The sequence below is a fragment of the Protopterus annectens genome, chromosome 15.part0 (genome assembly GCF_019279795.1).
Source record: "Protopterus annectens isolate FY-2018-M chromosome 15.part0, PAN1.0, whole genome shotgun sequence".
Taxonomy (NCBI): Eukaryota; Metazoa; Chordata; order Ceratodontiformes; family Protopteridae; genus Protopterus; species Protopterus annectens.
In genome coordinates, this window is record NC_056749.1 from 267,772,226 (window position 1) to 268,037,153 (window position 264,928).

Here is a 264,928-nt window from a genome sequence, read left to right on the forward strand (position 1 = left end):
CTCTAGTCCACGATTGGCCCTCTGGTCTGCTCTATGCTTTCCCTCCGTTTCCTCTGTTACCAAGAGTGATTCAGAAAGCCATTTCCTTGGGAAGCAAGATGATTCTAATTGCCCCACACTGGCCTCGCCAAGTCTGGTTCTCCTTTCTCCATCCATTCGCTGTGGACACTCCTTGGATTCTGGACCCAGTACCAGACCTACTGACACACATGTCGGGACAGTTCCATCCCTCCCTGTGGACCCTCAGGTTGACAGCCTGCCTACTCCACTTCCATCATTAGTCAGACTTCATCGTTTTTCACCTGAGGTGGTGCACATTTTATCCTCTTCTCATAAGTCCTCGACTAGGAGGATTTATTCCAGCAAATGGAAGAGATTCTCTATTTGGGCTCATGCCCAAGGAATTGACCCTTTCACAGCCCCAATTGCTGCTGTTTTGGATTTCTTGTCCATGCTCTTTCAGCAGGGCTCTGCGCCCACTACCATTAAAGTCCAGCTGGCAGTTATTTCAAACTTTCATACCTCCTATGAGCCTTCCCTTATGGCCCATAAACTCTGTAAGGCCTTTCTAAAGGGCACCTTATTACTCCGGCCTCCTGTGTCCGAACTTATCATGCCCTGGGATCTAAACTTTGTTTTGCAAGCCCTTACTTCCCCACCTTTCGAGCCGGCTGCCACCTTTGAGTTAAAGTTTTTGTCCTGGAAGACAGCTTTCCTAATAGCTATCACATCAGCCAGACGGGTGTCAGAGATTCAAGCTCTCTCCATCAAACCTCCATATTTAATTTTTCATAAGGACAGAGTTTCTCTCAGACCCAATCCATCCTTTCTCCCCAAAGTAACATCTTCCATTAATCTCAATCAGTCTGTTGAGCTGCCAGTGTTCTTCCCTAAATTCTCAAACAAGGCAGAGTTTAGGTTCCATCAACTGGATGTGCACAGACAACTACGATTCTATCTACACAGGACCAAACACCTTCGAAAATCTGACCAATTGTTTGTTTCCTTTTCAGAAAAATAGAGCGGGATCCCCTATTTCCAAGGTTACCATTTCCAGATGGATTTCCAATTGTATTTCCTTTATTTATTCTTCAGTGGGAAAGAATCTCCTGTTTCCTGTCAAGGTTCACTCTACTAGGGCTGTTTCTGCGTCTATGGCATACCATGCCAGACTATCTTTGGATGATATTTGTGCTGCAGCCACGTGGGCTTCTCCACACACCTTTATTACTCATTACAAACTGGATGTAGCTTCTAGGGGTTGGGCTTCCTTTGGTTCCACAGTCCTCAGGAGTATCTTCCTTTGAGCCTCCCAGGATAGAGGTGCTGGGGACGCTGTCCCACGAGTAAGAATGCAGGTGAGATTGGACTACATAACATCAAGAAGTTATGTACTCACCATAATGTTCGATGTATGTAGTCCGTCTCGCCTCACATTCTTACGTACCCTCCCACCTGCCCCCTTCCTGGAGGATTTGGAGGTTGAAATTGGTGCTAGAGTACCCTTCAATGGTAGTTTGTGTTTTCTTATTCTCCTTGTTAGTGTTCTACCTTATTGGGTTGTTGTTATGCATGAGGTGTGATTGTTGGTTTCGCAGCAAACTAGATCTGGGGATATGGAGCAGTGCAGCATGGGATACCTGCTTAGCCCAGCCAATGGGAGACTTCGAGCTAGTAAATAAAAAGTTGGCTGAGTCGGAGCCGATATTTGGCTCCGAACCCATGAGTAAGAATGTGAGGCGAGATGGACTACATACATCGAACGTTATGGTGAGTACATAACTTCTTGTTTCGCATCCAGGAAGAAACAGGTGATCATCCCTCTCTACTCATCCATCATTAGACCAGTCATCAAATATAACACCCTGTTTGGCATGTACCTGACCAGACATCTACCACAGCTGGAGAGGCCACAAAAGTACCTCACAAAAAAGATCCTAGGCCTTAAACATGTCCTACATGAACAGACTCAAGAAACTTCAGCTGTTCTCAGTCTCTTATCGTCTACTCTACTTAGAGGTTATCTCTTCTTGACTTACAAAGCCATGTTCGACCCAGCCCTACTTGAAATGCTACACCTAAAGAAATATCAATCCCCCCCGTGCCACACACTCCAGAGATCACCACCCCATTACTACAATTTACAGAACATGCGGGAGGGACAGGTTCATCTCCCAAAGACTAGCCATACTCTGGAATAAACTTCCTATTCATGTCAAGAAGATCACCTCTCTGGCCCTCTTCAAGAGAAATCTTGGTGAGTGGATGGGTAACAGAAAGTTCACTCCAGGGATCATTCCAGTTGCCCTACTGGATAGGGGCACTGTGAACTAACATTGGGTGGCAAGGTGTCTGGGCAATTTATTTGGGGCTAGGCTTGTAAAGGCTCCAGGGCCATTAGCCTAGTACACACCTATGACCTTTGAACCAACCTCTAGTTACTATTCTAAATAAGCCTATGCATTCTGCTCCAGCAAGATTACAAAGAATGATGCTCAGATTGCAAAAGTACAATTTCAAAATGGTCTACACAAAAGGCAAATTGCTGTATCTGGCTGATACCATATCCACATCACCCAGAAATATGACAGAACAGCTTGATGCAGAGAATTTTGACTTTGATGTGATGTCAGTTTATAATTTTTCTACCACTATACTTGATGAGTTAAGAGATCACACTCAGACTGATCCAATTTTACAGAAGCTCAATCACTACATTAATGTTGGATGGCTGTCAAAGCAATCTAAGTATACCCCCTGAAGTGCAAACCTATTTTCCTTGCAGAGATGAATTGTTGATGGAAGATGGCATTATTTTCAAAGTTCCTAAAATTGTTGTTCCTGCTTCCTTACAACAAGATTATATCCAGATTTTGCATTGTGGTCACGCAGGATCCACATCCACTAAGAGAAGAGCAAGAGAATTAGTATTTTGGTCTTCATTACCAAAGACATTGATAGAGTTATTTCTGCTTGTTCAGTATGCAATAGTACTAGACTGCATTTGCAAAGAAAACCACTTCAGCTAAGTCCAGTTCCTGAACTACCTTGGTCAGCCATTGCATTTGATATCTTTGAGTAGAATAATCAACACTACTTGGTTTTGGTAGACTCTTACTTGAATTGGGTGGAGATTGATTTACTACCTAACCTAACATCCATGTTGTTATTATTAAGTTGAAACATCATTTCTCAGTTCATGGTACTCCACACAAAGTTCTTTCTGACAATGGTACATAATTTACTAGCTATTGTTTTCAGAAATTTGCAAAAGAATGGGACTTTGTACATGTCACTAGTAGTCCTGAATATCCTCAGTCCCATGGTCTAGCTGAATGTGCAGTGTAGAGTGCAAAGCAATTACTTGAAAGGTCAAAGTGTGGCAATACCAATGTGTTCATGAATTTGCTTAATCTCAGAAACATACCCCGTGATGATATTCTTGGCTCACCAGCTCAAAGACTACTTTCCAGGCAAACTAGAACTATGCTACCGATTACTTCCAGTTTATTGCAGCCTAAACTTAACAACATTAAAACTCATCTTGTCTACTAACCACTTTAAACCATCACTTAAAGCGTATCTAAAAAATAAGTGGCTACGTTCCTGTACCAACCCCTCATGAATGCTCTGATGCATCACAGTATAGCCAAACCATATCCAACTTCTTCGCCGTGTTTAATCTTTTATTCCTACCAGCCTGTCTTAACCTTATATCTTGACATAAGTCATACTTTACAAATAATACTAGCTAACTTCAAAGCCTAGGTTTTTTTGTCATGATGTAACAAATTTGTATTTTCTTAAGAATACTACATTTTGTTTACTTAGGTACATAGGTTCATACTAGGCTATCTGCCCTAGGGCATTTATAAGCCTAGCCAGACTATGTTTGGCTTTCGCCACCCATTTTAAATTAATTTTGCTATGCCCTTTTTCGAAGTTAGTATACTGTGCCTCTGTCTAACAGTGACACAGAAGTAATACCCGGTGTAAACCTAAGATCTCCCATCCACTCATCAAGATTCCTCTTGAAGAGAGTCAATGAGGGACTCTGCCTAACCTGGACTGGGATTTTATTCCAGAGTGAAGGGAGCCTCTGGGTTATGAATCTGTCCCTCCAGCATCCTATTTATTTCAGTGCTGAGGTTCAAGTCTCTCGAGCGTGTAGCTCGATGGGATTTGGATTTTTTGAGGTGCAGCATGTCCCTTAATTCCGGGTTGGACATGGCTTTATACGTCAGGCACAGGTCGCCTCTGAGCAGGCAGTATGCCACTGAGTAGAGCTGGAGTTTCTTTAACCGGGCAGCATATGGCATCTGTTTGAGCCCTTTGATCCTCTTGGTGAGGTACTTTTGGGGTCTTTCCAGTTGCTGCAGGTGTTTGGTAAGGTACATCCCAAAAGGGGCATTGTACTTGATTATGGGCTTGATGAGGGATGAGTAAAGAGGCACGATGACCTCCCCTAATCTAGATGTGAATCCCTTCATGATTAGGTGGGCTATATAAAATGTTTTTCCTAACCACTTTGGCCACGTGGTTGTCAAATGAGAGATTGCTATCAACTTGGGTCCCCAGGTCCCTAATTACTTCTTCTGTACTTAATGGATTACCACCTATGTGGTAATTTGTGGGCACTTTGTTTTTGCCAAAGGGGATGACTATACACTTTTTGGCGTTTAGCTTGAGGCCATGGCTCTGGCACCAGTTGTCTGTTTCTATGAGGCCCTTTTGGAGGATGCTTATGTCAGCTGGAGAGTCGATTATGGCGCCCTGTTTGCAGTCATCTGCGAACTTGGTCAGCCACAGTCCTTCTGTGTTGGCCTGTACCTCCGAGAAATATATACCGAACAACAGAGGTCCCAGGACTGAGCCTTGTGAGATGCCACTTGTAACTGGTTTGGAGTCTGACATGGCTCCAGCAATTCTAACCATGTGGGTTCTGTCCTTGAGCCAGTTTGCAACCCATCTAGTGACATAGGGGTTTATATTTAAGCTGGTGAGTTTATCTATAATGCCCGAGTGGGGTATTGTATCGAAGGCTTTTGCGAGGTCCAGGTAGGCTGTGTGGACCACCTTCCCTTCATCAGTGGTCTTGGTGACTGTTTCAAAGAAGTCGACCAGGTTTAAGAGGCAGGATCTGCCCTTGACAAAGCCGAACTGGGTAGGATCCAGTGTCTGTAGGTCCCCAATATCTTTATTTATGAGGTCCATGATGATCCTTTCCATAGCTTTGCAGACCAAGCTAGTCAGGCTTATGGGGCGATAGTTTCCAGGGTCCGTTGAGGCACCACCTTTGTGGAGAGGGACCACTGTTGCTGTACGCCACTCTTTGGGTACATATCCTGTAGTAAGGCTGAGATTGAACAGTAGTTTTATGTTTGGGTTTAGCTCTTCTTGGAGTTCATGTAGGAAGCAGCCTGGGACACCGTCTGGTCCCATTGATGCTGTGTTTTTTGCTTTGGAGAGGGCAGCTCTTACCTGAGCATCTGAGATGTCAGGGGGCAGCACTCTGCTGGGATAGATATTTGCCCTTTTTGTGGGGAGTTTGCAGTGAACCTGTCAGCTAGGATGTTGGCAATGTCTGTGGGTTCGGTGTATTTTTTGTCATTTTGGACTAATTCTGAGCATATCTGGGAATTCCCACCCAGGTTCCTACATAACTAAAGAAAGCCTTGTGATTATCCTTCGTGTCCTGTGCAATTTTTCTTTCGAAGCTGGCCTTAGACGATTTTATGAGTGCCCTTAGATTTTTGCTAATACTGATCAGAGATGCCTTCCCTTTTTGGGATTTTGCTCTATCATGTAGTAGCTTCCTCCTTCTATTGTATAGTTTGTTTATGGCTGGGGTCCACCAGACAGGATGTCTGCCTTTGGAGGATTGGGTCTTGGTTTTATTTGGGATTGCATGATCCATGCATTCCTGAAGGTGTTCATAAAATGCATTTATAAAGGATTCTGCGGTCTGGGCCGTATTTTCCACAGGCCCGGGGGCTTTGAAGGATTCCACCTCGGTTTTGAGGAGTGTGAAATTTGCTTTAGAGAAGTTTTTCACTGTGGTTTTCTGGGCAGGAGGTGGGGTTGGGATGTGAATATCCAGTGAGATCAGTTTATGGTCTGATCTTACCAGTGAGGGATACACTTCTGGTCTGGAGCATAGAGTCCCCATGTTGGTGATGATCAGGTCCAGTATGTTTTCCCCTCTTGTGGGAGTGGTAACAAGTTGTTCCATAGCATTTGAGTTTATGAATTCTAGGAACCTTTGGGCTAGGTTGTTGGAGATAGAGTAATGCTCCCAGTCTATGTTTGGGTAGTTGAAGTCGCCCAATATAATGGTGTAGGAGATACCTTCATATTTTCCAGTGTTCTCAGGAAGGCCGAGTGGGGTTCCTGGGTTTGGTAGGGTGATCTGTAGCAGGCTATAAACTGGAAGGCAGTTTTACCCACTGCTGGTTGCACATGGATAGTCTCTGATGCTTCGTGCTTTGCCACCAACCTGGAGGTGTGGGTATCTTTGATGAATATCGATACTCCCCCTCCTTTTGTGGTTCGGTCCAAGCTTTGGGGCCAAAAAGCATGGTATGAGGTATAACCTGGTAGTGCTGGGGTGCTCTCGGGAGCCCTGAACCAGGTTTCTGTTACTGCACAGATATCAATGTTCTTCATGCTAAGGAGAGTTTCAGGTGCGTGCATCTTGAGGTTTAGATTTCTGGCGTTGAGTAGCATTACTCTTAGTTTCTTATCCCTTGTGATACCTATGGAGGTGGGTTTGTCTTTTGAGCCTTGCCTAAAAAAGGCACTATGGGGTAGCAAGAGCCTTTGCCAATATCCGAAAGCCCAGGGGTGACAGGTGCAAGCCGTCCCTAGCGAAGCATCGTGGCTTGTCGAGCATATCATCCCAGGCTGACAGGCATTGGATCCCCTTTGAATGACACCAGTACTTAAGCCAATTGTTGAAATTGATCATCTTGTCTTCATATTGTGGCATCATTCTTGGTGAGGGTAAGATGCTACTCAAAGTCAGGGTCATACCGGCCTGGGCTACATGCTCAGAGAGCTCCTCTATGTCTCTTTTCATGTAGTCCAGGGAGGTACGTCTCAGGTCATTCACACCAGCATGGACAATGACTGAGTCATATTTGTACTTGCCTTGGAGTGACCTGAGTGCTTGTGTTATGTGGCGGATCCTAGCGCCCGACAGGCTGCTCACCGTGACCTTCTCCTTGTTCAGCCTGGTGAGCGGGACGTCAGTGTGCCTGACGATAGAGTCACCTATTACAAGTGTATCAGATGTGTTGTTTAGCCTTAAGGGCTGTGACTGTTCAGCACACTGGCTTTGTGAGATATGTGTTGCATGTGTTTTGTTTTGGGGTAGCGGTTGCTTGGGTGTCTGCTTTGGAGGTCTCTGCTGCTTAGGCAGATCTTTATTTAGAGCCTCTGAGTATGTTTTTGTGTGATTATGTGTTTAGTTTGCTGTCGTGGTAGGTCTATGTGAGACTGGAATTGTAGTGAGTGTGGTTTCCTTCTCCTCCTGACTGGTTATGCCAGTACTGAGTTGAGAGATCTTAGCCTCCAGTTTGGTAATATGGTTGCATCTCTCACATGTGTTGGAATTTGTTGGGAGGAGGAGATGGTTGTCTGTGTACATGAGGCAGTTGTAACATTGCCTCAAGATTCCCATGTTCACCAGCTGAACTGGAGAGGAGATTGACAACTGACCTTTGGACATGCTAGAATAATATTGGGAATTCCTTTATAATTGAAAACAAGGGCCAATGGGGAGTGAGGGTGTAGTGCTTTTAATTTTTAGTGCTGACTTATATAATTGCTTTAGTGAGCAAGTGCCAGGTAACTTAAGTGCAATGTGTTACAGGTAACTTAAATGCAAAAATGACAAACAGTAACTTTGTTTCAAGTGAAACAAGGAAATAAGTACAGTAAGCAATGCAGATATCACTAGGGATCCACAGAAGCGCTGAGAAGCCGCGTTTTAGGTGGAATTAGCGTTCCAGGGAAATAACAAGCAAACAAACAACAAGCATATAAACAAAGCTAGATTCAGCAGGCCTGGATCTAGTCTATGCTACAGCAAACAAGGTGTACCAATTTCAGTAAGAAACAGTTCAGATATGCAGGCACTATAAACCTTTAACCAGAAATTCCCAGCTCAGAAGGGCAGAGTCCAGCCTCTCCTCCCACAAGAGTGCAGACCACGAACCTTCTTAATGTAAAATAACTGGCCTGAAGCCCAAGTGCATAAACCAGAACTAATACACTTTAGGAATAACAGACACTGAGCTCTCAATCAGCAGTTCCCAACTTAGAAGGATGAAAGCTACCTGTCCTGCCACCACAGTGCATGCCACAAACCTTCCTAATGTAAAACAACTGGTCTGAAGCCCAAGTGCTTAATCCAAAAGACTTAGAATGATAGCTACACTTTAATCAAGTTACTACTAAGCAGTAATAAATACAATTGAATACTTTAAAGAATGCCTGGATTAGTGCTCAAGTTATACAAACAAAGCTAGATTCAGCAGGCCTGGATCTGGTCTATGCTACAGCAAACAAGGTGTACCAATTTCAGTAAGAAGCAGTTCAGATATGCATGCACTATAAGCCTTTAACCAGAAATTCCCAGCTCAGAAGGGCAGAGTCCAGCCTCTCCTCCCACAAGAGTGCAGACCACGAACCCTCTTAATGTAAAATAACTGGCCTGAAAGCCCAAGTGCTTAAACCAGAATTAATACACTTTTAGAATAACAGACACTGAACCCTCAATCAGCAGTTCCCAACTTAGAAGGATGTAAGCTACCTGTTCTGCCACTACAGTGCAGACCACAAACCCTCTCAATGTAAAACAACTGGTCTGAAGCCCAAGTGTTGAAACTAAAAGGCTTAGAATGAGTTGCACCAAGCAGTAATAAATACAATTGAGTACTTTTAAGATGATGCAAAAGCAAAATAAAGTAGGAAGAAACACAAGTACAGTAAAAGCAGATGAATTTTTTTTTTTCAGAAAAGTAGCAAAAGCAGTAGTAAATACAATTCTCATGCAGTGCAAGCTGACACACTTGAATATGTATCAATATTAGTGCACACACAGTTTGAAAAAATGTAATTTAATTAAAAAGGACTAAAAGCAAGTGCAGAAATGGTTAATTAGGTAGAATGCGGTAAAGAGATGGGCCTGGGGGAGTGTCTTAGATCAAATCTACAGTGGGGCGGGCACTGCAAAAGCCACCAAATTTAAACTACAAACAAGAACTGGGAGTGGGGGGTGGGGAAAAATAGTTTCAACACAGATGTGAGGAATGTGCAAATTATAAAGCCAAAAAATATATACTGTTCTCTCTCTCTCTCTGTCTCTCTCTCTCTCTCTATATATATATATATATACAACAGATATCTAAGCAAACAATTTAGCTCTATAATACAGAATAATACAGAAAAGTATACTCAGCTCGATATATTTGCAGATAGTTCTGTAAGTCTGTCTCTCAAACTAAGATTCCAGTTTGAATGCAGATTGTTAATTAACAGGACACACAACGCTAGCTCAATTATATAGCTAAAGACAAGGCAGGAAATGAGGGGTGGGGGGGTGGGGAAAAAGTTTCAACACAGATGTGAGGAATGTGCAAATTATAAAGCCAAAAAATATAAACTGTTCTCTCTCTCTCTCTCTCTCTATATATATATATATATATATACATACAACAGATATCTAAGCAAACAGTTTAGCTCTATAATACAGAATAATACAGAAAAGTATACTCAGCTCTATATATTTGCAGATAGTTCTGTAAGGCTGTCTCTCAAACTAAGATTCCAGTTTGAATGCAGATTGTTAATTAACAGGACACACAACGCTAGCTCAATTATATAGCTAAAGACAAGGCAAGGAATGAGGGGGGGGTGGGGAAAAAGTTTCAACACAGATGTGAGGAATGTGCAAATTATAAAGCCAAAAAATATAAACTGTTCTCTCTCTCTCTCTATATATATATATATATATATATATATATATATACATACAACGGATATCTAAGCAAACAATTTAGCTCTATAATACAGAATAATACAGAAAAGTATACTCAGCTCTATATATTTGCAGATAGTTCTGTAAGGCTGTCTCTCAAACTAAGGTTCCAGTTTGAATGCAGATTGTTAATTTTGATTATTGTAATTCATGCATTAAAATTTACTGTTACTCATGGAGCTTTTCTTCCTGGGCCTCCACTGAAAAATGACATGTGTCCAGTCGGACTTTCCCAGTAAACAACTGTTAAATAAATAAATAAAACCATCAAGGCTCAATTGTTTAAGAGGCGTAATATCCAGAAATCTAGTTACGACTGATCGAGCAGATTACTTTGTCCGTTGAGGGAAGGAGAGACAGTACGAATCCAGAAAATGAAAGGTTTTGATCAAATAGAACAGATTTACAGGCATCTGTGCCAAGCCAAGATCCTACATGGTAGACTGAGAGGGTGTGGAGTACAGGAGGAACCGTAGACATCTTCTTCTACCAGAGTCATCATCACCATCACAAAATTTCTTCTGTGATGCAGACTTGAAATCTAAGAGTGAATCAGACACTGTTCCTATACCAGAATGTGTTAAAAATGCTAATTCCATTCCAGAAAATGTTGTGAACATTCCACAGGTCAAACATTTTGCAGAGACAGTTCCAGTTGCTAAATCTAATTCCCAGTTTTATGTCACATGATATGGATGAGTATCAAAGCCTTGTGTGAAATACGCAGCAACGTGGACTTGATTGTATATATATATATATATATATATATATATATATATATATATATATATATATATATATATATATATGAGTGTGTGTGTGTGTGTGTGTACTTAGTATTGTATAATGCATGAGAAAGAATTACCTGTGATTTCTGCATGCTAAATAGACTCATAGTGTTGTATGATCTATTTCTCAAAGAGGGAGGATGTAGATCAGAGTGCAAGTGATGTGTACTGTATCTTTAAGAAGCATGTCAAGGCTGTACATGCACTTATAAATTCCAGACACGTGCAATCCCTAGTGCCATTTTGTAAGACCAGCCAGAGTGAGAGCATGCATGATCGCAGTTGTTACTTTGTGTATAAGTTACTTAAGTTAAAGTTAGCAAACTTCTGTAGTGATGTATCTGTATAAAAGAAAGCTGCTTGAACAGAACCCACAAAGACTCTTCTATTGTGTCCAAAATAGGAGAGTGACAACCCCCTTCACTGTGTCTATGGAACATTACCTAAAATTTATACTGAAGCATAAATGTGACTACAGTAGTATGCAGGATTTCCTCCATGCTGTAACATGCTTCCACATGTAGTTACATAAGCATGCATTTTACACTAAGCACAAGACATTACTTCTTCTGCCCTCATAAACTTTTTTATTAAAGCTGTGGGCATGACAGTGTGTGCTTTCTGTCTACAGGGAAATTGCAACAGTCATGTTTTTTTGTAGCTGAGTGTCACTTCAGCCATGTGTCCCCAGGGAAATGTCTCTGTATCTAGGTAAGGTGCCTGAACCCCACATGCACATGTTACAGTTTAGAGCTTTGCTACTTTGCCTTTCAGTATGTGTTTGGATTGTGAGAGAAAACAGTATACTGTATCTAAAATCTATGTGCAAATATGGATAATATGCATCAGAATTCATCCCAGCCAGGAATCTAACCAAAGAACCAAGTATTGTAAGTCTGGAACTCTAACTGCTGCAGCCAGATAATGTTTGTAATTCTAACTCCTTGTAATTTAGTGTGTATGTCTTTTTCTAGAAAGGAGACAGTATCATGTGATGGTCAAGAACTCGGTACTGGTGCAACTTAGATCCATTGTCAGATAAAGGAAAGCTATACACAGGTTAAAAAAAAGAGCCAAGTAAATTTATGATCATTAGAGTTTTGAAACAACAGTGTCAGGTAAAGTCCAAAAGTATTCCTCAAAAGTGCAGAGTACCCTGTCAAAGACAGCCATACAACTGAATTAGCAAAACTATGTAATCTGTGTGTGCACAAGGTCATGTCTCTGTGGATGTATACATATGTATGTGCTGTACTTCTCTGCAAGGTTTAATCAGCTTGGCATCAGTGCATAGTAATATAGATACTTAGTATATCTCTAAAGTAAGACAGGCAGTGCTTTCATGCAGGTGGTTGCTCTGCAGGGTACATAAATGATTAGTGCAGCAAACTGGTAAACAGACATATCCATGTAGTGACATATATTCATAGGAGCGCAAGATGGAATACAAAGAGGCCAGGTTTCACTGTATGCAAATCTTGTGAGAACTGAAACCATGATCTCACAGACTGCGGCATCTCAAACAAAAGCAGAACATGTAATGTACAAGCTGTGCTGTTTGCACTAGAATGTCCTTTATAGGTTCATAGGTTGGTACTAGGCTATCAGCCCTAGGGCCTATACAAGCCTAGCCATAACAATTCCCTGGCTATTTCTTTGCACACTATTTACTTCCCTGGACCCCTGTCTAGCAGGGTGACTGACGTGATCCCCGGGGTGAATTTCCTTTCTCCCATCCAATCGTCAAGGTTCCTTTTGAAGAGGGCCAAAGAGGCACTCTGCTTGACATGTATGGGCAGTCTATTCCAGAGTCTGGGGAGTCTCTGAATCAGGAACCTATCCCTCCAACATGTTTTGTTTATTGTGATGACATGGTTTAGATCCCTGGAGCATGTGGCTCTGAGGGATTGGGATATCTTTAAGTGTAGCATGTCCAGCAGCTCTGGGTTTAACATGGCCTTGTATGTTAAGCAGAGATCGCCTCTGAGTAGACAATGTGTGACATAGTATAGCTGGAGTTTTTTTAAGGTGGTCAGCATAGGGCATCTTCTTTAGGCCTGTGATTCTTTTAGTGAGGTATTTCTGTGGCCTTTCCAGTTGTTGCAGATGTCTTGAGAGGTACATACCAAACGGGGTGCTGTATTTTATAATGGGTCTAATGAGGGATGAGTACAGTAGGACAGTGACCTCTTTTTTTCTAGATGAAAAGCCCTTAGTGATGAGGTGTGCCACATAGAAGGACTTCCTGACTGTTGTGGCGATGTGGTTATCAAAGGTGAGACCACTGTCCATCTGTGTCCCTAAGTCTCTTATCACACTTTTGGAGTTTAGTGTACTGCCACCTATGTGGTAATTTACGGGTACATGTTTTTTTCCCAAAGGGGATAACTATACATTTCTTAGCATTGAGCTTGAGCCCATGGCTCTGGCACCAAGCATCTGTTTCTGTAAGGCTCTTTTGTAGAGTATCCACATCATTTGGGGATTCGATAATGGCTCCCAGTTTGCAGTAATCTGTGAACTTTGTTAGCCAGAGTCCCTTAGTGTTGGCCTGTATTCAGAGAAGTAGATGCCAAACAAGAGCAGTCCCAGGACTGAACCCTGAGGTACTCCACTTGTCACCTGTCTGGAGCTGGATTTGGAGTCGGCTACTTTTACAGTGTGGGTTCTGTCAGTAAGCCAGTTGGCGACCCATCGAGTGATGTAGGGATTAATGCCCAGCTTAGTAAATATATCTATGATTCCAGAGTGGGGGATGGTGTCAAAGGCCTTGGCGATGTCCAGATAGGTTGTGTGGACCACCTTACCCTCATCCACGGCTCTGGAGACTGATTCAAAGAAGTCAATCAGGTTCAGGAGAAAAGATTGGCCCTTCACGAACCCAAACTGGGTGGGGTTCAGTGTTTGAAGGTTGCCAATGTCTTTGTTTATAAGTTCCATGATAATACATTCCATGGCCTTGCAGATCAGGCTCGTCAGACTGATGGGGCGGTAGTTCCTGGATCCAAGGAGGATCCCCCCTTGTGGAGTGGGATAACTGTAGCTGTGCACCACTCAGTGGGCATGAAGCCTGAGGTGAGGCTATGATTAAACATGACACTTAGGTGACATGCCAGTTCATTTTGTAGTTCATGTAGTACACAGCCCAGGATGTCATCTGGTCCCATGGATGCTGTATTCTTAGCTTTGGAGAGTGCGTTTTTTACTTGTGTGGCCATTATTACCAGAATTTGGGAATCATCCAGTATTGAGATGGGCCGTTTAGGGGGTGAGAGGGGGGTGAAGTTAGCACTGAATTGATCTGCCAGGATATTGGCAATATCCTTGGGATCAGTATATTTAACACCATTCTGTTGTAGCTCAGAGCAGATCAGAGTATTGCCATTTAGATTCTTGACATAGTTATAGAATGCCTTGTGGTTGTCTTTGGAATATTTGGCAATTTTATTTTCGTAACTACCTTTGGAGGATTTTATGAGGGATCTCAGCTTCTTACTGAGGCTGGTAAGAGAGTTTTTTGCATTCTGGGATTTTCCTCTTTTCTGCAACAGTTTCATCCTTTTGTTGTAAAGTTTGTTTATGACAGGGGACCACCAGATTGGTTTTCTTTTTTTGGAAGAGAGCATCTCGGTTCTATTTGGGATGGCACGATTCATGCATGAGTGGATGTGCTCATACAGTGCCTTAGTGTAGGAGTCAGCAGTCGGGCTTTCAGTTCCCATCTGCATGGGTGTCATGAAGTTTGTCAATTCTGACTTGAGTAGCATGAAGTTGGCTTTGGAGAAGTTTTTTATGGAGGTTTCCTTACTGGGGGCTGGGGGTGGGATGTGGATGTTAAGGGTGATTAGCTTATGGTCAGACCTGACCAATGAGGGGGTGACCACAGGTATAGAGCATCCATTTCCCATGTTGGTAATGACCAGGTCTAGGATATTGGAGCCCCTGGTGGGACTATGGATTAGTTGATCCAGGGTGTTGGAATGTATGAATTCCAAGAAACGTTGGGTAAAGGTGTTGGTACATGAGTAGTTTTCCCAGTTAATAGCAGGGTAGTTGAAATCAACCAGTTTTAGGGTGTTTGGTTATATCTTAATATTTTCCAGTATGTTTAGAAAGGTGTAGTGAGAATCTTGGTGCATGGTGGGGGATATGTAGCAAGCTACAATTGGATTGCAGTCTTACCTAGTGTTAGTTGCACCTGGAGAATTTCAGACGCATTGTGTTGGGCAACAAGCCTGGTGGTGTGAATATCCTTGGTGAATATGGACACTCCTCCACCTTTAGTGTTTCAGTCCTGGTTTGGTGGCCGAAAGGTGTGGCAAGAGTTGTAGCCTGGTATTGCAGGGGTGCTCTCTGGAGCCTTGAACCAGGTCTCAGTTACTGCACAGATATCGATGTTCTCCATTTTTAGGAGTGCCTCGAGAGAGTGCATTTTAAGGTTTAGACTTCTAGCATTGAGTAGCATTACCTTCAGAATTTGCATGCTTGTACCTGTTACGGTGGTGGTTTTGTCCTTTGAACTTTGCCTAAAAAGGCACTATAGAGGTGGCAAGAGCCTTAGCCAGTAACCTGAATCCCAGGGGACACAAAGTGACGCATAATGATAATATAATAATACAGAATTTACAACTGTGTGCTAGATGCATGAAAGGGAAGGAAAGGAATGTACTGGGAAATGGGAAAAGTAGTGAGCAGAGGTATACAATGAAGTAAAACACAGGTATATGTGAAAAATGAGTGATTCAGGGAAACATCTATTCTGGGGATATGGGCTCCTTTTTTCTTTATATTGGGAGAAGAAAAGAGGGAGAAGGATGAAAGTAAGGGAACGAAAGAGGCTGGTGTTGAAGGAAAGGCAGGCATGTACAACAATACAAACATAAGGGTGGATATGCACACTCTAGACTAAGGAAACATGCACTAGGCAGAGTCAGACAGAGGACAGAAAAATGGTGATGGGGAGAATCGGACAATGCACAGGATATTGGACAAGTTACAATGGGGGGGCATCACACCAAGCTAGGGATGGGGTGGGGTACATGCAGAAGTTTGCTGACCACCTCCATCATCCAGAGAGACATTGCTGTAGTCCAGCATCAGACTCTGAATCAAGGTGGCCTGTAGTATAGGCCAGACCTTCCATTGGTGGCCAGATGGTTGGAACTAGCTAGCTGAGGGAATCTGCTATCGACTTGTGGAGACATTCTGTTTTGGCCATATATCTACTCACTTCACTTTCAGCTGCAACCCTTGCTACCTATTCCCACTTCAGCTGGGCACCTCCCAGCCTCATCTCCTTCACTCTCCTCAGTTACATCCTCATAGGTAATGGGGAGACGGTGATCACAAAGGAGATGCTTTCTCTGCATATCTATCTTCTGGTCCTGCAAATTGAAGACACAATAGAAACTTAGCCATGAGTGAATCTATCCTGCCAGTGGGCTAAATATATTAAAATAAAAAACAGGTCAGCATCAGTCAGTAAAACCAACCCTGCTTGACCACTAGTCTCTTCTGTTCAATGGATTAGCAGTACTTTCAGCACTGATTGCCAGCTCTGAGGTGTTATGTAGTGCTTTGCAAGTGTATGGTTAGATGTCTTTGTTTATCTTCTTAAGAATATGTACTCTTATACAGGTATGTCACTTATGTAAACCTAGCAATAACAAAACATGCACTTGCATGTGCCCTTTATACATATAATTATGCTGGCAACAAGATAGCCCATGATATCAGGACAACCTCCTTAACTAACTACTTTGCATGCTTGTTACATCATGTGCCCCATCTAAAGGATATGTTGGCTTATGGTGATGGCTACAACATTGTTATGCCTATACCACCGTATCCCCTATTGTAGTACTGTATAGCTTTCTCGACTGTGTTTTCTCATATGCTCTCCAAAGGTGGCACCTGGAATGAATGTCCCCCACACTTACATATCTGTAAGTCCTAACATACAGGATGGAGACTGAATGGAGTCCATGTGTACCACTGTGTGCCAGGTGCTCTAGCCATATGTCTTCCCATGTATAAATCCAACAATATATGACATTGTCATAACTGCCCTATCACCTATAGTATGGTACACCTATGTATCCCATATCTGTAACTGTCATCCTACCAGTCCCAGGACTACATAGCCTATTGCCATGTTGCTTGTGTTCACATGTCTAGGGACTGAGATGAACGGGATGGACATGCTGAAAATTGTGTTCTTTCACAGATCCTCAGGGCCCACTCTTAGTACAGGTTGGGGAGAAGGGTCATTTCCAGCTGTTATAGTACTAGGTGTGGGAGATAGTTGCCATTAACATCCATGCTGTAGGTGGGAGAAATTGCATATTTCAGCAATGCTATAAGCACTTCACCATAATGCTACACTGTGCTAAGGCAAAGGCGCAGTCAGTAGCAGCTGAGAGTTTAGCTATTGGGGGGGGCTACCTTGGAGCAGCAGCCTAACAAAACAGGAGGAGTTTCTGGTATCTTGCATGCATGTGGAGTGGTCACTGGTATCAGAATGGAACAGCCCCTACAGTTCTTAGAGTATACTGGTTACGTCAGATTACTGAACAGCACCTTTGCAGACATAGACTGCAGGCTGACCACAATGTTCAATGCCTATGTTTTGTCAAAGGAACATCAGGTATCCAGGCACATTTTGATAGCAGTGGACATAGTTTGGGATTACATGGCCCATTGTGCATGATGCATCAGTTGTGTGGTTATTATTCTGCTTTTGTTATAGTAACTTTAACTGATCTCACAGTATAAGTTCTCATTTTCTCTCTATATATCTTCTTAAGTATAGTATATATTTTGCATATTAAATTGGAATATGCCATCCAAGTTTTTGTTTGAAACTCTCTTGGAGGTCAACATATGTAGTTTTTGTATTCTCTGGACCACTGTTCTGCATGATTGTCTTTGTTTTATTATTTCTCTTATTCTGGATATCCGCTGTAATTGGGATATGATGTACCCCACAGAACCCCAAATTATTAGATAAAAACATGAATAACCACGTATTTATAATAAACTCATAGAAAAATATGTAGAGTTGCACAAAGGCATTGAGAGTGTCTGGGAAATGCGTGAATAGTGGGTAGGAAACCAGTGTGCTCTTGATTGTTTACAAGGTCATAAGACACTTATGCAAGACAAAAACCCAGTCCTGAATGAGTTTGCAGAATTCCCCCACCATACATGTATACACAGTCTCACCCACAACCATACATATGGGCGGTTTATAGAAGCAGCAATTAACAAATCAACATGCCTGGGGAAGGTGGGATGAACTAGAGACCCAAAGACAATCCACACAGACACAGGGAGGGTATGTGGGCTTGGCATAACAATTAATAAGAAAACAGGAGACTTGAGCACTATTAGGCAGTGATGTTAACCTCTGCACCAGTGTGGGTGGGTAAACATTCATAGTAAAATGCACTTTTACAATCTCTGGATTAATTAAAGTCTCAGGATCTTCAAGACTACTGTGCATTAATTAAGCCACAAATAAAAAAAATGTTTTGTATGCTTATATCTTTGTATTTATTTAGTAACTAAGTGGACTGAGACCCCAGGGACCCTTTACAGCCATGACTGGGTAACAAAGGCAAAATGCATTCAAAGACAACACACAGTGCATGAGATAAACAGTTACCTACGTATCTATATAACAAAACAAAAGAACATTCACATGCAGTGCAGCTTTTCAGATTGTTGGCTGAAGTACAGTTGCTCGGATCCTAGATTAATGGCAGAGCAAGATATCTTTGCACATAGCAGGAATCAGTCTTTGGTAACTACACAGGGAAATACGGCCTCACCTATGTCTATAAAATGGCAAAATTCTTAATGGAACAGCAAAGTAAATTACAGATAGTTGCTGCAGTTCTGCAGATAGCTTTGTATCCACTGTTGTCCTGTCCTAACATGCAGCACAATTCACAGATACTAACATCCAGTGAATGCTGTAGGAGAACACTTTCAGAGAATACCTATGTCATCGATGTTATGAATTTTCTTGTAGAAGTACCCTGTCACTGTACATGTGAACTGACAAATTACATGCATAGGTTGGTTTATTGTTAGATGCATCAGTCATGTGGAATGGTGTGCCTTTTCAGTAGCATTGTACTACTGTTTATGCTGTCTTTCAGCTTTCCTTTCACTTAAGTGCTCTTTGCTGCTATTTGCCTGTGCTTTGTGCTGCATGCTGCAGTGCTAGATGCTGGTGAATGTTTTAACCACATAAATAAAAGAAGCCCACCCTGGCTGGCACAATTTTAATGACATTAACGGAGGACAGCTATAGATACATTCAGTGTGTTTTGAAGAAAAAATAATGACCAGGAAGTACAACTGCACATCTTCATTACTCTTGGGTATAAATGGTATGAATTAAGCATTAGCCATTAACACATAACTTGCCTGTGAGTAAGGATCTATGCTGTTGAGATTTTGGCTTCTGTCTTAAAATATCTGGAATCAAAATATCCTGCAAACATTTTACTGTAGATGAAAATCTGAAATGCAGCATTATGAATCAGAAATTGGTAAAGCCTTTATTTTTCAAGTAGCATGGATAACAAGAAAATGAATCAGTTAAAATCATGGCATAAGATTACAAATGAGATACTCTCCCCTGACAATTTCAGGGAAACTGCAGTTCCACTGAAATAGTTGTATTTTAACTAATCCCTTATGCATGCGTTTTGCAGCTATCTGGAATCTGAAATAGTTACCAACTGGTAAGATCCTGGAAGCTGTTAATGTACTGCTGTGCTAAACCCCCTCCCCATTCCTCATCCAACCTGCCTCCGTCATTACACCTGCTCAGTGGTTTATTAAGGAGATTGTGGAATTCTGTACATACCAGGAAGAGAAAGAGAATTGCCCAATCAGGCAAGAATCTAGTCTGGCCAATGAGCAACCGGCTTACATTTGTTCTGTGAGGTAGAAAGGGAGGATCATGATCTGATGCTGACAAGAAAATAGTCTCTGATATTTTCATGCTACCCTACGGAAGAGAACAGCTTGCCCTTTTCCAAGCAAAATAATATGTATTCCTATTGTTGGTAGCTTGTGTTTAAAACCTGCTTTTAGAAAATCATGATAATTTAAGAGCATAATGTTTAAAAGAAGAGCTATATAGCACTTTTTTTACGGAGAGAATATTTTTTTACAATAGTGTTTTGGTCAGTCTAGTGAAAAATTAATCTAGCCTTAAAAGGTTATCCATTTTAGCTGCAGTATTACTTTTGTATTATGGCCAGTCGCGCTTTGATAAATGGGAGAACACCAAGTTCTGGCTCAAAATATTTATCCTTAAATCTGGGAGCTGCTTTAGATCAGTGTGTTCAGACCCGGATATTCAAAATCATTGTGATTGGGGATTCCAACGTCGGGAAAACCTGCCTGACCTTCAGATTCTGTGGAGGAACCTTTCCTGAGAGAACAGAAGCCACTATTGGTGTGGACTTCAGAGAAAAGACTGTGGAGATTGAAGGAGAGCAAATTAAGGTAAAGGTTAAATCAGATGTTATGTGTGCCCTATTCAAGTCTTGAGTATTCCTATTCTCCTGTATAGGCTTGTCTTGTGAATATTACATTGTTTACTGAATGCATCACTTCACAGAGTGAGCCATAATACTTGCCTCTTTTCCTACCCAGCATTTTTTTTTTCCTTACCACGTAGCCAGTTTAATATGCAAACAACCATTTTGAATTTTTATCAGTGAAATATGTAGTAAGATGTGGTTCAGAAAAGGAGGTAATGCAGAACACATTTTAGTAACAGGTGAATCTTGTTACATGGGCTTGTTTCAGTAGTAGGTGAATCCTGTTATATGGGCTTATTATTTTATTTCAGACATATTCATTCACTTGAAAATATTCTTGCCCATTTCAGAAAGGCTATCAGGAATATGTTATTTTTAATGGTGTTTGGGAGTCTCCGTACCCCAAATGTTTTTGAAACGTATGCTTATAAAGCCTAAAGGTCAGAACCTTTTAATCATTTATTATTTTTCATGCAAGATTATTGGGACTCAGCTCGTTAAAACAAAGCAGCAGCATCACCGTGGAAACAGCAACTCAATTCCTACAAAGAAAAAAAAAAGGCCTCTTGAGAGATGCATTTGTGATATTTGATCTCTGAGACTGCATCTGGGGAATTTTCATTATAGAATAGTTGCTACTGCTATTTAAGGTGTAGGGAAGCTGTTTCTAAAATAAGAAAATCGAGCTCTGAGGTTGCTTATAACCAAAGTGCATCACCCAGAACAGAAAGTAAAAAGGAAACTAAATTGAAACTGTTTCCAGATTTAATATAATACTTGCAAAAGATTGAGATTTCATCAGGGCTTGTGTGTGTGTGTGTGTGTGTGTGTGTGTGTGTGTGTGTGTGTGTGTGTGTGTGTGTGTGTGTGTGGCGGGGGGGGGTGGTAGGGTGGTGGTAATCATGTTTACATTTCTTGTGTTTAGTTGCCCACATGACATGATTAGGTGACAGTGCACTCATAGTATTATAACCCACAACTCACAGGTATGAAAAGGGTACGATGATTCTGCTGTCATATAGCAAGCAGACACTAAAACTTCTGAATTATGGTAATAGAAGTCTAGCTTTACAACATAAATTATAATCACAGCCAATAAATGTGCATCCTTGGAAGAGCAGCTACGAGTTAAATGAGAGTGATGCTGAAGAAACAGTTACTAGTTTTATTATTGCTCCCCTTATTTATGGGCATATTTGTAATACCTTCTTGATTAACTTCTTTGGTTGAGTAACATTAAACTGCAGTAGAATACACAGTGTAGCCTTTCCCTTGGTTACAAGCCTTCAGTGCAGTAAAGACATACTACCTTATTTTTCAGTTGATCTATCTTGTTACGTGTTTTCCCTTAGGTTTCAGAATTAACTTCAGACATATTTGTTTCCAAAAGCCTATGCAGATCAAATATAAATGGCATTGTGTAACATGTACATTTTTATTTTATAGGGACAGATGAATGAATAATCTCAAGGATTCAATAACTCTGTAGCGTGACATTTAATAATATTTTACAATTTTTTTGCAACTGCAAGGCGGCCATGGTGGTGCAGCGGTTAGCATTGTCACCTCACAGCAAGAAGTTCTCCGGTTCGATCCTCGGCTGGGGTGCCTTCTGTGCTGAGTCTGCATGTCCACCCTGTGGTCGTGTGGGTTTCCTCCCAAAGACATGCTGTAGGTGGATTGGACACTCTAAATTGGCCCTAGTCATGAGTGTGTGCCTTCCGTAGAAGGTTGGGCACCGGGCTGGCAACTCAAAACCGTAAAACTCTACTGCCAATCTGAGCAGACAGGTGATCCGCTGTGGCAACCCCTAACCGGGAAAAGCTGAAAGAAGAAGATTTATTCCCTAAGCCTTAATTAATAGGATACTATACAGACACTGTTCCCTTCTGTATTAACTACTGACCCAGCCTACATGTAACACTGGCATCTGTTACCTGTAATCTGATTGTGAGGACAATATCTGATAATCCAGAGGGCATGGGAGTGGGCCCATCCCGCTTAGGGATGATAGTGGTAGGTGTGCTGCCGCTCATGACAGTAAGCCCCAGAACTCTGTTTTGCTGCAATAACACTGTGCATAAGGGCTTGAAGACCTTATACTTGGCATCTGAATGGTGGTTGTGAACTAGACAGTAAGCAGTGTAAGTAGGATTAGCCACATGACCTCTGCTATATTACAAGGTGTATTTTCTTGGTGTGGTAAAGGAAATTAATGGTCCTTTGGAAGAAACTTTTTTTCAGAAATAAAAGTATAGAATAACAAAACTGTGTGTGTGTGTGTGTGTGTGTGTGTGTGTGTGTGTGTGTGTTGGGGTCAGAGGAGGAGCTGCTGCTGCCATAAGACAGCTAAGCAACACATAAGTGTGGGGGTGTGAATCAAAAATGCATACAAGAACTAAAATGCCAGCAAAGGTAGAGATGAATTGTATTATCTGAACTTTCTGACATGATAAAATCGACATTCAGTTTGGGATCAATAGAAATAACTATTAGATAAATAGGAAGTGATGTAATATACTCTTACAAGCAAACAAAAGAAGCCTTTAAATTCAGAAGCGGGTAGCTCCAAAGAGTAGTGAATAAGTATTCTATCATTATACCTTAGAAATGTCTTCCTGAATTTATTAATGTTACTTCTGTATAGTAAGTCCTATGTTGACTTTTTACAGTACATCTCCAGGTTTTGCACAAGTTTTTTCTAAATCGCAAATATGCTCAAACTGTTTGTGAAATTGCATGCTTCAGTAGAGTGATGGAAATGCGTTGCTCCATGCCTGGGTCCGATGCACCTACCCAGTTAACAAATGTATAAATACATAAGGGCACTTAAGCTGGAACATGTTTCTAGTGAGCTATAGCTAGTAAGGCATGACAGGCTGTGTGAGACATTCTTGTTTTTCCCATGTATACAGGGATTTTGCCATGATGCAAAAGGCGAAATGAACAGATCATGCAACCCACAGGTAAATACAAGTATAGCTCACACACCCTATAGTGCTTTTATTGTAATATTACACAATGTTGTTCTGAGCACTAAGGGAAAAATGTAGCATTTGCTGCTCACTGAAAGTGAATCTTGGAGTTCTGAACTTTCAGATAGCAAAGCAGTATCATGGCCAGGATATTACTGTTAATCAGTCTCTTTACATTGCTAGTTGAACATCCAGAGTGCATGTCTCAGAATAACAAGATGAAAACCACATTTTATTTTATTTATTTAATTTTTGTCTATTTATTTACCAGTGCATGAACTGATGTAGAATGGCCCATTTTTAATACTGGCAAAAAAGCATTTAGTTGTGTGATTGTTACTGAATGGACTATCCTTAAAATAGTCAAAGTACACGGTTTGCCTATGTGGTATACAGGTTAACATGAAGATTCACATACAGATAAAGTTCACCACCAAGCCTATTAGGTGCACAGTAAAAGAATTCAGCAGCATAATGTATAGATATTGTACAGCAAAACAGGTTTGCATGCTAAGATTTTGTAGCTAATGACCAAGTCACTGTAAAGCAAAATTCACTAACCAAAAAATTAAGTAAAAAATTCCCTAATTAATTCAAGCCTATAGATCCAAAAACAAAAGCTCCAGCATGTTAAAAAAAAAAAAAACAAGCATTGATGGTCAGTTCCTTTATTTTTAATGTTTTATATAATTAACTTGTTTCTGCAAGTCTCCTAATATCTGACATATGATTTTTAGCATTCAGTTTTGTTTTTCCTACATAATATGCAGGACAACACTTGTAGATAGCTAGATCGACCATGTCCTTGGTGTCATGTGTAACAATAGCTGTTAAAATAAAAATTTTATTAGTGATGGAATGTTTGAATTTTTTTTCGTTAATCAAATGTTTATAGAAAGAGTAGTTAATAACATGGCACTGTGCCTCCTTTATTACTGTTAAATCTAGTTTTATGTTTGTTCTTTGTAACATAATTTTTGCTTTACATTTTTCACCCTTTTGTAAACAAACTTCGGATGCTCTTTTTAACTATATTATTACTTTTTAGTATGTCTAGACTATCCAAAATGCACCAATACTTATTTATTGTTTTTGTGCTTCTCTAGGGTGTCTGTTATAATTAATATAAATCTTACCTGTTCATCTTCCTTTCTGGTTGTTACAGAAATCACTTCATTCCTAAATAAAATTGGTTTAGCTCTTTCATCAATTTTTGATGTCATATCCAGATATTGTTTATTTAATAACTCATATTCATATCCTCTATTTTCTAAACCTTGTAATAAGTTATTAGATTGTTCTTCAAAGTTATTGTCCTCGGTATTAAGTCTTGCTAATCAAAACAGTTGATCTTTAGCTGTGACCCAAACAAAGCACAAAACCACGTCCCCATCCCTACCCTAAACACCACAAGCTACAACACCCCTTCTACTAACTTACAAACCCCGCTACCAGTCGTTTCCAAATCTGACTTACTAATCACCAACTTTAATCTCAGAAGCCTAGTAAATAAGATCACAGAATGCCATTCTATCTTAGCCACCTACTCTCCTGACATAGCCATTTTAACCAAAACCTTGCTAAAACCACACATCAATGACCCTGAAATTACTCTCCAAAATTGTAGCATAATAAGGTAAGACAGACTAAACAAAGAGATGGTGGTGTAGCTATAGTGTTAAAAGACTCAACATAGAAAAACTAAACATAACCCCACCAGACATCCCTAACTCAGAATTATTCATGTCGCGTCGACATATTAACTCACACAAAGCCATAGTTATCATGGCTGTCTACCTACACCCAGGTAAGAACCTTCTCAACATTGAATATCTCTTCTCCTCATCCTGCACTACTTTCAGTCAAGAAACCATCATCCTACGTGATTTTAATCTTGACTGGCTTACCTGCTCTTCCAACTGCCCTTCTAACTTTATCAGTCTATACAGCTATACCTAAATCATAAACTGTCCCACTCGTACTGGCAAACACTCTCAAAAAGAATCTCTACTTGAGTGGATATTGACCAACAAATCTAACCAGAATGACCCTCGAGGCTGCCGTCCAATCAGCCTTAGTGATCACTCCCCTCACCTATTTACTAAAGAAAAGAATACAAACTCAAATCTATTTCTCCCATCCTATACACCCGCTGCATGAAAACATTTTCTCCTGATACTTTCAGCCTACTGCTACAACAATGCGAGTGGTCACCACTAAGAACCCTTAAACTGGACCTTGCAGTTGAATACTTTAATAACAAATTCCTTGAACTCCTAAATAGTTTGGTCCCTGTAAGAAAATTATGTATCAAATCCAAACTACCTTGGCTTTCCCATGACACTAAACTTCTTATCAAACAAAGAAATAGAGTTAAGGCCTTGTACCAATCCACCAAAAGCATAAATGATCAGGCCTTATATCGGCAGCTAAGGAACCAAACAAAGAAATGTATAACAAAAGATACTACTGCCATATCTCTCAAGCAAGGCACCTTCACAACCCTCGCAAATTCTGGCAAACTATTAACTACCTCCTTAACCCAGGTAAAACCTTCACACCCTCCCCCACCACATCCAACACCTCCAGATCCATAGCATCCCAATTCAACTCCATCACCTCCCTCCTAGATAACCACCAAAACCTACCTCTCTCAATCCCCCCTTCTGCCTCTAACACCATCAAGTCCTTCTCCTTCAGACCTTCAGCAAACTTAAACCAAGCAACCTAGCTGCGGACTCACTCCCCAACAAATTCTTAAATATTGCTGCCCCATCTATCGCCTATCCTATATCTCTTCTTCTCGATTGATCTATCTCTGAACAATATGTGCCCCACCTGTGGAAAGTTGCACATATTATCCCCCTCCACAAGGGCGGCCCCTCCAGGGAAATTACAAACTATCATCCCATTGCCATCCTCCCTCCCATAGCTAAAATCCTAGAGAAATGCATTCACCAACAACTCCAAAATCACCTCATCAACAACAACATTCTATCCCACCCCCAGCATAGTTTTAGGCCAAAGCATAGCACAAACATAGCCTTAATATCATTCACTGACACCATTCATCACCTCATGAGCAATAGTTTCCTAGTCTCAGCAATCTTCCTTGACATGTCCACTGGTGTACCCCAAGGATTCCTACTCGGTGCCCTCCTTTTTATCCTGTTTACCAATAATATAAACTCAGCAACCCAAATTGCTACAATTGTGCAATACGCAGATGATACATCCCTTATCTGCTCAGCCCCAACCCTCCAAGAACTTCAGGATAAGACTTGAAAAGCATTTCAGGAAATAGAAGCCTACCTAACCAACCTCCAACTCATTCTAAACCCCAATAAGACCAAACTGATGTTCTTCACCAACAAACCATCCAGTAACCACTCCCCATCCCTCACTATTCAATCCACCAATGGAACCACAATTGCAGCCACAAATCATACCAAACTCCTAGGTGTAACTATAGATGACAGGCTGAAATTTGATATTCACATTTCCCTGTCAATTAAAAAAGTCCATGCCAAACTTGGATCTCTCTACCGTGCAAAACCTTTCCTTACAAACCAAGCCAGACTAGCCACTGCTAGATCCCAACTTCTATCTACCTTACTCTACTGTTCACACATATTTACAAACCTCTGCAAAACTGACCTAAACAACTTATCATCCTGTTATAATAAAATCGCTAAATTTGCCAGCAACCATCCCCACAAATCTCATCACTGCTCTGCTCTCCAACAACCAGATTGGCTTGAGGTTTCCAAGCTCTTAACACTAAACCATCTCACCTTGACATACAAAATCATTCACAGCCCTAACCAATGCCCCTCACTTTCCTCCCTAGTTGAACCTCAAGTCAATACAAGGCTCCTTAGATCTTCCAACACACTGATGCTAAAAATAACCCAGTCACAAAACTGCCATGGCAACTGTCTGTACTCTTAACAAAATAGCTATGGCCTGGAATGCTCTGCCCCAACACATTCAAAATGCTCCCAACTACATTTCCTTCAAAACCAAAACTAGAGAGCATCTTAAAGCCAGGTGGATTTGCTCCTGCTGTTCTCCTTTCTCCTGGATAATCAAACCCCTCCATTTCTACTTTGCTCTTTCCCCTCTCAGCAACCTATCTTGGCTTTAACTCATTTTAAATTTTGCTACTGTGCAGTAAACAATGCACATTTTACATTTTTAAGTGTATTATATGTATGTAATTTTAGAATTTTTATGATTTTTGTATTATCTTTTCTCTCCGGGTCTCCACTGAAAACGGGCTCCTTGGCCCAGTCGGACACTACCCGGTTAACAAATGTAAAATAAATAAATAAATAAAATAAATATTGGAAAACATGAAGTATTATCTGCAAAAACTTCTTGCATAAGAAGCTAGTTGTTGTTTCAAGTTAAGTTCTTAAGCTTTACGTTAAACAAACGTTTCCATGATTACCAGGGCAATGTTTTTTTTTTTTTTTCTTTCTTTCTTTCAGTTCAAGCCTTTAGCTCGTTTTTGTGTGTGTGTAATACCTATTACTTCCATAGCTCCTTAAAGCATCCAGATATTTTTGGGGTCAGGATACTTTGACTTACCAGCTAATAATAGACAGTATTATTTATTTATTTTATTTATTTTACATTTGTTAACCGGGATAGACCAACTGGATACATGTCCATTTTCAGTGGAGGCCCGGGCAGAAAAGCTCCAAGGAGACAAATTTACAAGACATACAGATAATTCTTGGATACATATTTCAATTAGGTCCATTAGGTGTGTAGTTGGACACACATATAGGTATTAAGCAACAGTCAGGTACAGTTGACAATAGGTTTATAAACAACAATGCATAGTGCAGACTAACACAGATATGCCATTATTCTTCTGTTGTGGTATACAATTTTATGAAGGTAAAACATGAGATTTTTGTTAAGCCAAGAGTTACATTAGTATAGAAGTGGTTCAAGTATTAGTCTGGTGTGGAACAAGGACATAGCCATTTGTTGCTGAGGTATGTTTTGCTAGTTATTTTAAATTTAGAAAGGGATGCTTCTAAGGTTATCGATGTAGGCAGGGAGTTCCAGATTTTGGCTATATAAGAAGAGCATAGGGAGTCACCGGCATGATTGTGAGATCTGGTAACTGCTAACAGTAACTTGTCTGTGGAGAGGAGTTGCTTAGGACAGGAATACTGTCGGATTATGTTTCTTAATGGCGGTGTTATACTTGGATGAGAGAGTAGCTTGTGTGTGATAACCAGCTGGTTATAGGTTAGTAGGTTTGGTAGTTCAAGCCAACCCAATTCCTTTAGGTTTTGGCAGTGATGTGTTCTGAAGGAGCTGTTGGCAAATTTGTTTATATGATTGTAGCAGGTGGTCAATTTATTGGTTTCTGTTTTGGATAGGTTGGTCAAGACTGGTGATGCATACAGTAGAGTTAAGAGAAGGTGTGTTTGTGCAATTGTAGTTCTAGTATTAGAAAGGATAAAGAGAGAATCACAAAATGACACTAAGATTGTTAAGCAAGAATGTCCTGTAGTTGAGAAGCAATGTATTATTCATATTTGCAGAACTGAGACTTGCATGCTATTAAAAGGTATGGTATGAGATTCTATGATGGGAAACAGAAAATAATTTCCTGTCAATGTCCATTTATATCACACTATACTACATTTAGAAAAAAATATAATTCAGGCTTTGTGTATATTTTATAATACAGCATTTATGAGAAGATTATGAATGTATTGACTGTTATAACTGTAAAGAATAGTTTTTTACTGATAATCTTGGTATTTGTACAGTTTAAATCTCTCTTATTGTTCACAAAATATTTACATTCATTTATATTATGCTTTTAAGTTGCTTTTTCAGAAAATGCTGTGAAATGCAAGGGTGTGTGAAGGCTTCTAGAGGTGTGACATTCCCCACCACATAAGTGTTGGAGCTAAGAGTATGTCTGTAACATAGTAAATGAAAATAAAGGAGTGTGGGGCATATAGGAATTGAAAAAAGGTCTGTATAATATGTATTTACCCACTATTAACCCTGCCATACACTCAGGAGCAGAGAAACATACATTTTCTTGCAAGATAAGAACAGAGAATGTGTAGATGGGCTGCATTTCAGGTAACAGAGTTTTGGATCATTATTATGATTGTGTATTGTACACTGCAAATATTGCTTTCAAGTGGGTGTGGGCTGGAGGGTTGCACCGAGACAGGTGGCTTGTTTGCAGGGCAGGAGGTCTCCCCATATACAGCTTGTGGTTTCTTGTTTCACAATTGCAGTACAGATATTGTCCAAACTGAATATTGAGAACTCTGATAATACTCCAGTATTGTGCTAACCCTAATTTTAAATATGTGTTAGGGAATCTGAAATTTATTTTAGTAGCCAAAGTAAGAATAGATGTAGGTAGAAAATCTAACCAGTCCTCACCTAGCACCATGACTGCTATAAAGTCATATGGGCAGGAAAAACATACTTTCTATATAGGTAGCAGTATAGAATGCAGACAGGCAGCAGCAGATAACACAGCTGAGAATATTCAAAATTGTTAAAAAGAATGCACAGTGAATACTGCCTTCAGCTGATGTGTGAGTTGGGGGTGGGGGGGGTACCAATGCATGCATGTATGCAATGTGTATAAAGCCATATGTAGGAAGCCTCTTTATGAATTGCTTAAGTTGTTTTCTTCTCTAAAGTGATGACCTCAGGGGAATGGTTCTTGTGCACACAGAATGCTCAGTTTAATGTATGGTTAAGTTACAGGGAATTACTAGTGGAATTTGAAATCATATTGTAACTACAGCGGTAGCGTTGTTACCTAACAGGAAGAAGTTCTCCCGTTCGATTCTTGGCCTGGTTGGGAGTGCCTTCTCAAAACCGGATCAAACCAGAGAGCCTCTTGCTGTGAGGTGGCAATGCTAACCGCTGCACCTCCAAGGCCGCCCCTAGGCTAACAGCACTATGGAAAAAAGATTGCACTTTATTCATCTGCTTTTACTGTATTTGTGTTTCCTCCTACTTTATTTTGCTTTTGCTTCTTCTTAAAAGTACTCAATTTTATTTATTCTGCTGCATTTATTACTGCTTGGTAGTAGCCTGATTAAATTGTAATGGTTATTCTAAGTCCTTTGGTTTAAGCACTTGGGCTTCATACCTGTTGTTTTACATTAAGAAGTTTGTGGTCTGCACTGTTGTTGCAGGACAGGTAGCTTACATCCTTCTAAGCTGGAAATTGCTGATTGAAGGCTCAGTCTGCTATTCCAAAAGTGTATTAGTTCTGGTTTAAGCACTTGGGCTTCAGGCCAGTTATTCTACATTGAGAAAGTTTGTGGTCTGCACTCTTGTGGGAGGAGAGGCTGGAGTCTGCCCTTCTGAGCTGGGAATTTCTGGTCACAGGCTTATTGTGCCTGCTTATTTGAACTGTTTCTTTCTTGAACTGGTGCGCCTTGTTGCTGTAGCATAAACCAGATTCAGGCCTGCTGAATCTAGCTTTGTTTGTATAACTTGAGCACTGATCCAGGCCATCTCTTTTTGGAGAAGGTTCCCCTGCACCCTAGTGGCAGGAGTGTGCAGTTAGAACTTGTCTGAAGACTGCTGGAAGAGGGCTCAGTTTTGAGCTTTTTTCTGGTTAATTGGGTAACTTGTTTAAATCAGTTTGTTCATTTTCTATTGTTTTATATAAAAAATGCACTTTATTCATCTGCTTTTACTGTATTTGTGTTTCTTCCTACTTTATTACAAGGGGCATTGACTGCAACTCTGATCTGAGATATATAACAATAAGTATCATCTTCTGTGCATTTAAGTGTTTTTTTGATTGTATCTGCTTTATTTTCTGAAAAAAACAACAAATAAAAAAATGTACTTGTTTCCCGTCTTTCTAAGCTAGTATAGTCCAGTTTTCAGGTTAGTGCTGAATTCAGGACTGTGTTACAAATCTGTGTTTGCCCATACCTTACTTGGATAGAAGGAATTTTCTCTGCTCACATGTGAAAGAGGGGAGCTTTGAGCAGCCTATCTGTCCCTGCAGGAGTGGTTTCAGCCCATAAATTAGTAGAAATTAGCCCAAAATGGCCAATAAACTATCTCTTTCATTTCCCTGCTATAAAAACTGCATTTGCCCAGTTCTGCATGCCGGGCAGTGTCTGTTAGCTAGGGTATAACTATTCCCGGCTCCACAAAGTCTCCTCTTCAGTTTTTCCCTTGGAACTAGACAAACTTTCAACTTAAGCAATTAAGCCATTCATTTCTAAGCCCAGCACTGCTCACAACTCATAGTAAGCACTTATAAACCCTAGCACTAGACCCCCCCCTATACTGTACAGAAGGACAAGGCTCTCTATTCGACCTTACCAGCCATTCAGTAAAATAGTTTACCTATCCAGGTATGCCCAAAGGGCAGTTTCAAGTGTACTCTCCAGTCCAAATGGTGAATCTGGGAATTTTGAGGTAATGTTACAACTGTCTCATGTACACAGACAACCCTCTCCTCCTACCACCAAACACTAATACATGCGAAAGATGCAATTATGCAGCCAAACTGGAGGCTAAGCTCTCTCAACCCAAGACTGGATCAGACAGTTAAAATGAGAAGGGAAATACTTTCATCACACCACCAGTCTCACATAGACCCATTAAACCAGCACCAGCAAAAAACACACATAAATACACAAAAACATACTCTGAGGCTCTAAATAAAAATCTGCAAAAGCAACAAGAGACCTCCAAAGCAGACATCCAAGCAACCTCCACCCCCCAACACAAACCATGAAACACATACTTCACAAAATCAGTGTGCCATTCAATCACACCCCTTAAGGCAAAATAACATACCCAACATACAAGTAGTAGGTGACTCTATAGTCAGGCACACTGACGTCCCACTCACTAGGCTGAATAAGGAGAAGGTTACTTTTACCAAATGCAAGGAGATGTGAAAGTGAACTGCCGTCACTAAAACCACACAAAAGGTTCACTCCGGAGACCAAATAAGGGTATGAGACCCAAACTGAATAGATCAGAGTTAAATCAATGAAATGAACTCAAAATAAACGTAAGATGATAAAAACTGGTTTAATTTTAACGCTTGTAAAAACAAAACTGCGTTTTCGGATTTCTTCCTCAGAAAGACACAATTCATGATACCCAGAAGGTTACTTTTAGCTGCCTGTCAGGTGCCAGGATCCGCCACATAACACAATCACTCAGGTCACTCCAGAACAAGTACAAATACAACTCTGACATTGTCCATGTTGGTGTGAATGACCTGAGCCATACCTCCCTGGACTACATGAAAAGAGACACGGAAGAGCTCTCTGATCATGTAGCCCAGGCCGGTATGACCCTGAGTAGCATCCTGCCCACACCAAGAATGATACCACGGTATAAAGAAAAAATTATCAATTTCAACAATTGGCTAAGTTTCTGGTGTCATTCAAAGGGGATATAGTGTCTGTCCACCTGGGATGACATGCTCGACAAGCCACGCCGCTTCACTAGAGATGGCTTGCACCTGTCACCCTTAGGATTTTGAATACTAGCCAAGGCTCTTGCCACCCCCATAGTGCCTTTTTTAGGCAAGGCTCAAAAGACAAACCCACCACCGTAAATAGCACAAGTAACAAAAAACTGAGGGTAATGCTACTCAATGCCAGAAGTCTAAACCTCAAAATGCACACACTCGAGGCACTCCTCAGTATGGAGAAAATCGATATATGTGCAGCAACAGAAACCTGGTTTAAGGTTCCAGAGAGCACCCCAGCACTACCAGGCTACAACTCATACCATTCATTTCGACCTTAGAACCCAGACCGAAATACAAAAGATGGGGGCATATCCATATTCATTAAGGATACCCACACCTCCAGGTTAGTGGCACAGCACGATGCTTCAGAGATATTCTACGTGCAACTAACAATGGGCAAAACTGCAATTCAAGTTGTAGCTTGCTACAGATCACCCACCATGTCCCAGGACCGCCATTCCACATTTCTGGAAACACTGGGAAACATAAAGGTCCTACCAAACGCCCTAATATTGGGTGATTTCAATTTACCTAAACATTAACTGGGGGAACTACTCAAGCACTAACTCCCTTGCCCAACATTTCCTAGAATTTATAAACTCAAATGCCCTGGATCAACTGGTCAACACTCCCACCAGAGGTGACAACATATTGGACCTGATCATCACCAACATGGGCGATCTGTGTTCCACACCGGAGGTCAACCCCTCACTGGTTAGATCTGACCATAAACAAATCACCTTGGATATCCACATTCTGCCCCCAACCCCGGACAAGGAAACCACCATGAAAAACCTTTCAAAAGCAAACTTCACATTACTTAAGATCGAGGTGGAAAGTTTCAAAGCCCCCATGCTAAAGGATAACGCTGTCCAAGCTGCAAAATCCTTTACTAATGCATTCTATGGGCACTTACAAGAATGTAAGGATCATGCTATCCCAAGAAAAACCAAGACTCACTCCTCCAAGAAAAGGAAACCAGTTTGGTGGACCCCTGCCATAAACAAGCTATACAATAGAAGGAGGAAACTAGTACAGAAAAGAGTAAAATCCCAAGAAGGGAAGACATCCCTGATTAGTATCAGCAAGAAACTACGATCCCTCATAAAATAATCCAAGGTGAGCTTCAAAAGAAAAATTGCCAAGGACTCCAAAGATAACCACAAGACATTCTTTAGCTATGTCAGGAATCTAAGTGCCAATGCTCAGATCTGCTCAGAGTTAGTGCAGAATGGCACAAAATACACTGAACCGACCAATATCGCCAACATCCTGGCAGACAGGTTTAATGCAAACTTCACCCCCAAAAGGGCCCATAACCATACCAGAAGAATGTAGAGCCCCCTGAAATCACAGACACTCAGGTTAAAACAGCCCTCTCCAAAGCCAAAAATACAGCATCAATGGGACCAGACGGTGTCCCAGGCTGCGTCCTACATGAGCTCAGACACGAACTAACCCCTCACCTAAACGTACTGTTCAAACTCAGACTCTCCACAGGCTATGTACCCATAGAGTGGCGCATAGTAATGGTTATTCCACAAAGGTGGAGCCACAACAGACCCCGGGAACTATTGCCCTATAAGCCTGACTAGCTTGGTCGGCAAGGCTATGGAGCGCATCATCATGGAACTCATTAACAGAGACATTGGGAACCTCCAAAAACTGGACCCTACCCAGTTCGGCTTTAAGGGCAGATCATGCCTCCTAAACCTGGTGGACTTCTTTGAGACAGTTACCAAGGCTATAGATGAGGGAAAGGTGGTACACATAGCCTACCAAGACCTCCTAAAGGCCTTCAACACCATTCCCCATTCTGGTATTATAGACAAGCTCACCAGCCTCAAAATAACCCCCTACATCACAAGATGGGTTGCCAATTGGCTCACAGACAGAACCCACATGGTGAGAGTTGCGAGAGCTACGTCTGACTTTAAACCAGTTACAAGTGGTATTTCCCAGGGCTCAGTCCTAGGACCTCTCCTGTTCGATTTATACTTCTCAGAGGTACAGACAAATACAGGAGGACTATGGCTGACCAAGTTTACAGACGACTGCAAACTAGGGGCTATAATTGATTCTCTGGCTGACACAGACATCCTCCAAAAGTGTCTCACTGGGACGGATACCTGGTGTCAACATCATGGCCTCAAGCTAAATGCCACAAAGTGCATAGTTATCCCCTTTGGAAAAAACAAAGTACCCACAAACTACCACATAGGCGGTAGTCCCCTAAATATGGAAGATGTAATAAGGGATCTGGGGACCCAAGTAGATAGTAATCTCACCATTGATAATTACATTGCCAAAGTGGTTAGAAAATCCTTCTATGTGGCCCACCTAATCACAAAAGGATTTGCATCCAGATCAAAAGAGGTCATTGTGTCCCTCTACTCATCACTCATCAGACCCATCATAGAGTACAACGCCCCGTTTAGGATGTACCTTACAAGACACCTGCAACAGCTGGAAAGACCACAGAAGTACCTCACCAAGGGGATCACTTGCCTCAAACAGATGCCCTATGTAGCTCGACTGAAGAAACTCCAGCTGTACTCAGTTACATACCGCCTACTCAGAGGTGATCTCTGCCTGACATACAAGGCCATGTCCAACCCAGAACTGATGGACATGATCCACCTAAAGAAAACCATATCCCCTCAAGCCACATGATCTAGGGATCTAAACCTCACTATAATAATAAATAGGATGTGCTGGAGGATAGATTCCTGTCCCAGAGACTTCCCATGCTTTGGAACAAGATTCCAATCTACATTTGGCAGAGCTCCTCACTAGCACTCTTCATTAGAAACCTTGACGAGTGGATGGGAAACAGAAAGTTTACCCTGGGGATCACTTCAGTGGCTCTGCTGGACAGAGGTACAGGGAACTAATCTAAGGGGGCGATGAAAGCCAACACATTCTGGCTAGGCTTATAAATGCCTTTGGGCAGATAGCCTAGTACCTACCTATGAACTTATGGGACCTTTTACGCACAACTATGCTTCCAGTGGTGAGACTCGAACCCTGTACATTGTGTCTGTAAGGTAAACACCTTAACCATTATCTTCCTCCTTCAATGGATTTGCATTCATATCAGTGTTCTTCTGTATTTTGTCCTATTCAACCTTGAACTTTCCTGCATCACATCTTTACAACTTTTAGAGGCTGTCACTTGGAATGTTTACAGATGAATTTCTTCAGTGGCCTTAGTTAAGGGCTTTAAAGCTAGTTATTTTTTTATTTGGCTCCATAGCTCACATTTTATGTAATTCTGATCCCCCTCTCCTAGTTCAACACCCGTGGAATAGCTTTTGTATCTTTTTTTTTTGCATGAGATACCCAGGGATCCCACTCATTATTTGAAAAAGAACTGAAGGTCCTGTTTTCTTCTGGTCTCATAAAGGCTACTATGTCCATCTGTAGGAAGCCAAGTATCATTCTGACCTGTTGAGTGATGCTCTCCTCATGTACATAATGGAAACTTGGCTGGAGAACAGTTTTGGTCCCTGTTTGGCAGCAAATGAACCCCTCACCCCTAAGTTTCCTCATTTAGTGTCTTGGGTGGGATAGTGTTGGGGTGGATATTTACAATGTGGGTGGTCCAGATTCACTTGGGACAGACCAGCTTCTCTGAATATGTCATGAGTACAAGAAAGAATGCATGTTCCTCTACATCTACTGTCCCTTTCATTGTCTGAGGACATCACTACAAGAGTTCACTTGCTTTCTTGATAGCTTAAAATTGTGTGATCTAACCTGGGTTATTAAATGTGCTATCAACATGTGGGCTGATGAGGAGACAATTGCTCTTAGTAATGAATTCCTTTGCATTTTGAATGAATTCAATTTGTTCAAGTGGATAACACTTAGATCTGTATAAGGAGCACACGGTGAACTTTGACTTCAAATAGATATGATAATGTCAGAAATGGGCAGTGGTGGTAGAAACTGTTTTATAATCAGGCAACTATTTTCTCTACTTTGCACTGCAGCTCTCCTTTAGTCATCCTCCTGGGCCTGCGCTGTGGAGTTCAGGTATTTAAGTTATGTTTCAAATGAAAATATCCTCCTCTACTTCTTTCACTTCCTGAGGGCAGTGCAAGTAAGCCTGTACAGCTTGTCCATGGCTTTACTCAAGCTTTGTCTACTCCCCTGCACCATTCTGCCCTTCTTCTACAGGTAATGTGAGGTTTGGTATCATCTTATGCTCGGCATGTTTGTGATGTGCACAGAATATAACATTAGTAGATATGCATTGGGCATTCTTTATGCTCATTACCAATTTGTGTTGTACAGTAATATTCTTAGAAAACCTCAGATGCATATAAATGTATAGGTCTCTACTAGTTGTGCTCATGATGTCCAGCCAGGCCTACCTTGCCACCTGTAAGACCTTTTTTATTTCTTTTTTCCCTTCCTCCATATGCGAGACAGCTTCATTATGTTTTGCAGATCAGGTTGCCTTTGTTAAGCAAGAGACTCCACTGTATTTCCATGGGCGCTGAAGTGATATTTATTTCTTGGGCTATTAACTAGACTCTGTGTGAGTTTCAGAGTTTAAACTGAGGAATTTGTGTCCTTTGTTTTGGGTATGAATCTGATATATTGCAGTTTGGACTTGCTTTGGCTTGTCTGGAGAGCTTATGTCCTCAAGATTTCAATGAGGTATGATGCCTTTACAATAATATTTAAGGAGACTGTCATTCTGCTCTTAAAATGGGATCTTAAGTCCTAACCTTCTAACTAGCAAACCACTCTGTTCATGACTTTTCTTTAAAATGTGTGGTAGTAGAGGATATGGTTTACATGCAACTGTGTTCATTTCTAAAGGAACTTTACCTTATCAGTCTGAAATTTCAGACTTGTCATGGCAGCAAGACATCACTCGCAAGAGTGAGTAATGATTGTGTGATGGTGAGAAATCAATGTATCTGTACTACATTCACCCACTTTGATCTACCTGAAGCATTTAATGGCATACTGCTATTTTTCTGGTTCAGTTATGCTATTACAGAATTTCTGTTACCATCATAAACTGAGTTGCCTGCTATTTGTGAGGGTGTTTTCAGAGTTTCAGTTGTTGTTCTTTTTCCCTGTACTGTTTGGAGTATTATCTTTCATCCATTGTTTGACACGCATGTTTCCTTTTGGAGACCTGTTAGGAAGAGAAGTCTGTGGTGTCATAATTGTGCTGATGAAACTCACCCAGCTGACCCCTTCTTTCCTTGGGAATTCTGGACTACTAGTGGTCATTTCCTTTGTGATCTAGATTTTAAAGCTATTTGTATGAAGCCTAATACTGCCAAAGAGAGGCCTTGGCTATTCATGACGCACTGAGGGACCTGTACATATTTTAAAGTGATGAGACAGGAGTAACTGTCATAATGTGGACTTCATTGATTAGCTAACACTTCAGTAGCAGGTGTCAGCTATGGCCAAGTCATTTTACTTAGAATATAATTTAAGATTAAATACATTATATCACCAGAGGACCTTCCTGTAGTTGTCCACCCTTGCTCTTTTGTTATTTAAAACTACCAAGATGCTCTTTGACCTGCATTTGATGGGCTACTTGTACTGAAGAACTCTGCAATCCATCTTCTGTCTGGAAGACCTCATTAGTGTGTTACTTTGGTGGCATGCAGTTTATACTGACTTCCCACAATTTCCCCTTTTATCTGCAAGGTCTTGTCTTGGTGCATTCAGCCATACACCATTTGGGACTGTCATATGGTGAAGAGTTATTGGTTTCTTACAAGCTGGTATGGACCCTTTGCTCATTTACCATGGGACTGCCAATGGTTCCAAGGATGTGGACTGAAAACTCTGTTGTGCATTCTTTTAATTTCCAGTTCCTTCTTTTGGGACATGATACAACAGGACTAAGGGAGTCTCAGCTGTTGGGTAACTTAAACAAGTTGATGAATACCTACCTATCTGAACAGGCTTATCCCTGATGGTTTATAAGCTCTTTATATTATGTTGTATATGTACACTGCAGTAACTGCTTTCATTGTTTATTGCTAACAATTTCATCTGGCATTGTTTATTTGTGAATGCTTTATACTTCATTACTTTTACTGCTATTTTCATAGTTGCTTTAAGCATATTAATACATTTTAATTTGGTTCCAGCAAGACTAAAGAAAATCAAATTAATTTTGCATGGCCACTGGTAGTTATAAGTGCTACATCTGGAAGTTTGCTTTTTTTGGTTTTCCTCCATAATGCAGCAGTTTGCAGTAAGAATGTATAGTGTGGGAATGGATGTGAAAGGAGCTTCACCCTTCACAAAAATTCACAAGAAAAATATTATTCCATTGTTTTCTGTAGAATCACTGAGTGCTGTTTTAGCCACCGGGATGTGCCAAAGTGGCTTTTGTTGAACTCTAGTAAATGCTGATGTAAGTCAGTGTTCACGTTACAGTGGGCATTTAGTAAAGTGAATGATATTGTTCAGGAATCCCTGCTTTGAAGGGAGAAAGGCCATATTCAATTTTGTTCCCCGTTTTAGTTTCTCCACTGTTGAAGAACATGGGACATGTCCCAGAGATCCTTCTTAGTCTCTTACAGCCTGTACTTGTCTAACTTTCCTCTCACAGACATTGGCCCTGCTCATTGGGGAACATATGATATACATTACAGGAATGAATGAAGGGAAGAGCCATTTTTTTTAATTTATGCCCTACCACAGTCCTGCTCCATGACTAGTATGCAATGATATATGCAGAATTAGTCCTCTGATTTGCCAGTGCATTCTAAAATTTTTGCTGAAGCACCCAAGTCCTTGGTATCCAATAAGGGCTATGGTTTGAAACAAAGAAACCTTCCCCTTCCCTCGAGGTAAGTGAGCCATCAAAATGCCAATCATTTTATACTTAACTGGGTACCTTCTCAAGAACAAGGTCAACAAATCAAACCCAGGCTGCCTAGGTGACAGGTAGGGATCCTGCCTTCTGAGCAGTAAAGCCAGTTAGAAAACAGCACATTGTAACTAAGGTATGAGCAGTTCTTTGTCTGTTAACCTTTGCTTCTGGCCAAAGGAATCTTAAGACTTTTCAACGCAGAATTGATGCCTGTAAATTCTGGTCTTTAGTGTGTGTCTGTATGTGTGTGCAAGTACTCATTTAGGGTCCATCTAGATTCCTGGGGAAATGAGTACATGTATATTCTAAAGCAATACTCCTTTGGTATAAATGCACCATGATGAAGGTACCTTGAAATGTGGTCTTTGTACCAACCCAGTTGTTTTAATATAACCACTTTATTCATAACACACACATTTCTACAAATTGTGCAAACCTGATGCATCCTACACTCATACTGGCTGCTGATGCATCATATTCTCTTTAATAAATATTATCTGTATCTAAGATTCACTATTTTCAGAAGCCCTTCATTCACAATGAACATTTCCTAATAGCTTTATTAAATCCTAACATATCCCAATTCTCTTTTCATTATAAGGTTGCACTTTAATCATGAGGTTTGCTAACAAACAATATGGTATTTATATTCATCTCAACTATATTTAAGGATTATTTATATCATATTGAGCTATAAAAAAATCACCACAGTCATTAGTACTATCAAGTTTCTCCACTGCTTCAAGGTGCATTGCATGTAAGTAATGCTTGAGGTTCTTTTGCCTACTCCACCAGCTAACACGGGCCTCACCCCTTGTATTAGTCCCACTCATTTTTTAGTGTGTAGCTTGGTGGGAGTATTTGGTTTTCTGCTCCTAAATGCCAACATACCCTTAAAGCAATTTCTTGTACGGCAATGGGCATATCCATCTGCCTTCCTCTCCTAGACTCTGGCCCACACACTCCACAAGTCTCCTGTTTGCTTCCCACCCCCTTGAATTAGTAACAGTTGTGTTTTTTCCATTTTCCACAATAGTTTTGACTTTGCATTTTAATATATTGGCCTAATCTTATTAGCCAAAAACTATTTTTCTAGACCTTGGAACCCTAGACCCACTTCCTCTATTGGAATCAGTTTGTCCTACTGTAATTTTTCACTTTTTTCCCCCTCACAGAAGAAAAAAAATAATTTAATTTCTTATGGAACTTCCACCACAGATTATTTTCTACTTGATAAAAAGAAGTACCTGCCTTAAATTCAATATCCTTAGTAATAAAAACTTTTTTACTACTTCTATTTTGCTGTCTTCATCCATAAATAACATCCTCCATTGTCCTATCCTACTAAGTATTTTCCTTGCAGCTCTACCCCTTATTTTTTACTGGCCTGTTTAATGTCTTTCATGATGGATCCCTAAATATCTTATGCTCACTGGACTCCACAAGTTGGGGAAATTTTATACCAAACCATGTGTAGGAGTATTGTGTAGGAGCATTGTTTAGAACTATGGCTTACATTTTCATTTCATTAATTTTATATTCTGCTAGACTATTGTAGGCATTCAGCTTGTCAAATATTTCCCTAGGTCTTTTTAGGGTGGGTGACATACAATTACATCAACAACACACATGGCTGTCTTCTTCACTGGATCCTACTTTTGTAACCCTGTGATGTTCTAATATCTTACACCTATGAGTCTCAGTAAAGACCAAATAGTAATGGTGAGATTGGGAATCCCTGTGTTGTGCCTGTTAATAAATCCACTGGATTAGATGGATTAGATAGCCCCACACCATATTTTATAAATGTCCTAGAGCCTTTATATATCTTAAATAACAATATAATCCAATTTACAGGGAGATCTAGCACCATCAAAATATCTTCTAACAACTTTCAGATTACCCTATTCAAAGTATTTTCAGCATCTAGACTTACTAACATCAACATTTTATTGTCTGGTGTACCTTCTGTTTGTATCATCAATGTTTTGTTAAAGTTATCAAACGTTTGCATGTCCTCAGTAAAACCACATTGACTTGGTTCTATTGTTTTAGAATCCTTGCCAACCTTCTAGCTAATAGTATCATTAAGATCTTAATGTCTATATAACCCCCAATCAATCATGTCATTTCCTTCCTTGGGTATAACCACTGGCATTGCTTTTTGCCAGTGAGGGATCTCTCCTTCCTTAAGAATATAGATAAAATAGTCATTCTCAAATCGAGGCCATTATATCTTGTCTCTTTCATAATTCATGTGGGATGCCATCAATTCTCAGTGTTTTTCCTGTTTTCAGTGACAATATATCTACCTTTATTTTTTCTACCTGTATCCTTCTTACCAATGTTATCTTTTTAGTTGAATTTAACCTTGGGAACTTTAATTCTTTTAGATACCTTCTTATCTTCATATTACTGCCTAGTTCCCAGTCCTGCCTATATAGTTTATGAGAATACTCTGTCATTATTTTCATAGTACCTTTTGGGCCTGTCTCAGCTTACCAGTGTTTTGATTACTTTATTTTACAATCGAACATTCTATATTGCCTCAATCTTTATGCTAAAACTTTAGTAGTTTTAGAGTTACACTCAAAAAAACTTTTATTTCAGAGGTCTAACACTGCATTAATTTCAACTACCTCTGTCCTCCGAATTGCCCTGTTCATCTCAAATACTACTTCCCTGAAGAAAAGTTTCCCTTATTGTAGCCCAATAGTGTGCCACTGTTGGAATCTCCTTGTGTTCTGACTGAAGGGTGCTTCTCAAACAATCTGGAAATATAGCTCTGATAAGTAAATTTTTTGGCACTTTAACTTTTCAGAGTTTTCCACTGTCTTAATTTTTGCTTGACTGAAATATTTATATATTTGCTGGCATTGTTTTCTGATCTGTACTGAAACTGGTTTTCTCCCTCTCGCCCACCCTGTTCCTGTGGTGGTGTTATAGTTGGTGGCTTTGCAGTTGCCCGCCCCTACTGTAAATTTGATCTGGGACACTCCTCCTAGTCTAGTGTTCATTCTGCCTAATACAGAAAGAACATTTGAGAAGGCCAATCCACTTAGGTTCTTACCCTTGAATTATCTTCTGCTCCTCCTTTCTCCCTTTGCACTTTACTAAAAAAAAAATCTCCTTGTATTCTGAGTGTACTTCTCAGCTGAGAAGTATATTTTTGGCTCATTTTAACTGTTCAGAGTTGACTAAAACAAAAATTGAATTCAGTTCAGAATATATTTTGAATAAATTGCATTTATTTAAACTGTATACTGCTACACACTCAAGTGTGCTAGCTTGCACTGCACTTGAATTCTTTTTAGTGCAATTTTAGCTGCTTTCCTGGAAAAAAAAGTCTAAGCTTGTTTCCTGCCTTTCCTGTAACTAGTCTAGTCCAGATACAGATTTGCTCTATCCAGGACTGTTGGTAAGCTTCTGAACCCCAAGCCTTTCTGTGTTGCAGGGAAGCCTTCTAGTTTATCAGTGGGAGTGGTAAGCACTGGGTACCCCATCTACCATGAGAGGAATGGTTTCTGGCCCAGAAATTGTAGTTTATTGGCTGTTTGGGCAGTTTTTCCATATCTTTCAACTTTCTGGTGTAAAAACCCATGTTTGTGCTTGTTTCCCTCCTTTCCTGTAACTAGTCTAGTCCAGATACATATTTGCTTTATCCAGGATTGTTTGTAAGCTTCTGAGTGGTGCCAATGTCTGCTCTTCATTTTTCCCTTCGATCTGCTAGTTCTCTCCTCTCCTGCACTTTTACTAGCTTATTAGTTTAGCAGTTTACCAGACTTCTTGTAGCAATTATTGTAGCACACAAAAGTGCTACTGGCACTAAACATTCTACAAGGAAACAGCTCCAGTACTTATTATTAATGCCCACCCCTCCAGGCATGTCTAAAGGTCAGTTCCCTGTGCTTTCTCCTATTAACTTGGTGAATTTGGGCATCCTGAGGCAATGTAGCAACTGCCTCATGTACACTGGCAACCCTCTCCTCTTACCTCCCAACACTTAGAGTTGAGAGAGATGCACTTATATATCCAAACTGGAAGCCATACACTCTCCAGCCAAGACTGGAATAGCTGGTCAAGAAGAGAAGGTCAACACTTGCATCACACCACATGGAACACATAGCCCTCCAGAACACACACCAGCAATGCCTTCACATAAAAACACAAACCACACACTCCCCTTCATGGAGGATCTCAATAAAAATCTACCCAAACAGCAGAGACGTCCAAGGCAGAAACACACTCGACCACCACAACATAACTAATAATGAGACTTATAGCTCTACTAAATGGTGTACCACTCAACCAAAGCATAAGGTAAAACAGCATGCCCAACACACTAGTCAGAGGTGACTCAGTAGTGAGGCACACTGATGTCCCACTCATTCGGTTGAATAAGGTGATAGTAACAGTCAGCTGCCTGTCAGGCGCCAGGATCTGTAACATAACGCACGCACTCAGGTCCCTCAACAACCGGTACAAATATGAGTCTGTCAATTGTACATATGGGTGTGAATGACTGAGATGTACCTCGCTGGACTACATGAAAAGAGACATGGAGGAGCTCTCGGATTATGTAGCCCAGGTGGGTATGACCCTAGCCCTGCGCAGCATCCTACCATCATCCAGAATGATACCACAGTACAAGCAGAATATGATTGATTTCAACAATTGGCTAAGTTTCTGGTGCCATTCTAAGGGGATCCAGTATCTGTCTACCTGAGATGACATGATTGACAGATCTCGATGTTTTGCCAGAGATGGCCTGCAGCTGTCACCCCTGGGTTTACGGATACTGGCCAAGGCTCTTGCCACCCCATAGTGCCTTTTTTAGGCAGTGTTCCAAAGACCAAATTGCCACCATAACAGCTACAAACAAATGCAATTTGAAGGTCATGCTGCTCAATGCTAGAAGTCTAAATCTCAAAATGCACTCACTCAAAGTACTCCTTAAAATGGAGAACATCGACATTTGTACTGTAACATAGACCCGGTTAAAGGCAGCAGAAAGCACCCCTGCACTACCAGGCTATAATGTGTTCCACACCTTTCAGCCCCAGAACTTGGACCAAAGCTCCAAAGATGGTGGTGTTTCCATATTCATAAAGGATGCACACACCTCCAGACTGGTAGCCCAACATAATGCATCTGAGATACTTCAGGTGCAGCTAACATTGGGTAAGACAGCGATTCAGGTCATAACCTGCTATAGGTCCCCAACCATGTCCCAAGACTCACACTCCATGTTCCTAAGCACCCTGGAGAATATTAGGGTCCAACCTGACACACTGTCATACTGGGTGACTTCAACTACCCCTCCATTAACTGGGAAAACTACTCATGTACCAATAGACTTGCCCAGCCTTTCCTGGAATTCATTAATTCCAATACTCTGGGCCAGCTTGTTCTTACCCCGACTAAAGGTAGCAACATCCTTGACCTGGTCATTGCTAACATGGGCGACCATTACTCTACACCAATAATCAACTCCTCCCTGGTTAGATCCGACCACAAACTAATCACCTTGGAAATCCACATACCTTCCACCCTCACAAAGGTAACCACCATGAAAAACTTCTCTAAAGCTAACTTTGGGCTCCTAAAACAGAGGTGGCTAACTTCACAGCACCTATGCAAATAGAGAATAGTTGCAAATCATACACCAATGCACTGTACAAACACATACACAAATGCATGGATCTCGCCATACCCAATAGAACCAAGACGCTCTCCTCCTAAAAAAGGAAGCCAATCTGGTGGTCCCCTGCCATAAACAAATTCTTCAACAGAAGGAGGAAACTGATGCGGAATAAGGTGAAGTCTCAACACCAGAAAAACTCCCTTATTAGCCTCAAAAAAAAAGTTGAGATCCCTCATCAAATCCTCTAAAGTTAGCAATGAAAACAGAATTGCAGCAGATAGTAAAGACAATGACAAGGCCTTCTATAGTTGTGTAAAGAATCTCCATGGCAATACCCAGATTTGCTCTGAGCTACTGCACAATGGTTCCTTGTATACCGAGCCAACAGATATTGCCAATATACTGGCCGACAGATTCAGTTCCAACTTTACCCCCCCCCCCCACCCAAGGACCAATCACAATACCAGTAGATTGCCAGGCACCCAGTATTACTGCTGCACAGGTAAAAACAGCACTGTCCAAGGCCAAAAATATAGCTTCCATGGGACCTGACAATATCTCTGGCTGTGTTCTACATGAACTACAGAGTGAACTGGCACCTCACCTGTGTGCCCGGTTCAGTCACAGCCTCACATCAGGCTTCGTCCGTACTGAATAGCTCACTGTTACAGTCATCCCTCTCCACAAAGGAGGAGCGACTGCAGACCCTGGGAACTATCTTCCCATTAGCCTGATGAGTCTGATATGCAAAGCTATGGAGCGCATCATCATGGACCTAATAAACAAGGATATAGGGAATCTCCAAAGCCTGGATCCTACACAGTTTGGTTTTGTGAAAGGTACATCATGCCTGCTCAACTTGGGAAAAAACCCAGTTCCCTTGAATTACCACATCAATGGTAGTCTGCTGAACGCGGAAGGCATTATAAGAGATCTGGGAGCACAGGTTGACAGCAACCTCTCTTTTGACAACCACATTGCCACTGTGGTCAGAAAGGCCTTCCATGTGGCACATCTCATTACTAAGGGTTTTGCATCTAGGAAGAAAGAGGTCATTGTCTCCCTCTACTCTACTCTTCCCTCATTAGGCCAATCATTGAGTACAATGCCCCATTTGGCATGTACCCCACTAGACACCTGCAATGACTAGAGAGGTTAGAAGAGTACCTCGCAAAGAGGATCCTAGGCCTTAAACACTTGTCCTATATGGACAGACTCAAAAAACTCCAACTATTCTCTGTCTCATATCACCTACTTAGAGGCAATCTCTGCTTGACTTACAAAGCCATGTCTGACCCAGCTCTGTTAGAAATGCTACATCTAAAGAAATCCCAGTCCCTCCACACCACGCGCTCCAGAGACCTCAATCTCATTACCACAATCAACAGAACATGCTGAAGGGACAGATTCATAACCCAGAGACTGCCCATGCTATGGAAAAGACTTCCCATACATGTCAAGCAGAGCACCTCACTGGCCCTTATCAAGAGAAATCTTGATGTGTGGATGCGAAATAGAAAATTCACCCTGGGGATCATTCAAGTGGCTGTACTTGACAGCGGCACTGGGAACTAAGGTCGGATGGCACGATGCCAGGATAATCCTATGGGCTAGGCTTGTAAAGGTGCCAGGGCCATTAGCCTAGTACACACCTATGAACCTATGAGGTACATCTTATTTCACTGGTCTTTCCCAGCACCATTTTCATTATTATTACCTCAATTCATCCCATTCCTTACGTATTATCTTATTCTGGCTACTCCTTTTTAGTAATGTTCCTTGCAAGTTCTGAGCCAACCACTATGTATAATTTCTGTTTTAAGGAGGTATGTTGGAAAATGTCCATTCCTCTCTACTGCCCCTTGCCATACTTAGCAATGAAATCTGTATAGGTGCATGATCAGACAAGAAGTATGTTGTACAAGCAGTCAGAACTTATCAAATGCAAGTGTTCTTTCAGTATGTATAACGTCTGTCTAGCTTAGCCTGATTACTGTATTTTCCAGAGAAGCAAATTAATTCCCTTATGTCTCAAAAGTTACATCAGAAAGTCCAAATACTTTTCTATATTTTCCCAGGTATTGACTCACCATTGGGATATTTTTTGCCCTTGGCCCTCCAAAGATCTCTTCATTATTATATATGATGTTCCAGTCCCCTGCTATTATCAAAATGCTTTTCTGGAAAGTCGTAACATTACCTGATATAAACCTAATTTTTTTAATTGCAAATTTTGCCAGGGTATGTACATTTGCCACCATGAGTTTTTCTCCTCACCTCTTAAATCTTGCAATAACACATGACCCTAAGGTATCCTATCCTCCACCTTTAGCTCACAGACTTTCTCCTCCACCTTTAGCTCACAGACTTTCTTAATAAGGATTAATGTGCCCCTGTTCTAACCCTTTGCATCCTTGACTTATTTATGAAGTGTTCATGTTCCTTCAAATTCAAATGAGCTTCCTGCAGAAGACAAGTTGTGTTGCACAGCCTGTTATAAATGCAATCTCTTTGTCTACCTTCTTTTGATCCACTAGCACGTCAATATTCCTTTCCCACTGTAGCCATTTAAAGTTTTCTAGGGTTTTGTCTAGCATTACCATTTCACAGACCCCTTCACCCTGTACTGAAATCCACCTTATTCACCATAATCTAGATCACTCTAATACCCGACTGTGCATTAAGATTTTCACAATTTCAGTGACTGCATATTTATGTATTTTTTTAATATCCCTACCACCCATGTCCCACTATAACTGAACAGATAACTATATACATCATTACCTACTTCTTTCAGATTCAGGATACTGTTCTCATTTTAGAATTTATGGATTAAAGTAAACATATTTACCTCTTCTGTGTCTAGCTATCCTTCAAGTGCTGTCTCATTTTTCTAAGGTAACAAAACACCTAGTTTAATCAGCCACACTTATCATAGCCTTCTTTAACCTCCTGTCTCATCTTGATTCTGGATCACCCCAATAATCACATTTATTCTCCATATAATTTCCTTCTGTTATATCTCATTTTCTTTAATCTATTTAAAATACCTTTTCCTCCAATGAACTATTGTCTGCCTTCATTCTCATGAGTCCCACTTCAAAAACTCCATTTCAGTTTCTTTCTCTAGTTCCTATATCTTTTCCTCATTGGCTATTGTAAATCCTATGGATTAAGCAAGTTTGTCTTCAAAGCATGGATTAAGCAAGTTTGTCTTCAAAGCAGTCTGTTTTTTCTATTACCCACCCCTTCTTGCCAGCAACTGCTAACATCATTTTGAGTGTCCCTACTCCAGACAATTTTGCTTAATTTAGTCTTTTCTCCCTTCCTCATTTAACTGTGACCACTGTCATTTTAAGTCTGCTCCAAATTTATATACACAGCTGCCATAATTAGGTAACATATGTAGACCCAGCTGTAATATAATGTACAGTCAACCTTGTGCCAGTAGTGTTCCTAGCACCATACTATCCTTCCCTATCCTACTTCAAAATTCTAATATTTGCTTGAATAAGTTGAACACCATCATCCTAAAAGAACCTTAGCACTTCAATTAAGGGCTGCGGTAAAAAGCCCTATTTCCATGGTGTGGTATTGTATTCAGAGACACATTCTCTGCAATGAGACGAGGCTTTGTCATTGGCTACTTTGCTTGTCTCTAAATCACTGTTGACTACTGCTAGTGCTAATCAGTACTTTCCTGGTGTAGTGGACAATGTTTACTGTTAGTACAGGCACCTCCCCATTCACTCTCACAAATACACATGCTCGCACATACATACAGACACTGACACACATCATGTTGTCAGAACATTCCTTTTTTTATGCACTTGTAAATCATGGATGATTACAGTCAGTCATTAATGCCAGAATGCCAGACATTGGAATTCCAGAATTCATATCCTTCATTAAACGCATGCTAATACAAAATATTTTTTTTTAGTGACTTGTGTTTATAAGAGGAATAATTAAAATGTGCCTTTTTCCCATCATTTTTAACTCTGTCTAGTTTTAGTCAGTGTTGAGAGCTGTGCTTGTATGTGTCCCTTGTTTCAGTCTCATAACTCACAAACTAATGCATGCATGCCCGAAATGCTAAACATATGTTTAAACAATTCTTGCTACACTAGCTTCTCATTTAGTGCATTGGGTTTTCCCCTCCTTTGTAATTTAATTTTTTTTTTTAGTCTTGCTTATTTGGGATTATTTGTATTAAATCCTGGCTGCCTACTGATTGCACAGAGGACTAATATCCTCTGTGGGAAGTAAGAGAGTACAAGGTTGGAATCCTCTTGAGTGCCTTTATGGCACACTATCTATAGTATCCCTGATGTCTAGTAGTCCCCCCACCCCAAGCCACATTTTTTAATTAAGTGCCTCTAAGGTACACCATATGAAGTAGCCCATGCATTGTTGTAGTTCTGTTGGAGCACATTGTTAAAAATGTATCCCTGGTGGCTAGTGGTCCCCCCAAACCTATGTGCTGTTAAGGCACTGTCTGTCAAAGTTATCCCTGGTAACTAATGTTTTCCCCAATACATATTGTTTAATTGACATTAAGTCATAGATGTAAGAGTTCTCCCTTGTGTCTAGTGTTCCCCTCCTGACCCCAACAATGTTGTAGGAGTTGTTTGTTAGTATATGCAGGTATGATGTGTCCTCACCCCCCACCTCATACATGCACACACAGCCCCCTCCCTAGTCGATCACACTCATGGACACATTCACCCACACACACCTAACCTACCCCTCACTGTTTAACCCCCTACTTTGACATCTCAGCCAGAACCACTCGCGCGTGCAGATGCACATGCACTCATACATATACATATATACACAACCCCAACACCACCTGTCCACTAAACTCCCTGGTACTTGCCATTATCATGATGGATGAACGCAAACATTTGGTTGTGCTCATTATGATGAGCAGCCAGGAGTGGCCATACTAATTTATTACGCATGGCCACAGGTGGCTAGTAATTCCCATGGTGTAAATGCCGTGCAAATACCATCAGCCAGCACTTCAGCAGCCATCTAATTAGCATATGCCTTTCCCCTTGGATTTCCTCTTTAGCATGGCCATAGAGACCCCTTTCTGAATCAGGCCCAAAAAAAGATGAACAAAATATTTTAACTATAACTTTTTAGGATACAATTTGAGGAAATGTCTTTGATTCAAATAAAGTAAAGTCCTCGTTCATAGTGCTCATATTAAGTATTGCTGAGTAAATTAAACATTATGAACTATTGTTTTTACAATTTACGATTAATGAACCCAATGACTCTGATAGTAGAGTGTATCATCAGCACAGTTAATTAATGATGAGTCTTCTTCAACTTGTTCTCATAGTCCACTAAACCAACAACTTATAGCAGTTGTCTGTGTGTTGTAAAAATGAAGAAAAAAGTTCCTCCCACAAGAAGTACATAGTCCAGAAAGAAAAACTTTTGGTAAAAAATCTCCTTTATCAGTTCTGATTTGTTCTACCACCTTTTTGTGAAATCACTCATCACTTTAGTATTACCCAGATTTCTCTTTTGAAAAACTGGAAAAGGCATAGCATGGATTCTTTCTCTACCTTGCTGCCTCTCTGCCTTATTTCTGTTGCCATTCGATTGAGTAGTTAGCTTTCCTTAATTCTTTGTTGCTCTTAATTACTTTTTCCCAGTGCCTGTTTTGAGTATATATATTTTTGATGCCAAGGGTATTGTCACTCATCTTGAGTATAGTCAATAAGACGATGAGGCTGGGTGTTCATTTAAGTAGTTTATTACACACACACACACACACACACACACACACACACACACACACACACACACACACACACACACACACACAGACATGGAGACTGGTAACATTAAACTTAAAAGAACTAACTGACTACTATACACGTGCATACTTACACCTCGGCTGCTCACTACAAAACGGCACTCTTACTTGTATGTGCTCAGTACGTATATGCACGTGCCCACTGACTGGAATGGCTCTTAAAGGAACATATGTAATGGCTCTTAAAGGAACACACACACTCTGATCTACATCCTCCCTTTTTGACTAGTTGGTCATGCAAATAAAAAATGACAATCATGTCCAAGTTGCTGTGTATTTGAGAGGAGGTCTTGAGATACAACCTGTCCTCATAATGTAATGACTAGAACTGGGTTTAGCAACAGTGACAGTCACTGGGGAATGTTCTTCTTGAGGACTTTCAGGGATAGTTTCAGGAACAGATGATGAAATGTTCTCAAAACAGGAACACTGGGCAAATCATTGTGAGAATTACAGTTTTTGTTACAAGCAAAATGTTTTGCACTTTGAACTGCACGTTCTGCCAAGCCATTTGACTCTGGATATTCAGAACTACTAGTAATATGAACAAAGTCCCATATTTCAGTAAATCTCTTGAACTGCTGACTTGTAAGCTGTGCACCATTCTCAGAAATGACTGTGCGGACTACCATGGACAGAAAATGTCTCCAACTTAGTAATGACAGTATTGGACATCAGGTTAGGAAGTAGGTCAATCTCGAACCAGTTTGAATAAGAGTCTACTAATAACAAATAATGTTGACCATTCCATTCAAAAATGTCTGCATCTACTGTTGACCAAGGTAGTTCAGGAATCTGGCTTAGCCGCGATAGTTCTTTTTGTTGATGCGGTTTATTACTGTTACAAACGGAGCAAGCTGAAAGTTCTTTCTCAATATCTTTTGACATAGAAGGCCAAAATACTAGTCCTCTCACTCTTCTTTTGGTAGAATCAGTTCCTGGGTGGCCACAGTGCAACATTTTAATATACTCTTGTTGCAAGAATTTTGGAACAATTGCTTTTGGACCTTTCATGATGATATCATCTTCCATAAAAATCTCATCTCTGTAAGGATTGCTGCACATCTGGTGGCAAACAAGATTGCTTTGATGGTCATCCTCAACTGATAAAGTGGTTGAGCTTCTGAAGAACTGGATCTGAAGCTGTGTGAGTTCTGAGCTCATCAAGATGTGTGGAAGAAAAATTTCTTACTTCTATGACTTCAATATCGGATTTCTCATTTTCATGCTGTTTAGTGGTTTTTCTGGGTGATCTGGATGAAGTATCAGCAAGATAAAGAAGATTGCCTTTTGTGTAAACCAAGTGAAAATTGTACTCTTGCAAATTCAACATCATAAATTGCAATCTTGCAGGAGCTGTGTGCATTTGCTTTTTCAGAATAGTGACCAAAAGTTGGTGGTCTGTCTCAATTTGAAAAGGTTGTCCATAAATATAATAATGGAATTTCAAACACGCATTGGATGATGAGTCAAGTTTAGTGCTTTGTTCAAGTCTCTTGGGTCAATACATATTCTAATATCATCTGAGCTTTTCTTATGAGCTACCACCATAGAGGAAACCCATTCATTTGGTTCTTCTACTGGACAAACTACACCTAAATGCACCATTCTATTTGGCTCAGCTTTGACTCTGCCTTGCAAGGCTACCAGAACTTTCTGTGCTGGCCTGATAACTGGGCTTACCTCATGGTCTAACTTCATGGAGCACACAACTGGGAGTCTGCCTAACTTGTCTTTGAAAAAAATCAGCATAGTCAGAAAAAATAGTTTGTGAAATTTTCATTGTTACACATGCTTACCTGGTGCACTTCTGCATTAAATGAAAGCAGTCCCATTTTCAAACTGTCCTTGAGGCCTAACAGTGGCTGTACATGCTTCTTGACTACGTACAATTGCAAGTCATAGCTGTTCCCAGCAGAGTAACATGAAAGCACTACAGAGGCTTTGGTTTGAATTTCTTCACCCCCCATAAGCAACAAGCTTTGCCAGATCGTTTCTCACTAGCACTTATTTGGCGAACATTTCTGCTGCCATAGCATTGCACTTGGAATCAGTGTCAACTTTGAGCTCTACAGGTCTCCCATTAATTAGAACAGTACAAATACTTCATTCTTTGTCCACAAATCTACTGCATTGACTGTTTCAGCAAGCACTGACATACCATCAACATAAAAAGTAGGGGTGCAGCTTTCTAGCTGATCAACTTGCCTCTTTAAAGGCTCTTTTTTAATAAAAGAATGTGCCTTTTTGTTTTACAGGAACCTTTTGAAATGATTCCACTTTCTACATATGTGGCACTGCTGACCAAAAGCTAAGAACTTTTCTCTTTTGGGTTCAGGGCTACCTCCACAATTACGACAGCTGACTATGAGGTTTGCCACATATTTTGCTTACTCACCCCTCTGCTTCACTGAGCATGCTCTGGATTTTACTGGAGCCACCCTGGAACTTGCTAGAAAGGCTCTGTGTTTCACTGAAGCAGTCAAAATATTAGGTCTGTATCTTTTAACCACGTGCTGCATAGTATCAACATTAGCACTGGAAGGCAGTGCAAGCATGCATTTCTCATTTGTAAGCATATTTGTGTGCTTTTCTGTGAGCTCATATGTCTGATAAATCTCTATGGCCTTATTCAAACTTAAATCACTGCCTCAAAGTAAAATCTTTCTCACTGCATCATCTTTAATATCACACACAAGCCTGTCTTTTATCAACTTGTCTCTTAAATAACCTCTGTTTTATACATTTTACATATTCGGAAGTTATTTAAATCACTTTTGTAAGCATTTCAAGTATTTTTTATCAATATATCATAATTTTAAATATTTTGTTTAATTAGAAAGTCGTTTTGAATGGTTTTACTGCTTTGTTTTATATTAGTTGAGTAAAAAAGATAATTTAAGTGAGTTTTAGTACTTGGATTTGTCTTTTTGACCTGTTTGTGAGTCGTTTGAGCAGGGATGATCCACTCCTGTATATTCCTCCAACTGTAACTGCCTGCCTCATTGGTCTTGAAGAAGTTTTACTCTGGATCCCATTCTGACACCATGCCGCTCGTCTTATGTACATTCAATAAGACTATGAGGCTGGGTGTTCATTTAAGTAGTTTATTACACATGAACACATCAGGATGGAGAATGTTAACATTAAATTTAAACAAACTGACTGACTACTACACACATGCATGCTTACTCCTCAGCTGCTCCTTACAAAATGACACTATTGCTTGCATGTGCTCAGTATTTATATACACATGCCCACTGACTGGAATGGCTCTTAAAGGATGATACACACACTGATCTACAGGTAAAACACCCAGAACACCACAAAATATTGCAGTTTAAAATGTAGGTTGCACTGTTCAGACATTTTGATTACCTGGATGAAGACATTCCTTGAGGATAATTGGACACAAGGACCTCAGTTTCGGTACTCTTCAGTGTGTTTATCTGAGATATAACGATGGAAATTAAGAACAAGACTGACCACTTTGCAGTGTGCACAAGACTGATGCTATGGTGCAGTATGATTGGGGGGGGGGGGGTATCAACGTTATGAGATTCTTAGGATATTAGTAAAATCTGCTTGATCACAGAACAGACAAATGGAAGGAATGCAAACTGTAGTGGAGTACAGCTCAAATTAATGGAACAAGCAGATCATGAAGGTACAAATGATCAACCAAAATCAGAGCTTACATGCAGTTATTTAGGCCATGTAGATGCTGGGTGCATGTTCAAAAGATCTTGCTTTGCCTGCCTTTTAACAGGCTATGACTGGAATATTATGTGCGGTCTGGTGGCCATATAAGAAGAAGCCTATCAACGTATTAGAGAAAGATCAGAAGAAGACAACTTAGGGTAGATGGGGGGTATCAACCTTATGAGATTCTTGCGTTATTAGTAAGAAGGCAGCTAAGGGACATGTAGCTGGGGTTGGGGCTAGAATAAGGGGAAATGTTGAAGAAATAAGGTCCCTTTTTATTGGATGACATAAGGGTCAGCATAGATGTGATATGAGCACATATGAGTAGGATTGCAAGGGAACAGAGCTCAAGAAAAAGGAAAGGGAGCAGAAGGGGTCAAATATACAAGTAGTTTTACCCTTGGTTTGAGAAAATACTACTTTGCAAATAGAGTGATGAGTACATTCAATGAGCTGTCTGTGAGGCTAATAAAGAACTATGCAATGGATTCCTTCAGTGAGGCATGAGATATGTAGAAGACTTGACAAAACATGGAGGTAAGAGAGGCAGCTGCCCCTGCTTGGCAGATTAGATAAACGGCCTCCTCCTACTAAATTGTGCATTTATGTGCTTCTGCTGCAACAAAATTCATGTTTTCGATCGTTAGGACAGCTAACATATTCTGCTCACTATATGAAATGCAACTGTATTTTAAAAGATGTTTGTAGATGTGGAGATACCCAGTCTACATTGCAGTGCATGTCTACTTTGTAGATCTAGGTCATGGGAGTAGTACTTCTTCCATCTACAAAGGATTGGTCCTCTTTAGTGATGGAAAGATTAGAGATGCATCCTAAAGTATAAGCAATAAATAGAGGACTGAGCCTGAGGGACCAGTAAAACAACCCATCATCTCTGAACTACATATCTCTGGTAAAAATTCAAATAATTTGCAGCAATACTTTTTTGGTTACATTTTTAAAGCTGAAGTAAGGTATTTAGAGCTCGCCCCCTGTGGACTTTATTAGACCACTTTTGACATCTGTAGGTGTTTGTCTTGTGAGAGAAATCCTGTGAGGAATTAATGGACAGTTGAACTGGAATCTCAAGGCAGACCAGAGAGGTAGAAAAGTTGGCAATGTCTGTAATGCTATTTCCTAGGACCAGTCAAGTTGTCTTTACTTCTGTCCAGAAGCTGTGGAAACTGGGAACTGGGATGGGTTGCTTCTGCCTAAGCTGGAATACCTTGTATTTGTGCAATATTTTTTAATTAAGTTTTAAAGATAAATTAAGTCATTTCTTTAACAAATGTTTCCCTATTTCTACCATTAATAGTTATTTTATTTTTAAGTAGCTGCCTGACTTCTTTAGTCAATTTTGTTTCCATCCTCTGTACCCTCAGGGTTGATAATGCTGTCTGAAGCAACCATTTTTTATTTAAGTCAGAAAGTCCAGTATTGTTGGTTCAGGTCAACTAGGAATATGCATTCACCATTAATTGTTTGTGATTGGATGTAATAATTTAAGGAGGTGCCTTTAAGGGCATTCCCTTACCAAGTTATGGTTTGAACAGTGGTCATAGATGCTTGTGGGGGCATTAAGTTGTTTTCTGTATCTATAATATCCAGATAATGCAGGAAGAGGCTCCCTGTTCTGTGATTAATTATTGAAAAATAATGTAAATATGTGTTATGCTGTAGTCATAATGGAGGTGTCAAAGAATGAATGTTAAATAAATCTACAAGGAGTGTTTTTTTCCTTCCTAATGACTGAGTGAAGCACAAGAAAAAAATGCCCTGGCAGGTATGCAATGGCTCAACAATGTTTAGTTGTGCCTCCTTTGTGTAGCTCAACCATTAGACATTTGGACTCTGGCTTCTCTGTAGAAGAGAAGAACCTCAGAATTCCACTAGAAAATGGTAATTGAACAATAACAAAGGCAGCTCTATTGACATTTGGACTAGATAAGATTATTTTGTGCTTGAGAGGTTTTCGCTTAAAATATTTATTTATGTATCGATTTATATTTATTAATTTGAATAACTGGAGTAAAGCATTGATCCCCATGGAGCTTTATCAAACTTGTCCTGGAAGCATTGTTAAAGTGACGTAAACATATGTAAGTTGTTGAAATTAAACCCTGCTCTGCAGCCTGAAGCTTGATAACAAAATAAATAACCTAACAACATAGCTAACTAAACTAACTAACTAACTCATAGCCTTAATTCTCAGTGCTAACTGCTCAACTATCAGTGGGATGAATGAAAGGGTGAAATTGGGATGCACCAAGACCCCATGATGACACTAATGTCAGGATCATGCTTGGCAATCCATGATGCAAGTTGATAGAATTATTTTACCATACTAGCCGCATTTATCATGCTGAAAGAAGAGCCACATAATTATTTGGCATTAGTGCCTGAGCTGGTTTTTCCCTCTTCAGCAAATAAGAGACAGAGGAAACTAAATGCACTGTTCATCTGACATGCTAAATTTAAATCCACATTTGTTCTTAAGTACACAGAGGCAGACTTTGCGGTTAAGGATCATTTGCTACTTACTCTTCTTAATTTCCTTAACCAATGTGTAAGCTGCAAATCCTGTTAACCCCCCACATAAAAAGTTGAGTTTGTCTGTTTTACATTCAGACTATCATTCTATCTTTCATCACATCCTCTAAAGCTGATATGGCTCACTAAGATGTTAACAGAAGAAACTCACTCAGCCCAGCTAGTGTGCACATTTTTGTCTTCTGAATAACATCCAGACCATGTCTAACACTTATTTCACTCCTGTATATAATGCATTGCTAGCTCTGTTGGCATAATGGAAAAAGTCCTGATTATGATCAGATGACCAGAGTTCATTTAGAGTCTTGGACACTTGCTGGAGCTGACAGCAGGAAGAGGTATGGCAAGGTATTGCCTGTATGTCTTTTTTGTAGGTGGAAGGGTAGGGGCAGGCTGGGAACATGGCTGTTTCATGAGCCCAGGTAGGGATACTGAGACTGTGATAAGGATAGTGCTGTGGTGGGTTTGTGATCAAGGATGGTCATGTCCCCACATAGATGGGGTAGTTTCTGTCTCAACACCATTACCATGATTCATCCAGGTGATATCACTGAGCACATCAAAAGGGAGGTGACTTAACTAAGAAAACCCATGTAAATTGCAGTATAACTGTTCCTCATCTGTCCCTGTCCCATTCATGGTGTGTGTGTGTGTCAAGCTTGGACCCACTGGAACCTGAGGTCTACTTCAGTTGGTTGACTAACTGAATTGTTGAAACTGGCAAGGTTGAGACCACATGATCGATAATTTAGTTAACTGATCAACTTGAACAACCTAAATAACACCAGCAAACAAAACATAACAATATTTTTGCAGGGGAGTAAGCTTCCCTGCACTCCCTACATGGGGGGAGCTGCACACCCCCACACCCCCTGCTAATTATATATATCAAATCCAAGAGTACACTGCAATGGGGTAAAAGGCACATTCCCTGATCCCTATTGTACCACAATCTCAGTCAAAATGGTCAATGAACTAAATTATTGATCATGGGGTCTCATTTCATTTTGACAATTTAGTCCTTCAACCAACTGAAGTAGACCCAGAACTTGCACTTAGTCATTAGAACCCCAGTGTGTAGAGCTCTCACAAAAGGGTGACCATCATGGTCTTGATCACACCAGGGTGCTACCATGTATGGGGGGGGGGGGGCCTTGAGGATAGGCCATATGAAGGAACTGGCAATAGATGAGACTGTGGTCAACCGCAGCAGAGGGAAAAGAAATGGACTGAATAGTACATAACTTTCAGATCCTTGCATAAGAATTGTCTTTTTCTATTACGTATTTTCTTGAATCCTCCTGTTGCCAGCACTTTTTATTTATTTTAAGAAGACTGAGTTATTTACCTCTTTTTTTTTTGTGGAAAAACACCAACGAATCACCTGTGCTTCATTCACCCAGTTTCAATAAACTGTCTCCTTATTCCTGCATACCTTTCTGAAAATAATATTAGTTATTGAACTTCATTAATTCCCTTGACACATTTAAGTGCTATTGTCATGCACTGTTTGTTTCAGCATTTATTAACTGGATGGGCTAGATGTTATGAAGACTGTTCAGCCATGGCCTGGGCCACTGGGATGTTTAACCCTATGCTCAGTTAAATTCTTTTATTCTTTTTTTTTATTGGACTTCTGCTGCAAACAGAAAATGTTGTTGCCTTGTTCTAACTGTTTAGCACACTAAGCAACTCCTCATTTATCTACATGAAATAACAGCTCCTACTTTTTAATTAGTGGTACCTTTTAAGCATTCCAGTGACATGAATTTTGCTTCCTACTGCTTCACATTTTGCTTCGTTTTAGCTCATCTAATATTGTTATCTCATGGTTCGTGTCTTCCTTTATCATTGCTGCTGTCACATCTCCTCTAACCTTACATATTCTCATGTGATTTTTTTTTTGGTGCACTGTTTGGCATTTTCTCCACATTACATTTAAGCAGCTATACTTTAAATCATTCTTCCAGCCAATTCTAAGATGCTGTGCTTTTATCCTTTCTACCCTTTTCTGTTAGTACTGTTGAATATTTTTGTCCCATCGGCAAAAGGCGTACCTTTCATCGAAGATCTTCTCAAATGTCACTTAAGACATTAAAGAGGATTTCACCCACTATTAATCAAAGATGGGTACACCACTGGAAGCTATTCTTCATTACACATGAACTCTGTATTTTATCCCATTTAGGGTTGGTAAGAATGCATAAAATAATTCTGGTAAAGTGGTTTACTTCCCTTTTATAAATGCTTCTACTAAGGTTTACTTCCCTTTATAAATGCTTCTACTAATACCTCAAAAAATTCATCAGTCATGTTAAGCACTCTTTTCCCTTCATGTGCTGAATTTATAACCTCCAAGTTTTGTTCTCATTGTGTATTAAAATAGTAGCATAAATGATTCTAATATTTTCATGTCTGACACTGTGCCCAACAGTCACATAACAAAAATATTTTTGTTTTCAAAATTGTCCTTGCCATGTTGTGCTGTCTGTACATTTACATTCATCTCAGTAATATTTGTTTCAGAACATCCAGTATAGAAGAGTTTATCTAATTTACACCAAAATATAAAAATAGAAGCCATTCAACTGAAAAGCTATTTTTTTTTGCAAGATTTCCAGCTTTGTTCTTTTACGTGCATATTTATTTCACTTGATTGACAAACAAACCTACAGCAAGAAGTTATTGTTTAACAAAATTATCATAAAAGAGCTTTTCAAGGATGCTTCCCCTGGTGGCATTTACATTTCTGTTTCTGGGTAAGAACAGGATTCCAAAGGAAGATGCCTTTTTGAAGGTCTGAGTTAAATAAACTCAAATGTAAAGTCAAACAATGGCAAACAAAAATAAATACTTTAAAGTCTGGATGTAGAGCAATATTCAGTGGTGTGAAGTAGTGCCCCCCCCCCCCCCCCCCCGGCAAACATGCTTCTGTAACTTCAGCTTTGTCTCTCATTATCCATTTCTTTTTCAGTCTTGGAACAGTAAGTGTTAAACCTTTGTAACCACTTCACTTGAGATATCACCCTTCTTTTTATTTCCATATTTGTTTCACATGTAGGTTTGTTGTTCTGTTGCAAAAGTTTTTATACATCTTTAGTTTTTTTTTTTTCCTTGCCGTTTTCATGCATGCTTGATGGAGCTTTTATGAAGCACTGTTGTATGTCATCTTGCCCTCTTGAAGTCAAAATCCCTCCTGATGCTCAACATGTTTGCTGTTTGGTCATCATGTTGGGTCTCAGATGAATCTTGAACTGCTCCATGCTCCTTAATGCCTTTAACCAAGACTGTGGTTTGCAGTATCAAGAAATATCCACAGCTCTGATTTTGTCCCTGCTTGGCTACCTTATCCTTCTCCTGTGTTTTCACTGAGCAAATTAAGTTTTCCATTTACCCGTGCTTTCTGCTTTGATGAGACAGTGTCATTTCCTGAGCACATGTCCTCTGCTGTAAGAAGCAGCATAATTAGATCATCTGGTGCTTGGTGTAGCTCACCAAACTGGTGTTCCTTCAACTTAAAGTTGAGAAGCAAATAGCATTTTTTCTCTGCTCCAGCAACTTACAGCTCTACCAAACTGCTTCCTAAAATGGCATAACCACTTTGCAGTTTCATTTACACCAGTAATGCATGCTACATCATGGCCATCTGTCACTCCTCCTAATAATTTATGTCCTTTGCTCCACTCTAGTTATGGCTCTGGCTGTAAGAAAGCCACTTTGAACATTCAGATTATTGTCATCTTGAAAATTCCTAGACTTCCACTTCTTACAATACAGTTTCCAGTGCATTTCTTCTCCCTTGCTCCTGTATTGTATTTTATTGTATTTCTATCCTGTCTAATCACAGTTAGATGGACCTCAAAGAGTACATAACAAGGTTGCAAGATTCATACAAGGAGCAAACTGTAATGTCTATCACTGTGACATTTTAAAAGATTTAGAATAAGCCTAACTGTTCAGAATGTCAGATTCTAGTTGCAGCTGACATAGCAAAACTCAGCAAAAATGAAGCCCTTTCCAGAGGGAAAAACAGTCCAGTTAAGGGTTTAAGCAGATTTGTATTCATTAATGTATGAGCATCCTTGTCTAAACGTGACAAACATTTGGGTGTGGCACGAACAGAGTATTATAGCTGCAGCCATTTTTACTTTTATTTGCTGGTAAAGTATATAGTTGATTATTTTTAGTCTCATTATCTAGAGTTCTGTTTTCTGGAGTTGTTGCTGTGCCTGATGATTTGGTGGAGACTCAGGAGCCCTCTTATTTCTGGAGTGTTCTCTGTACCAGTGGCCAGTATTTCTGAACTGACTATCAGCATTGATGATATGTATTATAGTGTCTTACTTCTGGTCACTGCTGCTTTTTGTCATCTAGTTGAATGTATTCACTGTGCTTCCTGTCTTTATGAAGCCACTTCTGACAGAATGTATTAAATGTATTCATCTGGTGAGTCTACCTAGATTGTGGCTGGCCCTGGTACACCCTTTACTTAGTAGTGTTACAGGAGTAAGGGTTCCTGTTACTCCTAGTTTGGACTATGCAATCATTGGAAGATTTAGCTTCACATGTCAGCACAACTAATTGCTGCCTGAAAGGAAGAACCATCAGCAGTGCCTCCTGTTCTGTGCTTGTGGCGAGATGAAATTTTATACTTTTTAAAATAGAACTGTCTCTTCTTTGGATGATGCTGTTTTTCTTTTTTTTTTTTCCATTTCATTAGACAGTTATGACTAATGGTTTGAAAGTCTCAAATCAGCTTGCATTTTGGAGCTCTTTTTTTGAACATTTATAATAGCTGAGGTATAGTATGAGTGCTAATGTTGCTGCAAAAATTTAATTAGACTTTCAACAGTGCCTTGATTCATAGATGCTGAATGAGTTCAATGCACTAATACTCCCCTAAGGCTCCACTTATTTATCTGTATCAATCCACCTTATTTATTTTTATTAATTAATGCTTAGGTAAATCTCCTTAGAAGGAGATCAATGAGCAATATGCAAATGACCCTTTAAGGACATACAAGTGTTCAGCTCCATGACTTCTGAATGCCCTAGCTTTTTATTGATGTTTTTTTTAGTGCATTCAGATCAATGAAGCCAAATCCCAGTTGCTATTGCTATGATGTTTCATTCTTTTTATGGGCTCATTGGTATAGCATAAGTGAATGTAGTACTAATGAGTCCATAAAAAGGTCAAAACATGCTGGTTGTTTATTTATTTATTTATCCTTTGTTGACCATGTTAGTCCTACTAGGATAGTAGCATCTTTTCAGGGGAGACCCAAGGTAGTATTTATACTACTAGGAGAAATATAACCAGGGCATCAGGGATCTTCCTGTACTCCTTTTTGATAGGTGCTTATAGGTTCATAGGTTCATAGGTTCATACTAGGCTATCTGCCCGAGGGCATTTACAAGCCTAGCCCATCGTTTTGTGGCTTACGCCACCCCTTTAGTATGGGGAACTATACCCATTATTTTGCTGTGCCTCTGTCGAGCAGTGACACTGAGGTAATCCCTGGGGTATATCTGCGATCTCCCATCCATTGGTCAAGATTTCTCTTGAACAAGGCCAGCGAGGTGCTCTGCCTCACATGTACCGGGATTTTGTTCCACAGCATAGGGAGTCTTTGGGTGATGAATCTATCCCTCCAGCACGTCCTATTAATAGCCGTGTCAAGGTTTAAGTCTCCCGCCCTTGTGGCTCTGATGGATCTAGATTTTTGAGGTGAAGCATATTCATCAAATCTGGGTTTGACATGGCCTTGTATGTTAGGCAAAGGTCACCTCTGAGCAAGCGGTGGCGACTGAATAGAGCTGGAGTTCTTTCAGTCGGGCAGCATAGGACAGATTTTTGAGACCCTTTATCCTTTTGGTGAGGAACTTTTGTGGCCTCTCCAGCTGCTGCAAGTGTCGGGTCAGATACATTCGAATGGGGCATTGTACTCAATCATTGGTCTGATGAGTGATGAGTAAAGGGAGACTATGACCTCCCTTGATCTAGATGAGAATCCCTTCATGATAAGGTGGGCAATGTAGAAGGTCTTCCTAACTACTTTAGCTACATGGGTGTCGAATGACAGACTACTATCAACCTGGGTCCCCAGGTCCCTGATAACTTCTTCTGTGCTCAGTGGATTGCCACCTATTTGGTAGCTAGGAGTAACCTTGTTTTTCCCGAAGGGTATGACTATGCATTTTTTGGCATTTAACTTTAGGCCGTGGCCCTGGCACCAGTTATCCGTTTCTGTGAGACCCTTCTGAAGGATATCCGTGTCAGATGTGTTTTCTACTATGGCGCCCAGTTTGCAGTCATCTGCAAACTTTGTCAGCCATAACCCTCCTGTGTTTGCTTGTACTTCGGAAAAGTAGATGCCAAACAAGAGTGGGCCCAGGACTGAGCCCTGTGGGACACCACTTGTGACAGGCTTTGAGTCTGACATGGCGCCAGCAACTCTGACCCTGTGGGTTCTGTCACTCAGCCAGTTTGCAACCCATCTTGTGATGTATAGGTTGACATTTAAGCTGATGAGTTTTTCAATGATACCCGAGTGGGGTATTGTATCGAAGGCCTTAGCCAGATCGAGGTAGGCTGTATGGACTGCCTTTCCCTCATCAATGGCTTTGGTGACTGTTTGAAAAAGTCAACCAAGTTTAAAAGGCATGATCTGCCTTTGACAAAGCCAAACTGGGTTGGATCCAAAGTCTGCAAATTCCCTATGTCTTTATTTATGAGGTCCATTATGATCCTCTCCATGGCTTTGCAGATAAGGCTTGTCAAGCTAATGGGCCGGTAATTTCCAGGGTCGGTGGAGGCACCGCCTTTGTGAAGTGGTACCACAGTTGCAGTGCGCCACTCCTGGAGTGCGTATCCAGAGGTAAGACTATGATTAAACAGCTGTCCTAGCTGTGGGTTTAATTCCTCATTGAGTTCATGGAGCACACAGCCGGGGACACCATCAGGTCCCATGGCATGCTGTGGAATCTTTTACAACCACCTGGGCTACCACCAATTCAGGTACATGGGGCCTTCTTGGTTTAATGTTTTGTCTAAAGGATGACTGTTTGCAGCTAGTCGCGCTTGGCTTTATTGGTATGAATGCAGCGAAAAAGACATTTGAGAAGTCAAAACTCAAGGGACATTTGCTTCTGGCTAGATTTGATCTCGGGGGTCATGGAAGAAACTGATTGAGAATGTGATGCATATGCTTTTTTTGGGAGGTGGGATTAGTAGTTAAAGATTAAAATCTTCCCAAGTTCATAAATATTCTGTGGCTGCTTATTGTCATAATGTCCTGCACTGAGGAGGGCTGCAGCACTAATGATGCTGTAAGTTGAATATAACTACTACATTGTGACTAGTCGTGTTAGCCATTTTGTGACCAGACCATAAAGGTAGAAGGATGTATGTTCTCTCCTTCAGGAATGTTTCATCTATTTCTAGTACATCAGGCTTATTTTCAGCAATGCAGCCTTCAAAACAATTTATTTTTGTTTCTAATACTAGATATATATATATATATATATATATATATATATATATATATATATATATACATATACATATACATATATATATATATATATATATATATATATATATATATATATATATATATGGGTTCCTTTCTGAAGCTCGAAATACTGACATGTCGAATTTCAGTATTTTGAGCCCAAGAAGCCGAATCCACATAATAGCGAAGTTTAGAAGTGCAAAATTCAAAACCTCGAATACCGGAGGTTTTGAATTTTGCGTTTCTAAAGTTCCGCTATGGTCATGTATTCAGGTAAATGTGTGTGTTAAGGGATTCGGGTAGGGGCTGTGGTGTGTGACTGTGTGTTTTGTTGCTGTGATATGTGTGTGTGTGAAGAGAAAGTAGCTTGTATGGTGGTGTTTTGTGTGTGTTTGCATGTAGTGCGACCTCGGAGTGAGAATATTTAAGTAGGGGGGTGTGGGGGGTGCAGGGTGGCTTGCCTCCCTGCTTTCATGTAGTACAGTGATTGTGTGTGTTTGTGTGGTGGATGGTGTGTATTTGTGTGGTGGATGGGGTGTGTGTGTGTGTGTGTGTGTGTGTGTGTGTGTGTGTGTGTGTGTGTGGTAAAAACCGTGAAATTCAAAACTTCAGGTATTCGAGGTTTTGAATTTCGCGGTTTTTACTTTTCGTTGTTTGGTGCATTTGACTTCTTGGGCTCGAGATACTGAAATTCGAGATTTCAGTATTTTGAGCTTCTGAAGTGAATACACACACACACACACACACACACACATATATATATATATATATAGATAGATATATATATATATATATATATACATACACATACATACACACTTAAGTGGCATTTAATTTTCTCGCTTGCTTATACTTTGCCTCGGATGAGTGGTAGTCATATTTATTGAGGCTGAATTTTGATGATGTTATCTGGAATTTGGGTGCAAGTAATAGGATTGAGATGAGGTCCAGGATTTGGGCTAATATCTGCAGCAATGATGAGCCTTAGTATAACAATATATCATTGGACAATTCATGTTCTGATTTATTTAAATGGGGAGTTGAGTATGGCAGATAGATCTTTTTAACTTTCATTACATGCTGATGCATATTTAGGAAGGCTATAGAATTTAGCGGTACTGGTAAAAGGGTAGTAGGGTGTACTTACACTAACGCCAGTGCTAATATGCATCAGGGGTTGACAAGAACCAAACATGTTAATGATTGGACACCACATTTCACTTACTTGTAATGCACTATAAAGTAATCATTTTGTAGTGAGTATGAATATGAGGTAGGCTGTTATTCATATTTCTGCTGTACTGAGTGACAGGGCTTTAATGTTTTGGGTATTCTTAGACTGATGTTTCTTTGTTTAAGATTTTTAGGGAAGTAATGTTGGTTTGGGGAAGGTAATGGCCTGTCACTTAGTGTAAGGAGTGAGTGATAATTTGGAGGTAAGATAGAAAATGAAGTGAAACTAAGTAGGATGAGGATCATCTTTAACAAAAGTAGTCCACTTTAGTGCCTTAGCATTGGGTTATACAGGTAAGTTTGCAGAAGATTGTTTTTTTCTGCTATAATCTCCAAATAGTGTGTTTTAAAGGAAGAAAATGAAAATTTGAAGCATGTTGCTACCTTGTAAGAATGATATACTATAGCAATCAGTAACTATATTAATTTTCAGCCACATTTATTGTACATTATTCAAACTAAATTTCAGTTACTCTTCTACGATGATGAGACATTAGCTTTTGCTGAAGGATGGGAAGTGGGACTGGAAATGCTCAGTAACACAGAGACCACCAGTAAGCTACCAGTGGTAAAAACAGTTAAGGTCAAAGTATTTTAATATGGGGGAGCCAAACATTCTAGAAGTGCTTACTTTATAGAGCTATTCCTTTTATGCTCTTCAGAGAGAGAGAGAGGGTTACTGTGACTTAATTTGAGTTTAGTAAGGTGGATATTTTAATGATCAGTATATATATATATATATATATATATATATATATATATATATATATATTGCGGTCATCCAGACAGAACATCAGTCTGCAGATTAGCTGCAGCTGTAACCAAAATTAAAATTTCAGTGGGTATATTCACTGTGTGTTAGTAAATGATTAATATTATTTACAGTTCAGTATCTGGATAGAATGCATATCTGCAAATGCTTTTTAGCTACACAGCAAATTAACTTTCTGTAGGCATCTGCATTGCACATTGCTAAAGTTTTAAATAGCAGTATGTATATTGCTTGCACATTTCAAGACCTAGAGTACTAGGATCAGACTGTGGTATACTCCTGCATTGATTAAACCACTGTGCTGTGAACTGCTCAGACCATTACCAACACTGATGGATGTAACTGAACTGCTCTGCAAATGTATGTAATCAGATTCCAGCTAAGAACCGTTAAAGCCATCAAATTGAGTGCCTTAGGTAAATTGAGCTTTTGTTATCAAAAGGCATATTCCCAACATTTTCAAATCTTATTAAGGATTGCACTAAATGATAATAGTCAGAAAATTATGGCATAAAAACATATCTAGCATAACTTGAGATTCTGGCTTTTATTCATGTAATCTTTCTTTTTTTTAGATAAAAGTTTAGTTGCTGCTGCATTCTGGGTGTAAGGCCTTTGTGGAATATAGACACCTTCAGAATGTTATTTATATATTCGTAATAATATATTGGGCTAATGATGACCTGGGCCTCTATAAGCCTAGCTCTGAAATCCAACCCAATTGTGTATCTGTGTATCATGGGGATTTATTCTGAGTGGGTGTGTTGGTTAGGAATGTTTATAGAGATTATGTGGTGTGGTGTGAGGGGTTATGTTAGTTTGAGCATTACTATCTGTCTGTCTGTCACTGCTTATTAGAAACATGGGGGCCAGATCTGGGGTGAATTTCCCATCTGTTAGTCAAGTTTATGCCTAAATAGGTTTACAGATGGACTTTGCTCCCCATGGATGGGGAGTCTGCTCAAGAGTATGAGGATTCTCTGAAACACGTCTGTCTTGCCAACGTGTCTTATTTATGTCGCAATCAAAATTTAAATCCTCTGATCTAGTAGTTCTGATACTGTTCATTTTGCAGCCATGCAGAAGATCATCAGAACTGAATCTGAGGATGCCTTGTATGCCAGGCACTAGCCTGTAAGAGACAGAGTACAGAGATAGGACTTTATGCAGGACTGTGTGTTTATACCCTGGACTATCCTGGTAAACAACCTTGGTGGGCATTCCAACTGTTATATATGTCTGGTAAGGTGCATTATGTACTGGGCATTATACTCAATGATGGGTCTGATAAGGGCAGTAAAAAGTGTCAGTATGGCTTCCTTAGACCTGGATGCCATGCTCTTATATACAAGTTGGGTGACATAGAACGATTTTCTTACTACCTTGGCCACATGCTGTTCAAAGGCCAGATTACTGTCTACATAAGTTTCAGGTCCCTGACTACTGGATCAACTCCTAGCAATGTCTTATCAATGGAGCAATTGGCCTGAGTGGCAGTTTTCCAAAAGGCATTTCTTGGCATTGAGTTTTAGTCTGTGACTTTGGCACCAGCCATTTGTCTGTGTTAGACCCTCTTTTATGATGTTTGTGTCATGGGGATATCTAGGATAGCTGCAAATTTGCAGTCATCTGTGAACTTGGTCAGACAGTGGCACTTTATATTAGCCTTTTACCTCTGAGAAGTCGATGCTAAATAGGAGCGGTCCCATTACAATGCCCTGAGATACTCTGCAGGTGACCAGTCTCTTAGTGGAGGTAGCATCACCAATCCTAACTTCCTGGGTCCTGTCTGTGAGCTAGATGGAAATCCAGTGAGTTATGTAGAGGTTTATGCCCAGTACACTGAGTTTGTCAACTATTTCTGAGTGGGGTATTATATTGAATGTCTTAGCTAGGTCCAGGTGAGCGGTATGCACTATTTTCCACTCATCCTTTTCCCTTGGTGACCTTCTCAAAGAAGTCCATCAGATTTAGTAGGCATGATCTTCCCTTGACAAAGCCAAACTGAGTTGGATGCAATCAATGTCTGTATGTTGCCTATGTCTTAGTTGATAATTTTCATGATAATTCATCCCATGGCTTTGCACTCGTAGACTTAATAGGACTGTTGTAGTTTACAGGGTCGGTTGATATTCCACCCTTGTGAAGTGGGATAACTGTTGTGGTCCTCCATTCTCATGGTACAAAGCCTCTTTTGAGGCTATAATTGAAAAGTGACTCACGTGGTCCTGATCGGTCATGTTTCCAGCTATTTATTTAGGAGGCATCCTGTGATATTGTCTCAGCCCATTGAGGCTGTGTTTTTGGCTTTAGCAAGTACTGCTAGGACCTGTTCTATATTAATACTTGGGGGTAGTATGCTGCTAGTAGGTATTTCATGGAGAAGGGGAGTGGAGGTGAAGTTTGAGCTGAATTTGTCAGCCAGCAAATTCTCTGTCTCTCTTTATTCAGTGAAGGTGGCACTACCACAGATGGGTGCTACTTTTGAGGTTTCAGACACAGGTGTAGAAAGCTTTGTGGTTTTCTTTAGCCTGTAAGGCTATCTTGACCTTGTTATTGGCCTTTTTGGACTTAGTTAATCCTCTTAATTTCCCTTCTAATTTACTTAGAAAGCTTCTTTCATTATGGAAGTTGCTCTTCCTGATTTTTAGCCATGATATTTTTCTTTTTATTATATACACTATTAAGATTAAGATTCCACCATTGTTGGTTTGTTTTTAAAGTTTTTCAACTTACTTTTAGTAGGTACAGCAGTTTCTGTACATCCATTTACATGGTTGTACAGGGTCTCTGTGAACAATTTTGCATATGTTGTTGTGAACTCTGGGTTGGGAGGGGCATTGAATTTTGATATACTATCACTTAAATGGTGCAGTTTGCTTTGGAATAGTTCCTAACTGTTACAAGGTTTATTTAGAAGGACACAGTTTGTGGTCCAACCTCACCCCTGAGGATGTGACATGGTGGGGGGGGTGCCCACTATCTAGTCAAGGGAATTTGTATTATGAAAGTCCAGGAATCATTGTAACTGCAAATATGAGGCAGTGTATGTTTCCCAGTCTGTAGGGGATAGTTAGTCTTCCATGAATAGGGTTTCTAATTTAATGGTGAGTGTCTCCAGTAGGGCTAGGTATTTAGCTATGGGATTCTAGAGATATAGAGAGTCACATATAGTTTGCTTGGGTATAGTATGGGATTTTTTTCTGGTGATTTGCACATGGAAAAATTCCGGGGTATCGTCCTGTTTAAACAACATAGAGTTATGCTTGTTGCTAGTATAGACCAAGACTCCTCCACCTTTTTCCCTGTCTGTGCAGCTGGTGGTCTAAATATGTGGAAGACACTGAAACCTTGTGCTGCTGGACTACTTACTGTGGATTTAAACAATGTCTAGGTAACTATATAGATGCCTATATTCTCAAGAGTGAGGAGGGCTTATAGGGTGCAGAGTTTCTTGGTAAGGCTCCAAGCACTGAGCAGTAATACATTTAGGTTTCTTTTTATTTGCTATGTCTGTAGGTTTGTCAGTTTGGTATTGCCTAAAGGGGTGGTTAAAGTTTTAACCAATATTTGGAAGTTTAGGGGAGATAGGTGCAGACCATCCTTTGCAAAGCAATCTGGTCTGTTAACCATGTTCTCTCATGCTGACAAATAGTCAATCCCCCTGGAAAGCCACCAGAAACTAAGCCAACCATTGAAGTCTGTCATCTTTTGTTAATACTGTGGCATCATCGTTGGTGAAGGCAGAATGCTGCTCAGTGCAAGACACATCTGCTTATGACGCATATTCAGAGAGATCAACAATGTCTCTCTTCTTATAGTCTTCATATAGTCCAGGGAAGTATGTCTCAGGTTAACTCCCACACGGACTACGATAGAATCATACTGTTACCTGTGGTGTAGAGACTTCAGTGCTTGTATAAAACTTGATGGATCTTTGCTCCAGATAAGCAACTAACCATTATCTTCTTTTTCAATCTGGTAAATGGAGCATCTCTATGTTGTACAATGAAGTCCTTGCGACAAGAGTCCTAGGCATACCTCTCAACCTCTTGGTGCAAGATATCTGGACAAAGCCTAAAGTAATGGGGGGAACAAAGGAATAAAAATAGGGACATATTTTAAATAGTGCTCTTATAAACTTAGAAAGTTGCTAAAATTGTGCAATTTCTTTTAGCATGTGTTTTCTGAAAGATATGAAGAATGATATTCAGATGTCTTCCAGTGGCTGCAGTCATCAGTAATTTGCCAGAGAACCACAAATTTTATGAGGAAGAGACCAAAAATATGAGGCAAACAGCTGGACATTCTGCATTGTGCCGACAGCTGAGAGGTATGGTCTTGGGTAATGTGTTGGCTTGCTTTATGGGCTTTGCTCTTGGGGGTTCACTGGGTCTAGAAGTATGTGTAGTGTTTGGTGCTTCTGCTGAGGATGTGTGTTACTGTTTGTAGGCTTAGGAGGTCTTTGAGGTTTTGGGAAGATTGCGGTTTAGTACCTCTGCATAGGTTGGTCTGTATGTGTGGTAGATACTATGTGTGTGTTTTTGACAACCTTGTATGAGAGATTTTTGCCTCCAGTGAAAATGTGTATGTGCATCTCTCATATACTGTGTTTTGTTCTTTTAAGGATTAAATGGTTGTCTGTGAACATGAGACAATTACTGCATTGTCTCAGTATTCCTATATCTACTAACCTGGCTATGGAGACATTTGGAAATTTGCATATCCATGTTGTCTGGACCTTTACTTAGGTGGGCTGCTGTAGGTCAAAGGCTGGATTTTACAGAGCTCTCTGGGGTTTGACACTACTCTAAGTTAGGTTGTGCGAAGATTTGATAGTAGTGCTGTTTATATGCAAACTAGCTACTTGTCTTCACACAATGGCCTTGTTTTAGCTGCACTAAGTTACAGAATTCAGTTATAAGGAAAGTTTTATAAGTACAATTTACTTTCTAGACCATTGTGTCTGTACAGGGCACTGCTAACCTCTTGATATAATAACACCAATAAATACTGCTTTGAGTGTAATGTTACAACAAAACTTAAACTATGTTAACAAGGCAATTTCCAGTATTCGGGACCTTTAGAATGATTTCAAGTCAAAATCAACAAATAAAGCACTAGCATTACAAATAGTTAACAGGAGTACAAAATAATAAAATAAATTACTTATCAGCCAAGGATGGAACCAGATTAACTCAGGACCCCCTCAGAGTATGGCTATGGTGCCAAGCAGATGAGAGTTCTGGGAAAATCAGCAGGAGACAATTTGTAGTAAGGGAGATTTACTCAAGTGCGATACTTGATTCTTGGGTGGGCACTTAGTATTATGAATATATGGAAAACAATGGGTGGGGAAGTATTTGAATAGGTTATATAACAGACTATAGCAATGAAAGAGGGGAGGGAGGGACTTCCAGCACATATGTCTGTTACCAATAAGTACTGGTAGGTTCTGTGAAAGTTTGAAGTCTGTAGGAAGACAATTCCATAATCCAGTGATGGTTTACATAATTGTTTTTCTCTTTTCTTAGTCTTATTTTTTAATGCTGCAGATGTAATGTTAACATTTCTGACCATTCTGGTAGACAGACTTATTTGCAACCCCATTAGTGTTTATAAGAATGGACCATTAAAAGTTTTACATTTAAGACAAAGCTTGACTTTAATCAACCTGTATGAGATACTATGCTATGTAATTTCAAAACAGTCTATCTTCATATGCAAGATCTTTCAGTGAAGGAATTCTTCTCATAAACTTCCTTTGTTACCTGTCTGGCAACTACATCAGTAAATATATAGGCAAAAATGTGGAGTTGTAGCATGACTAACTATTTAAATATATTAGTCCTAGGTACCTTGATAAAAGAGCTCTTAGTATAGTGTTCATGATTTTCAAAGCAAATAACCATGGAATGCTAATGAAAATATAAATCATGGTCTATAATAATATCCAGGCCTAACATGGAAATAACTTCAGACATGGCCCTGGTAATAAAGACTTACTATTGCCTTGATATAGAGTTTCTCAAAATATATAGTCTTGCACTAATCAATATCAAATCTCAATCCTGATTTCTTGGCAACTGATAATCTGATTAAAATGACTATTTAACTCTCCATAACTATTTGGCTTCAATCTTTGATACAGCAAAATCTTATTTGCAGTCCTCTACATATTTAGTTAGACAACTGGCAATTTCCAGTTAGAGAAAAAGAAGTAGAGTGCTGAATAAAACGTAATGTTTATACATCCTGGAGCCTGTGTGTAATGTATCCAGATAGCCCAGTTAGGCCCATACTACAATAAGTCTAAACCTTATGCAAGAAGACAGCCAAAATGTAGAATGAAAGGCTGATTAATTAGTATAATGATAGCGGATGTTGAAACTAAAGTATGAACCAAATACTATTGCTCAGTCATACACATTTGACAGTGTTCTCCATTTGCTTACAGCTTCTTCCTAGCACAGTGTAGGCAGGCAGACATCACTAAATAAAATAATGACCTTACCCTTTCCAGTATCTACAGTGGTTCCCGGTATGTCCTTAATGCTATGATGTGGCATTGTTAATGGGTACTAGCCCATGCTCTGGTTAAGTTTAGTGAGTTCAGTATCCTCAGATCTTGCTTCTTCAGTCACTGTATGGTTTCCACTGAAACAGACCTTTGTATAACTTGATTTTTGCCAACTAATTTATATCAGTGCTTGTCTATATTGAGATGCTGCTACTTAGCTGTCGTACCATGTTATGTTAGTGATTGCCTGATTGTTTTGCATTGAGTAAATTCTTTTTGTAGCCTAATTGTATCGTTTTGGCTTGTCACTTGGCAATGGAATTTTGGATAGCTCCCATCAAACAATTTATCGTATTGGAGAAAGACCTAAACAGTGGTTCTGGTATGGACTTCAATTTTATTCTCTAAAAACCTGACTGCTATTTAAATGGCTTTTATCTATTACATTAATAACGGGGAACTGCTCAATGTAGAGAACCTTTCAGTCCACGTTTACAGATGATGAGCCTAATAAGGGAGGAATAAAGTAGGACTATAACTTCTTTGGGCCTTCAGGAGATGTCATGATTGCTAAATTGTGGAAGGTAGACGGAATTTCTGAGCACCACAGAAACTGGTGGTCATAGAAGAGTTTATCAATATGCATACTCAAACCCGCATTGATTGTGTCAGATTTAAGTGGAATGTTATCTATATGGTACAACGTGGTGGTGATAGACTTGCCAAAGGAAGCTATACAATATTTGTTGGCATTGAGGATTAGCCTATGATTAACACACAAAACATTTATTTCTTTTAGCCCTTGCTGAGGAATGTACTTAATGGATCTGAATACCACCCTACCTTGCAAGCATCAGTAAGCATGGTTGGCCATTATCTTTTGATATTAATTTTCATGTCAGAGAAGTGTATGCCAAACAGTGTGGGCCTAGGACACAGCATTGTGGAGCACTGCTGGTGATTTTTTTATTATTTTTTGTTTTTGTGCACTGCAAAGAACCATGGTCTTAACAGTATGGAATCTGTATAATAGCCGGTTAGCTATCTGGTTAATTATGTATGGTATAATATAGGGTAAGAATTGCTTGTCAGTATCTCAGCATGGGAATAGTGTCAAAGCCTTGGCTAGGTTAAGGTATGCAGCATGGATTACCTGTTCTTTATCCATGGCCTCTGTAACCCTTTCCAAAACTCATCTAGTTGAATAGGCATAATCTGCTTTTATGAAGCGGAACTGTCAATTAGGTTAGCTATAATAATGTTTTGGAAACTTGCAAACAATAGTAGTGAAACTAATAGGTCTGTAATTCCTAGGATCAATATTTTTGCAAGGCACCAAAATTGAATCTCGGATCCTCCAGGATGTAACCAAAGGATAGAGTAAGGTTGAAGAGTTGATGAACGGGTTTTACTAACTGGAACTAAGCCTATGCAGAAGACTTACATAGACATTTCAGGACCCATGAAACTCTTTTTTTTTTTTTTTTTTTTTTTTTTAAGGAACATACCAAAAAAGGTTTAGGCTTTCCTTCCCAAAATCACTCTGGACTGCTGGACTTAGAGGCATCTGGAAGACATAGGGGAGGGTGGGTGGTCTACAAGAATACTAGCAATGTCCTTTGGGCCAGATAAGAAGATGCCATTAAAATGAGTTTACTATGGGATATTTAAGTTTCCTAATATAGATAAAGAAGGATTTTAATAGCAGTCTTTGGACTTGGTTGCAACATTTAAGTTAGTAGTCTACCTTGCATTTCCTAGTGTTAAGTGTGAGGGAATTACCAGTTTTATAATAATGAAGTGGAGATGTTTAGGAGCTCTTTTATATAGAGATTGCTGATGTGAATTTTGCCATTATGCTTGCATCAAAAATAACAACCTTTAGCTTGTATACAAACTTAGATGTGCTTACCTCCCTTCTCTAGGACAGTATGTCTGGAAACCCCAGAGTGAATTGGTGGGAACCTACGCATTACTTAGAGTAGTCTCGAGAGAAGCCATGGTGGTGCTTCTGCCAGACCTGAATTAGAAGTTTATTCACAGGCTAGGAAAGCTCTGGGTAGGGAACCTATCCCTCTAGCAAGACTTATATGTTAAGGTCATTTGTACAGATGTTTGAAGAATAGGTCAAATAAGACTGAATCTTACTTTGCTCAAAAAGTGCTGCAAAGGTCCATGCGGAGCAGCCAGTAAGTAAAAAAAAAAAAAGTATACGGAGAGGTGTGCTAATCTGTGGGGCCAACTGAGGAAATTAAGGATATTGATTTCTTTCAGTCAGAAGTCTTTTGGGCCTTTTAAATTGGATTACATGCTTAGATTTGTACATACTGAAAGAGTTGTATTCATTGGCACTCCTAATAATGGAAGAGTATGATGACTAATATATATATATATATATATATATATATATATATATATATATATATATATATATATATATATATATATATATATATATAAAATGTGTGTATATATGTATGAATGTATTATGACGTCTTTGAGTCTAGAGATTGAATGACCTGATAACGTATGAATGAGTTGTTCATATATGTTATCAGGTGTCTTACAACCATTTTTGACAGAAAGGAAATACTATTTAAAATATGGTAGGTTTTCTTTTGTGCCAAACATCAATCCCTTGCACTTCTCTGCTCTAAGTTTCTGGTGTTATCTGTGCACCATGTGCATATATAGTCATGCACTTTTGGAATATATTGTTATCCCTAGGTGAATAATTAATACAACTTGCAATCATCTGCAAATTTAGATACCACATCTAAAGATCAGGAAGGAGTAGGCCCAAAACTGATCCTTGTGGAAATCTACTACTTGCATTTTTTTTTGCCAAGAGGGTACCAGCAACTTACATTACTTGGAATCTTTAAGAGAATCTATTAGAATTCCAGAAAATGTATAAAAGCAGGAGTCCAACAGAACCACAAGTGTCTCTTAAGACGTGTAAAATTTATCATGCAGTAAAAATGCTTTTTACTGCATAATAAATTTTACATGTTTTAAGAAACTCTCATGGTTTTGTTGGACTCCTGTTTTTATACATTTGTGCCTGCTTCTGAGGAGACCAAGGATTTATCGCTACACAGTCATTATTTTCACTTCAGGACTACAGTAAGTAGCATATGGAATTATTTTGAGTTTTGCTAACTTTTCGGTAATATCAGCACAGGGATAGTGACAAAGACCACAGCCATGTCAAAATAGGAGATGTGTACCATATGATCATTGTCCACAGCACAGTGTACCTCTCAATTATCCAGATTTTTACAGCCTTGTATTTTTGGTCTGTTTCTCATATAATTGTGGTTTACTGGCAAATCAATAGCAAATCATTGAGGACCGAAGTCAGAAAATAATAGACATTTAAGTTTCAGACTTCATACATGTCAGACAATTATTATTCTATCAACTTTCTAAGTTTGTAAGGGTAATATTTAAAAATTATCCCTGTTTTGGGCCTTTGTCCCCTCATTTTTATGGCTTTGTTCAGATTTGTTGCTCTAAGAGGTTGAGCCTCATTAACTTTTCCAAAGAAGCTTATCAGATTTCAGACATGATATAACTTTCACAAAGCAAAACTGCTTTGACCTCACCATTAATTTAGTTATCCTAGATCTAAACATCTGACCTGATGAATTTTGCTATCACACTGTTAATGGTTTTACAAATAAGACTGATAAGGCTAATGGGTCTGTAGCTGGTATGATCTTTGTGCAGTGGGGTTACCCTAATATACTAGAATACTAATGCCATTCTCACAGATCCAGGGATTAAGCTGAGTTTGAACAGTTTAAATAGTTGTATAGATAGAACAGATAAGAATGCAACCCAGAATGTTATCCTTTCCCATGGATAACATTTACTCTTGACTTTGCACAGGGAAAACATAATTTATTTCTGGTTAAGCTGGGGTGTACAGTTTTTGGGATTTGAGGGGAACAGCTAATAGTAGGCATGTTAAAATTTGCACTGACTGTCTTCTAGGATGTTTTCTATATTCTTGGGGTCTAAATACATTGTGTTATTGTAGAATAGCTCCAATCACTGTTGGACATCATTTCGTAGTTAACTCACATAACCGAAGAAAAGGATAGAAAGATTTCTAGTTCCTTTGGGAGTTGCTGCCTACCTTAAGATTGTCCTCTCCCTTCCATTTCCTACTAGAATTCTAAAAACCTTCTTGAGTCATTCAGATGTTTACTTCTTATAGCTGCTAATTATTTTCTTTTTCTTTGGTTAAACAGTTTGATACGAGTATTCCACAAGAGCAGTTTGGTTGAGAATTTACCATTATATATCTGGTGGATGGGTACCAACTCTCATTGTAACAATTTAGATTATTCCAAAACTCATAGGTGAAAGCCCTGCCTTTTGGGCCCTTTTGTAGAAAGCTAAGCTATTGGGGACATTACTCAAGAGAGCTTGAAGTAGATTTGCCTTGAAAATGTTTTATAAACTCAGCTAATTTGATGGTGGGAAGAAGGCAGCGGTCCCGAGTAAAAAGATGACCAGGAATTATTTGATATTGGGCAGGGTTCAGGCTGGAGCTGTTTTAGGGTCCAGTTCCATTGTATTGGAGCCTCTAGCTGGAAATATTTACTCTAGTACATTGAAATTTTTGAAGTCCAGGGAACATTTGAGTGTGTTCATTATTCATGTATAAGAGACCGTCAGTTGTACACCCAGAGTCACCTAACGGGGTAGAATTTTAGTGTGATACTTAATCCCCTCAATCATGTTTACATAGGTGCTTTGATCCTTTGATCCATGGGAGATACTGTTGGAGATCTGTAAGTAGCCAAAATATCAACACTGGATTTGTTTTGAATCTTGGACATTTCCTAGACTACTGCTTCCCAACACAAACGTTAAGACCAACTTCGTAAAAAGTCTTTTGTAACAGACTTGTTACTACAACTGTAACATGCATCTTGCTGCAGTCATTAGCACATGCTAAGCTTTTAACTGCAGCCACAAATGCAATATTAACATTCTTCTATGAAGCTGCAATATCCTCGTGGCTCTATTATGAACATTAGTGCTGCATTCATGCCCCAGTGGCACCATCCATGCATGCACCCTAACAGCTTGCACCCAGGGCAGCAGTCCCAGTGACCCTGCCTTGGTTGTGGCTCTACTTTGAACTTTTTCAAGTTGGGCCATGGCTAATAGAATGTGAGGTTATGGTATGTTAACAAATATAGGTACTCCACTGCAATTTTCTTTGGGACTGGAGTCGTTATAGGTGCTGAACCCTTGCATGGAGGCAGTATTCTCATTGCATTGGAACCATGTTTCAGCAATAATACAAATATGTATGTGTTTGAGTTTCAGGAGGCCTCGTGTTTGGGCATCATACTGTTAGAGACTGCTAGCACTAAGTAAACCTTCCCTGATATTAACCAAATTTGGTTTGCTATATTGGAATGTCTAGAAAAGGGACTCTGCTTAAAAGGTACTATTGGGACAGCAAGGCCAGAAATAAAGAAAAATACTTCACTGTAAAGGTAATAGAGGTATATAACATATATACACAAAAAGCAAATGCATTGCATTGAATTGGGTACAGAAAAATGGTGGTAGAACTAGTTCTATTTTAAACTACCTGCAATAGTGCTGGAAGAAATATAGCAATAACATGAGGTTGTACTTGGAATAAATCCTGGAGACTATTTTGGCTGAGTGCTACTAAGGTATAGAAGGGAAGTTAGACAGTTTATGGATATGAGAGATTATGAGTAGAAGACAATTATGAGGTGAGGGGATAGTTGGTTACAGAGTGAGTCTTAGGAAAGAATTATTTGAAGCTTAAGGATATGTGAGGTTTTGAAAAAAATAGAAAGAGGTAAAGGAAATAGGTCAACTATTTTAGTTGGAGAGCGATAGTTGTTATACTCAGTGAGAGATAGGGGACATTGATGTAATATTTCGCATCATATGGTTATTTAGATGATAGCAGAGTTTATGGATGAGCATTTGCAGTTCTAGCATTGTTGGAGATGGACTTAAGTGTTTTAAAATAATTTTATAAGCTGAATTGTCTGATATTTGGAAAAAGAGAGTTCCAGAGATTTGCTGCTGAGTTGGGGAACAGTGAATCATCCTAAAAGTTAGATTTTTTTGTACAATTGTAAAGCATTTGACCTTGGGGTGGACTAGGTGAATACTACTGTATGAGAAACTATAGCACCACATCATTCTGACTCTTGTAGGGCTGTATGTCCTTTTTAGTTAAGTGAGTTTTAATTAGATTTGAAGTTCTAATCACTGTAACTACAGGATGTCAGTGCAACTTGATTGTAACACTACTCCAACTTCTGTAATTGAGCTATTAGAAGATTTGTGAAAATTGGAGTGGTATATAATAATAAGGGTATTAAATAGGTGGATGCTACTTTCTTGTGTACCCTATACAGTAGGTAAACTTTTTTATAAGTTTTATTAAGTGATATGTTGATCAAATTTTGCGTTTTCATTTATTATTATTCTTGAGTTAAGTATGAGGAATGTTTTTTTTATTGTTGGACAATGAGACAGAAAAGATTTATTAGTCTCTGCATTGTACCTTATTTTTTTTTCAGTTGAAGAGCAAGAAAGGAAGCTAAACCCAGGCCAGTTAACAGCTTTGGAGTGAGGTTTTGGGGAGAATGCCATTACCTTAGTTTTGCTGAGATTTGGCAGGCGATGCTAGGCCTTGAGATGGGTTTCTAAGGAGGTGAAAGTCTGTTAAGTGATTGATTGTACGCTAGGCATAGTTTGTTCAGAGAAAATTAGTGTGGAAGTAGCATACTGGACAAATGTTGATAGAGCAAGGCAGATTATGTGGTTAATGGTCCTTCTTGTTGTTAGGTCCAAGACAGAATACAGAATGCTCAGTCTCACTAAGAGACTTCTCAAAATAATATATAAAATATTACCTCTGGTATAGCTGTATAGCTTGCAGAATGACATCACTTCTGGTCATCTGACTTCTAGTTCTCATGCCTACCCCCATTGCTGGAAGCTGGCAGGCTTTATCATCTGCCTGTAAAAATACACATGCAAGGGCTTTTATTCAGATCTGTGGCAAGTGCTGAAAATCCTAAAACAATTGCATACCTCTACACTTCTAGAGTAGTAATTAGTTCACCCCAAAGGCAATACAGAAAGCTTCCTAGTACAGACTTTGTGTCTCTGTCTGCATTGAAACCTGTGAGATAGCATCTTTATGGCCTAGCTTATAAAGTGATTTAATTTCAGATATATTTTAAAGTTTGCTGGACTGAGGTTAACCTCCTGATTTCCAGTTTCCTCTGTTAAAACATATGCATTTAAACAGTTACAATAGTGCATGTACATTTCTGTTCTCTCCAGTAGGGCACATAGTGGATACATTTCAGACACAAGCACTTTTTACAAATACCTTTCAACACAAATGTCTGTACAAATCAGTTTGATATACTCATGACATACAGTTCTAATACATCTGTAACACCAGCATATTGTATAAATTGGTTTGATATTCACAAATGACATATAATTTACAAAATTCCAGCTAGCTGTGCTGGCACTACCTCTTTTTGTCACAACTTGTATGCATGGAAGCTTGTATTTTAATAATAGAGCTTTATATGTTTTTTTATCTGTTTGAATCTTTCTAAGCTAAGACTCTTAAGGACCAGGGCTCAGCTGATGTAAAGACATCCAACTTTCATCTTATGATGGTCAACAGATCAGACATATTATTCCTTCTTTAGATCTAGTAGTAGTCAATCAGGCCCTGGCTGTATCTTAGTTGGAATATTGCAATAGTTATGCACTTTGAGCATAGCAGATGGTGACCTGAATCATCTGTAGTGAGTGCAGAATTCTGCTGCTAGATTATTGTCTGGTACATCTAAAACAGGTCATATTATACTGGTTTTGCAATGCCTGAACTGGCTGCCTGTTGCACACACCATGCCCCTTGCCATCAGGTTCTGCTTATCTAAAAAATAAAAAAATAAAAGTTGCTGAGATAGTATAGCTTTGCTACATACCTCAGGTGCTTAGGTGAGGGGTTTGCTACTGGTTCTACTTACATGGTTAGTAACTTATGTCAGGCTATCCTTAACATGCTTTTCCCTAGTCTTGTGGGGATGGCTACTGCCCTTGATACATGCAAAAAAACTCCAAGCATTCTTTCAGGAAACCTCTGAACTACCATATTTTTAGAAGAGTCCGTCTAAATGCAGGTAGGGGCACAGCATCCAGTTTTAGGTTTCTCCAATTTTTATTTTCTACACTTTTTATATTCTTTATATATATTGCAGCTGGGGTCTATATTAAATCAGCGAATGCTTAAAATAGCGAACTCTAATTTATTGACCCTTTAAAAGTGAAAGCTTGAAATCCCGAAGACACAGAACAGTGATTTTTTCCCCCAGGGAAAAAAAAATGCTGTTCCACAAAAAAAAACAAAAAAAAAAAAAACTTCAAAACACTAAATAAAGTGGGGGATCTTTGCCTCTCCCCCCACACTTAAATGTACCAACTCCAAGATTACACCACAGTGAAGGAAATGGCAAAGTCCTGAAAATGGCCCAGCAATTTTTTTCCCAGGGGAAAAAAAATGCTGTTCCGTGTCTTCGGGATTTCAAGCTTTCACTTTTAAAGGGTCGATAAATCAGCATTCGCTATGTTAAGTGTTCGCTGATTTAATATAGACCCTTGCAGCTGCTATTTTCTAGACTTGCTGTCTTTAATACTCTGTTTTTGTTATGTTCCTCTTATTTGCAAAATCCTTAGATTTTAAGAATTTAAATAAGTTAAAAAAATAGTTTTCATTTCCAGCAGTGGCATATTTACTTCACTGCACTCTCTCATCCCTAGATCTATTTCCAATGACCATGAAGTCTTCCAAAAGAAGTTGTTTCCACCCTCCACATATCTCACGAGAGTTTACCAACATGCTCTATGATTTGTATTGTTATCATTTCTAAAACAGCAAAAGCCTTTATCATGACAGCATAAGACTTGCTGAGTAGTGCATTTCGAGGAATGTATTTCCATCTCATGACCTCCACCTTCTAGAGTCTGTTTGTGCCAGCATCATTCAGGCTGCCATTATTGTCTCTGAACAGGAAAAAAGCTCCAGACTGAATCCCAGCTAGCTTTAACCAGAGATGAGCAATCATTTCTGGTAACCCAGAAAAGTGCCATTGTATGAGGCAGCATCACACAATATGCAGTTTAAGGAAGAAGCATTAATAGTGGTGGCAGAAAATAATTATTTGGTCTGCCTAGCTGCCTATTCTCTCTAGACCAACTAAGATGCATATCCTGCTTGGCCAAACACATTTTTTTTTCTTTTTGCTTCTACTGGGGTCTGAAAATTGCATTCTGCTTGACTCCTACACTTCCTTGAATTCTACCTTGTTTCTGATGACAGCATCTCTCAGGGAAGCTATTCCAGGTATCCAGTATTGCACATGGTACCCCAAAGGAGAATGGAGTGTTACAAGTTGCATATATTTGAAAAGAAGGGCAACAAATTATTTTGTAATGGTGATTCGAGTTCTATACCACCTCCTGCGTTTGCTGATTTATTGTCCTTACTGCTTATACTCTGATATGCAAAGGTTCTATTCTACTTTTTTTCCCCCATTGCTTCCCTTCCAGTTGTGAGCAACTTCAAGTTATTGCTTTTCATACCTTGAGGAAAACTACTCCAGGACATCACTCTCATCTGTATTTGTTTGTACCCTTAACTGTTAATATTGCTTACTTGCTTACTTCTCCATTTGCTTTTAAATCTGTAGCTGAGATTTGTTTTCCTTCCTTTCGAGATACCTTATATGTTTATAGTGTTTTGCTTTACTTGCTAGTAAAGCTAGACCTCTGGTCATTAAAATCATTTAGCACCGTCTTAGATGTTTCAGATGTAACCCTTGTTGTGAAGCTGAATGTTATTGTAAAATAGGTAGCGTAAAAATAAAAAAAAAATCTAACTCGCTCATGGGTGTGACCAGGTGTTCTCAGTATACTTAAAAGTTTAATTATATTGTGCACTACCTTTAAACATGTATATACTGTGGGTACAAATGCCCAACATTGGAGAGTATTTTTAAATATTAAGCTAATACACAATTATGTATCACCATGCATTTTTGAACAAGAAGTCTGAAACTCTGTCTGGCATTATTTACTGACACTAGTTCTCTATAATTTACCATTAAATCAAAAGCTTTTATGAGGGATGGGACAAAAATAAAAGGCGAAATCAGAGAGTTGAATGGTACGAATATGTGTCATTTACTATTAATACTGAAGTTTTTTTTTTTTGAGGATTAGAATATCTACTTCGCATTGTATACATATTACCTTATTACGTTTTGTATGCTAATCATATTTAGAATTAGGAGAACTGAGTAGATGAGTTTTATTTTGAGGGACAACCAATAGGTCTTAAAAATTAGATGATGCCAGGTATTTCAAATGCTGTTTCCTGAAATTTCATTTAGTAAAATGAAATTTCTGAATGTTAGTTTAACCAGATTTGTCCTTCCATAAAAACAAGAAATGAGTTTTGGAAGTAAAGTGAGATCCCACTGCAACAACATACAGAACATGTTGCTTTCTGCACAAGACATTGCTTATATTTTATAGCACTGATGTAGATAATGAGTATGAAGGTGCATGCGTGCATGCGTGTGCGCATTTATACTAATAACCGCAAGTCTGTGGTGAAAAATTGCTAGACAGTGGACAGGAGAAACTTGTATGACATGATTCCAGCATGCTATCAAATGCTGTGAGAGTTTATTTTATTTTTCTAATTTTAGTGCTGGTTTGTTCAAGTATGAACAGTACAAAATCTGAAACACACAATTTTCAGTGCAGTAAGCCTTCTTTAGATTTATAAATTCTGCATCTATATATAGTTTTTGTAACACTGCTTTTTTGTCAAACTAAAAGCAGAAAGTCAGCCAAATAAAAGAACAAACTGAAGGAGAAAGGAAAAACGTTTCTTCCATTTAGCACTTTCGTCCAAAACAGGCCTTCATCAGAATTAACTACAATAAAACTTCATAGCATTAAAACTACAACCAACCAATCAAAAACATCAACAATTAAACAGCTAATTCAATCTTTTCACATTTATAAAATCAACTTCATGAAACTTATTACAATAAATCATTTACTTAACATAACATAATTACTATATTTTTAGAAAATAACATTAACAGTTTGATTCAGCCCATTTTATTTATTTGTCCTGTTAACAGGGTTAGTCCACTGGGTTGGGAGCCCATTTTCAGTGGAGACCCGAGGAGAAAAGTTCCACAAACATATGATAAAAAAGATGATGCCAGAAAATAATATACATATATCATAAAAAAACCAAGTTACATTGCAAGTTTAGAAACATTAAAAAGGGAAAGATAAATAGACTTGTGAGTAACATCATTAATGTCTTGTAGAAATCATTAAAATATGCATTTTGTGCATGTACAACAACAAAATGATAGAGATAGAGTTGGTGGAACAAAATAGAAGAATAGGAAGTGGAGTGTAGAGAAGAGTGAAGAAGAATTGAAGAGACAGAATAGCAAAGAGTGGATTCCACAAAACCTTATTTGGTCGAATGTAATGCTTTTAAAAACTGACTCTGGGATTCAGAAAAATCACCTGTGTCTGAATAAAGACAATGCAGCACAGCCAAAGAAGGACAAGGTAGCCTGGAGCTGGTTAACAATGTATATACGAGCAAAGTCACTCGATGAAGGCAATCCAATGAGAGACTTTGCTGACAAAACTCCAACAGGTTGCACAGTAACTAGGATTGTGTGATGTATGTTGCATAACCCAAAGAGCCCAGTAGTATACATGGAACATTTATGCGGAGATGTATGGTGACACACATATAATGAAGTGCCATTTCAAGCACAGATGAGAGCCCTGGTATGGGCTAGCAAAGTCCATATTAATTCATTGTTCTAGACTGGTAAAAGACAGTCAGGAAGAGGAAAGAGTGAGCAAAACAACACGCAGAATGGTAAGAGGAAGGGAAAACTGGAATGGGGTTGGGAAAGAAAGGGTATATTTTTTTGTTCGGCAGATGCTCATTTTTTTTCCCATCAACGATAAAGTGGGACAGTAGCAAGGGGATGGTATGGGCAAGGAGGAGGATATAGGAGTGGTAGCAGGGACAGTCAGGCAAAGAAAAGAGACTGACAAAGACCAACAGGGGAGGAGCTGACTAAGAAGGGTGTGGAACACAGAAATGAGATAAAGAAAGACAGAGGGAGGACAGTTGTGATGAGAGACTGGACCACAAACTGGTAAATAAGTGAAACAAAAGGAAAGGAAGAGCATAAAGGGGTGTATGGTGGGGTGTCAGGTGACCGCATCAATATCTAATGCCTCACCCAGTCAGTCACCTTGATGATCATCCTAGTGGCTGAGCTCAGCTACTTGTGACCCACTGTTCAAAGTCAGGCAACAGTGTGACTTTGGCCACCCAGAGCATGTTTTGTGTAACTGATAATGTGGGTGTCCAGCCTGTGGTACCACGGCTGTCAGCAGGCCCTTCAACTCCTTGCCGGGTGACATATTGTGACCCACCATTGGTACCCCTGAATCAAGACCCTACACCCACTTATTAGAGACAAACCACTGGAGGCCACCAGGAAATACTCACCAACTGTCTTCCCTCTGTCTTTCTGTATCTCTCCTCTGCGTTCCCCACCCCACTATGTCAGCACCTTCCCTGTTGGTCTTTGCCTGCCTCTTGCATTTGTTTGTCTCTGGTGTCATCCCAGTACTGACTCCCTGGCCATACTGGTGCCTTGCCAGAGTGTCCTGATTCTGCTGTGCTGTGTTGGCAGAATTACCTGTGTCACCCTTTCTGAGAGGCCAGTGTAGAGATAGTTGCAGACCCAGCAGGCAAACGCAGGAGAGGTGGACAGTGAAGTAGCCTCTGACATACCACACACTGTATGAAATATAAACACACATTGAGAGAAACAAGAACTATATAAAAAAGGACAGCAATAAAAGGGGGAGATGCACAAAACTAAAAACCATCATCACTAAGGTCTACCATATTTTTTGGTTCCTGGTAGAGTAAAATGTTGTTAACTATGCAGTGACAATAAAAATATAATGCTCCTCCAGACCAAAGAATACCACATCAGGCAGTCTGTCACAAGGGCCAGGATTACAGGCATTCTAAGCAGTCCTCCTATGTTTTATCATGTGAATAATGCAAACATTGGTCAAGACTGACCACAAGGGCCACAGAAGTTGACTGAAAAAAAACTCTAGTACCATCCATTGTGCCCAACTTATAAACAGGAGATAGACTTGCCTAACAGAAAGTGCCTTTCACAGCACCATGGTGACCATGCCATGGGAACACAGCCACAGAAGACAAAACAACCTCCCAAAGTGTGGGTCATACACACTGAGTGGCAATAATATAACGTGAAATGGAAGAGGCACCAGTAATGATAAATGATAAAAAAGTGGACTGTGTGCCCATGGAATGCTAGGCATAAGTGACACTGGCAGGAGGCTTTGAATAGATGGTGGAAGAATAATGCTGGAAATGCAGACCAATGCACCATGTATGTATATATGGCAAGAGTAAAGCTGTAGACAAGGCAACGAGGGAAAATAAACTCTGGCTGATGCAAAGTATGATACCAAGCGTATCTGTACAGCTCCAACTGTTGGGCCACTCATCATGACCATACCACTGGTAGCATTCCCCAGAGTTAGGGTGGGTGGTATAATATGTCGGCGTGAATTACCAAGTAATGTTTTTTTTTTTCTGTGGGGGTCTCCATAGCCAGCTGTAGATAGTTTTATAATGAGTACATTTGCTGCAATTATGGGTGTCTTGAAACGAACCTGATATATGCAGGCTCTCTGTCTGCCTGTCTCTCTCTCTCTCTCTCTCTCTCTCTCTCTCTCTCTCTCTCTCTCTTTCTTTCTTTCTTTCTTTCTTTCTTACACACACACACACTCACACACACACACACACACACACACACACACACACACACACACATCTACCAACAGGAGCTGTGTCTCTTGGTACACAATCTGAACACATACTCAGTACTGGTGGGCACCACCCCCTCCAGCCATACAGAGTATACCCAGCTCTTCCCAATCCCCTGGCCATATATATTGCTGTTCACATCCTGATTAAGAGACTGCCTGCCTCTGTGACTGTTGCTGGTTTCTGCTACTCTGTCCCTTGCCTCCTGTGCTTACCTTCCCATCCATGTTATATTGGTAGATGTTGTCTGATGTACGGCATATCCAGTCAGTGCTCTGTGCAGGATAGCCTGGGTGTACTGTTGCATACATGTCTTAATCTATGTTGAGTCTAAGCTGGTCCACAGCTGTTTGCCAGATGTGGCTTCCTTGTTAGTTCTATAAGCATATTGCTTACCCTCTACACTACAAGATCTTCTCTTGAAGTTCCTTAAATGGCTGAACTGACACTTCCTCTGCCACCAGATCTAGCATGCCTGGTTCTCTGATATCAATCCCCTGCTCCAGCTGTTTCCTTACAATCCTGTTGTGTTAAACTACACAGACAGCAAATATCATGACGCAAGTCTCTACAGCATACTGCAGTGCACCATCAGAGGAATTTAGGAAGTAGAAGCAAGCCTACATCAGTCCAAACACACACTTGATAGTTTCATGTATATGACAGTGCAAAGTTTGATGTCATCTCAGTCTCGCTCAGTAGATTTCAAATGGATATCGTAAGTCATGGCTCCAGGGCTCTGGCATTCTATGTGCAAAATCACCATACACACATTTCTGGTAAAGGTCAGATGTGCCAGATGTGGTTACTGTGGGAACTGCCAGATGATGTTACAGTCACATTGTTTGTGATACCCTATGATTGCACACTGCCTAGCAGCTTATGGAGAAGAACCCCTTCATGTTGGTGTACTGTTGTTCATGTGGGCCTTGATAGTAAGGTGGGTACAGCCAATGGTCTCCTAGAGCCTCATGGAACCCAGCTATTTCTATGAATACCAGCAGTGTGTTTCTCATTTCAGTGGTCCTTGGAAACCAAATATGCTTCTCCACATCCTCCAGTATTCCATCCTAGTAAAGCATTCTCAAGGCAGATGCCTGGGACATGAAATATGTCTCCTAATAGCTGCTGAAAGGTCTCTATAGCTAGAATAGTCGAAGCTAAGTATAGATTAGTATCCTCGGGGGTTATTTGCCCCATGAGATTCCATATGTGGACAGCACATCTACCAACTGCCATATGATGTCTTTTTCCACGTGATAGTGTCATGTCGCTGTCATTGTTGATGGAATATTGGGTACATCTGGATCCTTCTGCAATATGGAGGGAGACAGTGTGCCCTGTTGTGGATACTGGCTATGAGAAGGTCCTAAAGCATAAACTTTTCATGTAAGACCACTATTAGGTTTATAGGTGTTGACTAGGCTAATGAATACAAGGGCCTTTTTAAGCCTAGCCATGCATCCCAAATCTCTGAGAAGTTCTGATACCCTTGATAAGTGTAAGCATGGGCCTGGGAGATGAACCATTTACAGGTTACCTGTTTGCATTGGAGACATAGGTGCCATATTGCACCTATCATTCTAGTGTGATCTCTGTCCCTGTTCAACATTGTCTTAATGTGCAAACTCACTGTCGGCTGCAACTGATTGCACAATTTTGTATAGGTTTCTGCATCATTTCATTAAATTGTTTACCACCATTGACATTTGCAGTAGGGCTTATTAGTATCATATTAGTCATTTACATACTATTATACGATCGTTAATACATGATGCTGACAATGAAATTTTGCCTGCTTTATTAATAGTGCTACCTATGCTTTTGAATTGGCCTTCCTGTGCACATTGCTACTCTCAATACAGTTTTACTTAACACAGTGCTCTATTTGTTTCGGAATCCAGACCTGTACTTCTGATTGAAATCTATACAGCATTCTGGGGCATCATAATCAAATTTAATAGAGGATGACTTTTAACAGATTATTGGGGTTGTGCAACTTTGTGCAGATTTTAGCTTCTTTTGTGTGCTTTGTATCTAGGACTTCAAATCTTCGACACTGATGTCTTAAACGCAACATTTTTGAATGAGTTCAAATGTCTGTTGTATACACCAAAGTGGTAATTGTAATGTAGCACCCCTGAGAAAGACCTTGTTTAGACAATCGTATAGCCCCACCAGTGGGCTATGTTTTAGAAGTGATAGACAGTTAGTCTACAAAATATCATATTGCCACCAGCAAGCTTGAAAACAGAATATAACAAAGTGCAAAACTAGTCTCCCCATCCCAACACACACATACAGTCTGATACTGTTCCCATTCCCGGGTATTTATTCTAAGCAGTTAGCATTCTGTTAACATGTTTAAAAGAATTCAGAAACAAGAATCTGTTCTGAATACAAATGCATTCATTCACAGTAATGTTAGGCATTTGGTTCTTACCAGAAAATAAGCAAAAATTACTAAAGGAGTCTTTAGAGATGATATGCATAATATGTTTCATAAAATTGTAAAACCATAGCATGGTCTTAGTTTGTTGCCTTAGCATGGTCTTAGTTTGTTGCCTTAAAGCACAATACAATCATCAGAATAAATCCTAGTCACTTCCTCTCTCGTGTGATGACAAAATTCCTGACCATGTAAAGCAAACCTACATATTGCATACATAGTAAAATGATATAACTCTAATATCTGGCAGTGTTTCAGTATTCACTTGGTACCTGGACTTTTTCCTTTGGAGGAGGCTACGTTGTATGACATATGGGATATCTCTCTCATCTTAGATGCATATATATATCAGTGGCTCTGATTAGGGTATACGCTTACTGCCATATTGGAAGAGGGTAGTGATATAATGCAATGATGTTATCTAAAAAAGGACAGTGGTATTACCAGTTTGTGTGAGTATTGCTGCCGGCCCCTATGCAGCTACCTCTCATTGAGCATTACTCAAGCATTTCCTTGCTTTGCCCCCAGCAATCTTGAACTCCTCTCTGATAACTTCCATTGTATTATTGTCTTCATCAAATACATTCCAAAGTCCTGCTTTACAGAAAGGTAGGTCTTTGGACACTGGCAGCAGTATTAAAAAATGCCTTTTTGGTTCACAGTGCATGAATTTGCTGGGCTAACCTAAAATAGCTGAGCCCGTGCACTAATTTCTTAATTTCAGAGAGCAGGAACATTTGAAATAAGGGCTTTAGCAGTAGATGTGTGATTGGATAAAGAAATTAATCTCAGTTATAGGTCTGATACAGCAGTGATTTTAAAAACGTGCACATGTTGATAAAGTTGTCACTTCTGTATGGCTTCTGCATTTTGGAGACCGCTTCATTTCCTTATGTACAAGTGATTTAAAAAAGTACTGGTTTCTTGTTCCCCCTATGCTCCCTATGTGCTTGTCATGGTGTTGAATTTTATGAAATATTTACGGAATATTTCAGAAATTCTAGCTGCATTCTTTAGCCTTGTAATACATGTGTACATTATATGTAGTATACACAAATTATTGGTCATATGTAGTGCTGTTTTGATTGCTGGTTCTGTTTTAGACTAAATGCAAGGTGTCCTTCCTTTGTAGATGCACACATTGTTGTAATTGATGATACTAGGTTAACAACCACATGAAATATTACACCTTTTACACTTTCTAACTGGTAAAGCTGCATAATTCACAATTAGGTCAGTACAGTAAAAGGTACTGTATTCTCAGCGGATGGGATATTCAGATGTAACAGTATTTGTGTACTGCAAGCAGCAGTGAGAGCAATGATTATGCAGAAGGATATTCTTTGCCTTGTTATACCACCTCCATGATGGCAAGTTACATGGATGATTTAATATATTTTTATTTGACTAATGTGATTTTTATGAAGAGCCTTATAAATATGAAGATGTGAAATATTCTCAAAATGCCCTTGTTTGCACTAAAATGTAAGAACTCATTTATTTTTATTGGTTGGAAAACAGTAATGTTTCCTTGCTGTGAAAATTTGCAGTTTACAAGAAAGTGGGGGAAATTGCTGAGCATAATGTTAAATTGATCTGAGCGCAGTAATACTATTACAGCTAATCCCTTCGTTGTAGAACAGTAACAGTTGACCATGTACATTCTGCTTATTGCACTATCTTTTCCTTTCTCTGCCAGTGCCAAAGAGCTCCCTTCCTTTCTGGTGTTGTGATGCCAACCTGGATCCAAAACAAGGTGCATGTCAAAGGCATTTATGATGGCTGCTTGTTTTCCCCTTCACTAAGGGGTACCCTCAGAAGGCCCAAATATTGCTTAGAGGGATGCTCTCAACCAAACATTGTCATCTAATTTGCAATTCACAGAATCACTATTCAGTACTCCAGTGTGCCTCAACAGCCTTTGTGCAAAGAATCTAAACTACAAATACCTCAGACTGATTCATTTTACAGGCCAGTGGCAAAGTAATACAATCTGCCTGTGAAGAGAAGGAAATATGCCATATAAAAGGCATGCATCACCAGTACAGATTGCCCACAAACAAGAACTACCCATTTGAGAAACGTAACTGTACTGCTTTGTAATTCACAGCAGGCAACCTATATATGGGCTTATTTAGCAAACTGTATGAACACAGACCCACTGCATGCTAATAAAAGTAGCTTATGTATGCATACTATATAGAAAATGGCAGAAAAACTCTGATGGAACCATAGGCTTTATGCCCAGTTTTGTTCCTATCTGTACTACCAGTCCCTGTCAGTTAACAGTTTATGACCTGGTTAGCTGATATGCCTCTCAGTACCTTTTTTGTACAACTCCCTGTGATTTACTGAAAATCATACACCAATTGATCACTATAGTAAAGTGCTTGTCAGTAATGCATCTTACAAATACATTTTTCTTTGAAAAGACTGCAGCTATGTAGGACAATACCTTAGAAAACATGACTGCTCCATGCTGTATTGCTTGTGTGAGATACCATAACCCTGGCACAAAATAAGTTTGTATGTAATCATTGTGTAAGAGAGACTCTGTCACACATCTTGCACACTACATTTACCTTTGTGGCTACTTTCTACCTCAGATTTTGGTATTTCAGTTCAGAATGTCAATATGGCGCAGTGTGGCTCAGCCCACAAAACCAGACTGTATTGGCATGTTTTATTACTGTGATTGGTTGAGAAAACCATCACAGTTTGTACCACCACACAAAATAGTATGTCCTGAACATACTATGTGTGCTGAAAATACTCTGGAAGCTGTCATATACTTCCTTTAACCCCAAAGCAGACCTCTCAGCTATCCTATTTTGGTGGAATATTCCTGTTTTCAGGCCTGATTTACTCCTGCAAATGATATACCTATTTTGGTGGCTTGTCCCTATTTTCAGGCTTGATTTACCCTGTCACTCAGTTTTTCTGAATCCCCTCTCATAATACTTGATTTATTTTTGAAGCTGTCTGGTACACAGAAAACTATAGAACATGATTAACATAATTGTGCACCAATAATTTAAGTAGGAGGACACGCATCCTACACCTCCCTTTTCTGAAGCAAAAATAAATGACAATATGTCATAGAATTTTGCAGTACAGTTCATTTAATGTCTACAGATTTTACAGTTTCTTTGATATTTTTTCGTTCTTTGTCACTCTTTTTTTTAATGTGTTTTTGAGTAGTATCCCTCATTCCTACTGAAAACAGGAAGAATTGTGTGCTATTTAGTATTCAAATTTTATACTAATTGGATGTGCAGATTTTTGGTTGAATGTACTTAATTTTCAATGGCTTCAGTTATTTTCAATATGTGTGCAGGCTGAGAGATGTGACTCCCTGCCAGTTGCGCAGAATGAAACCGTAATATTCACTTGTATGAAACAGTAATATTCACTTGTATAATTGTTGAATCTGTACACATGCCTTGTCATCAGCTTTTGGCAGATGGAGATGTCTGAGGAGGTGATTTGGTAATTCCGACCCTTTTTTGAATCACAGAGACTGAGTGCACTTGTGGCAGGAGCATACGGTAGTGCAAAATGCTGGGCTGGTGTTGAATGTACCATCATCAATGAACCACTAGGGTTCATTATACAACTACAGTTTGTATATGTACTTTTGTAGCTTACAGGCAAAATCTGAATCAGGTGAGAAGCATCTCTTTCCATTGGCTTGGAAGGCTTTTAGCTGCCTCCAGGTTTCTCTCTCAGTGCATATTGGGCACAAATAACCCTGGCTTTTTAGAGCAATTTTCTTATAGAACAGAATTCATTCACTTATCATACAACTTTATTTGTAGGATGTCTTGTATATTGTACTGCAATGCAACTTTGCAATGCTAATGCACTGGGGTTGAGTGGTCAGCACCCTAAATGTCCTGGTGGATGCAGGTTTTTGCTTATGCCATTTTACCTGTTGGTTATCTGCAGCTGTTTTCTATAGCAAAGTACAAGGATTTCTGTACCCTTGAAGATAAGCCTTTAGTTCCCTGATCTGCTATTAACTAAAAGATTTAAAAATCAAAAGAGCACATTTGGCTGGTACCAGCATCTACAGACTCAGAAGCGGATGGTACACTGACATTAATTAATTACATGTGCTCTAGATAAGAATGACAAAAGATGAAAAGTAAACATGCTTGAAATTATACTGCTGGTGACTCATTGCATCAACAAAAGACTGCTTTTTCTTTGAACAGATGTGTACTGAGGTGCATTCACGCATGCATTTGGTTTACTGATTAGTGAATATAAAACAGGAGGTACCCCAGTAATGGCTCATCTAGCCACTATTCTGATTTCACAGTCTCCCAGTAAAATAAAGTAGTATTCACTGAGATGGGCAAAATATTTAGCAAGCATTGTAATTACTTGCTACTTTCAAAAAGCGTGAGGTAAAAAGCAGTCCTTAGAATTTTATACATAGATGATAGAAAGATAAATACTCCAATGTGTGGGAACCCCATGACTAATTTTATTTAGTAGTTTTACCTTACATTGAAGGACTGGATTAGATCTGCATTCATCCTCTAGCACAAAAAGTCCTCACAACTACAGTGTTAATACAACTTAAAACAGTAATGTGATTAACAAAAAAATTACATTCAATCCTCTAAAGGTTTTAAAGGCAGATCAGTGCCATTCCCTTGTTGACAAAACAGCATATTCTAAAAAAAAATGTTCCTTCTAATTTCTCTATATATATATTTTTCTGAACTTTATTTCATTGAGCTGAAACATTTAAAACAAAGAATACTGTGCATACAGATTTGCTTATGATAACTTCTGCTTCATGTCAAGCAGAGTAGCACCTTTGCTGTCTTCAAGGTAAACCTGGATAATTAGATGGTTATCCTCAAATTCTTCCCCCAGTCTATTTTCTGTTGCCCTCCTCATTCATGCCTTGCCTACGAACTTGATAAACAGGGGCGGCTCATGCTATAGGACTGCAGGACTGCAGCCCTCCCAGCTGTGGAGTTCATAGGTTCATAGGTTCATACTAGGCAATCTGCCCTAGGGCATTTATAAGCCTAGCCAGAATGTGTTTGGCTTTCGCCACCCATTTTAAATTTATTTTGCTATGCCCTTTATCAAGGTTAGTATACTGTGCCTCTGTCTAACAGTGACACAGAAGTGATACCCAGGGTAAACCTGTGATCTCCCATCCACTCATCAAGATTCCTCTTGAAGAGAGTCAATGAGGGACTCTGCCTAACCTGGACTGGGATTTTATTCCAGAGTGAAGGGAGCCTCTGGGTTATGAATCTGTCCCTCCAGCATGTCCTATTTATTTCAGTGCTGAGGTTCAAGTCTCTCGAGCGCATAGCTCGATGGGATTTGGATTTTCTGAGGTGCAGCATGTCCATTAATTCCAGGTTGGACATGGCTTTATACATCAGGCACAGATCGCCTCTGAACAGGCGGTATGCCACTGAGTAGAGCTGGAGTTTCTTTAACCGGGCAGCATATGGCATCTGTTTGAGCCCTTTGATCCTCTTGGTGAGGTACTTTTGGGGTCTTTCCAGTTGCTGCAGGTGTCTGGTAAGGTACATCCCAAAAGTGGCATTGTACTCAATTATGGGCCTGATGAGGGATGAGTAAAGAGGCACGATGACCTCCCCTGATCTACATGTGAATCCCTTCATGATTAGGTGGGCTATATAAAATGTTTTTCTAACCACTTTGGCCACGTGGTTGTCAAATGAGAGATTGCTATCAACTTGGGTCCCCAGGTCCCTAATTACTTCTTCTGTACGTAATGGATTACCACCTATGTGGTAATTTGTGGGCACTTTGTTTTTGCCAAAGGGGATGACTATACACTTTTTGGCATTTAGCTTGAGGCCATGGCTCTGGCACCAGTTGTCTGTTTCTATGAGGCCCTTTTGGAGGATGCTTGTGTCGGCTGGAGAGTCTATTATGGCACCCAGTTTGCAGTCATCTGCAAACCTGGTCAGCCACAGTCCTTCCATGTTGGCCTGTACCTCCGAGAAATATATACCAAACAAGAGAGGTCCCAGGACTGAGCCTTGTGGGACACCACTTGTAACTGGTTTGGAGTCTGACATGGCTCCAGCAATTCTAACCATGTGGGTTCTGTCCTTGAGCCAGTTTGCAATCCATCTAGTGACATAGGGGTTTATATTTAAGCTGGTGAGCTTATCTATAATGCCCGAGTGGGGTATTGTATCGAAGGCTTTTGCTACTGTGTACAAAGAGAGCATCTGGGAAACAGAAAAAAAAATTAAGCTTGTTTTCTGCCTTTCCTGTTAAGTGGTATAGACTATTTGTAGGAGTAAAGACAAAAAACAAATCGCGAGGAAAAAAGGAACATTCATGAGTCCCCGGAACTCTGCACATGCATGATTGCTGATTTGGAACTCAAAACTCCAGACTGCTTTGTCAGCAGTCTGGATAGGAGGAAAGGCATCTCTACCCCTGCAGATGCCCAGAAGTCTATGCAGTGATGACCACACAGAAAGGAAGACGTCCAGACTGAGCCTACTCTCGTGGGGAAACCTTCCCCGGGAAGATGTTTAGGTGCACGGGACTAGAACAAGACTGCTGCAGATGGACTCGGGAACTTCATGCTCTCATTTACCCTTTCAGTTAGGGAAACTGCAACAACAAAAGTGTGTGTGTGTGTGTGTGTGTGTGTGTGTGTGTGTGTGTGTGTGTGTGTGTGTGTGTGTGTGTGTGCGTGTGCGTGTAATGCCCTAGTTGCTATATACTGGTGGATAGAGACAACTCAAGATAGATGATGGTGGGTAATCGGGCTTGAACCTTATGTGCAGGTAACAACAGCCTGAATTCCCTACCCACCACCATTTGTTAAAAATTTGCAGATTTTTGCCTCATATTGCTTGCGTTCTGTTCCTCATAAAATTTGTGATTTCTTTAATTTTAGTCTACATAGTTGATGGTGCAGTAGTGCAGTCGTAGCATTGTTGCCTGACAGCTGCAGGTTCACTGCTTCGATTCTTGGCAGGGGTGCCTTCTGTGTGGAGTGTATATGTCTTCCCTGTGTTTGTGTGGGTTTGCACTGGTGTCCTCTCATCTTACAAAGACTTGTTTAGACTGTTTCTCCCTGGGCCTCTGATGACAATTGGCTTTTGTTGCTGGTTAACAAATGTTGAATAAATAAAAATGACATGCATTTGATTTTCAGACTTCATATTCTTCAGAAATTACATGGTAACACAAACCCTTTTATTCTAGCAATTTTCTAAGTTTATAAGATGGATATTTGAAATTTGTCCCTATTTTTGGGACTGTATTCCCCCATTATTGGCTTCATCCAGGATTTTTGTGCTAAGGTTGAGAGCTATGGTGAGAACTAAATTCACTGAATATGTTTGGGAGCTGTATTCCCCCATTATTGGCTTTGTTTAAGTGTTTTGTGCTAAGAGGTTGACAGCTATGGTGAGAAATGAATTCACTAAATCGTAGCCATTTAAGTTTCAGTCTTCCTTTCTTTCACCAAATAGCTGATTTGGCATAGTGGTATGTTGCTCTGACTGTTTTGAACATTTTTGGGCTTTGACTCCCCCCCCCCCCAATAAATTTTGGCTTTTTCCAGATTTCTTGTGCTCCAAAGTTCAGAGATACAGCTGAGTGTCAAATAGATTTTACAAGATGCTGAGAGCTGCAGGGGAACAAACGTTTAGTGCTGTTTATGCTGAACATGCTCCACTTTTTAATAGCACAACAGGTAGTGCACTTGCTTTTGATGCAAAAGGCTGTGGGTTCTACTCCCACAGTAGGTAAATGCATTGCTGATACTGTACTGTGTTGTGAAGGGGATGGATGCTGCAGTCCTTTTTGGTGAATACACCTAGTAACTATGAACCTGTTATCAGTTTGCCATCCATTCCCTATTGCAATATTACTAGCTTATCATTTTTAATGCAACATAGGCAATTTTTTTCCTCAAGATCAACAAGCACTTTATTTATAGATGAAAGAATGATATATAAAGTTGTTTGCTAGCAGCAAACTCTTCATTAGTTATAGATTTCTTTAATGTGGAATTATTTAGATGACTTTTACTTCTTCAGAGGTTGTGCATATTTACTGATATAGGTGGACTGTAGAAGTTTGAGTAGACTTTTATGATGGAAATTTTTTGAACTGGACAGTTTTGTCATTATTGGTGCATGCATTTTGTTTCATTGTTTATTGGAAAAATGTTCAAAACAATAAATTGAAAATGCCTTCTAATAAACTGTACTGCATTGTACAAGGAATATAATTTGATACAATCAGGAAGGTGTATCAAAGAGCATGTGTATGTTTCGTGTTCAAGGGGGCTATGATTTTAAAACAGTCCAAAGTTAATCTTTATCTGCCACTGGCAAAATGTATTTTCTTTGAAGGTGGGTTTCAATGCTGTTTCAATGAATGTGAGTTCAAGGGCAGAGAAGTGTTAATGCTAAGTCTATATTCATTGTGAGACTGCATTGCTTTGTTTAACAGATATCTATTAGTGTTTGTGCTGTAAAATGCAAACAAAACTTTCAAATGAAATCCAAATCATTGCAGAAGTAAAGCAGTATGCACATTACAGTGTTTATGGTAAATAGGGCAAAATAAATAAGGAATGGGACATTGGAATGGCTGCAGGGGGGAGGCTCCATTCGACCATGATTTTGTGAGGGGGGAAGGGCAGCAAACTCAGACAGCCTCAGCTGAACTATACCTCTCAACTGTCCAGATTTTTGCAGAATTAATAGATTTTTGCTTCTTATTTTTGATTTGTTCCTCATAAAATGTGTGTTTTTCTCAAAAATCATTTAGGAATGAAGTCACTAAATAATGACAATTGAGTTTCAGACGTCATAACCTTCAGAAAAATGCTTGCTAAAGCAAGACCTATTCTATCAACTGTCTTGAGTTTATACAAGAGCAATTCTTAGTACTGTTTGTATGTTCCCCCCAATATATTTGGCTTTGTCCAAATTTCCTGCATTAAAAGGTTGAGAGGTACATGCAAATAAATCGCTTTATAGCATTAGGAATAGCCAAACCCCTCAACTGTCCCCAATTTTGGCTCAAAATGTTGTTTCCCCCTAATAATCCCTCTGCAAAATAGCAATTTTGGAAGAAAACATGGAGGGTTTACAATTATAAATAACTGTAATGATTAGTTATAGATTATTTTTATTTCAGAAATGCATGTAGATGCTCTTATTTTGTCAGCTGCTCAGGCTAACAGTACTAATATTAAAAAGGTGTCCCTTCTTTGACAGGTCTCCCATTTGTATTGTGTGGCAATTTTATACTTTTGCATCACAGTTTTGGTCTATTTTTCATAAAGTTGTCATTTTCTGGCAAATTAGTGGCAAATCATTAAAGATTGAAGTTAGAAAATAATGGCAGGCATTTGAGTTTCAGATTTCATACCCTTCAGAAAATTCAAGACCGACTACTATTCTATTATCTTTCTACATTTATAAGAGCAATATTTAAAAATTGTCCTTATTTTTGGGCCTGTGTCCCACTTCTATGTATGGCTTTGTCCAGATTTCTTGCTTTGAAGTTGAGAGGTATGAGTGTCAGAGCCATCACCATCAGCCAGAGACATTTCAAATTGTGACATACTTGTTGCACCCCACTCCCCATTGTAGTGGCTCTGGATGTGTCTAAGCAAGACACGGAGCAGTTATGCAGTGTAGGTGTGCAGAGTATTTCTCCATCCAAGGTAGACCACACGTACGACCATGGCTTTTCATCTGTCCTTGATTTTGCAGAATGTTCTGGTTTTCTGTCATATTTTTATACTGTTGATTTATGCTTATTATTATTCAGAAAATGCATGCTGTCGCAGTGCCCTGTTGCTCTGTGTTTAAGTAGCAATGCTTTAATGACCTTGTAAGCTTGTCAGAGATTGTAAGATGGAAGTAAGCTTTAATAAGCATACTGTTAAAGAATTACCAACATTTAAAGCCTTTTTGTTGTTGCCATGCAGAGAATATTTAAATAACTAGGTAATGTATAAGCCTTAGGTATTGAAATGCATATGACAGTATTTGTAATAAAGGACAGGATTACATATTTTCAGAAGCTCATTACAATTGTTGGAGACTTGCAGTCATCTTTGCAGGCTTTACCCATAAACTAAACAGAATGCCAATCTATCATGTGTGGTCCATAACTTGTGCAGTAATCCTTTAAGCAATTTATCTTGAGCTTGTTTATTGTTGGCTGTTCATCTTTTTACTTTGATCATGTCTTCCCCATGAAACAAGTAGATAGTTGTTGTCATGCAGCAGGTCTTTTTTGGATAAGAAACATTTTTACAAATGGGGTATCACAGAGATTGCTACTTTCAGCATGTTACTTGGTAATTTTATAAAGCTGAATATAAATTATAATTAGAACTGCAGTGCAAGGGGAAGTGGTTTGAGTTGAGTGCTGCTTGTTTTTTTTATACTTGATTTTGACTGGCATTCCAGTAATGTATTTAAAAAGTAATTTATTTCTTCATGCCTCACAACCTTTGTGTTTCCATCTAGATAATAAGTTGTCATGTAGCCGATGCATTGAAATATTTTTTCTTCTATACTTCATTTTGTCTTGATTGGACTCTCATAATAATGGTTTGGCACACAGGGCAGTGCATTTAAAGTTCCAGTTGTTGTGGTTTTGAGCATAGCTCTACCCTTTTGTAGTTGGCCACACCCCTTCACATTGGCCCCACCCATTCTGCCATCTCCTGCAGCCCCCCTTTAATTTGAAGTCACCAGCCGCCACTGCTGATAAACATCATAAAGTATTTTGCCTCTGCATTGTAAATATTTTTATTCTTTATATCTCTTAAGGTTGTTGATTTCCACACATTCATTAACGTTTCCTTTCACTGTCCTATCCAGGATATATTGTTTCATGCCATCTATCTTTTTTGGAAAAGTCATCTGAAACCTGTGTATCGCAGTATGTGTGTTTTATTGTACTTTGCGAGAATGTGAGCAATATTTCTTTGGAAATACCATATAAATTCAACACTGAGAATTTAGAAATACCTTGTATGGAGAATTTAGAAGCCTTCTTTTAAAATATGGCAGTCACCAAGAAATATAAACATATGCTGACTGAATATCATTAATTGATTATACTATAGATACATTGTGGTTGTAGGCAGAATTTAGCCTGGGAGATAAGTCTTTGTCAAGGCTCTAGATGTGATGTAGTGATATAGTACACTTCACCTCGGTTACGGTAAAGCTGCAGACCCCCCCCCCCAATCTCCATACAGTTAGTCTTCTGCAGCTTGAATTTGAAATAAGTTAGTGAATTGCTACTGAAAGTGAAACATTTTTTTCCACAGTAAAGTTTCAAATTGCTTAGATGTTTTTGCTTCATATAGAACTTGCTCTGGAAGGGTGTTTTGTTTGCTGTTATCCATAGGAAGAGGAATTCCATGCAAATGTTTTCTGTGCTCATAAAACAGAGGAAATGTGCATTGTGATCTAAACCTGCCAAACAATAGGGGAATTTCTTGGAAGTTACTTTAGTATGTACAATAGGCAGTACAATATATGTGCATTGTTCTTTAGCGTATGAAGTAGGCAGCTTGTTGTATACCTGCATTGTTCTGGTATACAGCTGAAAAATAATGGGCAACTCCCTGAAGTTGCTTCTCTGTGTGTAATATACATCAGACTCTGTTACATAAAAGCTATACCCTTGATCACAGGAAGCAGCTCATTGCCAGTTTGGAGCCTTTATCTTCTATGTTAACTGCCAGAGACGCATGAAGTAAATAAAAGAAGAGTTGTTGAAATTTTAGAAATGTTTCCAGTGTAAGGGCTTACAATTACTCAGATGTTACTGTTTCATACTGCATATTCATATCCAGTTTCTCTGGAAGGTTATTTTAGTTTTAATTATATCTAGGGACAGTAATGTCCTACACGTGTTTTTTTTTTTTTTTTTGTTTGTTTTTTGTTTTTTTTTTTGTTTGTGCTCACAAAAGAGAGGAAGTCTTCATTGTCATCTAAACCTGCAAAATAATGGAAACACTTCTTGGAAGTGTCCCAGTAGACAGTAAACTGTATTTTTCTTGCATTTAACAAGTGACAGATGAGATTTACTTTGAATAAATCTTTCTGAGATGAGTCATTTTATATCAGAATGACATGTACTCTAATCTCCAGAAATAGTATAATGGTTTTCTTTGTTTTCTCTCTTTTTTTTTTTTTTTTTTAATTACTTGAAGTAAGCAGAGCCGGTATTAGCATTTTGGGGGCCCCCAGCAAATGTCAAGTTGGAGCCCCTAGGCACTTCCAGTATAAGTATCTTCCTGTCAGTGCCACCCCTCCTAAGAAACCTTTTAGTTTGTGCTGCAAATGTTTAGGAGTAGTGCACACAGACAGACCTGTAGCGACAAGCTTTTACATTACAACAGGTCTATATGCCACACTTTGTTGCCAGTAACTGTAAGTGTCCCTTTGTTAGACAGGTCAACAATGATACATTACATTAACTCTATGTACAGGTCTGGATTTAAATTAAGTGATGACTTGGCCTACTGTTTCAGCACCCCATGCACACCCTCCAGTCCTCTCCTCTGATCCTTCCCCCTTTGGGTTCCCCATACCATGCACATTACTTTTTTCTTCCTTTTCTTACATTTGCCATACTCTCAGCTTTTTCAAGAAACCATAACTTTCAATATGCTCTGAAGTGCATTTTAAAGTTTTTTTTTTCTTTTTACATAACCTTTTCATCCGATAATGGCTTGAACAGAAATTATGATTAAGGAAAGAAATTCGGTGCTGCTGTTCAGCTTCAGTTGTCCTTGCATCCTTTCAACAGACCTTTCCTGACCGAGATAGCACAGTAATAACCATTTAGGAAATAACAAAATAAGAAAATGCCAAAACTGCTGGAGCCACGGATGTCAGCAACAATTTTTTATTAATAAATCCACCACATTAATTAATTCCTAATTCAGAAGTTGTTTTGATTGGATAAGGAATTTCAAACATATGTATAAAAGGTTGATTAGTTTTAGTGAAGGGTATCTGAAGAAGTCGATTTGTCTAGACGAAAACGCAATTCTGTTACAAGGCGTTTGTGTTTTTAGCGGTGTTCTTGGTGGATTTATTAATAAAAAATTGTTTGTTTAACAACAGAAGAGGCTACACCACGACAGCTTTAAACTGAAACTCTGTTTTATTCCACTGCAGTTAAAAAGTAAGCGCTTTCACGTTGCTAGAACGCTTCTTCAGACTTCATTGAAGTCTGAAAAAGCGTTCTAGCAACGTGAAAGCTATTACTTTTTAACTGCAGTGGAATAAAACAGAGTTTCAGTTTAAAGCTGTCGTGGTGTAGCCTCTTCTGTTGTTAAGCATTGGATTTTTGTGTTTCTGAAGAAGCGTTCTAGCAACGTGAAAGCACTTACTTTTTAACTGCAGTGGAATAAAACAGAGTTTCAGTTTAAAGCTGTCGTGGTGTAGCCTCTTCTGTTGTTAAACATTGGATTTTTGTGTTCTTAAGAGGCTCCTTATCCAGTGCTGCTTTGGTTTTATTTTTCAATAAAAAATTGTTGCTGACATCCGTGGCTCCAGCAGTTTTGGCATCTTTCTTCTTTTGTGGTTTTACTTGTGCCAAACACCCTATTTTTGGTTTGTGGCCATTTAGGAAATAACCCAAATAAGCTAGGGCTCAAGAAGCTATAATTTTACAGATGGTCTGCGATTAATTTTAGACCATTTTCTTCAGCATTTTATTCCATTGTTGGCCTAAACAAAAATCATGAAAAAGAAAATAATTTCAGTCTTATTTTGCTTCTTTCAAGGAAGACATAAGCTGTGCCCAAGGCTTAATGTTCAAAGGTGACATAATAGTAGTTCACAAGAAACTAGCAAGCCAGTTGCTGTGAGGATACACAGATCCTATCTGGGAATACTGTTTGCCTCCCTAACCCCCCCCCCCCCCCATAAAAGACAGTCACTGTCTGTGCATCCCTCTGGTGTTAGATTGGGATGAAAGCAGAGGTTCAAATTGCCTTGGTCATATATTTCAAGTGACTGCTGACATACATATGCATAGCATGCCTTCTCACCCCTAACCGTCAAAGTCAGCCCAATGTATATGTGCCTGATGTGTGATTGTGAGAATTTCAGTAATGTATCAGTCATGTCTCTACCTCATAAATACTTGCTTTCTTTCTTTTAAATATGTAAGTTATATGATTACTAAGCTGCTATGTAAAATTGCTTTCAAGTCTTAAAATTGTATTGTACCTGATGTTGCTATTATCTGTTTAGCAGAGCTCATCTCCCTGGGCCTGTATTGAAAATGGACATATATCCAGTTGGACTAGCACGGTCAACAAATGTAAAATAAAAATAAATAAATACATTAATATTTTAATTTGTTGCTCCTAGACAGCATGCCACCCCTACACAAGCTATAGTAAGTAACCTTTTTTACACCTATGAGGTCTGTGAGAAAAGTAAATAATGACCACACGGTCCACAGCTCAAACACAAGCTATAATGACTTCATGTGCACACCTCTTAGGTTTGACTGTGATGAAAGTTAAGTTGCAATAACCACACAATCCCCAGCCCCCCAAAACCTACAGCAGCTTTCTGTACACACATATTTGAGAAAGGCTGGTTTTAGAATGGGTGTGGTTGAGACCAGAGACAATGACTTCTTTCAGCTTTTCCCGGTTAGGGGTCACCACAGCAGATCACCTTGTCCGCTCATGATTGGCAGTGGAGTTTTACAGTGTCGAGTTGCCAGCTCATTGCCCAACCTTCCACAGAAGGCACACACGCACTCGCACCTAGGGCCATTTTAGTGTGTCCAATCCACCTACCACATGTCTTTGGGATGTGGGAGGAAACCCACGCGACTACAGGGAGGACATGCAAACTCCACACAGACGGCACCCCAGCCGAGGATCAAACCAGAGAACCTCTTGCTATGAGGCGACAATGGTAACTGCTGCACCACCGCGGCCGCCCCTGAAACCAGAGACTATTATAAGCTTTATCCTAAAAGGGTCATATCTCAGCACTGTTCAGGTTAAACAGCTCAGCCAGAAAATCAATACATTTTTTCTCCTCATTTTTCTTCATCCAGCAACAGCTATTGTGGGGGTCCCCACAGAGTCCAGGATGATTAAGGGAGCCCCCAGTATCCATCTATACAGTCTGTTGAGTGGGGAGGGCACCAGACTCCAAAAAGATCTAAGTGTCTGAATGTTCTGTGATATATTTTATGTCTTACTTTTGGAATATAATTACTTGTTAGGTACAGTTTTTACTGATATCCAGAAGAATATCTGTGTTTTGGCATTATTGGATGTGTGCACAAATAAAAATAATTGATATTTTTTACACACACACACACACACACACACGTGTAAGCCATAGCAGTACTAGTTTTGTAATTATTTCAATAAATAGTAATACATTGTGCAACACTGGTACTGCCACTCCAGATCAGTGACTACTGTTTAGCAGTCATCAAACAGCAGGAAGGGTAAGTCATTTATTTACCTCATTGAGCAGTAATGCATACCTGTCACTGTCCTTGATTTCACAGACCTTCCCTGATATTGTTCATACTTTTGCTTTCTCAGTCATAAAAAGTTTGATTTTCTGGTAAACCATTCAGGATTACAGTCAATCAATCCAGAGATCTGAGTTTTACATTTATTGTCCATAAATACGTTTTGATGCAAAAGGTGTTATTCTGTTAACTTTTTAAGCAAATTAGTCCTGATTCTGATCCTTTATTCTATTATTTTTGGGATAGCTTTAATTTTAGATGGTTTCTTATAAATGTTTAGCAGTTGTAATGCAGTACTGTAGCCTTACTGGTAGTAGTGTTTTAATATGAATTCAGTGAAAGAATGCTGTGCCACAGTGGATATGTAATTCTACTGCTGTCTTCTTGTTCAGCCTGTAAATACATCCCCACCTTCATCATATCATACTCTGTACTAACCACCAATAAAATGATGCACGTGTCATACTTCGGCAACTAATTTAAAAAAAAAAATTTTGTGTTGGCACTCAGAACACATTTAGTTGATATCTTAAATTCCATGTAGATTCAAAATTCCTGTGTGCATTCTGACTTATTCTGCTATATTGTAAGACAAGACTCTCTTGTAATCCAAGGATGGACATGACTATCTTGTGAAACCAAACAGTGAATACACCTGATCTTCCCTTATTCTCTTGGAATTATTAAACCTGAATGTTTAACTGTGGTTGGAATTATGTAACATTATTCTCTTTTTCAGGGAATCTTTCTTGCATCCTTCCTGAACCATGTCCCTTTATTTTCCAACATTAATATACTATTATTATTATTATTGTTATTGTTATTACTACAATGGGCCTGATTCCAAAATACTAGCAGTCAGTGCGGGTGACCATTTATACTGACAGCGGTCTTTTGGAATCTGTACCCCAGTGTAAGCCAGTTTATAGACAGGTCTTACACAAGCCTAAGTCTTTTAGAATCAGAGGGCACTTGTACTGAGAACATTTTGGAATCTGGTCCACTGTTTTGATACTAAATATGTCCCTTCACAGTTCATCACCTTATTTCCTCTCCATAGGTTCATAGCCTATATAAGCCTAGCCCAAGAAGATTCCCTGGCATCATGCCGCCCAAAGTTAGTTCCCAGTGCCCCTGTCAAACAAGGCCACTGAAGTGATCCCTGGGGTGAAATTCCTATTGCCCACCCACTCAAGATTTCTTTTAGAGGGCCAGTGATGTGCTCTGCTTGACGTGAATGAGAAGTTTGTTCCAGAGTATGGGAAGTCTCTGGGTTAGGAACCTGTCCCTCTAGCATGTTCTGTTTATTGTGGTAATGAGGTTAAGTTCCCTGGACCATATGGCACGGAGGTATTGGGATTTTTTAGGTGTAGCATATCTAGCAGCTCTGGGTCAGACATGGCTTTGTAGGTTAAGCAGAGATCGCCTCTAAATAGGCGATAAGAGACAGAGTATAGTTGGAGTTTTTTGAGTCTATCCGTATAGGGCATGTGTCTAAGGCCCAAGATCCTCTTGGTGAGGTATTTTTGTGGCCTTTCCAGTTGTAGGTGTCTAGTGAGATACTTACTGAATGGGGCATTGTATTCTATAATAGGTCTAGTGAGGGATGAGTAGAGAGGGATTATGACCTCTTTCTTCCTGGATGAGAAGCATTTTTTAATGAGATGTGCCACATAGAAGGACTTTCTGACTAAGTGGCAATGTGGTTATCAAAGGAGAGGTTACTGTTAACCTGTGTCCCCAGGTCTCTTGTCACACCTTCGGTGTGTAGTGGACTGCCGCCTATGTGGGAGTTCATGGGCACCGAATTTTTCCTAAAGGGAATGACAATGCACTTTTTGGCATTGAGCTTAAGGCCATGGTTCTGGCACCAGTCATTGGTGTCAGTGAGGCCTTTTTGTAGAATGTCTACATCATTTGGAGAATCAGTAATGGCTCCCAGTTTGCAATAATCTGCGAACTTGGTCAGCAAGAGTCTCTTTGTGTTGGCTTGAACTTCAGAGAAGTAGATGCCAAACAGGGGAGGACCTAGGACCAATCCCTGTGGGACACCACTTGCAACTGGTTGTAGTCAGATTTGGAGTCCGCTACGTTCACAGTGTGGGTGTAGTCAGATTTGGAGTCCACTACGTTCACAGTGTGGGTTCTGTCATTGAGCCAGTTGGCAACCCATCTTATTACATAAGAGTTTATGCCTAGTTTAGTGAGTCTATCTATGATTCCTGAGTGAGGGATGGTGTTGGAGGCCTTAGCAAGATCTAGGTAGGCTGTGTGAACTACCTTGCCCTCAACCACAGCTCTGGTGACAGACTCGAAGAACTTCAGGTTGAGCAGGCATGATCTACCTTTCACAAACCCATACTGCATGGGGTCCAGAGTTTGGAGAGTTCCTATGTCCTTATTTATAAGTTCCATGATGATGCGCTCCATAGCCTTACATATCAGACTCATCAAGCTAATGGGGCAGTAGTTCCCAGGGTCTGTAGTCACTCCCCCTTTGTGGAGTGGGATGACTGTAGCAGTGTGCCATTCAGTAGGAACAAAGCCTGAAATGAGGCTGTGATTAAACAGGGTACTCAGGTGTGGTGCCATTTTATTTTGTAATTCATATAGAACACAGCCAGGGATATTATCAGGTCACATGGAAACTGTATTCTTGGTTTTTGGACAGTGCATTTTTTTACCTGTGTAGCTGTGATAACAGGGACTTGGCATGCCTCAGGTATTATGCTAGGCCCTTTAGGGAGTAAAGTTCGCACTGAACCTATCAACCAATATGTTGGCAATATCAGTTGGTTCTGTATATGTATTGCCATTGTGCTGTAACTCAGAGCAGATCTGAGTATTGCCATGTAGATTCTTGGCATAACTATAGAATGCCTTATGGTTGTCTTTAGAATCTGCAGCAATTTTGTTTTCATAGCTAGCTTTAGAGGATTTGATGATGGATCTCAGTTTTTTGCTGAGGCTAGCAAAGGATTTTTTCCAGTCTTGGGACTTCACCCTTTTCTGCAACAGTTTTTTTTCCTTCTGTTATAGAGTTTGTTTATGGTGGGGGGAACCACCAGATTGGCTTCCTTTTTTTGGAGGAGAGCGTCTTGGTTATGTTTGGTATGGTCCGTTCCATGCACTTGTGTATGTGCTCAGACAGTGCATTGGTGTATGACTCAGCAGTCATTCACCTATTTTCCTTTTGCATGGGTGTCTTAAAGTTAGCCACCTCTGTTTTTAGAAGCCCAAAACTGGCTTTGGAGAAGTTTTTTTTACAGTGGTTTCCTTTTGGGGGGGGAGGGAGGGGTTGAGGGTAGGATGTGGATATCCATGGTGTAATCACTTGTGGTCAGATCTGACCAGGGAGGAGTTGATTACTGGTATAGAGCAATGGTCACCCATGTTAGTAATGACCAGGTAAAGGATATTTCTACCCCTGGTGGGGATAAGAATGAGTTGGTCCAGGGCATTGGAATTAATGAATTCCAGAAAATGTTGAGCAAGTGTGTTCGTACATGAGTAATTTTCCCAGTTAATGGAGTGGTAGTTAAAGTCTCCCAGTATAAGGGTATTGCGTTGTACCCTAATATTTTCCAGTGTGTTTAGGAATGTGGAGTGGGAGTCTTGGGACATGGTGGGATATCTATAGCAGACTACAACCTGTATTGCAGTTTTACCCAGTGTTAGTTGTACCTGAAGTATCTCTGATGCATTATGTTGGGCTACTAGTCTGGAGGTGTGCATATCCTTTATAAATATGGAGACACCACCGCCTTTAGTGCTTCGGTCCAGGTTTAGGGGCCAAACGATGTGGTATGAATTCTAGCCTGGTAGTGCTGGGGTGCTCTCCGGAGCCTTGAACCAGGTGTCAGTCACTGCACAGATGTCAGTGCTCTCCATTTTAAGGAGTGCTTCGAGTGAGTGCATTTTGAGATTTAGACTCCTAGCATTGAGTAGCATAACCCTCAAATTTAGTTTGCTTGTAGCTGTTATGGTGGTAATTTTGTCTTTAGGACATTGCCTAAAAAAGACACTATAGGGGTGGCAAGACCCTTAGCCAGTATTCGGAACCTCTGGGGTGACAGGTGCACACCATCTCTGGCAAAGCATCAAGGTCTGTCAGTCATGTCATCCCAGGCAGACAGATACTAGATCCCTTTAGAATGACACCAGAAATTTGGCCAATTGTTGAAGTCAATTATTTTCTGCCTGTACTGTGGTATCATTCTGGGTGACTGTAGGCTGCTACTCAGAGCTAGATTCATACCTGCCTGGGCTACAAGATCAGAGGGCTCCTCTATGTCTCTTTTCATGTAGTCCAGTGAGGTATGTCTCAGGTCATTCACACTAACATGGACAATGACAGAGTCATATCTGTACCTGTTGTGGAGTGACCTAAGTGTCTGCATTTATGTGGCGGATCCTGGCACCTGACAGGCAGCTGACTGTTACTTTCTCCTTATTCAACCTAGTGAGTGGAACATCAGTGTGCCTTACTATTGCATCACCTATGACTAGTGTATTGGGTAAGTTGTTTTGCCTTATGGGCTTTGGTTGAGTGGCACACTGTTTGTGAGGTATGTGTCTCATGGTTTGTGCTGGGATGTGGTGGTTTGCGTTTCTGCCTCGGAGGTCTCTGTTGTTTGGGCAGATTTTTATTGAGAGCTTCCACAAAAGTAGGTGTGTGTTTTGTGTTACTATGTGCGGGTTGTGATGGTGTATGTTCTGGAGGGCTATGTGTTGAATGTGGTGTGGTGCAGATCATATCCTTTTCCTCTTGACTGCTTAATCCAGTCTTGGCTGGAGAGTGCTTGGGTTCCAGTTTGGTTATATATGTGCATCTCTCACAAGTCATAGTGTTGGGAAGTAAGAAGAGAGGGTTGTCTGTGTACATGAGGCCCATTGCTACAATGTGTCAGGATGCCCAAGTTCACCAGATTGACAGGAGAAAGCACAGGGAACTGACCTTTAGACATGCCTGGATATAAGTTCACTATATTAAGTACTGAAGCCTTTTACAGGAAAAATCTAACTCAAAGTGTCTGAGTCTGTACAGAGTACTGCCAAACACTCGAGGGGAAACCGTAGACCCTGAAAATTTAAGGATGACATATTTAGGCAGATATTTTGAAGTTGGGAAAAAATCAAGCAGTACTTACTGAAAATAAAGAATTAGCTTATCAAAAATGATGAAAAGAGGGGAGTCATATGAATGGCTACTGCCTGGCTACTACTAATGCTGGACTCAGCACAGCTTCACTCTGTTGGGATACAATACTCCTTTGCTTCTTCTCTCACCAGAAGCAAAATGTTAGCATCAATCCCAAGAAGAGAAGCAAGCCACAGCCTGTTTGGTGATCCACAGTCTTGTCCCAGATGATGCAAGGGTCTGCAGGCTTGTAGCCTTTACTGGTAGATGCCTCGAATAGCAACCAGACCAATCGGGTACGTTAAGCACAGAGACTCACTCTCCAACCAGAAACAGGAATCAATGCACTCTACTCCTACTCTCACCAGTATCAGAATATAAGCACAGATTCCAAGCGGTCACCTATAAAGCAGTTATTAAGCTTTCTGGTGATCAGCAGTCTCCAGGAAATAATGTAACTGCACTTCTTCTCTCACCAGGAGAAAACAGAAGCACTAATCCCAAGATGACTACTGAAAGGCAGAATGTGGGCTCTCCAGTAACTGGTGGTCTTGCAATAGATGCTTAAAGGTAAGATGAAAAAAAAAGGCTTATCCTAAACACTGCAGTGAGCACTAGAAGAGTTAGATGTGAAAGTAGGTAGCTTAAGTTTTAGCTGTCTAAAAAGTTAAGTTTTAGTGGAGAATCACAATTTTTAAAACAGCAAGATAGATTGAAAGGGGATGGTCACGTTTTTATTCTGGTACTATGGAATACAGTAGGATGGCCAATAAATTTAAATAGCTGAAGGGAAGTGAGTTCACAAAATGATAATTTTGTGTTTATTCACACCAACCAGTAAAAGCAGAGAGGAAATGAGATATATGGTCAAATTAACATAAGGGGCAGGCAACTAGAAAGACAGTGATGTTTAAGCACACAAGACTAACTGGGTGGGAGGTTGAAGAAATTTTCTGTCTGACTCACAAGAGACAGAGCTGTGGTGTCTTTTCAAGTTTTAATATGCAGTTAAAAGCAGAATACAAGTAAAATACAGTGTAAAGAAAACAAATCACAGTATACAAAATAGAAAAAGGTAATAAAGTAATACAGAATACAACAAATAAAAGGCAAACTTACCTTTTCCTCACAGCAAACTGTAGCAGAGTCTGGGTGAGCCTTTCCAGTAAAGCTCTGAAACGTTTTATTTTACCCCTTAAATAGAAGGTGTAGTTCCTAGCTCCACCCCCTCAGTTTACAGATGATTAACCTTAACTGACCTCTTCTTACTTATGTGTGACTCCTTAATTGACCTGTTCTAATTTCTGTCTGACTCACAAGAGACAGAGCTGTGGTGTCTTTTCAAGTTTTAATATGCAGTTAAAAGCAGAATACAAGTAAAACACAGTGTAAAGAAAACAAAAGACAGTATACAAAACAGAAAAAGGTAATAACGTAATACAGAATACAACAAATTAAAAGCAAACTAACCTCTTCCTCACAGCAAACTGTAGCAGAGTCTGAGTGAGCCTTTCCAGTAAGACCTCATAAACTCTCTCCTGTTATCTCTTAAGTATCCTACACCAATTCTGTTTATGTCCCACACTGAACTTGCTTAAATATGCAATGTTAGCTTTGAGACATGATTATAATTTACTATAGCTGCTTGAGCCCATGGAGGTGGCTACAGTATTCCAAGTTAAAGGGTTATCAGTCATTTGAAAGTTTTTTCCATTATTCTGCAATCAGACCATCTAACCTCATTTACACAGATCTATTTGTCTTTGCTGCATTAGCAGGGTTTATGTCTGCAACCCACATATTTACTTTTACTCCTTTCCTTGTACGTAACCCCCACACAAACATTGTTGTATGTTACTTATATGATTTGAAAAAAAGTATATTCCAGTTGAAAATGTCAGTTTATTAAAATACATACAAACAAACAGAGATGTCCAATTTTGTAGAGGCAAAGGACCACAGAGTTGAAAAGACTAAATGTTAGACAGCTGTTCCCTCCCAATTCATGCCAAATATGGTATTCCTACATGCAAAAATAATTCTGGGAGACCTTTTTAATGTATAAACTGGAACAAAAGCCCAGTTTTTAGTATAATGTTTCTCAACCTTGGCTGTCCGGTATTAGTATTATTCTGATTATATTGGTATATTTAGAGGGTGCCTACAGCTCATCTGAATACATGATGGCCCATCTTGGCTTACTGCTTCTGCTTGATTTCTCGTACTTCCCACCCTCATTCACTATCAGTATGTTCAGTGATTAAAAAAAAAAAAAAAAAAAAAGAAAAACTAGTAGTCTTAAAACCTTCATTGATGAGCTCAGTGTCAATTTCCAAAAATCATGAAACTCTGGTAGTGTTCCAAAGCAACAAGTCTTTATTTGTCACAGACAAGCGATCCTCAGTAATAAAAAATCAGAAATACTTTTCAGTGTTAAACATAGCTTTTATACCCTTAGAAGTAGGTGTGGAAAAATATATATGTATTGTTTAATTTAGCCTATTCCAGGCAAGTAATCTAAACAGGGCCATAAAAGTGCATTTAAGAACACCAAATACCCACCCCTAAGACACTACTACTGATTAGATCAAACTAAATTCTATTTAAGGAAAACACTACCTATGTATTTGCAGCCCACATCCCAAAATCAGATATTAAGAAAAGCATAACATACTTATAAAAACATACATATAAAAAGAATGACTTTTAACTAAAATCATTTTCGGCTAACTAATGCAGTAAAGTCGTCAGGTCTGCGACAGGAACTAAAATCGTATACATAGGTATATAAGTAAAAAGAGCTAACTAGACAGACAAGAAAAACACACAAAGCTATCTACCCATAAACATTATCTAATCAGAACATTGCAAATATAAATATATCCATCCTCAACCCCTTTTCCCATTTTATACATGGGTTTGGGTGTCACTTCTGCAGTGACAATCATCCTGAGCCAAGGATTACACTGCCAGGTAGCTAGCCCTGCTGCAGTAGTTCATTCACACCACTGACTCACACATACACACTCACCTATGGCCAATATCTGTGTAAAATGTTTAAACCACACAAAAATACAGAAAACACTGGATGAAGTAAACTAATAATGTATAAACGTGTGCGTGAGCATGCACCAGTATGCTAAACAGGGGAATTGTACCAAAACCTTTCATGGTAATAGCGGCATGGAAAAATGTGTGTTGTGAATCTACCTTTGGTTTACATATCTGGTGTGATGCAAGAGTATACTAAATCTAATCAAATCAGAATTCAAGTTAAAGTAACCAAACATATATATATATTTGGATCCCCGTCAGATGATCAAAGTTTTAAAACTTTGAACATCATATGGAAATTTTGAACATTCTGAATGGAGATCAATGTACAGCGCAGAACAGGAAATTTGCCATTTTACTTGTGTAGTGCGATCTCTGAGTTGGCATTTTTAATTAGCAGGGGGTGTGGAGAGTGCAGGAGGGCTTGCCCCCCTGCAAAAATATAACGGAAATTTGTTTTTATTTTGTTTTTTTTTTTGTTTTTTTTAATAGATGGTTGAAGTTTCAAAACTTTGATTATATGGTTCTCGGCCATATGATGTTTAAGTTTTGAAACTTCGATCATCTGAAGAAGACCCATATATTTATATGCATCATTTTTTATTATTTTTTAGTATATTTGGTACCTTCAGTACATAAAAATATTTCCTCAAACATTTCCTAAAAAAACCTTTACAGATTGTGTGGTAGCTTATGCAAATTCAACACAATCTTAATAGAGCAATAGTAGTTGAGTTCTGGTTTTCTGAATGCATTCAATTTCAGCTGCCAGCATAATTCTTTTTTCTCCAAAACACCAATGATGTCCCCTTCAAGCTCATCCATCTCCATACAGTCCAGAATAATAAATTTAAATCTCATCTGTCCCATGCATACTTACTCCTCATCTCAAGCACACATTTATGGACACACAGCAGTTAGATGACTGTTGAATAACTCTTGCTCATGTGTTCATCTGTTTATAATCAAAACCATTTGCATTTGACTACCTTTTTGAAGATGTATGCTTCAATGTAAGTGTTTTCATACTCTGTAGCATTTAATTCAGACCAAAGGAAGTTATAGTACAGAATGTAGGTAACAGATGAGAACAATGTCCAGATGAAGAGCTAGGTGTTTCAGATAAAGTAAAGCATTTAATTAAATAAGCAGTCCACTGTATAGTACTGTAATATAGCTAGCTAAATCATTGCAATACTATTCTTTAATCAACTAAAATAAACTTAATAGATTCAGAGTATTATCTACAGTGAACAAGCCCTTATTTATTTTATGAGCAGCCTTGCAATATGAATAGGAATATAAACTGTACCATACGAGTTTTGAAGGAAAGAACTGATAAGTTTGAGTTGTCTACGGCATGCTATAAACTACATGCTGGCATAAATGGCAACAGGAAAGAATCATGCTTTGTAATGTATTCTCCATTAACAATAACTGTAAGTAATTTTTCATTTAATGTATGAATGTAACAAATATTAGTTACTTCTATTTGCATATAAAGTGATTATGTGCTAAAACTATTATTTGTCTTGGATCTCTATACACCCAATATGTACTGCTCTTTCATTTTACAACTTAAACCTACTCATCTGATACCCCTTATAGATTCATAGATATTCCAAAATGAGTATCATGATCATTCATACATTGACAGTACCCTCTTTCCATCAGCACCACCTTTCTCCAGGAAGAAGGTCAGTCTGGGAGTAAATTTGTAGATACCCATCCAGTCATCTAGTATATGTTTAAAGAAAATAGCGAGTTACACTGCTTAATATAAACCTGTTCTTATTTGTTGGTGAAGATTTAGCTCCCTGGTTCATGTTTAGGTGGATATACTGAACCAGCAGTGAAACAGGAGATCAGGACAATTGGAGAAACGGGATCAAGGACAGTCAGGATTCTAATGATGTGATAAACAAGATGGAGATATCACCGCAAAAGACAGTAAAGTGACAGACCTTCTAGCTTCTCTTGGTGGCTCAGGGACCTTAGGCTTGTGATCGTTTTAGTTAGAAACCTTTGGGGATCTCTAATTGCTTGCTAAGTTTAGTGAGATACATCTCAGAGAGGGGGCATTGTAGTCAGTATCTGGCCTGATCAATGCTGAGTATAAGTGAGTGATTACTTCTTTATAGCTTAAAGATGTACTTTACCACTTAGCTGGGTTAAATGCAAGGATTTTCTTTTTTTTTTCAAAAACGTGTTTATTTTGTTTTCATTGTAAACATACACAAATGTACATATAACAAATACAATAAAACAATAACAAAACTATTTACAATATTTATATTCATCCATGATAAACAGTCATTTTATCCATGAGAAGTTATCAGTATTTGTTCAAAAGGTTTTCCAATTTTTGCCATGGTGTTTTTTATGAGTAATGTTATGAGTTCTATAACAAATGTTTTGCAGTTCTTTTTTACAAACAACTTTTGCTAAATTAATAAAATCTTTAAACTTCAAATCTTGTTTAGTTTTCCAGTTCAGAGTAATAACTTTTCTGGCAATTGCAAGAATTGATCAGAGTAACTGAAGCTGAGATTTAGGTATTACATTAGGTATAGGAACATTGAATAGGATTAGTGAGTTAGAAATATGACAGTTATCAGACCATCAAGCACTTACAAAATATCTGAAGTCTTTCCAGTATTGAACAACATTTATACATTCAATGAACATGTGAACCCAGTTAGCCTCCAGTAATTCATCACATTTCTAACGTTTACTTTCACTGTTTTTGAGTATAAGATTTATTTTATGTGGAGTATCGATGTATACAATCTCCAGTATAAAGAAGAAGAGGTACCATAAGTAGAATTCAATAACAATTTTTTGGATTCATCAGATATTTGTTTTCCATTAATCTTTACATATTAATTCCAAAAATCTGAGTCAAATAGAGTTTCTTCTCTTGGTATTTTATAGATAGGTGAGATACTTAATTTTTGATTATCTGTCTTTTCAAGACGCCTAATAAAAAGCTGAATCAAGCTAGGCATAGATTCAGTCTCTAGATTAATTGATACTCTCATTTTGTTTTCTATAAACTGCCGTAATGAGTGTATAAACAACCAACTGTCTTGACTATTATCAAAACTACATAAAAGAGAGATGTAATGCGATCCTATCTCGTCTACATTCATAACTGATGGGCTCGGAGCCGAGAATCGGCTCTGACTCGGCCGATAAACTAGCACGAAGTCTCTCATTGGCTGGGCCAACCCCCTTATCCCAGGATGCACCACGCCCAAACCCCCAGATCTCATTTGCCACTTCTGAAGTAATGACATGGTCTCGACTTGGCTGTGGCTAAGTACCCTTCCTTTTTTGGCCTTTTTGGGTCGTTTTTGCTCTTAGCTTAGAAATTTTATAACCAAACAGCTATTTTAATAGCTGTCTTCTTCTGTACTACCCTGTGATTGGCTGTGTTTGTTTTTGGTTGTTGTGTAATTCCTTCTGTTTGGTGGGCTAGGCCAATTTGAGTTAGAGGGCCTTTGCCCTATTTCTTGTCGAGCGTTTCAGTTAGAGCTCTTCCCTCCCTTCCCTCCTTGTGTTTCGAGTGCTTTGTGGGTCATGTATGGCAAAGAAAAAGAGCATAAGCCATCGGGCTTTAAAAAATGTTCGAAATGTGGCTACAAAATGTCGTTAACAGATGGCCATGCCATCTGTGTTTATTGCTTAGGGGCTAAACACTTGCAATAATCTTGCAGTGTTTGCCGTGCCTTCTCCTCTCGTGTACTACAGGAGAGAAAAAATAAGTTGATCCTGAAAGGTTTAATAAAACCAGCCTTTGAGGAAGGTATATCTTCTTCTCCCTCTTCGAAATCGAAGAAAAAAAAGTCTTCGGCTCCAACATGTCCATCGGAGCCGCCTGAAAAAAGAACTAAATCTTTGTCCTCTTACTCTGCTCCACTGATCTCGGAGCCGCAGGATAGAGGAGCTATGTCTGTGTCTTCTTCCTCGGCTCCATTGGTCTTGGAGCCACAGGAGAGAAGATCTAAGTCTTGGTCTCCTTCCTCGGCTCCATTGGTCTCAGAGCTGCAGGTGAGTGTTTTGGCTCCAGGGTCGGTTTTGTCGGCTCCTGAACCGTTGGTGCCGAAGGGGGTCTCGGTTCTAATCGAGTCTTCCTCGGCTCCGATCCTTCTGGAGCCGATTAGGAGTCGACATTCCAGCATTGCCTCTGAGCCGGTAGAAAGAGTTTCTCACCCCCCCCCCGTCTGTTTCCTCCAGGTCCTCCAGGCTTTCAGATTTAGATAGGGTGGTCCAGAGGCTCCTCCAGTCACCTGTCTTATCTAAATTATTTTCAGCTCTAGCCCAGTGGCCGGAGCCAACCATTTCGATTCCGTTTCTTCCTCCTCTGACAACCCTGGTGTCGTCGGAGACTGGGTTCGCAGAGTCAGGTGAGGTTCCTGAGTTGGTTCCAAGACCCACTGCTAGTCTGTCGGCACAGTCTTCAGCTCCAACCTTTTCTGTTCCTTCCAGGGGTTTCAGTTCTCGGGTGTCCTCGGCCGAGCCCGAGGGGATTTGTCAGGGCTTCTGGTTTCAGCCCCGAGTCTCCCCCTTGGTGCCTCGGCTAGGGGGACCCTGACACCGGTCATGGTCTCGCAGGCGGGCCTTTCTTCAGATTCTGGTGGACCCGCCTTCGAGGCTATGAGGAGTGTGCTAGACAAATCTCTAGTGACTTCACCGGAATCTGCGACTCCTTCCCTAGACACGGCGACTAGAGCTTCTGGTGCCCCCCTGTCTTTGGACAGCGTGGCTCTGAGGCCTGAGGATTCCTCCATGTGTGGTCCCCCTTCTTCTGAGGAGCCTTCAGAGTCTTTGCCTGAAGAGCCCCCCAGGAAAAAGTTGTGCAAGAAGAAGCACATAGACTCCCCCAGATGAGTCAGTCACCTTGGACACCGGCCTTGATGATGTGGAAGGGTCCCTGAAGTCGTCCTCTGATGATGTCTCATTCTCTGATATCCTGGAGATCTTGAGACAGAGGGGCAACTGGCCGTCCAAAACCCCTTCCATGGAGGAGTCAGTCTTCCTCAAGGCCTTCGGAGACCAACCCTCCGCCTCCTGGGTGTCTCCACCCTTCGATGAATTACTGGACCTTATTTGTCAAAGGGTGTGGAAGCACCCTGATTCTGTGGAGCCAGTTCCTTTTCACCCCAACAAATTTTTATCCGCACCCCCTGGCAAGGAGTTTCTAACCAAGGGAGTCCCAGTGGATGCTATGGTGGTGGCGTCTGCCACCCAGCAGAATGTGGCAGAGGCATCTACGTCTATCCATCCTCCTAACAAGGAGTCCAGGAGCATGGATAGGTACGGGAAGTGTACCCTGACTTCAGCGACCTTTACCCTGCAGTCGCTGAATTATTTGTGTCATTTTACGAGGCTCCAAAGGGATCTCAAAAAGGAGTTGGGAGATACCCTGTCAGGTAACGTGCCTTAGGCATTGATGCAGTCTGTCAATGCCCAGCTGTCTACCCTTTCATCGATTGTTAACTCGTCCATGAGGCTCATATCATATGCAGCCGAAGGGGCGAGTAGGGCAGTGAGTTGGGGTGTAGCCCTTAGGAGGCAAGCCTGGATGCGCTTGTGTCACTTTGTGGAGGCTTTCAAGTCTTCTTTCACAGATGCTCCATTCGACGGGTCCTCTCTCTTTGGACCCAAGGTGAAAGACACACTCACTAGATGCGAGCAGGAGGGTAAGACTTTGTCTGCCGTTGGGGCCCATTTTTCGCTCCCTTTGAGACCTTATCCCAAGGCGCAGAGGGGAGGAAAGATGTGGTTCAGAAAGTCCCAAAAGTCTTTCCCTGCCCATCAGAGTGACCCCCTTTCCAGAGGCAGAGGAGGGGGGAGTTATTCTGGAAGACGTCGCCCTAGAGGCGGCGGAGGCCCCCGCAACACAGGAGACCGCAAATCCTTTCGTGGTTCCTCCTTCCAGCATCCCTGAGGGATTGCCCGAATGTGCGTCTCCAGAGCCAGTCGGGGGTCGATTTTTGGAGCATCCAAGGGCCTGGGGTTCCATCACTCAGGATCAGTGGGTGCTTGTATCATCAACAGAGGTTACACCATTCCCTTTATCCATCCCCCTCCACCGTCAAGGAAAATCCTGAACGTGCCACCCAGTCAACAGGATCAAGCAGCCATAGAGGTCGCAAAGCTGCTCAGAAAGGGAGTCATCCAGCCAGTCCCCGCTGACCAGACCGGATTAGGAACTTACTCAAAGTTATTTTTGGTGCCGAAAAGAACAGGGGACTTGAGACCCATTCTGGACCTCAGCCACCTAAACCGCTTCGTAAAGAAGTCCAAGTTCCGGATGATCACGTTGCAATCCATTTTCCCATTGCTGGAAAAAGGAGTATGGATGTGCTCCATCGATCTCAAGGACGCCTTTTATCACATCAAGATAAACAGGGCGTCCAGGATACATTTACGCTTCTGCCTAGGAGACAGTCACTTCCAGTTCCGAGCCCTGCCCTTTGGTCTCACCACAGCCCCCAGGGTGTTTACCAAAGGTCTGGCAGTGGTGACGGCTCACCTGAGACATCTGGGATTCTAGGTGTTTCCATATCTAGACGACTGGCTCCTCACCGCCCCCACCAGGCATCTTCTTATTCAAGCCGTGAGTGCTACCATCGAATTGGGACATGTATTAGGAATTACATTCAACTGGGAAAAGTCTCTATTGCTGCCATCACAGCATGTTGCCTTTTTAGGCACAGAGCTAGACTCTGTCGATATGCGAGCATTCCTTCCAACAGAGAGGATAAAGATACTACAGAATCAAGTCCTAGCCTTACTACCCTGAAGCAAAGCCCCAGCCAGGATGGTTCTTCAGCTTTTGGGGTTGATGGCGGCCGCCATTCTTCTGGTCCCTCTGGCACGATTGCACATGCGAATTCTCCAATGGCTCCTGTCGACCCAGTGGTCGTACCAAGATGTGCCCTTGCCCTACCCAATTCTCTTTACGGATACCTGCTGGCGAGATCTTCGTTGGTGGCTCCCCTCCTCCAACCTGAACCAGGGGCGACTCTTCTGCCCCCCTCCCCCACTGCCACAGTGACCACGGACGCCTCCCAGATAGGGTGGGGGGGCATTATCTGGACAGGATGGTTCAAGGCACGTGGCAGGATCACAAAACCCACTTACACATCAATGTCCTGGAGTTGAGGGCAGTGCTTCTAGCATTGCAGGCACTTCACAGCTCTCTTCTCAAGGGTACCATCGCAATCTTCTCAGACAATATGGTGGTAGTATGGTACCTGAACAAACAGGGAGGAACCAGGTCTTATCCTTTTTGCAGAGAAGCCATGAGAGTTTGGAACTGGGCCATCGCTTCCCAGAAATTTCTAGTGGCAACGCACATTCCGGGGAAGTCCAATGTGATAGCAGACAGGCTGAGCAGAGTTATTCTGATGCCTCATGAGTCGTCCCTGAACGACCGAGTAGCGGCTCAGATCTTCTCCAAGTGGGGGTTTCCCTGTTGCGACCTTTTTGCCAGCCCCTGGAACACGAAGTGCAGCAATTTCTTCTCCCTGATTCCCCCCCAGGGCGGGTCTCCCAGGGACGCTCTAGTCCACAATTGGCCCTCCGGTCTGCTCTACGCCTTCCCTCCAGTCCCACTACTGCCAAAGGTGATTCAGAAGGTGATCTGCTTGGGAAGCAGTATGATTTTGATCGCACCACACTGGCCCCGCCAAGTTTGGTTTCCTTTCCTTCAGAAGTATGCAGTGAAAGGATCCTTGGATTCTGGACCCAGTTCCAGACCTCCTGACTCTTCAGTTAGGTCAGGCCCATCCATCACTGCGAACTCTCAAGCTAACGGCTTGGCTGCTCCACTTCCGACCTTAGTCAGACAGCATATCCTTTTGCCTGAGGTGGTCCGGATTCTGTCCTCTTCTCACAGAGCTTCCACTGAGGAGATGTATTCTAATAAATGGAAAAGGTTTGCCATTTGGGCCCAGCAGCACAACCTTGACCCTCTGACAGCCCTGGTATCTGCAATATTAGATTTTTTGGCAACTCTTTTTAGACAGGGTTCCGCTGTCTCCACGCTTAAAGTCCAATTGGCAGCGATTTCTAATTATCATGTTGCCTTTGAGCCTTCACTCATGAGTCATAAGTTGTGTAAGGCCTTTCTTAAGGGAACTTGGTTGCTTCGTCCCCCAGTGTCGCAACCTGTTTTGCCATGGGATTTGAATGTAGTTTTAGGAGCCTTGACGTCTCATCCCTTCGAGCCGGTGGCCACTTGTGAGCAAAAGTTCTTATCTTGGAAGACTGCCTTCTTGGTAGCTATTACTTCAGCCAGAAGAGTTTTGGAGCTTCAAGCCCTCTCTGTTAAGCCCCCTTATCTGATCTTTCACAAGGATAGAGTATCTCTAAGACTAAACCCGTCATTTCTTCTGAAAGTTTCTTCTGCTCTTTGTCTGCAGCAATCTATAAAGCTACCAGTTTTCTTTCCAAAATTTTCCAACAAGGCAGAATACAGACTTCATCAGTTGGATGTGCATAGACAACTGAGGTTTTACTTGGATAGGACACAGCAGCAGAGGAAATCAGACCAGTTGTTTGTGGCCTTTGCAGATAACAGGATTGGCAAAGCAGTAACTAAGACCACTATTGCTAGGTGGATTAGGGATTGTGTTTCATGTATTTATGCATCAACAGGAAGGGACCTTCCATTTCCAGTTAGAGCGCATTCTACTAGGGCTACGGCTACTTCAGTGGCTTTCCACGCCAGACTGTCGGTGGATGAGGTATGTGCAGTGGCCACTTGGGCTTCTCCACATACTTTTATTTCTCATTACAAACTGGACGTGGCCTGTAGAGGTCCAGCATCCTTTGGTTTCACAGTGCTCAGGAGTGTTTTCCAGTGAGCCTTCCAGGATCTAGGTGCTAGGGACGCTGTCCCATCAGTTAAAAATGTAGGCGAGATAGGATCGCATTACATCTTTTAGTTATGTACTTACCATAACAATAGATGTATGTGATCCATCTCGCCTACATTCGTACGTACCTGCCCTCCTTCCCCCTACCTGTTGGATCTGGAGGAAACACTATTGTACAGTTGGAGTGGCTCATGTGAGTGAGTTGTTGTGGGGCAAACAAGATCTGGGGGTTTGGGCGTGGTGCATCCTGGGATAAGGGGGTTGGCCCAGCCAATGAGAGACTTCGTGCTAGTGTATCGGCCGAGTCGGAGCCAATTCTCGGCTCCGAGCCCATCAGTTATGAATGTAGGCAAGATGGATCACATACATCTATCATTATGGTAAGTACATAACTAAAAGTTTAGTGGTTTAATACTCCTATTTTCAATAAACTGATGCCAGAATATCAAGTTATGTTCCTTTCATTTTTGCATCGCATTGATGTTGATAGATTCTTGGCAATCAGGGGAGTATGCTATAGGTATGTTGTAATTACAATCAATTATATTTTTAAAGTTATTAAATATTTGATTAATGCCAAAAGAAAAAATATCAAACTTCTCATTAAATAAACAAAAGCCAATGAACTCTGCTTATTCCATATTGTTCCTAAAATTGATTTTCTATAGTTCTGACATCAGTTATATGAATCTCATATATTGTTTTCCAGCCAGATATATAGGTAGGTGTGATCCAGTATAATATTACATTAATTATAACTGATTTGGAATAAAGATCTAAGCTGGGGGATGCTATCCCATTACTGTTCCAAGCTATAATGTGCCATTTATATGCAATCCTAGGTTTTAAGGGGGACCATAAAAATTTGAGTAGCATGGACTCTAATTTTTTAAATAAGTTTTTGGGAGGGGGATAGTAACAATGGCTGCATATAAAACAAATGTTTAGCTAAAATTATCATTTAATTAAAGATAGCCTATCCTCCATTGTGAAGAACATTTTATTCCATCTTTTGATTAGTTCACTAATGGTGGTTATTAAATTATTGTAGTTTAGTTTAACAGACTCTTTCCATGTACTCTTTATACTGACACCCAAATATTCTAATACATCATTCTCCCAATTAAACAGGCTATTCTCTCTCAGGTTTTTGTTGATATTTTTGTTAATTAGTAATGTTTTGGATTTATTATGATTACATTTAAGCCCTGAAATTCTTTCCAACTTGCTTAAAGTATTTATAACTTCATACAAAGAACCATCAATATCACCCAACATTAACAACCTATCATCAGCAAATAATTGTATCTTAGGACAATAGTATTAATGTGAAAGCCTTTTATATTTTGCTTGTTTCTGACATATGTAGCAAAAGGTTGTATTGAAAGAGCAAACAATACTGGTGACAAAGGACAACATTGTCTAGTTCCCTTGATGATTTTTAGTAGTAAGGCTAGACATGATCTGATTTTCATATAAGCTTGTGCCCCACTATACATTTTCATTAATAAGTTGACAAAATCTGAGGAATTCAAAACCAATCAGAATTGTTTGTAGATAAGACCAACTAATAGAATCAAAAGCCTTTTCTATGTCCAGGCTGATAATAGTTGTTTTTTGTATTTGCATGCTATGACTATTAATGATAGTAATTTAATAATGTTATCTTGCACTTTTCTATGAAGAATGAATACTGTCTGATCATTATGTATTAGATTAGGTAATATTTTCTTTATCCTATTAGTAATATTGTCATGAAACTTTTAATCAGTTTTTAGTAACAAAACTGGCCTATATGAATTGTTTTAATATGGAGGAGATAATTTAGTATTTCCATGATGGGGATGTTCTACATTTTTGCTTAACCATAGTAAAGGCACTCATCATTTTCTTTATTATATATTCAGGAAAAACCTTATATAGTTCAGGAATTATTCCATCCAGTCCTGGAGCTTTATTCTCTTTTAATTTTTTTATTTGCTCTTTCACTTCTGTTAGTGTTATTTGTTTATTTAATATGTTATTTTGTTGCATTGACACCTTAGTAGTTATATTTTCTTGAATAAAAGTATTTATTACATTATCTGTCTGCAGAAGTGGCGTGTTATTATTTATATCTTTATAGTAGTTTTTGAATACTTCTAATATGCCCATTAAGTTAGATGTACTTTTAACTGAACCACCACTGTTCTATTTAATCTCGTTAATAAGATTTTGATTGTTTTTTTTTTTTTTTTTTTTTTTTTTTTTGGATCTTACCACTATTTTATGTTGATTTTTGGGATTTACAGCATAAGATTGTAATTTCAATTTTTCCAGGTTTATGGCTACCTTATGATTCTGAACTTCTAAGTATTTTTGATTTCACTTCGTAATTTCGTTATGTGATACTTTATTTGGTTTTGCATCCATTTTTATCTTGTCTATGTTTTTTTGAAAGTCTAAAGGTTCTTTGTCCCACTCTTTCCTTTTTTAAGGTGCCAACATTTTATTCTACCATATATATAAACTTTAAAGGTGTCCCATAATATAGCATCAATCACTTCACCATTATCATTTCCTTCCATAAACATGTCTATCTCTTTCATTATCCATTACCTAAAGTCATTTAACTTGGTTATGTAAGCAGGAATTCTCTGTAGAAATCTTAAATCATCTGAATGTGTAGTTAATGTAAAGTTTATAGCATTATGGTCCGAAAGTGAACAAGTCATTATAGATACATCACTTATTTTAGAGTATATATTATTTGATACAAAGACCTTATCAGTGTTAGTGTACCAAACTGATATGAATAGTGAATATAGAATAAGGACTAATGTTCTCTTAGACCATGTATATCTTTAAGATTCATCTGATTTGTAAAGTCATTTAACTTCTTGGCTTGTGATGTTAGTTCTATTTTTCCATTTTTAGAAGTATCATTGCCTGATAATAGGCAGTTAAAATCACCTGTTGCTATAATTTCCCCTTTTGCATTTAAAGTAATCATGTCCAGATATTTGTTAACATATTTAGTACTCAGTCCTGGTATCCGGTATGTATTAATCAAAATATAATACTTCCTATTGATTTCCAAAATAACCATGCTTAACATCCCATCTTTATCTGAAATTGTATCTATAATTCCTGGCATAGTACAAGTATTTTTCCATAGAATAAGAGTGCCCTTTCTCTTAGTCTTAAAATATGAATCAGCCAGAATGGTATAGCCATTGAATGAGTATTTTTGTAGATCTTTTTTTAATAGATGAGTTTCCTGTAAAAAGATGATCTGGGCTTTATGCATTTTGATATATTTAAGCAAACCAGCTCTCTTGACATTATTGTTCAAACCATTAATATTTAAAGATAAACATTTATAAGCCATTGATTATAATGTGTATGTTATTACTAACTGAAAGACCTTTCTTCCGTGTTGATTTGAAATCCGAAATCTATTGAAAACTTACTTATCATGGATGGGTAACTTGTATTAAGCCCTACTTTCAAAAACCCAAATCTATTTACAAATACATACATGAAACAAAGTTTCTGGTTTAGTTAAAAACTTAACTAAACCATCCGTCCACCACTCCAATACCAAATGACACAAATTATCAATCTCTGCTTAGAATATAGTATAAAAACAAAAAAGAAAAGCATTATGAAATCAACTAAAGAAATCTGATTCCTTGAAATATATATTAGAATGAGTGTCCAATATATTTGAAACTATATGAATGTCACATATGATAACAGCACCTCTAATACATCAGAAATACACATCAGATCAAAGTATGTATAAACATTAGAAGCTGAAGATTAAGAAGGTTTTCATTATTTCCAAGACTTTTCAAGAAACATCAGATAATTTAACAATTTTGTTGGTCATCTATCTAGCATTTTTTTATGTAAGGATCTGTTGAATATATATATAACACCTATTACAACATAACGGTTATATTTTGCAATTATACACATTACTCATATGTATTAACAATATCTATGTTGACGTCTTTCATCAGGAAGGGGGGAGAGAGAGAAAAAAAAAGGGGCCTCATAACCCTCTGTTTAGTTACTAAAGGTTTAGTTATATAACATAATTCTGATGTTGATATGCATAATGACTTTTCTAATGCAGATCCTAGATCACTTGATGTCATTTAGTTACTAATAGTGTAATTGAATCTGCAGGATGTATGCATCTATAAGAGAACATAAGCATTTTCAAAGGAGTTAAACACTTTTATCAGAACTGATTATTTACCATTTAAAGTATCTAGTGAATTATGACAAAATTCCAAGGGAAAAAAATTCCAAGTGCAACCATTTAACAAGTTCAAAACGTCAAATTATGTAATCACTGTTGTTTCCTCAAGCTGCAGCTTCATAAACTTGTTAAAAAAGTATCTAAATAGGCTCATGCACAACAGAAGCTGTCTCTAGTGAAGAAAAAAAGCATTTTTGGCAGGAAATTCAGATCTTGAAGCTTTTAGAGTTTACAGAAAGCAAAATAAAAAAAACACTCAAGATGCCTTGTCAGTGCATGTCATGAATCTCCCCAATGAGAACAGTCACACAGACCACCAGATTCCTCACAAAGCATCAACATCATGAAAAAATTTCATATAAGAACAGCTATTTAGAAGTAACAAAAGCTGCCTCAAATCAGAAATCATATTATAACATTTCAGTCATTTACCCATCAGTTAACCAGGCCAGAGAGAGGGAAAAAAAGGAACCTAATATATAAATATATATATATATATATATATATATATATATATATATATATATATATATATATATAACATATTTAGTGATCTATAAAACACTATTAATGTACTATACCGCTATACCGTACTTCAGTGCTGCGGTAGCGGTGCCTCACAGTAAGACGCTGTCCGGTTCGATTCTCAGAGCATCTTCTGCATGGAGACATGCGTGAATGAGCATACCTTCGTTGAAGGTTGTGCGTCAGAGCTGGCAACCTGGCATGTAAAAATCTACTGCCAATCATTAGCGGACCGAAGTTCTGCTATGGTGACCCCTAACCGGGAAAAGTCGAAAGACACAACAACAACATTAATGTTTAAATGTATCTAAGCAAAGAGTCTAAAGCATCTAGTTAGAAACACTATCAGAAACACCTTGTTACCCCACCAGTGACCCACTAGAAAAAATGCATTTTGGTATTGTCAAATTATACTATTACTGAAGAATTAGAAGGCATACATCATTTGTAGTTATTTAAAAGGGAAAGGTATGTAAATTACTTATAATGGGGAAAAGAGAGAAAAGGAACATTGGTAACAAAAAATAATAGTAAGAAAAACAAAAAAGAATAGGAAGGAAGACGAGAGAGAGAATGTTATTTAAATACTTAGTACTATATGTAATTAGAAGTAGATATAGGAAGGAAAAGAGAAAGTTGATAATAAAAAATATTCACATTACCTTACAGCATCGAGACTTTCCAGAATCAAATATATTATGATTCATAAAACAAAGCATTTAAAATTAGAAGGTATTTATTAATTTGTCCTTTAGTTTCTTAGTTTTCTTTGCTCCTCCTTTCACAGACCATCCATTTTTTGTTGCCTGTCTCTTCAAACTCTGGGATGACCATTCAATTTATTCTATGACTGACAGTATTTTCTTCTTTTTGAATAAATTCTACTGCTTCTTGTTATGGAATCAAAGATCTTCACTCCTTCTGGGAAGGTGATTTTTCTTCTTGAAGGAAAAAGAATTTGAGCTTTAACATTGGTGTTTTTCAAGGACTTAATTAGAGGAATATACACTCCTTTCTTCTGGATATGACTGTAGAGGTGTAGTCATTGTCAAAATGAATAACTTTTTCACCCATCTTGATAGGGGAATTAGTCCAAGCTGATTTTAGCACTAAGTCCTTGTCTTGTGAGGAAAGAAATCTAACTATTATAGACCTCGGGTTAGATGAACTCAGAGATGAAGCTAGATTTGCCAGGGACTGATGAGCCTCTCATTTCCAAAAGAGAGGGATTCAGGCATGTTTAGTGCTGATGAAAACCATTTATTGAGGAATTGAATCATGTTAGCACTATCTTCTTTCTCAGGAATTCCATATATTCTTATGTTATTCCTCCTTGATTCACTTTCAAGGTCTTCCAGTTTCTCAATCAGCCTGGTGTTTTGTTTCAGAAGAAATTCATTGTGCTGTTCATTTCCTGTCACTATAGTATCTAGGTCAGTTACTGTTTCCTCTAAGGCAAGAATCTGTTCAGATTGTTTTTTACTATTCCATTTAGAATTTCCAGTTATCTACTACATTCTTGTTTGATAATATCCATTTTGTTTTTGAATTTGTCTATTTTTAGTGACAGTTCTTGGATGTTTGCTATTATAAGATATAGTTTTTTATTCACTGCACTCTCCTGGTGTGGGTTCTTTGACTTGCTCATCTTGAGATCTCCAGTAGAAACTTCTTGACAGGAATAATTAAAAAAGTCTCTTGACTATGTATTAATTTTTAGAAAATAATAGAGTATATGTTAATCTAACTTTTAGTATACTTTTAGTTAGATTTTTCTAACAAAGTATATTTCCTGTCAGGATATTAAAATCTAAATAGAGCTATGGATTTCTGCTGCTATCAGACTGGCATCTTGGCCACACCCACCATGCAAGGATTCCTGACGACCGTTATCACATGACAGTCAGTAGAAAGGGAGATATAAAGAAGTACCTAGGTCCCTAACTACATTTTAGTTTTGTAGAGGTGTGCTGTCTAGTCAGTATGATGAGGGGAGTGACTAGCTACCAAAAGCGATGATACCACACTTTCCATCATTTCCATTTTAAGTACTCCAAGAGTATACTAGGGACAGTTCATTCTCAAGGGTTTGGGTGTCATAGGTTGACTTAACAATGATTCCCAGTTAGCAGGTCTTGGTTGTCTACTTGGAGATGTGTGAAGTAAATACCAAAAAAAGAAAGGTCCCAGCACAAAGCCCTGAGGAACACTACTGGTCACGTTCCTATTTTCTGACGAGGCACCTACAACTCATATTGTGAAGGTTCTATCTTTCAGCCAGTTTGCTATTCATCTTGCCACATACAGGTCATTTTCTTAAAGCAGTTAGTTTTTTTTTTTTTTTTTTTTTATGATGCCATCATTTGGAATGGTGTTGATGGGCTTTGCCAGGTCAAGATGGACTATTTGCACTGCATGGCCACTATTTACAGCCTCTTTAACCCTTTTAAAGAAATTTACTAGGTTAGATAGATTGGCTTTATGAAAGGTAGATCTTGACTGTTGGGGGGGGGGGGGTCAAGTCTAACAAGATTCTTTATCACAGCTACCAGATTGTGCAACATGGGTGTCTTCCATTTGTTAACAAAAGACAGCCAACATTTATTTTTGCTAAAAACTGTAATTGCTGTATAATTTCAAAAGTGCAGTTTGGGCCAACTTTTTTTTTAAACTATTAGTTATTTCAGTCTTTCAAATGCTGGGTATATAGTGACGTGTGACTGGGGTGGGTGGGTATGCAGTCTTCCCAGTACCATCTATTGCATAAGTCTTTTGATTACAAGAAACAGTAAGTACAACAAATTAAAGTAAAAATAATCTCATATTCAAGTAAAACACTACTGAAATGATATTGTTAGTCATTCAGTGGTGGTTCTGTCTGTGAACCAGAGTTGAAATATGAAAAAAAAAACATTGTATGACTTGGCACTTATGTTTAATAACACAGGCATTCTTTTATTACCTGGAATGCTATGGATATATATTTATGTTATTCTTTACTATAAACTGCCCAGTTTTTCAGGTGTCATGAAATGCATTAATCTGTCTACCACAAGCTATTAAATTTCCACTGTCAACATTTTGCTGCATTGGATTCCTGTAGCACAATACAAGTCTGCATACAAGCACTGATTCACAAACCACACAAAGTTGAGTCTTGTACCAACACTATCATAGAATTAATTCTTAATTCAAAACATTGATCGTCCTATTTGGTTTTGCATAAATATTTACTGGTTATTCACAGTGCTGTTCCATGCTTCTGTATTCAGATTAAGTTGAGGTTCTGAAGAAGTCTGTTTCATTTTAGACGAAACCTGGGTTAACAGAGTGCATGTGATTCAGTGTCTATGCTTGTGCTTTTCTACCATTTCTACTATTAAAATACCTTTGGATATCCGCATCTCCAGTTTTTACTAAATTTGTGGAACAGTTCTTTGTTTTTTGTAAGTTGAGGTTCTGTAGACAGCAAATAAATGCTTATAAAGTCTATTATTCAAAACTGTTACTGCCCTTTTGTCTTTACTTTGCCACACATAACTAGACATACTTTCACAATGTCTGTTGTGACAAAGGGGAATACTGCCAGCACAGCTATCTGGAATTTTTTAAATAATTATGTCATTTGTGAATATCAACATGATTTGCATAAGATGCTTGTGTTACAAATGTATTAGAACTGTATGTCGTGTATATCAAACTGCTGATACAGAAGTGTGTGTTAAAAAGGTATTTATTTATAAAGTGTTCGTGTTTGAAATGTAACCGCAGTGTGTCCAGCTGGAAGAAAGCAGAAATGTACATGCACTATTGTAAATAGTTAAATGTATATATTTTAACAGTGGAAACTGGGATACGGGGGTTAACCTAAGTCTAGTAAATTTTAGAAAAAGAACTGAAATTAAATTGCTTTATGGCTAGGCCATAAAAGATGGTATCTTTCAATTTTCAGTACAGTAGAGCCACAGTGTCTGTACTAGGAAACATTCTGTATTGTCTTTAGGGTGAACTAATTACTAGTTTTAAAACAGGAAGGAATGCAATTGTTTGATGACTTCCAGCATCTGCCGAAGATCTGAGGTCTATGTATTTTACAGGTAGATGCTAAATGCTACCAGCTCCCATCAATGGTTATTTTGGGCCTGGGAACTAGAAGTCAGTTGACAAGAAATGATTTCATTCTGCAAGCTATTCTAGCAGCACTATTTGAGATATTAATTTGAGAAGTACTGTAGTGAGAGAGTGCATCCTGTATTCTATCTTGTACCTGACAAGAACCATTCACCACAACTTCTGCCTTGCTCTAGTTAAGTAAGTTAACTAAGGTATAGCAGTTCTCTTAGATTCAGTCGGGAATATAGTGAAGCATAATTTACATGTTTTTCTTGATATGAGACTGTCCTACAATGTTTTAAATATTTCCTGTGATTTTGAACTCTGATGTCATTGTGAATATATATTTCGTATTCTTTTAAGCCGTGGTGGTGCAGCGGTAGCATTGTTGCCTCACAGCAAGAGGTTCTCCCGTTCGATTCTCAGCTGGAGTGCCTTCTGTGTGGGGTCTGCATGTCCTCCCCACCATCGAGTGGCATTCGAAAGACATGCGTAGAATGGGCGTGCCTTCAGTGAAGGTTGGGTGTCGAGCTGGCACCTCGGCACCCATAAAAAATCTACTGCCATTCATTAGCGGACCGGAGTTCCGCTGTGGCGACCCCCTAACCAGGAAAAGCCGAAAGAAGAACATTGCCTCGTTCTTTTATTATTTATTATTAAATATATTTAAACATTTCATTGTGACTGATCTATGTAGAGATATTTAAGTTTTGAGAGTACTTGCATAATTATTTGGCATCACTGTGTGGGCCACTCCTAATAGCATTGCTCTTGGTCAAACTACCATTTGCATTAATATTAATATTACACAGTAAGATTGAATCTACTGCCAATCATTAGCGGACCGGAGTTCCGCTGTGGCGACCCCTAACCGGGAAAAGCCGAAAGAAGACCACCACAGTAAGATTGGACACCATTTGATAAGGGCCTTAAAGTAGCTGATAAAGAGTTGACTGGTGGCAGTGGTAACTACCTTATAGTCTGGGCAGAAGGGGGCCTAGATAGTAAACCTGTAACAGCCTCTCCCAGGTATGTGTGAAAATCAAACCTCAAAGAGTATGTGTCAGCTACTTGGTCAGGGACACAAAGCACTGGGTTAGACAGAGAGGGTGCTGGTAAATCTTGGCTTGGTCACTCAGCTGAGATCTCAGCTCTATTGCTCTGCCAGTGGGAAGTCTTGTTGGGGATCTGGAGAAAGAGAGAGAAACCAGCCTTGGACTGATTAAGGTCTCTGTGTGCTCTTAAGGGAAATTGCACTTGATGCATAGAGCTATATCTGGAAATACTGTGTGTGGTCTTGCTATCCTACCAGTGAATGTCCCCCACTGTGTCACCAGTAGTGAAGATTGAGGCTCCTTGATTACTGGTTTAGTGGTGGGACATCACATCTGTATTCAGCAATGTTCCATAACTGCTGTGTTTTACTTTCACAAAATTTGCAAGATATTTTGTTTTTCTGTGTGGTTAGATGACCCCAAATGACTTGAATTGCTTTCACATAAACTAACATTCAGTAGTACCCAATCCTCATAAGATCTGTCTACTTTGAAAAACTGTCCTGTTTGTCTGTTAAGACAGCCTCATTTAACTTAAAATATTTCTATGCTACTCATATGTCACATTTATTAGTTCACAAAAGGTCACTTTGTTTACTCATTTCAAGACTGAGTCAGTAATTTGTTCTTCCTTAAATGCCACAGCTACTGTATATTAGTATTAATTTCACGTTACACTGAATTTTCTCACTGCTATTCCTTTTCTAATGCATTTTAAGTAGAAATTCAGTGTCTATTGAGTATTGTACTGCTTAACCATTGATGGACTCGTTTTGTTAAGCAGATAGTGACATACTTAATTTTTTTTGGTCCTTGTAGCATTTGGCCATTGATACAGTTTGATAAATGTGCTATATTATAAAGCATAAACAGTGGATATAAAAAGTTTATACACCCCTGTTGAAATGCCAGGTTTTTGTGATGTAAAAAAAATGAGACCACAATAAATAATTTCAAAACTTTTCCCACCTTTAATGTGACCTAACCTGTATTTTCCAATTGACAAACAAATCTGTTAGGGGGAAAAAATATAAAAAATAAAAAAATGTACAATATGCTGGTTGCATAAGTGTGCACACCCTTAAACTAATACATTGTTGATGCACCTTTTAATTTAACTGCAGCATTCAGTCTTCTTGGGTAGGAGACTATCAGCATGGCACATCTTGACTTGGCAATATTTGCCCACTCTTCCTTGCAAAAGTGCTCCAGATTGTCAAATTGCGAGGGCATCTCTTATGCACAGCCCTCTTCAGGTCACCCCACAAATTTTCTATTGGATTTAGGTCTGGGCTCTGGCTGGGTCATTCCAAAACTTTAATTTTCTTCTGGTGAAGCCATTCTTTTGTTGATTTGGATGTATGCTTGGGGTCATTGTCGTGTTGAAAGGTGAAATTCCTCCTCAGCTTTCTAGCAGATGCCTGAAGGTTTTGGGCCAAAAGTGACTAGTATTTGGAACTGTTCATAATTCTATCCACCTTGACTAAAGCCCCAGTTCCAGCTGAGGAAAAGCAACCCCAAAGCATAATAATGCCACCACCATGCTTCACAATGGGGATGGTGTTCTTTTGGTAATGCAAAGTGTTGTTTTTGCGCCAAACGTACCTTTTGGAATTGTGGCCAAAAAGTTCAACCTTGGTCTCATCAGACCATAACACATTTTCTCACATGCTTTTTCGGAGACTTGATATATTGTTTTGCAAATTTTAGCTGGGACTGGATGCTTTTCTGTGTAAGAAAGGCTTCTGTCTTGCAACCTTACCCCATAGTCCAGACATATGGAGAATACGGGAGATTGTTGTCACATGTAGTACACAACAAGTACTTGCCAGAAATTCCTGCAGCTCCTTCAGTGTTGCTGTAGGTCTCTTGGCAGCCTCCCTGACCAGTTTTCATCTTGTCTTTTCATCAATTTTGGAGGGGCGTCCAGTTCTTTGCAACGTCACTTCTTCTTTTACTTTCAGCGTTTCCTGTTAGGGCTCGCCACAATGGATCATCCATTTCCATTTCTTCTTATCCTGTGCATCTTGCTTTGTCACACCAACCACCTGCATGTCCTCTCTCACCACATCCATAAATCTTATCTTAGGCCTTCCTCTTTTCCTTTTACATGACAGCTCCATCCTTGGCAGCTCCATCTTTAGCATCCTTTCCCAATATACCCAGCATCCCTCCTCAGCACATGTCCAAACCAACATAATCTTGCCTCTCTGGCATTGTCTCTAAACCATCCAACCTGGGCTGACCCGCTAATATACTTATTCCTAATCCTGTCCACCCTCATCACACTCAGTACAAATCTTAACATCTTTAACTTTGCCACATCCAGCTCTGACTCCTGCCTTTTTGTCAATGCCATTGTCTCCAACCCATGTAACATAGCTGGTCTCACTACCCTCTTGTAGACCTTCCCTTTCACTCTTACTGGTACTTGTCTGTCACAAATCACTCCTAACATTCTGCTCCACCCACTCCACCCTGCCTGTACTCTCTTCATCACTTCTCTTCCACACTCACTATTACTCTGAACTGTTGATCCCAAGTCTTTAAACTCCTCCACCTTCACCAGCTCTACTCCCTCACCATTCCTCTATCCTCCCTCTCATATGCGCACATATATTCTGTCTTAGTCCTGCTGACCTTCATTCCTCTCCTCTCTCTAGAGCATATCTCCACCTCTGCAGGGGTCTCCTCAACCTGTTCTCTACTCTCACTACAGATCACAATGTCATCTGCAAACATCATAGTCCTGATCTCGTCTGTCAACCTGTCCATCACCATTGCAAATAAGAAAGGGCTCAGAGATGATCCTTGATGTAATCCCACCTCCACCTTAAATGCATCACTCCCACCGCAGACCTCACCATTGTCCCACTACCCTCGTACATGTACTGTACCACTCTTACATACTTCTCTGCCACTCCCGACTTCCTCATACAATACCACAACTCCTCTCTACGCACCCTGTCATATGCTTTCTCTATGTCCACAAAGACACAATGCAACTCCTTCTGACCTTCTCTATTCTTCTCCATCAACACTGTTGGAGCAAACATCTCATCTGTAGTGCTCTTTTGTGGCATGAAACCATACTGCTGATCACTAATCATCACTTCCCTTCTTAACATATCTTCCACTTGTCACTGTTGTCCCATGTTTTCTCTACTTTTTGATGACGGTCTTCACTGTGTTCCATGGTATATCCAATGCTGTGAAAATTTTTTTGTACCCTTCTCCTGACTGATACCTTTCAACAATGAGATCCCTTTGATGCATTGTAACCTCTCTGCGAACCATGGCTTTTGCTGTAGCAGGCAACTGAGTAAATGCCAGGAAAATCCTACTAGGACAGCTGAACTTTATTTGGTGTTAATCAGAGTCTCTTTAATTGATGGCATGTGTGTACCCAAGAAGGCTGAATGCTGTAATTAAATCAAAAGGTGCTTCAACAAAATATTAGTTTAAGGGTGTGCACACACAACAAAGTATTAGTTTAAAGGTGTGCACACTTATGCAACCAGCTTATGTATTTTTTTTATTTTTTATATTTTTTTCCTGTAGCATATTGTTTGTTTTTCAATTGAATTGTACAGGTTATAGGTCACATTAAAGATGGAAAAAGTTTTGAAATTATTTATTGTGGTCTCATTGTTTTATATCACAAAAACCTGGCATTTTAACAGGGGAGTGTGTAAACATTTTATATCTACTGTAAATTCACTGTACACTAATTGCTGTCATAGTTGACTGTTCATAGGATCATAGGAAGTTACTAGGCTATTGGCCCTGAGGCCCTTACAAGCCTAGCCAAGAATTTAGCCCATGAAAAATTTTCTTTTAAGTATTTTTTTTGTGTATTAATTCTCTGTATATAGCTTTAGAGCCATTAACAATTTCCTTTGATAGTGTAATTTTGTAATTCAAAATTAGGAATAAAGTTGTACAAATTATCTGAGATTGTACAGAATGTTTGTGCCCCCAAATGATATTAAGTACTTTCACAAAATAATAAGCCTTCTGAAGGTAACTAGTTGAAATGTCGGGACCCACATGGAGATTGAATGGCTGAAAGATTGGACTTGTATATACAGAGTCTGAGATCCCATTTTGCAGGATATTCTATTTTTGACGAGGTACGGCAGTCTTGGAGTTGAGATATGACTTGACCAACAGGCCAACTGACACACCACAGTACATCAAACCCACCAAAGTGGATGGCTATAGCTCCACACACCACCTCACTTATATACCAGCTCTTAGATCGCACTGCAGTGGGGAAAAGGGCAAATTTCCATATGTTGGCCAAGTCATTTGCTTCCCTGGGAAAAACGTTCGCTGATGTGAATGTTCGATGAACAGTAGTTCAGTGATTTTGGTTTGATTGACAGCCGTTCACTGTAGATAGATATATAATTACACACACACACACACACACACACACACACACACACACACACATATATATAAGAGAGAGATAGATATCTATGTTTGTTTCTGGCTGTGTGGGGGACTTTTCCCCATATGAGGCGATGCAGGGCAAAAATAAGTTTTAAGAAGAGGAGTGATTTTCGAGAATCGAACTTTTTCTGGGTTTTCAGTCTTTTTTTCTATAACTGGCTCTCTATTGAAATGTCAGCACTCAAAATGCTGAGTGCCAACATTTTAGTAGGGAGTCAGTTCTGAAAATCCTTAAGCTTTATCACATTTAGACCCTTTTTACTTGGTGTTTTATTCATGCATCCACTTAGTTTGACATTGTGGTTAGCACAAGATATTCTGCTCACTAGCTGACACACAATATAAGGGCTGAAATTTCTGTCTTTAGTCTAAAGAAGTTTTATATTGATAGTGTTTATTGGTGTCATTTACAAATTTGTCTCAGGTTTTCTGAGGGCAAAATGTAGCCTGTATTTTTTAAATGCAATTTTGATATTTAAATTATATTGTTTTGATCACAGCGTAGCCATAATAGATTTGTAGTTCTGTAGCGAAATTAGGAAAGAGATAAATCAGTAAAGCACTTAGAGACCTGATCTTAACAACTGTTAAAGCAACCCCTACTTTGTTCACCAGGTAAATTTCTTTGCATATCTGTCTCAAACACATAATAAGCCAGTTATAATCAGTGACCTGCTCCTGCATCTGTCCATCTTCAACCCATTTTTTCCCATTTTGCACATGGGGTTGAGGTGCCAATTTAACTTCACTTTAACAGAGTTAATCCTCTGTTTCAACTCCATTAAAATGACACTTTTTGAAGTGTGTCCCTTACCTCCTCTCTGTTTACCTGTTATGTATAGTATGCAACAAAGAAGACGCAAACTTTCAATACTTTGTATTGTTATGATTTTCATAATTTCAGTGTACTTCAAGTACTTCACAAAAGTACAACTGAACACTTCAATAAAGTTGTAGTTGAGAGAAAGAGGGGGAAAGTCATAGAAGATATGCAAACACCAAGTCAAAATATATATTGCTACAATTTTTAGCTATACAAGAAACAGAAACTGAGAAATAAAAAAATATGCAGCATTACAAGTAAAACAGTTCTGATTAACATTGCACAAAAAAGTCTGATCCTGCTTCCTGTGGCACAGAGGTCTTAAGCCCTAACTGTGACCCAGATGGCTCCTATTTGATTAGCAGACATGGAAGTTGGAGAGAGCAGAGTGGAAGAATGGGAGCGAGTGGTATAGGGTAGTGGTTTGGCTGGCCACATGGATGACACCTAGTGGGCCCTGGGTGATTCAGTCCATGGAATCCAGGCTAGAAGGATGTGCTGCCACAGAGTATTTATGATGATCAAGAGAAGTTGTGTGAAAAAATTCAAATGTTCCTCAGCCAAAGCTTGGCAGCGATGGTGTCTTTCTTAGAAGTTGCCAAAGAGTTGCTAAGAATTCCTGTGGGTGGAGCAGAGACCCTGATATCTGCATGGATGATGGGCTCATGATAAACTCTCCCATCTCACAGGGAACAAATAAGCTGGTGATGGCTCTTACTCCCATTAGGAATGAATGGACCACGATAGGTCACAGGAGACTAATGGTCAGCAGTCAGAGGGGTTTAAAGAAAGTGATCTGGATGCATTGATTTGTCAAAATGTTTGGAAATCTAAAGAAAATAAGTCTATGAATATGGTAACTGTTAACATTGATTTATAGAAGTAGTGTGTGGAAACTGCACATGAAACATGTGTACTAGTAGTAAGAATGATGTTTATGCTTGGAGAGAAGATGTTGTTCCCTAATATTGATGACAGGATACAGAAAATTTAGATGAAGTTTTACTTTGCCAATTTAATACAAACAGATACATAGCAAATTCCCCTACAAATTGAGAATTACTCAAAGCAGCCTGGATGCATGTGCAACCTTTTATATAGCATTTAGTGACAAAGACTGTTAGCAGATGATTTCTCCTTATTTCCAAATTTACAATGCCTAACATTCTTGTTGCATAGTACTGTGATATCTGCCTTAGGAAAGATGTTCTTATATTTTGCATACCAAGTGGTGGCATATCTGTTAATTATTTGCCTTTTAACAACATATAATGTACAATCAGAGAAGGGAGACTTCATTATGGCTACAAGCAAGTACTATTATTGAGAGGTTAATGAGCAACGTAGCAAATGTTATAGGGACTGCAAATGTTAAAGATGTCATGAAGAGAATGTGTGTTTTTTGGCATTTCAGAGGGTATAGGAGTACAATATATTCTAAAATGGCAGTATGACCCACCAACTATATACTCTGTCGCATATCGTCTACTCAGAGGCGATCTCTGCTTAACATACAAGGCCATGTCAAACCCAGAGCTGTTGGACATGCTACACTTAAAGAAATCCCAATCCCTCAGAGCTACACGCTCCAGGGATCTAAACCTTGTCATCACAATAAACAAAACATGCTGGAGGGATAGGTTCCTGACCCAGAGACTTCCCATTCTCTGGAATAGACTGCCCATACATGTCAAGCAGAGTGCCTCTTTGGACCTCTTCAAGAGGAACCTTGACAATTGGATGGGAGAAAGGAAATTCACCCCAGGGATCACGTCAGTCGCCCTGCTAGACAGGAGTCCAGGAAAGTAAATAATGTGGGAAGAAATAGCCAGGGAATTGTTATGGCTAGGCTTGTATAGGCCCTAGGGCTGATAGCCTAGTACCAACCTATGAACTGGATATTCAAATACGCCTTCATGATTGAAGTTCTATTTAATAATGAATCAAGCAACAAGATAGACATTGTGGTGAGAAAAGAAGGATATGTGCAACATGAAATAGGTTCATAGGATGATAACTTGGCTATTGGGATGCAGGCCCTTAGAAGCCTAACCATGAATTTTGCACGTGTTCCCTCAAAGTCAGCACCTATTTTCCCTGTCCAGCAGGGACACAGGTGGAATCCCAGAGTTATATTTTTTGTTTCCCATCCAGTTGTCCAGGTTCCTCTTAAAGAGGACTAGTGAGGTACTCTGCTTGACATGGAGGGGGGAGTCTATTCCACAGATAGGGGAGTCTTTGGGACACAAATCTATCCTGCCAACAAGTTCTATTAATGTCACAGACTAGGTTAAGGCCTTGCGTACTGGTTGCATTGGTGGAGTTTGGCTTACGGGTATGCAGCAACTCCATCAAGGCTGGGTCTGAAATGGCCTTGTATGCCAGACACAGGTCACCTCTGAGCAGTCTGTATGAGACTGAGTAGAGGGACAGGGCTTTTAGCCTATCTGAATAGGATAGGTGTTTGAGACCCTGGATTTTCCTTGTTGGGAATCTCTGTGGTCTCTCCAACTGCTGCATGTGCTTGGCAAGGTACATGCCTAAGGGGGCATTGTACTTGATAATGAGTCTGTTAAGGGAGGAGTACAGGAATGTTGCAACCTCCTTGTTCCTGGATGAAATACCCTTATTTATGAGGTGGGCCATGTAGAAAGTCTTCTGTAGAATGGAGGCAACGTGGTGGTCAAAAGTCAGGTTGCTATCAACCTGGGTGCCCAAGTCCCTCACAACTGATTGCATGCTTAGTAGATTGTTATTAATGTGATAATTCTTGCACCATGGACTACAAACACAGTAATTTTATTGTTCCACAATAAAAACACACTGATTGAGCACTTTCTTCCCTTCAACAAGGATTTCATCAGAATCAACTACTAAAGATTAAGTTCACCAGGTTTCAGTGAGTGCACAAATGTCAGCATCCTCCAAGACAAGGAATGCTTGCAATGAGTGCAGTTTCATGCTAAGACTCCTAGCATTTAGCAGCATGACCTTTAAATTTCGTTTATAAGAATTTTCATGTTGGTAATTTTGTGGTCAGGACTTTGCCTAAAAAAGGCACTATGGGGGAGGCAAGGAACTTTGCCAGAAGCCTAAAGCCCAGGGGAGACAGATGAAGGCCATCTCTGGCAAAGCGTAGTGGTCTGTCAATCATGTCCTCCCAGGCTGTCAGGTACTAAAGCCTCTTGGAATGACACCAGAAACTAAGCCAATTGTTAAAGTCAATCATTTTCTGTTTGTATTGAGGCATCATTCTGGGTGATGGTAGGATACTGCTTAAGGCTAGGGACATACCTGCCTGGGACACATTTTCAGTGAGCTCAATCACGTCTCTCTTCATATAGACCAGAGAGGTGCGTCTCAAGTCATTAACATGAACATGGACTATTGCAGAGTCGTAACAGTACCTGTTAAGAGACTTGAGTGCATGTGTGATATGGTGGATTCTAGAACCTGACAAGCAATTTACTGTGACTTTCTCCCTGTCTATCCTAGTGAGAGGCACTTCTGTGTGTCTCATGATAAGAGTTTCTTATGACTAGTATGTTGAGTTTGTGGTTGGGCCTTAGAGGGTATTTTCACTGAACAGGCAATATAATCATTTTCCAGCAAGCATAATCAGTCTTAACAGAACAGGTAAGGCAAAACTTGTATGCCTTACATTGTGTAAATATGTTCAGGGTCCTTTAGTTACTGTAAACAATGGAAGATAACTTTGACTAAACATTAATATTTCTGAAGCCTCACACGGCTGTTTTTGGTATTTTAAGGTTTACGGTTAGAACAACACATACCAGAGTGTTCAAAAATGGCAGCATCAATGGGCGTCTTGCTCTTGATCAGTTCTACTACATTTTTAAGCTTTTAATCTTAATCTGCCCTTATGCACATTATTAATATATTACATTTTTTTTTCATTTTATAGTTTTTTGGCAAGTTTACTAAAGCTTTCTTTTCAGTTTTCCTTTGTTGCCAGATTTTCATCATTCTTAAACACCTGTAATGATGTGTGGATTTATGATGGAATTTATTTATGATTTAATGAGAGTTGTCAACCTGTGACGATGAACATTTGCTGTCTTTTCATATGACTCTTAGACAAAATGTCCATGTGAAATAGATTGTATTTCTGTTGCAATCCTTCAAGCATTAGTACCTGCAATGCAGCTTTAATATCTGCAGTTGTAGATGGAAAATGGTCCTCTTCAAGAGGGGTTTCGAGCTGCTTTTAATGGAACAATATCATAAAATGTCTAGTTCTTGGCATCTTCATCAGCTTGCAGTTCTGTTTAACTGATTATAGTGCTATTGACTTAATTATTTATGGACTTATCATTGTTCTCATGATATTACTTCTCTTTAAAAAAAATCTAGTAATTTTTAGAAATTCAGCAGAAAGTAGAGTTTGAAAGCTTAGCGTCCAACATTGTAAAGACATATGCTCTAGGATTCCAAAAAGTCCTAACTGCTCATGTAAATTGCCTACCATGGCTAGGTCAATTTACATGATGGTTAAACAATATGCAATTCAGACACATTTATGCCCACAGTGAGAATGGCCTCATAGGTTTATAGGTTCATGGCAGAATACTAGGCTAACTGCCCTGAAGGGGCCATTTTAAGCCTAGCCAATAAACTGTGGTCAGAATTGAATCCTGTACCTAGAGTCTGAGGTGATGACCTTAACCATATGTCAAACCCAACACCCCCAAATGTGTCTTGTAGCTGGATTTGAGCCCTTAGTAGGCTTTATTATTTACCTAAAGTCACTGCCTTTGTACCTTGTGCCACAGAGATGGTAAATTTTAAGCATGGGAATCAATCCCATAATTATATGGATAGCATTTTAGCATTTACCATGTCTACTTAATTATCCCGATTGAGCTGTCACATTATTGGCACATTTGTATATCTTTTCAACACTAGTGCTGTTAGACCTGAAAACTGTAGTGTTTTCTCTGGTCCTTGAATCACATTGGCATAGGAGCCCCCCCCCCACCCCCCACCAAACCATATACACACATCCACATCCAGTCATCAACAAACAAGCACTCCACACACAATCACACTAGCAGAAAGACCCATTCACCGACACCCATGCTCCAACAGATGCACAGATATTCGTCAAAATCATTCATGCTCATACAGTCATGTGCATAAGCAGTTAGACAGACACACACACACACACACACACACACACACACACACACACACACACACACACACACACCACATCACCCTCACATCTTCTCCAAACTTCGCTGTGCTGCAACTGCTTCCATAGTGAATGGGTGACTGCCATCTTTCGAAAACATTTACTTTATCTTCCAACAGTGGAAAATAGTGAGTGAAGTGAATCACTCAGTAGTGTAAATTGGAGCCACTGTCATTTGTAGAGGAGAGCTTATGGCTAATTAGCATTTGCCACTGCCCCAGATTGCTGCATAAGTATTCAGCTCTGCCACTGAGGATGCCCCATCCACACCCCATGTTGAGGATCTCACTAGCGGGAAGCTGCAGTGGCAGAGTGATATAAGAAGCAGAAAGGTTTGCCCTGAGTGGGAAGTATGGCTGTGTTAAAGCTTCCCATTCTTGGTAAGCCTTTCTGAATCCCAGGGCTACACTGTGTAGGTTTTTGCAGAATGTCCAGATTCTTGAATCATAATTTTGATCTATTTCTCATAAAATCTGTGGTTTTCTGTCAAATCATTGAGGACTGAAGTCACTAAATATAATGACAAGCATTTGAGTCTCAGACTTTACAGCCTTCAGGAAATACATGTTAATGATTATTCTAACAACTTTTATAAGTTTATAAGAGTAATATTTAAAATATGTCACTATTTTTGGCCTTTGTCCCTCCATTATTTCTGACTTTGTCCAGATTTCTTGGGCTAAGAGGTTGAGAGGTATGGGGCTACTCTGTCAAAATACTTTTAGAAAGAATACACTTACTTTTGCTAACATGCCCTGTCAATTTGGTTACTCCAGTAGTGTCTGCTTTATCATGTAATGTTCAAGAAACATGATTTAGTAGGGTCAGAACACAGCAAATGTAAACTTTTTTTTGTTATTTCTTATTTTCCATTGAAATCGCTTTTCAAGTAAGTTTCTGTGAAATCATTATACATTTTCTTGTAATATTTTAACTATATAATGATATTACAGAAGCTCAAGTGAAAATTTTCCACTTCTGTTAATTACAAAATTGTTATAGGATTTTCCACTTTGAGACCATGTTCTTTTCTGCTTATGTTATGAAAGTTTATTTCATTTTATTTGTGCTGTGCTTTTCATTATTCTGTACAGGGTAAATCTGATTTTAATTCTAAATGTATTAATGTTTTTCGAGATATTGTTATGCTTTTTAGATTTAAGTATCTAATAAACATAAACTATTAAGCTAGTAAAGGCATTTCACCTGAATGCAACTTTTCTACAATAAGCTCTTTTTTTTCCAAGAAGGTAACAACCAGTTTTAGAGACCTGCTTATTAAGGGATATATGTGGAAGTAAATTCCTTCACATAATTCTGTATATGTTTGAGCAGAGTAATCATTATTCAGTTTTGAAGTTGTTCAAAAAATGTGTGAACTATGTATGCAAGATAACAGTATTGAAGTTGTGATAATGCATTATGACAGCCAAAACAGTTAAAGACAACAACGGGATATTAAAGCAAATTGCTCAACCTACTCTCTTTTTTAGTCCCTGTCCGTTGATACAGCCTAGAAAAATCACCCATGCAGCTATAAAAACTAATCCACTCAACTGTTTTCCCTGTTAGGCTTCCTACCTTTCCGTACTGTTTTACTTTCACTTTGAAAACCAAGTTGAGAAACCTCTAGCTGGCTCTGAAATTATGTCACATCTGCCAGAGCTCTTGCTCTAGCTACCGGGACGTTTCCTCCCCAAAGTGATGTAATCCCCACCTAATTTGCATGCTGTATAGAAGAGCTAGTGGACCTTCCACATTGTGATGTCAGAGCTGCCTTGCCCAGCCCACTCTTAACCGAGCAAAAATGCCAAATTATAATCTAACTTTTCTGAAGAGCCCTACCGATATGTGACAAAGTACAGGCAGAAGCAAAGTAACAGCTGCAAAAACTGAGAGCATAAATTTGCAATGACTATGCGTAGACATTAATTGCATGTTTTTACATAAGAAGCAGATGTCTGTCACAATTAATCAACAACACTATATCGGATTACAAGAAGTATGCAATACTGTAATTTTCTTAAATTACCACTTAAAAAAAGCATGCGGGTTCTGTCATGCAAGTCTGTGAAATATTTTGTGTTTATAGTGCATCATTTGTTAGCTATTTAACGAAACAGGAAGGAAAAATATGTGGGAGTTTGATGCTTTGCATAACAGTGATTATTCCCAGTGCTATGAAGCTTGGTTCTAAATTTAGAAATGTCAAGGACTCAAAAACCAGTAAGCAAGATGCAAAAGACCTGGATACCTTAAGCGGAAAAATACTGTCCGGCCACAAAAGATAAAGTGGAAATAGTTGCTGATGTGTAATCCAGCTAAGCAAAACAGTAAAAAAGTACAAGTTTGCAGACCAAATGGAATCCAAAGAAATCCAAAGAAAACGTTTTTAATTCACAAATCTTCAAAACACGAGCGCTTTCGCCTGGTATTACCAGGCTTTATCAAGTGTAACAAACAATGCCTTCACATAATACTTATAAGGTGCTTGGCTTAAAACCATTGGTTGATTAATTAAAAACATTAATTGATTGCATTAATTTACATTTAGTTGATTTAAAGACGACCTTAAAATACAGTGCAGAAAAAAGTGCTGCTTGATAAAAGAATTCAAACTCATTAACTACATTATTTAGTACAATGTTAATGGTAATTTAATACTTTTCTTAGAAAAATCTTTATTCATAAAAACGCTAAAAACACATTAAGGTGTTGAAAGTGTGCTTGTCTAACTAAAGGAACAATGTGTTACAAACTAGAAATGACAAGACATCCTATGACTGATGGGCTACTGTGGATGAACTTGTTTAAAATTAAAACTCTAATGGGTCCTGTACAGAACCATGACCTGCTGCTAATGAAGTGAAATATAAGAGTGTAAATAAATAATGTCTGTCTGAACACAAATGGGGGAAGGGAAGAGAATGTGTAAAATATAAAAGACTGAAGCAAACCCATGGGAAACTGTCTCAAATTTAAAGTACGTTTCTTTTAGCTTTAAGTATGCTGACTAAGCTTAAATTGTCATTGAGGCATGGGTATCTTGTCGCATTCAGTCTTAATTGCCACATCAATTCTCTGGAACTGAGTGTGGTTTCCCAATCCCCTCCTCTCTGGTCAGGAATTACTTTTTCTAAAACAAAGAAACGAATGGACATATTAGGACTTGATGATGAAGTTTGAGCCAATTCAATACCTTAATGGCAATACAGTAGTGGGTGTGGCACTGTTTGGTGGCAAGTTTTGCAACCTTAATACAGCATGCCTCCATCTTATTTTAACTGTAGCCTGACTGATGGTTAGGATGGCTGTACTGTATTAAGAGAGGAGGGAGAAGGTAGGTACTCACAAAAGTGTTTTTTCTGGTGTTGCTAAGGAGGTTTATATGCCCGTAGAACATTTTTTTGGTGAGTCTTTTAATGTTATTTTGTTTATAAAGATCAAATATCATCTATAATCACTCCAGGAAGTTTTGTACGGGAGACTACATCAATTTCAGTTTCTTTTAGTGAAAAGGTTTTGAAATTCCCTTTGTCAGATGTGTGTGATTTGGGGGAAAACAGCAGTAACTTGTAGGGTTGAGTTGTAACTGGGTATTATGGAGCCATTTCCCAACCGAAGAAAAAGCGTCTTGTGTAATATGGAGGAGATGAGGCAGGTCATTAGATGCACATATAAGAGTGGAATCCTTAGCATACTGTATAAGAGAGACTGGACCTGCAGTGGAATAGAGATCATTGATAAAGTTATTAAAGAGGTGGGCATCAAGAACAGATCCCTGGGGTACATCAGTGGACACATGCAGGTAGGGAGAGAGAGGAAGAGAGTATTCTGCTGTTTTGCAGACTAGAACCTGTCGGTTAAATAGCTACCAAACCACTATAAGAAGGGAAATAGTCCAAGATGAGACATTTCTTGCACAAGTTTAGGGTGGGAAACTGTATCAAAGACTTTAAATGGGTCAAGGAATTGAAATAATCAAGTTTGTCTGAATCCTTGTATTTGTTTATGATGTCAGTGAATGATAACAGGGCAGTAGTTGTACTGTGTCATAGGTGTTAAGAGCCATTCTAGTAGGAGATAGTGGAGTCACATTATAGTGCATCTTTCAAGAATTTGTGAGCGGTGATGATATTGCAACAGGCCAGAGATTCGATATGTCAGCAGAGATGCCACATTTATGAAAAGGGATAATATAAGATTTCTTTCCATAGTGAGGGTGCATAGGATTCATCTACTGATCTACTGGTAAGGATAGAGAATGGGTAAGCTATCGCATCAACAGCTGTCTTTTAAGGTATTCATTTGTGAGATTGTTGGCTGCTGTGGACCACAGCTTGACTTTAAGTAGAAATATTTTTATCTTTGATGTAATTTTATCTTTGATGTAGAGACAGGTCCTATGTGTAAATTGTTAGCAATGGCTATAGAGAGTGAATTAGGCTGTGTGGAAGGTGTGAGGGAGGTGATAAAGGTAGTGGCAGTGTGTGTATGTAGTGTATAGAGTATGCTGGTTTTGGACTAACCTGTTAATCACAAAAATACTAGGATTGGCTGTAATTGTCGGGCGTGTAGAAGCACTTGATGGGGTTGAAGTGTTATTAGTTAGGAAGACAATGCTTTCTATAAAGTAAATATTGAATAAGATAATAATTCCTACTGGAGAGAGATTATGAGAAAGGACAGGTTCCTTATTTTACCCCAGTTGTAAGAGGTTATGTGTTAATGTCCAGTATTTCTAGGTGTCATTTTTGTGTTAAAAGTTGTAGATGTTTTTCTCTCTCTCTCGTCCATCCCATGCACTCTTCAGCACTCATTGTTTCAATAGCAGTTTGCAGTTTTTACAGGGTCAGGTTGCTGTCCCAGTGCCCAACCCTCCTTGGAGGGTGTACCACCCACTCAAACCTAGGGCCAGTTTAGAGTGTCCATTCCACCTACTGCATGTCTTTGGAATGTGGGAGGAAACCAAAGCACCCAGAGGAAACCCACACAAATACAGGGAGGGCATGGAGACTCCACACAGAAGGCACCCCAGCTGAGAATCGAACCAGAGAGCATGTTGCTGTAAGGCAACAATACTAACCGCTGCACCACTACCCCCGCCTGTAGATAGCCTAGTACCTACCTATGAACCTATACTATAACTATCGGCCCTAGGGCCTAAGTAAGCCTAGCCAACAGGGGTCCCTGGCTTACACCACCCAAGAAAGTTATTTTCTTTGCCCCTGTTGAGCAGAGCCACAGAAGTGATCCCCAGGGTGTATTTCCTATTTCCCATCCACTCAAGATTTTTCTTGAAGAGTGCTAATGAGGATCTTTGCTTGACATAGATGGGTAGCTTGTTCCAGAGTATGGGAAGTCTCTGAGACAGAAATCTATTCCTCCAGCATGTCCTATGTATTGCGGTGACAAGGGTTAGGTCCTAGAGCATGTAGCACGAAGGGATTGGGATTTCTTTAGGTGTAGCATGTCCAACAGCTCTGGGTTTGACATAGCTTTATATGTTAGGCAGAGATCACCTCAGAGTAGGCGATATCCTATGGAGTAAAGCTGGAGTTTTTTGAGACGGTCAGTGTAAGGCATCTGTTTGAGGCCAGAAATCCTCTTTGTGAGGTTCTTCTGTGGCCTTTCCAGCTGCTGCAGATGTCTTGTGAGGTACATTCCAAAAGGGGCTTTGTACTCTAGAATGGGTCTAATGAGTGTCGAGTAGAGGGGAACAATGACCTCTTTTTACCTGGATGAGAACCCTTTTGTGATGAGGTGTGCCATGTAGAAGGATTTCCTGACTACTGTGATGATGTGATTATCAAAGGAGAGACTACTGCCCACCTGGGACCCAAGGTCTCTTATCACACATTCGGCGTTAAGTAGACTGCCGCCTATGTGGTAGTTCATGGGTACAGAGTTTTTACCAAAGGGGATGACAATGCACTTTTTGGCATTGAGCTTGAGGCCATGGCTCTGACACCAGGCATCTGTCTGTGAGGCCCTTCTGTAGGATGTTTGCACCATTTGGGGACTCGACTATGGCTCCTAGTTTGAAGTCATCTGTGAACTTTGTTAGCCAAAGGCCTTCTGTGTTAGCCTGTACTTCAGAGAAGTAGATACCAAACAGGAGAGGTCCCAGGACTGAACCCTGTGGTACTCCACTTGTCACTGGTTTGAAGTCAGATTTGGAGTCTGCAACTTTTAAAGTGTGGGTTCTGTCAGTGAGCCAGTTGACAACCCATCTTGTGACATAGGGATTTATACCTAATTTAGTGAGTTTCGTTATAATTCCAGAATGGGGGATGGTGTTGAATGGGGGATGGTGTTGAAAGTCTTGGCGAGGTCAAGATAGGCTGTGTGAACCACCTTACCCTAGTCTACGGCTTTGGTGACTGCCTCAAAGAAGTTGATCAGGTCCAGGAGGCGTGATCTGCCTTTCACAGACCCGAACTGGGTGAGGTCCAGAGTTTGGAGTTTACCAATGTCTTTGTTTATGAGTTCCATGATGATACGTTCCATGGCTTTGCAGACTGGGGCTCGTCAGGCTAATAGGGCGATAGTTCCCGGGATCAGTGGTGGCTCCCTTTTGTGGAGTGGGATAACTGTTGCTGTGCACCATTCAGTGGGCACAAAGCCTGACATGCAGCTATGATTGAACATGGTGCTTAGGTGGGGAGCCAGGTCATGAAAAAGCAGCCTGGGATGTTGTCCACTCCCATGGAAGCTGTGTTTTTGCATTTAGAGAGTGCAGCTTTTACCTGCATAGTTGTGATTACAGGGACTCTGCATTCCTCCTATATAGATATGGGCCCTTTAGGGGGTGAGAGGGGGGTAAAGTTAGCACTGAACCTGTCTGCCAGGATGTTGACAATGTCAGTTGGTTCTGTAATTTTCATGCCATTGTGCTGTAACTCAGAGCAGATCTGGGTGTTGCCATTGAGATTTTTGACATAGCTATAGAATGCTTTGTGGTTGTCCTTAGAATCAATGGTGATTTTGTTTTTGTAGCTAACTTTGGAGGATTGTATAAAAGATCTCAGCTTCTTACTGAGGCTGATCAGGGAGCTCCTCCGCTCACAGGATTTTACTCTCTTTTGCAACAGTTTCTTCCTTCTGTTGTAGAGTTTGTTTATGGCAAAGGACCACCAGATTGGCTTCCTTTTTTTGGAGGATAGCATCTTGGTTTTGTTTGAGATAGCACGATCCATGCACTCATGTAAGTGCTTATAGAGTGCATTTGTGTAGGATTCAGCAGTCGTAACTGTATTGTCCATCTGCATGGGTGTCATGAAGTTTGCCACTTCTGTCTTAAGAAGCATGAAGTTGGCTTTGGAGAAATTTTTTACCGTGGTTTCCTTAATGGGGGTTGGGGTTGGGATGTGGATATCTAGGATGATTAGCTTATGGTCTGATCTGACCAACAAGGAGTTGATTTCAGGTGTGGAACACCAGTCACTCATGTTGGTAATGACTAGGTCTAGGATATTGTTGCCCCTGGTGAGGGTGTGGATAATTTAATCCAGGGCATTAGAATTTATGAATTCAGAAAGCATTGAGCGAAGGAGTTGGTACATGAGTAGTTTTCCCAGTTAATGGTGGGGTAGTTGAAATCACCCATTATTAGGGTGTTTGGTTGAACCCTAATATTTTCCAGTATATCAAGAAAAGAGTACTGGGAAGCCTGAGGCATGATGGGGGGGATCTGTAGCAAGCTACAATTTGGATTGCAGTTTTGCCCAGAGTTAGTTGCACTTGGATAACCTGGGATGCATTATGATGAGCAACTAGCCTGGAGATGTGGATATCCTTAATGAATATGGACACACCTCCACCTTTGGTGTTCCGGTCCAGGTTAGATGGCCAAAAAGTGTGGTATGAGTTATAGCCTGGTAATGCAGAGGTGCTCCCTGGAGCCTTGAACCAGGTCTCAGTCACTGCATAGATATCAATGTTCTCCATTTTAAGGAGTGCCTCAAGGGAGTGCATTTTGAGATTTAGACTTCTATCATTGAGTAGCATTACCCTCAGTTTTTGCTTGCCTGTTCCTGTTATGGTGGTGAATTTGTCATTTGAACTTTGCCTAAAAAAGGCACTATAGGGGCAGCAAGAGCCTTGCCCCCGGAATTCTGGATACTGGCTGACAGGTGCAGGCCATCTTTGGAAAAGCATCATGGTCTGTTGACCATGTCGTCCCAGGCAGACAGATACTGGATCATCTTAGAATGACACCAGAAGCATAGCCAATTGTTGGAAGTCAATCATTTTGTCCTTGTACTGCGGTATCATTCTGGGTGATGGCAGGATGCTACTAGGGTCATACCTGCCTGGGCTACAAACTCTGAGAGCTCTTCCATGTCTCTTTTCATGTAGTCCAGGGAGTTACATCTCAGGTTGTTCACACCAACATAGATAATGACAGAGTCATATTTGTACTTGTTGTGGAGTGACCTTAGTGCGTGGGTTATGTGGTGAATCCTGGCACCTGACGGGCAGCTGACAGTAACCTTCTCCTTGTTTAGCCTGGTTAGTGGGACATCAGTGTGCCTGACTATAGAGTCACCTATGACTATTGTATTGGGTACGTTGTTTTGCCTTATGGACTGTGGTTGAGTGGCAGACTGAGTCTGTGGGCTATGTGTCATTTGGGTTGTGTTGGAGGGTGGAGGTTGCTTGCATTTCTGCTTTGGAGGTCTCTGTTGCTTGAGCAGATTATTACTGAGAGCCTCCACAAATGTTTTTGTGTTTCTATGCATGGATTTTGATGGTGTAGGTTTAGTGGGACTATGTGATGAGTGTGGTATGGTGCAAGTGTTTACCTTCTCCTCTTGACTGTCAAGTTCAGTCTTGGTTGGAGAGAGCTTTACTTTCAGTTTGGTTAGATAAGTGCATATCTCACAGGTTGTAGTGTTGGGTGGTAGGAGGAGAGGGTTGTCTGTGTGCATGAGGCAGTTGCTGCATTGCCTCAAGATGCACAGTTTCATCAGATAGAAAGGAGAGAACACTGGGAGCTGACCCTTGTACATGCCTGAATAAAAAACTATTTTCCTCTAGACAAGTGAGGAAAGTGAGTACAAGAGCTGTTTTTCTCTAAGTGAGGAAAGTAAGTACAAAATCTGTTTTCCTCTAGGTAATGAGGAAGACTGAGTGCTATAGTAAATTGTAGCTTATTTAGTGCTTACAACAAGTTCTGAACAAGTGCTGAGCATGAATAAGCAAATTCAAGTGCTAAAACTAAGAATCTGCATCTGGACTAGACTACTTACAGGAAAGAAACAAGTGCAAATGTGGGCTTTTAAATCAGAAAGTTGAGAGAGATGGAAAAATTGCCCAAACGGACAATAACTTCAATTTCTGGGCCAGAAACCACTCCTTATGTGGTAGATAGGTTACCTAGTGCTTACCACTCCCACTGATAAGCTAGCAGGCTTCCTTCTAACACAGAAAGGCTTGGGGGGCTCAGAAGCTTACAAACAGTACAGGATACAGCAAATCTGATATATATTATATACATTTTTTTATCTGCGTTAACTTGTTTTTTTCACTCAGCTTGCATAATTTTCTAGAGTTGCTGGTTATAGGGAGTTAGTTTGAGCCAATTTTTCTGAGCTTTGTCCCTATTAAATATTTGTAGTTTTTGTCTATGTAGTGAGCTATGGGGCATAAAGGTTTACACTAGCTGAGGGAAAATCTGACATAAAATCTTACTAGTTGATGTTTTTATCTCCTAGTATGATATTTTCATTAGGTGTGTTACTAGTTGTCCAGGAGAGGACTTCTGCTAAAGATAGTGTATTTTTCCAGGTGGGATATAGACTGTAAACTAATATGCAACAATATTAATACCTAATAAGTAACCATAAGTAAATGATTTTTTTGTTGTTAAGCTTTAGCAGTGATACAATTATTTCAGCATTTTGGAATTTAGGGTTGTTGCCTGAATAAGGAGAGAGATTGTGTGAACTTGGATAAATTACGGCTACCCCACCCGCTTTCTTGAGGGGCCTATCAGCTCTAATAATGCTATAACCTGAAGTGAGTAGTTCAGAATCTTTTTAATGCTAGGCTTAAACTAGGTTTCTGTGATAGCATGAATATCAGGGTCATGCTGTGATATCCAGGCAGTCACACTGCTGCTACTTTATATTCTATTTCTGTAAGTTAAACATACATTGTAAAATGCAGAATGATATGTATGGTAAACTGGTAAAACTGCTACATAGTTGCAATATTGTCTGGTAATAGGATATTCTGACTAGTTATACTGACTGCTGCTGAATAAGACTGGTTGCAGAGTCTGAATGTATTTCTTTCAATGACTTCTAATAGACTATGTTCACTTGTTCTGCTTTCTGTACAATATTTATGATGGTTGTGCTTATTTTGATGTCCTTATTTTATTGCTTTTAGTCTTACATTCTTTCCTTTTGTCTTCTTTGCAACTTTTAGAGCCAATGAGCACCTGATCGCTTTGGGTCCCCCCCCCACACTTGTGTGAGCAAGGAATCCTGTCACTCCAGCTAAAAGCAAAGAAAACTCTAACCAGCAATCATCCAAAAATAGACTGCAGCCACAGGTTTAACTCCAGGAACCTTGTTGTTGCCACTTGTGTAGTGTAGGTGCTAGCTTTTGTGACTACTGTTATGCCTTGTTAAAATCTGTTACAGTCAGCTAGACTGCATACCCCAGGGGCAAATAGCTGCAAACCTTCTTCCTCTTAGCCCACCCCAACCCCTTTCATCCGTTTCACTGTTGATAATTTGTTTTATGTTAAGGTATTGATTGTTTCTTACAGTTGCTGTGGGTGCAGCCCCACTCCATTCACCCTCTCTATGCTCTGGCTCACTTCGCTCACCTCCCATCCACCCACCCCCATATCCTTTCCTTTATACCTAACTACCTGTTTCCTCCTACCCAAACACTCCTCCCCTTCCTGTTCCTCACAAACACTCTAGCCTACTTCCTGCAGCCAACATAGAATCCCTACCTCCTCCACCACCTCTCTATACACATCACCCTATAACCATTAACTATTACCTATAATTAATATTTTTAACTGCAGTAAATATGCATATCTGAACGTAGTGCAAATAAATTGACAATATATAATTCCTATTCACCACAAAACGAAAAAACACTGCTACGGCTGAATTCACACACAGTCTTCTTTATTAAATAATTCCACACTTTTAGATTGAGCGCTTTCTTCCCTATGGCAAGGGATTTCATCAGAATCTATTTCTCCCCTTAAATACTCCATTACAATCATAATAAAATAATCATCCAGTTTATCAATTAATTAAAATACAGAATGCTTGTATTTAAAATACTGTATAAAAATGCTTAAAACATTGTATTAAAATAAATTGCAATTCACTGAAATGCTTTATATATGAAAAATCTTATATGTAAATATATTTTTTATTACTGCCACCTCCCACTTAGTGTTTATTTCATAGACTCTACCTTTTTGTAAAGCAAAGGCTTGATTGATATTATATCATTTAGCCCAGGGGTTTGGCTTGCTTGTAACCTTGAAGATATGGTACCTTAAGGTGTGTGAGTTGTTCCCAATGTAAATATATTTATACTGAAGAGAATTTTACTATTACTAACTCCTTAAGGACCATGGTGAGATTTGAGAGGGGAAATTGTCAGACTACAGGGGTGGTTTATTTGGCTATGTGTAAATCCTGTCCCAGTTTTTATGTTGGTAAAACTGAGAGACGATTAAGGGACAGGATATATGAACATACATACCAAATATCTACTAAAACTATGAATAATGCCTTGTATAAGCATTCTACAATTTGCCCGAATGGTTCTGAATTTAGGTTTGGAATTTTAGAAAGAGTGTTCCTAGGGGTGGGAATTTTAGAAGCCACATAGAAGAAAGAGAAGTAAGGTGGCAAATCAAGTTACAAACCAGCCAACCCCCTGGGCTAAATGATATAATATCAATCAAGCCTTTGCTTTACAAAAAGGTAGAGTCTATGAAATAAACACTAAGTGGGAGGTGGCAGTAATAAAAAATGTTTACACATAAGGTTTTTCATATATAAAGCATTTCAGTGAATTGCAATTTATTTTAATACAATATTTTAAGCATTTTTATATAGTATTTTAAATACAAGCATTCTGTATTTTAATTAATTGATAAATTGGATGATGTCATTATTTTATTATGATTGTAATGGAGTATTTAAGGGGAGAAATCAGTGGGAGAAATAGATTCTGATGCAATCCCTTGCCACAGGGAAGAAAGCACTCAATCTAAACGTGTGGAACTATTTAATAAAGAAGACTGTGTGTGAATTCAGCCGTAGCAGTGGTTTTTCATTTTGTGGTTTGTGGACTTGAAGCACTGTTTGGTTCTTTTTGGGGATAATTCCCATTCACCTTATCCATAGTCAAGAACATCATTATAGATAAAGTAGCAAGTATCCCCCCCATATTTACTAACTCACTATCTCTGCTACCCTCTCTTAACCAGAGGATACCAACTACCTGACCAATACTTCCTGGCCATACTGCAGCTCCCTAACACATAAAACAATAGCTCTTGCAATGGCCATACTCTCTATCACTTTTCTGTAGCTGTATACCCAGCATTACCTGATGCTTGTATAGCTACTAAGTCCCTAACATCACTTCAACTTGTAACTACAGACAACTCCCATTAGCAAGTCTTACACTCTCATCCACCTATCACTTCAAATCTCTTACCCCTCTTAACAACAAACTTCCACATATACCTAACACTGCACCTTTAATACAACACCAATATTATTCATAGATCGTACCCTTGCATGTAACACATTCTTTCTGAAACTAGATAAGATGGGTTACAACAACCCAACTACTAAAAACATCATTCTACCCATTAATAATCTTCAACCTACTCCTACTTTCCATCCTGTCCTCCTACCACACTCAATTTCATAACCACACCCCATCCCCTTGGCAAACTGATTCCACAGCCAACACCCAAACTAAAAAACTTCTCTATATCGCCATGTGACCTTACCTCCCCCCTACCCGTCTCTTACTCGCGCATTAAACTGAAAATCAAAACTAACCCCCTCTCTTCTCAATGACAAGCTAAAATAATTCATAAATTGACCAAACTCTATCTACACCTACTCCATAAACTCACTTGCAGTGGTGATACACATCCCAATTCAGGACCCAAAACATCAATCAGCCCAAACCTAAATCCCCTACACCACAGACCTATCTCGGCTCTCCTCTTCTTAAACAATAATGTAAGAAGTATACTTAACAAAATTTATGACCATGCCCTACTAGCTCTATACAAACCAGATATCACTGTGTTAAATGAAACATGGCTAAAACCACAACATCACAATAATGAGATTACTGCCTCGGGGTACAACATTATCCAAAGAGACAGATCAGAGAAAAAGGGTGGAGGTGTTGCAGTATTATTCCAAAATTATCTTTATTTATTTATTTATTTATTTTATTTTACATTTGTTTACCGGGCTAATCCAACTGGACACAAATCCATTTTCAGCAGAGGCCCGGGGAGAAAAGCTCCACAATGATCAAACAGACATTGAGTTTATAATAAAATACAATTTTGTAGGAGGACAAAACCATGTAAGGCGAAAGTATACATACAATTAAATTGGCTAATTAGAGGGAATGCAAATAATAGAAAAGATAGTAAATTATGAGAGGTATAAAAGGTAGGATCTGGATATATAGGAAAAAAGGAATAGGTTAGTGGGCCAACCAAGAAGGAAGGCAGTGATCAAAGATTTAGTCTGGTTTAGCACAAGGACATAACCAATGAGAGCTAAGGAATAGTTTAAGGTTAGTTTTGAATTGGTTGAGAGAGGTAGCAAGTCTTAGGTTATTTGGTAGGGAATTCCATTGTTTTCCTATGGAATTGGCATAGAGGGCATCGCCCCCTGAGTTATTAGATTTAGTTGTTTGTACCATGAGACTATGAGAGGAACGAAGACTAGTTAGATTGGAATAGGGGGTTAAAAGTTTTGACAATGAGGGGGTTTTTTCTGGTTCTTTGATCATTTTAAATGCTTCATTAAGTTGGTTAAACTTAAGAAGATTGGGGAGTTCTAACCAGCCTAGTTTTCTTAGGTTAAGGCAATGGTGAGTACGATACGGTTCACCAGTTACTTAATCTGGCAATGTGGTTGTAAGCTACAGAGAGTTTGTTGAGCTCAGTTTTTTTGAGAAAGGTAAGTACTGGAGAGGCATAAAGTAGGGTGGAGAGAAGGTGAGTACGCGATAGTTAGTTTAGTATGGGGCGAAGAAAGTTCTTAATTCTATACAAGGAACCAAGTTTCTTGTTAACTGTTTTTATAGTTTGGCTGATGTGAGTATCAAATTTGAGCTTATGGTCAATTGTGACACCAAGTAATTTGGTGTTGGTGACAGGCTCTATGATGGTCCCATTAGTGGACTGAACATGGAAGGTCATATTGTTAGGGAGTGGAGGGTATAGCCCTAAAGAAGAGGCTAAGGTGGGGCGAATTAGTAGTAGGGTAGTTTTTTTTCGGGTTAGGATAAGTTTCCGTTCAGTAAACCATTTTTCAACTTCAGTAAAGCAGTGTTGGGTGGTTTTCTGGAGGTTACTGAGAGAGAGATCCGAGCAAATCAACGTAGAGTCATCTGCATATTGAATACAGGTGGCTTTAGGCATGACTGAATGGAGGTCGTTTATGAAAACAGAGAAAAGAAGGGGGCCAAGTATGGAACCTTGGGGAACTCCTATTGTGTTAGGTAGTAAGTGAGATAGTTTACTTTGCCACTGGACAGCTTGTTGTCTACCAGAAAGGTAAGCATTAAACCATTTTAGGGCTGATTTATCAAGGTGAAGGTTTTCAAGGGTTTGTAGTAAGAGGTGATGATTGACCATGTCAAAGGCTTTTGACAGATCAAGAAATAGAGCATATCTTACCTTAGAACAACTAGATTACAATACCCATGAATTCAAAGATGTAGAACTAATCCTTGCCAAATTAAAAATAAGTTCCAACAAACATATAATCATTGCAGATGGCTATATACCACCAGGCAATAACATCACTGTAATGGAAAGCCTGCTTAATTGGACCTCCAACTCCCTTCCACATGAAACCATACTATTAGGAGACTTCAGTATTGACTGGCTTCGCTGCTCCAGCCATAACCCCTCTGCCTTCATAAACCTCCACAGGTTTACCCAAACTATAACCACCCCCACTCGAATTGACAAAACTTCCAAATGAAAGTCCATCTTAGACTGGATCCTGGTATCTGACCCCACTCTTGCACAGCAATCTGGTTGTCATCCAGATACCCTAAGTAACCATCATCCAACCTACCTAATTAGGAACAGACCCCAAACCATCAACCAACCTTTCCACAGAGTAGTTAGAAAAAAAAACCTTTATAGCTACTGATCTCATCAATACTCTAAAAAGCTGTAACTGGACCACCCCTAAAACATTTACCTCTAGACGATGCCGTTGAGTACTTTAACTCAGCCTTCATAAAAATCTTAAACCATCATGCACCCCCTAGAACCATTAGAATAAAAACTAACTATTCCCCATGGCTAAGAAAATATACTAAAACTATAATGAAAGAAAGGGATAAGGCCTGGATTCAATATCAAAAAAACAAAACCACTACTTTAAGACAAACTATGTACAACTCCGTAACAAAGCCAAAAAACAAATCAAACTAGACAAATCCAGATACTATACAAGCATGCAAGAAATATATGCTTACTACCCACAAAAATTCTGGGCCACAATAAATGGTATACTGCATCCAGAAAAGTCCATGACTCCAACTCCTGTGCTTCCAAATAACCATGAAAACATTCCTCAAATTCTTTACCGAAACAGTCCAGACCCTTGCCAATGCCCAAAATAGTACTAGCAACCCCACACCAATAACTACCCCAACCCACCCCAATATACAAAACAATATCCCCAGTTTTCACCTCCACTCTGTATCCACCAAATCAATATCTAAACTCCTTGGTAAACTTAAACCAACCACTCTAGCAGCTGATAAGCTGCCAGCAGCAGACCTCCCAACCGTTCCGAATTACTCGGTTTGTACCGAGTTTTGGGGTCCAAATGAAGGGGTGCCACGATTCTCGAGTGGCACCCCTTCATTTCCGATTTTTCTTTACATTTTTAAAATTTTCACGCTGTCGGAGCTGATGTCATCACATGCGCAATGACTTCAGCTCCGCCAGGCTACCAGCCAGTCAGAATTGAGCTCAAGGAGCTCACATCATCATTTCCGGCTGGCTGAAACGGTGGGAATTCAAGCCAGGATTAATGGCGGCGGCCGGGCAGCAAGTCAGCAACACTAGGAGGAAAGCTGAGCAGTTCGCTTGAAATGGTGGGAATTATGGCGGCGGCCGGGCAGCAACACTAGGAGGAAGGATTAATGGCACGAATGAACAGAAGAAGGGCTTGTAGTTCGTCCGTCAAGCCAAACAAACTACTCAGGCAGGTAAGGACAGAAGAGAGAGAGTGTGTGTGTGTGTGTGTGTGTGTGTGTGTGTGTGTGTGTGTGTGTGTGTGTGTGTGTGTGTGTGTGTGTGTGTGTGAGAGAGAGTCATTGATCAATCAGTGATCCATTCATCTAATCTGTATTCACTGACTATAACCACGACAATGGAGCCTAGTACCAAAACAGTCACAACCAAGCAAAGCAAAAGGTACTAGTGGAAGAAAACGGCTCCTTTTTTCTTTTTTTAGCAGCTTTATTAGCAAAAGTAACGAACCAAGCAGCAACACGTAGTTCCAGCAAAACACTCCAAACACATTAACGCTATGTCTCCACACCTGCGTTTTCGTTTGAATACACTTCCTCAGATGCACAATACTACAAGCTCTTCCCCTTCTGCTTAAATACTATTGCTGATTGAATAATTAATCCTAATAATACAATAATTACTTAATTGCCCTGTTCTTCATATATTGTACTAAAAAATCACATTTACAAAGTGCCTTCATGTCTACCCTTAAAATCATGTTACAATTTATTACATTCCTGCTCACAACATTTTATTCCTATAATTAATTAACAACTTTTATTCATAAAATTCAAAACATTAAAATTTGACATTTTATATACAAAAATCTAAACATATAAAATATATATACAATATATATATACAAACATACAACTAAGAAACATCCAATGCCCTCTGGTGTCTAGATGAACACATTACACCCACTATTTTCACAGTTATGCCCAAACTTAATACACTTCAAAGTTTACCCAGGTTCAAATTCATTTCTTACAGATACCCTTTCTCTTACTTATCCTGCCAACTTCTTTTTACCTTTTTTCCACAAAATAGTGCTAATTGATTTTATATTTAATTAGCTTTAATAATGTTTTAGTATCTTTAATCCCCAAATATAAATTTTCCAAACTCAGAGCTTCGCTGCTCTTATTTTCAATACTGGGGCCAAAGATAACTAATTATATATAATTATTGTATATATATTTTATATGCTTAGATTTTTGTATATAAAATGTCAAATTTTAATGTTTTGAATTTTATGAATAAAAGTTGTTAATTAATTATAGGAATAAAATGTTGTGAGCAGGAATGTAATAAATTGTAACATGATTTTAAGGGTAGACATGAAGGCACTTTGTAAATGTGATTTTTTAGTACAATATATGAAGAACAGGGCAATTAAGTAATTATTGTATTATTAGGATTAATTATTCAATCAGCAATAGTATTTAAGCAGAAGGGGAAGAGCTTGTAGTATTGTGCATCTGAGGAAGTGTATTCAAACGAAAACGCAGGTGTGGAGACATAGCGTTAATGTGTTTGGAGTGTTTTGCTGGAACTACGTGTTGCTGCTTGGTTCGTTACTTTTGCTAATAAAGCTGCTAAAAAAAGAAAAAGGAGCCGTTTTCTTCCACTAGTACCTTTTGCTTTGCTTATTCACTGACTATGTCTGTTAGATTTGCAGTCAGTCAGGAATCCATACTTGCTGGCTGGTCTGCCAAAAGTAACAGAAAAAGGGAAGGACACTGAAGTCAATGCAGCCCCTTTTAGCAATATTTTAATGCACTGATATTTTCTTAATCAAGCTACCAGCACATTGAGTTAAAACCGTCAACTGCAGGTGTCTTAACACTTAAAAGGTCATTCTCTCTCTAGGCACAAACAGCACTGTTTTTGTGGAGTGAAGTCATGGTTTCCAACGTGGGAAACTGCCATATTCTAGATTAAAAATAAGAACTAATGCTGAATGTATCTGCAGTTCCTTTTTCCAAATTTACAACTGGAGACCTATTTAAAAGTCAGGAATTCATACTTGCTGGCTGGTCTGCCAAAAGTAACAGCAAAAAGGAAGGGAAGGACACTGAAGCCAAGGCAGCCTCGTTTAGTAGTATTTTAATGCATGAAGCACAGGTGTTTTGTGTCAGCACACAGAAACAGTATACAGAAGTAAAATATGGCATAACATTCTATGGTTCAGTAAAATAAAACTAATGCAAAAAAAATTAAGCCAATTGCAAAAATAAATAGCTGAAAAACATGCAGTAAACTGCTGCTGGCATGACTACACTTATCTGCAGAGAGGAAATCCCAGATAATTCTTCAAGTGGCTGCAGAAAAAAAAAAATGCATAGATGTAGCTAATTTCAGGAAAATGTCTCTGGCAAGTTTTAATATATGGATGCTTCTCTGCAGCGTTTTTTTTATTTAATGAGTAAGCCTGTTTCTAAATGCATGCATGAGGTTCTTGTTGTTTTTCTGTCACTACATATTTACTTTTCACTTTCTAATATAGTGTTTTACTGATTATTCTGATTTATTAACTGCAGTCCTATTTTAATTGTTCATAACTATTCATATTACATACCAAAAAGAAATCTCATACTATAAGAGATGCCATGATAACTGTCATTTTCCTTTTCAAAACATAGATTTTCCCAAACATTTATTGTTTTAAGTTATAGATTGGTGATTTGACAATGGAAAACATGGCATAAAAAATTAATGAATAACCATGGGGAGAATTGACATCATAGATTTTTTTTCGGGATTTATTCTCAAAGATTTTCCAGGATTGCAGTGATAATACATACATTTTTAAAGGAAACCATTCTCTGTTTCAGATATGTGGGATATGAGACACTTGCTTTATTAAAAAAAAGTAGACAACATCATTATGGGACTAAACGGCAAAGAAAAGAGTAATCTTATAGGTTAGTACTAGGCTACTTGCCCTAGTGAGCCATTTTAAGCCTAGCCAATTACCCCTTGTGAGACTCAAACCCTGCACCTTATGTTTGTAAGGCAAACACCTTAGCCATTAGGCCACCATCCCAACATGTTTTCCCAACGTGTAATATGACAGGAAATAATACGTGCAAACTTGTCATTGCACAAAAAAATATGGCACATATTTGTGACACCTTTTTTACACAGGAAATAAACCTCTGTCCTATTTCAGTAATAAAACAACTCATAAGACAGAATACATCCGTAAAAGCTGGCTAGTAAGGGAATATCACGTACAGCTGAATTGCTTTACAATAGCTATGGTGCCGGATAAGTGTCAGTTGCTCGAACATGTCTGGTTTGTTTATGTGAGAAATTGTGGTACAGTGGGAGTAAGGGAATTTGCCCTTTCCCCACTGTAGTGTGATCTCGCATTTCGTATATATAATTAGTAAGGGATGGGGTGCCTCCCTCCCCCACATTGTGCTTCAATATGCTGCTTTTCAGATAAATCAACATATATCCATATAACTATATATATATATATATATATATATATATATATATATATATATATATATATATATATATATATATATCAACATATATCCATATAACTCTATATATATATATATATATATATATATATAAAGTCAGACTTCCCAACCGTTCCAAATTACTCGGTTTTTACCAAGTTTTGGGAAATACACTTGGTGGCTACAGGTATTCAGGCTCAAACCATGTACCTTTAGTACAGGGTAAAAAGAGCCTACTATCCCTAGCCACCACCATTTCTGAGTGAGTTGAGAGCTTTTTTCTCTAACAGTTGAAAGTTATGTTCTGAGCTTTGTCCAGATTTTTTTTTTTTTTGTACTGAGAGTTCAGAGAGCTATGATGAGAAGTAAGAACATTTTTGTGCTAACAGTTCAGAGATATGGTGAGTGAGAAGTGAATTTGTATTCCACTATTCCCCCATTATTGGCTTTGTTGTTTGTCCATGTTTTTTGTGTTGAGGTTAAGAGCTATGTTGAGAAGTGAGAAATGAATTCACTAAATGATTTCAGTCTTCCTATTTTTCAGGCAGCTGCTGATTTGGGATAGTAGTATGTTGTTCTGAATGTAGTGCATAGAGTCCTGGGTTCAAAACCTGCCAGTGAAATGCATGATGGTAGCACAGCATTTTATTCTAGCAACTTTATAAAATTATACAAGCAATGTTTAAAATGTGTCCCTGGTTTTTGACCTTTTGTCGTCCCCCCCCCCCAAAAAAATGAAATTGAAAATAAGTGCGAGACGCTGTGCAAGATGCCTATGGCTTACACTACTGTCATTCTATTTATAGTGTGGGTGTGGAAGCAGACTTTTATGATGGAAAAGTTCTGAATTGGGCAGTTTTGTCATTATTGGTTCATGTGTTTCGTTTCATGCCTACAGTACAGATTACTGGTAAAATGGTCAAACAAATTTAAAATGCGCTCCTCTAACGTGTGTTGTATTATACAAGGAATATAATTTAATAAAGTCAGGAAGGTGTATAAAGAAAAGAACACATGTATGTTTCTTGTTTTGTGTGCAAGGGGCCAATGATTTGAAAACAGCCCAAAGGTAATCTTTATCCACCACTGGCCAGATGCATTTTCTTTGGATGTGGTGTGTGTGGGTTTCAATGCTGTTTCAATAAATGTGAGTTTCAAGGGCAAAGTTTAATGTCAAGTCTATTTTCATTGTGAGACTGTATTGCTTTGTTTACCAGATGATGTATTTTAGTGTTTCTGCATTGTTGTGCTGTAAAATATAAAAATAAAATTCAGATCATTGTAGAAGTAAAGCAGTATGCATACATTAGTAGTGTTTATGGTAAATGGGGCAAAATAGCCAGGTAACAGGACACTGGAATGGCTGCAAGGGGACTCTGGTGCCATGTTTTGGTTGTCTGTTCTTCAATTTGCGTTCGAAAGTTGGTATCCCACAATTCCATTGGAGTGGATGGGGTTACATAATTATGTATGCAAATTAGATGTTAATCAGTGTACAGATTTATACCTATTTTTCATGGGCCTTGTCCAGATTTTTGATGTTTCCAGGTTGAGAGGTATGGCCAGCAGACTGCCTTCAGATCTCTGCTGAAGCTATAGCCTATCCTGTCTCTATTCTCATAAACAGATCTCTCTCAGAATGCAAAGTCCCCACCTCATGGAAAACATCATATATAATTGCACTACACAAAGGAGGCAACTCCTTAGAGCTCACCAACTATCGCCCAACAGCAATCCTATCACCTTTATCCAAAATGTTAGAAACAGTTGTTCATACTCAACTAATATAGTACCTCCAGATGAACAACCTACTCTCCATATCCCAGCATGGCTTTAGACCTTCCCATAGCACCACAACAGCACTACTATCATTCACCAGCATAGTTAACCATCACAGAAATAAGGGTCTATTTGTTTCTTCCATATTCTTAGACCTATCAAAAGCCTTTGACATGGTAAACCACAGTCTGCTTCTTGATACCCTATCCACCGTAAATACAAGTCCCTCCTCTATATCATGGTTCAACAGCTACTTATCTGCTCATCAGCAAGCAGTCCTATGATTGGGCCAATTGTCCCCCGTTACCAGTAACCATAGGAGTCCCTCAAGGATCCATCCTTGGCCCATTGCTGTTCTCTCTATTTACAAATCAGATCTCTTCATCCTCTCCCACTGCCTCAATAGTACAATATGCAAATGACACCACCCTCATATGTGCTGCCCCTACCCTTAGTGAACTGCAAACCCTTACCCAAAATAACTTCACCCTAGCCAAAACTTGGTTCACTAACATCAAACTTCTTAATCCAAAAAAAAAACAAACTAATTCTTTTCAGCTCTGGCAGAGCTCCTCCCCTAAATAATAATTTCACCATTAACTCCAAAAAAAAACCATTCAAATCAGTCCAACCACACACACTAAACTGCTAGGCGTAGAAATAGACAATAATCTGAGGTTCGACATCCACATAGCACAAGCCATTAAGAAAGTTAATAAAAACCTTGGTCTCCTCTACAGGAACAAACAGTTTATGAAAAAACGCACCAAACTAATCATCGCAAGGACTCCTCTTCTATCCTATGCCTCTCCCATCTTGATCAATCTCTGCCAAACTGATCTAAATAAAATGGAATCTTGCTACAACAAGATTGCCAAGTTTGCTACTGAAGCCTCATATAGGTCCCACCACTGTCTATCCCTTAAGCATTTCAACTGGCTTGAGTTGCCTCATGTACTTCTACTCAATCAACTCTTTATAGCACACAAACTCTACTACCTTCCTGAGATAACCCAGCACCTAATTCAGCCCCACATTCCCTCTAGAGCCTTAAGATCTAGTAACCAGAACCTCATAACTGTCATCAAACATAAAAACAAGGCTGGTAAGTCCTTCTTTGCCAACACCATTGCCAAAACCTGGAACACACTACCAAGCCAAATAACTTCTACCACCTCCTTTAGTTAATTCAAATAAACTCCTGAAAACCCACTATCTAAGTAACTGGCTATTCTCATGCCACTCACCAGGCTAATCCATACCAAGAAAATTTGTCAGGGTACAGCTATGTATAAGCAGTTTCTCCCCTGAAAGCTTCCAAACCTATGTACATTTACCTTACAAAGCTTATAACTGCAAAAGAAAAAAGAAATGTACCTCTGATTGTCTACTGTAAGAAATGTTAATCACTAGCACGTTGTCCTGATGTGTTTATATGCCATATGTATGTATGTTCTACTTCTTTTTGCTCTCATGTAATGTATTGAAATGTGGAGCTTTTCTCCCCGGGCCTCTGCTGAAAATGGACCTGTGTCCAGTCGGACTTTCCTGGTAAACAAATGTAAAATAAAATAAATAAATGTAGCTCTGTAATTTTGTTACAATGCTTAGGAGGTCGATAATGACAATTTTCACTTCTCTGGTAGACTAGTGGAAGATTGATGGGGTGAGGGGTATGATTAGTTGGTATGGATAGGCAGTGCTTTAATGGTAGGACAGTACAGTTTGGTAGAGGTATAGTGTGAGGTGGTGGTTGAAGGAGAGTTAGGTTAGTCATGGTTTTGTAGGGGGGAGATTCTTTACTATTTAAATTAATTATGCCATATGTAAAGATATGTGAAGATTTTACTAACATAGTTTAGGGGTTTCCACGGGTACTCTAATGTTGTTTAAGCTACACAGCTGCTTCTGACTGCCTCTGAAATCAAGCTCTCTCTCTATCCCTCCCAGGTCTTCCCCTGCACAGCGTAAGGCAGAAAAGAACTTCGCCCTTTTCGAGCGACTACTCTACTTTTGCCCACAACCTGTAAAAACAAAACAGGTCATTATCTGGTCATTTTAGTATAGACTTTAAAGTACAGTATTATTTAAGGGTCCTCAGCACTAGCACAAATCTCCCTAGGCTTACCCAAACAAAAAATCCAAGCTTGTTTGCATATACTCCACTTAAACTACAGAACACACTCTAAAACTAAGGCAAACTGCTATAAAATTGTAAAAACAAGTTCCCAAAGCATAGGCATTGAACCTGGTGTTTGTTTAGATGAGATTACTCACCTGCAAGTTAATTATTCAGGAGTTACATCTTGAAACCTGGGCTCTAGTGGCTTAGTGTAAACCCGCTCATGAAAGCACTCTCGCTCGTGCTCGCTCCGCTCCCCGCCCTGCCCCCTATTCCCACCCGGCCCCAGTACTCGTACTTTTATAACCTCAAACCACTCCCCCTACTGTCCACTAACTTCCTGTACCTCACTACCGCCCTCTAAGATCAAACGGAATATGACACCACCCAGGAAGCTTATCATACTAACTCTTTTTCCCCTCCTACTTGTCCCTTACCTAGCTACCCTATATGAAACCTGGTCTTACATAGGCTTCCACCACCCAGGTTACCAAACCAACCCCTCACCCATAATTAACAACAGAGGCCATGACTCAACTCCCTACCCACCCACCTTGTTAGAACTCGAACGCTATGTAATTATCAAACCTACCAATATTAGGCCAAATGATAAACATTACTACAAACTTCTACTCAAAGCCCTCAAATTCATTACCACTCTGAATCACAGACTAGCCACAGATGGTGATATCCACCCCAACCCTGGCCCTTCCCCTCCACTCAATTGTAATTCCACCCTATCCTCCCCTCCAATTCTCAATCTAAACTCTAGACCCTTTAACTCTCTTCTGACCTGTCATCTAAATATCAGAAGTGTAAACAATAAGATTCACAACCTACATGCCCTTTTAGCTACTTGTTCCCCAGACCTACTATGTCTCACAGAAACCTGGCTTAAACCAAGTACGAAAGACACACAGATAATCCCACCAGGGTATGATATACTAAGAGCAGACCGAATAACTCGTAAAGGTGGCGGTGTAGCCATACTCTACAAAAATACATTACAAATCTCCCTTGCCTCTCCACAACCCTCCTAACAAACAATGCCGAAATTCTACTTGTAAAACTTCAACCAAACAAACATAAAAGCATAAATATAGCATGTATTTACATCCCCCAGGCAACAATAATAACAAAACCTTAGAGGACTTTCTCCACTGGTTAACTCAAACTCACCCCAGGAATCCATAGTGTTAGGTGACTTCAACATCGATTGGAATTCCTTCTCATCTAGCTCCCCATCTAGCAGCATAAATCTACATGGCTTTTCTCAGCTCATATCCACTCCTACCAGACTAGGTAAACCCCAAAACAAAGACAGCATCCTGGACTGGATCCTTACTAATAAAGATCCTGACCAGTACTCAGCAGGTACTCACCCAGAGGACATGAGTGATCACTTACTCACCTATGTTATCAAATTCAAGAAAATCACCCCTTCTTACAACCATAAAAAAAATCAGGAACAATAATAAATTCAACACCTCCATTTTTCAAACTGAACTTAAAGCCCACAACTGGACAATACTCAAGTCTCTTCCTCTTGAAGAGGCAGTTATCTACTTCAACACCACCTTCCTCAAGATTCTAGATTCCCATGCTCCAATACGGTCCATTAGAACTAAAACCAAAACCGCACCATGGCTCTCTAAGGAAACAAAATCCAAAATCCTATCTAGAAACAAGATGTGGGTCACATGGCGTACCTCTAAAGACCCACACTCCCACCAAACCTTCCGCAACTTAGAAATGAAACTAAAAGAATGATCTTAAATGATAAAAAACTTCTTCCTCCACCTCCAACACAAACACCTTAATAATCCACAAAAATTCTGGGCAGGCTTAAACAAGCTCCTGCACCCAGGCCAGGCAACCACCCCCACTCCAACAACTTGCAAACAACAGTGCCCTGTAAACATTGCTAACACATTCAATAGTTTCTTCACAGAAACTATACAATCCCTGGCCACACAATTCAAACAAACAACCAGCCCACTCCACTACCCATGCCAGCAGAATACTACAACTACATCAGATCATCTATTTACCTTCGATCCAGTACCCATATCCTTTATAACATCTCTTCTTAAAAACTAAAACCCACTAAGCTAGCAGCTGACCTTCTCCCAGCTGAGTTTCTGCAAAAAGCAGCTGAGGCCATTTCCTATCCCGTCTCCATAATCATAAACCGTACCTTGTCAGAAGCCTTCATCCCCTCCATATGGAAAATATCCCACATTATTCCTCTCCATAAAGGTGGTAGCTCACTAGAGCTAACCAACTACAGACCTATAGCTATACTCTCACCCCTGGCCAAAATTATGGAAAAGTGTGTCCACAAACAACTGATGGAACACCTCACCAAAAATAAAATTCTAGCTAACTCCCAACATGGCTTCAGGCCAAATCACAGTACCACATCAGCCCTACTATCCTTTTCTAATACCATCAATAACTTCAGAAACAATAATAAACTATCATCTGCTCTTTTCTTAGACCTCTCCAAGGCCTTTGATATGGTGAACCACATTCAACTCCTCCATACATTAAAAAAACTATCACTCAGCAGTTCCACGCTGAAATGGTTCCAATCCTACCTGTCCAATAGGCAACAGGCTGTTCTATGGCAGGACAAATTATCTACATGCCTACCTGTTACACTTGGAGTTCCCCAAGGATCTATTCTTGGCCCTCTTCTCTTCACCATCTTTGTTAATGACCTGCCCACAATCACCCCCCATGCCACATGCATTCAATATGCAGATGATTCGACTGTCATCAGCACTGCCTCCAACCTGGCAGACCTCACTGCTTCAACCCAAGACACCTTCAACCTAATAGAAAAATGGGTCTCAAGTCGACAACTAGTTCTCAACCCCAACAAAACTACTTACTTTCTCACCCACTAACAAGACTCTTTCCCCCCACCTTCTCTATTACATCCTCCAATGGAATCACTATATCACCAGAAGCTCACACAAAGCTATTAGGTGTTACCATTGATAACTCCCTTAAATTTGACACCCATTTCAATCTTACCATCAAAACCGTCAATAAAAAGCTTGGCTCTCTCTATAAAGTAAAACACTTTCTCACTCCTCACGCTAAAATTACAATTGCCAGCACACACCTACTATCAACTTCTATGCCTCCCCCCTCTTTACAAACCTAAACAAGACAACCCTTAACAAACTTGCTTCTTGTTACAATCACATAGCTAGATTTGCCACAAATTCCACCTTTAGAACGCACCACTGCACTAACTTGAAGCAACTAGGGTGGTTAGGGTTTTCCAGCCAACTCCATTTCAACCAACTCAAAACGGCTCACCAGATACTGTATCACCCAGAGAAAACACCAGCTCTGAAAAACATCATTCACCCCTATATTAACCTGCAATCTTTACGCTCCTCCAATAAGATCTTAGCTCAAACTACCAAAGCCAATAATTCTGCTGGGGATTCTCTATTCTCAAACTTTGTAGGTAAAATGTGGAACTCCCTACCAACCATGCTCACCTCAGAACCTTCACTCCTACAATTCAAAAAAAAGCTTAAACCCCATCTCAATACTCTCTGGCAATGTCCCTGTTCCAAACCTGATTAACCACTATCATTTACCCTTCTCTTACCTCACTATCCTTAACTGCTTTTTAACAAGGCGCCTCGCCTTTGTAACTGACCTATGTTTTTTTTTATATGCTGCTGTTGTTTTTTTCCCAAGATGTGATGTATCTTTATATTGTATTTAGAACTCAACTATCTTCCTTTTTTGCATTAACAATGTTCATATGTCTGTTATGTACTTGGAGCTTTTCTCCCCGGGCCTCCGCTGAAAATGGACATGTATCCAGTCGGACTCTCCCGGTTAACAAATGTAAAATAAAAATAAATAAATAAATAAATAAATTAGTTGGATATGGGGGCCTGGTTGGGGGAATATAGGTTCATAGGTGTTTACTAGGCTAATGACCACAAGGGCCTTTTTAAGCCTAGCCATGTATCCCGAATCTCTCTCAGGTTTTGACACTCATTATAAGTGTAAGCATGGGCCTGGCAGATTAACCATTTACAGGTTACCTTTTTGCATTAGAGACATAGGTGCCAAACCAGGGATGAATTTCCTGTTTCCCATCCAATTGTCCAAGTTGCACTTGAATTGGGTTAGGGAGAAACTCTGCTGTACATGGATGGGGAGCCTGTTCCATAGACTGAGTAGTCTCTGAGGTACATCCCTATCTCTCCAGCAGGTCCTATTTATATCACAGGCAAGGTTTAAGTCTTTAGAATGGGTAATTCTGGTACTGTTTCTTTTCTGGATATGCAGGAGGTCCATCCGATTGGGGTCTGTATTCTTAAGCATAGATCTCCCCTCAAAAGCCTGTAGGAGGCAAAATACAGGGATAGGGCCTTGAGGCAGTCTGCAGAAGACATATCACTTATGCCCTGTAGTCTTTTAGTGACAAACCTCTGCGGGCGTTCCAGTTGTTGGATATGCCTAGTTAGGTACATCCCAATGGGGGCATTGTACTCGATGGTAGGTCTGATGAATGCTGATAACAGTGGAACAATTACTTCCTTGGACTTAGATGCCATACCTTTGTTTATAAGTTGTGGAACATAGAATGATTTCATCACCACTGTAGACATGTGATGATCAAAGGCTAGATTACTATCTATGTGTTTCCCTAAATCCCTGACTGCTGGGTCAACTCTAAGGGGTGTGTTGTCAATATGATAATCAGAGATGGATGACTTCACATAGGATACTATTATGCATTTCTTGGCATTTAATTTTAGTCCATGGCTCTGACACTGGTTGATTGTCTGTGTCAGCCCCTCCTGTAGACCATTTGTGCCAGTATGAGATTCGGTGACCGCTCCTAATTTGCAAATCTGCAAATTTAGTCAGCCAGAGACCACTGACACTGGCCTTGACTTCTAAGAAGTCAACTCACTGAGGGATTTTTGCGATGTAGTATATTAATTTAGAGGGGATCTGTATGAGGTTTTAAAATTTTTATTTATTTATTTAATTTATTTATTTATTTAGAGGTGCGGTTGTGAAGTATTTTGTGCTTAAAGTGAACACAAGGCAAAAGATTATAAAGGTAAGGTGCCATATTGGTATAGCTACTTCTGGCTTCATAGTATACTGAGTAAATTACAAAACGAGCGTTATATAGAGGTTAAAAAATATACATAGTTTGTTAGATAGGATGTTATCAACAGCAGAAAGAGAGAATGCTTGGAGAAACATTTGATATTGTCATGGTTATGGAGAAGAGGAAAGAGCAATATGTAGTATGAATTGGAGGGAGCCAGAGGTGAAGTTAATGAAGGGAAGTAAGTGGAGATAGTTATATTTCTAATTATGTAGTAATGAGAGAAGAAATGGAGGCATTCCAATGGTATTTGAAGTCAAGCGAGGTATAAGGAGCAGAATGTAAGTAAGAGCACTAATAATGAAATCTAGATATGTGCAATGGTATGAATAACAGATGTGGAAGATGTAATGTTTTTGTGGTGAGAGCATGTGAGTGGTTAAAACCAAGATAGTTATGTTGCTGCAGGTGGAAGGAGTGAGGTAGCCTATTAATGTATTAGAATTTGGATTGGGAGGGGTATAAGGAAGTGATGTCGGGGGCTATGAGCAGCAGACAGGGAACAGACAGCAGCCAAAAGAGAAATAGTAGGTCACTATGCCTTATTTATTTTATTATTTTTATTTATTTTATATTTGTTAACCGGGATTGTCTGACTGAGCAAAAGCTCTTTTTCAGCAGAGGCCTGGGGAGAAAAGCTTCAAAACATAGTTACAAAAAAAATAACCGTTACAAACACAGTTAACCTTATAATCATTCGTAATAAAACTTGTAGAACAGTTATCATATATATGCAGTTACAATTTTCTATAAAATTGTTATGAAGAATACTTATAACTGAAGGATAGACAGGATGATGTCTAAGGTTCAGCAGTAGAGTAATACGTGGGCTCCAGTAGGAAGGGAACTAGGTATGGAAAATATTCCTAAGACTTTTCAGTATTCATTTAATAAGGTGAAAGGGTGCAGTTACACTCATTCCTAGGCAGAAGATACAGTACTGATAAAAGTTGCATTTTCCTACATTAATCCAGGAAGTACCAAACTAAACAGTTACAAGATAGGGATGGCCCTTACTTAAGACACATCTTCTTTGTGACCTCTCTCACTCCTTTAATGCCCTCTGCTGCTGAATTAAATGGCTGCCCTGACCCTTCTTAGGAGCCTTGCCTGATGTCACCAGCAATATCACTCTGGACAGGAGGGTGCTTGTGCCTTGCATTGCTGTCCTCTGCTTTGAAGCCTTACCTGATGTCACCAGTAATGTCAATCTGCATGAGGGAGCCTGAGCCTAGTGTTTCTGTCCTTGAGGCATGTCTTTGTGACTTCTCTCACTTTGAGTCCTCTGCAGCTGAATTAACTGGGTGTCCTGACCCTGCTTTGGAGCTTTGCCTGATGTCACCAGTAATATCACTTTGCATGTGGGAGGCCACTTGAATTTCTTGATCCTGTCCTGTGCTTTGGATCCTTGCCTGGTGTCACTGTCCATGGGGTGTAGGGGCTTCAGCTTAGCATTGCTGTCTTTAAGGCCCATCTTTGTGACCTCTCTCACTCTCTCTTAATGCCCTCTACAGCTGATCTAACTGGGTGTTCTGATTCTGCTTTGGAGCCTTGCCTGATGTCACCGTAACATCACTCTATGGAGGGGAGCTTCAGGCTAGTGTGTCTGTGTCCCTTAATTACCCTGACCATCATCTGATTTTTTTTTTTTTTTTTTTTTTTTTTTAGTAGAACCTAATCTGTAATTTTAAAATATGTAGACTGTATCTACCACATCATTTTCTGTTACCGATATTTATTTTTAGAGCTAAGTACCCCAGTTTTGTGTTGGTTCTTACTAGTGTGGCACAGATTTTAAATAGGACTGGATCACACTTTGACTTGCAAACCAGGTAATCATGAGATGTACGTAACCAGTAAGAAAGAGAGTATAATGGCAATTCCTGCAGCTATATCAAATGGTTCAGGTTTTTGATCCCTGTGATTTTTTTTTTTTTAGTAAGGAATTATTGTACCTTACCTTATTGCTTAAGGTGGCTACACAGCAAAGCATTGTATTCAATAAAGGGTTTGGTCAGTGAGATATAAAGTGGTATAGTGCTCTCATGCCTTTTAGAATTAGATGGGCTAGAGAAAATTCTTTCCTTACTTTGATAGATGCACAGTGACCAGAGTTTACTTTGTCTACCATTGCACTAGATCTGTAATGGCGGTGTTCATTTATATTAGCCAACATGTATAGTCCTAAGAAAAAGCAAAAAGTTATTAGTTTTATTGAGTTAGTAAAACCATAACAGGCACCCAAAGAGGCAGGAGGCAATAATAAAACACAAGCCTGGAGGTGTAAGCAGCAGCAGGTTTAATCGTATAAATGCCACACAATACAAAGCGTTTTCGTCCACCAGACTTCTTTATTTTATTTTATTTTATTTATCATTTGTTGACCGGGAAAGTCCGACTAGGTTCCACAGAGCCTGTTTTCAGCGGAGGCCCGGGGAGAAATGCTCCAGATGCATGTCTTTGGAATGTGGGAGGAAACCGGAGTACCCGGAGGAAACCCACGTGAACACAGGGAGAACATGCAAACTCCACACAGAAGGCATCCCAGCCGAGAATCGAACTGGAGAACCTCTTGCTGTGAGGTGACAACGTTAACCGCTGCACCACTGTGCCGCCCAAGGGGCGCTGCCCATTCTTCAGATGTAAAATGAATGAATGAAGGCTGTGCCTGCTTATATACCCCTCCCAATTGAATTAATAGTTAAAACAATTGTTTAATTGACCCATATTAAATTCTATAACTAAAATGTTCATGACAACCTACCAACTTGCCACAAATACAGATGAAAATAGATAAAAACATGCACATTTTTTTTAAAAGAACTTTAAAATAAATATATAAATACTAAAACCATCACAATGTGTTGGACAGATAAATAAATTTGAATCAAAAACCAACAAAAAGAACTTGCAAAACAATATATGTACTTATTTTTTATAGTTTTGCAGCTCTCATTTTTAAAATAGGGGCAATGGATATGTATTCATTCAGCCCTGGGAATCTATTGGCTTCCAATAACAACTGCCAAAATATTTCTCTCACCTCTATCCTATTTTCCCATGCCCCCCCCCCTCACATCACACTGAACCTTCTCTACAACAAAGAAGCCCCATTTTGCTTGGGGACATGTCAGTATATGTTTAAATAAGGCATTTTTAATGTCTTCAACTCTAATAGCATATAAATGCTCATAAATCCTCCTTCTGAGTTTACGAGTAGTTTTTCCAATGTAAAATGCACCACAGGTTTTGCATAGGGCTAAATAAATCAAGCCTTCACTATTACAATTGGAAAAACTACTATGAATCTGATAGTCTCTTGACAGGATGTGTACAGAATCCTGTCTAAGTATATATGGGTATTGGGCACATGCCCCACATTTGTAGGTTCCCAATTTCTTACATGAAACAATAGAACCATTATGCTCCAGCAAATTCTTGAGGTTCCTGCCTTTTTTGTATGTGAATCCTAGGGTGTTGATAAACAAAATGTCCAACTCTGAATAACACCTAAACCTGCTCCAATGTTGAGTAATAATGTTTTTAACCCTAGAGGTATTCTGATTATAAAACATCACATAATTACCCCCAAGGTTTCTGGATTTCATCCCTGGTAACATCACCCCTGGTTGTTGTGTGGTACCCTGCACATTTATTGGTACTATCACACTTGTATCTCCTGTTCCCAAAATAGGGGCAAACCTATCCTTTCTCCCATTCTTTACTTCCTCCAATACCTCATCAATTAAATAGTTAGGATACTTCCTAGATATAAACATTTCTTTGACTCTCTGACTTTCATCTTCGAAGTCCGAGTCCAAAGAGGTCATTCTACAACTACGGACAAATTGTCCCTTGATAATACTTCTCTTCTGTTTAAACGGATGGGAACTAGTGAAATATAAGTATGAGTTAGAAAAGGTTTACTTTCTATATACATTGGATGTAAACTGCTGCCCTAGGACGTCTTTTTTAATAGTGACGTCCAGAAAGTTCATATAGTCATGTGTAATATGGGAAGTAAATTTCAAAAATTTAGTGGTATGGTTTAGATAGTCTATAAATTCTGTTAACTTTTCCATACTACCTTTCCAAAAAATGCAAATATCATCTAGGTTTGTTTGTTACTTTTGGCTTTTCCCAGTTAGGGGTCACCACAGCCGAACTCCGGTCCGCTAATGATTGGCAGTAGATTTTTACATACTGGCTTGCCGGGCCTAATGCACAACCTTCACCGAAGGAACGCCCATTCACACATGTCACCACACAGAAGACGCTCTAACTGAGAATCGAACGGGCAACGTCTAACTGTGAGACGACAATGCTACCGCATTTGTAATATACCCAATACTGTGCATATTCAGACTGGAACACAAACTTCTCTTCCCAAACCATGAGCACAATGTTGGCATAAGTAGGGGCACAACTTGCTCCCATGGCCACTCCCTGGATCTGTTTAAACAACTCGCCCTCAAAAAATATAAAGTTGTGTTTCAATACCAAATCTATCAACTCTGTATAAACCAGAAAGGTATTGTGGTCAAGTTTTCCATGTTGGTGAATGGCATCCTGGAACCATTCTGACCCTGTAGAATGTGGAATCACATTAAATAAATCCTGAATATCAAGGGTTACAAATATTAAGGAATCAGAATACATGTTGCTATTAATGCTTTTCAAAAATTCCCAGGAGTCCTTAAGTATACCATTGGCCCTAACCCAAATATCTTTTAATTTTATATCCAAAAATTTCTCCAAAGGATGGGTTTTAGAGCCATTGGCTACCACAGTGGGTCTCAGGGGTGGATCCTCCACACTTTTATGTACCTTGGGTATCCCGAAAATAGCAGGGATATGGGGTCTGTCCACAATGAGATACTTAAAAGTGTCCTGGTTTATAAAATTGTCATTCAGCATGTCCTGCAAAACCAAATCAATCTTACGGTATACTAAGTTAATCTCATTCTTGGATACCCTAACATACCTATTGGTATCATTAAGCATATCCATTATTTTACTGGAATACAAAATACTGTCCATGAAGACCACCCCTCCACCTGTATTGGGTTGTATCACCCTCAGGTATCTATTTTCTTGAATGGATTTGAGAAGTAACTTTTCTTCTCTAGTCATGTTAAATTTACCATGCCATCCACCCCTGTAAACATTCCTGATTTCTTCTTCGACCTCCTTTCAAAAATTTTTAGCTGGGGGTGTATAGGGGGATTATAGGTACTAGGTCTTCTAATACCACTATTAGTACCACCATCCTGTTGCCCCTGGAACATAATGTCTAAATTCTTTTTCCGTAGAAAAATCCTCAAGTCTATTAAGCTGTCCACTAAATTACCCCCTGTAGAGGGGATGAATTTAAAACCTTTTGAAAATAAAAGAAAATGTTTCCTGTCAATCTCCTCACTGCTGTAATTGTAAATTTTAAAGTCATGTAGGGTGTGACATGGTCCATCCACAGTAATATTCCCTGTACTCCATTGGTCCAACATGTTGGCTAGTCCCCCTTCCTGGCTACCACTCTTATTTATCTCGTGCCGTTTGGGGGACCCCTGTAAAAATACCGCACAGGGGATTTGTGCCTTAACCTATCTAATCTCCTAAATTCAGGGAATTAAGTATTGTTTGAATCCTGATGTTCCTCCATCCCTGAATCACTGTAGATCACTCTATGGTCCATAGAATCCCAGGCATTGTGTCCCCCTGGTGGAAAAGAAGAGGAATAAGTACTGTGTTGTGGTCCAGCTTTATAAAAAAATATATTATTTTTCGACCAAATTTGTCATTCTTGGGGTACGGGTATGCTTTTTTCTGTCTGTAATCCCTGAAATCCCTATCTATTTTGCCACACTTCCTTTTAAAAATAACATGACATTTTTCTTCCACCTGTTGCTTAATAATAAAATATTTTCTCTTCTCATTTTCAACAGAAAACATGAAGTCACTACTTCATTAATGTATTCTATCTCCTGATATACTTGCCCCATAATCCTTTCATTTTCTTTAATCAGGGCTTTCATGACTTCAAAACCACCATGGTCAAAAATGCTCAACAATTCTTCGTGAAAGGGAGAGCCTTCCACTACATTGTTCGGAAACTTATAAAAACGCAATCCTTTGGGAACCATACCCCTTTTAATACAGTCATGCAAGTAACAATTGTCAATACCCAGAGTTTTATGTTTGTAAATTAAATCAGTGAGTTTTTTAATATTGGCTCTATAAGACACTTCACTGTCCTTCTCAACATCCCGGTCATTAAATATAAAGTTATTATCAGTACCTTGGTGACTGGAAAAAGACTTGTAACTAACAAGCCATGAAGCCAAAAATGAAGTATCCATCCACTCTTGTACTCTATTGTCACTATTAGCCATACTATCAGTCATTCCCACAGGAGCATGTCCCTGAACACCACATTCCCCTAAAAGGGAGGACTGTCCATTCGGACCTTGGTCCTGGGAATTCAATGCCAAATGATTGTAACAAAATTTAGTTGCAGCTCCCTTCTGTAATGCAGCCTCGCTTCTAGTGCCCCTCGACGGCAAACCGAAAGAAGTTGCCGTCACTTCCTGTACAGGCACATCAGCCTGTCTGCGATCCAAATCAGCTTCCTGATTGCATGCAGGAGTGGAAATGCAATCCTTCCTCTTTGGATTTGGACTTTGAAGATGAAAGTCAGAGAGTCAAAGAAATGTTTATATCTAGGAAGTATCCTAACTATTTAATTGATGAGGTATTGGAGGAAGTAAAGAATGGGAGAAAGGATAGGTTTGCCCCTATTTTGGGAACAGGAGATACAAGTGTGATAGTACTAATAAATGTGCAGGGTACCACACAACAATCAGGGGTGACATTACCAGGGCTGAAATCCAGAAACCTTGGGGGTAATTATGTGATGTTTTATAATCAGAATACCTCTAGGGTTAAAAACATTATTACTCAACACTGGAGCAGGTTTAGGTGTTATTCAGAGTTGGATGTTTTGTTTACCAACACCCTAGGATTCACATGCAAAAAAGGCAGGAACCTCAAGGATTTGCTGGAGCATAATGGTTCTATTGTTTCATGTAAGAAATTGGGAACATACAAATGTAGGGCATGTGCCCAATGCCCATATATGCTTAGACAGGATTCTGTACACATCCTGTCAAGAGACTATCAGATTCAGAGTAGTAGTTTTTCCAATTGTAATAGTGAAGGCTTGATTTATTTAGCCCTATACAAAACCTGTGGTGCATTTTACATTGGAAAAATTACTCGTAAACTGAGAAGGAGGATTTATGAGCATTTATATGCTATTAGAGCTGAAGACATTAAAAATGCCTTGTTTAAACATACACTGACAGGTCCCCAAGCAAAATGGGGCTTCTTTGTTGTAGAGAAGGTTCAGTGTGATGTGAGGGGGGACCCGTGGGAAAATAGGATAGAGGTGAGAGAAATATTTTGGCAGTTGTTATTGGAAGCCAATAGATTCCCAGGGCTGAATGAATGCATATCCATTGCCCCTATTTTAAAAATGACAGCTGCAAGTTTTGCAAGTTCTTTTTGTTGGTTTTTGATTCAAGTTTATTTATCTGTCCAACACATTGTGATGGTCTTAGTATTTATATATTTATTTTAAAGTTCTTTTTAAAAAAATGTACATGTTTTTATCTATTTTCATCTGTATTTGTGGCAAGTTGGTAGGTTGTCACGAACATTTTAGTTATAGGATTTAATTGGTGTCAATTAAACAATTGTTTTAACTATTAATTAAATTGGGAGGGGTATATAAGCAGGCACAGCCTTCATTCATTTATTTTACATCTGAAGAAGTCTGGTGGACGAAAACGCTTTGTATTGTGTGGCGTTTATCCAATTAAACCTGCTGCTGCTTACACCTACAGGCTTGTGTTTTATTATTACCTCCTGCCTCTTTGGGTGCCTGTTGTGGTTTTATTGGTTCTTGGTTCTGTGACACCCTTTCCTTGGAGTTTTTGGATTTTATTGAGTTAGTGTGATTGTTTTTGTATATAAAATATCAATAAAATATTTAGAAAAAGAGACAGCAAAAGGCTGCAAAGTTTGCATTTAAAATTTTTTTTATTAAAATAAAGATAATTACAGGCTTTTGGGTCATACAACTTGCCCTTCATTAGACAGCTCATATCATGCAAAACTCAATTAGTACACTCAGAAATTTTAAACAGTAAATGGCAGAAATTTTAGTAATTGGACAATCATTAGGGTAAAATAATTACAACAATTATTGCCGTGGAAACAGAAAACTTTAGAGCCCAGTTCCGAAGTGTCATAAGGCAAATTTATATGTTTCCTATAATATAAGTAAGGATTTAAGTTAGCATTTTCATTCAAACCAAATCCAAAAATGTCTACATGTTCAACTATTCACGTCAGAACCTTTTTGTCATTACTAGTAAGTATATTTGCAAACTGTTTTGCAGTTCATTCTGTTTTCAGCACTTCAAGAGGTCAGCAGCCAAATTATACATGATTAGGTCAGTAAAGGCATAGAAGTAGTGACACATCACCATGATACAGAGACAGAATACTGTGATTTGATTGGAAGACTGCATTCTTAACCTATTCACGTTGTGGGGATATTTGTGTTTTGTGCAAGACCTTCATTTTACTTGTTTCTGCTTCACATGTTTCAGATTTGTCTGCTGAGTGGATAGTTTAGCTATCTTTAAAGCAAGCCTTTACATGTGTCCTTTTTACACTGATCCTTTAATATCTCTGCCAATTAAAACAGCTTTATCCGTTTTATGCTGAAACTGGTCTGTATCATACTGTCAGTGTATGTAAACCTGATACATTGCTTTAGGAGACCAGTGCTCATTATATACAATGCAATTTATGAAAACAAATGTGTTTTTACAGCAAGAGCTTTCCAAATTATGAATTTGTGATGCTGAGCCTAGTTGAATACCGAAGAAGGCCAGCCTCTGCAACACAATTGCTGTCCAACAGAGGCGTTATACTTAGCCAGACTGTAAACATTAACAACATCAAGCAATGCTGACAACTGTGTTCTTATCTTTAACATGCATTTTATGATGCAGCTAAGAGCTGGTTTTGCTTGGCCAATCGAATTTTAAGAGAGTTTTGCTTGGCCAACTGACTTTTAAGAGAAATAAACAGCAGTCAAAATGCATTGGAACAAGTCATCCTATATGTAAATTGTTGCCCGTTAGATATTGTATAAACTGCAGCAACTTTGTTGCATAATAAAATCTTAATCTTTAGCATTTTCTTAAAACAAATTTGTATGCATATAAGCAATCAGATTAATGACCCTTTAACTAATGATTAACTTGCATACCAAATGCATTTGTAACATTCACGTCTATGTAGTCTGTGGTAAATGTATTATGTAAAAACACTCGCCATCCTTGGTCTATGCATAGCACATAAAATGTTGCCACCAGTACACTCTTCTTTTGCTGTACTGGTTCTTTGCTTTGTAGAGTACCATGTATGGCAATTTATATGACATGCATTATGTTTATACTGTGACTATAAGAGGTGTAATATACCTAATTTTCCCAGCTGAATATCTTTTATACTGTAGCAGTTTATATATATGGGATATGAATGCTGTATAGTAATATATTGATGAGAAAAACAATGCCTCCTTTGGTGTATTTCTTTGATAGATGTAATCTCTCCATTGCTGTATAGTCATACATAGCCCTAAGCATGGAAATATTACAGCTCTTAAATTCTCATTTACTAAAACACTTGCTGCATCTAGCAGTTAAGCACTATGAAGTACCACTGAAAGTGACTTTTCTTTCAGGGCAGTTTAAATGGAATCTTAATTACCAGTATGAAAGGCACTTAAAAACACAGCTAAAGATGATACGATAAAGTATTTATGAGAGACTGGGCTGAGTTAATTGGAAGCAGGCAAGTGCATCTATTTTATCCCAGAGGCTTTCTCTTTTATGAAACATGCTTTCTTAAAATGATCTTGAAAGAAATAAGCCTTCAGTAATACTGTGGAAAGTGTTAGTAGTTTATTGTAGCCTCTAATTTATTGCTATTATTGTAGCCTCTAATTTATTGCTATCAGCAGTTTGCTATACAGTTTACATTTGTGTATTCTGTGCATGCATGAGTGTGTTTGCAGTAAGGCAACAATAAAAAAAAAAAAAAAAAACATTGCATACAATCCTATGGATGCTTATCATCATCTACATGTTATTGTCAGTGAGACTATATATAGTTGTAACTCTGCTGCACATATTCCACTTGAGAATATTAGCACAAGTTATGTTTTCCTGCTAGAAGCCGGTTATGCTACCACAGCTGCTGGTATAGTAGTTGATTCAGCTCAGGGAAATGATTACATGTTTTTTAGGACACTGAAAGCTCCATGTTTGTGTTCATCATCCAACTTGCATATAACCTCCCACTTCAAAAGCTCTAAAGCATAAAACAAACTCAATAAAAAACTTCTGCACATTTCTAATCTACTTTATTCTTTAGTGTTTGCCATTAGTTCTGTTGGTAGGAGGATGGGCACCACTCTCAACCCCTCCTACTATAAAACGGAGACAATGATATGAGAGGGAGGATTAAGACAAACTGGAAAAAGAGAAAAGCCCTGCAAGTAGGATCCAAGAGCAAGGCAAAACAAACTATCAGTAACTGAAAAAATGCCAGCACAAAACTCAGTATATATCAGCAACAAAACTACAGCAACACTAAGGTAAATCTTAAGTGTTTTAATACATATCGAACAATTCAGTAATCCAGACCGGTTTCAGCCTAACATGGCTTTCCTCAGTGGAACAAGAAAAGTACAAACAGGAAATGATGCACATGCACAAATGCAGGTTTAAATAAGGTCCATAGACCAATGAGGTGCTTCCAAAGGATTTTAGGCATGCCCATAATACTGCCTGAAAGAAAAACTGGAAGGAAAAATACAAATAGAAAATAAAAAATAACAAGTAGAAAATAGATGATCCAAATAGAAAATATGGTAATAAAACATAAGCATGATAATACATTCAATATTGGATATATTAATTGGTTATAAATGATCATTAAACCAGTAGAAAATAGTGCCCCTAGCGTGATAATCCAGTATTTCTCTTTTTGGTTGAGAATGGAATGTCATCCCTGTTTATTTTTTATTTTCTAGTTTGTTTTTCTTTCAGGCAGTATTATGGGCATGCCTAAAATCCTTTGGAAGCACCTCATTGGTCTATGGACCTTATTTAAACCTGCATTTGTGCATCATTTCCTGTTTGTACTTTTCTTGTTCCACTGAGGAAAGCCATGTTAGGCTGAAACCAGTCTGGATTATTGAATTGTTCAATATGTATTAAAGCACTTAAGTTTTACCTTAGTGTTGCTGTAGTTTTGTTGCTGATATATACTGAGTTTTGTGCTGGCATTTTTTCAGGATTAAGACAGCCACCACCCTACTTACTCATTATGTAGTTACATGGTGTTTGCCATTAAAACTTTTTTTCTCACCAGGATGCACAGTATCGTTAGCCAAGCACGTGGCTCAGAACTTTATGTAGCATGCGGATATAGAAGTTACTTGGTGATTTATCTTCCACCTGCTCAAATAGGCATCATGTGTGTGTGTGTGTGTGTGTGTGTGTGTGTGTGTGTATGTATGTATATATGTATATATATATATATATATATATATATATATATATATATATATATATATATATATACACATATACATACATACATACTTTTAGGGATCATGTACTATTTAAGTTTGCATTACATGACTATTCACTTTCAGCACAATGCAGTTAAAATTGTTAACTTTTGCATTATAATTTGCTGATTAGTATTTTCTTAGCACTTTGAACAGTATTTTTCCTCAAAGCACCTGTACATACATTTTCAGTGTTATATTTCTAATGCAGATAGTGCAGTTTCTTTTATCACATTTCCTATAAATACTCCCCACCTGAGTGCTGGGGACCCTTGGTCATTTACTGATCCGGCCATACTTCCATTATTGTCAGCTCCTATTACTCATTATTGGTCTGTTCCAGATATCTTCTTTGGAAGGTTGAGATAGTATAGATTTATGCAGTAAAGATGAATGGAAGAGGATGTCCGTCAGTATGCTTTAATATTACACTGACAGTAACACTGCAGGGCACTCATTGTAATGAATGTTCTGCAATTCCATGATACTCATCTGCCCAGTACACAACAACTGCAGTATTAAAATACTCTGTATTGAAGTAATACTGCAGTATTCTAATATTACACTGCCAGCAGCACTGTTTAACACAACAAATATACTAACAAATGTGTGGTTATATCATAATACCCTGTTGCAAAGTATAGACGAACAGTACCATTACTTTGCACAATACATATAAAAGCACATGGTGAGGAAAAACAAGAGTGTTTCTAAATAAATTGCAGCATCAGCATCTGGCAGTATTACTGTCAGATTTTGTTCTGCATATAGTCAAGAGGGAAAAACAGTCTGCACAAATTTCTAAATATTTATCAAAACTGAGACCTGACAGTGTGCTGTTGAACATAAAGAAGGTTCTTGATTGCAATTGAAACATTGTTTTCTGCTTTATAATGACATATATTTATGCTCACTTAATGGCAGTGTCAGACTATCATCCACTATTTAAAAATTGTCCCAGAAAGTAACATTCCAAATTGTAATACTGAATTAAGAAACTACATGTACACTGTCAGCAGCAAAGTGATCCATTCAACCACATAGAAAAATAAGTCCCTCATTGTTAATATTAATGATAAATGAATATTAATTGTAGTGTCCTACAGCTGTTTATTATGACTCTCAAATCCATTATAAATGCAGCATTGCTATCAATGCTGAAAGATCTCTCTGACGTTGCTGGTTGGTGCCGTGTTTGTTGCTTACTTACAACAAGTCTGTTTGAGTAGTGCATATCTCTGTCAGAAGATCTGTCTGAAAAGTTGATTACTTTTCATACCACCTGTGGAAGGAGCTGCATTGGAGTAGCATGTTGCTTGCACTTGCACTCAAGTCAACACAGAAAAAAAGGATGATGATTCCTTGGAGGGTCAGGGTCATGAGTGAAAGCCACTATGTAAGGGAATTTTAGCAATGGGCATGAAAATTGAGTTTCGTTGTAGAGGATGTACTCTTTATTGGCATCCTTAACCACCTGGGTTAGTGGTCCATTAAAAGTTTCCCTTAAGTAACCGCAGGGCTGTCCTAATTCTCTGTCTGGTTCTAAAGCTGAAGAGCTAACGTATGGCTATGAAGGATGCCTTCTTTGCTCTTGGGACATCATATGATGTTGCTGAAGCTGCCACAGTTAGTTTCAGCAGATGGTTTTGTCAAAATACGCTTGACTGAGGTTGATAAACTCTGCAAGGGATATTTTGGCTGATAAAATTGATGTAGGATTTCTATATTCTGCGGTTATAGGAGGAATAGACCCCAAGAAAGTAACATAACTGTAGAGCTGCAATGAAGAGCTCCCTGCAGTGGTTGACTACACCATCCACTCAAGAAGATACTCCTAGGCTCTGAAGCCACCCATTTGTAAAAGCTTTAGGTGTTGCCAGGGTACAGGGGAAATAGTAATGCAAAAAAATGGTCACTGCCTTCATTTTGGGGTACTGGTTCCCTTCTTCCAAACACACACAACCAAAATGTAACTTCAAAGACTAAACTCGGCAAGTTAGTCTTCTTTCTCCAACTCCCCTCTGTGCAGTGACATACAAAATATGTTGGGGGTGCTGTTCTTGCTCCATCTTCCACTTTGGGGAAAAAAAAAAATAAAAATAATGTCAGAAATGTAAATGCAAGAGTCCATGAAGTTCTCCCAAAGCATGCTGCATTTTGAATGAATGAATGAATTTATTTATTAATTGTATTTATTTCATATTTATTTGACATTTGTTTACTGGGACAGTCTAGGTCTACAGAACCCATTTTCAGTGGAGGCCCAGAGATAAAAGCTCCACATAAAACAGTATAGAAAAACATTGTGGCTACACTTGCAATAGTATACATGAATAATACAATGTATAATGTGTTACAATAGATACTACACATATAGACAATTATAGATATTTTAACACATTCATGGTATACAAGTCAATAAGATGGACAAAAAATATTATATAAATGTAATGTATTACTCTGATGTAGTTTGGCTGTATTTACAAGGTATAAGATATGCTCCTGTATCTAAAATACCCTACTCAAGTCATCCTGTCAGGACTTGAAGACAGTCATCTTACAATAGGGCTTGGAGAAATATAAGAAAATGTAATGTTGGTTCAAGTGTGGAAAATAGGGTTCAAGTGTGGAAAATAGTAGATGAAAGAGAATAGTCATGGAAAAGAGAACAGCGAGGGAGTTTAAAAATTACAGGGCATTGTAAAATGAAAAGAAGCTTAAGGATATGGTATACAAGGTTTTTAGAGAGACATAGGGCATAGCACACTGTGTAGGAGTGAGATGAGACAGAAGTAGAAAGGATGGGGTTAATCTGGGAGAAGGTGTAGTAGAGGGCATTATCCTGGATGTGTACAGTTGCAAAGGCATCTATTTTTGAGATGATTTTTAAAGAGGCTTTAAAGAGGGTTAATCCTAAGATTGACCTGGTCGCTAGGGGTAGTGAGTTCCATAGTGTGGAGACAGATTATGAACAAAGACTGTAACCTGATCTTTTAGCAGGTTTTGAGATTGCTAATAAATTTTTCTCATCTGATCGTAGGTATCTGTTTGGTATGTAAGTTGTGACTAGTTTGGCTAGGGCAGGCAGAAGGTTTGAAAATAAGGTGGTGCATGGTTGATAGTTGAATAAAAGCAAGTTACTTGTAAAGTTCAAGCCAATTTAATTCTAATAGCAGCTTACAGTGATGTGTATGATATATGGAGTTTATGGCAAACTTTGCAATTTTATTGTAGCATTGTTCCATCTTGGTAAAGATAGAAGTTTGTGAGTTAATAGAAAAAATGCAAATGTGAGCATACCAACACAGCCAGCTAAGAAACAAATAGCCCAAAGAGTCCAAAAGGTGTTTTTATTCCAAGGATTAGCGCTTTCATGGGGTAACCGCTTCATCAGATCCAAAACAAGAATGATAAAATCACAAAACACATTCTATATAAAAGGAGAAAAAAGAGAATGCAACCAATTTGCATTAATAAAACAATTAGCAAAGATCACCGCCTCTTAATTAAGGCTGTTCTGAGAGGAATATCAGAGTTTAAGCGTGGAGGCCTATGTGCCTGTAGAGATATAATCCATTTAGCTTCAAGCATTTCCACTTCATTGTTAACATTACCTCTCCTGTTGCCTAAGTACTGCTAGTTGTAAGACCCTAAAATGAAAAACATTATGTCCTGTTGAAGCTGCATGACTAACAGGAAGATTACAAACTCAGCAACGCAACTTATGAAATAAGCTGTTTATTGAGACAAAGCTTTCAGGTAAAAAAAACCCTTCTTCAATGTAGGTCTGCACTGAAGAAGGGTTTTTTACCTGAAAGCTTTGTCTCAATAAACAGCTTATTTCATAAGTTGCATTACTGAGTTCATAGTCTTCCTGTTTGTTGCTGATATATGAAGCTTTTATCTGTTCTTCCATTTATTACATGAAGCTGCATGACTAGCCAATGCATTCGTAAGAACCCTATTATAAATATTACCTAAATGTTCTAAAATACGTTCTCTTAACTATAAAAACACTTGTATGCATAGCAGTTGGCTAAATAAATTAAGTTCTTACTCCTGCATGTAGCCATAAATCTAAGCGAGTTTATCTGCCTCCACATTGAAAGCATTTTCTGCTGAAGGAATGAATAAATATATGAAATACTTTTGGAATCAGTCTAATCGTCTACTGGGACTCGCTCTGTTGGCAAAAGAGACTGACATTAATACAGAACCTGATGGTATGTGTGATTTTTTTTTTTTTTTTTTTTTTTTTTTTTTTGTCCTTCCTAAAACAAGTGGAGAATTTGTTCCATAAATTAAAGAGATATGAATAGCAAAGGTTTCATTTTGAAGCCTGCCCTTGAGTATAAGATTGTGCCAAGAGGTTTAAGGATACTTAAGATGCCAACTCAAGCAGCAAATGAAATCAGCCTTGCTATTACAATGGCAATGGTTAAATCTTAAATTAAGTTTTAACTGCCTTAAACTCCTAATTGAGCACTTTACTCCTTTAGAGATGGATCTGGCATGACTTAAAATCTAACTATTCTGGCGATGAATATATGCTTAAACTTAATAACGTGTGCTGACATCTCAGCCTTTGAGTCTAGGCTACAACAACAGAAATACAAGAAAATATTAAGGGACTATTCAGACTTTACTAAGGGGCATATATTTATATGGCCTAGAAGTAATACTGCAAATGTCTCTGTAGCGGCAACAATTACCCGTCCAGTAGCCACGACTCAATCTGACACACCGCCTTCTGATGTTTAGCACAAATCAATTAGCTTAGAGGCTGCTTGTACAGTGAATAACATTTCACCTAATGATGATAATGGTGGACTAGCAGCTGATGTGACAAAGTGTGCAGAATCTAATAGACTGGGATCTCGCAGTAAGGTTAAGGATTCAGCTAATATCAACGGAATACTTCCTTCTTCTTTTTCCCTGAATCCTTTTGTAGCTCTACCATTGCCGATGAAATTACACTCTCCGGACAAGAGAGGATGCTCGATGCACAGGGAAAATCGAAAGCAGAAGGCCTCCAAAAACGACGACGAGATGCAAGTTTTGAATTCTTCACTAGATGGCCTAGTTTATAATCTGTTAGTCTATACTTTATCAGAGGTGCAGATTTCTTTGTTAAACAAAGGTCTGAGCTTTGTACTAGCTCAGAAATCGAACCTTCATGACCTTATACTTAAACATGACATTCCTTGCGAAAAGTCTGATATCAACTGCATTCACGGTGAGCCGGGTGCCTCTGACATGGGTTCTACTACTAAATGCTACCACAAGTGCAGCACATATAATCCATCTTTGCTACTGAGTTTGGAAGTGTTTGTGAATGTTTGTGAGAAAGAAATATTTAATTTATTTGGCTCTACTAAACACTAGTTTTTCAATCTCACGAAAGATGAAATGATCGTATTGCAGCAACTACAGACTGAAACTTTAATAATTATTAGACCTGCTGACAAAGGAGGGGCAGTGGTTGTCCTAAATAGAAGTGATTATTTGTTATGAATGAATAATATGCTTGATGATTCGAGTACTTATTTGCGCATTAGTTCTAGGGACATAGGCATATTCATGTGGTACGTAATGATCTATATGATTTGCTTATGTGTGGTCTCATAGATATTGACACTTATGAGTATCTTTTGGTTGAACAGCCACTGATCCCTACAATGCATGGTTTGCCGAAAATTCACAAGAGCCTATATTGTCCACCAATGCGCCCGATTGTTTCCAGATGCAACTGGTAAACAGAGGCACTCTCTGCTTTCGTGGAAGATAAGTTAAACCATTGTTATTGAAGGCTCCATCAGTTCTTAGAGATGCTCAGCATTTTCTTTCCCACTTGTGTGGATCAGTTAGTAACTCAGATTTTACCAGTGTTATGTTGGTTACTTTAGATATTAAAACTTTGTTCCCGGTGATCCCTAATTCTGAAGGGATTGATCTTATCAGGCTTTTTTATCACATCACAGTGATTACAATCATAACCCGAGTACTGTAATATGTTCTTTGCTAGATCTGATTTTAAATAATAATGTATTCTGTTTGAAAATCAATATTTCTTACAGAAACTTGGTATGGCCATGGGTACCCCCTGTGCCAACAGCTATCCCAGTTTGGTGTTGGTGCAATGGGAGTAGGGCCATGTTTTTAATAATAATCCATTTAACACTTTTATCAAACGTGAGGTTTGTGGATGATATTTTTTTGCTCTGGGCAGGTGGAGTAGATGAATTCTATGAGTTCATTACCTACTTAGAAGCTACACCCATGTTTCTGAAGTTTACTGTAAATTATTCCATGACTACCATTGATTTCCTGGATGTTACCATCTACAAGAATATCCAAGGTGATTGGAAACCAAGCTATACAGGAAACCCTGCTGGAGGAGCATTGTCTTACACAGATCAGCATGCACCTCTCCCATATTTTTTTTAACATAGTCAAGGGGCAATCTTTAAGGATATCTAGTCTCTGTATGAATGAAGTTACTATCTAGTCTCTGTATGAATGAGGATACAATGGATGAGATGATGAGTAACTTACATGAGGGTTTCCTCACTAGAGGTTAGCGGGGGGACAAGTAGAAAATATGTACTCTGAAGTGGCCACTCGGGCAACCGAGGAGCTCCATATTTCTCACGTGTTCGCAGATATAGCCATCCTAGACAACGCATCAATAAGCTCAATGTTTTGTTTCCATTTTCAAGTAATATACAGCAATTTTGTGAAGTTATTAGAATGAATTGGCCTATTCTGACAGCTCCAATACCTCAACTTCTTCAGACAAACTCAACACAACACAATACATTTAATATATATTGCAATCAATTAATTAAGACCAATTTAGTTAATAAAAATCAATTAAAACAGTATAAATTTAAAGGTACAAGACCTAAAAATACATAAAATTGACAAGACTTTTAAATAGTGCATGTAAAAACATTTTGACTTGAAACCATGTTTTGTAATGACACACAATATATCATGTCATCTCATCTTTCTGTAACCCCTAAACACTAAATGTTAATGTATACTCATAGCAGATGTAAATAAATGTATACTCATAATAAATATTGAATTAAATTAATAAATAGATAAATAATCTAAATATATAATTTATAATATGTACTACAATATATGACTGGACACACCCTAAAAGGTTCGATGATTTATGAGAGACGTAAAAAAACAGGAATTGTTACAAGTCTCCTTGAATGCTATTGTGCTCTTCTTTCACCTAGAAAGTGCCTTAAGCTTTAAAATACATTTAATTGAGGCATATTCATTTAAACTAGGTGGTATGTGGGCAAAAGTACGAATTTGTCACATAAGCTCGCATTGTTCTAATTTGAGTTCCTATGGGCCCCCTCTCATACTAAGTTCAACTTGTTGTATGACAGTGAAAAGAAACATGTGAGGAATTATCTAAAATGTGTTTAGCTAGAGCGTTCATGGTTATTTTCCTATGTATACTATATTGGTGTTCATATATCCTCTGTTTGAGTTTTCTTTCTGTTTTTCCAATATAATATGATGAACATTGTTTGCATAATGCCACATAGACTACTCCTTTAGAGTCACAGTTAAATGTTCCTTTCACTACAAGTGTGGAGTGTCAACAGCCAGCTTGCCTTTTTTTGTTGTTTTACCAGTTTGTTGAATTGTGTAATTTTAAGCTAGTCTGACAGCTGACAATAAAGTGGGGCAGATTGTAGGTGAATGTCCAGGTTTTGTTTTCAGGAACAATATGAACATTAAGAGGCTATTATGTCTTGGACCTAAATGTCTGATTCTAGAGTCAGTATTAGGTAGGGGTACTTTTCCATGTGGTACCTGTAAAGCTTATTCCTCCATTTCCTTAGATGTTCAGTTTACTCATCCAATGACTGGGTGTGTCTTCTCGCCTAGATTTATGGCTACATGCAGGAGTCAGAACTTAGTTTATTTAGCCAACTGCTATGCTTATAAGTGTTTTTAAATGGGGAAAAACTACACAACAGTTAAGAGAACCTATTTTAGAACATCTAGGTAATCATAAAAGAGTTCTTATGAATGCATTGGCTAGTCATGCAACTTCAACAGGACATAATGTTTTTTTTATTTTAGGGTCTTACAACTAACAGTACTTAGCAACAGGAGAGGTAAAGTTAATAATGAAGTGGAAATGCTTGAAGCTAAATGGATTATATCTCTACAGGCACATAGGCCTCCAGGCTTAAACTCTGGTATTCCTCTAAGACCAGCCTTAATTAAGAGGGGGTGATCTTTGCTAATTGTTTTATTAATGCAAATTTTGATTGGTTGCATTTTCTTTTTTCTCCTTTTATATAGAATGTGTTTTGTGATTTTATCATTCTTGTTTTCGATCTTATGAAGCGGTAACCCCGCAAAAGCGCTAATCCTTGGAATAAAAACACCGTTTGGACTCTTTGGACTATTTGTTTCGTGGCTAGCTGTGTTGGTGTGCTTATATTTGCATTTTTTCTGTTGACTACTTTAGTGTGAGCAACCTTTAGTAGTTGTTATTGCTGTATTTTTGTTTTTGTCAAGTTTGTAAGTTAGTTAGGATAGTGGCACCATACAGATGGGAGAGCAGAAGGGAAGGTTTTTGCTAGGGTAATTTTAGTTGCCGTAGTTAGGAAGTGTTTTTTCTATATAGGAGTGCCAGTTTTTGATGCATTTTCTTTGTTACGTTGGATATGGGGGTTGAAGTTAAGTTAGATGTCAATAATTACTCCCAGTAGTTTAATTTCCTGGACTATTTCAGTGATAGTGTTATCAGATGTGTAGATGTTAAAAATTATTGGTGACAGGGGAGGTGTTTTTTGTGTGGAAGAGTAATAGTTTAGTTTTCCTTGGATTAAGAAAGAGTTGTGCATTTTTTAGCCAGGATTCAAGGCAGTAAATGACCTTTGGATGTTGGAAAGTAGTTCAGGTAGTGTGCGCACAGTGCAGATTATGGTGGAATCATCAGCATACTGAATGAGGATTCCAGGCAGTGAGTAAGTTTGTTATTTGTGAAAATGTTGAAAAGTAGGAGGCCAAGGATGGAGCCTTGGGGGAATACCAGTAGGGTTGTGGAGAAAGGGTGAGAGTTCATTGAACCATTTGACCGCTTGGTTCCGATTTTCAAGGTAGCTCAAAAACGATTGTACTGCGCTATGGGAATAGCCTAGGTTAGACAGTGGGTTGAGGAGTAGAGTATAAGGCATCATGCTGAAGACCTTAGAGAGGTCAAGGAACACTGAGGATATGTATTATCCAGCTTGTCTAGCCCTGTTTGCGGTGTCTGTAGAAGATAATGGGGCTGTGGATGTGCTGTGGTTGGGTCTGAAACCATGTTGAGTTTGAGTTAAAAAAATTATTTTGCAATAGATATTGCATTAACTGCTGGCAGATACATCTTTAGAGAATTTTAGATATGGGTGATAAGATGGATATATAATGGAAATTGGGTTGTTCAGTAGAGTTGCCTCCTTTCTGGGCTGTGATGGGTTGTGATGATGTGTGATTGTTTCCATACAGTTGGTACTAGTGATTCTGACAGAGATCTATTTATTGGGATACTAATTGGGTAGGTGTTTGAGTTGTACGCAAGTTTAAGGTAGTGCAGTGGAAGATTATCAGCTGAGGTGGAGTAGGGTTTAAGTTTTGTAGTAGTTTTTGTTAGGTTCCCTATTAGAAGACCGAAGATACATTCTTTCAAATGCATCTTGGTCGAACTCAAAAGCCTGAAATGGCAAAATATCGAAGTGGCTTTTAAGCAAATTCTTTCCCTGGGAAAGAATTCACTTGGCCGCTTCTTTGCTTTGCCGTTTTTGGCACTGTAATGCCGTCTCTGAGTTGGTATATTTAAATAGTGGGGGTGTGGGGGGGGTGAAGCCCCCCACTTAATGTAATGTTTAAAGTGTTTTATTTTTTTTTTTTGTTGGAACAGAGATTTTTTTCTCTAGGAAAAAAATCGCTGTTCTGACCGAAATTGTAAGCTTTCGCTTACATAGGGTCGATTAATCACCGTTCGCTTTTTTAAGCGTTTGTTGATCTAATATAGACCCTTTTTTATGGTATCTGTGGGTATGGGCTGGAATGAGAATAAGGTCTGTTTGTCACTGAATTGATTTAAGGGGTTTATAAATGACAAGGTTGGAAGTAGGTGATGGGAGAAGATTGATGCCTAGATTGGTTGATGGGTGAGGGGATGTAGTGTTGGGGATGTTAGTTAGTAGGTCTGCTATTGATTTTATGAAGGGCTTGTTAAAGTTTTTTGGCTATTTGTGATGGAGGGTTATCATGTGATGAGCTGTGTTCATTGTTTGTCCCAGGTTTGAGTGTCAGAAGTTTTTTGGGTTGCTTTTATGTTGGATTTTTAGGTGTGAATCTTAGGATTTCTTGTCTTTATTAATTAATTTTTGACTTTGTTGCATAGGGCTTTGAAGCCGATGTGATTTTGTTTATTTTTTAGTTTCCAGGTTTCCCAGGCTTAGTCTCTTTGTTTCATTAGGCGTTTACATTCCTTGGTTGGCCATTGGGCTACTTTTTGGTTCTTTTCATACGAATGGTGGCCAGGCTATTGAGTTTGTGTAAGAAGGTGTTATTAAAGTATAGTATGCAGTCATTGAGTGGTAGTATTTTAAGGGAGTCAGATTGTTTCTTGTAGTAGCTCAATGAATTTTAGCTGACTAAAGTTAGTTGTGTTTCTGACTGATTTTAAAGTTGTTTGTTGTGTCTTTCGGCTTTTCCCAGTTAGGGGTCACTACAGCGGAACTCCGGGCCACTAATGATTGGCAGTAGATTTTTACGTGCCGAGTTGCCGGCCCTGACGCACAACCTTCAACGAAGGTACGCCCATTCACGCATGTCTCCACACAGAAGACGCTCTAGCTGAGAATCGAACAACATCTTACTGGAAGGCGACAACACTACAGCAGCACCACCACTGATTTTAAAGTATGTACACTTAATTGTTAGGAGTTGGTTCTAGAGGCAAATGCTGGCAAGATGGTTCCCCTTCAGCCCATAGACCTAGCTGACCATGCATGAAATGACAATATATCTTCTCTACAAAGAGCAACAAGGCCAGTCTATATGACTTAGTTCTTTGAAGTGTTCATTTTAAGTTTAGTATGTAGATTCAAAGTTTTTAAATTTATTGTCCAAGATGAAATAATGACTCTGATGAGAATGACTCACTCATGACAAATCTTGAAACAAATCAGACCTTAACAGTGTATATGAAGCTAAAAGTGAATGGGTTTTCAGGCCACCCAAGCACATATAGCACCCCTTGGTTGTCTTCCACAGGTCCGTCAACATAGATTGGTTGGGTTGAAGAATTGCTGCCACCTCTTAAACCATGTCTTCAGCCTCGGGTCCTTTGCTTGTATCCGTATTGAATGTTACTGCCATTAACCATTGTGCTGTCAAAGAAAGTGATTCAGTTTTTTGATGTCCTGAGTGAAATCAGAGATGAACACAGTATGCAGGGATATACTGACTTGTGTGAAACACTATTTGTCACCTCTGTCTCATCTTGTATTTTAGTGTCACCATCTGCTTTTTACAGTCTGACCAGTGAGACTTTTTGTAATGAAAAAACGCTAAGTTCAGGACACCAGTTAATCCAAATTGGATACACTATTATTAAATCCCTCACTCTTAGACTGAAGAACCTATAGTTCTTTCTAAGGCTTTGTACAAAATATTTATTGTGTTATAAAGATTTTCAGATCTGTTTTAAGACCCCTTTTTCAAATTGTGACCACCCAATTCTTTTGCTAGTTATCAGTTACAAGTCCTGTTTATCTGGGTTTGTAAGGACAATTTGTACAAGTCTGGTACCCGTATTTCTGTGTTGGCTCATCAATCTCCTGGAACATTGGTGTTACTGAGAGTGTAAGAGAGTGTTCTGAGTCTATGAAATGGTCATTATACCATTCTTCCTTTATGTCTGTGACATACTGTTGTCCTATTTACTACTTAGATGGCTATCTCCTTTACCAAATTTGAGCTATTCACTTTGCTGATTCAACTGTCTTCTGTAAAATGTAACATTTCTTTTATGTGTTGCACTGAGCTGATGTTCTATTTAACTGTAATGTTGACATTGCATATTCTCATAAGACTATATTTTGTAGAATGTAATAATTCTTATTTTCATGGTTTCATTTTAATATTTGTTCTGCTGTATATTATATTTTATATTCTGTTGGACTTGGTTTGCCTATAACACTGGCTTGGACATAAACTTTTTTTTGTAATCAGTGCATTTTCTAGGTTGTCAAACATAGTAAATTGTAAGCAAATTACTTTAAAAATTTCAGTAGCTTTTACATTGTTAATGTCAGATTTCCTCTTCTCAAGTTTCTTTTTTTTTTTGGTATTATCATTAATAAGATAAATATATTTGACAGTTTGTTCTTCCAGTTATATATATTCTCCAATTTTTAGGGTCTTGATGAAGGTGGCACCTATTATATCACTCTGAGTGCTAATCACATGAATGATCTTGTATATAGTAGGACACATGCATACACATTGCTTCCACTATCTATACACAATTTGAAGAATTACCAGTTCATATATGATGTGCAAGAAGGCAGAACCAGGGCACTCCCTCTTTTAGTTGCTAGGCTCTTGCCCTTCATCTCATTTCACAAGCAATGCTAGAAAATATTCAGATCTCAATGCAGCACCAATGGCTGTGTGGCTAATTGTGTGAAAGGTATTTAGCTTTTTCTGATTTTTCAAAGATCATGCCAACCTATACTAGTTCCAGGCATGAAGCTGGAAGAGAATTTATCAGCTAAAAATACTGCAGTGTCACAGACATCAGAGACAGGGATATCCTTACAAATAAGTTGACTGTAGAATTGTTGTTTACTTTTAAGGTTCTTAATATAGCTGAAGATGTATTTTGAATTACTTGTAACCTTTGTTAGTAGTTGTCCTTGAATTTTGTAATAGTACATTTAACAGACTGAATTAATTTTAATTCCCTATTATAATGATGAAATGAACATCATTTTATAGACGGCCAGGAGCTTTTTCCTTTTCTTAAAGTTTGTTGTTATGGGAGTTCCACCATATGGGTTTAGTATTAAATCTGCCATTATGATTAATTTGGATGGATACAAATGCTTCAATAAATCTATCCAATATAGCTTAAAATTCAGAGGACTACTCAACAGCTTTAGGTATATGCTTTTTTCTGAGGAACTGTACCATTTTGACTATTATAAGTAAGTGATTGTTTGTTTTTGGACTAGTACCGAAATGTAGGCAAGTTACTAGAGGCCATGATGTATGTCTTCATGGAGAAGGTCAAAGTAAGATGGTCAAATTTGATTAGGGAGGGGACACAATTGGGGGAAGCATTTTTAAGGACAAGAACTACAAGATTAACACCTCTGGTGAGCAGGAAAAATATTATGGTAAAGTGTACTGGTATTTACAAAGTCCAAAAATATCTCAGCATGTTTGCTTATGAAAGAAGACATAGCCTAGAAAAAAATGGAAGCAAGTTAAAATCATTGCTGCCCATCAGTACTATAAACGTCTTACACCACTAAAATCAAAACAAAACTGATAAATACTAGCATAATATACAGGCAGCAAATTATTACCACCCTGAAGCTTTTTGGACTACAGTCAGCCATTTGTTTAAAACCTGGTATACCAACACAACCTACACCTACTAATCATACTGACAGCATTGCCAGTGAATTCAATACTCGTGTCCTCCAACAGCAATATCTCTTATTAAACCTCTACATAAGCTGCCACAAGTTCCTCTCCTTCCTTGTTAGAATACCATCTGCATACTCAAAAAAATTGCTGCTTATGGCCTAGCTTTTCCTGTCTCTATCCTAAATAGCTGCTCCATCACCAAAAGCTATGTACCAACCTACATTCTTCCTCTGCATAAAGGAGTAAACTCAAATAAAAAAAAAAAAAACTGATCCTATTTACCCCAACGTATTCAAATGACTTCAAAAATAATTTCAATATAGTTTCCTCTAACAACACTAACATAGAACTTGTAAGTAAAATTAATCTTCCAGGGGTTACTATTGATGAAATTTTAAACTTTCATCATTGCATAAAACAGGTAGTAAAAAGACCCACCAAAAGCTAGGTAGGTGCTCTTTATAAACTCAAACACCTCACAGATAATGTCAGAAAAAGTATTGCTTAATCCCTTTTTATCTGTACACTGCTTTACAATGCTCCTATCTTGATAAACCTACAATCAACTCTCACTCTTGGAACAGTTTTATAATAAGGTGGCAAAATTTGCCGCCAATCATCCTTGTAGGACACATCATTGTCTAGAATTAATAAAAAACTTCTATGAGTAGAGCTAAGGCATTACATTACAATTTTCCAACTAGTCACTTCCCAGCAATTCATTTTTTAACCCGTCAAATGCCCAAGTCTGGTTATAACCCGACTAGTCAGCTGAGGTCCACTGACAAAATGTTAACTGTTACAAAAGCTAACAACTCGGCTGATGACTCTTTGTACTCCTTTTTCTGACCCAAATATAGAACTTCCTTCCTCTCAATCTAAGATGCACAGTAAGTACCAACTCTTGTAAAGCATAAACAAGAGAATACAGAAAATATACCTGATTCTGTCCATGTACAGCTCCTGGATGATAAATGTCCTACCCTTTACTATCTCCTGTTCTTTCCAAGCACTGTTCCCTTACTTACTGGTCCAAAATCTCCTTATCCTCTACCTCTCCTTATTCTTTCTTCTACCTATCCTAAAACCTTCTCTTTCACCCCTTAATACTAATCCTCCATTTTCTTCCTTTTCTCTCCTTCTGTCAAGTTAATTTCCAAATATGTTTCATTACTCTTAACATGATGCTGCTATTAATTAATGGTATTCTATTTAAATGTATATTTGCTGCTTGTTTGTATATCTCTATTTATTATGTTCTTTAAATAATGTTCTTTTATGGTGCTTTTCTCCACAGAAAGTTTCATAGCTCGCTACGTGATGCTGTTATTATTATAGGTTCATAGGTGTTTATTAGGTTAATGACCAAAAGGGCCTTTTTAAGCCTAGCCATGCATCCCAAATATCTGACAAGTTCTTATACTCTTGATAAGTGTAAGCATGTGCCTGGGAGATAAACTATTTACAGGTTACCTGTGTCCATTAGAGAAATAGGTGCCAAACCAGGGATGAAATTCTGGGTTGCCATCCAATTGTCCAAGTTGCACTTGAATTTGTTTAGGGAGGAACTTTGCATCACATGGATGGGGAGCGTGTTCCATAGACAGGATAGTCTCTGAGATACATACCTATCTCTCCAGCAGGTCCTAGTTATATCATAGGCAAGGTTTAAGTCTTTAGAATGGGTAATTCTGATGCTGTTTGTTTTGTGGATATGTAGGAGGTCCATCAGAATGGTGTCTGACAATGCCCTGTATGCCAAGCATAGATCCCCCCCTTAAAAGCCTGTAGGAGACAGAATACAGGGATAGGGCCTCAAAGTGGTCTGTACAGGACATATTACTTACACCCTGTATTATTTTAGTGAGAAACCTCTGTGGGCATTCCAATTGTTGGATATGCCTGGTTAGGTACATAACAAAGGGGGCATTGTACTCAATGATGGGTCAGACAAATACTAAATACAATGGAGCAATGATTTCCTTGGACTTAGATGCCATACCTTTGTTTAAAAGTTGTGCACCATAGAATGATTTCCTCACCACTGTAGACACATGATCAAAGGCTAGATTACTATCTATGTGTGCCCCTAAGTCCCTGACTACTGCTGTAGACCACAAACCTTCCTAATGTAAAACAACTGGCCTGAAGCCCAAGTGCTTAAATCAAATGTCTTAGAATAACCTTTACAATTTAATCAGGCTACTAACAAGCAGTAATAAATGCAACTGAATACTTTTAAGAATAAGCAGCAAATGCAAAATAAAGCAATAAAGTAGGAAGAAACACAAATACAGTAAAGCAGATGAATAAAGTGCAATTTTTTTAGGTTAAGTGGGAAGGGAGGAAACAAGATAATTCAAGGTTGAGAAACTAAGGTGGTAGTCCTTCTGAAATGATCTCTCTGTACTCAGTAGAATGAGCTGATGAGATGGGACTGTTTTAACTGTATGTATGTGGATATTGGAGTATTTGAGTTGTACAAGAACACATTACTGCAGTCAGTTTTAGCAGCTTCACTCCGCTACCTCTTGCAAAGCTTGAGCTCTCTACATATTTGTAAGTACCTCTGCTCCTACAGGCAACCATGTTAACATCATCATAAACCTGCTCTGGAAAGGCTAGCTGCTTACTTTGAATAAACCATGCAGGAGAATGCTATTGACCTCAGTATTAAATGGTATGACTGGCATAAATTTACTGTGGCTGTATATCCTATGTACAAAATAACAATTTGTTCACACACAAGAACCCCATGTCCTACCTAAATCTGCCAGTTACATTATCTCTTAGGTAATGTACAGCTCACAGTAAACTGGCATACAACTTCTTCATACATCCTAATAGACTAGCTTTTTTGGTATCTCATGTATTCTTGCATTCCACCACAGGTCATCCACACATTTGTATCTCATGGATAAAAAAATCCTCACATCATCTAAGAGCCATCCTACCTTTATCTTATGCTTGTACATTATTGTTCCCTTTAATGCCTGATGCTGTCTTGTTAAGCTGCATGCTGTCTTTCAAGGGCATAATCCCGTATCCTAGTACAAAACTAAGCTAACTTCTCTAAAGGGCTTTTTTAAGCATAGCCATGCTACCCAATAATAATAGATAGGCCATCTGTCCAATAAGGGTATACATAGTATCTGTTAACAATCTTGTGGTTGTTTTCATCAGATGGCAGTGCCATCAGCACCAGATATAAAGTATTGGAATTGCATGACCATGACTGTTTTTTTTTTTTTTTTTTTTTAATTTCTGTAAGTCTTTTGGGTTTCTAATACCATAACTGGAGTGGACCCCATTCCTAAGTCAAAGTATGATTAATGTTCATGAAATTAGTATTGTTTAAATCTTTGATGTCAGCCAGTCAGCCAGTAGTGCTCTTCACAGCACCTGCAATGTGCCCAGTAATGACGACTTCTACAGTTCGTATGGAGTTGCATGGATTGGTAACCTATCCAAATACGATTGTAAATTCTTTTTCATAAGACCGGTTGCTCCTACTACTATTGGAACTGTCTGGGTATCTTTCTTCCACATTGCTCTCCTTTCTGCCTGCAAATCCTGATATTTTTATGACTTTGTGTCTCTCTGTACACAAGACATTATAATCACTGGGTGTGGCAATTTCAATGATCAGTGCTACTTTTGTCTTCAGATATAACGGTTTTCTAGCATCTATCTTTTGGACTGTTGGTAATTGATGATCCCATGTGATATAAACGTCATCATTTTTATGATGCTTTGTGGCTCATGTTTCCAGTGTTTTTCACCCACTTTAATACCATAATGTTTGCACAATCCCCAGTGCAACAGTCTCACCACATTATTATGCCTTTCAGTATACAGTCCTTCTGCCATTAGTGTATCTCAACCGGCAACAAGGTGTGTGACTGTTTCCAATTTGGTTTTACAAAACCTACATTTGTCTGTTTTTCCCACATGTTCAATGGACTTTGTAAACCAGCGTGTAAGTAGCCCACTATCTTGGGCTGCCAATATTAACCTTTCATTTCTTGGTTTGAATTTGCCTCTCCTTAACCATTTCTGCATTTGTTCCTGATCAACATGAGGTTCTTCCAGAAGTTTTCTCTACTTGCAACTATATGTTTTTTCTACATTTCTTGCCTTCTCATCTGGTCCTTCACCTTATATTCTTTTTTTGTTTTTTGGCGCATTCAGTTGCTGCCTGGCTTTTATCTACTTCTGGTTTGATTTCCATTCCTGCTTGATGTCGAAATGCTTCTGCTAAATTAAGCAGAGAAATCATCTTAGATTTATTCTCCTCATGTTTCAAAACTTTCACTACATTTGTATCTTGTGAGGTCAGTAGATATGTGTAGAGTCCCACGATTGCAGATCTATACATGTAATCAATTTCATGGCGGCCCATCCCTCCTTCAGAACGGAGAATATATAATCTTGGTATACACTGATATTTATAAATCATTTGGTGAGCATGAAACATCCTTCTTGTTTTAATATCTAATCTGTCCAACACTTTTTGGGGCCAGTCAGTCACTCCAAAACTGTACGTTAGGACAGGAAGAGCAAATTGAGTTATAGCTTGGATCTTGTTCCTAGATGTCAATGCTGTTCTCGGGATTAATTTAAGTCTTCTAAAGCATTTCTTACTGAGTTTTATTCACATTTGTTCATGTTTTATTGCTGATCCTTCATCATTTCCCAAATATTTATGCACACCCTCTTGCTCAAGTTCTTTTATATCATATTCTTGTCCCAAACTGATGTTTTCCTGGTGCTGCAGTTTTCCTGCTTTAAAGGTTGCTTTTGCACATTTATCAAGACCAAATGACATTCTAATATCATCTGAAAAAGTTGACAACCTGCAGCTGTGCTTTCAGTTCCTCATCTGATGAGCTCTACAGTTTTAAATCATCGACAAAGAGAAGATGAGAAGTCTTTGTTGTTTTCTTGGAGCCAAATTGTAGCCATGGCCTAAGCTATTAAGTAAACAGCTTAATGGATTAATGACAGGGCAGAATAGCAACGGTGACAAAGAGTCACCCTGGAATATCTCCCTTTGAATTTTTATCCCTGGAATAATAATCTGTCCTTTATCATGGCTTAATTGCAAAGTGGTCTGCCATTGTTTCATTGTTACTGTAATGTAGTCAATCAGTGTATAGAGTGTATCTTATACATTTTTAAGCACTCTTTTATCCATGAATGTGGGATACTATCAAATGCTTTTTTATAGTCAATCCATGCCATACTTGGATTCTTCCCCTTTTTACAGTTCTCCACTATAACTTTATTTAACAACAAATGATCCTTTGTTCCATATGACTTTCTTTTATTGCCCTTTTGTTCTACTGCCATAATTGAGTTTTCATCTAAATGACTATAAACTCTGCCGGCGTCAATTCCCGCGTATAGTTTATACGTCGTCGGAAGGCAAGTTATTGGCCTATAATTTTTAGGGTAGCTTGCAGGTTCACTTGTAAGTAGGAGCATTGTTTTGCCTGTTGTTGGCCAGTGTGCTGTCTGTTCTGGGAGTGCATACAAATAGTTCTTACTAATGGTTATATACTCGTGCAAAGATGTTAATACTTTTAACCAAAAGATAGGTACTACATCTGGGCCTGGGGTTTTCCAGTTAGAGGCTTTCTTAACTTTAATTTCTCTGGCTGTTATTTCATCCTATTTCATATCATGTACCTTTAAACTTCTTATTCTTTCTTTTACTTCTTCTATCCAATTAGCATCTTTATGTTCCACAGGATCTTCATAGATACTTCTCCAAAATGTATCTGCTTCCTCTTTTTTTGATGGTGTTTCAATTCCTTTTACCTTATTTCCCAATTCTCTATAAAACTTTTTTGGATCTTCAATAAATTGCTTATTTTGTACTATTCCCTTATATTTATCTGTGTAACTTCTAAGTTTTTCTGCCTGTGCTGAAATTTTTAGTTTATTTGTGACAGTAAATGATAGATCCTGGTCTGTTCTAATACTGTGCATTGTTTTAATCACATCTATCTTTCTTAGTATTTTTGTTCATTTATTCCCTCTTCTATAGTCTTCTAACAGTGACACTTCTTGTTTTAATTGCTTTATAGTTTTCTCTATTCGATACTTCCATGATGGTATTTGACTTCTCCCCTTCATTTCCCTCACTACCCTGTGATCTTAAGTAAAAAAGTATTGGAAGAAACAGACCAGGATCCACAAATGGTCTTTATTGAGCGCTTTAGCTTCTTAAAATAAAAAACTTCATCAGATTAAGGCAAATACAAGGAATCAACAACTGACCCAACTTATATAACATTCTTAATCACACAGGTGTTAATTGTCAATCCACTTAAAGGTATAAGCCTCTAAAACACATTCACAAACGCACACAAAAAACATTAAATGCAGAATAACATCTACAATATAAAATTATTTCATTATTAATAAATATTAATGGAAATAGACAACATATAAAATTACATACAAATTATTATGAAACTGTGCATAGGTATAAAAACTTTGTAAAATTCCTGTAGCTACACTTAAAATAACCAGCACATAATGACTATCTGTTGTTTACATATAGCCCTCTGCCCTCAATCTAAGTATAGAGCTAATAGAAATATTTCTGTTGAGACCTGGTTGTTCGGTGGCACTGGTCCTCATCTGCCACCATAATTCATACATCTCTAAAAAATCGTTAACTGGAGCCCCTCTGTCCCTCATTTTTACCTGTTCTAATACTGTACATTTAAAAGTGTGACCCTCATTATTGTAAATATGCATGGCCAAGGCATTTTTCAAATCCTGCTTTTTAATGTCGTAATAGTGCTGATATATCCTGCTTCTAAGGGCATTAATAGTCTTGCCAATATAAAAACTTGGACATGACTGGCAGAGAGCAAAATATACTACAGATTACTACTACAACTAAACTTCTTTTTGTAGAAATGTTTACCATAGTCTGGAATAACAATTTCCGTGCCCTCCATAATATATTTACATTGAAGACAGAAACCACATTTTGACATACCCCACACCCCTGAATTAATATTCAGATTTCTCTCTAACATATTCTTGAAGGTAGTGTCCTTCTGGTATACAGTGTTTGGAGCCTTCCCCACAATTTCAACGTAGTCTTGGCTAGTATAAAATAAATTCCAATTATGTTGAATAATCTGGGTAATATCACTAAATTACCTATTATACTTAATAGCTGATCTCTTAAAATCAATTTAATCTTGGAAGCATTAAAAGTACTTTCATTTTGGGAAATACCTTTTCCAAGTAAAGGGAAAAGGTGCCCTCTTTTTCTTTTGTCTATTACTTCTTCTAAATTTGATCCAGTAAGACTTCAGGGTACCCTCTATGTAAAAGCATACCCTTCAATACTTCAATTTGATGATTAAAATCATCCCATTCAGAAACCATACTGGCAAGACGGACAGCCTGGCCCTTCACCAATGACTTTTTCTGGTGTAGAGGATGAAAACTGTCAAAATGTAGGAGGGCCAAAAAACTCGCCAACTGGTATAACGTGTGAAGCAAGAAACAGAAGCAAGCCAATAAGGAGAATGAACCCAGCAAATGCAAGTCCAAGCACAATGCTACCACTGTTCCAAAGTGTTCCAAGGTGTGTAGATTGCTCACAAAAAGCACGCCGCCAACTTGTTACAACTCCTTTATTGAACCAAAACGTAGGAGGGCGTTAGAATAAGTGGGTTTCCTAAAAATTGTAGTGCTAAAATCTTTTTTCCCCACGTTTTTCCTAATTGTGATGTCCAAGTAGTTTATTTCATCATTCCCTGTAGTATGGGTAAAATCTAAGAAATCTGTACTATGCTTTATATAGGATAAGAAGTTGTTAAGCTCTTCATTATTACCATGCCAAAAAATAATAATATCGTCCAGATACCTGCTATAATATTTCCAATATCGGGCATACTGGCTATTAAAAATAAATTCTAGTTCCCAAAGGCCAGGATGATATTGGCAAATATAGGAGCACAAATGGCCCCCATTGCTACGCCCTTACATTGCTTAAAAAGCTGTGCTTCAAAGACAGTGATGTTGGTATCTAAAACAAGTTCCAATAGTCCTAATAAGTTCATGCCTAATGTTGGAATGTCAACATAGAAATAAATAAAACCATTCTACTCCCATATCATGTGGGATTACGGAAAACAGATCTCTAACATCAATTGTCACAAAAGTGAGGGCATCATCATACAAATTCTGATTAATTTTCTTTAATAAGTCCCAGGAGTCCTTAATAATCCATCCACAGTCATTGAGTACTGATTTTAGCTGTGTATAATTTTTGCAATAAAGTATGTTTTTGATGCCTTTGCATCAACAATAGGCCTAAGGGGTGGGTTTGCAATGTCCTTATGTAACTTTGGTATACCAACAATGGTGGGAATTTTTGGGAATTTCACCTCCATAAAATTAAACTCATTTAAACTAATTTCTCTGTTTAATAATAATTCATCTAGAATTATGTCACCTTCCTATACAAAATATTTTTCTCATTCAAACTTATCTCACAGTATACATCAGTATACAGTATACCAAACATTTTTTCTATATAAACATTGGTGTTCATAATAACCAACCCACCCCCTTTGTCAGGTTTCATTACTCTAATTGTCCTGTTGTTACAGACCTCATTTACTAGTTTACACTTGTTCATATGTAAATTGTAGTCCGTAACCGAATGCTTCCTCTTGTTCATAAACATATTACGTATATCATATTCACACATTCTCTCGAATGTCTGTACTACAGGATTCAAAGGGGGGTTAAATAAACTAGTTTTTTTACACAGTTCATGGTCTATGGAGGTAAAAGACATCCCTTTAAACAAAAATTGTAGGTTTAACTTCTGTGTGTAAAGCTTCAAATTGATTAAAACATCATCCAATACTGCATCTCTGCTTGGGACAAAGGAAAGGCCTTTGTCAAAAACATCAACTAACTTCTTACCAAAGATGTGGTCAGTGTAGTTGTAGATACTAAAATATCCACAGGTATTTCTTAGAATATTGTAAGTGAGCTCTATTCCCTCATTCAAGGCATCGTCACATACAGGATTTTCCTCAGTAATTGAAACAGGTGACATATAAATTTTCGAAACATTTAATACGTTTTCCCCCTCCCCCTGCCCCTGTAATTCCAATTGTAATAACTTGTTCCCCCTTTCTGATTCCTCAGTCGCTCGGACCTCCTCAGAGGGGGATACTCTAAAGGGTGAGGGTGAAATTCATTGTTAATATCACCCCTGGTATCATTAGGGACAAAAAAATTTTCATCTATAAAATTGGTAACATATGATCTTTGTCTATTCTGTCCCAAAGGGGGTGGGGGATGAGCTTTTTGCTGGGCATAATCATTTTCATCTCTTTTCAATTTAGTATCTTTCTTATGTTTAAGATCATTAATGTTACAGTCAACACGTTTAAAAATGTAAAAATAATCATTTTGTTTAAGTTCAAACAATAGGTCTGAGTGTATACTGTCATCAAGTCTCTTTACTTTAGCAGATACTTCAAGTAACTTTCTTTCATTGTCTCTAATAATACAGTCTAACAGTTCACAACCATGCTTGTTAAATAGCTCAATTAGTTCAACATGAAGTAAAGAGTCTTTTACTAACCCCACATACGGAGCCCCTTTGGGATTTCTTCTCTCCGTTTACATTTCCTTAAGTAATTATTTTCAAGTTGTATATTTTGAAACTCTAACACCCATCCTTCAAATTGTTTAAGCTGGTCATTCAATGACCCATTACCTTCAGGATTGTATTGACTAGAAACAGGACACCATTCTCACTCACTCTCAAGCCACTGCTTCAAAGTATCTCTTCCATTATAGGAAGTGGCAGCCCGCCTGTTATCGGGATTTGAAGTCATATGCAAATTGGCTTCACCCGATTGGATAGATTGTGATCTTCTTTCCTGTTGCCGTTGCACTGGTGTAATACCACTTACACCTACTTCTTCTTCCTCATGGTGGTCGTTCAATCTGCCGGAATGTAAAGGCAAAGTTTGTGAAGGTTGTTGGATCAGTTTACCCATCAGGAGAACCAAATTTCCCACAGTTGCATTTAAAGTTTGTAGTGACAATGCTAGCATTGCAATAGTAGGTGGTTCACTGGACTCAGCACCTTCCATAGCAGCACCACTCAAAAACAGATGAACAAAGCAGCAAACTAAGTAAAAAAGCATTGGAAAAAAACATACCAGGATCCACAAATGGTCTTTATTGAGCGCTTTCGTTTCTTAAAATAAAAAACTTCATCAGAATAAGGCAAATACAAAGAATCAACAACTGACCCAACTTATATAACACTCTTAATCACACAGGTGTTAATTGTCAATCCACTTAAAGGTATAAGCCCGTGAAACACATTCACAAACAAAACATTAAATGCAGAATAACATCTACAATATAAAATTATTTCATTATTAATAAATATTAATGGAAATAGACAACATATAAAATTACATACAAATTATTAAGAAACTGTGCATAGGTATAAAAACTTTGTAAAATTCCTGTAGCTACACTTAAAATAACTAGCACATAATGACTATCTGTTGTTTACATATAGCCCTCTGCCCTCAATCTAAGTATAGAGCTAATAGAAATATTGCTATTGAGACCTGGTTGTTCAGTGGCATTGGTCCTCATCTGCCACCTTCATTCATACATCTCTAAAAATTAATTGACTGGAGCCCCTCTGTCCCCCATTTTTACCTGTTCTAAGACTGTAAATTTAAAAGTGTGACCCTCATTCTTGTAAATATGCACGGCCAAGGCATTTTTCAAATCCTGCTTTTTAATGTTGTAATAGTGCTGATATATCCTGCTTCTAAGGGCATTAATAGTCTTGCCAATATAAAAACTTGGACATGACTGGCAGAGAGCAAAATATACTACAGATTTACTACTACAACTAAACTTCTTTTTGTAGAAATGTTTACCGTAGTTTGGAATAACAATCTCTGTGCCCTCCATAATATATTTACATTGAAGACAGAAACCACATTTTGACATACCCCCCACCCCTGAATTAATATTCAGTTTTCTCTCTAACATATTCTTGAAGATAGTGTCCTTCTGGTATACAATGTTACCCTGTGATCTTGTGGTAAAACTTTATCAGTTATCAATTTAGGGCACAGTAGTATATCCTGTTTATTTCTGGTATATCACATGGATCTCTATGGTAAATCCTAATTACTGCATTTATTTGTTTTATCAAACTTCTTACTTTTTGGGTTTTATTGACCTTCTGCAGTCTATTTATCTCATTGATCTTAATATATCTGTTCATGTCCATTAAATCAAGCAACTCTTCTCTTAGCTCATTTTCTTCCAGACTAAGGACACATCCCTTGTTTTCTGTTTCCTGTGGGCATTCTATAGAAAGTTCTATAGCATCTTCCTGTATCACATTCTTTTCAATTTCATCCTGTGTCATCTGTTGCTCTGTCATATGGGAACTCAGTGCTCTATCACTCCTAAACATTGACTGCATCAGAGTTTCCACAGTTTCCTGTTCCTTTCCTTGCGGTCTAGCTTCAAGTGAATATTTATACTGGTTTCTTGTGGAAGGCTCCAAAATATCTTGATATGGCACCTGACCAATTGCTTCCTGTTCCACTGGTTTCCACTTAATTTGAATATCCATTGCTCTGTCCTGTTGTGGTGTTTTCTGCATTCGATTTTCTACACTGAATCCTTCTCTTTGCAGCTGCTCCATAACCTCAATTTCTGTTTCTTTGACTTCTCCATTACTAATCTCTTTTTCTACTTTTCCTCTTAGTCTTCTTATTTTTTGTATTATTAAGTTTTCCGTATCCGGATTCCTTTGCCTGTATTTCTATTGAAATATCTTTGGTGCTGCTCTTTTTGTATTGGTTCATTTTGCTTTCTCCTTTGCATAAATATTACACCATATTACATCTGTTTTCCTTTCCCATGTCCATATTTCTTCACAAGTCTCCTGATCTTGCTTTTCCTTATTCTGGGGACTCGCTCCATCATGCTGTGATGTAGTCTGTGTTAGACCTTCTACATTAAATCCTTCACTTCGCAGGCGCTCCATAACTTCAACTTCTATTTCTTTAACTTCTGTTACTAATCTTCTTTTCCACATTACATTTTTGTGATATTAATTACTTATTGTAAATGTTTCCATATCTGGATGCCTTTGCCTGTATTTCTCTTTGAATATCTTTGAGACTGCCTTATCTATATTAGTTAACTTGGCTTTCTCCTTTGCATAAATATTGCACCATATCAAATTTCAATTTTCCCATGTCTATATTTCTTTTTTATATTTTTCAAATACGTCTTTGTTTTGTTGATTATATTTTTGCGCTTTCTCAGATGCTTCTTTTTCCAAACAGATCAAAGTTTCTTGATCTATTTACTGTTTTTCAAAAATCTGTTGTATTAATGAATGCAAAATTTTATTTGAAGCTTTTGACAGTTTTTCCTGTGGAAGTATGTTTCTTTCCTCCAATTTCTCTCTCAATCATTTTGTATATCTTGTGTGTGGAAATTCTGGGCTTTTTACATAATAGCAACAATACATAATTTCTTTCTTATCCTCAATAGTCCACTCTATCGTCCTTATAGCTCTTCTTTGGCTAATCAATTTTTGTGATTTTTGTGGACTGCTACTTCCTTTTACAATAGGGAGGCCATCCTCCCCCTGGGCCTGGCCTAGCCCCATTATAGGAATGTTTCCGTATTTTGAGGATTCTACACTGCCTACCAGGATTGGGCACTTTTTTATCCTGGGTCTTGTGCACTAATCTATCTTTTTTTGTTTTTGACTTGCTTCTGTCCATGATATATGCTATATAAATACAGTCTATATATCAGTGTCGCCTTGGTGAGATTTTGTGAAAAACAGGGTCCACCTCATGAAGGTACTCACTGTGACTTGAGGATGAATTCAATTTCAGCACTACTATTCTCCTCTGCTTGCTGACTTTTCATCTCTCCATTAGGACCCTTAACTGACCCTTGACTGTCTTTTTAATTTCTCCAAGTCTTTTGGGTTTCTAATACCAAAGTATAATTAAAGTTCATCAATTTAGTATTGTTTCAATTTTTGATGTCAGCCAGTAGTGCTCTTCGCAGTTCCTGCAATGTGCCCAGTAATGACTCCTCCAGCAGTTTGTATGGAGTTGCATGTATTGGTAACATATCCAAATACAACTGTAAATTATTTTTTATAAGACCTGTTGCTCCTACTACTGTTGGAACTGTCTGGGTATCTTGCTCTCATTTCTGCCTGCAGATCTTGATATTTTATGACTTTATCTCTGTACGCAAGACACTGTAGTCACTGGGTGTGGCAGTTTCAATGGTTAGTGCTACTTTTGTCTTTTTTTTTTTTTTCCCTTGAGTACAGTGTGAATTGTTGGATGGCCATTGAGATCATGTCAGTTATGGTAGCCTTGTTGCTGCAGTACAGGCACATCACTTTCTAGCAGGGATGATGTGCTAACATGTGATCTTGATGTAGTTTCCTTGTGTGGGCCTACTCATTGCCCATGGCTGTGCCTAGGTATGTTGATAGCCATTATTGTCATATGTGATAGATATGTTTGGCTGTGCCCTGCGATCCTGATCTTTAGGTGCCATTGACCTTTTCTTCATACATGAATATGTACCTATGGTTTTTGTCCAGACACAAGGGGCCACCCATACCCTAAAACTGCACATCAGCCATACAGTAGCTTTCCCTGTAACATCTGGTGGGGCTAGTCTCCAGTGACGATGAGTCCACAAATACATGCTCAGTGATGGCACCATGGATACAGTCCATGATGTACCTGCAGCCTTTGCTGTGCATACATATATATAGGCTTGTGGTTCTAGGATGTGGTGCAGCATTTTTCCCGTGTACTGATCTGCATCCTTACCCATGCTCCTGCTGTGCACTTCTCCCCAGTCAAATGTGGATTTCTTCTGGACCACTCTTGTTTAATGTCTTTCTTCCCACACATCTTCCAGGTCTGTGTTGCCTGCCAAAATGGTCATTCTACCCAGCCATGGCTGAATGATTTTTCACAGGTGGATTTAGGGACATCCAAGACTTGAGCCCTATGTGGTCCAATTATCGATTTCAACAGATATTGCACATTTGCTCAGGCAGGCATACAGAAGGGAGAGGTGCAGACCACCCAAGGTCTGTTGACCATTTCCTCCCATGCTGACAAATATTGCATCCCCTTAAAATGACACCAGAAATTAAGCTAATTATTGAAGTCTGTCCTCTTTTCTTCATATTGTGGCATCATCCGTGCTGAAGCTAAAATGCTGCTCAATTCCATGCTCACACCAGCATAAGACATACATTCTGAGAGCTCCACAATGTCCCCCTCCATACTGCCTAGGGAGGTACATCTCAGGTCACCCACACCCATGTGGACCATGACGGACGCACACCAGCACCCGTGGTCCAATGACCCGAGTGCACTCATAACGTAGTGGATCATGGCCTCTGACAAGCAACGGACCGTGATGCTCTCCTTACTCAACCTGCTGAGAGGGACACCAGCATGTCTCACAATGGGGTGTCCAGTGACCAGAATGCTGGATTCTGCGGTGGCTTGTCCCCTGAGGTTAGAAGTAGAGTTAGTTAATAATACACTGTATAAATTTTGTATATTTGTTTACTTGTATATCTTTGGTTTACTGTGTTCTTTATGTAATATTGAATTTTTTTCTGGAGCTTTTCTTCCCAGGCCTACACTGAAAAAGGGCACCTTTCTGCTCAGTAGGACTATCCCAGTAAACAAATGCAATAAATGATAAATTTGTTGTTTTGTAGTAACTATGTGTTCATTTGTGTGGATAGTTCAAGTCACACATAATAGTGTTTGGTTTGATGGTTACCACTTCTAACTAGTTAGTCTTATTTGTGTTTTTAAAGAGTTCATAGACAGAGTTCTGTAATTGACTATAATATGATAATTTATTGTATTTAGGGTAGCTAGGTCTTCAAACCTTTCCAGATTTCTGTTATGAGGAATCTGATGAGACACTGGCTTTACAAATAAATATGAACATTCCCTCACAGTTGCTGGTGGTTCCTAATGCAAGATGGGCATTATACCCTGGATCAGTGGAAGTATTATAATTGCACTGGAAACAGGTTTCTCTAATTACACAAATGCTGAAGTCTTCAAGAGTCAAGAAGGTCTTAAGCTCAGCAATTCATCTTGTGTGGACATTGGGTATTCTACAGCAATGCTGCCTTGATATTATCCAGATTAGAATTTGCATTGTTGTTGGTATGTCCATCAGATGAAAGTTTTAGTCTGTAAAAGCTGGGGGGATACATATGCACACCATCTCTGGCAGAAAAGGTGGGTCTAATGACCATCTCATCCCTTGCAGACAGACACCTTCCCCTGTTTTCTTTTCTCTTAAATATAAAGTGTGCTTTCTAGCTTTTCCTCACAGCTCATAGCACATTGAGACATAGCATTTTTCCCTAACCAGAACATTAAATATTTAGGGTAAATCATGATACATTTCAATAAAGACACACTGCTATTGAACAAGAAAACAATACGAAGAATACAAGCCAGAATGTCTTAAGCTACAGACATTGAAAATAGGTACAAAAGCCCTTGAAAATTAGGTACATCCTGTTTAAAAACCTTATCCCATTAGCATAGCATTTGAATACCAAATGGCACATAATTCTTCCTGCTTCCAGTTGGAATGTGGGATTCTACCCAGAAACATGTTTAAAAAAAGAAAGTGTAAAAATTATGGAAAAAACAAGCACATTATTAAAGAGCTCATGTAAAAAACATATTTTAACAAACTGTACTGCAAAATTCATCAGTGCAATGTCATTTATTTTTGCATCTGAAAAAGGCAGAGGTAAGATGTTCATCTTTCTTTAAATTATTGGCGCTGCTAGTATGTTGGTTATGTAGGGCTATTTTCTGTGTACTAGACTTGTGATGGGGATTCAGAAAATTGGATGAATGTATAAATCATGCATGAAAGTGGGGACAGTCCTTGAAAGCAAGTACATCCATGTGCAGGAATAAATCAGGTTTGACAATTGGTATGTTCCTCCAAAATAGGCTCAGCTGAGAGGTCTACAAACCAACCAATTTACCTTTCCTACCAAAAGACACTTGCGAAAAACCAGGGTAGGGTTTTGTCTGAAGAAGTTCATTGTATAGTGTGGCTGAATGAAAGCACTTACAATAAAGAACTGGGATTATTTAGCACTCCTCAGCTGTTCTTTAATTTACCTTTCCTACATAGAGTCTGTTCTATTTTAATGGCTCCTTAATCATCCACACTTATGTGATGTGAAATGTCAGACTTCTAGCAGACTACACATGCCTTGCATTCCAGGGCATTTTCTGAAAAATAAACTTAAAAAGCACAAGATAAGCAAATGTAAGTATGTTTTGAACAGCAAAAACTATTCTACGTATATAAATAACAATGTTATCAGTAAAATCTATTTTTACAGTTATAATAGTACATTCATAGTCATTTTCCATAAATGCTGTAATATTTTATAAAGCACACAAATCTTAAATTGTATTTTTTTTCTAAACTTTCACAAGCATATTTTCATGTCTTGAAAACTATACAACCTTGACATTTATTATTAGAACATTACTGTTAACCAGACATAAACTTTCACATGACAACAATAATCCCTATATAAGTGCATGTTTATTTAGATTTTTACAGGCATAGAAAAACATGTTTAATTATATATTTAGCAAGCTATACAAATAATACTGGATAGTTCTCAAGATATGCAACTTACAATGCAAATGTTTGACAATTTTCTTCAACAACATCTAAGGTTTCACCTAATGTCAAACAACACTTTGTAAGGCACTTGGTTTTTGAAATATTAGTAGATCTAGAAATTTTGCTTTTTTCATAATTGCTAACAAACTACCAGTATTTCCAGTATAATGTGATATAATCCAGCATATTCAGTGACTTGTCCTATCTCCCACATTGGTGTTTCACACCATATTGCTCAAAGGTAGGTCTCTTGTTTATAAAAATATTAACATAAATATGAATAAGTGCCAAAGATAAATTTCTCTACCCCAGGACGTCCTAGACTAAAACTCTTAGTGTAATTTTGCTCATAACTCCTTGCCCTTTCCAGTACTACCTATTGTTAGCTGGTAAGTCACATAGGTAAAGAAGCCAGACCCAAAACAGTTTTGGAAGCCATAAGGAGGAATGGGTGTGAACTGGAAGTATACAAAAAAGGCATTTTAGGCTTGAATGAATTATGAGCTTTCTCAGTAAAACCTTGAAATGTTTATTTACTCCTTAAATAAAAATAGTTTCTAGGTCTCGCACAGTTTTTAGTTAATTCTAATTTATCTCAATCAACAAGAGGAAATACTTTTGCTGTGTCTCCTAACCAGAACATTTAATATGCAAGAGAAAAGAACTTTGGTTAATACCCTGCAAAAAAAAAAAAATTGCAACCAGGCAAGAAAACAATATGATGAACCAAGAAATATCTGTACTACGTGTCAGTCTATTCCATGGAAGAAGCTGTTTGTGTGGTCTCATGGAAAAAGCTTAAAATGTTGAAATGTTTTCATTTCCCCATAAATGGAGGCAGTGGTTTCTAGCTTCCCCCATATTTCACAGGTAATTATGCCCTTCACATTTCTGATTAATCAAGATGCACAACTTTGTGTTCTGTCCTACCATAAGTTTTAATGTGCAAAGGAAAATAACGTTAAATAACTCTCTACAATTAAAAAATGTGAGGAACGCAAACCAAAACATTTTCTTTCCCACCCAGTACTCTATTCTGTGAAGAGGCTGTTCAAGCGTGAAATCTTTTCTTTCCCTGTAAATAAAGGTTGTCATCCCTGTATCTGCCCAAGGTAATTAACTTTCTTCTAAACAGCTTTGTTTTCTTTCCTAGTCATAACTTATTCTGTGGAATGGAACATAACATAACACTCTGAAGTAAAACACACACTACAATCAAACAAGAGGACCATATAAGGAGTACAAACCATGAAATTTTGCTTTTCCCACACAGCATTGTATTCTGTGGCAGGGTTGTTCAAGAGAACCTTCCTAATAAAAACATAAAATTATTAATGTTCTTGTAAATGAACATATTAGTCTCTCTCTCTTCCCACATGTGTAGTGATCCATTGATTCCATGACTCGCCAAGAGGTGCATCTTTGTTTTCCCCAATGAGAATTTTTAATGAGCAAAGAAAAATTATTTTAACACACTGCAGTAAAATGGACACCACAGTCGAGCAAGAAAATAATTTGGGATTGCAGACCAAGAAATTTCTTTCCCATACATCAGTTAATTTTGTGGTAGAGGCTGTTCAGATGGCGTTTTTGATGAAAACCTTGAATTATTTAATTTTTTCTTTACATAAAAAATCAGTGTTTGGTTTCTTCCACTATTCATAAATAATTAACCTTTTTTTTCTTTTCTGTGACTCACCAAGAGATATAGATTTGTTTTCTCTTCTAAAAAGAATTTTTAATGTGCAAGGCAAAAGAGCCTAAAATACAAACTTAAAAGAAGGCACCACAGCCAAACAAGAGAGTAATATGAAGAATACAAACCATGAAATTTGCCTTTGCAATATAGCAGTCTGCTCTGTGGCAGAGGCTGTTCAACTTAAGAAAAAATGGTAATCTCTCTGTCTTCCCAATCTTCACAGGTACTTAAACTTTTCTGATTTTGATGACTGCTCAGTAGCAAAAGTTTAGTTTTCTTAATCATAACTTTTAATATGCATTGAAAAGAATTTTTAATCTCACTACAATACAAATACATGCAACAAATAAACAAGAAAATATCAGGAATGCAAACCAAGAAATTTGCTTTCTCAACCCAGCTATCCGTTCTGTGGCAGAGGTTCTTCAGGTCAGGTTTGTCAGGAAAATGTTGGAAAGGTTTTCTTTTTCCCTTAGATAAATGCAGTACTCTCTAGCTCTTCCCACAGCTCACAGGTATTTAACCTCTTCTATTATTTTATGACTCACCAAAAGGCACATTGTATCTCTCCTAGCCAACACTTTTAATATACAGTGGAAAAGAACATTGCAGACCATATGCAAAGTTTTTTGTTACCAGTTCTTCTAAATGAAACTATGCTTTCATCATATAATGTGGGTTCTCTAATACTAAAATATGTAGTTTTTAGTTTAGTTGCATCAGTGAAGCTATATGTATTAAGTTAAAAATTGTGTTTGTATGTACTGTATGCTGAGCAGCTACTCATTTGCGTCCTGATTCTGTGTTATCTGCTAGCACCTTGTGTTGTTACAAGGAGGCAAGCAGTACATAGTTCATTATCCTGAGGCATTGAACTGAAGGGAGTCTTGCAATGTCAGGAATAGATGCTGAGTTCTGTAACATTCTGTGGAATCTAATTACCTGTTCCATTCTTAGCCTAAACATACCTGAGGGCTCAGCAGGGCAGCTAAGTCTGGCTGATGTCCTTTATGGCAACATCTCCAACTGTATGTCAGATCTGATAATGAAAGCAGGTAGTCAGGTCTGACATACAGGTGGTGCTGTGTGCCGCAGCTATGAGGCAGGTCTATGTTATATAATCGAACTTCCAAAATTTCGAACACCTTCGAACACCATATGCTCAAACTTGGGAGTTTGAAATATGACAACATCGAAACCTCAGAACAGCAAATTTTTTCCCAGGGGAAAAATTCACTGTTCCGAAAAACACACACAACACAAGCACACCAAAAGCCTAATAAACCTACACTAGACCTTACATACACAACTATCTATGCACTAACCTTAACCCAAACCCTAACCCTAAGGTCAGTCACTATTGCACACTTACCTTACCTGCACCCTAACCCTAAAGTCCGTCACTATCACACACTTACCTTACCTGCACCCTAACCCCAACGTCCGTCACACTCGCACACTTACCTTAACCCGATCTGTAACTTTTGCACCACAGTAGAGAAAATGTTGAAGCCATGGAAACAGTCAACCGAATTCTTTCCCTGGGAAATAATTCGTATTTCTGCGCCTTCGACATTTTCATTTTTCGAACTTCCCCGTTCTGACTTCTAGTCTTTAGAATATCTTGACGGTCGATTAAATAACATAGACCGTATGGACCAACACAAGAACTCCTCATGAATGATTGATTGGCCATCATATCTGCATTTTCACTGTCCAAGATGAGGGACAGGTTTGCAGAGTCACTTGGTCACAAGAGAATTATTTTTGATTTTGAAAACCGAACATTGTGAACCATCCACACTGGAGTTTTGGTGGATGGCTCATTGTACACCAAACTGTGCATGTTCATGGCTCCAGGCTGTTCTCCCCTCCAGCTTCCAAAGTCTGCATTACAACTCTAACTGTACAAGGAACTCAGCATTCCAGGCAGCCTTGTTTCACTCAGTACTGCAGACAGTCTGTTCCCAGCAAATACTGTCTAGAGTACTTAGTCCCACATACAGGTAAAGCTGCTACCTTTTCCAGGAGCCCATTTAGTTCAGTGAACATTTTCATTCCAACACCAATCCAGTTGATATATAACACACACAAACAAATGCTTCTGTAGGCTGGCATTGCAGTGATGCCCATACCCATATCCAGACAGGGATAAGTCTCATGGCACAATTGTGTATTTCATTGGCATATCTGTATTATTACACTGTATGCCAAGCAACCTACACTTTACTAGGAATCTTATCCTATTCAATTTCTCGTCTATCTTTTTGGTTACTTGATTTATTGTCCAGTTGTCCAGCTGAATGAGAGACTATGATGTAGTGTGCATCTCTTTGTGTTGAAATCTGCTACAAACCACAGAAAACATTTCTGTCTGCTACAAGTTCTTACCTCCCTACTGCTCATCATCAGAATGCAGGGTCATATGACTCAGAATCCTGAATTACCTGACCACTGCTCAGCATAAAGGAAATACAATACAAAATTATTAAACATCAGTTCCAGCGAAGAAATTGAAGTAAAAGCTTAATGTTTTAGAATGAGAAAATCCACTTTACATGATGACAGCATAACTATCACAAAAAATAAACTATAAAAAATACACTTTTTTGCATGTAATTTTTAAATAATACATTGCAAAACAAACCCATTTCACAGTAATACAAAAATACAATATGAGGAAAACAAACCTAGGGATATGTATTTCTAACATACAGTTCTCCTGTTGACACAGTTTACTAAAGTGAGCTTTCTCAGAAAAACCTTGAACTGTTCCACTTTAAGCTTAAACAAACTACTACTCTTCACCCCTCCCAGCAATTACAGTAATTATCCTGTTCTAATTAATGTGACTTGCAAACAGATACAGCATTATTTTCTCCATGAACCAGAACTTTAGAAGCGCAAGAGGAAAAACTTTAAATGCTACACTAATAAAGATGTTCATTGCAGTTAAATGCAAAAACAAAGTATAAGGAATGCAAATCATTGGATAATTGGATGACACTGTTAAATACTGTACTTGGAGCTTCTCTATTTTTGTTAGTGTGTTTTCGTTTTTTCTTTTCTTATTGTGGCCTACTTTATAATTGTTTTTTTTTTGTTCAATCTCTTTCTTATTATCTGCTACTTTACATTGCTATGTAACATTTGTATTCTTCACCTCAAAATAGTACTGTACCTAATTTGTTAAAATTTTACTTATCTGTACTTGAAGTTACTAAAAATCTTGCTTATGTGGAGCTTTTCTCCCCAGGCCTTTACTGAAAATGGACATATATCCAGTTAGACCAGTCCAGTCAACAAATGTAAAATAAAATAAAAATCAAGAGGTTTTCCTTTCATACACCGCAAAATGTTTTATATTAGATGCTACTAAAGAGGAATTTCTCAAAAAAAGATGAAATGTTTTATTTTCCCTTGTATAAAATATTCTCTAGTCCTTTCCAGAGTTCACAGGTAATAGTCTCTAATAATTCTTGTGATTCAAATAGAGACACATCTTTGTTTTCTATGCTAAGCAATACTTTTGATATGCAGGGAAAATAGTGTTAAATAACACATTCTACTAAAAATACACACAGCAGCTGTCCAAAAATGAGAAAGATAGCAATCTCTTCCATGGCAGGGGCTGGTCAAGTGAATGTTCTCTAGAAAACCCTGAAATGTTTACTTTTGCCTTTAAAATGCTACCCTTTAGCTCCTTCTCACATGTGAGTAATCTCTCTTCTTTCCTGCAACAATGGGAGGCACAGTTATGTTTTCCTCCCCTAACCCAAAGTTTTAGTAAGCAAGCAAAAATATTTAATAATAATGCAAAAATACACATGCAGACACACACACACACACACACACACACACACACACACACACACACACACACACACACACACACACACACACACACACTATGAGGGAAATAGAGAAATGTGCCTTTCCTATATAGCAGTGTGTCTTATAGCAGAGGCTGTTCAAGTGAATTTTCTCAAGAAAAGCTTGATTATTTTCTTTTCCCCTTAAATATATGTGCCTAGTTCTTTTCACACTTTTCAAGTTATTTTCGTCTTCTGGGAATTAAGACTCATCAGGAGATGCATATTTGTTTTCTATCCTATACAGAATTGTTAATATGTCAGTGGAAAGGCTCTGAATGCACACTATAGTCAAAACAATACAACAATATCAGGAGTACAAAACAAGAAATTTGCTTTCCACATAGAGCAGTCTGTTCTACAGCAAAGGCTGTTCAGGTGATCGTTTTCTGGAAAGCCATTACATGTTTCCCCCTTAAATGTACGTTCTCTAGCTAACTCCTCCCTCAATTCAGAGACGGTTGCCTCTTATAATTCATGTCACTTATCAAAACACTGCTTTTTCTCTTCTATCAAGAACTTTTAGTATGAAAAATAAAAGAACTTTAAAAAATACACTACCATAAAAATACATACCACAATCAAACAAGAAAACAATGGGGAATATAGACCAATACATTTGCCTTCCCACACAGCATTCTGTTCTATGACAGAAGCTGGTCAAGTGAGCTTTCTCAGGAAAGCCTTCAAGTGATTGATTTATTTATCCCGTAAATAAAAATACTAACATCTAGTACTCCCAAATATTTCTAGGAAATTATCCTATCTAGTTCAAGTGACTCACTAAGCGAGGTAGCTTCATTTCTTTTCTACTCAGAATTTCAAATTTACAAGGAAAGCACTTAACAATATACTGCAATAAAAATGTTGATTGAATGGGAAAAAATGAGGATGACAAACCAATAAATTTGCCTTTCAAAGTCAGCAGTCTTTTTGCTGTAGAGGGTGTTTAAGCATGCTTTCTTATAAATGTTTCTTTTCCCCTCTTGCGTAAAAATATTATTTGTTATCCCTACATTTCACATAGAATTTACCTCTTATAAATCATTTGACTCAGATGACACAGATTTGTTTTCCTTCCTAATTAGGACTTTAAATATGTAAGGATAAATTAATGCATACAACACAGTGCAATAAAATTATACATCTCAGTCAAACAAGTGAACAATATGAGTTTTACAACCCAAGTACTCCATGCTGTAGCAGTGGTTATTCTGGTCAGCTTCTCAGGAATACTTTCTTTTCTTAAATAAGAATCTTATTCTCTACCTCTGTGCTGCAGTAGCGTTGTCGCCTCATAGCAAGACGGTGTCCCGTTCGATTCTCAGCTAGAGCGTCTTCTGTGTGTAGGCATATTTGAATGGGGCATGCCTTCGTTGAAGGTTGTGCGTCAGGGCTGGTAACCTGGTATGTAAAAATCCACTACCAATCATTGTCGTGTTCTTTTACTTAAGAAAGGAAGACGCGGGACAACTGTGTGCTGTTGCTACCAACTCCAAACTTTATTGACAAGACAGCGTACAATACAATCAACATCCTTCCTGTCTCACAGTCCTTACGTCATGCACCTCCCCGCCCCCAAAGAGCATTAGCTAGGCAAAACAACTCAGTCCATTGAATACACCACATCTCCTTTTCTATAAGGCCCCTTTTCCCTTATTACAAAACCCAGATCTATTCAATCTCTTCGTCTTCACTACGAACTTGGTGCATGGCCACAACTGCTCACTTAGCCATGTTCAGATTACTATAACACAAATGACATTGCTATTTACAGACTGTTCACTACAAATCCAATCGGTCCGCTTTGTTAATAATTCTTCCTGATCTGGTCCTCACAACATCACTATGTACCCGGGTTTCGGGGGAAAGGCCATTGCAAGGTGGCAAGGCCTCAACGGTCTTACTTAACTCACTCTCCTGACCCACAGGGTTTGATTTGCACTCAAGCTCTGGCAAGGGAATCAGATGCACACGGTTTCTCCGCACAGTCCCTTGGGGCACGTCTACCTTAAATGACCTCGGCGAGTAATGCTTTTGGTCTACAGTACCTGGGGTCTTCATATCTGTCACCCACACCTGGTCACCGGCAACACATCACCCAGCGGCCTTGCCCGATGGCATCGGTTGTAGTTTGCCGCATTATACACCCTCTTCTCCTCCTCTTTCCCCACAAGCCTTCTCCAGTCGGGCAGCACCGGGTCCAACTGCGAAGGATGAATCGGAAGAGAAGTCCGCAACCGACGTCCCATGAGAAGTTCCGCAGGGCTATAGCCATTTTGCAGTGGCGTTGTCCTGTACGCCAGAAGAGCCATGTACGGATCGACACTTTTCTTAAGCAGGTTCTTCACAGTCTGAACCGCACGTTCCGCCTCCCCGTTACTCTGCGGGAACCTGGGGCTGCTTGTAACATGCTCGAAGCCATAAGCCGTTGCGAAGTCCGCAAAAGATTGGCCTGAAAACTGAGGGCCATTATCGGACACGAGGACCTCTGGGATACCATGGCGAGCGAAGAAGGACTTTAGGTGGGTGATGACCTCGTTGGATTTGCTATGTTTCAACAATGCGATCTCAAGAAACCTGGATAAGTAATCCACAGCAAGAAGGTAAGTATGTCCTTTTAGTTCAAATAAATCCGTGCCCACTCTTTGCCATGGTCTGTCCGGACATTCAGTTGGGATGAGGGGCTCAGGATGATTCCTCCTCTCTGAGATGCACGTCCTGCATCCCGAAACCATGTCGTTTATCTGTTGGCTGAGCCCAGGCCACCAGACAGTCTGACAGGCTCTGGCTTTGCACTTCACGATACCTTGATGTCCCTCATGTAATTTCAACAACACCTCATTACGCATGGCAGAGGGGATAACAAGGCGTGAATCTTTTAACAGCAACCCATCTTTCACTGTTAATGTAGAACGATCTGGCCAGTAGCTCTTCAGCAAGGGTTCCTGGTTCGCATACAGCGGCCACCCCTGACTGCACAATTCCATAACCCGCACACACACACTGTCTGCTTTCAGCTGCTCCTGTAGTGTCTGGAGGAAGGAAGGCTTCACCTGCATGTATTCCACAATACTGTTCACATAGATATCCGTGTCCTCCATCAACTTTGTTTCCTCCAGTGTTAGCCTGGTTTTAAGTGGAGAACGTGACAAGGCATCTGCCACCCACAGTGATTTCCTGAGCGTACTGCACTGTGTATGAGAACTGCATCAGTCTCATCCTGAAGCGTTGGATTCTAGGCGGTAGAAGATCCAGCGCCTGACCTCCAAGCAATGAAACCAGGGGTTTGTGATCAGTTTCTAGACAAAACGATTTACCTAATAGGTAATCTCTGAAGCGTTCACATGCCCAGGTAGACGCTAGAGCCTCTTTCTCAACCTGGGCATATCGTTGCTCTGTAGGTGAGAGTGACCTTGATGCGAGGCCACAGGTCTCCAGCCGTCCTCCCATTGTTGCTGCAGCACGCCCCTAACCCAAAGGATGATGCATCCAAGCAGAAACCTTCGTATCCCTATTCGGTCGTATACAGCCAAAACTGGAGGTGAGGTGATCGCATCTTTAAGTCATTGAATGCCTTTTCCTGGTCCCCCAGTACCAGCTATTCTTTTTTGATAGTAAGTCTCTCAGAGCTCTATCCCTCTCAGCCAAATGAGGGATGAACTTTCCCACCTGATTCACCATGCCCAGGAAACTCCTGAGTTCTCCTACTGTTGCAGGTGCTTCCATCTCCGTGATGGACGCGGTCCTCCTTGGGTCTGGGCTTATGCCAGAATCTGTGATGACATGGCCCAAGAAGGTCACTTTGCTCCTTGACAGGTCACATTTCCCCACATTCAGCGTGATGCCTGCCTCTTCCAGTCTCTCTAATGCCGCATGAAGCCGGGCATCGTGTTCCTCCTGGCAACGACCCCAGACCAGCACGTCGTCCATGTGGCAAATCACACCTTCTAGTCCTTCAATGACCTCTGCCATCATGCGTTGAAAGTGTTCGGGTGCAGAGTTAATGCCAAAGGGAAGGCGATTGAAGCAAAAACGCCCAAAGGGGGTTATGAATGTGGTAAGTGCAGCCGACTCCTCTGACAAAGGAATTTGCCAAAATCCCATATTGGCATCCAGTTTACTAAACACCTTCGCCCCGGCAAGCATCCCAAGACTCTGCTCAACCGAGGGCAGCACGAACCTCTCCCTGCATACGTATTCATTTAACTTAGTGTAGTCTACACATAGTCTCAGTCTGTTACTGTCTTTCTTTGGGACGACAACCATGCCTGCACACCAGTCAGTAGGTTCCTCCATTCTGGTAACAACACCCAGCGTCTCCATCCTCATTAACTCCTCCTTCACTTTCCCCATCAAAGGTAGGGGTATCCTCCTGGGGTTCTTCAAAGAGTATGGCACCGCATTTGGCTGAAGCTTTATATGGTATTTCCGCTGCACTACCCCCAGCCCAGAGCACAGTTCAGGGTATGAGGCCTTCAAAGACTCCATGGTAATAGTGTCAACCCGCTTCAGGAGACCCAGCCCCAAAATAGCAGGAAGACCTAAAAGCGGCGTGCGGAGGCCTTTAACAACATACACCTTCTCGCATGTCTGTCTTTGTCCATAACCAAGCTGAAGCTCCAAGGATCCTGTGCCCTCCAGTGGCGTCCCTCCAGGCCCCAACAAGGGTCTCTCCGGCTGCTGGAGCAGAGGAGCATCCTTCCCACTGAACAAGTTGTCCAGGTCTGACTTGGAAATAACAGTGACATCCGCCCCCGTGTCAAGCTTGAAAGTCATAGATGTGCCCTCTATTTGAACCTCCACAATCCAGGAATGGTTCCCGGAGGAGACAGAACCAAGGAAAAAGCCCTGTTCTTCACGCTCGCCAAGCTCCTCATCCTCCTCGATACACTGCACCGCCTTAATCTGCCTGCAGACTCGCTGGTAGTGGCCCTTCTTCCCACACGAGCGACATCTTGCAGCAGTCGCCGGGCATAGGAGTTTATGATGAAATGGGCCCCCACACCTGTAACACTGCGAAATCGGAGCGTCTTTACCCTTTTGCGTCTGTCGCTGAAAAATCGGCGTCAAGGCCTTGCCCCAACCTTTTGAGGTCTCCAGCCGGCGTTTGGTGTCGAGTGGTGTCTGCACAGCATTCACGTTATACTGCAGGGCACTACTATCGCACCTCAAAGCCGTCTGCTGCTTCTTTACCTCCTCCGACTGTCTGGCCATGTTTACAGCTCTCCAAGTCCAACTCTTTCTCCATCTGCATCCGCTCGGACAGTCTGGTGTCAGCCAAGCCCACAACAATTCTATCTCTTATGAGCTCATCGTGCAGCGTCCCATAATTGCAGTGCTCAGCTAAAGCATGCAAAGCAGTAACAAAAGCATCAACAGTCTCATTCAGTTCTTGTTTCCGCATGTTAAATCGTGCACGTTCATAAACAATGTTCTTTTTGACAGTAAAAAATCTTTCGAAGCCGTCTTTCACTTTGGCATACTCCTGATGCTCTGCATCGGTTAGTTTGAGGCCTCTCAGGACATCGTCTGCCTCATCGCCCATGCAGTATATCAGGGTGTTCACCTGGTTCCCTTCTGGGTTCGAAGATAAATTGCTGGCCTGACGGAACCGTTCAAAGCGGCGTATCCATCGTGTCCATTCATGAGGTTTGGAGAAATCAAAGGGCTCAGGCGGCTGAATGCTAAACGTAGCATTAGGAGCGCTAGCCGCCATGTTAATTCTAGCTCGCGGCTGCCGACCATTCTCTTCGTCCGACATGTCCGCCCCCACGGCACTAGGCCACTCGTACGGTCTTCAGCAAGTGTTCAGCAGTCCCAGGCACAGCCACACAGCACTTCTGACACCATGTCGTGTTCTTTTACTTAAGAAAGGAAGACGCGGGACAACTGTGTGCTGTTGCTACCAACTCCAAACTTTATTGACAAGACAGCGTACAATACAATCAACATCCTTCCTGTCTCACAGTCCTTACGTCATGCACCTCCCCGCCCCCAAAGAGCATTAGCTAGGCAAAACAACTCAGTCCATTGAATACACCACAATCATTAGCGGAACGGAGTTCTGCTGTGGCGAGCCCTAACCGGGAAAAGCCGAAAAACACAAACAAATTCCCTACCTCTTCCAATACTTCGTATTTGCTTAATCTCTACTAATTCCTATGGTTCACAAACAGACACATCTTTGTTTTCTTTAGTAACCAGAACCTTTATTTTGCAAATGAACTTTGTATAACACTCTGAAATAAAATAAATGTTCCTGTTAAATAAGAAATACAAGCCAGGAAACTTGCCTTCCTGCACAGCAGTTTGTTGTGGCACAGACTGTGCAAATATCCTTCCTCTGTCTAAGCTATTTCTTTGGAAATTAAACAGTTGTCTTTGGGGTGACCTTTGTCCTCCTGACTTAAAAATGTGAGTTGCCAGTATGATATAGTGGAACAGATACTCTTCTAGAATGAAGTACTGTGAGAAGTTGACAGGCAATGGAATGACAAGACTGTTTCAGGTTTGCTTCTGAGGACCTTTAAACATGAAATGGTGAATATTTCATACAGTTAACATTTCCTTATGAAAAAAAAACAAATATGAGATGAAGTAAGAGGCCATACATCGAAGAGATTATTATAGCTGATATCATTGCCATTAAAAACACCATCTTCTTAGATGGGTTCTGCACCTGAGCTGAAGCTACATGCAGGAAGAAAGGTAAGATGATTTTTTTCCAGTATAAAGTTTTTTATTGCATGAGGACACAGGGTCTTTTAAAGTCTGAGACAGAAGATGTCTTTTAAAATGCTTTGCTTGCCTTTAGGCATATTAAAAGAGGGCAAATCTAACCCTTCAACAAATTTGGAAACTGCTGTTGAATGAAATTTGATAGAGGACTAGCATAGTCCTGGATCCAGGTCAAACTAGGAGGAACAGAAGATAATAAAGGGTGTCGAACCAAAGCCATTGGTGTGTACACAGAAACAAAGTACACTTTTTCCTTGCATGCCCTTCAGTTGATTGGTTTCTGGGATAATGATATTATCTGCCTTAAATGTAAAGAGAAAGAAAGATTATTGGCCATTACTGGAACTGTATGAACCAGGAAATTATCTTTTGCAAGTGAATACTCAAATGAATCCTGTCTGATGGATGATTTGGGAGGTTTTGGGGGGTATAACCATTGGGCAGGCAGAGCAGAAGCAGTGGAAATCAAGATTGTTGAAACCAATAAGAGTATATGAACAGGATTCCTTCCTTGTTTGGTTTGGCCCATTTTGGAAGGAAAAGAAGAAAAGTTTTTAGAAGAGTCCTGTGGGCCATCTGTGATGCAGAGCATCCTTGAAAATTCCATGTGATAGAGGAATTAGGCAAAAGTAATTGCTGTACTTAGTATTGATTGAGGATGCAAACAGGCTGAAGCAAGGTTTACCCCATAGGCATAAGAGCCTGAGTCTTGTGCAATGGCTGAAGAATCATTTGCAGGCACCAAGCGATTGGAAATTCATCCCATCCTCTAAGGAAATGGTCTGTCCTGAAGTGTGATTGAGTACAAGAAATTGGTTTAATCATGTAATCCAATCAAAAATGTGTTATGGCCTTTCAGTGTAGGATGGGATCTTACCCTCTCCCCTTGTCTGTTGATATAGCAACCACCGCTATGATGTCTAAGTAGATTTCAATAATACTCTGTAGTAGAGAGCCTTGAAAGACTAATAGCCAGTTGGTTTACCCTTATTTCCAGGACAGTGATATGCTGGTTTACATTAGGGGATGTTCACTCACCTTAGACTTTCTGTCTGTTATAGTTGCAACCCTACCCTAGCACAGCTATGATCGTAGTGACTGAATTACTGTAATGGATTTCCTGAAATTGGACTGACTGTTTCACTCCACTACTGAGGGTGCTGCTTGCGTGGTTTAAGAATTCTTTTTTTTTTTTTTTTTTTTTGTGGGACATTGGATCAGTACTTCTGTGTCTGTTGAACCATGACTGTCCATTAAAGTACCTTCATACAAAGTCTGGCAGATACATCCTAAACTGATAAATAGCTAGGACTCGGACATCCAAATATGGGGATATCTTGGTTCTCACAGCCTAAGATGGGTTGCAACTATGAGCATGCACTTGCTGCACAACTACAGGTCTAAGATGATGCCAAATGTAAGCATGTGGAATTGATAAACAGGTTCCTATACTTAGTAATCAGTCTGACTCTTTGGTGGTTCTGGTGGAAAATAGGCATCCTGTAAGTCCAAACAGCATATCAGTTTATTTTTTTACCGACAAAGTAGGATTGGCTGAACTGAGATCAGATGGAACATTTCTTTCTAAAGAAAGGTGTTTAACCCTCTTACGTCTAATATTAACTTAAGGTATTTTACCCTTTAGGGCACCAAAAAAAAATCTTGTAATAATATCTTGGGTGGCTGTTTTGTTAAGAGGTTAGCTATCTCCTGCCTTGCTAAGTATTTTTTTTCTGAGAGTAAGGAAGGCCAGTGTTGGTTCACAGGTAAATATTAGGCAATCAGTGTACAGAGTATTACAAGCCTAGTCAACAATCCCTATTCAAAAGTTCTCTTCTGTCTCAAGGAGGGCAGGACACATTTATAAGTGAATCTTATATCATCTGGATAAGATTATTTCCCCATTTCTGTGGTTACAGACTTCCACATAAATAGTTAGTGGGACAGACAGTTTTCACATGTCCACAAAATGCCGTAGTCAGGCAAGACCTTAAGAATTCTGCTCCTGTGTTCCCATGGAAGAGAGCATGGCCTCTGCTAATGACCTCTGCTTTTGGACCAGCAATGTTGCTAGAAGTTATTGTGTTGGTGGGCTTCATTCCATCTGCTTACTGTGGATTTCTGGGCTGTGTGCTGTACCTAAACCACACTTGGTATTGGATTCTCTGTATACTTGAGAACATACATTATGGCAGCATAGTCATGAGGGTCTTGACCTCCTTTTCCATTTTTTCCAGGTGCTGCTTAATAGTAGACCAAAAATAAACATACCTTTAAAGGGATTTCTATGAAAATTGCTTTTGTATTCTCAGCAAAGTCCATCAAGTGACACCATATGTGCCAATGAATGATAGTGCTGGAAACCACAGTCCCCCTCAGTGTTGATATAAACAACACACATCATGAGCATTGTCACACTGGAGGAAATGTGGGCTGAATGGAGGGTTGACAAAATCAGCAAGAAAAGAAGAGTAGTATTGCTGAAGCTGAATTCATCCTCAATCTTGGTGAGTACCTTCATGTGGCAGACCTTGTCTTTTAGAAAATCTCACCAAGACAACACTGATATATAGACTGTATCTTATATAGCATATATTCTGGAGAGAGAGGTTAAAAAATAAAAAAGATAGCTGGATGCACAGGTCCCAGGATAAAAAAAGTACCCAATCCTGGCGCAAGTACTGGAAAAAATGTCAGTATAGAATCCTTAAAACATGGAAACATTCCTACAATGGTATTAGGCAAGCTCAAGGGGAGGATGCCCCCCCCCCCAATTGTAGAAGGAAGTAGTAGTTCACAAAAACTTACAGGCCAAAAAAGAAATTGTGTGTTGTTACTATTATGCAGGAAACCTAGCATTACCAGATAGAAGATATTCAGAAAGATTAAGAGAGAAGTAAGAGAAAAGAAAAATGCTTGCACAAGAAAAACTGTCAAAAGCTTCAAATCTAAATCTGTATTCATTAATAGAACAGATCCATGAAAAGCATTACGTTGATGAAGAAACTTTGGGCCACTTGTGAAAAGAAGCGACAAAGAAAGTGTGAAAATATAAAGAACAAAATGCAGAACTTTTTGAAAGGTATAAAAAAAGAAACATGGACATGGGAATGAAAGAGATCTGATATGGTGTAATGTTTATGCAAAGGAAAAAGCCAGAACTAATCAATACAAAAAAAACATCTCCAAAGATATTTGAAGACAGATTCAGCCAAAGGCACCCAGATATGGAAAATTTCACAATACAAAAAAATAAGAAAACAAAAAAGAATTGTAGACCAGAGGAGATTAGTAAGGTAAAAGTTAAACAAATGGAAATTGAAGTTATGGAATACTTGCAAAGTGAAGGATTTAGTGTGGAAAATCCAACACAGGTAATGTAACAGCGTAATAGAACAAGGAAAAACAGGTGCAGCGGATGACAACTGAAGAAAATGAAATGTGAACATGGAAAGAAAAAGTGATTTGTAATTGTGAAATATTTATGCAAAGGAGAAAGCAAAACTAATCCATACAAAAAAGCAGCACCAAAGGTATTTGAAGAGAAATACAGGCAAAAGCATTCAAATATGGAAAATTTCACAATACAAAAATAAGAAAACAAAGACGGAAAGTAGAAAAGAGGATTACTAATGGAGAGGTTAAAGAAATAGAAACTGAAATTCTGCAAGGTGAAGAATTTATTATATAAAAAAAAAAAAAAAAAACAATCCACCACAGCTAATGTCACAGCATGATATAACAAAAACTAAGGAGAAATAAGTGGAATGGGAGGCGTGATGACTTACCGCAAGATGATGCTCTGGAGCCTTCAAGAGGAAATAAGTACAAAAGTTCACTTGGAGTTGCACAGCAAGCGAAGGAACAGGAAACAGTGGCAACTCTGACACAGGCAATATTGTGGAGTGATAGGCAATGAGTTTCCATATGAAGGAGCAACAGATGATGCAGGAAGTAGCTGAAGAGGGTATGTTACAGGAAGATGTTCTGGATCTTTCTGCACAATGTCCACATGTGATAAAGCAAAGAATGTGCTCCCAGTTTGGAAGAAAATGATCAAAGGAAAGAGTTGCATGATTTAATAGAGATGGATAGATATAATAAGATTGATGAAAGAAATAGATTGCTGAAAGTAAATAAGACCCAAAATGTTAAAAGTCTAGTAAAAGACATGAATACAGTAACAAGACTATTAACAAATATTTGTGTGATATAATAGAAGTAAATTGGGTATATTACTGTGTAGCTAAATCAATAACAGTCTTACCACAAAAATACAGAGCAATAAGGGGAGGGAAGAAATAAAATGCCATAATGGAAGCATCAAGTAAAGAAAACTATAAAGCAATTGAGAAGAAATTTCACTGTTAGAAGAATATAGAAGATGGAACAGATTGACAAAAATACTTAGAAAAATAGAAATGGTAAAAACAATGCACGGTATAGGAACAAACTAGGATCTATAGTACAGTATTGCAAATAATAAACTAAAGATATCAGCACATGTGGAAAAAAATGAGAAGATATGCAAATAAATATAACTGAAAAGTTCAAAATAAGCAATTCATTGATGTAGTGGTACTGCGGTAGCGTTGTCGCCTCACAGTAAGACGTTGTCCTGTTCGATTCTCAGCTAGAGCGTCTTCTGTGTGGAGACATGCGTGAATGGGCATGCCTTTGTTGAAGGTTGTGCATCAGGGCCAGCAACTCAGCACGTAAAATCCACTGCCAATCATTAGCAGGCCGGAATTCCGCTGTGGCGACCCTTAACCGGGAAAAGCCGAAAGATACAACAACAACAATAACATTGATAACCCAAAAATGATTTATAGAGAACTGGGAAACAAAGCAAACATGATAGAAACATCACCAAAAAAAGAAGTAGACCTGTTTTGTAGAAATATTTATGAAGACCCTGTGGAACATAAAGATGCTGAATGGACAGAAAAAAAAAAAAAACATAAGGCATTCAAATGTACAGGATTTGAAGTAGGATGAAATAGCCAGAGAAATTGAAACAAAATTAAGAAAAGCTCCTAAATGGAAATCCACAGGCTCAGATGCTATACCCAAGTTCTATTTAAAAGTTTTAACATCTTTACACAAAAGTTTAGCTCTAAATAAGAATTACTTGTATGCACTTCAGAACAAACAGTCTGGTTAACAAAAGGAAAAATAATACTCTTCCTCAAGAGTGAACCTGTAAGACATCTTAAAAAAAACAAACCAACAACTTGCCTTCCAACGATATGCAAACTATATACTGGAATCGATGCAGACCGAGCTTATAGTCATTTAGAAACAACTCAGTCAAGGCAATAGAACAAAAGAAAAGTCACTTGAAACAAAGGATCATCTGTTGCTAAATATTGCCAAAATAGAAAATTGTGAAACTGTGAAGAATCTAAGTATGGCATGGACAGACCACAAAAAAATTTGACAGTATCCCACATTCGTGGATAAAGATAAAGGAGTGCTTAAAGATGAACAAGATACATGCTAAATTGATCAGTTACATGAGTGACCATGAAACGGCAGTAAACCACTTTGCAGTTAAGCCACTACAAAGGAATAAAAATTCAAAAGGGGAAATTCCAAGGTGATTCTTTGTCACCACTGTTTTGTCTTGCCCTTAACCCACTGATGCGTTTCCCTAAGAAATTAAGCCATGGTTACAATTTGGCTCCCAGAAAACAACCTTGCTTAAAAACTTCTCTTTTTGCTGATACCTTAAAACTGTGTAGTTCCTCGGGTGAGAGGTTGAAAGCATAACTGCAAGTGGTTTAAACTTTCTCAGATAATATACGAATGTCTGTTTGGTCTTGAAAAATGTGCAAAAGCAATATTTAAAGCAGGAAAGTTGCAATACCAATCTGCAACAGGAACGTGATAAAAAGACACTTAAGCAGGAGGCATGAATAAATATTTGAGAATCGATGAAGAATTGGCAATAAAACTTAAATGTGAAAAAACTAGGTAAGGAATACTTCAAAAGACTAAAACTAATATTGATCTAAGAATAAAGCCCAAGCTATAAACCAGTTTGCTGCCCCTATTATAGCTTAACAGTTTTGGTGTGACTGACTGACTGGTCCGCACCAAAAGTTATTAGATTGTTTGGACAAAAAAACAAGAAAATTGCATCATGCTTATCAAATGATCCATAAAAATCAGTGTATGCCAAGAGTATATATTCCTCCCTCTGAAGGAGGTTTGGGCCTCCTCAAAATTGATTGCACATATAGGTATGTAGTCATGGAACTGTATACATATCTGCTGACCTCATCAGAACCAAACGTAAGTGTAAAATATTAAAACATGTGGAGAGGAAGTCTAAGATGACCTCTCTGCTTAGTTTAGCAGAAGCATTCCACTGTCAAGCAGAAATGGAAAATCAAACCAGAAGTGGACAGAAATCAGACAACTGAATGTGCCAAAAAACAAAAAGAATATAAGGAGAAGGATTAGATGAGAAGGAAATAAATGTGGAAAAGCCATAAATAATAGTGGCAAGTATAGAGATCTCCTGGAACAACCTCATGTTGATCAAGATTTGACAGAATAATGATGAGGGAGAGATGAGTTGAAACCAAAAGGTAATGGCAGCCCAGAATAGCAGACTGCTTTGCAAAGTCCACTGAACATGTGGGAAAAACAGAGAAATGTAGGTTCATTAAAAAAGAAGCATCAGTCGCACTTTTTCTTGCTGAGTGTGATATACTAATGGCAGAGGGCCTATATACTGAAAAGCACAGTGTACATTAAATGAGATCACCAATTACCAACAGTTCAATAAATAGATTTGACAAAACCCTGGAAAAAATACAAAAGTGCCATTGATCATTGGAATTGCTGCACACAGTGCTTACAGTGTCTTAAGTACTGAGAGACACAAAGTCAGAAAATACTGAGATTTGCAGGCAGAAACGAGAGCAATGTGGAAGAAAGATTCCAAGACAGTTCTAATAGTAGTATGAGCAATGAGTCACAAAAAGAATCTATAGTCATATTTAGATATTCTACCAATACATGTAAATCTGTATGAATTGCAGGAGGAGTCATTTCTGGGCACATTGTGGGTGTTGCAAAGAGCACTTTTGGCTAACAACAAAAATTGAAACAATACTAATTTAATTAATTATACCCTGACTTATGATGGGAATGGGCCCTATCCCTGGTATTAGAAACCCAAAGCACTTTGAGAAATTAAACCAAGGAAATTGATGATTGAGAGATATCTTTTATAGGCCCATCTATCAATTCCAAAATGGTTTGGTACATTTTGTCAGTGATGTCATGTTTGAAACATGCAATATATTTTAACACCTACAAAGCAAAGCAAAGGTACTGGACACACAAACTCACTTCCCAAACTTATCAGTCTTCAGTTTTTGTCTAAATGATAGACAGATAAGCTGTGAGGAATTAAGCATTTCTCTGGGCTGCTACTGAAATCATTGTGCCAGATTTGGAGATTTCTGCTCAAATAGCCCACTCTGTTGAAAGCTAGAGGAGGTAGTCCTCCTCCTTTAGGACAATGGACAGTATGACAAGAGTTTTCTCATGTGATCTTGGTGATAGCTGTTATGGGGGACATCCTAAAGGATAACATCTGGGATGATTGCAAAGAGGTCCTAAGGCCTTCTAGAGACTCCTGTACAGCGGAGATAGATCAGTGTGCCAGCTCTCTACTATAACATTAATTATAATTCTTCCCTAATCTTGGTCATCTCAGGAAATGGGGTAAATGGCACATTCCTCATAATTGGCATACTCTGGGAGGATTTCCAGTAGGGAGTATGGAGGTTTAGACTTGTAAGAGCCTTTTCTGAAACTCAGAGGAATGCAAAACTGAAGTTACCTTCTTAGTTGCTGATGCCCTTTCTGGAGGCCCCAGAACAGATGCAGGTCCTCTGCCCCACTGTGGTGCAACAAGCAGAAGACTCAGAGGAAGGCTGTTTAACAAATAAAAGACCTGGCTGTGGGGTTTGAATGTTCAGTATGTTGGGCTAATGTGGCATCAGCATAGCCTGACTCCTCCCAACCACTTCCAGAAAGAGTACCACTATACCACTCTTTCTTGGGCCTATTGTCTTCAGTTAGTGTGCCAACCAGTGTCATCCATCTTATCCAAAAGCTCTTCTATTGAAGGTATTTCCTAATCTATCTGCATGTCTCACCCCCTTAAAGAGACTCCTAAGTAAACAACTAGCCTACAATACTCTTGTCACTAACCATAGACCCCCCTGTAGACTCTACCTTTCTGATTCCTTTTTCCTTTACCATATAAATATTAAGCATTAAATGGACAAACTAAGAGGACTATATGTCTGTGACTCGCTCAAAGTCGCACAATGTGCAAATGGATGTATTAAGACTCAAACCTTGTCCCTTTGATAGAGGAAGCACTTAACTGAAAGCAAAGAACCTTAATCCTCTGCACTAATTGCCAGGCTTTCATTTTCTAATCATTCAGGATTAGAGTCCATCAGTAATGCCAGTTAATATATTTTCATAGCTTCCATGTGGATATAAAACCTGTTGATTTGTTAAAACAACCTGCTAATTTACTTTAACAAAACAGATAAGACAACTCTGCCTCTTATCTGTTTCTGATTTTGCAGAACATCTTAAATTTTGTCTCATATTTATTCCCTGTCCCTCATGGTGTGGCAGTCAGTGCAGAGGAATAAAAGTCTGAGTTTAGTAAGCTCCATCCTGTTCTCAGGGTCCAGTGTTTCCTTCTATGTTCATTTGCCTTCCACATTCATTAACCAGCCAGTGCTTCCAGGTTGCTCTTGAGGAAAAAAAGGCAGTTTTCTTCAATGGGCTTACCCAGTCAGTAAGTAAAAAAAAAATCTGGTAAATCACTGATGATTGCAGTCAGTTAGAAATACTAGTCAGAGTTTCATAGTTTTTATTGCTCAGAAAACGCATGCCCATGTAACGCCTGTAGAGTTGTTGGCATTTGTTTGTTGTTAACAAACTGCTTCCTTTAGTCAAAGCTACAGGGTTTTAATTATTTGGGTCTATATTATAAGAACAAAGTTTCACAACTTCGAACACCATATGGGCAACACCATATGAGCGAAGTTGTGAAACTTCAAAACAAAAATAAAAAATGTACAATTAAACAAAAACCTACCTGATCTCTCTGAGTAGGGGGCAAGCCCCCTGCACCACCCACACCCCCCGCTACTTAAATATACCAACTCCGTGATCGCACTGCATTGAAGTAAAGGAAAGAATTCCCTATGGCGATCTCTGTTCACACTTGCGAGGTTTTCAATATTCAACCATTTGGTGTCACCCATATGGTGTTCGAATATTGAAATCCTCGCTCTTATAATATAGACCCGAATTCTTCCACTCCTCGTTTTGTGACCTTGGGCAAGTCACTCAAATAGTGCTCTTGAGCTGCTCCTGAAAATGGGCACTTTGTGCAATGGGTTTATCTGGTTAAGAAATACATAAAAGAAAGATATTTAAAATTTGTCTTTTTTGGGACCTTTGCCCTGAATTACTGAAGAAATAAGTATTGTGGTATTTTAGTCTGTTACTTGTAAAATATATGGCTTTTTGCAAAGTATTGTGAACTGTGATCTTTGAATTATGATAGGATAAGTGAGTTTCAAATTTTATTCTTTATAAAATGGTTGCTAAAGCAAATCTTATTATTTTAGCAGCTTTCTAAGTATTTAAGATAAACATTTAAATTATGTTTCTGATTTTTGAACTAAGAGGTTGAGAAGGCAGAGGGGAATTGCACCAGTCTGCACTTTATCGTTCTGACACTAGTGAGATGAGTTACATTTATAGGTCATTAGATATGAAAATATTCATTCACTTGATCTGAAGTAAATTATTTGAGGTGTAAGTCATACAACTGGCTGTAATGGATGGTTGTGTGTGTGTGCCCTTGCACACATGCATGTGTTTAGAGGGAATAGTTCTCAATTGTCCCTGATTTTTTTCCCCATATTTATAGTTTAATACAAATAAAAGTTCTGATTTTCTGGTAGAGTTGTAGACTATAGTCACAAAATAATGATAAACATCTGAGTTTTAGACTTTATACCCTCCAGATAATGTTTGCTAAAGCAAACCCAGTTATACTAACAACTTTGTAAAATAAACAGTACACACTCCTGCCAAAGGTGACTCACAAACAACAAAAATCAAGGCTTAAAAACAACTCAAAGTAAAACATTTATACAAGTTAAAATCACATATAATTAAAAAATAAAGTTATTCTTGATTTTTTTAATTATATGTGATTTTAACTTGTATAAATGTTTTACTTTGAGTTGCTTTTTATATGGATCTGATGAAGTAGCAACCCCGCAAAAGCGCTCATCCTTTTGTAATAAAGAAATGTTTTAGGACATTTTTTGGCTTTTTCTCAGCTTTGTTGGTGCGCTCACATCTTGTTTTTAAGCCATACTAACAACTTTCTCAGTATATAAGACTGATATTTAAAATCTGTTCCTCCCCTCTTAGAGGCAGGGTGCTTATGGTTGCAATGCAATGGGTTGCACTATACAGTTCTCATAGCAGCAAGCTGAAATACACCTGTTCTCATTATTTATGCATATTATCTCATTATTTATGCATATGTTCATTCATTTGATTGTAAGCAAACTTCTGAGTGTACATAGTCATACAAGTGGCTGTAATTGATGGCTACATCTGTGTGTCTGTGCTTGTGCTGGTTCCTGCATCTCAGAGTAGTTATGATGTAAAGAATGGAATCAGTTGTAGTAAACAGGAACATCATCAAATAAGCCATGTTCTTTGGGTATGATCCTTGGTTTCCTTGTTTTGTTAACTGTTGACAAGGCGTTTATTATCTGGCTATTAATGAACGGGACAACAAGAAGCTTATGAGTTTAATATTAATGTTTTAACTATGAATATATTCATAATTAGCTTGTTTTTGTAGGCATGTGGTTCTGAAATGCATTGTGCTGGGCTACAACAATTTGTCTGGTACTTGGTGTAGATGATTAAGGCTCTGAGTAATTTAATGAGCTGTTTGCTAATTTGCAAGGTTTGATTCCCTTGATCTTTCTCTGCTGTGTGACTCTGACCAAATCATTTCATCAGATAGTGTTCCTGGGCTCACTGAAAAGGGACACTTGTGTACAGTGGGTTGATCCAGTCTGTTAGAACATGTTGTACCTTTGTCTTTCGAATTCCCGTACCCTTCACATAGTTGCTATTTGACTTTGAATTCCAACACATCTCTTCTGGTTTAGTGAGTTGCCAGATGCATTTTCAATAAATGTGAGTTTGAGTAAGAGAAGTTTACTGTTACTCTTGCTAAGTCTGTCTTCAACACGAGAGTGTCTATTTTCTTTTGTTTAAAAATGGCTGTCAGTGGTTTTGCTGCAAAGCTTTTAATAAAAGTCTTAAATTAAATTCAAATCTCTGAGATCACTGTAAAAGTAAAGAAGAAAACAGTAAGCACACTAATAAGTTTAAACAGTGTTTTATGTTAAGTGAAGTGAGACAGACAAGTAATTGGGGTACTGGTCTGCCTCTGGGGAGAAAGGGAGCAGTCCATTACCCTACCTAGGGCCCGATTTGACCATAATATGGCTCTTCTTATATCTTTAGTAATGCATTATCTAAGAGACTTGAATCTGCTCATATTACATTTTATGCCACCTGTCTAAATGTTAATAAATGATAATGATATGATGAATTCTGATATCCATTGTATTTTAACCTCTTTATCTTGTCTCCACCATTTACTTACATTATATCTTGTTTTATTTAGATTCAGGTGTGGGACACAGCTGGCCAAGAACGGTTCAGGAAGAGTATGGTGGAACATTACTATCGTAATGTGCATGCTGTGGTCTTTGTCTATGATGTCACCAAGATGTCTTCCTTTGAGAATCTCAAGACCTGGGTTCAGGAATGCAATGGTCATTCTGTTTCTCCCTTGGTCCCCAAAGTGCTTGTGGGGAATAAATGCGACTTGCTAGATCAAATCCAGGTACCATCCAATGTAGCACTGAAGTTTGCTGATGCACACAACATGCTGTTATTTGAAACATCAGCCAAAGACCCGAAAGAGAGTCAGAATGTTGAGTCCATTTTTATGTGCCTGGCCTGTAGATTGAAAGCCCAGAAGTCTTTGCTGTGCAGAGAGGTGGAAAGCAACGTCAGACTTTCACAAGTTGCTACCAGTTCCAGGAGCTGTCCTTGCTGAAAACTGTGACTGCTTAAGGTGTTAGAACTTGGGACTGCATGTGCAGCTCTGGAGAGAACTGGTGTGTTTGCTTCTTTCTCGGGAAACTGTTTGTTTCCAGATAGTCTATTTATTTCAATATTCATTCTGCACAAAGGATATTTTCTGACTGATCAAATACTGGCAGTACCTTAGGCTGTGATTTGCTGCAAACAAATGTAACAGTTTTTATGTATTACCCATTGTGATTAATTACTCCTTTATAGCTTCAGCAGTATTGACTGAGGTGTTTTTTGACATATTTTTGTTTTTGCATTTAAAGAAGTTTTAATGCCAAATACCAGGTTCAGTAATGCTCAGCTGAACTGAAGATCCTTGCCATTTATGTTTACAGTTTTATAAAGAGACTTAGGTTAGTTTTAACTTTTGACTTTGCTCCATTAGATTTTTAAACAGCAGCACTTGTCAATGGAATCTCTCAACATGCAAATTTGTTTCCTGATTATAATGTACTATAGGACAGAACCAATTTACACCCATTATTTTCTTTGCATTTCATTCAAGAATTACTCTTAGGTGGGGGAATTAATATTGGATGGAGAGATTCAAGTTTTTTATATTTGTTTCTCAGAAGTCCTAATTTAATTTGGTAACAACAAAACTGCCATGCTATTTAAATACCTGAAAGACGTCAAGCCTGTCAGAATTGGCCATGAAAGACAAACCAAGCACAACAGAGAATTATTTGATTCTCGAGTCCAGGGTGGAGGCAAGAATGTGAGCCACATGACAGTTATTAGAAGAGGCTATACAGAATTACATCGTATGCCAGAACAAATGTAAATGAACATAAATGTACATATGGTATCTGTGGATATTATGCGAATAGGAAAATATTAAAAATGTGGTCTGCCAGTGTCTTTGGTAAGGTGTTTCCCAGACTAATGTATGAACATCAAGCTTTAGGGCTCTACTTTTTACTCCTTTCTTGGTGATAAAATGTATCCCTCTACAATTGAAAATATTGGATTAGTACTAGTGAAGAAAGGTACACTGGGATGATAGAAAAATGCCTACTTGAAAAAGGTGCTGTTTTGCCACTGGCAGTGCCAAATGCAATTGGAAAATGTTGCTTGGTTTAACTTTTTGTGCAAGTCTCCACTGCTTATTATATAACGTGGCTCTAATGTTTATTGCCAGAAATATGTGCCAGCATCATACTGGTATATAAGAAATGATCAAAGCACACAGAAAAAACTAATCTGTATTAAAATACCTGAGAAACTTAAATATTTACTCAAAGCATCTGAAGTGGTTAACAACACTGTTTCTTTTTGTTTTGTTTTCTAAGACTTCACTTAAATGTTTTGTTTTGTCCTGCAGTCAGACCAGCTCCAGGTGAGGCAGAAATCACACAGACAATGGTTGCAAGTTGGTACTCCAACCTCATGATTTATGACCTAGGTATATGATTTCAGGGTCTTTCTTGGACTACTTTCATGACTCTGGCTTTGGTATTGTCATGTAAGCATCCATTTATTTTGTTTTATTGTCCTTGAGATTTCCTTCAGCTTGTACACTGGAGTCGAATTCCACCTTGATGACCAAGTCTATCATTTCTTTTAGGATAAATGTTATGAAAAAAACAGTTTTAAGTGCATTTAAAATAAAGACGTGTGTTCAATATAACGGACCGGGAATATGACTTTTTTTCCAGGTTATTGTCCTAGTGAAATGGAAACAAATCTATAAAGTCCAATACACATAAAACACACTATAATGGTTGTTTCTTTGAATAATTATAATTTTAACTGTGGTAATGCTATGAAAATGTTCATTTAGTCTTTCAATCTACAATGACTAGTTTAATGCAAATGGGAAATATAGGGTAATGGAATCTTTTCAGCATGCAATGGACACAAGTCTTTAAACTAATCCTTAATAGAGCAGTAGCTTGTCACAGGATAAAATCTGTCTCTCACACACACACACACACACACACACACACCTATGGGCACCTTAGAAAAACACTAATTCATCTATGTAACATTGTGGGATGAAATTGCAGCACCTGACAAAAATTCTACTTTAACAGAACGAAGATGTGCAGACTCCACGAAGAAGTTATCACAGCCGAGAACTGAACTGGAGACACAAAAACTGTGACCTAAGAAAGCTTAACTTATTTTGCAACTGAGCCACCCTGATATAAAAAAGTTAAAGCATCAACATTATTTTAGGGAAAAAAAAGGAATACAAGAAATCAGTTTTAAGTGAATGTCACAGGAAATGATCAAAACACAAAGAAAAAAAATCTGTATTAAAATGCCTGAGAAAACTCAAATATTTACTCAAAGCATCTAAAATAGTTAACAGCATTATACTTTCTTTCTTTTTTAAAACTTTCCTGAAATGCCAAAGAAAAAAGTAAGCAGAGCTGTCCTTTCAGCACCATGAATGGATGCGGTGGGGAAATAGTAACCATGGACTGAAGAACAAGCCAACTGAATCAGAATAAAATAGCAAAATGCTTCAGCCATACCCCTTTATCCCTCCATACAAGAAATCTGGACAAAGTCAAAAATATTTAGTAGGACAAAGGGTCTACTACAAGCACTCAAAGACCAATGTCTCAGACCCAGGGACTCGAGCATCTTGTAGGAATGTAAATTAGGACAGCGACTGAAAAGAGGATTTAGAGTTAGGGAATGAGAGAGCAGTTTTAAGGTTATGGAGTAGGAAGGGAGTTTTAGGTTTAGGGAGCAGAAAAGGGAGTTTTAGAATTAGGCAGCAATCAGAGAATTCAGGTTTAATGAGAGTGGGTTGGAGCTTTAGGGTATGGGAGTGAAGTCTCAGATTTGGAAATGGATGGGAGCTTTAGGTTCTAGTAGGGCTTTACAATTTATAGGGTCAGGTATTGGGAGGGCTAAATAGTTACAGGAGATTGGACTAGTGGAAGTTCCAGCGCTTGCTTTTTTGAGAAAGTGTATCATAAGTCACTAGCATGCAAGCATGCAAGACCTGGGGTAAAAGCCCAAAAATAGGATAGATTATAAGTATTGCTCTTATAAACTTAGAAAGTTGCTGAAACAGTAGCTTCTGAATTAGTATGCATTTTCTGAAAGACATGACGCTTTAAACTTAAATATCTGCCATTAGTTACTTCAGTCATCAATTATTTGACAATAATTAACAAATTGTATAAGGAACAGACCAAAACTATGAGGCAAAAGTCTGCCAGCTATCACAGTGTTTATTTATTTACTTACTTATCCTTTGTTGAACTGGTTAGTGCCCACTAGGCTAATGACCTCTGTTCAGGGAGACCCACTAGGATAATGGCCTCTGTTCAGGGAGACCCAGAGTATTTATGCTACTAGGGAAAATATGGCCTGGGCATCAGGTAATTTACCTACGCTCTTGAGTAAGAGACTAGAGATCTTGTAAATCCACCTGAGCTACTACCAACTCAAGCTGAATGAGGTCTCTGTTTAACACCTCATCCAAAGGATGACACAGTCGGGAGTGCAGCATCCTCTAATGTTACACTGAAGTGTCAGGAATACAACTACCTGCAGTGGGAATAGAACCCACAGCCTTCTGGTCTTTTACTGTCAAAGGTGAGTATGCTACTTGTTGTACCAGCAACAGCATTGGTGTCTGCCTTACTGGTAAGGCATAAAACTGTTTATGTAAGGTTAAAACAAAATGATTAGCTAGACAATGTTCATTATACTAATAGCAAAATTACATATGCACATTATGTGTGGAAACTTTAGATATGTCAGATAATTGCAGCTGACCATACTTAGTATGGATGGGCATATTGCCACATGAAAATATTCAATATTGTAAGTTTATTTAATGACAAACTAAGGTGTCACATGGATGGGCTTATTTTTATGAATAAATATAACAAAAATATACAGACCAGGGATTGTTAAGACAATCCGCATTTAACTTATTAACTAATGAACCTATGAAGAGTCTTAACAGTATTTCTATGAAAAAGCCAACTGCTACTAAAAGTCAAATAGAGAGTTGTATTACTCAGAACTTGATTCAGGATTCCTGTAAAGAATGGGGAACTTGAAATGGGCCATTGGGACACTATTCTGTGAACAGGCTAATTTTATGTATGATGTAAAATAAGAACATGTTTCCATTGCATATAAACCTCTTTACTTAGACTTTTACTTTTGTGCTTTCAGAGAAGTGAACTGGTCTGTCAATCACACAAATATCTATCAAGACATCCTTTTTATTTTGTCATACTAAAGTAAGGCTAAAACTGAAGGCAAAAAAACATAGCTTATACCCAGATGATAGCAGTTGAGTAGGATAGTAGCTTCTTTCTGGGTAATTTTTTTGTCTCTTTTTTTTCTGCTGGTTCTTGAGGAGATGGTGTCAAAGTAAAAAAAATAAAAATAAAAAAATAAAAAGGGAGATTGGATAGTTGCACTTGAAATTGGGATGCAGAATTTGTAGTTTGGGAACTGGGAGGACATAGAGAATGATGCTTAAAACATTTGTGGTTTTGATGGTGGCTGAAGTTGCTGTAAAATATTTGAAGTCTGTGTAGGCTACAGTGATCCAGCAGGGTATGTTTTTTTATTGGAATCTGGTTTATTAAAGTAGGGTATGTCCCTAATAATCTTAAGAATAGAATGACATAGATATGTTTGATATGAAGCAAAGTTATTCTTTTTTTATGTTGTATACATACATTTCTGAGAATGAGAAATGAGGTATTATCAGAGAGGTTAGTATTGGCTCTCCATTTTCCATGCTTTATTTATTTATTTACACACACACACACACACACACACACACACACACACACACACACACACACACACACACACACACATATGTGCATGTATATCATTTGTGATTTAAGAGCAGGCTTGAGCTGTGGACCTTGTAGTCCTCTTAGACATTTCTGTGTTGTAGGAAAATTCTCCTCTCTGAAGGAAATAAAGACAAAGCTGAAACATGATCAAAGACTGGGTTTATTTTGTAGTTGGATACAAGCCTGTGCAATCTACGCCATCTATAGACAAGAAATATTGGAGTTTCTTTTGATTTTGAGATACTACTATAATATAGCAATAACCTATGATGTGTGTGTGGTATATTGAAGATTTACCCACAGTTGGTGTGGTTTAATCATGATGGTGAAGCCTGAGTGATTAAACAAAGGCAACCGTGGGTAAGTCTTCAGTATACCACACCACGTTGGTTATTACTATTGTACAATGACATTAGCTACGAAAAAAATACTTACTTTTCTTAAATAATGTCTTTGTATAATGGCACAGTGGTACTCTTCCATGCTTTCTCCAGTATCCTGGGGCTTTCCTGATGTACTGCACATGTGTATGGAACTTTCGTTCCTACGCTTACACAGTACATCAGTGCTGAGTAAAGAAAGTTCTCTGTTGCTATTTTTTTTTTCTAATTAAAAAAAAAAAGTAACTGGGAGACTTTTAATGTTTGAGAGAGACAGGGCAGAGAAAATAAAAAGATAATCAGGTACATTTCTTTAGTTTTGCATATTTTGCCTGATTATCCTTTTATTTTTCACTGTGCTGTCTCTCTTGTTCATTTGAGGTCTTTGGTTTTGTAAATTTATTAAAAAAAACTGAAAGAAAAGTAAAATTTTTATGGGATATATTTATGGAAAAAAGTCGGGTGACCAGAGCTTTTTCCTTTAGTATATTGTCGGATTTTCAATGGGCACACTAGTAAGGCTGACCAATCAGTGTGCTCATTTCTGAATATTAATTGCCAGTTATTGTATAATTAAAATTATTCCACCGGATTCAGCAAGCCCTGCACAGTGTGCAGGACTAGGGCAGGAGCTCCAGTAGGCAATATGTCTGCTGTGCGATCCAGGAATATGCTGTCCGGACATGCACGAGCGCTGCTGTGCTAGTCCTGCACGGACTCAGCTCCTGTATGCAGATTAGCCCATTTGCAGGTGAAATCCATGCAAAGGAGGTGAATTTGCGATCCAGGAAACTGGAAGCCAGCCGTGCAGGACTAGTTTAATCTGCAGAAATATACTCAGTTGGTAACAGAGTACATTTCTGCAAACTACAAAATGGAGCCATAACAGCTCCAAATAAAGGGTGGATATTATGTAGGAAGCATGCCAATGGCCAAATATATGGCCATTGGCATGGAAAACAGTTGCAAAAATAAAAAAAATAACTTTTTTTTTTTAGCCGATCTCGGCTGTTTAAGCGTAGGGCAGCGGTGTACGCAAAAGGGATCAGGTGAAAAATAAAATAAAACCCCTAAAATAAGCATTCTAACCAAAATCACTATGTTGTCATTATACTCAATGGCTAGTGAATAGTGGTTGCTAAGGGGGGAGGCTCAGTGTGGGACCTGTAACTATGCATCAGCAGGCAATCCTATGCAAATGAGGGGAATAATACTGAATCCCAGATTTCCCCTCAATGCTAGTCAGCACCCAATAGTGTAAGAGCAGGAATAGCTTGGTCCAAGCCTAGGAGTTAGCTGACATCATAGGGGGATGTCAGGCATACTGTAAGCAGATTGGAGCCCTGTGGCTCGAGTTTGCCCTTAGCTTAGCAGAGCTAAGCAAGGGGGTGTGCCTGAGGTTGCCTAGCACTCTTTACATTGCCTAAGCAGCTGTGCATGCCCTGCATCTGGTTTTAAAGGAAAAAAAATAAACCAGGAAATAGCAGCTCTATGCACATTTGAGCACTGTGTTTGCGTGGCGCGCCCCTGGGTGTAAACAGGAAGGCAATGGAAAGGGAAAACAGCAGTAGGAAGGTAATCTAGGAGAACTAGCATAGCTGGCAGGTGAAATGTATCAGAATCCACCAATTACACAAACAGCAGACCAGCCCAGCCCAGAACACTACTAGAAACCATGCAAACACCTTTCCCTCTGGTTTTTCCCACATACTCTACACCACTGGTGTATACAAGTGGGGGAATTTTAAACAAAAACAACAAAATGATAGGGGCTGCAATAACTATCATACATCAACATGTGGAAGACGCTGAGGGAGGTGAGGATGAGAACTCTGTTGACCAACTCACAGTGAGTAGACTGAGAAGATTGTACAGACACAGGGTAACCTACCAGGGACTACATGAGCTGGAGATAGTGGAGCACTATAGAGTGGACAGGGACCCCCTACAGCAAATTGTTGAGCTGTGCCGGCCATGCCTCACCCACAGAACTAAGAGTGGAACCCACTGCAGTGAATACCAAGGTATTTGTAGGCCTAAGAATACTAGCTACAGGTACCTTCCAAAGGCCAACTGGAGATATCATGGGTATCTCCCAGGCATCAGCATCCAAGGTACTCCACCAGTTCCTGGATGCCATGTCAGCACATGCCAGTGAGCACGTATATTTCTCCAACTCTTATGAGGCATTGGCCAGCAATATGCATCTCTTCCACCAAATAGCAGAATAGCCTGAGGTAGTGGGTGCTATAGACTGCACGCATATTCGCATCAAAGCACCACCTGGAGAGTGGGGTAGGGTCTACATCAACCGCAAGGGCTTCCTCTCCATCAACTACCAGGTCATGTGTGATGCCTTAGGCATTATAATGAACGTGTGTACTGGCTGCCCTGGAAGTTATCAAGATTCCCACATCTGGCATCTGATGCAGCTGTACCAGAGATTTGCCAGTGGGGAAATCCCTTACGGTCACCTAATGGGGGATGCTGGTTACACACTGGAGCCGTCGCTGATGACACCCATCAGAAATGCACACACACCCGAATGAGAACTCCATAATGAGGCACACGCACAGACCAGAGTTGTAATAGAGCATGTGTTTGGGATGCTCAAGTCACGGTTCCGATGCCTGGACACATCCGGTGGGGCCTTGCAGTACTTCCCAGCTACATGTACTCAAATTGTCATCATATGTGCAATGTTACACAATATGATCCTGCAGAAACTGCTGCAGCAGGAACAGCATGGAGCAGGGCCAGACAGCCCCCCACCATTGCCAAAGCCTGCACAGGCACAGAGTGACTTGGAGGAGGAACAACCTGAGCCTACTCCAGTAGGCAGATAGAGGCATGCCCAGTATGCCCTGGGCTTGGCAAAGAGGTAACGCATAGCACATACACTGACACAGGAGGGACCCAGGGAATGACACCACTCTCTGACTCACACATACAGTAAAAGGGATGCCAAACATGACACTCCCTGTGCTCAACCATGTATAGGGAGTGTAAATAAAAAGAAAAAGAAAACCACAAGTGATAATGGAGCACTATATCACACAAGATGAACTTTAATCCACTGGTTTAGTGCTTTCAGCCCAAGAATTAGGCCTTCATCAGAACAAAGTGTTAAAAAAACTGTCTCATTTTTGTACCATCATCAATACACATCACACCAATCAAATCTCATTTTACTTAAACTTAATGTAAAAACTGTTTAAAATGTGTTTAAATAAAAATGTATTTTAAATAACGCATAAATTTCTAACAAACATGTAAACTATTTACATTTGTTGTAATAAGCTTTTCTTTTCAACACAACTTTATAGTTGACACCATTGTTAAGCCCTGGTGCTCTGCATGCATCTAATAAAACCTGCCATTTAAACTCTCTAAAATCTAGTTCCCCATCTCTGTCTCCATTAAAGCCCAATGGAACATGATATATAACTGTAAAAAGAAACTTAACACTGTTATTTCTATTCACTCAGTTTAAAGTGTGCTTGTAAAGAGCATTATCTAAATTTATCTTTTTGTTGGCATAATAGTGTTCATACATTCTGTTTTAAGTTGCCTATTGGTTTTCTCAATATAGAATAAAGGACAGGTGGAGCATTTTGCCATGTATACCACAAATGTAGATTTACAATTAAAAATGCCTGGAATGTGCCACATCTTGCCCTGTGTTGCAACACTAAAATCTGCTCCCTCTGAAATGTACATTTAAAAGTACCTATGTTACCTTGAGGCTTTTTTCTTTGTCCACTTTCTAACATTTCTTTGAAATTCCTTCCTCTTGTGTTAACAAACATGGGGGCTTCTCCTACTACCATCTGAAGATCACTATTTGAAACTAATTTTCTCCAGTTGTTGGACACTGTTTTTAATTTCTTTACTGTCTAAGGTAAAAGTTAACAACATGGATGTTACTCAATCCTTCTTGTTTCGTCTGTTTCCACTAAGCCCCTCCCTTTCACTTGTACTAATAATGTCTTGGACTATTTTAGAAGGGTACCCTCTGTTTTTAAATCTAGAATGCAGTTCCTGCACTAACAAATATAACTGTGCTCCATCGCTTGTAAGTCTCTTAAGCCTTATTAACCGCCCCTTTATAATTTTATGTTTCACATAAGTGGGTTAAATACTAGAGTAACTTAAAAGAACATTGCTTGCTACATTCTTATAACTGATGCAGGACCCCAAAAATATTTACCTTCCTCTTTAATAACTTCTAAATCTAAGAAACATATCTTACAATTATCCCAGCTACCAGTACAATGTAAAAAAGAGGTGCTATTGTTCATGTCTACAATGAACTGTAAGAGCTCAGTTTGTGTGCCTCTCCAAATAAAAAAAACAAATCGTCAATAAAACGATCTCACAATTTTCTGTCTGTTGGTAAACGTGGACATAATGTTGTTTTCCCAGTAAGCCAGAACTAAGTTGGCATAATTAGGAGCCATCCTGGCACCCATCGCCACCCTCTTCGTTTGCAAAAAATGTTCATTGTCAAACATGAATTAATTGTGTGAAAGAATATTATCCATACATTCCAACATGAACTTGTACTCTTCTAATTCATATTCTCCACTGTTGATTAATAAATTCCCAACCCACTCTAACCCCACGTCATGAGGAATGCAGGTTTATAAAGATGCCACATCAACTGTCACCAGCAAATCACCAGCTTCGACCTTAATTTTATTAATTTTACTTAAAAAATCAAAAGAATCCCTAATAAAGGAGTCTGTCTTCTGCACTATCTCAAGCAAAGTTCTATCTATAAACTTGGAACATGGCTCTAACTTCAATGCTGGTGAAGAAACCATGGGCCTATAAGGGGGACAGTGCCCTTCCTTATGTATCTTTAGAATACCAAAGAAGTGCCCTATCCTGGGTTTGTCTACTACAAAAAACTCATACATGTTCCTAGAAATCAAACCTTCTGATAAGGCTTCAAAAAGCCAAGAGTCTATTCTTTTATACGCTTTTAGGACATCACCTTTGGAAACCTTTTTATATGCAGTTTCATTTGCTAATAATAATTGCATTCCCTTCACATAATCATCAGAATTTACTATGACTATTGAACCCCCTTTGTCTGCACGCATGACCCTGATGGAAATATCATCCTTAATGGAGATGAAAAGCATTTGCTGTTCTACTGTCATAGTATAACATTTTTCTCTTGCTTCTTTTGTTTAACAAATCCCTAATTTCTATTTCACACAATTCCTCAAATGCTTTTAATACAGGGTGCAAGGGTGGGTTTAAAGCGCTAGGTGTAACAAAATCACCCTTTTGTTTACCTTCTTGATTCCCCATTAACAACTTTAAGTTCAGTTTTCTGGTATATGCTTTTAAATTAACAACAGTGTCCACAATGTCTGCTCTTCTGGAGGGCACAAAATTAAAACCTTTTTTTTTGTAAGTTAGTCTCTGCTTCTGTGAAAACCCTCTTTGACAAGTTGTATATTTTAAAATCCATAGGCATTACCTGTATGTTCGATGCCATTCCTGATTCTTCCCTCTGCAAAACAAAGGGTAAACACTGGCTTGATTCATTATAAAGGGGCAGTTAAGTAAGGCTTAAGAGACTTACAAGCGATGAAGCACAGTTAGATTTGTTAGTGCAGGAATTGCACTCTAGATTTAAAAACAGAGGGTACCCTTCTAAAATAGTCCACAACATTATTAGTACAAGTGAAAGGGAGGGGCTTAGTGGAAAGAGACGAAACAAGAAGGATTGGGTAACATCCATGTTGTTAACTTTTACCTTCGACAGTAAAGAAATTAAAAACATAGTGTCCAACAACTGGAGAATATTAGTTTCAAATAGTGATCTTCAGATGGTAGTAGGAGAAGCCCCCATGTTTGTTAACACAAGAGGAAGGAATTTCAAAGAAATGTTAGAAAGTGGACAAAAAAAGCCTCAAGGCAACACAGGTACTTTTAAATGTAAAAGTTGCAATTTTTGTAAATACATTTCAGAGGGAGCAGATTTTAGTGTTGCAACTCGGAGCAAGATGTGGCACATTCCAGGCATTTTTAATTGTAAATCTACATTTGTGGTATACATGGCAAAATGCTCCACCTGTCCTTCATTCTATATTGGGAAAACCAATAGGCAACTTAAAAACAGAATGTATGAACACTATTATGCCATCAAAAAGAAAAATTTAGATAATGCTCTTTACAAGCACACTTTAAACTGTGTGAGAAGCAATAACAGTGTTAAGTTTTTTTTACAGTTATAGATCATGTTCCATTGAGCTTTAATGGAGGCAGAGATGGGGTACTAGATTTTAGAGAGTTTAAATGGCAGGTTTTATTAGATGCACGGAGGGCACCAGGGCTTAACAATGGTGTCAACTATAAAGCTGAAATGTATGCTTTATTTAAGATGCATTTTTATTTAAACACATTTTAAACAGTTTTCACATTGCTTAAGTAAAATGAGATTTGATTGGTGTGATGTGTATTGATGATGGTATAAAAATGAGACCGTTTTTTAACATTTTGTACTGATGAAGGCCTAATTCTTGGGCTGAAAGCACTAAACCAGTGGATTAAAGTTAATTTTGTGTGATATAGTGCTCCATTTTCACTTGTGGTTTTCGTTTTATTTTACCAAAGTTACACAAAGTGTAAGACAAGTCTGCAGTTTTCTTTGAAATGTATAGGCAGTGTACTATGTGCATCCCACATAGGCAGCCCTCCAGCACCATCCTCAATACTGGCAGACCCACAAGGTAAGTCACTCTCCTTACCAATTGCCGAATGGAGTAGTATGTGTTGTTACTTGTATCTATGTATGGATGTGAGCATGCAAGGGAAATTGGGTGGCTGAATGGGATGCCAGCAGATGATAGACATCTATAGTGGCACCATGAGATCTGTAACAAATACTGGTGACACCATAGTAGCCGGTACTACACATGGCAACAAAACCCACTGTAGGAAATGTGCTGGGCCACATCTGTGTCCATATGACTCGCACATGCCAGTCAGGGAGGTTCACATACCCAACAACAGTCCCAGCCAGCAGGACAGGTGTAGACAAACACAAACAAAGGCTGTGCTAAGGCCTCTGAATGATGGCTATGGGTACCCCCCCCCCAGGCCTACATAGACTACAGCAGGTCCAGGTAGTTGGGATGTTAGTTCTGAAGGGTCGAAGTCAGAAACTGATATGTAGGTCAATCACACCTAAGAGCTGTAGTACACTGATATGCATCGAGTCAGCATGATAGATTAGAATACAGAATGAAATGGAGTACCTGACATACCAGTACAGTCATAGCAAATGTGTACAAGTGTCAGATGTGCCCCCCTAATCCTGTGTAGAAATGTAAAAACAATCAGGTGTGCCCACCCACTCCTGTGTAGAAATGTAGAAACAGTCAGGTGTTCCCCCTCCCCCAATCCTGTGTAGAAATGTAGAAACAGTCAGGCATGCCCCCTCCCCCAATCCTGTGTAGAAATGTAGAGACAGTCAGGTGTGCCCCCTCCCCCAATCCTGTGTAGAAATGTAGTAACAGTCAGGTGTGCCCCCCAAATTCTGTGTAGAAATGTAGTAACAGTCAGGTGTGCCCCCCAATCCTATGCAGAAATGTAGAAACAAGTGTGCCCCCAATCCTATGTAGAAATGTAGAAACAGTCATGTGTGCCCCCAATCCTAAGTAGAAATATAGAAACAGGTGTGCTCCCCCAATCCTAGGTAGAAATGTAGTAACAGTCAGGTGTGCCCCCACCCAATCCTATTTAAAAATGTAGTAACAGTCTGGTGTGCCCCCCATCCGATGTACACGCATAACAGTCAGGTGTGCCCCCCAATCCTATTTAGAAATGTAGTAACAGTCTGGTGTGCCCCCCAAGCCGATGTACACATGTAACAGTCAGGTGTGCCCCCCATTCCTATGTAGAAATGTAGTAACAGTCAGGTGTGCCCCCCCCTCCAATCCGATGTAGACATGTAGCAACATGTATGTGGAGGTATAATACCAGTGGAGCACAGATGACCTGAGGTGGCCAAGGTGGCAGGATAGATTGTAGCATTTGTACAATATGCAGGTATGCGTGTGTTAGGTTGGTGTGTGTTTCATATTGTGTGACGGTGGTCAGTATGTATGCATGTTGAGGTTTGACCTGGTGGCCATTGCCTACTACTGCCAATGACAGGGCCAAGTCCTCACAACTGCAGTGCCAAAGTGACAATTTTCCCCAGTATAACACATGCTAGCAGTAAGCCATTGTAAATGTATGGTAGTAATATGTGTCACCATCTGAAAGATGGACATAGCATGACTGTTGGGCTTACATATACAAGCAGTACATAGGGAAAAGTACCCTAAACATACAGTATATAATGTGTAACCATGAAATGGACACACCCTTGGAATTGTACATACAGGTATGCATCACATTATCTGGGCTTGTAGTAGGGAATACCGATGTCGTCTGGCCGAACACTTGCAGATCACAAAGGTGATAGGACTGATGTACTGGGAAACAGCTGATGTCCCTGTACAAGCCAGCATAACTGGAATGCCCTATGCATATCTGTGAGTCAGATGCATGTAGTCTCCATAGCACATATGCACACAGCTCACCCAAACACCACCCACAGGTAACTCTCTGGTCGTACCCTGCTGGTTGGAATGGGTACAATATGACCCCCACCTGTGTATGGCAATAGTGAAAGAATGTAGCATGCAGTGCAGGTGTCCCATGCAGATGTGTCCCTAGCTGTAAATAGCACCCTGCCAGCATCCACATCACCTGATCAATACTGATAGAAAGTATTGGCATGAACACCTAGCACACCTACCCTGTCACCCCAGGGGAATATACTGTATGGCAGTCTGGGACTGTAAGACTGACAGAATGCAACAGCCTGCTACAGCTGGCCTGCATCACCACCAAATGGACTACAGGCCTCTGCCAAAGGCCTGTGTCTCACCCGTACTGCCAATGTGTGTTATGTACTGAATGCCCAAATAAAATAACACACTCCACATAAGCCATATGGAAGGCCATGTGGACAAACCACAGTAACATGTCCACCATGTCCCACTACAAGAACTGTGGACCAACACCAAAACACAGCTGTGATGAGGTGATAACTATAGGGAAAGTATCAGAGAAAGCATGCATAATGTATGGAAGAGGATAGAATAGTAGGGGGGGTGGGAGCATGGGCAGCATGGAATGTGCAAGGTCCGACAGCCGTGTGCACATACTATCCCTGGCTGCAAACACAAAAATGGGTGGCTACAAACCTGCCCGTACACCACAATAGGGGTAATGCCCTGACTTATGACCCTTGCCTCTGGGGAACCTGTGTGAATCTGTACAGCTGTTTGGTATTGCCACAGCAAGATAAGGCCATACTGTCATGTTGATGGATGTACAAGTATGGGATCCTCTGCCAGCACTGTACCAAGGTGCTGAACTGGATACACAGACCCAGCAGCAAGTGTCTGCAGCTCCCCCTGCAGAATGGCATAACATTCCATGAATATGTAGGCACTTGACCACAATACTGGACACAGCTGCATTCACCCTGTGTTCCCCAGGACATCACTGTGAGCAAAAATGTCCACCTGACAGTACTTGAGGACATAAAACATCACAGTGTATAACAGTACACATGTCTGAATATCTCTGCTAACACCAATACAATGTAGCAAAAGCAGCACAGACACACTCACCTACAGTACACAGTATCCCCTTGCACAGTTTGACCCCATATTGCCAACTGATCTACAGATATCCTACAGAAACAGTTTGCTACCTATAGGTGTAGAACACAAAGGTCTGCACTGGAGTACAAACTACCTGGAATGGATCCACACATTCAATATAGAAGGGCATACTGGGCATGCTCACACACAAATGAAGCCCAAGTCTGCCAACAACAGTGGACCATACATATCTGACAGTTGCAGATGTTAGTGCATACACTCCTCAGTATGCACCAGTCATGCTTTGCACACACATTGGATAGGAATACACACATATATCAAAGGACAACACACTATAATATGCCAAAAGTACACATACATAGATGTGTGGAAGAGAGTGACAGTGGCAAACAGCCTTCCATCATGAAGCCTGTCCCACCCAGCACATAGCCAAATGGCTAAAACCACATGATGTGCAAATGTCACTCATTGTAGAAATTAGCCACTGGTATCCCTCAGCATTACAGAACCTGTGGTGCAAGTGCTAGCTGTGTAACCTGACTGTACAAGGCAGTACTCATCTATCAGTTGTATACACGTACCTGCAGAATATAAACCTACGTGTGCCTGAGTGTGGTGTGTCTACCTCTAGATGAATAGGTTATGGTCCATGCACACACACTGTCCTCCCCATAGCCTTACTATGACAAGCCTGCTGATGTCATTCACTTTGAAATACACCTTTGGGAAAGGAGTAGCCCAGTAATCTCTGTGGCACGTCCTATAACTGTGTAATGCTTTAGTGTGATAAACTGATTAGGTAAGAGTTCTAATTCCAGACATGGCAACTGTGTGTGTGTGTCTCTGTCTGTGTAGGGAGCAATGCTTTTTAGGCTAGTCACACTCACTACAATTCAAATGCCCTACTTTGGCAAGGCCTTACTATGACAAGCCTGCTGATGTCATTCACGTTGAAATACACCTTTGGGAAAGGAGTAGCCCAGTAATCTCTGTGGCATGCCCCATAACTGTGTAATGCTGTAGTGTGATAAACTAGTTAGGTAGGAGTTTAATCCCAGATATGGCAACTGTGTGTGTGTGTGTGTGTGTCTCTGTGTCTCTGTCTGTGTAGGGAACAATGCTTTTAAGGCTAGTCACACTCACTACAATTTAAATGCCCTACTTTAGCAAGCCTGCTGATGTCATTCACTGTGAAATACACCTTTGGGAAAGGTGTAGCCCAGTAATCTCCACGGTGCGCCCTATAACAGCGTAATGCTGTAGTATGATCTAGTACTTTGCTAGGGGTTCTATTCCCACACATGGCAAGTGTGGATGTTTGTGTGTGTGTGTGTTTCTTTGTGTAGGGAGCAATGCTTTTGAGGCCATTCACACTCACTACAATTCAAATGCCCTACTTTAGCAAGCCTGCTGATGTCATTCACTGTGAAATACACCTTTGGGAAAGGTGTAACCCAGTAATCTCCATGGTGCATCCTATAACAGCATAATGCTGCAGTGTGATATAGTACTTTGGTATGGGTTCTATTACTACACATGTCAGCTGTGGATGTTTGTGTGTGTGTTTCTTTGTGTAGGAAGCAATGCTTTTTAGGCTAGTCACAGTCACTACAACCTCCACTGACCTTCTTTCGAAAGCCTGATGATGTCATTCCCAGTGAAATACACCTTTGGGGAAGGAGTACTCCAGTAATCTCTGTGGCATGTCCAATAACTGCATAATGCTGTAGTGTAATAAACTAGTTAGGTAGGCGTTCTAATCCCAGACATGGCAAGTGTGTGTGTCTGTGTTTGTCATTTGTATCCTGTGTGGAGGTGGCTGAGAGTGTGTAACAACTGGACTCATTGTGGAGCAGGTTTTGCAAATTTCTTATATGGTGGCCCTATTATTTCTCACAATGTCCACCTTACAAGGATAACGGATGTGAAATAGCCGAGAGGCTGGGGTGACAATCCATACCCTTACATGTGACATCAAGGCCTGGTGAACAAAAATTAGCAACCCTTGTATTACCCAGAGAACACTCTTAACCAATGTCTCATACACAAACACACTTGCCTCGTCAACAACCACTGTGTTGGTAGCACCTTGCATATTGCCCACAGATAGTAACCATGGTGTGATTGCAGTGAACCACAGAGGGCATGGCACCCTGTCCATCAGTACAATAGGTACATACATGCAGACAGTGTGCCTTCACTGTGTTCCCCACTGGACACCTGCAACACCTGTGGTGCCATCAAATGTGACCCACAAAGAACATACTAGGCCTTAAACACATGCTCTGTATTGACAGATGCCACTGACACCAGGGAATACCTGTATCATGCTATCAATGTAGGTGCAGGGTCACCCTGCTGTCCATTACCAGTTCCCATCACATGAGGCCAGGACTGGCACATCTGGTGATGAGAATCTGTGTACACAACATGGGCCAGACACCCCAGGTACAGTTCCAATGTCACTGTACATGCATGTGGGACATGTGCACATCCTAGACACCGTCCATGTCATGGACTAAAGAACACATACATGGCAAGCATTGCACAGCAATGGCCACACACAATAGTTACCCAGGTGACCATATGGTGAATACAATAACCACCTGTGTGGGACAATCCAGACAATACACCCCTGAGCTACAATGCAGACCATTGTCATGTGGCTTGCTGCCAAGGTATACCATTCACCTAGCCTTGTATAGCCTTCTGGCATAGTCAACCACTACACATCCATGAAGCAATGCATGCATGCATGTTAGTACTGGCACCCTGTGTCTGTGCGTGTGGTGTATGATGCTTTTGACCACATTCGCACTCACTACAACTCCCATTGGCATATTGAAGCATGCTGTCTGATGTCAGACACCTTCACATACCTTTTGCCCATATAACCTCCGGATAACCCCTGTGGTGCATGTGATACCTGCACATCACTGTATTGTGGCAAACTAACTAGCTAGGAAGTGTATTCTTAACCCTGCCAAGTGTGTCAATGTGTGTGAGTCCCTGAGAGAGTGTGGCTGTGCTGACGCTGACACCTGTTCATGTGGACAGGCACATGTACTACATCTACTGTATCGCTACCATATCACTGTTGCAGATGTCACTCACCATTACATATATGTTTGGACAGCTCCTCAACATGTAAGCTATGTGGTGCATGCAGTCACTGCATAGACATGTGATAGCAATACATAGTCAGGGGGTTTGAAACCCTGTACTGCTAGGTGTGTGACACAAACATGCTTAGGTTTTACTCTCTCACCCCCTCTCTGACTTACTTTGTCTCTGTCTCTCTCCCTATCTGGTGGATGTGGAGAACTACACCTGCTTTGCTTAGGCAGCAGCTTGTGTTTTGTAAGTGATGCTCATGATCAGCTGAAGGCCTCTGCATGAATTGCAGCCCTCCTCTAGCTGATTGCATGTGGAACAGCTGTGGTAACATTCCCATAGTCAATTGCATGAAAACACACTGCAATATCTAGGAACATCATGTTGGTGTCGGGCCTTTTCATTCACTGTGAGCAGGACCTAGCTCTGGTGTTTGGCAAACAGCATCACCGATGGATGTGGGATTTACCTCTAACAACATGCACTGTGGAAACAGGCCAACACACAGTAGGGGGATCTGCCTGACATGACTACAGAATGTAAGTGTTGCTATTCTCCATTTGGAGTAATGTCGGTTTAACAGGGTGTGTGTGGATATGACTGGTTTACATGTTTTAATACCTGTCATGACAGTGCTATGTATTTGAGGAAACCCTCAGCAGACTGGGAAGTGTGTGGAGCCTTTTGTTTCTTGTGTTACTCACAGAACACCTATCTGAGAACTGCAGAAGCATAGTGTGAGGATTGCAGTCAGTACATGGTGACATCCATGACAGTTACTGACTTAATATCCCTCATAAGACATATGTCACAACAAACCCTGATATGACAGTAAATGTTTGACGTTATCACAGCAACATGCCAATACTGGGGCAGTGTTCATAGCTTCAGCCACAGGTCTGTCAACCTTTGTACATATGTTCTGCAGAAAGAGGTGCATATGTCCTGTACACCATTATTTATTGACATCATACCTGATAACAAGCCAGTCAGATATCAGACTGCTAGACGTGTTATGTATAGTAGGGGTTGTTTCTGAGGACATAGCTTGGCCATTTTGTGGTTGTGTGTACAGTACTGCGGTCTGTGTACCTCAGGTGATTGTCAACAGTATGTGTATTGCACATACATACCTTGGGCTGTGCACAGACTGTGGTAGATGTCATTGCTGTCGGTCCTCTTCTATCTGATGTGACATCCTGCTCCAGTGAATGGTACCCTATTGGCTCACGTGTCTGTAGGGCCAGACACACACGTGTCCCATACCACAGACAGCCATCCGACCACACAGTGCCATGACCCAGTGTATGTAAGATCAATGTGTGAGTGGCACATATGAGGATGGTGTTTATCAGACAGTCCATATAATGTCATATTAAGTGTGTGTACCATATGTGGCTGTGTTTACATTGGCTGTGGGTATGCACTTTCACAACCATTCTTCTAGCTCTGTCACAAGACCTACTATTATTATTAGTACAACCATGAATAACATCCCAAATCCACTTGAGCATAGACATTCTGTTCATCATATCAACTCTCATCTTGAGCATAGTCATTCTGTTCATCCTAATGATTCTCATCTTGAGACTATAGTTACGTTGAATCCTAATTTTCCTTTTAACCATCCAACACTTGAAACTGCTGTTTCTTCATGTTTACCTATATCTGATACCAATGTGAACCATGGATTACCACCTTGTCATGGGATAACCACAGTCATTCCCAACAGTTTTGGGATAAGTAGGACTGAAACCACCAACAGACGTAGTCCTAATGGAAATGGAACTATGCACAACGGAATGACTAACCAGTTTTCAAACCAGGTAGTGAATACTGCTACCCTTATGCATAACCAACTCAATACTGCTACTCTTATGCATAACCAAGTTTCTAGGTCTACTTCTACAGCCACATTCACCAACACATCTCACGTCAATGAAATTATGCTTTTTCTGCATGAACATGAGACTTTCAATGCCTTTTTATTCACAGACACTTCTCCTTGTACAGCTACCACTTCAGCACCACCTAATAGAAGCTCCAGTGTTTTGTCCGAATGTAAACCCTTGGTTTTCAGACTTGAGAGATTGCTGATGGTCTTTAAAAGCATAGAATTGGACAATGTATACTTAGATGCTTGTTTGTCATTGAGTATTGTACCTAAAGGACTCAGTTTGAGCAAGTTCCCTAATAGAACAGTTGTTAATTCCCCACTACACAGAGATCTGAGTGAATTATATGATGATGCAGGGTTATCATCTCTAAGAGTTATTCAAAAAGACAACACTACTAAACTCAATGATCTTAGATCAAAAATTGAATCTCTTAACTCTTCCATTTTAAAACACCCCCAGTTTTCCTTTATCAAACCAGTGTATGATTCCATCTCAGCCAAGCTTTCTAGACGTATAGCTACTGTTATTACTAAAAAGAAACAGAAGTTAGACAGGGACATTTCTCAGTATAAGTCTAGTTTGGCTTACCCTATTAGGTCTTTTTCTTTTGAGAATTCGGGACGTCAGTCAATATCTCTTTTCCCCATGACTCATACAACCCTCACCAAGATTCTTATCCAGTCAGACACCACCTGAATCCCAGATCCAACCAGTCTGTTAGATCTAACCGTTTCATTCCCTCCAATAATTGGCAACACAACAGATTTGGATATAGAAATACATGCAAGGATTCCTTTGATAGTTGGAACTTTAATAATAGCATACATAGACATGACAGTAGGTTCCAACCTTCTTGGAACAACAGTAACATTAATAGATGTGATAGTAGGTCCTTTCCTGCTTGTTCATTTAACGAGTTTTCTCACAACCACTCTACTTCCAACAGGTTCTTCACCAACCAACTTTCTTCCAACTGTGGTACTTCCACCATTTTTTCCTCCTCTAACGCTTTTCCCAACCCTTTTCATTCTTCCGACTCTTCCCCTACTACTCCTTTATCAATTAATAATCCTGTTTTAGGTCCATCTTCACTTCCTTCCATTACCAGGAATCCTACTTCTTCTTCTTCCTCTTCCTTTCCACTTTCTTCTGCCAACAGGATTCCTATTTCTTCGTCTCTTTCTTCTACTAATGTTTTTTCTTCTACTAATTTTACTCCTGTTTCTACTCCCTGTAGTTTACCTGATTTTGATGGTTGCATGTCCAGATTGAATTTTCAGGATTTTCCTCCCCTCTTAAACCATCCTTGTGTGAATAGACCTCTTCCTCCAGTTTCTTCTCCTGTTCCTTACACTTTATTTCACGTTTCCGTTGCCTCTTCCATCTCTCCTGTTATTCCCGGACCTTCTTTTTTAGTCAATTCTCTTCCGTCCACTCCTTCATTAAATCCACCATTACCTCTTTACCACAAAACAAGAGAAAAACAAAGACATTGTGCCCCAGTAGAAAACTCCTCAAAGAGAAGAGGCTTAGGAAAGATAGGTTACCACATTCCTCCCAGACACATCATGACCAGGAGCAGCTACAAGTAACTGTTCCTGTTACAGTCAGTGCTCCTTCAATTCATAATCAAAGAGCTTGCAATGACAACATTTCTACTGTTTTCAACTTGTCAGATAAATATTTGTCTGAAGATCATAGCAAAGTTTTAGGGAAAGGACACTCCTTTGTACCTGTGCAGAGAGGCAGTCTGCCAAATCTACTTATGGATTTAAGACTATTTGCCAGAAAACGAAATCTTCATGTATTACTTAGTGACAATGATTCTATTACGGCTACTCCTGGTTCTCATCAAGATGTTTTTTCCAGTTCTACTCCTTTAAATGATATCAATGGAGAAATGAATGGTGACAATAGCTTTGTTGTTAACTTAGACATTCCTTCGACTTCAGAAGGTCATGTTATTAATCATACTGGCACTAAGATTGATTGTTCTGTCTTAATTAAAAAAAGTTTATTTAACCCTCCCCTACATAATTCTATTTCAGCCTTCATCAGAGTATGTGAAAATGATGTAAGAAATCTTATTAATTCTGATTGTCATGAAAAATGGTTTAATCTTAATCATAATGAAAAGTTAGCTCTTATGGATCTAGTGAATGATGACAACTTAAGAATAATGAAGGCAGACAAGGGGACGGGAATGGTGTTGATGCGTCAGGATGAATACATTACTAAAATTGAAGAAACTCTGCTTAATGATGACTTTTATGAAAAAGTCACCTTGGAAACTGTTAACAATAGTTTTACACACATTGATAAATCTCTCAATTCCTTAGGAACCATAACATTTCATATGAAGAATTTATTTTTATGCACACCCCTCATCCTTGACTTGGAAAACTTTTTGGTATCCCCAAAATACACAAGAACAGTCAGAACCCGCCTTTCAGATTAATTATTTCTGACAATAAGACCAAGACTGAAAGCATAGCACAATATGTTGATTTTGTTTTAAATCCCGTAGCTCAGGCTAGCCCCTTCTATATTAAAGACTCTTGGAATTTTTAAGCAGTCTTCACTGCTCCACTTTTAATGGCATAGGCAAGATCTTAGTTAATCTAGATGTAGTAGTTTTGTACACTAGCATACCCCACCTTGAAGGCCTTAGTTATGTTAAGCACTTTCTGCAGAAATTTGTTAAATTACCTAAATCTAGAATTGACACCTTACACTCCCTTATGACCTTGGTTTTGGATAACAACTTCTTCTATTTTAATAACAACATATATAAACAAGTTAGAGGGGTAGCCATGGGCACGAAAATGGCCCCAGCATTTGCTAATGTCATACTAAGTGAATGGGAATCGGATACCTTAGTGCACCTTCCTGGTTTTGAACTCACTGAACATTATTGCAGATTTATTGACATTTTTTTTGCTTGGAAGGGTTCTGACAGACAACTTGAGTTATTCATTGAGTCTTTATCTGAAAGTATTGGGTTCCTTCAATTTGTTTTGGTAGGGAAAGGGTCCACATTGTCTTTTCTAGACACCACTTTATCCATTGAAGAAAATACTGGTGTTCTTTCTTCCAATATTTTCAGGAAAGAAACTTACAGAAATAGTTATTTAAACTACGATAGCCAACACCTGTGGTTCATGAAGAGGAATGTGGTAAAAGGGCAGTTTGTCAGATTATCCAGATTAATAGGCACTGATAGAGATTTTGAAATTGAATGTGATTTTTTTATCTTCCTTTTTCATACAAAAAAACTACCCAGCTAACTTGGTTAACAACATTAGAAATGACATGAAGAACAATAGACATAGCAGATACAAACCCATTTTAAAATATGGCTTTGTACCTAACAAAAGTACTTCCATTGATGATGACGATAGTTGGTCATGTAGCTTTTCTTTACCCATCAGCAGAGCTATGCAAAATATCAGGAATATTGTAAATAATAATTGGATAATTCTGCACAGTGACAATTCTATTAGAGACGTTTTAGGACCAGCTCCCAAGTTTTCTTTTAAAAAAAACTAAAACCTTCAAATCTTTGTTTGAAGGCAAAGACAAACCTTTCTTATTAACACAACACATTCCTATTAATGATTCTAAAGGAATGTTCACATGTGGGAAATGTGTTGCGTGCAATTTTATTCTTACAGGGGATAAATTCACTTTTACTCATTGTAATGTGCCACTGTTTTTTAAAAACGCTTTTAATTGTAACAGCACCATGGTTGTTTATGCTGCTATTTGCAATTCCTGCTCATGTTTTTATATAGGAAAAACTACCAGGAAATGAAGTGATAGGATAAAAGAACATAATGCTAACATTCGTTCTAAAGATTCTTCCAATGCCTTGGGTAAGCATAGTATGTCTTGCAACAATTTCTCCATGTGCAAGTTTCTTCTGTTAGAACAGGTAGAACACTTTTTTGGAGATGCAGATGGGTTGTTGCAAGTTCTTGAATTAAAATGGCAACTTAATTTAGAAGCAGATTACCACCCTGGTTTAAAAGAGTCATTAAGTCTTAAATGTGTTTTAAAATGGTTGCAGTAATATTTTTCATAGTAGAAACATGTACTTAAGGGTTTCAGTATCATCTATCATGTTTTATTCATTTATGCTAAGTATTGTTGATTCTAACAGCAGTTCCTATTTGACAGTTCAAGTTTTATGTATATGACTATGTTGTTTATTATTTCCCATTGGTTATTATTGCAGTTTATAAATAACTGGAAAGCTTAATTTATTTATTGTAAAGAGGTTCCTATACATTAAAGGACGAAAGCTCAATCTACTATGAGGGTCTGTGTTTTTATTTTTTATTTTCTATAAGAAGTTTTTGCAATATATATATATATATATATATATATATATATATATATATATATATATATATATAAAATAACTGTAGAAACAGTAACCTGATCTCTACCACGATGCAGTAAAATAACACATAAAAATGCGTTTAAACATCCATGAGGCAACCAATAAATATAGCACACTTGTAGTTAAAAGTCCATGAAGCAGCCAAATAAACGTAGCAAAATTGTAGTAAAAACTCCTTTAATCCATAAAATAGTGGGTAACGGTAAGCGCTTTCGCGTGGGTGCAACCACGCTTCCTCAGACAATAAAAGACCCCACACACATTGTTTAAATAGCATAAGTTAAAATCTAATTGTGCCAATTAAGTTAATTGGCAATAAATGCTTTAAAGAAAAACCACCAAACTAGCGTCTATACAGCATTCTTATATTGTAAAGTATAAAACATAAAACAAAGCTGTTATAAACTGTATAGGGTTACTAACATCCAGTTTCAATCTATAGGTGAATAAAAACATTTCCAAGATCGTACCATTTATCAAAATAGAAATAAAAATCAAGAAAATAAAGAAAATAGATGCAGAAGATGACATCAACTGCGAGTTAACATGAAGCTGAACAAATCAGTTAAAGTGCTACTGAAACATTTTTCTTTTTTTCTTTTTTTCTCCAAACCATCTTTATGAATCTAAATTTCCAGACCAATTGTTGTAATAAATTAAATGCAAGATTTCAATAAACAGAAATCACTTTTGCATTAAATACAACGAAATAAAGATATAGTTTTAGCTAGTCAATAATTACGGTTTGGTAACAGTAAAGTGCATTAAAAAACCGGACAACTCATGGTGCAGTTAAGGCCAAAATCAGCCTTGTCAGTCTAGTTGCTAACCGTAACTATAAGCAGTTATAAGCTAATAAGCTGGCAAAACATATAAAGGTGCTAGCTAACAAAATCATTGTAAATAAAAACTGTATTTGCAACTTACTGCTACATAATGTGATTTCTGTACTATTAAGGAAGAAAACTTGCAATGCAACCGCCGGTTGACATTGAGCATGTTTCTTCAAAACAGCTTACTAACATCCAAGGGAGGAGTTAAACGGTAAATCCAAAGCAATGAATAAGGCGTAAAAATACCTAACACATAACTTACACCTAAATAGAAATTTTTTATATATATATATAGGTGTTTAAAATATTAGGCTGATATCATTAGTGTACTATAGGAAAAGATATGTATACATATGTGTAATATAGGTATAGAATATCATTACATAGAATAATAAAATAATAAAATAATAAAATAATAAAATACTTCATGGATTCTGTATCAAAAAACGTTTTTTAAAATTAGGAATATATAAATAGAAATATATAAATAGAAATAGAAATAGAAATAGAAATATAACTTAATTTCATTAGCTATAAACTATGAAGCCATACATATAAATATATACTTAAAGTCATAAACTATAAAATTGAACTAAATTATTTCTTTAAAGTGACTTATAACAAACAAAATTTATATTTATATTTATATTTATTACCTATCCATACAGCTTCAGCCTGGAAAGGTCAAAGCAAAATAAAGTAGAAATAAAGGGTTATTTACTGGTGACACTAACATTTCAACCCTAAGAAAGTGTACAGACAATTAATAGATATAAAAAATATCCAAGGATATGTGATAGTGATAAAATTTATAAGTATAAACTATTTATCAAAAAATAATTTAATTTATTAATTCATTTATTTGCTGTACATAATGTTCATGTTTATTATTGCAAGATATAGGGACTGAAAGTCTGTAATAAATATTTTAAATTTACAGTTATTTTACAGTTATTTTAACGTTTCCTAGCATTCAGAATAGGCTTAATAGACACAAAGGTATTAAGGCCAGGAAAGTTGTGAGCATTGAACTTCAATATCCACCTAAGCTCTG

At 39.0% G+C, this 264,928-nt stretch overlaps 1 protein-coding gene across 1 annotated transcript; it reads left to right on the forward strand.

The window, feature by feature from the left end:
• The first annotated feature begins 19,730 nt into the window (after window positions 1-19,730).
• On the forward strand, window positions 19,731-240,377 carry RAB33A (RAB33A, member RAS oncogene family). Its single transcript, XM_044057019.1, has 2 exons — window positions 19,731-20,358; window positions 238,272-240,377. The coding sequence occupies exons 1-2, from the start codon at window positions 20,104-20,106 to the stop codon at window positions 238,707-238,709; spliced, it is 693 nt and encodes a 230-aa protein (XP_043912954.1). The 5' UTR covers window positions 19,731-20,103; the 3' UTR covers window positions 238,710-240,377.
• Window positions 240,378-264,928: the final 24,551 nt, after the last annotated feature.

Bases quoted from the DNA above. Each gene is read 5' to 3' on its own strand.
- RAB33A (XM_044057019.1), top strand. From the start codon at position 20,104: ATGGCCAGTCGCGCTTTGATAAATGGGAGAACACCAAGTTCTGGCTCA. The intron at 20,359-238,271 runs GTAAAGGTTAAA...TGTTTTATTTAG, and splicing joins TTGAAGGAGAGCAAATTAAG to ATTCAGGTGTGGGACACAGC.